Raw genomic sequence first — 288,358 nt, forward strand, 5'->3', positions numbered from 1 at the left:
TATATATTTCCAGCCACATAAATGTGGCACTAAATGAAGAATTAAAAGACATTAATGAGGGAAAAAACTTGACAAACTCAGAAAAAGACCAAAGTATTTATACATACTGCTGATATGACGAGAAGCATTTGAAACCAATGCAAAACAGGAGTTTTATTTAATAAATAATATTGAGATCAAAACCATATACAAGGCCCTGTGTCCCTGTTCTTTGAATTAAATCACTTTTGCTTTAGTCTCCCAGTCCTCCATTGAGTCTCAAAAAGCCTGACTCAAGAGTTAATGATTGGTGTAAATTAGGTGACCATATGTGCGTGGGCTTGTCTCTGGGCTTTCTATCCTGTACCATTGATCTGTATTTCTGCTTCTGTGCCAGTACCATACTGTCTTGATTACTGTAGCTTTGTAGTATTGTTTGAAGTCGGAGACCCTGATTCCTCCAGCTCCATTTTTCTTTCTCAAGATTGCTTTGGCTATTTGGAGTCTTTTGTGTTTCCATATGAATTGTAAAATTTTTTGCTCTAATTCTGTGAAGCATGCCATTGATAGGAATTGCGTTGAATCTGTAGATTGCTTTGGGTAATATAGTCATTTTCACAATATTTATTCTTCCAATCCAAGAACATGGAAGAACATGGTATATTTCTCCATCTGTTTATGCCATTTTTGATTTCTTTCATCAGTCTTTTATAGGTTTCTGAGTACACGTCTTTCACCTCCTTAGGTAGGTTTATTCGTAGGGATTTTATTTTTTTTTTTTTTTAAGAAGATGTTGGGGGAATAAATTTATTTTTGCTATGTTGGGTCGTCGTTTCTGTGCAAGGGCTTTCTCTAGTTGTGGCAAGCAGGGGCCACTCTTCATCGCGGTGTGTGGGCCTCTCACTATCGCGGCCTCTCCTGTTGTGGAGCACAGGCTCCAGACGCACAGGCTCAGTAGTTGTGGCTCATGGGCCTAGTTGCTCCGCGGAACGTGGGATCCTCCTAGACCAGGGATCAAACCCGTGTCCCCTGCATTAGCAGGCAGATTCTCAACCACTGCGCCACCAGGGAAGCCCGGTATTTTATTCTTTTTGCTGCAATGGTAAATGGGATTCTTTCCTTAATTTCTCTTTCTGATTTTTCATTGTTAGTGTATAGGAATGCCAGAGATTTCTGTGCATGAATTTTTTATCCTGCAACCTTACCAAATTCATTGATTAGTTCTAGTAGTTTTCTGGTGGCATCTTTAGGATTTTCTATGTATAGTATCATGTCATCTGAAAAACAGTGACAGTTTTACTTCTTCTTTTCCAATTTGTATTCCTTTTATTTCTTTTTCTCCTCTGATTGCCATGGCTAGGACTTCCAAAACTATGTTGAATAACAGTGACAAGAGTGGACATCCTTGTCTTGTTCCTGATCTTAGTGGAAATACTTTCAATTTTTATCCAAAACATACAAACAGCTCATGGAGCTCAATATCAAAAAAACAAACAATTCAATTAAAAAATGGGCAGAAGACCTAAATAGACATTTCACCAAAGAAGACATACAGATGGCCAAGAGGCAAATGAAAAGATGTTCAACATCACTAATTATTAGAGAAATTCAAATCAAAACTACAATGAGGTATCACCTCACACAGGTTAGAATGGCCATTATCAAAAATTCTAGAAACAATAAATGCTGGAAAGGGTGTGGTGAAAAAGGAACCCTCCTGCACTGTTGGTTGGAATGTAAATTGATACAGCCACTATGGAGAACAGTATGGAGGTTCCTTAAAAAACTACAAATAGAACTACCATATGACCCAGCAATCCCACTACTGGGCATATACCCTGAGAAAACCATAATTCAAATAGAGTCATGTACCAAAATGTTCATTGCAACTCTATTTATAATAGCCAGGACATGGAAGCAACCTAATGTCTATCGACAGATGAATGGATAAAGAATATGTGGCACATATATACAATGGAATATTACTCAGCCATAAAGGGAAACAAAATTGAGTTATTTGTAGCGAGGTGGATGGACTTAGAGTCTGTTATACAGAATGAAGTAAGTCAGAAAGAGAAAAACAAATACCGTATACTAACACATACATATGGAATCTAAGAAAGAAAAAAAAATGGTACTGATGAACCTAGTGGCAGAGCAGAAATAGAGACATAGACATAGATAATGGACTTGAGGACATGGGGTCGGGAGGGGGAAGCAGGGGCGAAGTGAGAGAGTAGCACTGACATATACACACTACCGAATGTAAAACAGATAGCTAGTGGGAAGCAGCAGCATAGCACAGGGAGATCAGCTCAGTGCTTTGGGATGACCTGGAGGGGTGGGATAGGGAGGGTGGAATGGAGGCTCAAGAGGGAGGGGATATGGGAATATATGTATACATACAGCTGATTCACTTTGTTGTACAACAGAAACTAACACAGTATTGTGAAGCAATTATACTCCAATAAAGGTCTATTAAAAAAAAAAGTTAAAGGTACAAAAAGAAAAAAGAGTTAATGATTGGGAAATGTGAAGATGGAGAAACAAAGAAAAGCTTTTGGGCCTGGAAACTGGTAACAATTTAGACTATAAATCTGACACATAGCAGAATCCCAGTTCCCTGAAAGATATAAATAAAGGCCTGACAGATATGCCTAAGTTGTTTTTACAGGAAGCTGACCCCCACCAGATGAAAGCTGCTGACCACGAGAACAGACTGGTTGAAACCAGAAGGCTGATGATGCTTGAAACTTCACCTTGATGTCAATCAAACCAAGAATTGTGTATGAGCTGATCAGCCCCCTCCCTCACACTGCCTTTAAAACCCCTTCCCTGAAAGCCACTGGGGAGTTCAGGTCTTTTGAGCACAGGCTGCCCATTCTCCTTGCTTGGTGCCCTGCAATAAATGCTGACCCTCCCTTCACCACAACCCGATGTCAGTAGCTTGGCTTTACCACCCGTGGGTGATCGGACCCAAGTTAGGTTCAGTAGCAATTGTTTAAGCATTTAAAAATAATAAAATTAGATCTCTACCTCATACCACACACTAAAATAATTTCTGAACAGTTAACAAGCTAAATCTAAGAAACTAAACCACTGAAAAAAGTAGCGTGAATAGCTATCTGATCTTAGAGGTAGGAAGATCTTTGTAATCATGAGAGCAAATGAAGAGTCTGATTGATTTTACTACATTTTAGTAAACTAAACAGATTTCAAAACTTCTGAATATCTAAAAAACATAAACGAAATTAAAAGACTACTGACAGGGCTTCCCTGGTGGCCCAGTGATTGAGAGTCTGCCTGCCAATGCAGGGGACACGGATTCGTGCCCCGGTCCGGGAAGATCCCACATGCCACGGAGCGGCTGGGCCCGTGAGCCACGGCCACTAAGCCTGCGCGTCCACAGCCTATGCTCCGCAACCGGAGAGGCCACAACAGTGAGAGGCCCGCGTACCGCAAAAAAAAAAAAGAACTGACAAAATGAAGAAATATGGGTAACCTATACACCAGATCAAGGGTTTTTTGGCCAAAAAACCAAAACATAAAACAGAAGCAATACTGTAACAAATTCAATAAAGACTTTAAAAAAATGGTCCACATCAAAATAAAACAAAATAAAATCATGGACAGAAGATTATTTAGTGAGAAGAAATTCTTCATAATATAATGTTAAATAAGCAAAGCCAACCCATGCATGCAGTTCACATGATCACCTATTGGTTTATGAAAGAGAGAGACTTAGAAAATAGGCCATAATTTTAATTTTGATGGTAGTAATTTTGTCCATTTCTATTTCTAGTTTTTACAATGAACATATATTACATTTATAAATCAGAAAGAAAATAATAAATCTTCAAAATTTACTCATTCAACATTTTTAAAAGCACAGTGTTCTCCAAGGTTAACTTCTTAGCAACTCTCCTAAATAACCCATTGTTCCTTCAGATAGATTGAAGTCATCTGTCTGGAATTTTGAAAGCTGACAGCAGCCATTTCAGACCTTCCAGCATTCTTTCTCCCAGATGTAATAGAAAGAGATCATCATGTAAAATAATGGCAGAAAGAAAGTATACAACGGGAGTTTTGATTCACATTTTGAAAGACAGTATGTAACAAATAGAGTCAAGTGGCAGAAAAACACAAAACACACCAATAAGAAATTTCCCAACTCCACACTGCCAATAGGTCCAGCATATTGTCTTTAATCTGTTTGGCAGAATATAATGCTGCAAAGAGAAACAGATAAATCAGGACAAACAGCCATCGGTTCCCAGATCCCAGAAGGACTGTGTGCTACCCTTCTTCAGTCTGAGAAAGCTGCCAAGAGACAGGGCCATGGGGTGTGGGGAGCTGCTCCATTCACCCGGCTTCCAATTTTAGATTCCATCTCCAGGCTGGAAGCAATTAGCGCTCAGAGCAGCACAGCCCCAGTTATCAGGAAACTGTTTATCCAGAATCCTCAAGGTCTGAACAGCCCTGAGCCCGACATAGAGACTTGGAGGAGGAGGAGGTAAGGCCGGTGGGTGGAAGGTGAAGAGGTGAGTACCGCACGCAAAGTCCATGACCATAAAAGGGATGCTGAGCAAAGGAGAGAGTAAAAGGCTGAGGATAACGCCCACCCGGGGTCTCCCACTGTGAGGGGCAGGCCCTGTGCTGGCCCAAATTATCTCATTAAAGCCTCTCAAGGGTTCTGAGCAGTCAAGAGATGACAGTTGAAGGAATTTACTCAAAGTCACATAGCAGGGACTGAGCAGGACTTGAATGCAAATCTGCTTGGCCTCAAAGCCCCTGCTTGTTTCACTGCACTCTCGCTGGGCAGTGGTGTGTACACGCAGCCCAGCAGTGAGAAGGCATGCAGACAGCCTCCCTTTTTAGGCTCGTGGAACAGCAATCTCACTTTCTCTCATCTTTTTTATCCTCCTCCATCTCTGCTTTACTGCAAGAGTCTCATTCCTTCCATACTCGTCCCCCCTCATCATTTTCTCTCCATCACCCACTCTTTCTCCAGGTTTGCATCCTCCTCCCACACAATGGAATCTGCTGACGCCCAGGGTCTAGGTCCCTCTTCCTGACCTTTCTCTTCTGCTCTCCACATACCCCAACAGCGTTCTGAACTATAAATGTGTAGAAGCTCTTGTAACACCAAACGTTTTCAAGAAAAAAACAGAAAGACCTAAACTCACTCCATAGAATGAACTACATATGCATTTTACTAAATGAAGCAGATTGATGCATGGATATAGCTACAGAAGTAGAGACCATCCAAAAAAAGAAGAGGTAGCAAGATCAAATAAATTTAGGAAACAGAACATACTCAGCTCCTCTTCACCATGCATAAGAGCCTTAGGCTTGGAATAGTCCTCCAGTTAAAGGACCATTTTTTAACTCAAATTTCTTTGAACACAGAAGCCTTTTATGTAGGACACTTCTAAATGTTTCACAGAATACAAGTAATACAGTAATAACCAAAAGAACACAGTTTGAGAAAGGTTGATATTTACTTTACATAATAGTACAAACCATGGTATGCCAGGAGAGGCTGAGCAACGGGCCTGCTCTGGTCATGCTCTCAAATTCCTTTTCTTTGGTTGTCTGGTCTGCCCCTCACCTTCCACACCCACCTCGGGGCTGCCCCTGGCCCCCCATCCATGAATGGGCAGGGTAGTTTGGACTCTGCAGACATGGATCCAAGTCCTCCCTGACAGGGACAAGTGGGCCAACTTCTCTGGGCATCAGATTCCATGCTGTCAAATCAGCAGCATGTTATCTACATACCTGGCATGGCCCTACCCACAGGAATATCCCCTCCTAGACACAAACACTCTGTCTCTCTCTGTCTTTGGCTCTGTCTCTTTGTCTCTGTCTCTCTCTCTCACCCCCACCACCCCGAATGATCTATACTGAATTGGTCTCTTCTCTCTATCAGGGTCGATATACTCATTGCAGAGTCTTCAAACTCTGTGTCTAAAATTGCTTCAAATTCAGCCTTGCAAGCACTAACTTCAGCAAGTGTAAGTCTATTTCTTGAGCTATTTCCATTTTCCATTTGTTAGTGACAGATGCCTGCAATTACTGGAATTTCAGGAACAACACTTCCTTCCAAACCACCCTGCAAATATCAGCAGCAGAACACCTTCTCTTGGCTGCTACATTGGGATGGAGGATTAGGGAGGTTGACAGTCCTACCTTTGATGTTAGAACAGCTTCCAAGCTGAATTTTCCTGAAAATGTCTTCCTTTCGTGGGATTTTTTCTGCACTCAATGACTGTATCCCCTCTCCCACTCTCAAACCCTCCTTCTCCCCACCAATTTGTTTTAAAGCTGCACCTCCTGCCTTACTGGGTTTGTTGTGTCATCCTCTGAGGCCAGGTGTCCCGGTACACCTGCCCCAGCTCACAACAGGCCTAGGCAGCAGTCAGTTAGCTTGCAAAGTGCACTAACTCATTTGCAACCCAGATCCAAAGAGTTGCCCTTTGATCTTGGAGGATGTAACACTGTAGGTAATTACCCAGAGAGACTAGCACTTGGAAATACAATCACATTTTCTTGTTACTTATTAGAACAAATAAGACCGCATCAGGCTCTTCCATGTTCCTCCAGTCCTGGCATTTTCATTCCTGCATAAATAGCATCACTAAGCTCACCAGCACATGCTAGTCTTGCTCTGGAATGGGAAAATACCCTTTCCTGACAAAAGACTGGTGTTTGAATACCCCAATCAGAAGAAAAGCTCAAGGAGGAGTTCCAGGAACCTACCTGAAGGAGCCCCTGGGACTTTGCCCTCCAACCTGCGCCTCCAAGGTTAGCAGTTTACTGCAAAACAGAATTGAAAACAACCCCCCCGCCCCGAGGGTTTGTCCCAGCCTCCCAGGTTGGCATGATGGAAGAGCATGGGCTTGGGAGACGGAGATGTGGATGAAAATGTCTGCCCCACTATTTGTTGGCTGTGGGATCCTAAACAAGCCTGGCTCCGGGCAGGAATGGATTTTAAAACATCTGGGCCTCTTTTCTCCTTCTGAAAGCATTCACAGGTTAGCCAACACATTCAGCCACCACCATAGGAAGTGCCTCTGTGATCATTACAAGGGAAGAAGTTCTTGTCAAAGTGTGTATTAACCTCTGGGCGCTCCACCAAGACCTCAGGAGAGGCATGAAACAGCAGAAAGAGTGTCCTCTTATGGGGTGCTGACCCAACCTCCCCTCGTGCTCCCTCCACTCTGCAGACTGGGAGAACCAGGTCTGGATGAGAGCTTGGACCCGCCTCTAGCTGGGCTGTGCATACAGAAATAAGGCTCCCTCTGACAACAAAGTTACCCTTAGGAGCAACTTGTGAATTAGTTTTTTCAAGCCCCAAACATCATTCCAATCCATTCCCTCCTCCCCACACTTACTGCCCAGTCTGCAGACTCATCAGTTCTCCTCTGAACCCCTAGGTAGCTCCTTAACTCCAGCATTGCTCCTCTCCAGGAACCATCCCTCAGCTGCCAAGGTCAAGTTTCAAAAATAAGAACCTGGTCAAGCTAACACTGAGGTGCGGGCCCCATCATCTTCCACAGAAATGAATGCAAACATCTTCCCCACGACCTACCCACACTGGCCCCCTTATGTCTTCTCTTGCTGTATTCCATAGTCCACACTCCACATGAGCCGAAATGATAAGTTGAAAAACAGAAGTTAGGTCACGTCATTTCCCATCACACTCAGAAAAGAATTCAGATCAGGGGACCGTGTAAACCCTTCCATCCGACTGCTCCTTTGATGCTCACTGCACTCAGGCCCTCCATGTGTCATCCTCCGTCTGTGGGACCTACCCAATGCACTCCAACCTCGGCCCTCGTCACCTCCTTAGGCTGGAATCCACTTTCCCAGATCTTGCGCAGCTGACTTCCCTTCTCTCCCTTATCACTCCTCCAAAGAACTTCCTTGACCTCGCAGGTTGGAACACTCAGGGAATCAATGCATTTATTGTATCTCTCCCTCCACCAGATGTAAGCTGCATAAGAACAGAAACATGCCTTTCTTGTCTTGATCACCCCACTATTCCCAACTCTGAGACAAGTACTTGGCACTTTCAATAAAGTTTTACTGAGTAAATGGATGGAAGGATGGTGAATTATGTCACTTCCTTGATTCAAACCAGCCAGTGACTTGCACTAGGATGAAGCCCTCACTCCTTCCATGGCAGGCAAAGCCCCACATCAGCCCTGCCTACGTCATCACCTCATCCTCCACATTTCCCTAGTTCCAGCCTTCTGGTACTTAGAAAACAAATGCCAAGCTTGGAAATAAGACAAAAAAGCTTCTTGTGCCTTTCAATGTCACTCTGACACACTGCTTAACGAGCCCACCTAAGGATCCCCTAATGTTCTAGGGAAAAGTAATTTTGTTTGACTTATTGTGAAGGTAGACGTTAACTTCAGAATATTGATAAGTTACAAATAATTTAACTTAGTAGAGATCTAAATGAATTTTTTCCAATAGAAAATATACCAAATGTTACAGTTGTACTGCCGTGTGGAATATTAACCAGTTGGTATCTAACCTAACAATCTTATTTCAGCATTCTTTCTTTCATTGACAACATGTTTCAAGCTCTCATATTGTCCTTTAGATCAGTTTTACCATTCTGCTGGTTCCCTCTTTAATGTGTTAAACCAATCTTAGATATGTGATCACTATATATTTTGGGGTATTTGAGGATATTATGCTTTGACACTAATTACTAACACACGACTATTCCATGTTCTTACAGCTCTGCCGTATTTGCTCCTTTTGCTGCTACAACATGCCTTTTCTCAGCCCTGCCCTCTATACCCCCTGCCCCCAACTCCAGACCCATTTTCCTCCAAGTTGTCCCCTACTAATCAGGCCAAACTCAAATGTCAATTCCTTAAGCCTTTCCTGATGCAGCCAACACACACACAAACATACACACCTCCTTGAAATACATAGCTTTTTCTCAGAAAAAAAAAGGAAGAACATGGAGTAGGGTAGGTCCACTAGGCATGTGCCAAGACTTAGACTAGCATCAATGCCTTCCACCTGTGAAGGGAGTAACTCAGCTCCTCCTGGGACATTAGGGACCTGGAAGAAACAGAAATACTTCTGGAAAATCTCCACTCCTCAGAATCCAAGTACATACTCCAAATGATGGATCAGGTGGGGACTTTTCTTCCACAGAAGTGATCAGCTCATAGTACTCAGTATAGTAAAGCAGTTGAGTGCGCTGCCTCTGGAGCTGGACTCCCCAGGTTCAAATCAGGTTCAAATCTTACTAGCTGTGTGACCTGTGTGACTTTAAACAACTTACTTAACCTCTCTGAGCCAGTTTTCCCCACTGTGGAATGGAAATAATAATAATAGTATAACTGTGTCCACATAGACTACCATAAGAATCAAACAGAATACTGTAACTAGAGTGCTTGAAAAATGGGAATGATAATAATAGTAAACCTATCCTCATTCTGATTTAAGAATCAAATGGATTAGTATAGCTAGAGTGCTTAGAAGATCAAGCAGCATGTGAGTGACAGGTGAGTGCTTCTATGGTACTACGGTTCTTATTCCAGATAAGCCTCTTGGGCTCGCTTCTTCCCCAAGTCAGCTAGTGCTGCAGTGATGAGACCTGGGGCACCAGGAATATAACCGAGTAAGTGGAGAGGAGCTACCACAGCAGCAACGGATATAAGACCATACGTTCCCATTGCAAACATATTGTAAACAACTGGGAATTCTGAGTACCCAACCCAGTACCTGGCACAGAAGGTATCTAGTAAATGCTGGGTCTTCCCTCGGCCATCTCTGTTCTATCTGTTCCCAATCCCAACCTTTATCTTCCAGGCAAGGAAGAGTCTGAATGCTTTCAATGCTTGTGTAGAACACTGACTCAGGTCAAGGGCTGTTTCTGATCATTATTCATCTTTTCATTACTGTCATGTATTTTATAGATCTTGCATTGAAGTTTTTTTCCCAACATTTTAAAGTGAGACTCTTGCTTCAGCAGATTCCAGATCCTAACATCTGGTGAATTATAAACAATTGTGTGGGGTTTTTTTTCTTCTTAATTTTAAAAATCAATAAGTAGTCTGTGGTGCCTTTAAAAGATATTAAATATCACAATCAACTTGGATTTTATTATGAAGATGACATTTTCAACAGTGTCTACAAAATCACAGGATTTGTGAGATCTTGAAGTGTTGGGCTTTCTGGAAAACTTCTTATTATGATCCGGAACAGAATTGGAAGGGCCCATCATTCAGGCCAGCAGAAATTTTACATGAGAACAAATTCAAGGCAAATTAACAGATTTACTGGAAATGACTTTTTTCCCCATTCAAAAGTAAAGTAGAAGAAGAAGTTAAAAATTAAAGTTTGAAGAAGCTTTGGAATAATCCTAACTTTACTTACAATTTAATGAATAGCAGAACATCAGTTAGAACACAATGCTGCTTTGAGCCACTGAAATATTTATATCTAGGCCATGTGAGAAGAAACAATGTGAATCACTCACAGTGGAAATAGTAGAGGCCAAAGGCAGAAGCCATGGCCTTGGAGAGCAGGCAGTCCAAGGGGAGAGGGCAGAGGGGAGGGGGCAAGGAAATGAGAAGTTGGAAGCTTGGAGAAGCATGTTTCTCACCTGAGTTTTCAAGCCATCGGGGGACAGAGACAGGATGGATCCAGCCCTCCTTGTTCGCTGCCCTGTACCCTTCCCATTTTTCCATGTTAGAGGTAAAACCTCAGAAGCTCCATCATCCTCTACCAGTACGGACGTTGCTCCAGGTAGCCCCCTTGGGCAGGCTGACTGACTTGGTCCGCCACTGAAGGTCAGGGCCAAGGACAGTGCTCTACCAAGCTCCCCACGAAAGACAAGTTGCTTCTGTAGGTTCAGGAGATGCATGAATAGCAGTGAATTCAGTGGGCCCCTACTCTGCTGGCTGCTGGATTTGAAGATAAAGGAAAAGATTATACACATACACTCATATTTTGTTTAAATCTGGGTCTGCCCAACTCATTGAATGGTCCTTTCTGACCCTCTAGCACTCTCAACTGTACCCACAGCAGGATAATAAGTGGCCTTCCTATACTGTTCCAACTCTGCTAACCCATCTCCCACATCGGAGGCAGCCTGAGACCACTCACTAGCCTGCCCGTCCATGCCTTCCCCGTGACGGAGTTGCACCCTCACCCTGTAGTTCACTTTCCTCCAAATCAAGTCCATGGCTCAGGAGGAGCGTTTGTCTAACCCTGTCAGTTCCTCCGAGCGCCCAGCTCTGCCAGTACCAGAAAGGCATGGAAGTCACGGCCTGGCGATTCCTTCGTAGCTGAGACAACACTGACATCTTGTGGTCTGGAATTCTGCCTGCCCCAAGCATCACAGGACAAAGCCACCCCCAAGCCCACCAGGAGGAGACTTTCCCAGCCCTACAGGTAGGAGCGGATCAGTCCTGTGCGGACCCTGCGTGCAGGGGGCTCAAGGTCCAGCAGGACACCCAAGTAACCAACATATACTGGATGATACAGTCTGTGATCAGACCTGCCATGCACATGGGTTCCAACCCAGTCAGCAAATAATCAGTGTGCAATACTGTGGGCAGCTCCAGAACCAGGTGGCAGTAAAAGGCATGCAGGCAATTACAATCCAGTGAGCAAAGTGCCAATTAAGGTATGTATGATATCTGTGAGAGCTCAGAGGAGAGAGGGGAAAACAGCCTAAGAATAAGGTAAGACTTTGGAAGTAACACTGGGTCAGAATCTCCAAGAATACTTTGGAGCCATCACAGAAGCAGGTGAGGAATGAACAAGTTAGAATTTCTGACCTTGCAGAATAAATTCAACTTAGAGATGGGGTACTAAGCTAGGGAGATGACTTTACAAGTGTGGAGGGGGTAGGCACGTGGTTTATTTGGGGAGAAGCAAGAGTAGGGGGCACAGATAGGGAAAGGATAGAAAACAAGTCTGGATAGAGAAAGTTTCAAATGCCAGAATGAAGAGCTCAAACTGTATTCGACTGCCAGGAATCACATAATAAAGTTGTATTTAAGAAGAAATAATCTGGCATGGAAGGAATAGAAGACAAGTCTGGATAGAGAAAACCTCACATGCCAGAATGAAGAGTTCAAACTGTATTCAGTTGCTGGGAATCACATAACAAAGTTGTATTTAAGAAGAAATGATCCTACAAAGATAAAGCATGAACTATATGCATAAAAACACACCTGGAAAGATATTCATCATAATGTCAGCAGCAGTTATCTCTAGGGCAACAGACTACATGTGCTTACTTGTGTCCTTTTATTCTTTCTTTTTCTGCATATCTAATTTTTCAGTTTTAATTAATTTTTATTACCTTTGTAATGAAAGAAATAACAACACAAGTTATCATATGAAGTATATGAATGGTGGAATTTGGAAGCTGCCCACTGGCTCATGCTGTGATGGTCAGTCTCATCCATGAGAAAGGGGGTAGGACAGGGGACCATGTAAGATTTAGGATCAGACACCAGCATCTGTCACACTCGAGGAACCTTGGGTACCTACCCAAACTCATACTTCAGACAGAGAAGCAAGGTCTGCTGAGGGACAGTGGCTCGCACGAGGACACACAGCCCTCCCGGACCTCAGGATACAAGCTCAGCTCCTGCTTTCCACTCAGGACCCCTACGTCCACCCCTTGCTGCTCAACACCTCCTATAACCTGTGTGGCCAGAAGCTCACCATGCACAGCAAGGACCCACAGCTCTACAAGGCCTCACAGGTAGCAGGCGGGCCCAGGCAGTGTTGGCAGGTCTGCCTTTTCACAGGCCAAGGTCAAGTTCCCTCTTTCACATTAAGACATACTGTAAAGCTCAACTTGAAAAGAGAAACAACAGAATATCAGGACTTTCATATGATTGCGCCCAACAGTTCTCAAAGTGGGGTGCTGGGAGCCATGGAAGTCCCCATGGCCCTTTCAGTGGGTCTGTGAAGTCAAACTATTTTCACAGTAACATTAAAGTACAATTTGGCTTCTGCACTCTCGTTCTTGCATGAGCATACAGAGGACTTTTCCAGAGGTGACCTGATGTGTAATATCGCAGCAGATTGGATGGAGCTCCTGAAGTCGCTGTTGAATGATGAAAAGGCAAGTGCAAACTTTATTCTACTGAATCTATTTGACTGAATGCAAAGGCGGAGATGAGAACCCAGCTGTCTCCCATCCAGCTAGACATTAAAGAAAGTTGCAAAAATATAAAACCATACCACTCTTCTCATTATTTATTCTAATTTTTGAATTAGAAAATATAGTTATTTTTAAGTGTTAGGTTTACAGTTTGTTGTTTTATTTGAATGAGTTCATAAATACATAAATTTAAAATTTATCGGGGCTTCCCTGGTGGCGCAGTGGTTGAGAGTCTGCCTGCCGATGCAGGGGACACGGGTTCGTGCCCCGGTCCGGGAGGATCCCACATGCCGCGGAGCAGCTGGGCCCGTGAGCCATGGCCGCTGGGCCTGCACATCCGGAGCCTGTGCTCCACAACGGGAGAGGCCACAATGGTGAGAGGCCCATGTACCCAAAAAAAAAAAAAAATTTTTAATTTATCTTTTCTAATTTATAATATTGTAAATATTGCCTGATATAACCCACATAAACAAAAAGTCTTTGGAATCGCCATTAATTTTTAAGAGTGTGAAGAGGTCCTAAGACAAAAAAAAATTCAGAACCTCTAATCGGACTTTCCAACTTATCATTCTGTACCCCTCCCTGCACTGACAACAGCACCTGCCCATGCCCCCCACCTACAGGGGACAGTCCTTCTCTCTTAGCCCTTGTGTCCTCAGATGGACACCTAGCACATTTCCTACCAGATGCATCTCTCTACCAGATGCATATCTCCTCCCTCTCTCTCTCTCCCTACCCCGCCACTTCACCCCAAGCTGTGCCCTTGGCCTCAGGCAGGGTTGGGCTGACAGTGTCCTGGGCACAGAGTGGCTTTCTTCCCTCTCTCCTGCTTTCCTGCCACCAGTTGCAGCCCTAGAGCCTGCATCCTGTAAGCTACCTGTCTTCCTTCCTTCCAAGTGCTTCTAAAACAGCACTTCTCTCCAGAGGTTGGCCCCCAAACCTCTTTAAGGGGATCACAGACTGAGGAACCTGACAGAATGAAGCTTGCACCTGCCTCTTCATTATTCAGCCATCGTTTCAGGAACCCCAGCTCCATGCCAGATGCTGAGGATCGGAAGACGAAAAAGACATGTCCCTCAGCCTGCCCCACAGTTTCCAGGGAAATGAAGACGGAACTAGCAGCTATATCTTAGGAAAGCCGGGAAATGTTTCCCAGAAGATATAACATTTGACATGGATTATACAAAATGAGGAGGTGTGTATCAGTTGAAGAACTGAAGATGTTTTCCTCGTGAGAGAAGAGTCCTTTCACAGTCACACAAATGCGAAAATGCAAAGCATGTTTAGGTAGCTGAACAGATCGATGTGGGTAGACTACGGTGTGCATATATGTGTGTGCATGTGAATGTGTATAAGTGTATGTGTGCATATGTTGTGTGCACGTGTGTGAGCAGGTGTGTACGGCTGTGTGCATATGTGCACATGTGCCTGAGGGCATGCATGTGTATGTGGGTATGTGCCTTGTGTGCATGTGTGTTCATGTGTCCACGTGTGTGTGTGAACATGGTGATGGCGAGGGAGGTGCGTCTCTTGGGAGAGAGAGGAGAAAGTGGGAGGGAAGGGAACTGTGCTAGACACCTTACACATGGTCTCTATTTAGTCCTTGCAGCAGCCTTGCCATATGGCTGTCATGGTACCCATCCTACAGAGAGGATTAGTGAATCGCCCAAGGACAAACGAGTAACAGGTGATGAAGCTATAATTCAGGCCAAGCCTCTAACCAGCCCCAACCACAGGGACCTTAGACTCGAGTACTGTAAAGTCTGGAAACCTAGCTCTTTCACGTGCCCACCTCTCAAGTAGAATCTCACTGAGTCCCAGAATGCCCGACATTCTGCTGAGAAAACCTCACTGGACGGCGCTTATTTCCCAGAGAGTTCCTCCATCTGTGCAGGGCAACTCTACACCTCTGCCACTGAGGCAGAAGCTAACACTTTTTTACAAAGCTTTTCTTGCAATTTAGAGAGCCAACAGGACAACAAAAACTAGGATTTGAGTCTTTTGGAACGGCCCGTTGGGAAATAAAGTAGGAGGTCAAGGTTTGAGGAAGTTGGCAAGGACCATCAAATCCTCTCTGCCGGACCGGGCCGCTGAGTACTTGGCTTAGCTCCGCACAGAAACGTCCTGGCTCTGCCGGGCTCACTGACCTGGGCTCTCCTGATCTGCCTCCTGTTAAGTCTGCTCACTAAACAGTGGTGACTCAAACTCCGTGCATCAGCTAAATGAAAAAGGGGACTCCTCCTTCTATCAGGTACCAGGACACTACATTCTCTCACTTAAGCCATGCCGGTTTGCTACACGCTATATTTCTATATCATGTTATATAGAGTAAAACTGTATATCACATATTACATATTTTATCATTTATCATATATTTAATACATAAATATTTTATATATGTAATACACAATTATTTAATTATGTATTAAATATAGTTAATGAAATACATATTAATTTACACACTTAATATAATTAATAAAACTAAACATTGTCTATGTTTAATACATAAATATTAAATGTTATGTATCCCATGTGGCTTATTACATGTTTTATTTTTAGTACAGTCATTTGAATCTGTTATTTATCACCCCGTTTTCAGACAAGAAAACTGAAGCCCAGCAGGCTTTGATAACTTGTGTAAAGTTCTGCTATTAGGAAGTGACAAACGGAATGCAAAGCTACATCTTCCTGAAATTAGAATCGTGCCTTTTTCTCTGCCGCAGCTCTCTGGATGGGTCTCATGCTCAGTCACAACTAGGATGTGACCAGAGGCAGCCTGGACCTCATGGTCTCGCCTCCGGCCTCCTCTGCTCCCTGTGCACCAAGGCTGACTCAGCCGGGTCCAGCCACCGCCATCTCTTCGCAGCCTGAGGGTGATGGTAGCCCTATGGACATACGTGTGTGTGTGTGTGTGTGTGTGTGTGTGTGTGTGTGTGTGTGTGCGTGGCTGCTGTCAGGCATTGTGCTAATTGTAGGCAGAGGGTGGTGGCAGCCCTATGGACATGTGTGTGTGTGTGTCTGTGTCTGTGTCTGTGTGTGTGTGTGTGTGTGTGTGTGGCTGCTGTCAGGCATTGTGCTAATTGTAGGCAGTGGCTTTTTTTTTCAATCTGTGTATTTTTATCTGATAATGAGAAATCTTGTGGACATACTTTTAAAGTCCTGGCCTGAAATCATTCAGCAAAGTATGGCTCACCCAGAAATACAATATTACAGAGCCCTTAAAAAGCATGTTTACAAAGTGTTTTTATGGCCATGGAAATAAATGCTCACATGTAAAGCTAATAATAAAAACAATAACAGATACACATTCATATTCATAGCATGAGATCAACAACACAAAAAAAAATTCATAGAGGAAAAGTCAAATAGGAAGATCACCTAATGCTAACAGAGGTTATTTCTGGATGATGGGCTTACAGCTGCCTGTTTCTTCTTCTTTTGACTTTTCTGTATTTCACAATCTTCCACAACAGACATGCATCGCTTTGCAATGCAGTGTGTGGGGTGGGGGCAGGGAGGGTATTTAGAACCTGACTTGCCTTGAAAACTGTGTGACGCCCCTTTCCCATGCACTTCAAAGGGCCCAGGGCTGGAGTGCGGTTCCCCATCTGGAGAGCCTGCCAGAGTCTCTCAGCAGGAGCTCCGCAACCCCTGCCCCTGTGGGCCTGTGGTTTGATGTCTCTGCCCTCCTATTCTCCCTTCTCGCTTCACCTGAATTTCCCTGAGGAAGGCATAGGCTGCAGCCTGAATTCAATCTTCCCTCCCCAGCCGGCCCACATCGCTCAGCTCTGCAGCCACCAAACCAGACACCAGGCCTGACTGCTGGGTAAAATGAGCCTGCCCCACAATAGACCTCATCCCTGGGGGCCTCAGAGAACCCCCCCCCCAGCCCTGTATGGGCAAGTGTCCAACCCTCTCAGAGGGCAGGGCCCAGAAAGGCACCCAGGAACCCCTGTGCCCCCTCCCTCTTTGTCCATCGCTGTCACCCAGGACCACATATGGGACACTAGCAACTCACTTCTTCTCCCACAGCATTTAATCTGTGCTTCCTACAGGGGAAGCTGAGCAACCCCCTGCTTGGAGGAGGTCAAGTTCCACTGGGGGACAGACACATGACAACACATTGGATAAGTGGAGGGATCTGCACCACGTCCAGTGGGGTGGCAGTGGGTGGAACAGACCCTGTGCCTGGGAAAGGCTGCCCGGGAGCAGCTGGGTCTGAGCCAGATTCCTGAAAGATGAGGAGTGATTGGTTAGAAGAGAGATGGGTCAGCATTTTGTGCAATGCAAACAGTGTGGGCAAAGGAGCAGACACAAAATCAGAGTGTTTGAGATCTCTGGCAGGAAGTAAGATGGTTAAGATGGGAGCCGAAAGGGTACCAGCCCCATCTGCGGTGCAAAGGAGGTGGGAGTCCCTCCTTTTGGCAAACGGAGCCAGTCGGGTCCGTAAGCGGAGGAGCTATCACGGTGACAGGACAGGAAAAAACATCGAAGGCATTAACAGCCACGGGAGTTGCAGTGGATATTTTGTCTGCCCAGCCCCCTAGGACCTGAATGGAAATCTACCATAGAGTAAGAAGCACATATTTGTTCTGCCCTGGTCCAGACATGAGCAGTGACATAAACGGGGTACATTTCAGACCCTTTCACAGTCCCAGCTCTGCTGGGGAAACTGACCTGAGCTGGCCAGAGAGTGCCACGCCTGGGAACTTGGCACTGGGAACCAGAGACACTTAATCTCATCTCCTTGGGGGCCCTGGTCTATGACCTATGAACCTGAGAGAAGCTGGTGGTGGTCTTATTTGACACCAGATAGAGCATAGGGGGAGCTATTCTACAAGAAATGAAGCAAACAATACAAGAGAAATAGAGGAGAGAGGTCACGATGGAAAGGTGTCTGGGCTCTGCACTGCGCCATCTCTGTTCCCATTTCTGAGGCCCAACTTTAGCTCTGTCCTTCCTCTGCATTCCATGGAGTTGGAAGGAGAGTCTGATTTTTTGTTTGTTTGTTTTTTTGGTTAAGGTTGCAAGTTGAATCTCTGTTATTTGTAACCAAAAAGTCCTAAAAACGTTTTATTTAAAATCTTGAGCAGGGTAGTGGAGCTGAAGAGAACAAGGGTTATTTGGGAACTACTTAGATTATGAAGTCAACCAGACAGGCGACTAGCTGATTTGTCAACTAGCCAAGGTCAATTACTTACAGACAGCGCCCCTTGCATACCCTCCAAAAGCATCTATGGGCTTCAAAAAGAGAATGCATTGGCTCTATCTAGAAACCACCCATCATCTGCAAGCAGATGCCAGGACAGCTCAGTAAAAACAAGCAGGGCATCCTCTACATAAAAGGACGGAGGGTCCTGATCATCTATTAAGCACTTTGGCCCCTGCAACCACTTACAGGATGGTTGAGTAACTAGCACTGTAGAAGCTCTCCAGAATGAGTTTTCTGAGGCCCGGAGCTAAATAGCATCACTACCCTTGTGGGGAAGCAAGTTGCCTGTAGCAAGCTAATGAGAATTCAGGCACCACTGCTGCCAGGGACAGAGGCAAGATGACAGAAGCTCCGGGGCAGGATGGAGTCCCATGGCTGGTCTGAAGACATCCAGCCTCCTCCCACTCCTCCTATGTTTGTAAATGTCACTCAGAAGTCGTTGATCCCTTCAGCTAGAAACCTCTGTACTCACACTTCATGTGCCAAGTTCAGTAGCTTCATCTTGCAGCTTGGGAAGTTTTCCATCTTAAAAAAAATCTTGCCCAGATTCTTCATCTGATCCAGATTTCAGTGCAGCAGTATATTGGTTGGCCTCATTTAAGGGAACAAGAAGAGGGCTCAGCCAAGCTTCAGCCTGGCACAATCTATCACGGGCATCTTCTGGAAACAGGCTCCAAACTAAAGTAAAGGTGTAGCTTTCCCAGGTGGATGGAGTTCAGCCATTTCTGACCCAAATTTGCATCCCAGGTACGCTGGGTGAACAGGCAGGACATGTGCAGCCTGGAGAGCACTGGGAGAAGCCCATTTCTTCTCTGCAAAGCTTGGCCACCATCCCCAAGTCCCTCCATCCCCTGGGTTTCTGCCCAGGGCGCAGCCAGCTTTGTCCATTTTGGCCAAGACAAAGGCCTACCTCCACTCACAGAATCAGACCACAGGGTTGCAGCAGACATTTCTCCTTTTGATACATCCCAAAGATTCAGGTAATATTTAAGCATTAAATGTCCTTCTTCCCTACGATGAAAAGTCTTGCTTCCATTGTTGCAGAATGGAAGAGAAAAAACTTCTTATTTTCTCCCCTCTCTGGTTTCAGGAGGATTAAGCTATGAGGCCAATTCTCCTGGTCTGTACAGAAATTCCCTCCCTGCCTGGGCCCCCAAACCCTTTTCTAATGAATGCTCTGAAGCCATTTTACAGACGCAGCCTCAAAGCTCAGAGCAGACATGAGACACTGGAGGCGGCAGCCACACAGCTGCCAAGACTGCAGAGTGAGAGGAGGCGCTGTTGGCTCCATGAAGGCAGCCTCTGCGACCCACCGAATTGTCCATCTTAGGTCCTCCGTGTAGGGTGTCAAAGCCCCTCAGGGGGGCCGTCAGCTGCAAACAGGCAGGTTCTTTTCATCTCCTCTGACGAAGCCACTGTCCTCTGTGCCTTCACCGACCGTTTATTGAACACTTAGTATGTACCAGATGCCCTCGTCGTTCCAACTTTACTGACATTGTTTATTTTGCCACTCCAAAGCAGCCATGAGTTTTCAGGACTCCAGTCTCTTTGCCCTTCAAACATCTCCAGGGAAGATTGCCACACCAGGAACGGGTATACATGGTGAATATCACGTCCAGCTTTGTCCAGAGGCAGCCAAATGGTTGGCTTTGTGGGGTCAGCCACAACCAGACAAGAAAGAGATGTCGGGGACTGTGGCTGCACCTGGAGATGGACTCAAAGAAAGTTGCCTACTGGAAGCCCAGCTTCCTCTCCAGCACCACGGCTGGCTTCTCCTTCTAGAAGCTCAGGAGACCCCAAGAAGATGTACTGCAACTCCTCTAGCTCTCCAGGTGCTACAGCCTCTCCCTAGCCCACTGCTGGTCCCAGCCCCACACCTGGGAGGCCGACACCTGAAGGACAGACAGAGCCTGCCAGGGAGAGGGAGGCCAACACGCTGAGATCGCTCGCCACCTCCACGGGGTCCCCTCTATCTCTCTGCCTTCCTCCAGGGTACACCAGGGAGGGACCAGTCCCTCTCCCTGTGATGCTGGAGCAAAGGACCCCATGGAGCGAGAGTACCACTCACCCCAGGAACACAAGGCCTGGGAGGGGCAGTCGGCCACTGAGAGCCAGGTTGAGGGAGAAGCTGAGCAGGTGACAATGAGGCCGGCCTCTCCAGGGCCCCGGAGGATGCAAATTCTAGGTGGTCCAATCCCACAGAGCCTCTTCAAACCAATTTTTTAAATGTATTCAACACAGGAGAATAAGAAAGCAAAACAAATTTTCTGTTACATTTCCTTCTGTTCCGAAGAAGAGGTTACTTTTACCTAGAGAACATCACGTAACATTTTAACAAATTCAGAATTGTCTCTCAATTCTCAATTTTTCTGCACCTTTCTCGAAAGCATTAGTTACACTCACAGGAGATGAAGATAACTTACAAGGAAACAGTTATAAAATCTGGTTGAAGATATATTTTATATATATATCTAGATATAGATATAAATATATATATTTCTCTGGCATTTACCTCAGCAAAATATTCCGTCATCTGTAGTTCTTGTTCTCTCCTTGGATGTTTGTTTGTGGGGATGTGCAAGTTTCTGAACCAGACACCTTCTTGAATTTAAAAATTAGAGAAAAAATAACTGCCTTCTTCCTGGTAGCGACGCATTCTTAGGTCTCAGGATTTCAGCCGACACTGCCTGCCAGCTTCAGGGGGCTACCAGCTCCCTGGTCTCAGACTGAGGGGTGTGGCCTATGGTTGCGGCATTCGGTTTGCGTATGTGCATGGCACAGAACTTACACAGGAGACAGGTCAGCGATGGAAGACCAAGGCGGCAGGAGAGTGTGTGTGTGTGTGTGTGTGTGTGTGTGTGTGTGTGTGTGTGTGTGTGTGTGTGTGTGTGTAGTGTGTGTGGTATGTGGTGTTTGTGTGTTGTGTGTAGTGTATGTGTATATGGGGGGTATAGTGTGTGGTATGTATGTGGTGTTGTACAGTGTGTTTAGTGTATATGGTGTGTGTCCATGTAGTATGTATGTGTGTGTATATAGTATGTATGTAGCATTGTGTGATGTGTGTGTAGTGTGTATAATGTGTATAGTGTGTATGCTGTGTACGGTGTGTGTATGAGTGTGGTGTGTATGTAGTGTGTATGCAGCATGTGTGTGTGTGTGGTGTGTGTATAGTACATATAATGTGTACAGTGTGTGTGGTGTTATGGTGTGCGTGTAGTGTGTGCTGTGTGTGAGTAGTACGTAGTGTGTGTGCCTGTGGTGTGGATGGTGTGTATGCAGTGTGTGTGCGTGTGGTGTGGATGGTATGTATGCAGTGTGTGTGTGTGTGTGTGTGTGTGAGTGTAGTGTGGATGGTGTGTGTAGTTTCTCCCCCTGTCCCCACACCCGTGTGCTCTCCAGTCTGAGAGCAATGGGGCTAACAACCCATCAGGCTGCACGTGGAGAGGTGCTGTGTGGCACACTGTTCCCATCAGCTCCCCTGAGCAAGCAGCCCATTGTAGCTGGTGTCCTGGGAGAAGCCTGGCCAGCGCGGGTCTCCCTGTCTGGTGGGCACCACTCCTGGGCAGAGACCTCGACTGAGGCTGGGCTCAGAGGACAGTGGGGCAGCCTGTGGAGCGAGGCACCCAGCGAGCCGCCCTGGAGCTCTGAGGGGTGCATGGTGGTGCCCTCGAGGAAAGGTCCCCATTCTCTTGGATCAAGTTTCCACACAGAAGCCTGTGAGTCTTGGTCCCCACACTTCCATGGGACCGGGGCGTCTCTCAAGGATAAAGCCAGTTCCATTCTCCTGGGAACACAGGGGAGGGCTGCAGAATACAGACAGACAGCCGTGTCTCAGCTTCTCAGGCTCCAGTGAAGAGCCGCGTGCGCTGCACTCCCTGGTTCTGGTCCACCTACCCTCACGGGGGTCCGCACACTATCTCCACTCAACCCCCCCTTTCTGGATCTCAATGCCTGCTGGTCTGTCTTCCCCCCACGCACTCCTTTGCGGCAGTGGCTGTGAGAGATGAATCCACCTACAATTAGAGAGAGGCAGCGTTCATCACGGTGCCATGTCCTGCAGCGCTCTCAGCCCCAGAGATTTCCCATATCTCTAGGCAAAACAATGGCCCGTCAGGATACAGAACTGTCTTCCAAGGCCTCCCCACTGAGCTTCACGGAAGGGTAAGAGGTCCTCAGAGGGAGGCCAAGGCTGGGGGCACAGCAGCCTTTCCATGGGATGACCTGCCTTAACCTATCTGTAACCTTTCCCTCTCCCAAATTCCGTTCAGCCTGACGGAATGCAACGGAATTCAACGATCAGCCAATCAAGCAGGGACCTCTGGTATATGACCTGAGCCAGGTCTGTGGTAAGACGGAGCTGCAGGCTGAGGACCAGTACAGGAAGGAAGCCACCACAGGTGTCCTGGCCACGGAGAGTCCAAGAGCAGGACCTGCCCTTGGGTGGGGGCCGGCCAGCCTTCACCGCAGTCTGCCCTGCAAACCAAATAAGCCTTCGGCCCAATGCACTGGGGAGAGTGTGCACATAAAGTAGGAGCTGGCAATCAGGTTCCGGGCGGGAGTGGGGGCCAGTGTGCAATCACACCACCTCTCTCAGACAAGCGTGATGAAACCCCGGGTGGACGGGCCACCCTACCACTGAGACCACCAGGATTGAAAACCCTCCCCACCCTGAGGAGCTGACTACAGAGAACTAAGTCTAGAGGCAGAGAAGGCTGGGCTCAGGCTAAAAACATTTGATAAAATGGCAGTGGCAGAATAGAGGTTGTAGGAATATGGATCTTCACTATGAAGGTATTTCATCATTGCCATATGTTAGAAAATTGCTATAATAAAATGTTGGGAGGGAGGGGGCCATTTTCTCCTGCAGAGGACAGGGGAATATAGGGTGACAGTAGCTCATATGAAAATCCGTGAGTCCTCAGTCCCTGCTCTATGGCTCCCACCACCAACCCACCAGCTCCGGGTCCTCAGAGCCCCTCCCTGCAAGCTTAGCTGTCTAATGGGTACAGTTTTCTCCCTCCCAGCCCCGTGATTCCACGGCCACCATGGTAACTAGACTCCTGCAAGACTATCATATATTCTGAAATTGTGTCCCTGATTTTGTCATTAAAATGTTATTCTTTATGTTAAGTGATGAAGATAATAGATAGTCTTTTTTTTTTAATGCTTACATTTGGTAAAATAAAAGGTTGGGTTGGCATCTAAAATTCTTTTTAGAAATAGAACTGACCTGTGAAAACCAGATCTGGGGACTTCAGATGCAGGGGAACGTGTGGACCTGGATTCCTACAGGCACAGCCAGAACCCCAGGTTCACTGCCCACTGGCTGCTGGCTTATTCACTTCCAGGGAGCAGTAGGGAGGCCTTGGTTTCCATGCCCTTCAAAGCATAAAACTTTATTGGATCTTGATTTTTTTTTTTAAAAAAAAGGCAATTAAAAGACATTTTGGGAACAACTGGGGACATATGAGTATAGACTGAGTTTTAAATTATATTGGGCTATTATTAATTTTCTCAGATGTAAAAGTAGTATAGTGGCTCCGTGGGAGAAGTTTCTTATTTTTAGGAGATATACACTGAAGTACTTAGAGGTGAAGATTAATGATGCCTGCAATTTCCTGTGAGATGGTTCAGAGGGGAGAGAAAAAGAAAGCAAGAAGCAAATTCAGCAAAATGTTAAAAATTGTTGAACCCAGATGAGAGATACATAGGTCTTCACTATACTATGCTCTTAAATTGTCTATAGTTTAAACGTTGGCATAATAAAAAGTTAGGGGGGGAGGCTTTAAAAACACCCCATTTGCTGATTTTGGGGGCAGATTAAGTAAAACGATATACCAGAGAAATTCTTGTTTGAGAACAAGGAACAGAAGGGCAAACCTGTGACCCAGCCAGTCACCATTCTCAGGACTCAGGAGCTCCATCCTTCGCCCACCAAAACAAGATGGCAGCAGAAGAAGGCCTTGATGAAATCCTGCCCAAGAGATTTATCTCCCTTTAGGATACTCTTAATTTTCAACCCCAACGGTAAGCTCACAAATGTGTTTCTGGGATCCCAAGGTATATACATTTTATGTATCTCTGCGGTTGGTTACACAGCCAAGAAGTCCAAGAAATAACAAAGGACTTCTAAACCAATTATGAGAGAGGCAGATAGACAGAGAAGAAGAAGAGGGAGAAGAGGAAGAGGAGGAGGAGGAGGAAAGGGGGAAGAAGGAGAGAAAAGCCCCTGAGTAGATCCCCGGTCATTGGTCACTGGGAGGTTTTCTGAAGCCCGGATAATCAGACCAGGGGCAGAATAAATAAAGTCTGCTCCCTTAGCTTCACTACCAACTTTGTTTATTGCTAATCCTTCTTGTTAATGCTCTTAAGTCTCAGCATATGTTTCTACCTTTATGAAAGCCTATTATACATCCTCTTTCAGAACGATCTATTTGTGGTCCTTGACCATTCATTGAGCTGAGTGCATGCCCAGGTCTGGAATCAACACATCAGATGGATGACAGACTGACCTCCAGATGGTCAGAGGTGGGGGTGACCCTGGCCTCAGGGAGATCTGAGGGTCCCAAGTGGGAAACCAGGCAGGAGGTGAAGACAGTGCATTTCTTGCCATCTGATGCTCTGGTCCATCCCAAAATAGGAAAGCTCTGATCTTAAACCCAACTTGGCAAAACTTGAGAGGATCAAGGGAAAGGAGTCCCAGAGCACTTGTGACACCTGCTGTCATCAGAGGTCCTTAAAAGGGTACTTTGTGGGGCTTTCCTGGTGGCGCAGTGGTTGAGAGTCCACCTGCCGATGCAGGGGACACGGGTTCGTGCCTCGGTCCGGGAAGATCCCACATGCCACGGAGCAGCTGGGCCCGTGAGCCATAGCCGCTGAGCCGGTGCGTCCGGAGCCTGTGCTCCACAACGGGAGAGGCCACAGCAGTGAGAGAGGCCCGCGTACCACAAAAAAAAAAAAAAAAAAAAAAAAAAAAAAAAAAAAAAAAAAAAAAAGGGTCCTTTGTACCCAAGAGGAGAGGGAAGCTAAGCCCAGTGGTGGGCTCCTGCAGCAGTCTCTAACTAAAGACCAGGAAGTAAGCATGAGGACCAAACTGCTTTGGCCAGAGCCTCTGGCAACAGCCCATGACTCCCCTCTAGACTGATATTAAGTTTCTTGTTCTTGGTCTAAGACCAAAGCCAAGAACCACTCCAAAGGGACCTACCAATGGAAGTAAAGAGTAAAAATTCCCACTGAGATGGTGGAAGCATAGTTCCCTGGATCCTGGACTCTTTCATAAACTCTGAGAGCCCATCTCATTTCCCTTGTATTCTCAGCCAGCATACAGGTAGGGGTCTCTGAGCAAATTAAATCTGATTTAGAGAAATAAAGGAACATGGCATGTCACATATTCTGTTGCTGTGGACTGACTGTCATGACAGGTCCAAACTCCCTGGCTGAATGCTTACAGCTCTCAGTGATCAGATCCCGACCTGCATTTCTAGTCTAACCTACCCCTCCACTGCCTAACATCTATCACATACCATGTTTAAACATACCCTGTGTTTTCTCACGCTTTTGTCTTTACAATTTCATTTCCCCTACAAGGAATGTACTTCATCCCTTTACCATCTGTTGAAAGTCTCCCCAGTCTTCAAATTCATAGGGTACCTATTTTAAGACACACAACTGGATCTTATATCCAGACGGAAGTGATCTCTCCCTTGTTTGTATCGTACCCACATCTACATTTGCTTCTACCCCTGTGACATCTATCATGGTCTGTCTCAGTATAGAGAACTGCACACTTGTCCCCATTTCCCTACCAGATTGAAAACTCCTTGAGGAAAGTATTAACATGAATTTTATTCTATATGAACTGTCAGTGCCTAAAGCAGTGTCCTGCACAACACAGATTCACAGTAAATCTTTATCCAGTGCATTAGAAGTTGGGTGGATGCATGGATGGATAGGATGGTCTGACAGTCCTATATATGAAGTAAAAATGGAGCTTAGCTTTACATGGCCCTTAGTGTCTAAAAGACCACCCTATGCAAGTGTGAAGCCCAGGATTGGGAATACCTTAAGTCTGATGATGGGGCCACAGGCTGGGGGGGTACCGAACAAATATTTCTGCTCTTTGAGAAGACATGGGTTCGACTTCATTTCTCAGTTCCTATGTAGATGGGCCTCTGATTTTTTGCCCAGGAAGGCTGGGTGACGATAAAACTTCCTTCCTACAAGGACAAATAAGGCATGGGGACCCAGGCAGCCACACTGTCAGTCCTTTAGCCAGTGTCCTGCACCCAGAGGAAAGGGAGCCTGGAACACAAGCCACAGTTTAAGTGGCTTTGTTGCAGAATGTGGTCTTTCTGCACAGCCCGTGATGTGATGCCACCAAATTCACTGAGTCTCTAGCAAGGAAAGGTAGCAGAGAAACTTATCAGATTTCATCTTGGAAATTCCACAAAGCCCCTGGAGCTGGGCATCCCCTGGGCGCGTAGCATTATTGCTTTAATGAAAAACATATCAAGAGCAATATCATTGTGTGTCATATGGTTCTATTCAACTTCAGCGGAGGGAGGGGAGGTAAAGGGGAGAGAGGAAGATAACTGAGCCAGAGAGAAGAGGCTGAGAGAAGAGATGGAAGAGGAGGGAAGGGACAGAAAAGACGACGGCCTCAAAGCAAGGAACAGAGGAGGAAGAACTCACCTCTCAGACCTGCCAGGCATGTTTAGGGATGGAGGGATAAGATCAATGATTCTTCATCTGACCTCTTCCAGAGCAAGGTTAGTATGCTTTGGGTAGGATCACAGGTGGGAACTATTTATTCAATAAATGCATCATTTTTATTCAATAATTCAAATGGTAATCGAGATCAGGAAGAAACTCACATCTGCTGAGTGCGCAACTGTACTGTGCCACTGACTCACTGAATTCTCAGGACCTTGTGAAGTAGGTTCTACATTCCTGTTTATGGATGAGGAAGTGGGACTTGATAGGCCAGCTGACTGATCCAGGGTCCTCCAGCCAGTAAGCAGCAGCGTCAGAATCCATCTTCTTTCTATTCCACCCCAAACACCACACTGACAAACCAGTGCCACCTCCACAGCTCATTATGTCCTAACTCACAAAGTAGACTTGATGTGTATTACATAATGCCTTTTAAGATGCAAACTTTGCAGATTTTTATATTAAAAATAAGAATGAAAAAAAAATAAGAACGATATTTTGAAACTATTAAGTAATACCATGTTCAGAAAATAGAAGTGCAAGTCTTGCCCAAGTGCAAGGATCCTGATGACCCAGATGATGACAACAGAAAACAGGAACCAAAATCTCACTTTGCTATTGGCAGGGACAGTGCCAAGAACCCACGGAGTAGAGATTTAATAAATTTAGTTCCAACATTTGGCTTAAGATTGAGCCCAAGACAGTCCTTCAATTCTATTCTATGTCACAAAACAAATCTTGTTACCTTATCATTGTCTGGTCACCATGTGGAGCTATGATGAGGATCCTCAAGCAGTAGTTAGTGATTTTAAAGAGGGTTACCTGAAAATGCCAAAGGGGATTTTCCCACTCCATGTATAACCCCATGACCATCAATGAATAATGACCTTGCCCCCTAGTAAACCAGGCAAAATCAATGTCTTTCTTCTTCCTCCCTCAAAGAAAACCTAAGAAGGTTGTGCGTAGAGAGAAAGCATTGGCACATGGGAAGGTAACGGAGTGTTTCTGACCCAACTTTACTATTCAGCTATTTTAATAGCATGAAAAATGGACCCAAAGACACATGGCACATGTATAAATGGGAATGGCCCCCAGAGAGGCAACAAGGGGTGCTTTTGGTAGGAAAAAAACTGGCAATGTGAAACAAATAGTGCATCTGTATAGGGGTAGAAAGGGGTTCATCTTATTTATCCTATCCCTGAGGGAGGCATAAGTTCACCTCCCTTGGGTGAAAACAAGGGGCAAAAAATAGATTGAGGCAGCCAACCTATCATCATCATGAATAACCTATACTCACTAGGGTTACCAGTAGCATGAGCCCTCCTGCTCCCAGGACAGAGCTTCTTTGTGTAGTAGAACTGACAGGTGGGACAATTAGATTCAGAAATACTCAGTGACCTGTGACACACTCAGCAGGAAAAAACAGACAGGAAGTGCCCAAGAGTTTTCAGTATCTCAGGTCCAGTGAACTCCTTCTCCTTTATCCTCAAATCAAACTTGTCCACATACATAATGGAGTGATTATACTCTCCACAGTCTCCTCTCAAATTGCAAACCAGTTCCTCTCACTCTTGTGATGTCCAGAAAATTAAAAACCCAGCCTCTGTTGTGTGCATTGTGGGAAAAAGCAAAAGATTATGTCGGTATGATCATACATTTAGAAAGACACTTGCAACAGGTATTGGGAAGCAAGTGAAATCCAGGTGAAAACCTGGGATTTTCAGCATAAGAGAAAGGAGACACAGATATCAAATTGATATGGTTAAGTAGAAATTCAACAATCCTGAATTAGAACTGGAAGTAGCAATATGAATCCATGATGTATTTTATTTATAAACAAATACGCATTTCCTAGCTAGGTTTACTAAAAAGTTCTAGAAACAATAATCAACCCAACAGCAATGAGCATTCCTAGCATTCACATGGTGGTCTCCAAATCCCATGAAAGGGAGCCAGAATTCCAAGGGAGAAATGTAGATTCCAGATCATGACATGAACAAGATGAGTCTGTTACATCTTGTTAAACTAGAAAGTAAGAAAGCGATCAGGACTTCCCTGGTGATCCAGTGGTTAAGACTCCACGCTTCCAATGCAGGGGGCACAGGTTCCATCCCTGGTTGGGGAAATAAGACACCACCACATGCTGGATGGCACGGCACAAAAAGTGAAAGTGATCAGTCACGTCCACAGGACTCAGAGCCAGTTTGAATAGATTGATCTTCCAGGCAAAGAAGGAACAATCTGGGCATCAATAAGGATAAAAGCTATGATGGACGGACACATATTAGATACATTTCAATCCATAAGTTCCATAAGGATGCTCAACAGAAGGAAAAAAAAAAAAACTACATTGGACACCTTTGGAGAATGTTCTGGAATCAGCTCACTGTTTTGAAACCTTATAAGTAAAGGGGAAGAATTAAGACTATTTCTCTTTCCTATACAACCAGATTTCCGGGTAATCCAATAGGCAATGAAGCGAGGTTTTTCTTTGTAAATGTTTTCCAGCTTATAAATGAAGAAAAATGATAAAAAATAGAATGACACTGTGTTGCTATTTCTAATGAATTAACAATCCTAGGCTGATCCTCATGGCTGCTAATCATGAAAACGAACAACCAGACACTCCATGACTCCTAATGGAAGTCACAAAACCACCTAGCAAGTAGGTGGTACCAACAAATCTCCCCTGAATCTGGGCACGCCACTAGATCTATTTGCAGGCAATGCAAGAGACAAGGAACATGTAATCAATCCTGAGGATGCTACCAACCAAACTGACTGTGGGAAACTTTACAGGAGAGACACGAACAACAAAATAGAGAGGCTTAAAAGACACTATTCTCAAAATGTGGACCTTATTTGGATCTTCATTCAAATAACCTATTTAAAAGTTTAATATTTATCAATATTAAACAGGGAAGTTTAAACACTGACTGGATATTGATGTTGAAAGAAAAATTCTAAGATGTAATAATTATGTTTGGGTTATTTTGTTAATGTCCACATCACTTGTAAGGGATTTGCTTCAAAAGAATTCAGAAAAAGAAGAAACAAGGTTGGCCATGGTTGGTAATTATAAAAGCTAAGTGATGGATCTACAGAGAATATGAGTTTCTCTTCTCCACTTTTGTGTAATTATTAAATTGTTCATAACAATAAGTTTTAAAAAATAAAAGATAGTTTCTTCCACTTTTTCATGCCTGTCTTGCTTATTGTATCGTTGACCTAGGTATATTTTTCTGATTCAGCTGAATTAGTACATTCTAATTCTACAGCTAAAAAAAAGGATAATACTCAAAATATTTCTAAACACAAATATCTGATAAGATAAATTTCCCAATCATATTACCTGACCTAAAAATGTCTTACTTAAATTTCTTTTTTGTTTAGCATCTCTTATCACCTCCTTCCCAACACCTGCTGCAGGTGTCTTTCTAAACATAAAAGGAACCAACTGCTGAATAGCTTCCCAACTCATCTCCCATCAATATCCCCAATATAGAGTCACTACAACTGGAAGTTTATCAGGGCTTCACTAAATAAAAGTGATGGATAATCACCAGTCAGAAATAGGAGGAAGAGGAGCTGGTGGCAGTATATGGCCTTTGCTCTCCATCTGACCTGTCTCTACACTCTGTTCCTTGGGCAGATTATTTCATCTCAGTGACACCTTCATAGAGTTTTCATAGAGAATGAGATAATGCATATAAATATTAAAAAGAGGTCCAGGGACTTCACTGGTAGTGCAGTGGTTAAGAATCCACCTGCCAATGCAGGGGACCCAGGTTCGAGCCCCGGTCTGGGAAGATTCCCCATGCTGCAGAGCAGCTAAGCCTGTGTGCCACAACTACTGAGCCCGCGTGCCACAACTACTGAGCCTGCACTCTAGAGCCTGCGAGCCACAACTACTGAGCCCACGTGCCATAACTACTGAAGCCCGCGTGCCTAGAGCCCATGCTCCTCAACGAGAAGCCACCACAATGAGAAGACTGTGCACCACAACGAAGAGTAGCCTCCACTTGCTGCAACTAGAGAAAGCCCGCGCACAGCAACGAAGACCCAACACAGCCAAAAATCAATCAATCAATCAATCAATCAATCAACTTATTAAGAAAAAAATAAAAATAAGAAATAAAAAGAGGTCCAGACACAGAAAAAGTGCCCAAAGTAGGCAAGATTCTTTCCCACTGAAAATGGAGGCCAAAAAAGACAATGGGAACCCCAGTGGTGGTTAAACAGAGGGCCCAGAGGAGTCAAAGGAGCCCAGAGACAGTGTTCAAGGTGCAGGTACAATGGCCAGGGTGACAGAAGAAAGCTACTTGGGATACAGTCAAGTATCGACTACAGGAAATCTTAGTGGACCCACAAAGTAGGTCACCAGGTCCCAGGAGGTGGGGAAGCCACTGTGAGATGGTGTCCACATGGGGAATATAGGGCCGCTGTTCATTCCTGATCTGCTGTCTCCACACACCTGCCCCCCACCTTATACCTGCCAGCTGGCACCCACCCCATGCTGCTCAGCTCCCAGCCAGCTCAGCCTCTCCAGTGTGACCCGTCCTTTGGTCTTCCTCCCTGTGTCACTTGTAGACTCCAACTGGTATTTTTCCCTGGCACAACTTCTTTGTGCCTAATAATCTTATCCACGGGTCTCAGGAAAGAAAAAAAAGGCTTAGATATATTCAAATGATCCATGAAATCAGATTTTGAGGATCAAAAGCTATAGGCCTGTGCCATCCACACTGAGTAGGGGTCCTGGCCACACATGCACAAACAGGGATTCCCAGTCCAGACAGTTCCCTCCTCCCCCAGCAGGAGCCCCTCCCCTGACTTAGGACCTATTTGCATGAATTGGCACCCAAGTTTCTAGGCAAAAGAGGCAAGTAGAGATAAATGAAGGTTGGCTTGATGTCTTTTTCTTTTTTTTTTTTTTCGGTATGCGGGCCTCTCACTGCTGTGGCCTCTCTCGTTGCGGAGCACAGGCTCCGGACGCGCAGGCTCAGCGGCCACGGCTCACAGGCCCAGTGGCTCCGCGGCACGTGGGATCTTCCCGGACCAGGGCACGAACCTGTGTCCCCTGCATCAGCAGGTGGACTCTCAACCACTGCACCACCAGGGAAGCCCGATGTCTTTTTCTAACTAACCCTAAAGGGACAAAGTGACCGCAAGCAAAAGCTGAGAGTTCCTTTAATGAGCACCCATGAGGTTCCAGACACAGGCTGGGCTGCCTGAGACCCAGGTGGAAAGGTGGCATAGAATGTGGGCTCCATTTCTTCCTGACACGTGACCCGCTTTGATTCAGGAAGGGTGAGGCATATGCAACACTGTGGAGCCCTATTTGAGGAGCACTCAGAGACAAAGGGCAGAGAGGAGAGGCAGTGGTGAGGGGCTTCACTCAAGCGACAGCAGGAAAGGACCCAGCAAGGAGACCAGAGCAGAAGAAAATGAGAGGACAGGTTGTAATCCCATCTGACATTCCCCCAGGGACCCCAAGATCTCTAAGCACAATTGGGAGGCTGAGATCCTGCCTTTGCCGTGGAAGTAATCAGCCACCAGCATTCAGACTAGTAATACTGCCGCTATCTTCAAATCACACACACACATGTGGCCTGAACACCTGTGCAGGGAGATTCAAAGAAAGGGGGCCTTGTCTCAGGCACTTAGGACACAGCTCCTTGCAGGAAGGACAGCGTTTATATTTGACCAGGAAGACCAGCTCTAACCATACACAATAGCCCACGATCTAAGGCACAATGAATACCACAGAAAGCAAGAAATGTGAAATTCAGAAAAGTTGAAGGTCGGTGTGTGCTGAGAGCTCCGAGAAGGTATCTCAAAGAAACTGTGTTTGTTCTTTCTCTGAATATTTATTTATGGAGCAGCTCCCAGGAGCGTGCCAGGCATTGCTCCCATCTCTGGGGACCAGAGAGAAGTCAGGGTTGCCCTCAAGAGGCTCAGAGCCTTGCAGGGTAGCGGCCTGCGGCGCTGTGCTAATCTCTCTGCAGGTCCATAAGGGAGGGAGCTGTGGGAGCACAGAAGGGGACTACTCATGCCACCCAGGCGGGAGGGAGGCACCAAGCCTTCCCGAGGCGACGATTGCTCCAAGCTTAAAGCAAAGGAGCAGGGCTAGTCCAGGCAGGGGGACAGAAGCAGCAAAGTCCCTGAGCTGTGATGGTTTGTCCATGGAAGGTCTGTGGGGTAGGAAGTAAAGGTGGGAGCCAGACCCCCAAGGGTCTTTGAGCCCTGATAAGGCAGAAAGTATCAGAAATGCCAGTGGGACTCGTGGCTCTGGGGAAAAGAGAGAATGAATGAGGTTCATCAGTCAGAGGAAGGAACCAAAGCATAAGGAGTAAGAAGGCTCATCCTGGCAGCCTCCGCCAGTCTGTCACCTTCTCCTAGGCTCTTTCTCCTCCTCTGTTAAGCAGGAGCCACCCTGCCCCTCGCCCTCCTCACCCCAGATACAAGGACCCAGTGAACTGTGGTCTGCAGAGTCCTGAGACTAGTTCCAAGCGCCGTACAAGTGCTGGAGCAGCTCTGCTGTGAGCTCCCAGAGCCAACCCAGTACATCCCAGACAGTGTCACACAAACAACGAACCCGCTTAATAACCATTCACTCAGAATTGTATCCAAGGGTGCTCGGCTCCTCTTTTCTAGGTAGAAACCAAGTCTAGCTGATTTATTTTAAGTGAGAGTTACACAAGTCATCACCAAGTATGGATTTAAGCTTTAAGAATTAATGAAAGGTAAAAATTGTGAATGTGCCCAAACCACAATCCAAATGAAGCTTTGTCCTTGAACAATCATAATTTAGGATTGTCATCTGTGGGCCTGGTAATGAAAAGGAGACTTTATCTAATCCCTTCTCCAAATACTAAAAATTGATTTTTGACCAAGGCCAATCTATTGTTCCGGATCATTAACTCCAGAGAATAAATCATTTTTCGATGCAGTAAAACTGGTTTCTGGGGGTTTGCTGTTTCAGGTGGCTGGTAATGCAGAACTGAGAGACTCTTTCAGCCTGAAGCAGCTCTGGGGAGGACAAAGGGGCCTCCCTTTTCTGATTCTATGGGCTTCCTTTCGGGCATCTGAATTCCAACTAGACCTGCATGCTTTCAAAACAATCCCATTTTAACCTTCTCGTCCGGAGGCCTGAATTCCAGCTTTTCCTTCAGGAATGCCCTCTGCCCAACTGTACTCTGGGTCACATCAGCAGCTGCTAACCCATGTGGCCCTGGTTGGACCAACCTGACTTGGACAGCGGAGCAGGAGAAAGTGGGTGTCCCCCAAGGGCGAGATCCGTGGCGCTCATTCAGAATCCGAATGAGCCATAAGCAAACTTCATTATTATCATTAAGAAGTAGAAACTGTAAGACATTCAGGAAAAAATACAAAAAGTACATTCTTCTCTCTCAGGAGTGAGCACACAATGATATTCTCCTGATTCGTATTCTGGGTGACAAAGGTGTCTCTTCCCAGCAGGGGGACAGGAAGCTAGCACTTCTCAAAGGATCAGTAAGTGACAGATGTAGTTCCAGGACCCGCAGCACTTATGGCTTCCCCTCAGCAGCCCGAGCTCCTCCTCTGTTCTCAGCCCACTGGTCTGCCCCCTGCCCATCAGGCCAAGGAGTGGGGGGTGGGGGGTACTGTGTTCAGGCCTCAGGCAGGAGTTTCCCCAAACCCTGCATCCTCGTCACCACAGGGGAGCGGAACACCCTTGCATCTTACCCTCCTCTTCCCACCCAAAGGGTGGAACAACCCACATTTCCTACTCCTTAGACCTCTGAGTCTCCTGGTCCAGCCTTAGAGTCAGATTCGATGCACAGAGAAAAACTGCTTTATCCTAAGGGAAGTCACCGGAGGAGGCATTTAAAAAACACTACCCTCTTTTCATTTAAATTGTCTTGAGTCATGTTCTTTTGCTTGTAATGATTCTTAATGAGTAAAGGACAGGACAAGAAATTCCTGTTTGGATCTTTCCAAGGACAGCTTTTGGGGCCTCAGCCTTCTGAAAACACACGGATTACGGGGGGGTGGGGGAGGATTAAGGGGAGTGGAGGGAGGGGTTCAACCTTTGATTCCATCTGTCCAGTGACCTCCAGGGCAGAGGGGTCCTTAAACACGGAAAGGAGGGCCTCTGGGCTGGCCTGCTGCTCGAGCCCCTTCTCAGGTGAGTAGAAAAGTCAGGGGACCTGGCCCCCTGGGGTTGGCTGCACTTTGACACATGAGCCTCTTTCCACTTCCTGCACCTTGATCCCTGGAGGGCAGAGTCTGTCCTAGATGTCAGGTGCCGGACCCGAGACTGACACCCTTCCCACCTGCCCAGTCCTCCCTGTCTAGCTTTGACCCTGTTCCCCATGAGCCAAGCCACTCATTGTCATAGACTCTGCAGAGATCACAGCACTGGGCATCCCATCCCTCCACGGCTGGGAGGAGAGCACCATCCGGCCAAGTAAGGCCTGAACCACCCACAGTGAGAACTGGCTCTTTAGATACTGTCATTAGAAAGCTCACCCCTCCCACCACCTGGATCAGGACTCTCTCCTGCTGCCAGCCCCAGCTCACTGCCCAGGCCTGCTCACTCCACCCCCGGGGTCTAGGGCCTCCTGTGGCCATACCATCCCTGGTCACCGAGGTCTCAGCAAGCTCACATTGTCAGGATGCAGTGCTCCTGAATACCCTTAGATCCACATAAATATCACTCCCCAATAGATCTAAAAGGACACCACCCAAAGCTTCTTGCCTCTATCTTCTTGCCTACATTCTGGCCTCAGCTATTTGTGGCTTGAGAACCCAGGAAGCAGGGTCCTCAGGTCCATTGGCACCGCTGCCCACCCCCAGCCATCAGTCTCCCCCTGCAGGGGCTCTGTGCTTCCTATTGGTGGAATCACTGTGGCTGGGTAGGTAGAATCCACTTCTGCAAATCCCAGAGGCTTGCACTGGGGGAGAGGAGAGGAGGGACACTGAATGAGCAGGGGTGCCTATCTAGGACAGCAGGGAGGGAGCTGCAGCTGTGGGAACACTGGGCTCCTGCACATTTGCTCCCTCGAGGCAAGAGGGTCTGAGGCTGACTTCCCTGCAGACGCATCTCCACATCTCCATCTGGGATTGGAGTCTTTGATTGAGTTTAATATCTGGATTCAAAAATCCGTTACCATTTATAAAGTCATCTTTAATAATTTCATACCATAATCTTCAAAACTTAATAAGCCCTCCAGAGATAATTAATAAAAACGTGACCTAACTTAAAAGTAAAATGTAGTGGTAGAATATCTTCAGATATTAAAAGGCTGTTCCCAGGCATCCAGTCCTGTGATCCTTTTCCCACCTTTCTGGGAACCTTGGCTTTTTCCCAGCACTGCCCTCAGGGGGAGGAGGAGGGAGAGATTCAGACCAGAACAAAGAGTTAAATTCTCACCTTTGAGCTCAATGCCAAGAGAGGGGTGTTTAAAAGGCAACTGATTCTCCTTTGAATTTCAAAGGATGTATTTGACTTGGATAATGTGGAACCACAGCTCTGAGAATGCAGCCTGGAGTTAAAGTCCCAGAGTGAAGGAGGTGAATGTGGGGAAGGAAACAGGAAAAGACAAAGAACCATCTCCCTGCTGAAATGGGGCTGGGGGTCATCAACAGGATTTGGAAGTGGTGACACCAAGAATGGGACATTGCCCGTGTCCCTTTGAAGGGACTGAGAGAGCTGAGTTTCGTGGAGGGGAACCTGAAAGCAGAGTGTGGGAGGCTGCCCCACTTCCTGCTGAAATTATGGAATATTATCACCTAGATGCTTTACAGCAATGTGGGACCCCTAGAGAATAGAGCTGGTGGCACAGCATGTTTAGGTAACATATTTGTCAAGATTCTTGGTTTAAAACAAAGAAACCAATTCTGGCTAAATAATCAGAAAAGACATTTATCAGCTGGGTATCAGAGCGTCCCCAGAATGGACATAAGGGACATGGAACATGCAGCCTTGGTTGGGCAGTGGAGACCTCTAGCCTTTGGCCTCTGCCCTTGCAGATGCCACGGCTGAGTGTCTGAAGCTGGTGCAACTCACGCTCTCTGCTGGCTGCATGAAGCTGGCCCATGTCCTTCTTTAGATGATGCCCTGCTGACCCTCTGAGACTCAGCCATGCCCACCCTTGACCCCAGCCCACTCCTCACTCACTGGGAGGACCATGCCTCACCCCACAGTGACCTCTGGCAGGCACACTGTCTCAGAATCCCTGGATAATGTCTGCATCCCTCTCCAAGAGGTACAGAAATTGTGGATTTTCTCTAGGCTCTGCAAGAGATGAGACAGGCTGGGGTAGGTGGGCAAGAGGCTGACTCAGGTCCTCTCTGGTTCCAGAAAATATTTCTCACTTTGGCTTTCCAAAATCCAAACATCTTTCCTATGTGGGGGAATCCCAAGACAGAAAGGAAGCAGCTCTACCTCTGAAGCCATGGAGTGGGAGAACAGGGGGCAGATACTCCCTCTCCCCACCTGCCAGCCCATAGGGTAGACATGTGACCTGAGCATGGCCAATCGGGTGCTACCACCAGGTCTTGGCTCCTGAGTGATGCAAGAGCTCAGGGTCAGGTAGCTGGTTTCCACGGTGGCAGAGATGGGACGAAGTCCAGCAGTCTGGGGGCAGCAATGCCCATGGTCAGGTGAATAGGGCTCAGCTGTCAGCCGTCCATGTCTATGAAGAGACAGCCCCGTGATGGTGTCTTGCTGCACCCTGCTGTACCCTTCTCAGCACTTGCCTGAGCCTTGTCCTGCAGCCTTGCTCCAAAGCCAGGACAACACAGAAACATACACTAAGAACTTATTTCTCCCCAGAGGTGAGGACAGGAGGAGGGCAAAGGGTCAGTTCTGAATTTGGCTGAGTATTTTAACCAAATCTCCAATGTCTTAAACCAGAAGAAACTACATTACCAAGATTAAAGTTAGTTGGTTGGTATGTGGTGAGAGGGATGGTCCTGCCTTCATTGAAAATGAGGTCTCCTGAGCCTGTTCAGTTCAGTGATGCAAAAAAATGAGATTGTTTTATGTCTGGTGTAGATAGTGAGATTAAGTGTAAAGAGCCTCCAAGCAGTGATCTAGAAAGAAATCACTGCATATCTGGTCACAATGGGTGGCCCTGAGTGGGTCCAGGGGGAACAGGAACTCAGCCATGGGAGGGGACTGGCCCACAGGCCTGGAGCCCTGACACAGGGGCAGAAGGCATCCCTTGCTGCTGATGGGAAATTGTCTCCCTTGGAAGACTTGGGGCATGGAGCCAGACCAACACCTCTCTATTTTCTTCAGCTTTCCTGTCTTTTCCAACACCCTTGGAGATTTCCCTTTTACCTAGAATTGCACTCTCTTCCCTGCCCTTGGATGATGCTGCCTTTGGCACTGTGCCCTTGGACCACTGTCCTTAGTGCCCTGTACCACACCACTGCTGTACCCACCACCAACCCAGGGGCCAGGCATCTGCCCTGAAATGTGGGTCTCGCCTGCCTGGAGACTTGGTCAGACATGGGGACACCAACTCTGTAGTGATAAAGACAAGGCATGGAGCTGATGAAGGAAACACCACAGGACAATGACAGGAGCCCCCATAGAGCCCAATGGGTGTCTTTGACTCAGGAAAGAGTGGGGGAACCTGGAAGTAGAAGAAAAGAGGGCCAAATGGCCTCCATGGACCCCTCACTAGACTCCCCACTCACCAGCAGACAGGAAAAGGGGAGGTGGGGCTGTGAACCAGATACCCTTCTACTTGACAGATACATTTCTTGATGGTTCAGCAGAAGATGTGGCTCAGAAAGAAAGACAACTGGACCGTCTAGCTAGAACTCAGGGGTGATGATTTCAGTAGCTCTTAAGTGATGTTCCTGAATCCCCAGGTGAACAGCACGTGTCTGAGGATGAGGAGAGAGAGCAGACAACAGTGTTCTCCCCACTCACAACCATACCCGACAGCCTGCCTGCCCCTCACTCCTGGGCAGACACCAGGAGCTGAAGGTGACAAGTGCAGTCCCTCTAGCCGCCCCATAGGAGCCCACGCCTGCCCTTCCATCATGAAGGAGCAAAACCTACTGTTGAGTGACAGTCTCCCCCTTGCCTGAGGATTAGCGGTTAGGGCCCCCACTAAAAACACATCCTAGCTTCCAAGGAGGTGAGACGTAAATCAAGGCTGAGATTGAAGGTGTAAATTTGGATTAAATTTTAATAGCCAAAAGAGACCTGAAAGTTACAGAAATCTTACCAAGATACCGTGAAGGATGGGAAAGAGATTCAACAGGGTGTGGATTAAAAAAATGACTGGGGAAAAATAAAACTGTTCATGTTTACACCCCTCTGGGTTGAGCATACTCAACCAGCCAGTTACAGGGAGACTTCAGCTCAGTCACCCACCCCCTGAAGCTCCAGACAAGCTGGTAGAGAGAATTTGCTCCCATGTCATCATTTTCTTAGGGAACTGAAACCATATACACCTGGCCTTTCTTTTCCCATCTTTTGTGAAGGAGCAGGAGATGGAAAGAGGTGAGAAGAGGAAGAGAATTCACATGATGTTGGGTTTAGTGCTTCCCATACATTATTTTCCTTATCCAGGCAACCCATTCAACAGGTAGCAAAACTGAGCCTCCAGGAAGTGAAGCAACGAGCCCAGGTGATCTTAAATTTACACCCAGATGTGTCTGATGCAATTCACACTCCTTCCTCTTTGTGACAGACAGTATGAGATGACACCGTCCCTGCCTAAAAACAAACCATTTTCGTCTTTCTCTTATTTTCCCCAATTCATACCACTCTACACAGGACTCGTCCCCCTGCCCCCTCCCCCGGGGCCTGGCTTTGTCATCATCAGCGATGCATTTCCTGATATTTTCCTGGATATTGGGAATCACGCCAAACATCTGAGCACCCCACCCCCATGAGAAGGAGGCTGTGAAGACATGTTTTTCATGAATCACAGTCCTGAACTCACTGGACGTTGCCTTTATCACTTGAAAATATGCCAACTAAGAAGAAGGTGATGTTTCTTCTCTATAAAATGCCACTCTGTTTTTACAGGTTCAACTCCTCACGCGTGGTCAACTAGTCTAGAAACTGTGGATCCCAGAGGGAATTTCCGCTAGGATTACTAGGTCAGACTTAAAACAGCTCATTTCTCTCCCCAGACGGCCTCCTGCCCAGTCTGCCGGGGCTCAGCTGTTGGAGGAGCTGGGTTTTGTTCACTCGTTTGTTCTCTCAGTCATCCACTGGACCAGTCTTTGCTGAGCACGAGGTGGGGGGTAGGTAGTGAGCCCTGGAGCTCAGGCAGGGGAGATGCTGGTGAGAGTCGGCCAGCAGCCCACGGGGGCCACGGGGAGCTCTGAAGGCACAGCAGGAGGAAGACAAACTCAAATCCAGGAGGCCAGGAAGGGCCTGAGGAGGTGGCACATTGGCTGGGATTTGCTGGACTGATGTTTGCTGGCTAAGAAAGAGTCTGTGTGTGCCTGGTGCTTGAGGGGTGGTGGGAGTGAGACATGCACCGGGGTGGACTGGGTTCAAGGTCAAACGTGGTTTCTCCTGCTTCTGGAAAAGATGGAGTAACAGGGACTGGATTTAGCCTCCTGACTTGGAACAACAACAAAAACATTAAATGTATGAAATAATGGTTTTCAAGACACTGGCTATCTGGCCATGAAGAATGGTGATCCCTGAGAGATGGGAAACCGGCACAGTAAGCTTCCTGCCTTGAGAGAGCGTCTGGGGAGGAAGGGAGGGCCCACACAGGGCCCCAGGCTCTGTAAATTGAGGAGACAGCAGTGAGAGTCCAGGGAGACCAAGGCGGCCGGAGTTCACAGGACACAGTGGGGATGAGGACAGAAAGACACATGGAGGGAAACCCGGAGATGTGCAGCCCATCCCCTCGGGTACTTAGCAACTTAGCAGAGAGAGAGAGAGAGAGAGAGAGAGAGAGAGAGAGAGAGAGAGGGAGTGTGAGTGTGAGTGTGAGTGTGAGTGTGTGTGTGTGTGTGTGTGTGTGTGTGTGTAAACCACCTGAACCTTGCGTGGGAGACACCTTCAAGTATTAGAGGGATCAGCACCCAACAGGGCCAGAAACAGCATCCATTCCACAGGCCAGACTGGAAAACCAAAATCATGAAACGTGGGTTCCACTGACAAGGGTCTCTGACTTCAACCCCAGGTGGGAAATCTTCATAAGCCCATCAGACACGAACCTGCCCCTCAGTGCCCTGTGGTGCTTCTGGGTGGGCGGGCATCACACTCCTGTCTTCACTGTCCCCACCCAGTGGCGCTCCTCCTGGGCAGCCCTGGGCTCACGGCCATGCAGTGGACCTCACCTGTCTTGGCTGAAGCTGCAGCTCCTGTTGCCACCCCACTGCAGACCTGTGATGCTTTCATTTCATTTCTAATCACTGCACTCAGTGCAGTGTCCTGACATGTCAGCTCTGGATGTTCTCTTTCCCAGCCAGGGAGGACTAGTGTGTCTTTTCTTACAGCTCTTTCATTTGGCTCAGTTTTAGATGACTTGACACCTCCTCTCCTTAGCAACTTGGAGAACCTCTGGGGACTCGCCAGGAAGCAACAGATGTAATACTGATTGACCACGCTCAAGACTGTCACTCCACACTGCCCCTGTACAGAGCTCACCCTCTTCCCCACAGTGCACACTGCCCAAAAGGCCATCAGGAGGAGAAGAGGGTGAGAAGAAGGGAGAGAAGGACGAGGATGAGGAGGAGAAGCATCAGATGATTTGCCAGGCTCTGCCCCCTCCAGAAGGGGACTGCTGCCGCACTGCCACCCACGTGGGTGGCCTGGAAGACAGTGGAAAAGGGCAGTCCTTGCAGCTGCCAAAGCTTTAAGAGGTACAACTATTGTGAGTCTGCGTGAAAGGTAACATGAAAATGCACAAAAGTCCAGTTCACAGAGTCTTCAGAAACCACCAGCCGTTTCTACTCACACTGCAGCACTGCCCTCGGATTTCCATTCATTTTTTTCCCCAACTGAAGCCAAGGAGAGTGCTCTGGTCATTGTCACTGGCGAACAAGCCCACAGACAATAGCTTAAAGTGTCTTCTGTTGCATGGAACACTTAAAGGACACAAAACATTAACTGTAGGAAATGAAATGAGGAAAGTGTACACAGAGGGAAGGAAGAGAAATAACTAACCGTTACTGAATACCTTCTCTCCAGACCTTTCATTATCTGACTAGATGCACCAAGTGTAACTTAAACAGTTCCAGCAGATCTCAGTAGTTATTAATAAGATAGTTCTCCAGGTACTGGGTGTGTATGGCTCTTGTCTCCGGCACCTTGCATTCTCGATCTCCAGGTTAAACACATATTCCCCTGGCTGCCCTTCTCTGCTCCTTCCAGCTTGCTGACCACTGTAGCCCCAGTACTTTCACTGGATGGGTGCTAAGGGACTCCTCATGCTTCTCTTCCCAAGTATACTTCTCTTTATTCAATGTGCTCTGCCCATCCTCATGGCTCCAGCACTTCATTCAAGTGTCTGGGTTTATTTCATCTCATCTCTAATACTTCATTTTCATTTCTTCCATAGTTTCTCAGAATTCATCCTTGTGGGAAAAGGAGTTTTTCACCTCTTGAACTATTTAAGCCCTTGGGTAAGAAAACATTCTCAAAATACATTATATTATTTGATTAAACTCTCAGAAACATAGCATTGATATAAATGCTTATTCATCCTCAATTTTTTTAAGTAGAAGAAATTTATTAGTTTCAATTATTGTTTACATTCTCAAACACAGGCTACCTCCACCTCATATCTGCAACTGTGTGTATGTGTGTACACATAAATGATATTATGATATATATCAGCTTAATTGAGATATAATTCACACTGCAAAAAATTCATCCATTTAAAGAATACTATTCAGTGGAGTTTAGTATATTCACAGTTGTGCAGCCCCTTATCAACCATATCTGTTAGAATATTCTCATCACCCCAAAAAAGAAACCCCATTCCCATTAGCAGTCACTCCCCCTCAACCTCTAGTAAACACTAACCTATGATCTGTTTCAATGGATTTGCCTGTTCTGAATACACCATGCAAATGGAATCATATAATATATGGTCTTTTGTGACTGTATTCTGTTGCTTAGAATAATGTTTTCAAGGTTCATCTATGTTGCAGCATGTATCCATTCTTCATTCTTTTCTATTGCTGAATAATATTCCATTTTAATAGATATACTACATTTTGTTTACCCATTCATCAACTGATGGACATTGGGTTGTTTCTGCTTTGGGGATGTTATGAATAATGCTGCTATAAACATTCATGTACAAGGTTTTGTGTGGACATGTTTTTATTTCTTTTGAGTATATACAGTTGGCTCTCCATATCCATGGGATCCACACCTGTGGATTCAACCAACCACGGATCAAAAATATTTTTTTTAATTCCAGAAAGTTCCAGAAAGCAAAACTTGAATTTGTAGCACACCAGGAACTATTTATGTAACACACTGTATTAGGTATTATAAGTAATCTAGAGATGATTTAAAGTATACAGGAGGATATGCATAGGTTATATGCAAATACTACACCTTTTTATAAAAGCAAATTGAACATTTGAGGATTTTGGTATCTGCAGGAGTCCTGGAACCAATCCCCCGTGAATATAGAGGGACGATTGTACATAGGAGTGGAACTCATGGGTCATATGGTAGCTCCATGTTTAACTTTTTGAGAAACTTCCAAAGTGTTTTCTAAAGTGGCTGCACCATTTTACATTCTCACGAGCAATATATGAGACTTCCAATTTTTCCACATCCTCATGAACACTTGTTATTATTGGTCCTTTTGATTATAGCCATCCTAGTGGGTGAGAAGTAGAATTTCATTTTAGCTTTGATTTGCATTTCCTTAACTACTAATGGTATTGAGCATCTTTTCACATGGTTATTGGCCATCTGCAAATCTTCTTTGGAGAAATATCTATTAAAATATTTTGCCCATTTTTTAATTGGGTTGCCTTTTAACTATTAAGCTGTAAAAGTCCTTTTTATGTTCTGAATACAAGTCCCTTATCAGAGATATGATTTCCAAGTATTTTCTCCCATGCTGTGGGTTGTCTTTTCTCTTTCTGGATAATGTGATTTGAAGCATAAAAGTTTTTAATTTCGATGAACTCTAATTTATCTATTTCCTTTGTTGCTTGTGCACTATAGCTAATAAACCATTGCCTGACCCAAGTTCCTGAAGATTTACTCCTATATTTTAATCTAAGAGTTTTGCAGTTTCTCTTACATTTAGGTCTATGGTCTAATTTAATATGTATGTGGTGTCAGGTAGGGGGTTCAATTTTCATTTTTTGCATGTGGATATCCAGTTCTCTCAGAAATATTTGTTGAAAAGACTTTCCCCCATTGAATTGTTTTTTGTTTTGTTTTGTTTTTGTTTTTAGAAAATATCTTTTTTTTTTTTTTGCTGCATTGGGTCTTCATTGTTGCATGGCTTTCTCTAGTTGCAGTGAGCGGGAGCTATTCTTCATTGCAGTGCATGGGCTTCTCATTGAGGTGGCTTCTCTAGTTATAGAGCACAGGCTCTAGGCGTGCAGGCTTCAGTAGTTGTGGCAAGCAGGCTCAGTAGTTGTGGCTCACGGGCTCTAGAGCACAGGCTCAGTAGTTGTGGTGCACGGGCTTAGTTGCTCTGCAGCATGTGGGATCTTCCCTGACCAGGGCTCGAACCCATGTCCCCTGCAATGGCAGGTGGATTCTTAACCACTGAGCCACCAGGGAAGCCCTACCCCATTGAATTGTTAAAAACACCTCCCTTATAGAGTTCTTAGTTGGAATCACTGAGCTAATCTGCTTTGTCTGGTAAAAAGTAGGCACTTGAAAAATATTAGCTGATATTATTAATTGCCAGGCTCTGTGATGAAAATAAATAAATAAACAAGATGGCCTGCTTTTAAAGAGCTCTCCCTCTACTAGAAAAGACAGAAATGGACACAGATAAATTGCAAAAAATAATATGATCCTTGACAGAGGTTTATAGGTGAAAGCTGCTGTAGGAACACAGAGACTACATCTTGGGAAAGTCAGGGAAGATTTCACAGAAAGAAAGAGGTGGAAGGTCATTCCAGCTGGAGAGGACACCCTATGCAAAGTCAAAGAGGCATGGAATAGCAGCAGTGTTTTAGGAAAAGGAAAAATGTACAGTGTGGCTCCAGTTTTAGATCTAAAGAGAAGGATGGTGAGAGATGAGGATGAAGGGGGAGGTAAAGGTCAGTAGATGGAGGGTCTTGTGAAAATTTAGAAAATAATTCTGTTTGCAGTGAATAGCCCTCAAGGGAGAACCATGATCAGTGCTGTGCCTGAGGAAGATAGCTTGGAACTCTGGAAGCCACATGAAAGGTCTATGGGGGAGAAGTTAGTAGAAGGAAGGGGAAGAACAGAAGGGAAGTGTTTCCATGTTAGGGTGGGTCCTCTACCAAGGTGGAAGAGAAATTCTGGGAAGTAGCACTTAAGGCCCCAAGCCCTCTTCTTCCAGAATCCTCAGCCACAAGGGCCCCAAATGGGATGCTACTCTTCTGCATAGATCCCTGACAGCCTTGGAGAGAAAGGCAAAAGAGAATAATCATTTATTAAACACCTTCTGTTTCCTAGGTACTCACTCTTGGAGGCATCATTTGCTTGTAAGGAAAAGAATCCAGTTGAGCTAACCCTAGCAAAATGCGAGAATCTATTTGAAAATTCAGGTGAAGCTCACAGAATTAAAAGGGAGAAGATGCACCTTGGACAGAGTACCAATATTAGAAACGTTGACAATTAAATTAATAAAAGGATAGAAAATCACCACTAGAACACCACAGTAATAAATGCTTACAAGCAAGACCCATTGATGCATGCTAAATATTAGTGGGCAAATTTTCAGGAGAAACAAGGATATTTGCATAGTCTAAAAGTACCTCCACCAAACCATTGCTATGGTGGTTTTAACATATGTCCAGAAATTCTTTGGTACTCCTCCCTCTTGAATGTGGGCTGGACTTAGTGACTCAATTCCAAAGAGCAGACTATGAAAAGGCAGAAATAGCACCTTTACACTGGAGAACACTGACAGACATCAACTTAACTGAGCAGTCAAGGTTAAATCACCAGTAGTAAGTCATTTTGATGTCATGTACCCCCCCGATATGATATGACAGGAAGGGCACTGCTTCCTTCACTCTCTTGTATTCATAACCCCAGACTATTCATGAGAAAATATTGGACAAACCAAAATTCAGGGACATTCTACAAAATACTTGACCAGTACTCTTTAGAAGTGTCAAGGTCACGTAAATCAAGGAAAACCCAAAAATAGTCACAAATCAGAGGAGACTAAGGAGATATGAGAACTAAATGCAAAGTGATCTCTCCTATTGGATCCTGGAACAGGAAAAGGATGTTAGTGGGAAAACTGGGGAAATGCAAATGAAGTCTCTACTTTAGGTAACAGGGTGAACAACCATCCCAGTTTGCCAGGACTGAAGGGGCCCCTTGGGCATGGGAATTTCAATTTTTAAAATTAGAATAGCCCTGGTTTGTCTGGGACTGGGGGCTTCCTGGCACAGGAGGCTTTCAGTGCTAAAACCAAGGAAGTCTCAGAAAAACCAGGATGAGTTGGTTACCAAGTTCATTTCTTAATTTTGACTAGTGTCTCCTGGTTATGTAAATGTTAACATTAGGGGTAGCCGGTGGAGGGTATACAAGAACACTCTAACACCCTTCCAACTCTTCGGTAAATCTAAAATTATTTCAAAATAAAAAGGTTGGGCTTCCCTGGTGGCGCAGTGGTTGGGAGTCCGCCTGCCGATGCAGGGGACACGGGTTCATGCCCCAGTCCGGGAAGATCCCACATGCCACAGAGCGGCTGGGCCCGTGAACCATGGCCACTGAGCCTACGCGTCCAGAGCCTGTGCTCTGCAACGGGAGAGGCCGTGACAGTGAGAGGCCCGCGTACCGCAAAAATAAAAATAAATAAGTAAAAATAGATAAATAAAAAGGTTAAAATAAAACAATAGAACTAATAAAATAGTGGGGAGGAGGCAAGAGGTAAAAGGAAGTATAATTATCCTAATAGCCTCTCTTTTCATGGCAAAACGTTGATAGATATAGTCAAGGATCAGGAGGGAATCAGAAATAGAAAAGTCTAGAACTAGACTCCCCTGCGTATCCAGGCTACAGCGGCAGGTCTCATTCCTCTCTCAGCCCTTCATCTCCCAGCAGCCCTACTTCAGCCTTCTTTCTCCCCAGCCTTCTCTCTCTGCGCACATGGGCACCCCAGCTCTTCATGACGCCTCCTCCCAGCACTCAAGACTGCAGAGGCAGAGCCTCTGAGGCCTACTGCAAATTCCATGTTGAACAAATCTGGGTCTTGCACCCACCCCTGATTCAGTCAGTTATAGGCAGGGGTGTAGGGGACATAGCCCACCACTGCTCTATCAGCAGATGTGAGAAGTTGAGTGATCGGCAAGCAAAGGGGCCACCAGATCACTAATGCTTATGGTGGGGTGAAGTGAAAAAAAATCCAGATAATACTGAAGAATATATAATGTCATTGAGCACCTTGGTGTTGCCTCCAGATAAACAAACAAAATTGTTGTGGTTTGGTTTTTTTTTTTTTTTTAAGGTGCATATTCATTCCTGCTTAAAGCAAAGACCAAAGGCTGCCACAGCCTCCTGCCTGGGTCACATACACTCAGACACCCATGAAAGACCCCCTGTTAGTCTCCTCCTCTCCAGCCTCAGCCACCTTCTCTTTGCTCCCCATCGGCATGAGAGAGGTAGCCTCCTCCTTCATTTTCTCTCCAGTCTTATCATTGTGATATACATTCTGTACCTTGCCTCACTTGGGCTTGCCCTTTTGAATCTTAAGAGCCTGTTTGGGGAAACAAATAGTTGAAATTTGACTATTCCTTGCACTTTTTATCCCTATTTATCTTACTCATCCTGAAGACCACATGAGGGTCTTCCCTGACCAGAGGTGAGAATCAGGAAATGTATACAAAGAAATGGCAGGAAAAAGCAGTAAGCATATGTTATTATTGTACACACCAAATGTGTACTGGAAAAAAAAAAAGTGTAATGTGAGAAAAACCTGCAACAGATCTATATATTTTAAGTGTGTTTAGAGGTGGTTCCATCTTGGAGAGGATAAATAAATATATCATGTAACCCCCAGTTATTTGTCCTAAAAGATATAAAAGCTCTTTGCCTCTTTTCCTTAATTTTGTTCTTTTCTTTCACAACCAAACTCACGGTCAGCTGGTTCAAGTCCAGTGAGTATCTGATTCAGGTAAGAGATTTATTACTTTTGGCACGCCTAATGATTTCCACCTTTTTTTTTTTTTTTTTTTTTTTTTTTTGGTGCTAGGCGGACCTCTCACTGTTGTGGCCTCTCCCACCGCAGAGCACAGGCTCCGGACGAGCAGGCTCAGCGGCCACGGCTCACGGGCCCAGCCGCTCCGCGGCACGTGGGATCCTCCCGGACTGGGGCACGAACCGGCGTCCCCCGCATCGGCAGGCGGACTCCCAACCACTGCGCCACCAGGGAAGCCCTGATTTCCACCTTTGATTCTATTGGTTTAAATTTATGAAACCTACACTTGTTATCTGCACTTTCATTTTTTCCCATCTTCCCCTCATTTTTATAAAAGAGGGACAAAATGCTGAAGTAGCTGCACAAAGGCACACTGCTGTGTAGACAAAGAAGGTGTGCTGTGGCCAAACTGGACTGTTGGCCAGTGGGCAGTGCCACCAGCACCAGCTGAAAGGGTGATTTACCAGCTGATGGGCAAATGTGTAAGTTCAAAAATGCAAGGTTTTATCCCTTTCTTAAATGCTCTATTACAAATGTTTAAATGTTATGTTTAAATGTTTACTTTAAAAGTTGTATGTGCTCACTATAAAAAGATGGACAATCGAGTTGTATGAAGAAAAGGGCAACTCTCTAACTCTCCAACATGCCCGTTCACCCCCAGTGCCATTCCCGGACATAATCAATGTTAATTGCTTGGTATGTTTCTTTCCACATCTTTCTCTATACAAACAGAAATGTATACAAACATATGCAGGTAAACGTTATTTTATGCTTTGTTGTATTATTTTGCATCTCAATGGATTCATATTATGGACATTATCTTGCAACCTATTTAGTCAACAGTATACAACGGACCACCTTCTAGACCTCTGCATAGAGCTCTAGTTATTATTACCTTATGCATAATGTTTCATATCATGAATCTATCAAACTTTATTCAACCATTCCCCAAGATGAAACTCCAGATTAGTTCCAGTTTTTTGACACCAAATTTTCTCGTACGTTTAGAGAAAAAAAAAATAGCCCTGTTACTTCTGTAAGAGAAAGATAGCCAAAATTGGATTTATTTACTAAGTCTAAGGATTTGTATGTTATTTATATTATTAGTTATCACCATATTACTTTCCCCAAAGTTACAGAAATTCACACTCCAACCAACAATGTTTAAAAAGTGCTTACTTCCCACTGTAAGGGTGTGTTATCAAGTGCTTTAACATTTGCCAATTTGATGAGTGAAGAATGGTATCTTGTTCTCATTTGCATTTACCTGCTTCATTAGTAAGATTAAGCATCTCTCCAAATGTTAATTGGCTAATTCTGTGAATTATCTGTTCATATCCTTTGCCTGTTTTTCTGTTACTTGTCTTTTTCTCACTGTATTAGTTTTCTATTGCTGCCATAACAAATTACCACAAACTTGGTAGCTTAAACAACGCAAACTTATTTTACAGTTATGAGGTAGCAGTGAGAAATGGTTCTCACTGGGCTAAAAGTAAGGTGTTGGCCAGATTATGTTCCTATCCGGAGGTTCTAGGAGAGAATCTGTTTCTTTTCTTTCTCCGGTTTCTAGAGGCAACTCACATTTCTTGGCTTATGGCCCCTTCCTCCATCTTAAAAATCAACAATAACCATCTAAGTCCTTCTCACGCTGCCATCTCTCTGGTTCTCTGCAACCAGGAAAGGTTCTTTTGCTTTTAAGGATGCATTAGATCAAGCCCACCTGGATGATCCAGGCATAGCTTTCCATCTCAAGGTCCATTAATCACATCTGCAAAGCCCTTCGGTCACCTAAAGCAACCTATTCATGGGTTCAGGGGATTAGGGTGGGGGTATCTTTATGGTCTATGAGTCTGCCTACTACACTTAACAATGTATGGAAGTAATTTTTTAAAGAGGGTATTTGCCCACTGTCAGCACAAATGTTGCACATTCTTTAACCCTACCATTTGTTTTTTTAATATTGTTTATGTCTCTGCTCTCTTCAGGCTTGGAAATAACTTTCTGATTCCCCCAACTTAAGGTTGTATAATTATTGCGAGGTAAGCAAGAGTCTTCTGCAGTTTCCTGAGTCAAGCAGAAGCAGCCTGAAGAACCAGAATGACACCCTCACCAGATCTCTCATGGTAAAGTTAGGGTAATAATTGGAATGGACCCTGAGAATGGGGTCATTTGAGTAGATTTGGATGAAACTGAACTCCTCAAATTCTCAAATCCTTCTGAGTCATCCTTTGCCAAGAGAAGTCTCCCCTCTCTCCTCAGTGATGAGTGCATAGTTCTGCTTTGCTTAAAGAGCTTTGCCCTTACCTGGGGTCAAGAGGATTAACTGCAAGAGGAGTCTCATTCTCCTTAAGATCCACACCTCCACTACCACCATTCCCTCTTGCCTGAAGACCCATTACCAGGATCAGATCCCAGCAAAACTCAGGGGTACGAGTCTAAATATGGCACAAAGTGGAGCTTTGCTAGTTTCAAGCTCGTAATTAAATTATGCCACCAGAGATACTGGGAGTTAAGATCCTCACAGCTCCTCGTGCTATTAAACCAGCAAGCAACAAAGGGGACTAACTATACAGACTGGGTTACCTGATCCTGATTATCAAAGAGAAATAGGATTGCTGCTTCCCAATGGAAACAAGGAGGAGAATTCTGAAATAGTGGAATGATATATGCAAAGTACTAACTGACAGCTAAGAATGTTATACCAACATAAAAATCCTTTATGTCCTTCACAATAAAGACAAAATACAGACATTTTTTCAGATAATCAAAAACTAAACAGATCTACATCAGATGAAACACTAAAGACAGTTCTTCAGGCAGAAGAAAAATTATTCTAAATGGAAGCATGGATTTCCAGGAAAAAAAAAACAAAGAGAATTAGAAAGGATATACAGTGTACATACATATAGACAGACAGACAGATCTAAATGAATACTGACTGTATGAAACAATAATAATGACGTCATGTGAGGTTTAAAAATATACATGCAATTAAGATACGTGAGGAAAACAGTACAAAAGGCAAGAAAAACATTAAGTTAAAGTATCCTAAAGCCCTTGAATTACTGAGAAATGAAAGATAATTTATTAGAGTTTAAAAAATTAAGGACACCTACTGTAATATCTAAGATAACCATTTAAAAATCAGTAAAAGAATATAAAAGCCATCAAACTAATAAAGAAGGGAACAAATTTAAATTACTTGATGAATCTATAAGAAAGCAAGAAAACATAGGGAAAGGAATATAGAACTGCTGAAACCAATAGAAAAAAGCCATTAGGATGACAGATTTAAACCCATATCAACAATTATATTAAAAATAAATAAGTTTGGGGCTTCCCTGGTGGCGCAGTGGTTGAGAATCCGCCTGCCGATGCAGGAGACACGGGTTCGTGCCCTGGTCCGGGAAGATCCCACATGCCGCGGAGCAACTGAGCCCGTGAGCCATGGCCGCTGGGCCTGCGTGTCCGGAGCCTGTGCTCCACAACGGGAGAGGCCACAACAGTGAGAGGCCCACATACCGAAAATAAATAAATAAATAAATAAATAAATAAATAAATAAAAAATAAATAAGTTAAATATTCCTTAACTTATTAAAACATGAAGGTAAAGGTAATAAATAAAAGGTAAAGGTTATCATGGGGTAAAGATTATCATGGGGATTAAAAATCAATTACTATATGCTTCTTGTCAGAGGTAAAAGGTTATCATGTGGATTAAAAGGTAAAGGTTATCATGGGGATTAAAAATCAATTACTATATGCTTCTTGTAAGAGGCATACACCCAATATATGGATACAGAAAGGATGAAAGTAAAAGAAAAGAAAATGCACCATACAAACACTAACTATCAGAAAGCTGATAGCTATAGTAATACCAGACAAAATAAACTTTAGGGACAACATATTATAAGTGGTAATGTGGGATATTTAATAATGATAAAAGAGTGAACAATCAGTAAAATTGGAAAAAGTCTAAAATTGTATGCATCTAATGGCATAGATTCAAAATACATAATTCAGGAATTGACACACCTAAAAGGAAAAAAATTAAATGAATCCACAATTTTAGTGGGAAACATTTTAATATACATCTCTTTATAACTGAAAGAGTAAGTAGACAAAAATCCAGAAAGAGAGTATTTAAACTTATGTAGCACAATTTAGCTAACTGACATATATAAAACACTATATCCCAAACTACATATATCATTATTTTCAAGGGCACATAGAAAATTTACCAATATCAACCATATACTACTGTTCATAAAGCAAATATCAACAAATTTTAAGATATTAAAATTTCACAGAGTATAACTTTTGACTATAATGGAAGTAAACTAGAAATGAGTAACAAAAATAACTAGAAATCTCTCAAATGTTTAGAAATTAAGCAGGGCACTTCTAAACAGTACCTAGTGAAAGAAAAAGTTACAATGGAATTAGAAAATATTTGGAGCTGAATGGCAGTAAAACATGGCATGTCAAAATGTATGAAATACAGTTAAAACTGTAAATAGAAGAAAATGTTTACTATTAAATGTACTCATGAGAAAGTATGAAATGCCAAAAGACAAGGATCTAAACATCCATATTATGTTAGGAAAAGAAGAGTAAATCAAGCTCAAAGTGAAAGAAAATAATAAAGAACAGAAATTAATAAAATAGAAAACAAATGTAGAACAGAGAAAATTCAAGGGAACCAAAGTTCAAAAACAAAGCTTGCTCCTTGAAAGCTTTAATAAAATTTATAAATCCCTAAGAAGACTAATCATGGGGGGCAAAGGAAAGGTACAAGAAATCAATATCAAGAATGAAAAAGGGAAATGACTACATATCTGCCAGGCATTGAAAAGAAAATAAGTAGAAATAATGAACAACCTTTGGACAATAAATTTAAATATTTAGGTGAAAAGGATAAATATTTAAGAATACACCCCAAAATAGGAAATATGAATTGCACTATGCATTTTAAAGAAATTAAATCCATAACAAAAAATATGCCCTCAAAGAAAACTTCAGGCCCAGACAGCTGCACTGGTGAACTCTTCCAAATATTTAAAGAGAAATAATGCCAGTCACACCCAAACTCTTCCAGAAAACAGCAAATAGGAAACACTTCCCTACATGTTGTTCTATGTAGCAAGTACAACCTTTGATTACAAAATCTGACAGTCTTTATAAGAAAGGAAATCACAAGTTAACCTCTCTTATAAACACAGAATCAAAATTCATACAAATCTAGCAATATATAAAAATAATAATATGTCACCACTAAGATGTATTTATTCTACAAGTGGACAGGAATTTAACATTAGAAAATCAATGAATTTAATTTACCACATAAACAATAAAGCAGAATCACATGATTATTTTAATAGGTAAAGACAAATCATTTGATAAATTCAACACCCATTCATGATTTTTAAAAAACTCTTAGCAAATTAGGATTCAAATGAAATCTTCTTAATCTATTGATTTACAGGCACAAAAAATCTACAACCAACATTACATGTAACCATGAAATTCTAAACACTTTCCCCCAAAGTTGGAAATAAGACAAGAATCCTTATTTTCACAGCTCCTATTAGACATTATGCTAGAGATACTATAATGCAATTAAATAAGAACAAAAACTGAAATATTTAAGGACTGGAAAGAAAGATATAAGGTTGATAAATTAACATATAGACTACATAGTATAAAACAGAAAATATACAAAAATTTATAGACAAACTACTAGGATTAATAAATACATTTAGCAAAGTCACTGGATACACGATCAACCCACAAAAAGCAGATGTAGTTTCACATTCCAATGAGCAAGTAGAAAATGAAATTTTAAAATACTCCAATTATAGTACGGTAAAAAATAAACCTGAGAATAAATTTAACAAAGAAGGTACAAGAACTCTAGTTTTCACAGAAAACTACAAATACTGTGAGAAATTAAAGATCACCTAAATAAATGGAGGGATATACCATATTCATGGACTCTACCAAAATTTCAGCAGGATTTTCTAATTCAGCTTGGAAGTTGGCAAGACAATTTTTAAATTTATATAGAAATGCAAAGGGCCAAGAAAAGTGAAGAATCTCTTGAAGAAGAACCAGATGGAATAATAAGAGCTACTCAGTATAAAGACTTAGAAAGCCAAAATAATTAAGGCAGTAATTAAACTAATGGAACAGAATATGGAGTCCAGAAACAGGCAATCCAATATGACTCCTTGGTTTCTAACAAAGGTAACTGTATAGCACAGGGAAAAGTAATGGTCTTTTAATCAACCTGGTGTTGGGTCAATTCAATAAACATTTGGAAAAGTTGAATCTTGACCTCTATACCATCAACAAAAATAAAACATATGTGGACTGTACACTTAAATAAAAACAGAAAACAATAAAATTCTAGAAGATAATATGGGGACATTTCTTCATTATCTTGGTGTAAAGAATCATTTCTTAAACAGGACCCAAAAGGCACTAACTTTAAAGGAAACAACTGCTAAGTTGAACCTGATTAAAATTGAGAACTCTTGTTCTCCAGAAGATACTATTAAGAGAATTAAAAACAAGTCAGAGGATGAGAGAAGAATTTCTGCAATATATATATGTAAAAAAAGACTTGAATCCAGAATATACAAAGATCAACTACAAGCAAATAAAAATAATACACCACAATAGAAAAACGGGAAAGACTCCTGAATGGTCACACAAAAGTATAGAAAAATTCCCAATAGACATATGGAAATGTATTCAATTTCATTAGTCATCAAGCAATCATATATTAAAACCACAATGAAATATGATTTCACACCCCCGAGAATGGCTAAACTTAAAGAGATGAGTAATACCAAGAACTGTCAAATATAGCAATTGAAACTCTCATATTTGTTTAAATAAATTATGATTCAACAGATCTACACAATGGAATACCACTCAGTTTTTTAAAAAGAATGAGGTATTTATATGTGCTTACATAGAAAGAACTCCAATGCATGTTTTTAAATGAAGAGTAAAAGGAAGCACAGTGTATTACCTCATATGTATTTTTAAAAGGATACAAACATGTATATATATTTACACATATTAATATAATTACATAAACATTTTTGAGTTAAGAGCATATATCTGGGACCAGACAGAGATAGATGTGAAGACAACCTCTGACTCTTGTTAGCTCTGTGACCTTGTGCAAACTTCTCAATATCTCTGAGCCTTGGTTCTTTGTTAAATGGAAATAAAAATGGCAACTCCTTTATAGAGTTGCTCACATGATTAATGCACACAAGTACTTAGCATAGTTCTAGGACACAGTAAATACTCAATATATTCAGCTAAAATTATTTATTTTTGCTATTATGGGCACACAATAGATTTTTTTTTTTTACTCGATAAATGAGCCTACATTCAGGCAACCTGGGGTTCCTAGCTTAGCCTGTTGTGCTGGGCCTGTCCCCAGGCCCCTGCCAATTCTGTTTTGCTCCTCATAGAAGGTCTGGGCCTGTAGAGGGTCCCTCCCCATAGTCCTGCCTACTGCCTTGGGCCCAGGTCAATTCCGAGCTTCTGCATGTCCCATTCTTAGCAGTGGCTGGGTCTGGCATCCTTCTAAGCATGCCCCCAGAACAGAGGACCACTACTAGCTTAATCATCAATCTTACCACCACCCAGAGGTACAGGCTCTTTGATCCTGATCCCCAGCCCCAGGTTGCCCTGCTCCAGCCCTAGCTGAGATGCAGATGCACACCAGAGGCCACCATCAGTCCCTTGTTTTCTATGGATGGATGGATGGCCTCTCCCAATTGGCCACATTCTCACTTCAGTCTCAGGCTAAGGTCATACTGGGGAAGAAATAGACTGATTCACTGAAAATCAGTTTGCCAAAGCCAATCTGTAAATGATTGAGTAATAAATTTTTGAGAATTAATTTTTGTTTTAGTTTCATCATAGCTTTCTTGCAGCCATTTAACCACAGAGCAACCTGCCCAGGTCAACTGCATATGGAATCCTTGTATGTTTCACTGTTGAAAGCTGTTATTTAACTGCAAACAGATGGGCTTTCCCTTCATCTCATGGTTCCTAGCTTCTACATTTTTAAGGATCTTTGCCTAACCCTTGCTTTTGTTTATGAGTCTTCTCTACATGTGCTTCTTGCTCCGACAGCAGAACATCTACAGCCACCACTCCTAAATGGGGTTGAGGGTTTGACAGTTTTCAGTTTTCAGGTCATTCAGTGATTCAATGATTCAGCAAATTTATTTTCAGCAAATTAATTTTTGGTGAATTGGCTTTAGGCAAATTAGCCATTCAATAAATTAGTTTTCATCAAATTGACCTAGTTCCATCAGCAATCTAAGTTCCCAAGTGATATTTTAGAATAAAATGCCAACTGGTAGCAAAGAAAGAGTCACATCTTTCTTACACTGTAAGAGAACTGGGACTCACTAACTGTTAATCAGACTGCATGCCGATATGCGAGTACACGCGCACACACACACACACACACACACACAAATATGCTCTTAACAAAGCATGACAGATAGCCTCATCCACCAGAGGGCAGACAGCAGAAGCAAGAAGAACTACAATTCTGCAGCCTGTGGAACAAAAACCACATTCACAGAAAGATAAACAAAATGAAAAGGCAGAGGACTCTGTACCAGATGAAGGTAAAAGATAAAACCCCAGAAAAGCAACTAAATGAAGTGGAGATAGGCAACCTTCCAGAAAAAGAATTCAGAATAATGATAGTGAAGATGATCCAGAACCTCGGAAAAAGAATGGAGGCAAAGATCGAGAAGATGAAAGAAATGTTTAACAAAGATCTAGAAGAATTAAAGAACAAACAAACAGAGATGAACAATAAATTAACTGAAATGAAAAATACACTAGAAGGAATCAACAACAGAATAACTGAAGCAGAAGAATGGATAAGTGACCTGGAAGACAGAATGGTGGAATTCACTGCTGCAGAACAGAATAAAGAAAAAAGAATGAAAAGAAATGAAGACAGCCTAAGAGACCTCTGGGACAACATTAAACACAATAACATTCGCATTATAGGGGTCCCAGAAGGAGAAGAGAGAGAGAAAGGACCCGTGAAAATATTTGAAGACATTATAGTTGAAAACTTCCCTAATATGGGAAAGGAAATAGCCACCCAAGTCCAGGAAGCACAGAGAGTCCCATACAGGATAAACCCAAGGTGAAACATGCTGAGACACATAGTAATCAAATTGGCAAAAATTAAGGACAAAAAAAAATTATTGAAAGCAGCAAGGGAAAAATGACAAATAACACATAAGGGAACTCCCATAAGGTTAAGAGCTGATTTCTCAGCAGAAACTCTACAAGCCAGAAGGGAGTGGCATGACATATTTAAAGTGATGAAAAGGAAGAACCTACAACCAAGATAACTCTACCCGGCAAGGATCTCATTCAGATTCGATGGAGAAATCAAAAGCTTTACAGACAAGCAAAAGCTAAGAGAATTCAGCACCACCAAACCAGCTCTACAACAAATGCTAAAGGAACTTCTCTAAGTGGGGAACACAAGAGAAGAAAAGGACCTACAAAAACAAACCCATAACAATTAAGAAAATGGTAACAGTAACATACATATCGATAATTACCTTAAACGTGAATGGATTAAATTCTCCAACCAAAAGACACAGGCTTGTGTAATGGATACAAAAACAAGACCCATATATATGCTGTCTACAAAAGACCCACTTCAGACCTAGGGACACATACAGACTGAAAGTGAGGGGATGGAAAAAGATATTCCATGCAAATGGAAATCAAAAGAAAGCTGGAGTAGCAATACTCGTACCAGATAAAATAGACTTTAAAGTAAAGAATGTTACCAGAGACAAGGAAGGACACTACATAATGATAAAGGGATCAATCTAAGAGGAAGATATAACAATTATAAATATATATGCACCCAACATAGGAGCACCTCAGTACATAAGGCAACTGCTAACAGCTATAAAAGAGGAAATTGACAGTAACACAATAATAGTGGGGGACTTTAACACCTCACTTACACCAATGGACAGATCATCCAAACAGAAAATTAATAAAGAAACACAAGCTTTAAATGACACAATAGACCAGTTAGATTTAATTGATATTTACATGACAGCAGATTACACTTTCTTCTCAAGTGCCCATGGAACATTCTCCAGGATAGATCACATCTTGGGTCACAAATCAAGCCTCAGTAAGTTTAAGAAAACTGAAATTGTATCAAGCATATTTTCTGACCACAATGCTATGAGATTAGAAATCAATTACAGGGAAAAAACATAAAAAACACATAGAGGCTAAACAGTATGTTACTAAATAACCAAGGATCACTGAAGAAATCAAAGAGGAAATAAAAAAATATGTAGAGACAAATGAGAATGAAAACATGATGATCCAAAACCTATGGGATGCAGCAAAAGCAGTTCTAAGAGGGAAGTTTATAGCAATACAAGCCTACCTCAAGAAACAACAAAAATCTCAAATAAACAATCTAACCTTACATCTAAAAGAAGCAGAGAAAGAAGAACAAAACCCAAAGTTAGTAGAAGGAAAGACATCATAAAGATCAGAGCAGAAATAACTAAAATAGAAACAAAGAAAACAACAGCAAACATCAATAAAACTAAAAGCTGGTTCTTTGAGAAGATAAACAAAATTGATAAACCATTAGCCAGACGCATCAAGAAAAAGAGGGAGAGGACTCAAATCAATAAACTTAAAAATGAAAAAGAAGTTACAACAGACACCAAAGAAATACAAAGCATCATAAGAGAGTACTACAAGGAACACTATGCCAATAAAATACACAACCTGGAAGAAATGGACAAATTCTTAGAAAAATATAACCTTCCAAGACTGAACCAGGAAGAAACAGAAAATATGAACAGACCAATCACAAGTAATAAAATTGAAACTGCGATTAGAAATCTTCCAACAAACAAAACTCCAGGACCAGATGGCTCCACAGGTGAATTCTATCAAATTCTATCACCTATTATTCTATCACCTATCTAGAGAAGAGCTAACACCCATCCTTCTCAAACTCCTCCAAGAAAATTACAGAGGAAGGAACATTCTCAAACTCATTCTATGAGGCCACCATCACGCTGATACCAAAACCAGACAAAGATACTGCAAAAAAAGAAAATTACAGACCAATTATCACTGATGAATATAGACCCAAAAATCCTCAACAAAATACTAGCAAACTGAATCCAACAACACATTAAAAGGATCACACACCATGATCAAATGGGATTTGTCCCAGGGACGCAAGGATTCTTCAATATATGCCAATCAATCAATGTGATACACCATATTAACAAACTGAAGGATAAAAACCATATGATCATCTCAATAGGTGAAGAAAAAGCTTTTGACAAAATTCAACACCCATTTATGATGAAAACTCTCCAGAAAGTGGGCATGGAGGGAACCTACCTCAACATAATAAAGGCCATATATGACAAACCCACAGCAAACATCATTCTCAATGGTGAAACTGAAACCATTTCCTCCAAAATCAGGATCAAGACAAGGATGTCCACTCTCACCACTATTATTCAACATAGTTTTGGAAATCCTAGCCACGGCAATCAGAGAAGAAAAAGAAATAAAAGGAATACAAATTGGAAAGGAAGAAAAACTGTCACTTTTTGCAGATGCTATGATACTATACACAGAGAATCCTAAAGATGCCAACAGAAAACTACTAGAGCTAATCAATGAATCTGGTAAAGCTGCAGGATACAAAATTAATGCACAGAAATCTCTTGCATTCCTATACACTAACAATGAAAGATCAGAAAGAGAAATTAAGGAAACAATCCCATTCACCACTGCAACAAAAAGAATAAAATACCTAGGAATAAACCTACCTATGGAGGTAAAAGACCTATACTCAGAAAACTATAAGACACTGATGAAAGAAATCAAAGATGATGCAGACAGATGGAGAGATATACCATGTTCTTGGATTGGAAGAATCAATATTGTGAAAATGACTATACTACCCAAAGCAATCTACAGATTCAATGCAATCTCTATCAAATTACCAGTGGCATTTTTTACAGAACTAGAACAAAAAAGTCTTAAAATTTGTATGGAGACACAAAGACCCCGAACAGCCAAAGCAGTCTTTTGAGAAAGAAATGGAGCTGGAGGAATCAGACACCCTGACTTCAGACTATACTACAAAGCTACAGTAATCAAGACAATATGGTACTGGCACAAAAACAGAAATATAGATCAATGGAACAGGATAGAAAGCCCAGAGATAAACCCTCCCACCTATGGTCAACTAATCTATGACAAAGGAGGCAAGGATATACAATGGAGAAAAGACAGTCTCTTCAATAACTGGTGCTGGGAAAACTGGACAGCTACATGTAAAAGAATGAAATTAGAACACTCCCTCAAACCATACACAAAACTAAACTCAAAATGGATTCGAGACCTAAATGTAAGACTGGACACTATAAAACTCTTAGAGGAAAACATAGGAAGAACATCTTTGACATAAATCACAGCAAGATCTTTTTTGATCCACCTCCTAGAGTAATGAAAATAAAAAGAAAAATAAACAAATGGGACCTAATGAAACTTCAGACTTTTGCAAAGCAAAGGAAACTACAAACAAGATGAAAAGACAACGCTCAGAATGGGAGAAAATATTTGCACATGAATCAACACACAAAGGATTAATCTCCAAAATATATAAACAACTCACGCAGCTCAATATTTAAAAAACAAACAACCCAATCCAAAAATGGGCAGAAGACCTAGACATTTCTCCAAAGAAGACATACAGATGGCCAAGAAGCACGTGAAAAGCTGCTCAACATCACTAATTATTAGAGAAATGCAAATCAAACCTACAGTGAGGTATCACCTCACACCAGTTAGAATGAGCATCATCAGAAAATCTACAAACCACAAATGCTGGAGAGCGTGTGGAGAAAAGGGAACCCTCTTGCACTGTTGGTGGGAATGTAAATTGATACAGCCACTATGGGGAACAGTATGGAGGTTCCATAAAAAACTAAAAATAGAATTACCATATGACCCAGCAATCCTACTACTGGGCATATACCCAGAGAAAACCATAACTCAAAAAGACATATGCACCCCAGTGTTCATTGCAGCACTATTTACAATAGCCAGGTCATGGAAGCAACCAAAATGCCCATTGACAGATGAATGGATAAAGAAGATGTGGTACATATATACAATGCAATATTACTCAGCCATAAAACAGAACGAAATTGGGTCATTTGTAGAGACGTGGATGGATCCAGAGACTGTCATACAGAGTGAAGTCAGTCAGAAAGAGGAAAACAAATATCGTATATTAACGCATTTATGTGGAACCTAGAAAAATGGTGCAGATGAACCAGTGTGCAGGGCAGAAATACAGACACAGATGTAGAGAACAAACATATGGACACCAAGGGGGGAAAGTGGCAGGGGGTGGTGGTGATGGTGGGATGAATTGGGAGATATTGATTGACATATATACACTAATATATGTGTAAAATAGATAACTAAGAAGAACCTGCTGTATAAGAAATAAAATAAAATTTTTTAAAAAAAAGCATGTCATGCAGTTGTCACATACAGCAGCCAGAGTCTATCTGAACTGATCCAGCAGCCCTCAAGAGAAAGGAGGTCAAGAGGATGGAATGAGGCCTCTTGGCATGCTGCCATCTGGAAGCAAGGGACTGTGGAAGCCTGAATACACTCAAGTGTTGGTTACTGAATAAAAGAATCAAGTTCAATGGTTTCACCCTAGACAAATGGGTCTGATGATTACAACAGGCAATGTATTATACATTGGGCACTTAAAAGCACAGGCATCATCCTAAGTCATTCCATTAACTCTAGAAGGTAATTATTGTCAATTATCCCCACAACACAGATGAGAAAACCAAACAACAGAGAAGTGAAGTAACTGGCTCAATGTCACACAGCTCATGAGTGGCAGAACCAGGGTTTAAATCCCGAGCCCAAGCCCCTCTGCTTCTCTGGTAGTTGTCAAAGCTGGGTCTCAGCTAAGATGGAGCATTAGGAAAGATCGTATCCGGGCCACCATGCAACAGAGTGGAACAAAACCACAGCCCAGGAGTAGGAATAGGAAGACCACAAGGGAAAGAGAGGAGAGAGAAAAAGAGGAACTAAAACATGCTTGCGCGCCTCCTCTGTGCTAAGAATTTGGCCAGCACTTTTCTCCCAATGGTCTTGACACTGAGGCAATGTCCCTGTTGCACCAAGAAGGAAAATGAGGTCCAGAGAAATCAGCTGAACTGCTCAGGGCTCACAGCTTTGAAGTGGTGGAGCCAGGCTTAGCATTCAAATAGGTCTGACTGTAAAGCCCACAGAAATTGGACTCAAAATTGGGGCTGAGTGGGCTGAGAAGGAAAGACAGAAAATGGGAAGATGGTCTGCATGTGAGGCAGGCAAAGCCTGGTTCCAGCAGGAGGACCATCTCTTTTCCCAGAGGCAGTATTTGAAGAAAACTCAAGGCCAGAAAGCAATCACTTGGCTCTCAGAAGTGTTTCCGAATGAGAGGAAGGGTGTTCTGGATACAGCCCCTGCCCCCCGAGGCCACCAGGCACTCACAGCCCTTTTATAAGCCCCTCCCAGACGTCAAGCACAGTCCACCATCCACCGAGCCATTTAATTTGGCAGGGCAAACACTGGTGATCAGTCAGAACACTTATCAAATGTCAATTAGAGCTCTGTCGTAATTGATGTCTACTTAACATACCATCACCTGTTGTTGGATGCCAATTAAATGCCTAAGCAATCCATCCCATTTTATCGTACCAGCAAGACAGTAATTGTACATTTCTCAGTCAGTAACTTTGGAGTTAATTTTATCATGAGTCTTTCGGAATATGGAAACCCAGAGAAGACTCTTAGGCAGATATTTAATTGATACGCTGCTTTGATATTGCTAAAGTGTATCTGATGTTCACCACCTTCCCCGGGAAATCGAATTATTCCTTTCTGTAAAGGTCAAACTCCACTCTTGGTACTGGTGCCATGCTTGGGTAAACACATGGGACAGGAAGGAGCTGGGCAGGCGAGGAGGGAAGGGAGACAAGCACAGAGGGACTTGGCTTCCCTCCCTCCCTGCCCAGCCTGAATATCTCTGGAAAGGGACTTGGGAACTGCCCGGGAATCAGCAGAATACGGGCTCTGGAGCAGCCAGGAGTGGGGATGTGTACAAGGCTGAGTCTCGGGCTCTGCACGTAGAGGACATACTATGCATGTTTCTCAGTTTGGTTTGGAGAGGGACCTTGGCACTCGGCTATCTGCATCCCATGGAAGAGTACAATGGCTACGTGGGAATCTGAGGCCACATTCTGAATCTGTGGAGCAGCCAGAAGGCTGAGCAGAGTCCACCTGGCCTGTGAGAGGAAGTGGGTAAGGTGTACGTCCTGAGGTATGAGAGACAAGGCCTCAATCTGGGCCATGGGAAGATGTGCCAGTTACTCCAGTGCCTTTCAGCTCTACAGGCAAAGGACGAGCTCTTTCAGACACCATGGAAGGAGTGGGAGGTGAGCGGACATGACCACTGCAGGTAACCCCAGTTCTGGGCAGTGTGACTGCCAGTCAAGGAAAACTCTTGGCAAAGCCTGAGTGACAGGGAGAAGGAAACAGGAGGGCGTGGAAGGCCATGTGGGGTGGCTTCCTGTCTGAAGTGATGCAAGGACACAGGAGATCATGCAAGCAGTAAAATGCCTGGCATGTGCAGCGTGTAAGCAGCCAGTAACTGGACACTCTCACTCCCTGTCTTTGTGGGCACTGTGGCCCTCCCGGTAGATGCCTCACCAGCTGCCCCTCCCCAGGCCCCATGGCAGGGTTCTCAGTCTTGGCTGCATGTCACACTCATCTGGGAGGTGAAGAACTACCTGTGCCCTGATAGAATTAGAATTTCGGGGAATGGGGTCCAGGTTTTAATATGTGCTGGAAGCTATCACCACTCTCACCTCCACCCAAATAGTCTAATATGCAGCTAGGTCTGAGGACCATTGACCTATGTCTGTGGTTTCCAGTGCAGCCTAAAACATTAGAATCACCTGAGGAGCTTTAAAAAACAAAAATCCCAGCTTCTGGGCCCTACTCACAGGGTCTGCTCATACACAGCTCCTCTGACAAGGGTGGGATACCCCACCAATCACCACCACTGAAGTCGCTGATGGGGACTTGTTATATAAATGAGCCAAAGATGGCCTCTGTGTATTGGCCTCCACATTGTTTTATTTCTTCACTGCAAGCTGAGACCCTTTAGCTCAAAAGCCTGCCAACGCTAAATTCAAATTTTTACACATCCAATTATTGTTAATATAGTCCAAACAAGCACTTTTTAGCCATTTAGAGAATGCCGGCTTTGCAGACCACTTCATCCAGCAGCTGTTACCTACTGACAGGATGGGGCTTTGCAGTCACGAGGCCCCAAGCTGCTGAGGCCCACTCTGCTAAGAGACCTCAGCAGATACATAAGCCCCCTCTCACTTCCCTTCTCTCCTGGGGAGTTCCCTTGCCCTCCTCCCCTCTGAGTAGCGACCCTGAGCTGCCATGCCTTCTGGGCAGGTTCCTGCTACAACGGACTCCTTTCCCCCACACGCAACCCTGTCCGAGCATCACCCAACAAAGCTTACTGTGTGTTACTGCCTCTTGTGGTCGTATCTTTTTCTTTAATCAGCCCCTCAAACCTTCACACCCCTACAGGACTGCAACCTCCTGAGAAGAAAGGGTAAGTGTGGATCCAGGACCCACACCCATCAGGAGCAGTGGCCTTTCACAACAGGCCACGAAAGTGGGGATGGGCCCAAGACCCCTCTACTGAGTGGCGCTAGAGGTAAGGAACAATGCAGGCTGGTCCAGTGGGAACTGGAAATGCACTCTAGAAAACTGCCCCCGGGACCTGGAACTTATTTTTGTGCATGGAGTGAAGCCAAGGTTTAACTGTTCTGGTTTTCCAAATATTCTGGCAAAGGCTGCAACACCATCAACTAGATAATCATTGTTCTGCTATTTTGATATACCATTTTTATTATGACCAAAATTCCAATATTACTTGAATATATTTCTGCATTTTAATATCATCCATTAATATATCCATTTCTGGGCCAGTACCATATTCTTTCAATTACTGTCCCTTTATGATAGGTTTTATTATATGAAGGAAGTTTAATTCATGGAAATTTTTCATCTCATGATTTTCTTGGCTGTTCTATGTTCATGATTTTAGATGAACTTTAAGAATAATTTGATTAAGTGTTTAAAAAATAAAATAAGACCCTGATGATATTTTAACTGAACTGGAATTCTATGTATAGACAAACTTGGGGAGAACTGCCATCTCTGGAGTGTTGGGTGTTCTGGTCTTTTCAATTCATTTATTGAATAAATCATTAATGAGGTCTCCTATGTGCCAGGTGTACTGAAGGTGCTGGGACACTGTCAGCTACGATCCCTGCCCTCTCAAAGCTTATTCTGAACTTTATTTATTTAAAGAATCATTCACTCATAGATGAGAGTTGCACTGTGGCTGCAAGTGGGTCTTCGCTAATAAGACACGATTAAGACTCAGGACTCCAGTTCCCACTTCTCCCAGGGTGAGTGCTGGAACACAGGGCCAGCCCTCACCATCTCGGCGGAACACCCAGGGGCTGCCCTCCCTCAAGTGTGTGTCCAAATGGGGAGAGCCTGGGAGCCTGCTGAATGACTCAGAACAGGAACAAGATGGGAAAAAATTGGAAATAAAATGTCTAGATGTGAGTCTTGAGGATCGTTGCTAATGGGTTCACCTTGGGAAGAGGATTGAGGGCCTCGCTCATTTCTTACTGCCCCAAAGGACCTTAGGGAGGCCTCGGGAGGAACTGTTGTCAACTGTTGTCAGGAAGACCCAGAGATTCTTTGCTTTGTGGAGGGTGGAGTTGAGAAGGGTCACTGGACTCGGCAGCCTCCCGGACCCCTTCTTCTGGCCTCTGGGAGGCTGTGATGTCCTCAGTCCTCAGGGGGTGGGTCAGCTGCTCCTGCTAAGCCCCTTCCCCAGATTCTCCTCCCCACGCCACTCCTCAACAGGCTTTCTTTAAAGCACAGCCTTGGACCCTTGGCTCAAATCCCTTCTCAGGGTCTCAACTTCCACCCTCCTGCCCTAACTGGCCATCACCAACTTTCTGTTCACTCAGATTCTAGCCCAGGGAGACCCATCTCCTCCATCCGGGTCGTACAGTCGGGCTGGCTTCTCTGCTTCCCCTGGTTCACCTCCTCACTTTCCGGCAAACATTCGCCAGGGGCAGCCTGGGTCTGGCCCTGAGGGAGATGCAGGGACACAATGATGGATAAGACATGGTGTGTACAGCAGACGAAGGAGTCAGCTCCAGGACACAGAGCGACAAACAAGCCACTAGGAAAACCAACAACTCACAGAAGAGAAAATTTGAATGACCAACAAACATATGAAAAGAGGTTGAGGGCTTCCCTGGTGGCGCAATGGTTAAGAATCCACCTGGCCAATGCAGGAGACACGGGTTTGAGCCCTGGTCCGGGAAGATCCCACATGCCGCAGAGCAACTAGGCCTACGCACCACAACTACTGAGCCCGTGCTCTAGAGCCCACGAGCCACAACTACTGAAGCCTACACGCCTAGAGCCCATGCTCCACAACAAGAGAAGCCGCTGCCATGAGAAGCCTGTGCACCAAAATGAAGAGTAGCCCCCGCTCACCGCAACTAGAGAAAGCCTGTGCGCAACAACAAAGACCCAACTGCAGCCAAAATAAATAAATAAATAATTTTTTTTTAAAAAAAGAGAGAGAGAGAAAAGACAAAAGGTTGAGCCTCAACAGTCATGGGGCAAGGAGAATGAAACAAAACTTCATTCTCTTCTACTCCGAGTAACAAACATTGAAAAGTCAGTGTTGGTGAGGTCTGAGGGTAGCTCAGAACTGAAATCCCTTGGGGGCACGTGAGCAGCTACAACACCCTGGTGAGAACTCAGTCAAAGTTTATTAAAGGGGAGGATGCATGGACTCTCCATACTTATGAGCCAACAATTCTACCACTGGGTTATCTGCTGACACCTTCCTGCCTGTGATCTCAAGAGACACACGCAAGAACACTCCCTGTAGCACATTTTTAACATTGAAAAATCAAAAACAGAGCCATTCATTGGGAGGAGAAAAAGGATAAGTAAACTACAGTTTATTCTTAAAATCAAAAGCCCTCCATCATGGTACAAATGAGCAAAACATATTTACATAAATCAACATGGATAATTCTCAAGAGCATAATGTTGAATAGAGATTCCATCCAACTGCAGGAGCCTGGGAGCCGAAGGAAAGGGAATGGGGAAATGGGGCTTTGGTGGTATTTTTTTAATATCTATTTCTTCAAAGAGAAAGCTAAAACAAATGTGGCAAGCTGCTGTTATCTATCAAATCTGGGTTTTGAATACATATTTGTTATTTTCTGTAGTTTTTCTAATGTTAATAAAAAATTTAAAAGAATATTTTATAGCACAGTCCTTAAGGAACTTCCAGGCTCCTGGGGACATGAGATAAGAAGGCAGCTGTTAAAACCGATAAAGAAAGAGCCAGCACAGAGAGCCTGAGCACAGACAAACGTCTGGGAAAACCTGGGGGAGGCATCACAGAACAGGTGACACTATCTGGGTCCTGAGGGATACACAGGAGTTTTTCTAGTGGGACAGCAGGGGTGGCTGGGCACCTCAGGCAGATGCATATGCAAAGCATAAGCATGGGAAAATCACGATGTTTGGAGGACTTGGACTGGTCTGAGGAGGCTGAAGAGGTGGGCAGAGGCCTATCCAGGAAAGGTTCTTTCCTCGCACTAAGGACTCTGGCCTCATCTTGTGGGAGTGAGAACCACTGGGGTAGTGAAAGAGGAGTGGCATGCTGAGGTTTTGTGTTGCACAAAAACGTCTCAGAGAGTAGTGATTCCGGAGGGAGAAAAGAAAAATGGGGGCTCAAAATGAGGCATCAGCAATGCAGGCAGAAAAGAGGAGGGACCTAAGAGCTATATGGGTGGGAATCCCACACCTGTGGGACCCATGCTGATTTGCCTTCCTAAAACTTCCCAGTGGGCTCAGGGCCGGACCCTGTTTCATCCCACCTGCCTCCCGTCATCAAGCATTGTCAGTGAGAATGAATCACCAGACTCAAGCAATGATGGAGGACCATCATTTGGGGACCATGTGATTCAGGTGGAGTCCATGGCCCGGGCCCGGCCAACCAGAGCACTGCATTTCGACTGGCACGGGGGTTGTTTTAGGGATGGGCACACAGGCCAGAGTCAAAGGTAGGCAATGACACATTCCTGGATGCCCTAGAAAGGGACTGTCCCTCTCTCCCCAGAGCCTGCCAGGATGTGGCTGCACTGCCAGGCGTAAGGGTCTAACCACGACGGGGAGCCTGAGGCAAGACCCAAGATGGCAGAGAATGGAGTGCAAAGCAGGAAAAACGAGAAATGGCACTCTTATGGCTTCCTTTAAGCCCAAATCAAGCCACATCGAATCCCTTCTGCTTAAGCCAGTTTGGATCTAGTTTTTTGTCAGCTACTTGAGTCAATCCCATGGCTTCACCCCTGGCCCAGCATGGACTCAGCTGCCCTGTCTTCAATGTCAGGTCCCTTCCTTGGCCCCTTAGCCTGTGGTCTGTCTCCTCCCAGGCCTGCTGGTGCCCAGGCCGACCACCTGAGGTTTGCATCCCATAGGATCCCTGGGGTCATCCCCAGGAACACCTGCACTAGGCCTAAAGGAGCAAACGCCTGATGTAAGAAGACCAGAGCAACTGCTGGAAGGACTCTGGGGAGGGGGCTCAGAGGGCCACAAACACCCTCTTCTCCAGGAAACACAAAAGTCATACACTGCTTGTTCATCCTCCTTATTGAAATGGGGCCTTCCACCTTGGCTACATTGCAACAGGCATATCTAACATCACCCCTTTCAATCTGTGACAGCCATTTCTGCATTCTCTTCTCATCGCCATTAACATAGAAATAGCTCTATAATGACCACAAACCTTACCGAGCATCCTTTCCGTTTATCTCATTACAAATAAAACTATCTTGTTATTTGGGTAAACTAGAAAAAGAAACGTTCTGTGTCAGATGTCACAGGGGAATTGCTTCTCATTATTTCATCATATCGAAAGGAGTTGCAGCGGCTGCTGAAAATCTGCTCCCGTTTTTGAGTTTCAGAAAAGAAACTTGGACATCAAATCCAGTGGATCCTATGGGGCCCCTGCGTTTTCTGACAACTCCCTGGTATTTTCTGTATTTGCACAAAGCAACGCCCAGGAAGACAAGAGATGGTGGGGAAGGAGAAGGGGGTGGAGATAGGGGAGATCCAGAGCTGGCCAGAAATTCCCCCAGTCACCCACCATGTCCAAGCGGGCAGCAAGGGGGGGAAGGGGAGCCCGCAGTGATTGGCCAAACCCAGCTGTCAATGCCTCACAGGAAGCCTCCGGAGGCTTCTACCTACCCCATCAAACCAGAGGGTGGAACCTTGTGAAGCTGCCTCGCCCTCTCTCTCTCTCTGAGTTCTAATGGTGGACCTGCATGGGCCATGGCCCACCCACCACACCTCGGCGCACTACTCACGTCATGGCTTTGCCTGGCTCCTGGCTGACTGCTGTGGGCACCTGTGCTGGGCCCTCAGGTGCCTATTCGCAGTGCTTTATGGCTCTGGGGAAGGAAACCACTTCCTGGCGTGTAAACTCAGGGCAAATCAGCATCTTTAGACCACAAAGCTGTACTTAAATTATGGGAGGACCAGGAAGTCTGTAATGCTTGGAAACCCTGATTCACTGGCGACAGTACCTGCTGTGGCATCAGAATGGAGACAGGACAACGGCCTTACCTCCATCCAACAGAGGAAAGAAGACAAAATCAGAATCTACCCATAGACAGCAACTGTTCCATAAGCAGAAGGCTTACAGGACTGGGAGACGACTAATAATGAGGCCGCAGTGTCAGGCCGCCTCGTCTGTAAAGTCTAGGAGGAGCTCCATCCAGGGTGACGTTGGGTGGGAAACCGGCCCCTCACCTTGTGCAGGCCATTTGCCTGAGCCCTGACCGGAGATCATGTCCTCTGCCCGCCAAACATACATACATACACACACACACACACACACACACACACACATACACACTGTATATACCTCACACACACTACACACACAATCTCACCACACATGCACCATACGTACACACCACATATAACTCACTCATATCACATACTCACACCACATATGCACACCGTACACACACACACCACACACACTACATGCACACCACTCATATACACACACCCCACACGCACACGCACACAACAAAAACTCCTCCCCCAGGAAAACCAATGGCAGTCTAGCTTGCACAATCTTCAAAATATTAGTGTCTCCATGAAGTCTTTTATATCATGGAATTGGGCTGTAACTCATTCAGACCTGACCCAAAAATGGCACTAATCGTTCAGCTTTGCTGGACAACCACCACAAACACTCAGTGGCATAGGACGGTCAGCACTTATTCTCATGCTTATGAGTGTGGCCCACTGAAGACCACCGGTTGAGGCTGGGCTCAGCAGGGCAGCCCTGCTTCAGCTGTGATCTCCCCATTATGGGCTGACACCTGTTCTATATGAGCTCATCCTGGGGCCCAGGATGAAAGGGCAGCAGCTATGGGGGAAGTTGGCCTCACGTTCGATCCCCAGAGCCCAGGAGGGCAAAGCCAATCTGTCAAGGACATCACAAAGCCCCAGGCACCCCTCACAGATGGACAGGGGATGGATCCCAGCTCTGTCACTGCTTCAGACTGAATTGTTGGTTTCCCTTCAAAACATCATATGTCGAAATCCTAATCCCCAACGTGACGGTATTTGGAGCTGGGGCCTCTGGGAAGCAGTTAAACCCTGTGGGTGGACCTCTTGTGAATGGGGTTAATGCCCTTCAAACAGAGACCCCTCACCCCTCTGCCACGCGAGGTTACAGTGTGAAGACAGCATTCAATTAGGAAGTGGGCTCTCACCAGAACCCGACTAAGCTGGCACCCTGATCTCATACTTCCAGCCTCCATTACTGTGAGAAGTAAATTTCTGTTGTTTATACGCCTATTCCATTGTAGCAGCCCAGATAGACAAAGACAGTCAGCCTGTGTTAACACCCCTCCTCCAAAAAGAAAAACATGGCTGGACCTCCCCCAAAGCGGGGAAGGATGACGATCATCCTTGGGCTCTTCTACTTCTCTCCCCACTTTTTGTTCATTTTCCAATTTTCTCTCTTCTAAACCATTCTGTTCTCCCCCAGAGTCTGGGGTGGGCGGGGACTGTGGTCAAGAGGGCAGCATGCCTGTGGGGCTCCCTCTGGGCTTGGAACCCCGGCACAGTTTCTTGCCGGACTTGCCTCTGCCCTACCGTCCTCCATGGAGCCCTGTGGGGTCATGTGGAAAACCTGGGCTTGGAGTCAGGAGGGTCTGGGTTTGACCGTACCCGCTCACCCTGCTTGGCAGCTGACACGGGCAACAACACTCAGAGTCGCTGAGCTGCTGAGGATTCGGGGCGATGGTGCATGTGGATGGGGTACCGGCAAGGTATAATGTCACGTTGGGTGAGAGTTCGGGTTTTTACTAGTTAAAACGTCAAACACTGGAGAAGGCCTTTGTTTAAGACCCAGCCCAACTAACGCCTCAGGACACACCCCTCCAGAGCACCTGTGTACCGCTCCTCAGGCCCCAGGCAGTGGAAGAGGCCCAGCGGTTGGGAGGCGAACTGAGATGGCGGTGGGGCCGGTGAGAGGGTGGGCACAGGACCGCCTGATCCCGGCTGGGCCTGGGACCCCTCAGGTGAGGCCGAGGAGGACAGAAGGTGCCCTGAGGCCGGACGCCACTCTCCTCCACCTTCCCCCAGCAAAGTCACGCCCGCCCGACCGGAGACCGGCGAGGGAAGGGGGGAGGGGAAGAGCTTCCCCAGGCACCCGACGGAAGCATTCACCCAAAGCGACTGCGTTTTAGTGAAAAGTCACAGACTTACCTCAGGTTGTCACAGTGTCGCTTTCTAGTGGAAACGGGGTCTGTGAGCCACGCAGAACTGTGTCGTAGAGAAATAACATGACTATTTTGATACACCCAAGTCCATGACGGTCAAATTCATGTCTGCCGCGTGCTGGGAAGGAACTCAAGCATCAGAGTCGACAGGTGTGCCCGGGCTGACCACTGACTGCACAGAAGGTGGTTGGGACACCGCTCGGAGGGGCGCTAAGGGCAGACACCGGAACATTGCGGGTTCCTCCGGCCCATGTGGGCAGGCGCTGCGGGGTCGGAAAATTAGAGCTAAACTGTCTGCAAGGGAAAGACCCACAGCACCAGAAAAACGAAAAGTGGGGATTTGCTCATCAGCGGAGCCTAGTTATTGGAGCTGCTCCATCACGGACCGGCGTGGCTGGTGTGCCCCAGGGAACTACCTGAGCCAGGCGGGAAGTGAAAAGGCCTGTGGGCACGTGGGCGGCGGCCTTCCGGCGTGGAGGAGGGGCTTACGGCCCCGCCCACTCCTCCCACCCTCCCTGCCGCCCAAATGCCCAGCCTCCCAGGTGCTGACAGCGTTTGGGGCCTCAGAGGCCTGCCTGTGAGAGGGAAGCCCAGCCCTTCCACCTGAGTGGGAGTCGTCGAGCATAGAGTTTGTGAGCTCTGCCGGCCAATCCTGGGAATGGCACGGCTCAGCCTAGAATGGACGTTGGAGGCGGGCGACATCTAGAGGCCCAGACTGGAACTGACACCTGGAAAGCCAGACCTGGAAGCCAAGGGCACAGAACAGAGGGCCCAGCCTCCTTTGCCCTAAGAGGTGGATCAGGAGCCCACGGGCTCTCCACGTGGCTCCCCGCAGAAAAGGCCTGGAGTACAGAGGGAGAAGCACTTTGGAGTCATTTGGACCTGAGTTCAAATGGAACTCAAAGCTCACCGCTTCCAGCCATGTAATGTGGATTAAGAGTTTTTTCCTCCCTGACCCTCCGTTTCCTCCTCTGTAAAGTGGGGATAATAACACCAGTCTATAGATATGGTCTCTGCCATACAAGTCACTCTGTGACAGCCCCTTGCACCCCTTCTCCCAGAAGCAGCCCTCTCCTGGCTAGTCACAGTCAGCAGTTCCTGGATGGCCCAATCAGAGCCCTCCCTTGGCATTCCCACACTGAGGCTGGAAAGCTACAATGCCCAAGGGCCAGGGAAGAAGCCCAGAAGTAGCTGTGTGAAATTGAGATGCCCCAGGGCAAAGTGCACAGCCCTGCAGGAACGTAGCATCAATCTGCAGGTCGTCAGAGGTCATCTATAGGCTACAGATGGGGAGGCAGGCAGAGACCTAGGGAGGGTATCTGGTCCCCCAACGGATGACCAGCCTTCCAGGTTTTCCCAGGACTGAAGGGACCTCTTGGGTGGTGAGACTTTTAGTCCTAGAGCCAGGCCAAATCAGGACAAAATTGTCAACCTCTGGGCAGTCAGCAGAGGACTGTGCCAGGACCTGGGCTCTGGAATCTAATCACACAGAGATAGGCACTTGTGCACATACAGCTGGGGCATCTGCCTGCCAAGCCGACAATGAGAACTGTGCTGGCTGCGAGCCCTGACTTCCAGGGCCACTGCGGGCTGACCCCTCGCAGACCCAGACACAGGACACCTAATGAGTTCCCAAAGCAGGATGCTGGGGACACACATGTGTCGGGAGCCTTGCAGCTGCCTCCTCAGCACATTAACTGGCAGAACTTCCAATGATTTTAAATAAAACACTTTATGAAGGTCAAATTCCACATTTTTGCCCGCTGCTATCTAAAGTTTTAAATTCCACGTTATCATACAGTCAAATATATTACAACTGTAACCAGCTACTCATCTAGAGGACGTTCACCTTTTTGTCGATTTTCTTGTTTCCACGTCCCTGGCCTTGTTTTTTACAGGAAATGCTGTCTCTGGAGCCTTTGAAAATATGACCAATCATTTTTCTATAGATGCCAATGCTGAGGACTCTGGGGGGGCCCTCAATATGCACCCCATCTGCACCAGGGCTTGTAAACTTTCTTCTCTAGCCCCTGCAGCCTCGGGTCAGAGGGTGGGGTCACTTGGTTAACTGCACGTCCCTCAGGGATTAAGTGAAATGGCATCTTCTCAGTGAGGCCTGCCCTGGCCTCCCAATCAAAAACAGAATCACACACACACCCTCACACAAGCTCCTCCTCTCCTGTCCTGCTTTATTTCTCTAGCACACATCACCATTTAAAGGTCCATGTATCTTCTTTTCTGTCTTTCCCACCAGAATGTAAGTTTCATGAAGGTAGGGATTTGTGTCTTTTTTCTCTATACTGGTGCATCCCTAACACCTTGAACTGGGGCAGACATAGAGCAAACACCTTAAAAATATTCGTTGAATAAAGAACTCCAGATTTTCACATAAAACACGGAAGAATCCCCCGGGAGTTATAAGACACCTCTCTGGTCCTTCACCAGTGGAATTCTGCACCATGGATCAGGCTTTACCCTGGGCCTAGAACTGCCCTAGGTGTCTTACAAGAAACTCATTTCACCCCAGCAGTGCTGGAAGGTGTAGGTGGTGTTAGACAAGGATGCTGAACTCAGATAGCAAACCTGAGAAGCTGCCAACTACCAGGAGAGCAGGGATTCAACCCTCGGGTGAGTCTAGGTCCTGGGACCTGCAGTGGTTAAGGTCAGACCCCACAGCCCTGTACCCGCTACAGTTGGATAGCTGTGGGCAAGTTCCTTAGGCTGACTGTGCTTCCTTTTTCTCACCTGTAAAACCAGGACCATGAGCACCTATGTCCCCAAGCGGTGGTGAGATTAAATGAGGTACCACGTGAGGCGTAGAGTGCTGGGCCTGTAGTGAGTGCCGGGCACTGGAGCCGCTGCTGCGCAGGCCCCAGCCCCTCTGTCACCCGGTCTGTACCTGGGCAGGGCCCCGTCGTCCCAACCTCTCCTTTGAGAGTCTGGAGGCTGATTCCCTGTATCACTCAGGACAGGACTGAAGGTCAGGAACCCCTGCTTCAGCTGTCAACTTTATGGCCAGCCCAATTCTCTCATCGTGCAGGCTCCCCAGCTGGGGGCAAAGGCTGGGGCCCTGTGAAACACAGACAGACAAACAGACCATGCCTGGAGGCGGGGAGGAGGAGAGAAGCGGGGACCGCAGACGGTTCCTGATGGAGCCCCCAGCTTGCCTGTGGTTCCCAGGCCCCCGCGGCGTCCTGTTTCTGGCTCTGCTGCCCACCCCGCTGCCAGGACGAACCCCCAGCACACACCCCCGTCGATCTCTCCTGCACTTGAGAAGTACTAATTGAGCCCTGTTAACATTTTCCATCTCTCAACAACCCTACAGGGAAAAGCTACTGTTACTGTTCCCGGACGATGGGCGGGAACCCAGGCTGCATCGGCGGCCCCCGCCCGGGCGTCCTTGAAAACGAAGTCGGAGGAGACCTCCAGGTGCAGCGGCGTCCCCCTTAGATGCTCAGGGGATATCCCGCCCTGAAACAGGGGTACAAGGAGGGGGCCCAGGGGCCCTGCGACCCTAACAGGAGTCGTCCTCGGTCCCCTGCCTGGCTGCCTTTCTCCCTACTCTCCCGACCCAGACCCAGACGCTGCTCCGGAACGGGAGCCGCGCGCCCCCGTGTGGCCATTTCTGGGAACGCAGGTCATGGAACCTGGCCACCCCAGGTCAGAACCTGCTGGGAAAATGCGCTGGGGAGGAAGCACCACCGGGGGCGGGGAGGGGAGGTGGGGCAGAAGGAGGAAGAGGGGAGGAGGTCCCTGCAGCACTTCCACAGGCCTTACTCAAATTGGAAGACACTTGATAGAACAGGACCTCCTATGATAGCCACCCCCTGAGGAGCATCCTCTTACTCTTGGGGGCTTAAGAAGCACCTCCTGGCCCAGGGTCTTGGCCCTCCCATGAGAACTTTAGCCTGAGCTGGGTGCAAGGCCCCTCCAGGGCTGCCCTAAAGATGTGGGACAGAACAAAAGAAGTGGCCGAGAGTAACAGACAGAAAGACTAGCACTGCTCACTCAGCTTCATCCCTGCAGTCAGTCAGCAGGACTGATGGAGTGCCCTCCAAGAGCCAGTCACCTTCCTGGCACCAAAGCTGTGTCCTCTACAGGCTACTAGAGTCTTTTAGCTCTGTCCCCAAAATTCAGACTTACCAAAGAGCCAAGGCCCCACAGTGAATCCTGTGCACCTCAGCAGGAGGCTTCTCATCATTCCCTGCCCTCCTTCCAGCCCCAGGTGGAGGCCTCATGCACATCTGGCTCCCCTAATGTGGAAACTCATACTTCAGGAGGATTTACTGTGTGGGAGGCACACACACCCCTCCAATAACTCAGGTGGGCACTGGTCCTACCTAATCTTATCTAAGATGGAGTATGCACTTACATGTTTTAGGAGTAGACCGGAAAGTTTGAAGACGCCCATCCAGACAAGTTGCCATCACATTTTGGCCAGTCTGCCCAGGGTACATGGAAGAGGTTGATGCCCTCTTTTGGATTTCGCCAGAGATTCCTGCTGTCCTCCAACAGCGCTCCAAAGAAATTTTGCTTCATTTAGTCATTGTGCAGAGCATGGCACACTGGGATCTGTTGACATTCACTTGACATGACTGTGAGGGTTTGTTACTGATTGGCGTACTCAGAGAAAAGCCACTGACACTTCTGGGAAATTGACTCAATATTGTAACACATGATGTAGAAAAAAATGGAATTACAGTAATGATGAGCTCAGTTATGTGATTGGGGACTTGTGGTTCCTTCATGGTTGAAAGTGTGTTCACTTGTATGCACTTGAGATTTTTTATAGTTTACAAAAATGTTATGCTCTCATCTCCTTGACTCTAGCCTTTTCAAAATGCAGAGGAAATCTGCAGAGATTGGCCTCTTAACGCTATAACCAATGCAAAAGCAAATCAGAGTGTGCCTTAGAGGGTGGAGTCCAAACCCTGGCCACTGGACCTAGACCCTAAAGAGGATTCACCAATATATACCTGAAAACTGAAAAATATTTTACAAAGGAGAGACCTACTTCAGGTACATGGGGTTGTTCATTTTGGACTTCAGAAAAACAGAGCTGCTTTCTGCTTCTTCCTCTCCCGCTGTTGGCAATACACCCACCCACCCCCATCCCAGGACTGTTTACACACATATAGAGAACCAGATGTCCCAACTGACAGAGCAAAGTTGTTTGAGACTACTGAACATTTTAGTCAAATTCTCCAACTCGAACCCAGCTTTCCTATGGTTCGTATTAGGGTCTTGCAAATCCACTCTGGAGCCAGCCTGTATTTGGAAGACAAAGACAAGTATTCTTCTCTTGATAGCACAGAAGATTCTTAAGAGTCCTGGGCATCACAGGGCAACCACACTGCCAAGTCCACCTGCTCTCTGGTAGGAGCCAGGAAGAGGAGGGTAAATGGTCTGGACCAGCACTAACAAAAATGCAATGCTAGCCACATATGTGATTTAAAATTTTTAAAAGACACATTTAAAAATTGTAAAAGAAATAAATGAAATTACTTTTAATGAAATGTTTTATTAAACCCAATATGAAAAAATTTATTCCAAATGTAATGAGTATAAAAATTATTAGTGAGATATTCTATATGAAATCTGGATTTTATACTTACAGGACATCTCAATTCAGATTAGCTACATTTCAAGAGCTCAGTAGCAACCTGTGGCTCACAGCCACTTTACTGGACTGTTCAGGTCTAAAGTTCATTTCTGCAAGTTCACGACACAACTAAGCACCATCATTGTCATTCTCCATAGTCCAAACCAGGGTGTCAGGTCCTCAGTGCTGCTTCTGAAATATAAATGGGCCAAAAGTACCAAACCTCTGGGCACCGGGGCCTGTAAAATCTAGTGGATAGGAGATTGGTTCAAGATGATGGAGTAGAAGGATGTACTCTCGCTCCCTCTTGTGGGAGCACCGGAATCACAACTAACTGCTGAACAATCATCGACAGGAAGACACTTGAACTCACCAAAAAAGATACCCCACATCCAAAGACAAAGGAGAAGCCACAATGAGATGGTAAGAGGGGCGCAATCACAATAAAATCAAACCCCATAACTGCTGGGTGGGTGATTCACAAACTGGAGAACAATTATACCATAGAAGTCCACCCACTGGAGTGAAGGTTCTGAGCCCCACGTCAGGCTTCCCAACCTGGGGGTCCGGCAACAGGAGAAGGAATTCCTAGGGAATCAGACTTTGAAGGCTAGTGGGATTTGATTACAGAACTTCAACAGGACTGGGGGAAACAGAGACTCCACTCTTGGAGGGCACACACAAGTAGCGTGTGCACTGGGACCCAGGGGAAGGAGCAGTGAGTGACCCCATAGGAGACAGAACCAGACTTACCAGCTAGTGTTGGAGGGTCTCCTGCAGAGGTAGGACGTGGCTGTGGCTTACCACGGGGAAAAGGACACTGGCAACAGAAGTTCTGGGAAGTACTACTTGGCATGAGCCCTCCCAGAGTCCCCCATTAGCCCCACCAAAGAGCCTGGGTAGGCTCCAGGGTTAGGTCGCCTCAGGCCAAACAACCAACAAGGAGGGAACCCAGCCCCACCCATCAGCAGACAGGCGGATTAAAGTTTTACTGAGCTCTGCCCACCAGAGCAACACAGCTTTACCTACCACCAGTCCCTCCCATCAGGAAAATTGCACAAGCCTCTTAGATAGCCTCATCCACCAGAGGGCAGACAGCAGAAGCAAGAACTACAATCCCGAAGCCTGTGGAACAAAAACCACATTCACAGAAAGATAGACAACATGAACAGGCAGAGGAATATGTACTAGATGAAGGAACAAGAAAAAACCCCAGAAAAACAACTAAATGAAGTGGAGATAGGCAACCTTGCAGAAAAAGAATTCAGAATAATGATAGTGAAGATGATCCAGGACCTCGGAAAAAGAATGGAGGCAAAGATTGAGAAGATGCAAGAAATGTTTAACAAAGACCTAGAAAAATTAAAGAACAAACAAACAGAGATGAACAATACAATAACTGAAATGAAAAATACTAGAAGGAATCAATAGCAGAATAACTGAGGCAGAAGAACGGGTTAAGTGACCTGGAAGACAGAATGGTGGAATTCACTGCTGCAGAACAGAATAAAGAAAAAAGAATGAAAAGAAATGAAGACAGCCTAAGAGACTTTTAGGACAACATTAAACGCAACAACACTCCATTATAGGGGTCCCAGAAGGAGAAGAGAGAGAGAAAGCACCCGTGAAAATATTTGAAGACATTATAGTTGAAAACTTCCATAACATGGGAAAGGAAATGGCCACCCAAGTCCAGGAAGCGCAGAGAGTCCAATACAGGATAAACCCAAGGAGAAACACACCAAGACACATAGTAATCAAATTGGCAAAAATTAAAGACAAAGAAAAATTATTGAAAGCAGCAAGGGAAAAATGACAAATAACATACAAGGGAACACCCATAAGGTTAACAGCTGATTTCTCAGCAGAAACTCTACAAGCCAGAAGGGAGTGGCATGAGATATTTAAAGTGATGAAAGGGAAGAACCTACAACCAAGATTACTCTACCCGGCAAGGATCTCATTCAGATTCGATGGAGAAATCAAAAGCTTTACAGACAAGCAAAAGCTAAGAGAATTCAGCACCACCAAACCAGCTCTACAACAAATGCTAAAAGAACTTCTCCAAGTGGGAAACACAAGAAAAGAAAAGGACCTACAAAAACAAACCCCCCCAAATTAAGAAAATGGTCATAGGAACATATATATTGATAATTACCTTAAACGTGAATGACACAGTCTCGCTGAATGGATACAAAATGGATACAAAAATGAGACCCATATATATGCTGTGTAAAAGAGACCCACTTCAGACCTAGGGACACATACAGACTGAAAGTGAGCATATGGAAAAAGATATTCCATGCAAATGGAAATCAAAAGAAAGTTGGAATACCAATACTCATATCAGATAAAATAGACTTTAAAATAAAGAATGAGGGCTTCCCTGGTGGCGCAGTGGTTGAGACTCTGCCTGCAGATGCAAGGGACACGTTCGTACCCTGGTCCAGGAGGATCCTACATGCCGCAGAGCAGCTAGGCCCGTGAGCCATGGCCACTGAGCCTGCGCGTCCAGAGCCTGTGCTCCACAACGGGAGAGACCACAACAGTGAGAGGTGAGAGGCCCGTGTAGTGCAAAAAAAAAAAAAAAAAAAGAGTGTTATAAGAGACAAGGAAGGACACTGCATAATGATCAAGGGATCAATTTAAGAAAAAGATATAACAATTATAAATATATATGCACCAAACATGGGAGTACCTCAATACATAAGGCAACTGCTAACAGCTATAAAAGAGGAAATTGACAGTAAAACAATAATAGTGGGGGACTTTAACACCTCACTTACACTAATGGACAGATCATCCAAACAGAAAATTAATAAGGAAACACAAGCTTTAAATGACACAATAGACCAGATACATTTAATTGATATTTATAGGACATTCCATCCCAAAACAGCAGATTACACTTTCTTCTCAAGTGCCCAAGAACATTCTCCAGGATAGATAACATCTTGGGTCACAAATCAAGCCTCAGTAAATTTAAAAAAAATTAAAATTATATCAAGCATATTTTCTGACCACAACGCTATGGGATTAGAAATAAATTACAGGGAAAAAAACGTAAAAAACACAAATACATGGAGGCTAAACAATACATTACTAAATAACCAAGAGATCACTGATGAAATCAAAGAGGAAATCAGAAAATACCTGGAGACAAATGACAATGAAAACACAATGATCCAAAATCTATGGGATGCAGCAAATCAGTTCTAAGAGGGAAGTTTATAGCAATACAACCTACCTCAAGAAACAACAAAAATCTCAAATAAACAATCTAACCTTACATCTAAAAGAACTAGAGAAAGAAGAATAAACAAAACCCAAAGGTAGCAGAAGGAAAGAAATCATAAAGATCAGAGCAGAAATAACTAAAATAGAAACAAAGAAAACAATAGCAAAGATCAATAAAACTAAAAGCTGGTTCTTTGAGAAGATAAACAAAATTGATAAACCATTAGCCAGACTCATCAAGAAAAAGAGAGAGGACTCAAATCAATAAAATTAGAAATGAAAAAGGAGAAGTTACAACGGACACCACAGAAATACAAAGCATCCTGAGACTACTAAAAGCAACTCTATGCCAATAAAATAGACAACCTGGAAGAAATGGACAAATTCTTAGAAAGGTATAAACTTCCAAGACTGAACCAGGAAGAAATAGAAAATATGAACAGACCAAGCACAAGTAATGAAATTGAAACTGTGATTTAAAATCTTCCACAAACAAAAGTCTAGGATTAGATGGCCTCACAGGTGAATTCTACCAAACTTTTAGAGAAGAGCTAACACCCATCCTTCTCAAACTCTTCCAAAAAATTGCAGAGGAAGGAACACTCCCAAACTCATTCCATGGGGCCACCATCACCCTGATGCCAAAACCAGACAAAGACTCTATAAAAAAAGAAAATTACAGGGGCTTCCCTGGTGGCGCAGTGGTTGAGAATCCGCCTGCCGATGCAGGGGATACGGGTTCGTGCCCCGGTCCGGGAAGATCCCACATGCCGCGGAGCGGCTGGGCCCGTGAGCCATGGCCACTGAGCCTGCGCGTCCGGAGCCTGTGCTCCACAACGGGAGAGGCCACAACAGTGAGAGGCCCGCGTACCACAAAAAAAAAAAAAAAAAAAAAAAAAAAGAAAATTACAGACCAATTATCACTGATGAATAAATATGCAAAAATCCTCAATAAAATAATAGCAAACAGAAGCCAACAACACATTAAAAGGATCATACACCATGATCAAGTGGGATTTATCCCAGGGAGCAAGGATTCTTCTTCAACGAATGAAGGTGATACACCATATGAACAAACTGGAGAATAAAAACTATATGATCATCTCAATAGATGAAGAAAAACCTTTTGACAAAATTCGACACCGATTTATGATAAAAACTCTCCAGAAAGTGGGCATAGAGGGAACCTATCTCAACATAATAAAGGCCTTATAAGAGAAACCCATAGCAAACATCATTCTCAATGGTGAAAAACTGAAAGCATTTCCTCTAAGATCAGGAACAAGACAAGGATGTCCACTCTTGCCACTATTATTCAACATAGTTTTGGAAGTCCTAGCCATGGAAATCAGAGAAGAAAAAGAAATAAAAGGAATACAAATTGGAAAAGAAGTGAAACTGTCACTTTTTGCAGATGACATGATACTATACACAGAGAATCCTAAAGATGCCACCAGAAAACTACTAGAGCTAATCAATGAATTCAGTAAAGTTTCAGGATACAAAATTAATGTACAGAAATCTCTTTCATTCCTATACACTAATGATTAAAAATCTGAAAGAGAAATTAAGGAAACACTCCCATTTACCACTGTAACGAAAGGAATAAAATACCTAGGAATAAACCTACCTAGGGAGACAAACGACTTGTATGCAGAAAACTGTAAGACACTGATGAAAAAATTAAAGATGACACAAATAGATGGAGAGATATACTATGTTCTTGAATTGGAAGAATCAATACTGTGAAAATGACTATACTACCCAAAGCAATCTACAGATTCAATGCAATCCCTGTCAAATTACCAATGGCATTTTTTACACAACAAGAACAAAAAATCTTAAAATTTGTTTGGAGACCCAAAAGACCCCGAATAGCCAAAGCAGTCTTGAGAGAAAGAAACGGAGCTGGAGGAATCCGACTCCCTGACTTCAGACTATACTACAAAGCTACAGTAATCAAGACAATATTTTACTGGCACAAAAACAAATATAGATCAAGGGAACAGGATAGAAAGCCCAGAGATAAGCCCACACACCTATGGTCGACTAATCTATGACAAAGTAGGCAGAGATATACAATGGAGAAAAGAGAGCCTCTTCAATAAGTGGTGCTGGGAAAACTGGACAGCTACATGTAAAAGAATGAAATTAGAACACTCCCTCAAACCATACACAAAATTAAACTCAAAATGGATTCAAGACCTAAATGTAATACTGGACACTTTATAAAACTCTTAGAGGAAAACACAGGAAGAACACTCTTTGATATAAATCACAGCAAGATCTTTTTTGATCCATCTCCTAGAGTAATGGAAATAAAAAGAAAAATAAACAAATGGGACCTAATGAAACTTAAAAGCTTTCGCACAGCAAAGGAAGCCATAAACAAGACGAAAAGACAACCCTCAGAATGGGAGAAAATATTTGCACATGAATCAATGGACAAAGGATTAATCTCCAAAATATATAAACAGCTCATGCAGATCAATATTTAAAAAACAAACAACCCAATCCAAAAATGGGCAGAAAACCTAGACATTTCTCCAAAGAAGACATACAGATGGCCAAGAAGCACGTGAAAAGCTGCTCAACATCACTAATTGTTAGAGAAATGCAAATCGAAACTACAATGAGGTATCACCTCACACCAGTTAGAATGGGCATCATCAGAAAATCTACAAACCACAAATGCTGGAGAGGGTGTGGAGAAAAGGGAACCCTCTTGCACTGTTGGTGGGAATGTAAATTGATACAGCCACTACGGAGAACAGTATGGAGGTCCCTTAAAAAACTAAAGATAGAACTACCATACAACCCAGCCATCCCACTACTGGGCATATACCCAGAGAAAACCATAATTCAAAAAGACACATGCACCCCAGTGTTCATTGCAGCACTATTTACAATAGCCAGGTCATAGAAGCAACCAAAATGCCCATCGACAGACGAATGGATAAGATGATGTGGTACATACATAAAATGGAATATAATTCAGCCATAAAACAGAACGAAATTGGGTCATTTGTAGAGACGTGGATGAATCTAGAGACTGTCATACAGAGTGAAGTAAGTCAGAAAGAGAAAAATATCGTACATTAACGCATATATGTGTAACCTAGAAAAATGGTACAGATGAACCGGTTTGCAGGGCACAAAATGAGACACAGATGTAGAGAACAAATGTATGGACACCAAGAGGGGAAAGCGGTGGGGGGGGGGTGTGGGGGTGTGATGAATTGGGAGATTGGGATTTGACACGTATACACTGATGTGTATAAAACTGATGACTAATAAGAACCTGCTGTATTAAAAAATTAATTTAATTTAATTAAAAAAAAATCTAGTGGATAGTTTGCTAAAGCCTTCACAGGTCATTCCCATCCCAGGAGTGACTGCCTGCAGAGAGTAGGAGTCTGAGCCAGGGCTCCTATATAAACAGGCACACCTGTTCTATTGAGACTCTATGCTGGCTTTCCCAGGTAAATGAATGCCCACACTGAGGGAACCTCCAGCATTTTTAGTGCTGTTGTTGTTGAATTACTAATGAAGTCCAAGACCAGTAAAACTCTTGTGATGTACTGATCTACTTTTTTTCTGGCAGTGAGAAAAATGGAACACATGTAAATTCCCCTCTTTGCCTTGGCTGCCAGGAAACTCAGAACCAAGTCTGCTCTCAGTTAAAAGATATTGCCTCCACCATTATCATGTAGTTGTTGTCCCTTAACTCTTATTTTAATGCTTTGGGGATTTTGCAGGGTTTCTGTCTTCTGAAATATTAAGCAGCTTTGAAGTCTTTTGAACGGGCAAGGCAATGTACGTGTAAGGATGTTTCCAAATTTTACCACTAGATGGCAGCATAATTCAATAAAAATATATTGGCTTCAGCCCCACCCCCACCCCCCGAACCAATTCTGCTAGTTAAAAAAGTGTGTGACTTTGGGCAAGTGACTTTTAACACTCTGAGTCTCAGTTTTATCACGTGAGAAAGGAAGGGCTGTTGTGAAAATGAACTGAGATGAAATATACCTTGGGAAGCGGTAATGGCCTTGTGATTTTTGCATGGACCCTGAACCAGATGCCCTGGTTTCCAATTCTATTGTGCCACTTAATAGCTGTGAAATTTTAGGCAGCTTACTTAACTTCTCTGAGCCTCATCTTCCTCTCTGTAAAACGGAGATACTACTGCCTGCTTCATAGGACTGTTGCTAGAATTAAAGAGTGGCACATAGAGTGCTTAGAATGACGACTGGCATGCATAGGACACCAAGGGTTATTAGCTATCATGACTGTAATGGACACATACAGCACGTATCAGAGTATTTGTCACAGCGCTTTTTTATAAATTAAGAGTTTGTGTTATTATGCCTGTTAGTATCTAAGATGTTTGAAATGGGACCTCCATTTGGCCCACAGTCTCTTCTGTGTGTGAGGCTGTAGGATTGACTCCTGGCCCTGCTTCTGTAACACGACACTGCTATAATCCTATAACAGGACACTGTGAATTAAGACTGCTACCTCAGTGGCTGGGCCCCTGTAAGCAAGACATCTATGGGCTGAAGTCAGAAAGGGAAGGTGGCTTAAGATAGCTGAGAAACCTCAAAATTACATCTTGACCAAATCACCTATGGAAGAGAATGCAGAAACTTAAGACTATCCAGTACAGCTGAGAAAGGAGTTCTTGAATAAAATCAGGTTATTATAAAAGGCCAGGTTTTCAAAGGGAAATAAAGAACTGTAACCGAGAAAGGTAACACAGAAGCAAAGATGAGAATAGTGCAAGGGAATTAAAGCCCAGAATGAAATGAAATGAGTGGAGAGTTTTACTGTTATGCTCTGAACAATATGATGAACTGGATGAGACGGTATTAAAAACCACCTGTGGGTTCTTCAGCTCCAGGAGGCAGAGACCACGCGGCCTTCATCTCTGCCCACCAAGCAGCCAGCACAGTGGTGGCATACGTAGGATACCCAGCAAAATTACTTAAACCCGATCAACACAAGAAGTTAGACCTTCTACTTGTTTTCTCTGTGGGGGAAGATAAAGATTTTCAGAATGGAAAATGCGGGGAAAAAACATAATGGGAAACAAATGACTGCACTTGATGAAAGACTAAAATGGAAAAATTTTGCGTTAATCTAAGTGAATACTTGCTAACACCACAGAGGGCCTTAAAACTGATATAGGTGTCTTACGACATGGTAAATGCCATTATCACAATTATTACTAATAAAATTTCATTCACTACTTTTCTGGCATTTATGGAACCATTTTCAGTAATAATGTGATATATCACTGCAGCAACTTCAAATATCCTATTATATAATGTCTATCACATATAGCTAAACTGGAAAATAAAATAAATTATAAATTCCCTATTCCTTTTACGCAATCAGGGCTGGGAGTATGGTGTGTATGCTGAAGGGAGTTTGTGAAATGATAGAGTTTGAAAAAAAATCAACGAAGTGAATATTTTAGATCTTTGGGGAAAAAAAGGTATGAGAAAAAGTACACTGTGGACGTCAATGTTGAGAAGGACAAGGAAACTTTTATAATTATGAACTTTATTTTTATTTACTATGCCAACATTTTCAGGAAAGAGACTTTACATCCAGTTTTTATAATTCATTTTACAAGCAAATTCTAATATACAGTATTTACTCTGAACTGGTTTTTTAAATCAATGGGAAAAACAATACTGCAGACATTAAAGATCATGGTGTTTCTGTTTTTAGTCAGCAGTGACTTAAGAGATTTTAAATTCTTAGGGTCAGTATTATTTTGTTATGGAGATGCTTTACCAAGGAGAAAGTGGGTAGCTTTCCCCCAACAAAGTTAAAACATATGATGTATCTTTAACAGCATAGCTGTAGATTGGTGCTCACCATCATAATCATTTACCCAAACATACTCTTTCAAATTGCTGCAGCAGAAAAATTGAAGGGAGGTGTGGAAAGAAAATTTTAAAATATAATTCAGGCATCAGAATTAAGAAAAACAGCAAGGCCATCATCCCCAAGGAAAAACATCAGGTATCTGTATTACAGCTATAATTAATGTTCAAATGTGTGCATAAGCATGCAAACATAACCACCCCAACTAATTCATAAACACGAAAACTATTACGTAAGATTGAGAGTAAACTGAAACTATGCTGCAGTCTTACTGCTCTTCACTGAAAGCCTATATGGTGATTCCAAAGTACATCCTCAGTGCCCTAGAGACCAGGAAACCATCATGACAACTCCGCTCAGAAATGAAGAGTGCATCTCTGTGTCTGTTACACCACCCATGCTACAGGAAGATTTATAAGTGACAGCTCTAGGGGGACCATGTTCTCTCTGATGCATCTGACTAAAATACTTAAGGGGACAATGAAACATTCAAAGAACTTAGTGCTTTAATGGAAAAAGTGACATGCTTAGAATACAACTGTGAAAGGGTGTACTTTGAACAGCAACAATTATAGAGAAATTCATTTCAACAAAGAAAGCCACACCCAATAGGAGGCATTTCGATATTTCAGGCACAACTCCAAGCAATTAAGCTCATTTAAAGTGCAAATCTGATATTTTCTTTCATATTCAGATTTTTACTTGTTAAAATACTTAGTAAAGTTCCCTAACATCTATATAAATACAAAGAACAGTAGTCTATATGCCTGAAAATATTGCACAAATTAAAATGAGACTCCAAAAGAAAAATGCTAGAGGGTCTCAGTTATTAGAAACATTCTAAATGATATTACTATACAATCCTTTAATGCCTTAAAATCATCTGCACTTGTACTGATTAACTCCTTAGCCAAGCTGTCTTTAAGAAATTCTATATGCATCCCATTAACAGCCAAATGTATAATTCTACATACTCTATTTTCTCTTTCACCAATGTGAAACTTAACCAATGCCCATAAGACTTTTTCCTCGGGATTTAGAATTCATACACTGCCACCATCTTCACCGAAATCACAAGAACCAAGGAAAAGAGTGATCTGAGGATTTGGCACACAGTTGACTTACAGAAGTACTAAAGAGAGATCGAGCCAAATCTGAGAGAGTGAGCTCTGATTATTCAGGTGAGCTACAGCCTCACCTCATTTCTGACTTAACATTTACTAAGGAGCAGACTAGCATAATATTCTTGCAGTTTTTAAAGAAAACTGCAGGCAAATATTTTGTTGTTTCGTGCAAGCATCCTAGATTTTTTTCTCTTAAATGTTATAGTATGCTTCATAATTATATTAATGAGCCTTCTGCCAAGATTAAGGCTCAACAAAGGTACAGAGAAATTGAACTGATGGATTAATATTTCTGCAAATTCATCAGGGATAAAAAACAGAGCAGGAAAAGGATTCGAATAAACATATTGCAGGAGTCAACATTTTTAATAAAGACATTTCCCTCAGACTAGGGGGTTAAAAATAAAGTGAAAATTTAAAAATTTTCCCCTAAAGATAAAGGCCTACTTGTTAATAATGTTTCACAAGAGTTTATATAATTTCTAAATAAACCAAGACCTACTAATCAGTATGTTTTACTTTAGGGAAACACCCCATTTGCAATATCCGAGATCAGTTTTCTTTCTCCTTCAAAATAAAAACCACATGTACCCACTTACAGCTTTAGCTACTACTGCTTGCCCCTATGAAGATAAAAGAGCCTTCCTGACATGTCTGATCGCTTAGCATAGTAACAGTATCTGGACTATGTGAAAAACTTTCTAAACTTTAGTGATTCTCTGGCAGAAGTGCTGTCAGATTAGAGTATGGTACTAGATTTGTGTTGCTCACCTCTTACCAAATCCAAGAATGGCTGATATCCGGTGAATGGCAAATTCACTCAAATGGTTCCTTATAGGTAAGGGAAGATTGCATCAAACGGTAGTAAACACCTCTTTTCAAATTTCTGCTAGAGTACTTGCTGTGTTGCTCCTCTAAAATGGGGCGATGTACATTTTTTTAAAGGGATCCCTAGGAATTTGAGTGACTGATTTTTTGGCCATAAACCCTTTTGATACATTTTTGGTCAGCTGATCACAACAAAAATTGACGTTGTAAATACTATCTGTGTGAAAGATATTAATTCTAACAAAAGCAGCAACAGTTGAACAGCCTAGAGATGCCATGATTTGGGAGAACAGGAGGGCAAATTTACTGAACAACCCGACAAGCGGCCTGCAGCATAATTAGGTTAATGCATATGGTCCCTTGGCAGTTCCACAGCTACCTTCCTAGCACATTAAAATAAATAAACATATTGCCATTGAAATATCTTTTAATACCTTTTAATAAAACATAATTTCCCCTTTCCAATTTTATTTTTCTTCCCAAATCTACTTTCAAGAAATTGTCATTCAAACACACCAACATAAAAGGAAAACCTGGAAAACTCAAAAAAACACAGCTATTATGAATTCCGGTTTTCTCAAGATAGTCTTACTTAAATTTATAATTATACTCAAAATACTTTAACTCGCTTTGCTATAGAAAATAGTTTTAAATCCCTATATATGGGATATTTATATCCCATCAAAGTTCTGTGCAAACATTTCAAGTCCATTATTCCAGTCTTCGGATATTAGCATAAAGTCAATAAATATAAACATTACAATAAAGACTTAATTTAAAATATATACTGTGGAACCTCAAAACAGCTATCATGGATCCATAAGCCGATAGGGTTCAAAATGGAATTACCAGCAAAACTCTAGCACCAACATATGTTACAAATTGATACATCTTTACATCGGGTTTCAAGATGTATCCTCACTTGAGCTTTCCAAAATTTATTCAGTAACAAAAACAAACACAAATGCTGTGTGTGTGTGTGTGTGTGTGTGTGTGTGTGTGTGTGTGTGTGTAAAACGAGACGTTAAAGCAACACATAATTGGTTTATATATATAATATGAAACATTTTTAGCCAGGGGAATTTGTCTGGTAAATAAATATTGAGACTACAGCAAAGAAAAATAAAACTTACATAAACTTCCCAATAAAAGCCTGATCTCCTGTATTCATCACAGAGCTTTTGCATAGACCTTTTAAATATACAAATCACTGGCCAGAACTCTACATACAGACTACCATCTTCCATTATCACCAAATCTTTAGTTAAAATAGTAACCATATTCACAGAAGGGATGAGTGAAAAAGGGTGAGGCTATGACAACCACAATTAATACAGACCTTAAAAGGACTAAATCAGCAAAGCACATCTGTTGCCTGCTAAGTGGAATATTATGAATTTTCTGATGTGCAGAGGGATGGATAACATGATTAGAGCCTTCTGTAGACCTCTGAATGGGTAAGCAAACTTTTGTGTTTACCTGAGACAAATATGCTCAAATACTATGTACTTCAACCAGGATATAAAATGGAAGAGCCAAACTAGTAGAAGCTTCCACATTTTAATTTTTAGATTTGCAAGCTTTCAATGGAACCTCCATCACAGTAGCAAACTGCACATAAAGCTATTACAGACTGTTTTTTTAAAAAACAAATTGGCAGGTGATGGCTATGCTTAATGTATCTTTGGTTTAGGAAGACGAGAATATTGATTAAAGGCCAAACAATCCCCAGAATTCAAATTGTCATTAGGATTCTGCATGATTTCTTTTCTTCTTGTTAGTGGCCTTGGGATGCTTGTCTTGGCCTGAAAGTTTTGAGGCTCTAGTCGGGGGTTGCTTATTTGTTTTTGTTTGAAAGAGCCAGCAGGGGGGCGGAGCTTAGATGCTTTTGGATTTGGATTATTTGCAAGATTTGTTTGACTTGACACTGCCTGGAGTTTTGCAGAATTACATGGTGTGATTATTGGTGACTTCTTACAAGTGGGATTCCCACTTGGACATGTTTCAGGAACTGGAGGAGGTACCACAGAATTCAAGATGGATGGCTTAAAAAGCTTCAAGGACTTGGGCTGAGATGTGCAGCCCTCTGGTGAAGACTGATTTCTTCCAACTCTCTTAGCCTGGTCTACTATAATTGACTGGGGAAGTGTCTGAAGAGAAGTGGTTACAAACTGCCTGTCACTAATTTGATTATTTGCCAAATGATAAGGCTCTTGAGCATTCATGGTCATGTTCAAGTCTGCTTCAGAAGGTGTACTCTTCACCACATCCTTAGTGAATTGTGGGCTTGATGAAAAAGGCCGGTCTTCCAGACCACTGCTGCTTTCTTGCTGCAAGCCGTGTGTAAAGCTTTCATCCAGAGGTGCAACAGCCTGATGTATGCCCTGGATTATGCACTCACTGTGGGCCTCGGTATGTTGTGGCTTTGCTAGTTTTCCCTGGGCGTGGTCTGTGGGTCTGGGAAGGCTGCTGGAAGGCTGTAGTACTTGAGGCTATTAGAAATAAAAACAACATTAGCAACAATTCATTTCAGAAATAACACCCAGAATTAATATAAGTTCCAATTAGGCTGTATTGGTACTTATTATGTTTTAATATGAGAAGCATGTGGGGGTTTTTTAATTAAAAAATAAATTGCAATATTCAAGTAATTCATGAGACAAATACAAGAGTGATGATGCAAACAAAAAATGGTACGGGCAGTAAACACTAAACAAGATCCAAAATCAAACAGGAGAAAAGAAAAATATTAAAGTATTGATTTACTGTAAAAAAAGATTCCTACCTTAATTGATTCATTAATTACTTAAAACTTTATATATAAGAGAGCTTGACGAATGATTTCTATAGCCCTTTGGTTTAATCTCCATATAACATTCAGATAGCAACTATGACCTTCAGAATATTACCCATTTTAAAGGCTTATTTTGTAAGGAAAGCTCTATACCACTTCAATACACTTAACCAGAGGAAGTATTAACTTCAAAGTGTGAGGTGCTGTACCTCTATTGAGAATTAAAATTACCAGCAGATAAACTATTTAGAATGAAGATTATATTCTCAGTTGATGTGAAATTCTAATTACTTAAAAAAAAAATAGGTCAACATCTTTAGCTAATGTTAACCTACCTTTAATATTCTTATTGAAAAGTTTCAGAATAAAATATTTTCATAGCTTATTTGTTCTGTCTCACTGCCATTTAAGGGATCAACCAAGGTTCTCTTATGGCTAATATGTGAAAAACAGATTTACCTTCCCCAAGAGCAAATGTCCATTAATAAAACTAAAAATAACCAGCCTTTTGAATGATGTCTGAGATTAAAACAGATTTCAAGTTGCCTGTAACTTGAACTAAAGCTCAAAAGCCTACAAAAGTAAAGTTTTTAAGGCTCACATGCCTTGCACACGCTTCTCTGGAGCTTATTGTGTGATTATATTCTATGCAAATCAGAGGAAACATACAACTTCCATTACTTTGGGGCATTCAGTAAAGAAATATGAATCTTAAAGTTATCTTTCAATGGCCCAAAGTTAAAAGTTTATGGGGCAGAGCCTATCAGTCATATCATGATACAGGAATAGTTCATCTAAATGTTTAAACACACACACACACACACACACACACACACACACACACACTCATATATATGTTCTATTAAATAATGTGGGCTGAAAATGTCAAAAAATTTGGCAAAGGGCTTTGAAACATGAATGTTTTTAAAAGACCATATTTTACTAATAATTTTTTTACTATGCTAATCCACAAACAAATTTACACAGTATCTTTAATTTCCCCCCAAAAAAGGGTGAATCTATTTATGTTGCATCATTTGTATTTTGCTCCTTCTTTCACCTCCTTGACCAGCACTGGACGATGGCTACCAGAGTCAGAATCAGGGATTAGATTATGGAGGGGTTACAAGTGACTGAGAACAAAGGTCACCAACTCATGGAGGGATGGCTGGTCGTGATGGCATGGCGTTGACTTGCTATTTATAAGAATAATAAAAATCAAGAAAATGACTACTCAAAGTTAATCCATGCAGAATATGTTACATTAAACTTTTATTTTAGAATATTTAAAATAAATAAGTCATCTCAGTTTTTGCTCCAAGATAAATGTCCTAGTTAAAGTCACTGGGCATTTTCACAATATATCACCACAGAGATGATTTAGAGGTACTAAAACCATCAAGGAATTTACTCAAGTCTCTCCTTGGGATTCCCTAGAAAAAACTGGCCATGCCAAAGTGATATATTCTTTAGAAAGATCAGTAAAAATATAAAGCAGGGCCCTATTAAGCAAACCAAAATCTACCTAAGGGGAAAAAAAAAAGCAACCAAGGAGGAGAAAAGTGCAACATCAAATGGCTAATTGAATGGGGATCTGTTTTCCCTTTTTACCTCTTTTCACCTTTAAAAACAGTAAGATAGTCTAGTCTCGAGTTAAAAATCTTAAAACAATTTAAGACCTTTGAAAATATCAGTGACAATCTAAAAAAATGATTTTATTGTAATATGTCTATTGCCCCATAAGGAAAAAAATGGTATAAAACATGCACTACCAGCTCAAAGCATAAACAGGTATAATTTTCTAAGTAAGACTAAACTGATTATTAAGATAATCAAGCCTCCAGAAAAGGGGCACTATGAACTGTAGATAAATTATCCATGTGCATTGATTGTTCTGATTACTTATATTACCCAAATGACCACTGCTTACCAGAGAACTAAATGGAAATACAGCAGAGTGTCATGTCAGAAAGATGTTCTGCTTGTATTAAAGGCAATAAAGCTCAATAACAAATATTAAAGAACTAGAAAATAATCAGGTTTTTAAAAAATAATAAAATTTTGAGTCTTTTAACTGAGAGGAATTAGACTGACCAATTATACAAAAGTGTCCATAGTATCATTTAATTACATTAAATAAATCGTGGTTTCTAAATGCTGAATAATATAGATTTTGTATTTTTATTAAAAGTTTATTTTAAATAAAAATTTAATTTGCCTATGCCAAAATAAATGTCTTGTTTTATTATTTATTTGAAAACTAGTTTGTAAATCAATTCTGCTACTTGACCTACTGTCTCTAGAAGAAGATCAAGAAATGACTATAGTGAGGACCAAGGAAAGGCTTACTCCTGATTTGTGGAAGATTGTGTAAAACTGGTTACCCACTAAAGACTGGGTTGTCATTAATTACCTGTTGACAAGTAGAACAACAAGTTACCTCTTAACATCTAGCAAGCAAAAGCAAAGATGTGTTCGGACAGCTTGCTGCTTGCAGTACAATTCCCCAAATTCTAAACACTCAGCTTTATATTAACAATTCATCTTGCCCACATTTACTACTGCACTACCACAGGTGTTTTCAGAATGAATTTTAAATATAAAAAGAAAAATCCCATGTAATCAGGGATAATAAGATCAACAGGAAGGAATATCAAAACCATTCACTCTTTTAAAAAATGTCTGATATATCATGCACTGTAGTAGGTGTAGGAAAATATGAACCTGAACACAATGCTGTTCCTGTGGTTGAGAGGCCTCATAAGAAACAGTCAGGTAGACAAATGATGAGACCATGTATCAAGCATAACAAAATGTAGAAGCAAGAAGAAAATATATGCCTGATTAGAGAGGTCACAGAAGGCATCCAAGAATTGCAAACATCTGAACTGAGTTTTAAGATGAGTAGGAGTCTGCCAAGAAGGGAAGAAGGGAAGAACATTTAGGGTAAAGGGCCACTACACTCAAAACACAAAGGCAAAAAAAAGAACATAATTATGTTCTAGTAACTTCAAATTGTTAGACTGAATTGGCAAGCACAATGTTGGTAGCAAAGTGTAGTCAAGGGCCAACTCATAAAGGACCTCGCATCAGGCTGAACAGTTCTGACTCTGTACAGTAGATGATGGGAGACATTGATGAACTTTAAGCATTGGAATTTTAAGACCCAATTTGTATTTTAGAATGTCACTCTGGTGGAATCAGTGAGGAATATAACAGTAGGGGATGAGACTGTTAAGCATAACACCCAGGTAGTACACCATTGCTAACAGCCCAGGTGATAAATTATAAGGGTTTAAAATTAGGATATCAGGAAAAAAACCGGAAATGATTGAAAGAGTTTTGAAGGAGATAGAGAAATTTAAGATGAGTTCAGGTTTCCTGCATCGAAGATGAAAGATGAGGTATTGCCCTGTATCAAAAAGACCTCTGGGGAAGTTGCCCACCAGCCCATTCATTACATAGCCTCAGCCGCCCACAAGACTCAGAGGGCAAAAGGAATTCCCCCCCTGCTGCAGGGACCTCTGGAAACTCTCTGTAGTCACAAATTCGTAGAGCTCTAGTACTCCCCATCCTTGCAACCTGTAGAAAGGTTGGTTACTAAAGCTTAAAAATGTGGATCCATTCCTAGCCTGAAAGAACTCAGGGATTCTAACTGGACTCAGCAACTTCAAGTCTTACTTTAGTAGTTAAATACATATACTTCAGCACAGTATTCTGAGAATTCTCAGATGCAATGGCTACAGATGTTAAGGTCAGGAGTGCCAGCAATAGGCACTACTGGGTAATTATGCAAGGGATTGATAGGCGTCTTCAATGATAACCTTAAATGTCTATTCTGTGTTGCTTACAAAGATAACCAGAGACTATGCGCTTCTTAAGGCACATACCGTGCTTTATTCATTTTTTGTTGTAGTAGTTGGTATCCTCAGTATTTGGCACATAGCAGGGATTAAATATATATTTACTAGATAATAAATAAATAAATGAATATTGGTAAGTGGTATATTCCAGCACAGCTTCTTTGGTAATAGACTAACAAAATGATACTCCCCTATTAGGTCAATAATGCAGCACTAATTTAAACGAGTCTTAAAAACTGATGGAAAAGAAATTTTATAATTAAAAAAATGTTTTCTCTAAATAAGTTTGGGGTCAGCTTAATGATTCATGTTTAGAAGCATAGCATGAAGGATTCATTACATATTAGCTTGAACACAGCACCTCCCATTATGACCTGCACCTCCCATAATGACCCACCAGCTACGCCAGAGATGTTTTTTAGTTGGAGACTCGACATTTCTGGATGAAATATGTTAGGGAAACTGTCTTAACAAGCATTCAACTATTTTCCATTTCTAATTCTAATAATTAAAAATGATTATAACATGTAAAACACTTAGGATAGAACCTCCCAGAGCACATCAAAATTGCTCAGTAAATGTCACTTACAATTATTAAAAGGTGTGAAAATGATTAATTCAAGCCATTGCCCTTTTGTAACTACATCTTAGGGGGGGGGAAGGCAAGTTCTATTACAGTATTATAATAAACTAGTTGCTACAGATTGCAAGGTTTCTAGGCTCCAAATACATATCTCAATAATGTCAGTCATATCTAAATGTTTTAAATCCACAGGAGGCATATCTGATATGACACAGAAGTCAAGATTCCTCAAGTGCCCTCCTGGAGATAAACCAGAGCTAGGACATGCAAGGCACTTTAACGTTTAGAGAAAATTTACATGTGGCTACGTGAAGGAGCTAGTACAACACAGTATTGAATCACTGAACTTTTGAAGTCAGACTGATCTGGGTTTGAGTTCTGGCTCTATCTCTATCAGTGAGATATTGGGTAAATTATCTTACTACTCTGAGATGGAATTTTGTAACTTGTAAAATGAGGATAATAGTACCTACACCTCATTGAATTGCTGTAAATCACAAATGATAACATGCACATAAAGTGCTTAGTATTATGCCTGACACATTACAAATACTTGAGAAATATTATACTCTAGACTGTAAAGGAAGGGTTTCCCTTCTTTCCAGTGGTAGATAACCAAATTCTACGCTCACATGCATAATCTCTAATTATCACAAGACCGTAGGTGGAAGGTACTATCTTCTTTCTGTAAATGAGTAAACTGAGGTCAAATGAAATTAAATAGAATCTCCAAATTCACAGACTTTAGTAAATGGCAAAGCCAGAATTTGAACTGACAGAGAATGTAAAATGTAGCACTAAAATTTTATTATTCTGTGATATTTGGGTTAAGTCCAATGAGTTCACAGACTTCTAGAATATGCAATATAGCCAGATGATTGTTTTAAAAACTCAAAAGACAGATTCAATACCAACATTCAGGTATTAACTGTCCTAGATAATGTCCTATTTCCTTCTTAGCTGATCTGTCCTACAGAGGCTAACTCTCAGACACCCAATTCAAGCCACATGGTGAAGCAGTATTTCCAGGGAAAAGTGGTTCCAAGAGACCCACTGGAGGAAATATACTGAACACAAGGAAATGCAAATTAGCACTTATCACAAAAACTCTTCATCTTCACCATTTCATAGCACTTCAAAGATTTCTAGCATTAACATAAGAAAAAAGTCATATCTCTAAACATACAAAGGAAGTTTCTGTAAACATTCTTGTTCTAAAGTCACCAATAGTAAGACAGCAGCTAGAAATATCAAGTCCTGATGGAGTAAAAATATGTCAAAGTGTGTAAGGTAGAAAGCAGAAAATGTTCTAAAGCATAAAAATGCTACTGCATAACAGACACAGGAATTACCTAACATTATTTCCTTGATACATACGTTTATTATCATCATTAAATACATTTCAAAGGTTAAAAGGAAGATGGTAATGGAGCCATTTGTAACATGCCTGTAATTTCATGCAGGCTCTAACATGCATCATGCAAACTGGGGGGAAAAAAGTTACAATGAAGAAGGTGGTAGGAAAAAATCTGAAATTGTACTGTACCACGCTTTGTCAGAGAAGTAATGGACTAACTTCTCAACTCCTTGCCAATGGCATAATGGGAGAGCAGAGACAAGAAAAAGACAGGACAGTGGTGTCAGAGACCACATACAACACCAAGGAATTGCCATGACTGGGTAGCAGCCAACGGTATTTGCTTTTCTTTTGTTGTATTTTTCTAGGCATTATTATTTTAATATATTTCTATAAAATAAAAACATATCCTTAATAGATTTATACTTTCTTGCTGAAGTGGTTTGCAAGTTAATACAAATATTCATATCCACAGAACAGTGTATATAATCTTCTTACCCTTAAAAGGAATCACTTGAAGAATCTTACCAAATAAAATACTGAAAAGAATTTTGACACAATTAATATGCATATTCCAAAGATCTAAAAAGGTTTAGCTGCATGTAATCCCTTATAAAGAAAGTAGAAATTATTTTTAATAATTTCAGTCTTGTATATTATAAATACAACTGAATGTTAGTTTACTTTTAACTGCTGCTGCATTAAAGACCAATAAAAGAATAATTTGATCTTCATGTATGTCTTAAATATAATGTTCTACATTATAAACAAGGCTCCACACATCGCTATAGAGATGGAAGACAGGACTGGATCCCTAGTATAACTAGATTCAAAGAATTCTGGTCTATAATTCACATGAACCCAATCAAAGCTTCCAAGGATTCCTGAGGACCAGGAATGCTCTTATTCCCTAGATCTCAGAATAGTGCCTCTAGATCTCAGAAAACTTAGGGAAGATATCTGACTGATAAATATAAATTATAAATAAGCAATTTCTGAAATAAGGAGTTCAATGACTTTTCTAAGTTGATCAGTTAACTGCTCTTAAAAACTATCAACCCAACACTGTAAAGCAACTATACTCCAATACAAATTAATTAAAAAAATAAAAACTATCGATGTGAATAATACTGACTTAAGTAAGCATTTACTGCACAGGCATAATTAGTGTGAGATGCTTAATTTTCATGAGTCTATATCTCTAAGACAAAGAACCCATCAGCATCTACCTCTGGGATGGAGAATAGTTCAGGGAAAAAAAAAAAAAAAACTAAACTAAATAACATCATAATAGTACAATTCCACTGGTGTGACCAATACACATGGTATATTTATCCAGAGTAGGATACTGCAGGCACTATGATATGGCAACAAATACAGCTAACAAAACAGTCCCACAATCTGCAGAGCAGGTTGTTATAAAAGGCTTATACAGATAACAGCAATTGCTTTGTTTCTCATAAATGCAAGGTGTTGAGAAAGAAACTAACCCATGCCTACGTTTATGGGACGGCCGCCTGGACCATGAGTTTGATGCACATTTCTAGTCAATTAACCAATGACTAATCTGCACTTGAATTAACTGCAAATATGGACACAGTGCCATATTCTATATCAACCACACTTAAAAAAAATAGCTTACTGTAAAATCGAATTTTTCAATTTTTACTGAATTATTCTTTTCCACTTCATCAAAAATATTTTATTTTTATGAAAAGTCACTCTCAGAGCTAATTTCTCATTAAAGCACTGACTGATGCTATCTTAACATGTACAGTTGATTACAGTCACATGGTGAAGCCAATTGGATTGAGCCACGTTAATGTATACCTTATGAACATGTTTGACAGTTCAACAATACACATCAAGCATCTCTAAAAAGCATACACCCTTTAAGAACCATCCTTCTAGTGCTGACACTGATCTAAACACAAGAATAAACTGCACTACAATAGTATCTCTGTTTAACAGGGGAAAATGGAAACAACATCAATGTCAAACAACAGGAAAACATTAAGTAAATGATATCATAGTCACATGATAATGTATTATCATGTAGCCATTAAAATGTTTTCAAGAAATATTTACTATATAAAAAATGCTCATATAATACTATGTGAAAAAAAGCAAAACAAAAAAATGGAAAAAAAAAAAGAGAGTACCATATGTCCTAAGTACTGTTTCATGAATCTTTAATCTGAATTTTAAATATACACACACGTGTGTCTTGGGTTGTAAATATATAGTTTCATTCAGTAAACATATACTAGGTTATGATGTAAAATGAATTTGTCAAAAAAGGTTTGTGATACAACCCCTGAAGGTTATAAGAGGAGGAGGAAAATATAAGACAATATAATTGCCATTCTTAATATAATTCTGGTGAATACAATTAGTGATTATTATAATATAAATTTAGAAATCAGGCAGCACTGCATCAAGAAACTGCTGGGCTGGATTGGAATTTTGGGATTACCAATGCAAACTATTATATATAGGATGGATAAACAACAAGGTCCTACTGTATAGCACAGGGAACTATATGCAATATCCTGTGATAAACCATAATAAAAGAGAACATGAAAAAGAATACATATATGTATAACTGAGTCACTTTGCTGTACAGCAGAAACTAAATACAACATTGTAAATCAACTATACTTCAATAAAATTTTTTTAAAAAGAAACTGCTGGGCTTAATATGGCTATTAAGACATAAACATGTATTTGTTATTTTTGTTGCTTAAAAACACTTTTTTTCTTCCAATTTAAGTTACTGTATATGGAAGCTAAAGGAAGTAAGATTTCTAAATTCTTTCAAGAAAGGTGTTAAACAGCAAATTTTAAGTCTCTTTAGGCATGATAAGAAATAGGTATTATTTCAAGATATACTTTTTGAAAAGTCAGGTATTCCTGAAAGCATATGCTCTGGCAAGAAATGTTATTTGAGATTACCATTAAGGCTTTTACTTGCTAAAAGTAATTATTTTTATTAAATTTTCATACTGTGAGGTAGGTTATATATATATCATTCCTAATTTTACACAGTTGGAAATTAGAAAGACTAAACCAATGCCAGTTAAGTCAGTTGGACAAAAGCTGAAGTGCCTACTGACAGCAGGAAGACTTTTGAATGTTTAAATGTAGATATTTTCTGCTAACCTAGAGAAAATTTAATTTGAAGCTGGAAGATAAGCATCATCAAGCTGAGACTAGTAATACACCTGAGAAAAGGAATATAAGTCAAAATTTCCTAAGTAAAAAAAAACAAACAGAAAAAACTACTTAAAAGACCAGGATTTTCCTTTTATCTCCATTTTTTTATAGTTATTCTTAAATTCACCAAGAACATCCTTGGCCACTGCAGCTTTCTGGAGTTACCAGAGATAAATAGTCCCTGTAAAAATTAGTTATTTCACTCTCTGCAATATCTACAACAGGCTATCTCTTTATGCCTGTTTTATTAGGCCACTACTCTTACACATTTTTTTAAAAAAAACCAAAAACAGACTACCTTAGTGAAGACTAACAGCCAAGCTTACCTGGCTTCTGCATTTACAAAAAAAGGCAGTTCGCTTAAGTTGATGTTCAAGATGGCATCAGAAATAACTTATTATTGAAACATGATAATGTAGGAGAACTCTCTCAACTACATACCATCACTTAAAGAATTAACCTCTCCAAAATTAAAATCAGCACTAGAAACCACATACTGACTAAATGTGGAGACAAATATTCTTTCACTGAATACATAGCAGTTTAGTGCAGGAAAAGGGGACACCTATTCCAAAACTCTCTGGAAAACTACTGGATTTACTCCCGTAATTTCATACCCTTCTCCTTCTCTATACTTTATCATTATAAAATAATAATCATTATTATTTTATACTCCTTTATATTATTATTTTTTATACTCCTTCAGGCATTCTCAGGGTAAATGCAAAACAGTGAAGTAGTTTAAACATATTTCCTTTAAAGGAACCTTCAAAGCTCAATAAGAGCTGTCAAAAAGCTGTGAACAAGTCCTCTAGTTATCACTTTCCACAAACAGAGTCCTGCAAGTCTCAATGATCAAGTCTCAGGGCCAGTTCTCTCAGCTGCATATGCCATGAGAACTTACCCAGGAAAAGACTCCAATGTATATACTTTCTCCTAGGTGGTCAACACATCCAAACTCTGGCGAACCAAACTTTCTTTCTGCTAACTTGGAGATGCAGAGAAAGCAGGTTTGATCTAGAAAAGCTAGAAAGACAGTTCTTGATAGTAGTGCTGAAGGACAAACAGTGTTGCTTCATAGTTGGAAATGAAAAAAATACCTCTGAACCCAAAGGAGAAAGGAGCATTTGGAAATGGAGAGCCAACGATTCAGGTGAGGTATAAGTAATTTCTAAAGCTATACTAATGAGAAACTAGTGAAATGGGTGCTTCTGGGAAACATGTTTTAAAAATAAATCTAAACTATTTGTAATACTGAATAATTAACCTTAAACTCCAATTCCATATTATATGTAGCTGAGAAGGAAAGTAGGGAGAACAGTGGGGAAAAAGAACAGGGACAATAAGGGGGCTTCAGAAAAGTTAAGGTAGGTGCGTAATTTACCTCAATCTGAGGTAAATCTGTCAACCATGCAAGTATACTGGCTACAGCTTAAGAATACATTATCATTTGTTATAATTGCCCTTTGAAATTCAGATTAGTTCACTAGCAATTTAGTATAATTCTTTATGTGCTAGCCATCTTTAAATAGAGGAGAAAGCAACCTAACTGAAGCAAGGGAAGTAAAAAGGAGGATTTACAAAGGTGGTAGGAGATGGGAAAGGAGGAAAAGGGAAGAACGCTTTCACTCAACAAATTAACTTGCTAGTAAATAAACTTGATATAAAAGCCTATGCGGGCTTCCCTGGTGGCGCAGTGATTGAGAGTCCACCTGCAGATGCAGGGGACGCGGGTTTGTGCCCCAGTCCGGGAAGATCCCACATGCCGCAGAGCGGCTGGGCCCGTGAGCCATGGCCGCTGAGCCTGCGCGTCCAGTGCCTGTGCTCCGCAACGGGAGGGGCCACAACAGTGAGAGGTCCGCATACCGCAAAAAAAAAAAAAAAAAAAAAAAAAAAAGCCTATGCAAACTCTATTCCATTGTTCTTTAAAAAGTGCAAAAGGGAAGGAAAGGCATAATGGCCAAAAAATAAACTTAAAACTTTGTCTCAAATTCATGTTGATACTTCATAATTGACTAATTCAAGAAATAAATTTTTATTTGAATAAATCACATTTAAAAATTTTACCTGCTTAAAATTTCCCCCTTTTGGACCTTTGATACCTCACATGATTTTGATAAGAATAATTTATGAAAAAATTGATATGAATCACAAATCAGAGAAAATCCATGGAGAAGGCATAAAAGTGACTCTGACAACATTTGTATCTTTTTCATTAACATTAGCTTTTTTGGGGTGACTTTTCAAAAAAGATAAAATATAACCAACTTACCAGTTATATACTTAAGTACATAACACAAAATAATAAACACTGTTTTGGAAAGCAGATTTAATGTAAACAAAGATTTTTTTTTTGAAGTCAAACAATTACTAAATCATTAGAAATGTTAGTAAACCATGCATATTCAAAAGCCATTTCTTCTGTACTGTAAAGCAGCTGATAAATTACAAAGACATATTAGTTATTAAAAAACACTCTTAAAAATGATTTAAAAGATTTTTGTATTAGATGACAGTGAAACGCAATCAACACCTTTTGATTAGAAAATACTTAAAGAAATGTGCAATGGTCTAGTAAGCCTGTTCCCTAAACAATATGCATCTGTCCATTATACTACTGCAGATAGTATATACATTTTTAACATGACTAGATTTAAAAAACAATTTTTATTCATATATCTCAAGGTCATGAAAATAGAAAATATATTAAAGACAGATGCATGTCAGTAGGTATAGGGTCACTGGCAATAGGTTTAAATGGCATTAGAATGACATTAACTTCAGACAGCTTTCCTAAGGCTCTAAGGAGAAAAGTCTATTTACATGCAGTCAAAGGAAGTATTAATTAAGAGAGGAGAGCCCAGGGAGTGCCGGTTTAGCGTGTGCCTGCAGGTCACTCTGGAGGGAGAGGAGGTGCTGGGGAGGGACAGTCATGCAGAAGGGGAATACCATGAACAGGAAGCCAGAGCAGGATGGGAGTGAGAGACACAGACTCACTCTGTCTGCGGTGCGGTGGAACAGTCCGTGGGATGCCTTGGAAGGAGCCCTGCCAAGGAGAGAAGGAGGGGGCAGAATACCCACCCTGTGCAGAGAGAGATGGGGGTAGGGAGGTATAATAAAAAAGGGAACCAAAAAATAGAGAAACCAGTCATACTTTAAAAAAAAAACAACAGTGTTAATGAGAAGACATATTTCATTTTTTTAAATATAGGCAGCCCAAATTACTAAAAATACATCATAATCCAAAACTAGTTATTTTTCATATGTTAAGAAAAAAATTATTTTCCTCTAATATTTGTAGTTAATGCATATGAAATAATATATTTTTCTGGCATACAATTACATTTATCATCATGTATCTCTTTTTAAAGTAGCAGATTCCAGATTTCATTTTTTGCAAAAATGAAAGCATTTAAAAGGGGAGATAGACTTTAGGTGTTAAACACAGAGAAACTGCATCAATAATAAATTAGGCATTAAAAAATTATCATACAAAAATTTTTTCTTTTTAACTCAGGTTTTCAAAGGATTAGCAGCTAAAATAAAGAACATTAGCTGAAGATAGCAGAACCAACAGAGCATTCAAAAGACTTAGGATGTTGTAGAAGTGAGTACTATATCAAGAATGTGACATACAGGCCACAGGTTACACATGCAAACGTTTTAATTTTATTAACTTGTGGCTTCTTAGCTTTACTTATTTTGATCAGATTATCAGAACTGGAAAACAAGACATGTCATTTACTTCAATTTCCTCACATTCCAGGTAAAATTGTGTCTTCAATCTTCAAGAGAGAATTTGTTCACACAAATAGAACCAGATTGGGTCTCATGTCTCTCTGTTCCTAACCTCATCACTGATGAGACATATCCACACATAAAACTATAGAAACACTCATGATAGCATCAAGAAAAATGAGCTTGTAAATCATCATCACACCCAGCTCAATTTGCAAAATAAAGTATGCATAATTTTTCACACCAATTAATCTGATATAGAAATGATGTACTAGAAGATTACTCATGTATTTTACTGATGTTTAGATATTTCGGGAACACCGATCCAAATAAAAAACTTATGTCCACCCCTGTATCAACATTCCTTGCCTCGGGTTCAGTATAATCAGACACTTATTTAAATTTAAGAATAATCCTACATTGCTCACTATAAAACAAAAACCAAAAAACGATCAATTTTCCATGTTGATTAAGGGAACAAATAGCTACAAGAAACTAAATAAAATTAATGATCTTTAGAGTATCCTAGTAAATAAAGATCCTGTCTTTTGAAATTATTGTAACTTCTCCACTAATTTAGCTATGGATGTTTGTGAAAACAGATTAGGAAATATTTAATAGGGTGATGACCCCAGGTGCTTTCCATAGATATTACCTGATACAACTCCATTTTGCTGTTTCAGAGATGTTTTGGTCCAAAACCTTTACACAAAGCAAGTCCTCAGCCAAGAAGGGGCATGTACTTCTCTCCCTATGGGTTTCACCAGGCAGGACCAGCTTCTACTCACTGCACTGGGTAAAGAAACTTTCAGATAGGGATTTTGTATATAAACTAAACCAGCAGTCAGAGATTCCTTCTCAAAGAAATAAGGTCTCCCTGGGGGCTTATGGAAATAGTACCCACTGGGAATCAGGGAACTGTGTTTTTCCTTGGATCTTCTAAGAGCCTATAACCTTGCGAAAGCCACTGATCTTCTCTGAGTCTCAGTCTCTTCATTTGTAAGATGCAGGATTGGAATGTTCTACAGACTAAGTCATTTGTGTCCCCACCCCCATGTTTCATATGTTGAAACCTACTGCCCCAGTGTGATGGTTTGGAGGTGGGCTTTTGGGTAGTGATTAGCTCATGAGGGTGGAGGCCTAATGAACAGGATTAGTGCCCTGTGAAAGAAATCCCAGAAAGCCCCCTCAACCCTTCCACCATGTTGAGGACACAGGGAAAAGACGGCTATCTATAAACCAGGAAGCAGGCTGGTGCCTTGATCTTGGAACTTCCAGCCTCCAGAACTGTAAGAAATAAATTTCTATTGTTTATAAGCCAGTCAGTCTATGGTATTCTGTTATAGGTGCCTGAACGAACTAAGATAGAATGGTTCATCTCTAAGAAATGTCTCACTTTTAGTTGTAATTCAGTTGACTCACACACCCCCACTCCAGAGTCATTGTTATCCTTTAATTTTGTAACTCTATTTATACTGCACTTAAAACAATCAACTGTATTCAACTGTCTCTCATGATAAATCATTAGTTCTTTAAAATAATTTAAGTGAAAGTATCTGTAAGAATACCTAGAACCTGGCAGGAGTTTAAAAGATGTTAATGTCCCATATTCTCTGCCTAACCGTCCCCAGCAAATGGGAGACTGTTTACTGATTCGAACTGAGTTAAATTATTGTGTTTATCTAGAGATGAAGATATAACATCTGCCAGGCCTGGACACACACTGCAAGCACCTAAAAATCTTAAAAAACAAATACAATGATACCCATTCTTTACTCCCACAAGGCCAACAAATCAATGAGATATCAACTACACACCTACCAGAATGGCTAAAATTTAAAAAATAACAATGACAACACTAAGTGCTGGTGAGGATGCAGAGAAACTGGAACACTCATACAATGCTGATGAGAATCTAAAATAGCACAGCTGCTCTGACAGTTTGCCAGTTTCTCTGAAAACTAAACGTACAGTTACAACATTACCCAGAAATCGCACTACTGGGCATTTATCCTAGAGAAATGAAAATTTACATCTACACAAATATTCATAACAGCTTTATCTGTAATAGCCAAAAACTGGAAACTACCAACATGTCTATCTATTATAGACACAAGTGGTTAAAAAAACTGTGGCACATCCATATTATGGTCTACTACTCGGCAGTAAAAAGGAACAAACTGCTGATAGACACAACTACTTGGATGGATCTCCAGGGTATTATGCTGGGTGAAAAAAAGCCAATCTCAAAAGCTCACACACTGTATAACGCCATTTATATAAAATTTTTGAAATGACAAAATTTAGATATGGAAAACATTAGTGGTTGTCAGGGGTTAAGAATGGTAGGGGAAGAAGTGGTTGTGACTATTAAAAGGCAGCACAGAAGAGAGAACTTCGTAGTGGTGCAGTAATTCTGTGTTTTAAATATGGTAGTTGTTGCAGGAATCTACACAAGTGATAAAATGGCACAGAACTATGCATACTCTACAGTCAATTTCGGTTTTGACACTGTACTACAGCTATATAAAATGTAACTGTTGTGGGATATTGGGTGAAATAAGGGATCTGTTTTTGCAACTTCCTATGAATCTACAAGAATTTAAAATAAAAAGTAAAAACATAAATTGATGAGTAAAAACAATGCACATTAGAGTGATACTGAGGAAAATTATTTGAAACGCTAATTATATTGGTAGGATCATATTTTCTTGGGGAGAGAAGGAAAACATGTTTAAGGACCTTCTCATCTCTATAAACTAAAGGTAATATCCCTGATAATAAAAAGATGATTATATATTCCTTTCAATAGTAAAAAAAAACAACTGAAACAGCTATAAAACATGACTAACTAAACCTTGAGACCAGGCAAGTTCAGAGACAGCAGACATGTGAGCAACACCAAGCAGCAGCGCTAAGAAACAGCATGTGCTGGCTCCCCATGATTCCATGTCTACTGGAAGTGTTTCTACAAAGAAGGGAACTTGTACAGAAGACCCTAACTTAGAAACTTAGAAGACATATGATCTATAAGATGTAAGGAAAGGATGGGAAACATGATTTTGAGCAAAAAGACAGTATTAACAAAGAAAGAAAAAGTTCCCAGACGGATAGATCTCTTCCAGCAGTGAGTGCTGGAATACACTACACTCCTGAGCTGAAGACTGCTGGAAGTCACGGCCATGTGAAGATAGATTTGAGAGCCAGAAGGTCTAGTCCCGTAACTGGAAGACATGTCCACCATCCTCTGGTCCAGAAACAAGGCCTCACTGTCCTATCATCTGATTTACACTTTGCTGTCTGTCCATGAGTATCATAAACTAAGAATCAAGCAATGTCTTTCATTTAGTATCCAAAGCCCTTAGCACTGGGATTGAAATATAGAAAAAACTAGTCAAAGTTCAATAAATGAATGAATAAATTGGACCTATGGTTTAAAACCTGAAGAAATTTTCTATTTTGTGTTTTTTTGGTCAATTCCTGCTACATAGTTCAGGTTTAAAGCCAAACCCAGTGACCTCCATACAGAGCTGCACTGTCCAATATGGTTGCTAGCAGCTACATGGGGTTAAGCAGTTAGTCTCAATCGAAATATGGTATAAATGTAAAATACACACAAGATGTCAAAGACTTCATACAAAAACAGAAACTAGAATGTAACATATCTCAATATCTTCTTTATATTGATTACATGTTCAAATGGTACTACTGGGTTAAATAGAGTATTTTATTAAAATTAATTTTGCATCTTTCTTCTTGCTTTAATTTGGATACTAAAGCATTTATATTATATATGTAGCTCACATTAGATTTATATTGGAGCAGTAATTAGAGGGCAGGAAAGTGCATAATTCTTTCCTAGCTGATGCTGTGAAGATCCCTAAGCTCTGCCCAAGAAAGGGCCTTTTGCTCATCTGAGTCTACTTTAAATCTTCTGCTGACTTTTAAGATGAAGATATGAGATGCTTTCTGCTAGAGAAATCACAATGGTTGTATATAAAAACAAAAAGCAGTAGGAATGCATATGAATATATCACATCCAAGGGGGAAATCAACTTGTAGGAAAACATAGGATATCTGACATATAGTTTAACCATATGCATAACTTTCTAGTTATACTTTATTTTTTTTATTATTATTATTTTTTAATAGGAAGTGAATGCCCCTTTTATTTTACCTATTAATTTGGTGCAGAGTATGGCTGGGCATGACATATGTTAACAGTAGACATTACACAAAATTTTCTGTGGCATGTTTTAGATAACCTCATTAGAAGGAGAAAAAAGCCCAAGTTGACACAGATCACCTGATAGTGTCAGAGTCTTCTATTGCTGGCTACATTTATGCCAAAAAGAAAACCCTCTCCAACCCCCTAAATCTATCTACGTATCACACCTACTTCTAGTTATACTTTAAATCAGTGGGACAAAACACATACATATGCGCACAAACAAGAACAAAATAAAAGAATACGAAAACATTAAAAAAGAAGAGTATCTGGATTCAGGGTTTTAGAGGAACTTTCATTTCTCTCAAGATAAAGCCTAGGGAGACCAAGTAAAAACATCTTTCTGTGAACTCGAACCTTGTGGGATAAGATAAAGAACTGTGAGCCAAGTTCTTCAGAACACTTGCAGCTCTTCCCTCAACAGCTGCTTTTTCTTAAAGCAAGAGATGAGAACAGATGAGAGTTACCACCTGAGCTTAGAGGATGGAGAATTTTTAAGCTTAGCATTGAAGAGATAAAACTCTTCCTGCTTCAGGAAGATTAGTTTGCTTGCGTCTCCCTCTTCTGGGAAAGCTTAGGAAGTCTCCTGGAATGGTCTTATTTGCTCTGAAAGGGGTCTGTGGCAGTTGACACTGTAGCACTGAGCTTTCTTAGTGGATGAAACTCTTTACTAGAGATTTCTGTCTTCCATAAACTCATGCCCACCTCCCACCGCCGCCCCACTTTGAATCTACACCTGTATCTAACTTCTCTGGCACCTTTCAAGTTCCAATCCTAATATTCAAAGTCCTCTACCCTTCTGTCCTGCCAGAATTTCAATCTCAAGTAATTAAAATATATATCTAAAACCTTTAGCAGTTTTCTTGCCTAATAAAATCCCTTCTCTTTGTTCTCCTATTTTCTTAACTGACATGTCATCTTCCCAGTCATCCACATTTGATAACTTACATCCATCTTCTTCCCATTCATCACACCTTTTCATCTAATCACTTTTCAAGACAACAGATTCTGCCTCAGTGATTTTTCTCTCCATCTCCATGAGAGATCAAAAATCATAGGTTAGCCTCATCTCCTGGGCTAATAATAATCTTCTAGGTAGTTTTCCCTGCCTTCACTATTTTCTCACTGGAATTGATTCAATCCTACTGGGCCCTGTGCTAAGCCACTAAGCATAGATGAAGGAATGAGACACAGCCCCTGCCTCAAGACAATCACAGTCTCTCCTCTCACATTACTCTCCCTGTAACAAAATATAGTTAAGTCCGGCCCCTGCTAGAACCTTCTGACTACAGAATTAAGTTGAAAGTTCTCAGTCTAACATCTAAGTCTCTCCATAATGTGATCCAACTGTAACTCTCCAAACTTCTCTCTCCTCATAATAATTCTTATATAATCATTACTACTACCACCACCAATAACTATACTAAAACACGGCAAAGTATAGTAAATGATTTAAAAATACAGAGAGGTAACAATCCAAATGTTACAGAGTTACAATCGTAACAGAAATTTCACCTGGTTGGTAAATTTTTATTTAATCCATGCCCAGGTATTCCTTCTGAGAAAGATTAACAAGTAGCCCCAAGTGCCCAGTGATCTCATAAACAATCTCATAGAATACCACGGTTACTCTGAGATCATGGTAACATGAAACAAAATAAGGTCACTTCATAATTTTGCCTAAGTACAGATAAAGGCAAGGTCACACTGTGCCATCCAGAAAGTACTCTAGACTTTTCTACCTTCTAATAGTATCCAATCTGAGCAAACCCCTGATTCCTTAGACCCTCCCTCAAATCATCCAAGAAAAGCTCAAATCCTATAAAAGGTTCTTTCTGATACAATCTTGAAATCATTTTTCACAATGTGTGTTCTCCCTGGCTGCAACAAGTAATCCACCCAACTTGTTTTACAGATATATTCCTGGTGGGCTTTGGCTGAAGGTACATTGACACTTCACTGCTCTGAATGATCAGGATAGCTATATTTGCTTAGAAATTTTAGGACTAGGTAAGAGAAATGGTATTATTTTCTGCTATATCAGGAAATATCAATGTATCTTTTTGAAAGAACCCTCTGAGCATAATACTAAAGAGACATTTTCTAGGAAAAAAATTTAGTTACATCTGACATTTAAAAAACAGTAATTTTCTACAACATCTGTAAAAATGTTTTTGTAATTACCTAAGAACAAGAAAAGTTAGAATGCTCCAACAAATAAAGGCCTAATAAATTAGCACTCTGGTAGCATAAACTAAAAGAGGAGCAACTTTTATTACCTCTTATGGAAGCAGATCAATTTCTTCTAAAAGACTAATTTGATCTTGCTGCTTCTTGGGAACCTAACAGGATCATCCATTTCTCTGACTGCTATCTAACATTAAATTCTAAGAGTAAAATCTCTCTATGTCCTGCCTACACCCTCACTGTGTTAAGTCAGTAAGTTAAACCCTACATTACACACATGAAATGGATACCAGCAGTGGAAAACTTTGGTGCTGTCCTTTGTTTTCTAACTACTGTGCACACACTTTGTTCCTTTCGGTGGATATTTTATTTTATTATTTTTTTTAAATTTATTTATTTATTTTTGGCTGTGTTGGGTCTTTGTTGCTGCATGAGGGCTTTCTCTAGTTACAGGGAGCAGGGGCTACTCTTCATTGCGGTGCATGGGCTTCTCATTGCGGTGGCTTCTCTTGTTGCAGAGCCCAGGCTCTAGGCGCACGGGCTTCAGTAGTTGTGGCATGCAGGCTCAGTAGTTGTGGCTCACGGGCTCTAAAGTGCAGGCTCAGTAGTTGTGGCACACGGGCTTAGTTGCTCCACGGCATGTGGGATCTTCCTGGACCAGGGCTTGAACCCGTGTCCCCTGCATTAGCAGGCGGATTCTTAACCAGTGCGCCACCAGGGAAGTCCCTTTCAGTGGATATTTTCAACAAAGTTCCAAAAATGCCTACTTCAGTTCTGGTATTTGGTATTAGAGGATACGAATTTACATACCCTTAAATTTATGACCAGATAAATCACTCAGCTGCTCTAATATCTATATTTCATTTGTTCCTAGCCTTGAAAAACAATTCCATTTTTCAGTTATTGGTTTCAGGTGTTATTGTTCATAAACTACAGTGTAAAAGACACACATAATAGAATTCCTGGTGTGTTGTCATACTCACATACGTGCTAAAATGTGATGTCTCAGTACAAAGATGGTTCCTATCAGCATTTAGCTCACTGAAGCATTAAGTCATATTCAATGTTCAATGTCTAATACTGATTAAACATTATTGCATGACCACTAAATATTACATGTTTATATATCAAAGTATATATATATTTCACTTAAAATACTTCTAGTGGCATATTTTAAATATAAGTCATAGTGAATATAAATAAAGAGCTTAGCAAAGAAATAAATCCCTTAATTCCCTTTGGAAATATATATAAATAGTAATGTAACAACTCTCTAATTGGGAGAAAATGGCACATCTAAGTTTAAAATCAGGACATTAATCTTACCTAAAAATTAACCAATAATACTGCCCACTTCCAAATCAGAAAGGCATGTGGTCTAAAAGAAAAAGGACTTAGGAAAGAGTACTTGAGACAAATCTTTGGGTTATACTGTTTCTTAAAACATTTCATCTTATCTCCCAGGCAAGGGAAAAAAAAGAGCAGAGTTCTTTGCTAGCACATATATCATGACTGGTAGGACTAAGTAAATTCCTTTTCCTTTGGGAATTATAAACAATTGATTTTGTGTGTGTGTGATATGTCTATGATATATTTTTCTGATTCAATATTTTCTATTTTATAAATAGTTACAATAGGAACATAGTTGACTATGACATTTTGAAATATTATGTATGATTCAATAAATCTGAGTCATGCGAATCTAATTCTAAGCACGAAGGATTGCAAATAATGCTGATAATATTCCAATTCTTGAATTTATATAACTTTTATTCATATCTATTAAATATGCTATAAAGTAGATTAATCTGTGATTCAGTACTAGAAACTAATTCCAACAGAGCATTTAAATTTTATATAAAGCATCCTTCTTAACTCCTTTGCTATATATAATAAGAGTCAGTTTTTTTTTTTGTGGTACGCAGACCTCTCACCGCTGTGGCCTCTCCTGCTGCGGAGCACAGGCTCTGGACGCGCAGGCCCAGTGGCCATGGCTCACGGGCCCAGCCATTCCGTGGCATGAGGGATCCTCCCGGACCGGGGCGCAAAGCCGCATCCCCTGCATCAGCAGGAGGACGCTCAACCACTGCGCCACCAGGGAAGCCCAGAGTTAGTTCTTAAAATATGAGAGGAAACTAGTATCAGGTCAAATTATGCACATCTGAGTTTTAACTGATTGGCAACTTTCCCATTGATACCAATAAAACAGTGTTTATTCCTACACTCAATTTTCAAAGTAATCCAGGTTGGGTCATTATGTGAATCCTTTGGGTCCATCTTGCAATCCCCTCTTTGAGATTCAAGGGCATAAATAATAAGCTTTGATGGTGTGAGTCTAGTATTTTGTCTTCTTAGTTAATTTAAGATGTTCAAACAAATGTTCTATACAAGTACCTATCGTGAAAACTTAGAATTTACTTAATGTGCAAAATAACTATTCAAATCTTTAAATACTGATGTTAAATGCTTTAAAAACGATATTGGAAATACATTTTAAAAACTTAAAATTCAGTCCAAGATAATATTATTTATAAGAACATGCTTGTATATGGATCAACAATGTCATACTATGTTTAAAATAAAGTTTTATAAGTTTATATGTTTAAAGTGAATCCTTATTTCTCACATAATCACCATTTTCCTGCATATGCCTAGTCTCTTCAAGTACTCTTGTATGAATGATTAGGCACCTTCCATGTTTTTATTCTTCTTTCCATATTATCCATTTCACCATTTTATCTGGGTATTCTGCCCCTCAGATGAGAACATTTGGTCAGAATCTGACTTATTCATTCTTCTTCTGAAGGTATCATCTTCTCCTACAACTCATTTTTACCTTCTATCTCTCTTTTTTTCCACTACCTAAATATGAACTCTTTTTTATTTTCCATCATTTCTTCTAAAAATTGCCTTCACTGGCTTCCCCTTATTGTTCCAGGTGGCTTTCCTATAATCCATCTAAGTCTACTTCATCATTAACTCTAGAGATGCTTTGTCCAATATGGTATCCACTAGCCATATGTGGCTGTTTACATTTAATTACAATTAAATATTATTTACAGTTATCTTCTGCAGTCACACTAGCCACATTTTCAAGTATTCAACAGTCACATGTAGCTAGTGGCTACTGCACTGGACCTCAAGGAAACTCTATGGAAGAGTGCTGATGTAGAATAGTCTCTCATTCTCAATTCTGGAACTTGTCTCTGTCTACTGACATCTTTTGTTTTCTATGATTCAACCACTACCTTCACCCTTTTCACCAAACTTGATTCTTCCACCTAGACTTTCCCAATCCTTTGAACCTTACAGCACTTTCTACACTTTAACTATATCACATCATCAGTTCCTTTAATAAGCACTTGTTAATGGAAGAATCCTTATTTGTCTGTATATTTTCTTTCCCAATTCCCCACTTCTACTTCAAGAGGCTAATAACTGAGATGGGAGGGGCTCACCAAACTTTTGTTGAACAAATTAATTATTAGCTTTGTACTTTATACAGAGCATACAAAAAATAACTACTTATTAGATGAAAAGAAATAAGTATCTTATAAACTTTAAAGGCCTATAGCTAAGTTTTAAAAAAAGCAGATTGTTGATTACACTAACCATTATAATTCCCTGTTCATTTGTGTTACCAGGATTCCACTGCTTAAAATAAGGCAAAAGAAGAGCAAGGATGGCTTATCAGGCATTCTCTTACCATGAAATACCTATTACTTGGCACCATACAATAGGATAATGACTGATAGCCATGATGACTCTCTGGCTCAGGCATATCCTGAGCTGAGTTCAGAAAGTGTATTTTTAACACTAAACATGTTTTGAGATGTAGTATTTTTGAAAAACAATGAAGAAGCACAGAATGCATGGTTATTTTCTGTTTAGAAGAAGCCATTCCCTACCCTAACTATGCCCAAAACATAACCTTTACTGTCTGTATCTTAATGCATTTATACTTCCTAATAGCCTCAATATTTATTTGAGTAATTATAATAACAGAATATATTTGAAAAGTCTCAACAAAGAAAAAGAACAGGCTACATAATATATTTTCAGAGCCATATGCTGCTGAAGAGGGAAGACTGCATTTTGGACTTCTTTTCCTTGTAGGGCATGGGGAACTACTACTCTCATAAATACATGCAATAAGAGAGAGACTAGACACTCAAATAAAATGACCTACAGTATGCAGAATGGAAAAGATATTAAATGCACATTCATTCATATAAGACACAGAAGAGAAGCTTTAGAAAGCACAGAAACACCTAAGAACAACAAAAATCCACTTACCTTAAAAAAAAAACTGACAGCCATGGCAGATTCAAAATTATTAGAGTAAAAAGTGTAGAACAAAACATCAAAATAGTAAATGACAAGAAAAGAGGATAAGAGTATGTGTTACTTACAGGAATTCTTCTCCAGGGTGTCTGGGTATATTTATCAGCATATGTGCATTTTTCCTCTTTAGATTTTTGATTGCAGTTACACCGAGTTGCCTGAACAAAAACACAAATTTTTACATTGGTATAATTCTATATATACACATACACATACAAAGTAATTAGGGTCTCTCTTAGCAGGTTAAAATAAAAAGGCAAACATCAAAATCTATTCACTAGTCTCCCATCTTTTTCACAGACTGGATTTTAGATTCACCCAGCAAGGCAAAATTTTGAATAGTCAACATTACCCTTGGCAATCTCTTATACTGCCCATACAACACAGTACCTATGATTTTATGTATATAAATATACGTGTACATAGATATAGAACATATACAGCAATATACAGTATATAAAGAATATAACAGCAAAACTTTAAATACTTCCCTAAACTATTATGGTACTACAATCACTGAAGCACAGTTTCTTAAATTCATTTTTGATGGGACTCAGCTATTAAATACCACCAGTCCACGAGGAAGGTTGTCTCTCCACCCGTGCACTGCATTTAAAAGCCCCTTTAATGATGTGTTGACTTTACTGGACTGGAATATTTTAAAGGATCTCTGCCCTTTGACAAGATCCATCCGACCATCTCGGTTCATAAATAAATTCTCTTCACATGACTTCACTCAGAGCATACCCATTCAGTAATTTATACAATACAAAATAACGTGCCTATTGTGTAAACTATGGTCTCTCAAATAAATATCAAATTTTTAAAAAATGAAAAGAATGATAATGATAATTTCTCCTTGGTGTGAAGTTGGAATATAGCCATATTATTTATTAATATAGGAAAACATACATAAGAAATTCTTGATTACTGCATCAAGCTAAAATGGTTATGTTTTTACTTTTAAAATATTTACCAATATTCAAATATTTTCTTAATTGCAATAGGATCATCCCAATTTCCATAATCAAAATAAAATCTAATCAAAACAAAAATCTCTGTAATACAGATTTGTTTCCCATTCTTTGTATTCTTTTTTTTTTTTTTTTCTGGTATGCGGGCCTCTCACTGCTGTGGCCTCTCCCATTGTGGAGCACAGGCTCCGGACGCGCAGGCTCAGTGGCCATGGCTCACAGGCGCAGCCGCCCCATGGAGGCATGTGGGATCTTCCTGGACGGGGACACGAACCCGTGTCCCCTACATCGGCAGGCGGACTCTCAACCACTGTGTCACCAGGGAAGCCCCTTTGTATTCTTAGTATAGACATATTTCCCATTCTGAAACAGGGACAGTCATTGAAACAAGATTCAATATATAGGCAGGTCAATCTAGATCTCCTGGAATTCAATATAATAGGACTTTGTAAAGAAGAAACCAGATAATATAAGACATTTATCTTTTTAAAAAACATCTTTATTGGATATAATTGCTTTACATTGTTGTGTTAGTTTCTGCTATATAACAAAGTGAATCAGATATTTGTATACCTATATCCCCATATCCCCTTCCTCTTGCAACTCCCCCTCACCTGCCCTATCCCACCCCTCTAGGTGGGCACAAAGCACCAAGCTGGTCTCCCTGTGCTATGTGGCTGCTTCCCACTACTTCACATTTGGTAGTGTATATATGTCCATGCCACTCTCTCACTTCGTCCCAGCTTACCCTTCTCCCTCCCTGTGTCCTCAAGTCCATTCTCTATGTCTGCGTCTTTATTCCTGTGTGCCCCTAGGTTCTTCAGAACCTTTTTTTTCACATTCCATATATACGTGTTAGCATACGGTATTTGTTCTTCTCTTTCTGACTTACTTCACTCTGTATGACAGACTCTAGGTCCATCCACCTCACTACAAATAACACAATTTCGTTTCTTTTTATGGCTGAGTCATATTCCATTGTATATATGTGCCACATCTTCTTTATCCATTCCTCTGCTGATGGACACTTAGGATGCTTCCATGTCCTGGCTATTGTATATAGAGCTGCAATGAACATTGTGGTACATGACTCTTTTTGAATTATGGTTTTCTCAAGAGTATATGCCCAGTAATGGGACTGCTGGGTCATATGATAGTTCCATTTTTAGTTTTTTAAGGAACTTCCATACTGTTCTCCATAGTGGCTGTTCAATTTACATTCCCATCAACAGTGCAAAAGGAACGTTCCCTTTTTCCACACCCCCTCCAGCATTTATTGTCTAGATTTTTTGATGATGGTCATTCTAACTGGTGTGAGGTGATACCTCACTGTAGTTTTGACTTTCATTTCTCTAATGATTTAGTGAGGTTGAGCATCCTCTTTCATGTGTTTGTTGGCCATCTGTATATCTTCTTTGGAGAATAATCCTTTGTCAGTTGCTTCGTTTGCAAATATTTACTCCCATTCTGAGGGTTGTCTTTTCATCTTGTTTATGGTTTCCTTTGCTGTGCAAAAAGCTTTTAGGTTTCATTAGGTCCCATTTGTTTATTTTTGCTTTTATTTCCATTTCTCTAGGAGGTAGGTCAAAAAGGATCCTGCTGTGATTTATGTCATAGAGTGTTCTGCCTATATCTTCCTCTAAGAGTTTTATACTGTCTGGCCTTACATTTAGGTCTTTAATCCATTTTGAGTTTATTTTTGTGTATGGAGTTAGGGAGTGTTCTAATTTCATTCTTTTACATGTAGCTGGTCCAGTTTTCCCATCTTATTGAAGAGGCTGTCTTTTCTCCATTGTATTCTCTTGCCTCCCTAATCAAAGATAAGGTGACCATATCTGTGTGGGTTTATCTCTGGGCTTTCTATCCTGTTCCACTGATCTATATTTCTGTTGTGCCAGTACCATACTGTCTTGATGACTGTAGCTTTGTAGTATAGTCTGAAGTCTGGGAGCCTGATTCCTCCAGCTCCATTTTTCTTTCTCAAAATTGCTTTGGCTATTTGGGGTTTTCTGTGTTTCCATACAAATTGTGAAATTTTTTGTTCTAGTTCTGTGAAAAATGTCATTGGTACTTTGATAGGGATTGCATTGAATCTGTAGATTGCTTGGGTAGTAGAGTCATTTTCAAAATGTCGATTCTTCCAATCCAAGAACATGGTATATCTCTCCATCTGTTTGTATTATCTTTAAGTTATTTCATAAGATAGACATTAATGTCTTTTGTAAGACACTTATCTTAATGCAAGCACATTACTTATTCTATCCTGACTGCTAAAATTCCAGAAATAATGTTCTGTCTGTAGCCTATGTGTTAACATATGAATAACAATAACCGGCAAATATTTGAATTTTCCACAATTTGGAAAACCTAGTTTTTAGTGACATTTCAATAGATAGAAAACAGCTACTCAAATCACTCCCTCTCCATCTGCATTCTTTATTGCTGACAGATTCTGTTCAGATGCTCACCTTCTATGCAGTCCCATATCCAGGGAAGTATATATCCTCTCTTGACCCAGTGATAGATTTTGATTAGTCTGAACCAATCTGATTAATCTCATTCCTCAGTGCTTAAGGGACAAAGAACTCAAATCTAGCCAATAAAACATGAGGCAAGCCTGGGTTATTTCTAAGAAAGTGCTCTTAATTTTTAAAATTGGTATGCTACAGAAAATAGGTGCTTTTCCTATCTTTGGGGACTACTGAGTATATGACACATAGACCTATGGCAGACATCCTGTGACCATGAAGGGGCAGCCAAGAGGATTCCAAAAAAGCTACCCTAGAACTTTGCCATTACCCAAATGACCAATTAGGAAACCATGGAAGCAGGTGGGACCAATACACTTTCTTGTTATTTAAGTTTATAAATGTTCTTATTTTCAAGTCACTTTTAGTTAGACTTTTACTTAAAACTTAAAACATCATTAGATATGCACTGATTTACTAGCTGGGTGATTTGGGGCAAAAAATCATCAAATAAGAGTTATTATTTACCATGCACCCATGGGCCAACTGTAGCATTAGAGAGTTTATATATGTAGTTCATTTAGCTATCACAACCCTATATGGTATTATTTTTATTATCCTCACATATAGAAGAGGCTTAAAAGAAATTGAGTAACTTCCTTAAGAGAAGATGGCTACTAAGTTTCAGAGCCAGGATTTGAACCCAGGTCTATGCAGCTTCAGGCTGGTCATGGCTTCTCAAATATATTACACTGCTAAACTACTTAAGCTGAATTCCACTTTCTAATGTCTCCACAAAGAAAATTCTACATAATAACTTCATAAGATTATTCTGAGGATTCAATGAACAAATGCATCTAAATTAAGTATCATTTAACTAGTACACTAAGATGAAAATAAATGGGCATTCTCAGCATTTTGGAATAAGGTTCAAATAGTCATGCCTCTATAGCTTTCAGCTTCATTTCTGGAGCACTGCAATCTGATTTTATATCTGTATATTTCACACAAAATATAAATTTAACACATCATATTGTCACTATATGTTTTTCTTAGTTTGCATGTAAACATAGGTTAGAGCTGAGTGCCTATTTTCGAAAAAGGATAAAAAGTATAGAAAGCTAGAAATGGAAAAAGACTTTGAAATCATCTAGAAAAAACTTCACATTTTTGATAAAGAAAGCACTAGAGACATGGAAAATGCCAATGTCATTCAGCTAATTAATACTGAAGACAAGAGATTCAGCTAATTAATACTGAAGAAAAGTTACCTAATTCTCCTATTCCATGGCTCCTCTGATGCCATTCTGCTTTTTTTTTTTTTTTTTTTTTTTGGTTTTTGCGGTATGCAGGCGGCTCACTGTTGCGGCCTCTCCCGTTGCGGAGACGCACAGGCTCAGCGGCCATGGCTCACGGGCCCAGCCGCTCCGTGGCATGTGGGACCTTCCCAGACCGGGGCACGAACCTGTGTCCCCTGCATCAGCAGGTGGACTCTCAACCACTGCGCCACCAGGGAAGTCCCATTTTGCTATTTTTAAGAAGAGCAAATTAGGGATACAAGGAAAGAAAAAAATTGTAAAGAGAAAGGCAACTTTAATTTTGGTAATCTGAAAAATGTTCTTACCTATTTCTACTTTCAGTGGTTTATATCTCTTTAAATTCTCTTGATTTGAGCAAGTGACTTTCCAGTTCCACAACTAAACTGAAGGTAGGTGATGGGATCTTCCAAGATAAATACGATTTCTAAGTTTAATGTATCAAATACAGAGAATTTCGAAGCACATATTGCTAAGGAGTAAAGTTTTCACTTTTCTTTGCTTTTCTTCCTTTCTTTAGGATTCTTAGATATTTCTAAAACCTTTCTAAAACTTATTTGTAAGGTGAGATATTGTTAAGGATAACTGGCCCAGTCTCTTCAGTAGGTCAGTACAATGAAATAAAGAATAATTCTAAAGTAAAGGAGACTTAAGGAATAACTAGATGTAATGTGCAAATGTACAGGATATTTTTAGAACTGCAGAAATCTGAATATGGACTGGATATTAGAAAATATTTAAAAATTACTATTAACTGGTTAAAGGTAATAATATTTCAGCTAGAAGGAGAACATTTATTATTTTTTAAAGAGGCACACTGAAGTTAAAAAGAACACTATTAAAATTTCTCAGCATAAAAAGCTATATCTTTCATTATTTATTAATCATATATCAATATAAAGTGACTTCTTTTCATAATTTTTTCAGCCTTAGATTTCTTCTTCTAATTTTAATACTGCAACTTCAGTTTTTTAGATGAGAATAACTTTATTCTATCTCACCCAACCTCTTATATTCAGCATTATTGTGCTGTTTTACTTTATCTAAATTTCCTTTATACAAAGAAATTAATGGATTTTGCTTTAAATCCTCAACAAAGCTCTCTCCATGAGATAAGGCCATTTGCATTTACTATTATATTTATTACTTTTGGTCTAATTTCTGTCACTTTACTTCTGCTGTTTTTAGACATCCTTGGTATTTCTCTACTTTATTCATTTATTTATTCATTTATTTATTCATTTATTCATTTATTCATTCATTCATTCATTCATTCATTCATTCATTCATTTATTTATTTATTGTGATACGCGGGCCTCTCACTGTTGTGGCCTCTCCCGTTGCGGAGCACAGGCTCCGGACGCGCAGGCTCAGCGGCCATGGTTCACTGGCCCAGCTGCTCCGCGGCATGTGGGATCCTCCCGTACCGGGGCACAAACCCGTGTCCCCTGCATTGGCAGGCAGACTCTCAACCACTGCGCCACCAGGGAAGCCCTATTTCTCTACTTTAGATGTCTTTTTACTTTCATCTTTCACAAGATACATTATTCTAATCTACTATTAGTTATCTTAAAGCATTTCACAAACATTTTAATTTATCTAAGTATATAAAAAGAATAATTTTAGATACCCATTTGTAGATAAAAAATTCAGTACTACTGACTTTTTCAGCATATCCCTTATCTCTTCTCAAACCTATTTTATTTAATCTAAATATTTACAAAAATTAATAGCAATTTAAAATTTTAATTAAAAATATTTTTTATTTCAAAATGTTTTAATTAATAAATCAAATTTTTTAACATTAAATGATATATAATTACATAAGATTAAATAATGAGCATTAAGTTTTCTCCTGTTAGTAGTTGGGAAGTTTATCCCACCTAATCTCTCTAAAGACGGTTTTCATTTCACCACTCATTCATTTTAATCTTTACTTCCTTATTCTTGAGTTATTTTAAAATTTCTCTCTCTAGCATCTGGGATGCATTATTAAATAATTTTACAAAGATAACTGGGTGGCATATTTTTCAATACCAATAAAGGTCTGAGAATGTATCTTTGTATATAAATAAAAATGCATTTAGCTATAAAATGTGAGGGTCATAACCTTTTTTTCTAAAGTGCACTAGATACATCTTCTTGTGCTCTGTAATAGATTTGTGCAAAATTTGAAGTTTAGATTTGTGCAAAATTTGAAGTTTAATTTCCTAAAAGCACCTTTTCTTCTCCCTAAAAATTGGTTGGGTTGGGTTTTGTCTTTAGTTTTTAAATACAAACACTGGTCTTACTCTTTTCCTTTTTAATCTTATATCTGGTAGGCCCTCAATTTGCAATATTTGGTTATTCTTTTTTCAGATTCATAAGTTTTCTGATACCCTTAATCATAACATCTGATCCATCTGTTCTTACTATTTATTCATAAGGTGGATCTCTGATCTGACCCCAATGGCTCAAAGCTCAGTATATTATATCCTTTAAATTATGAGTGAGATTACTCCTTCATATTGCTGCATTGCTTTGTTATGTCAAAACAAGTTTTGATTTCCAACAAAGATTTTCTTTGGTCTGTTGTGATTGTTATGCCATTATATTCTTGTTATCCTGGCCTTTTATTATTACAAAACAAATAATTAAATTCAAGATACAGCACATACAGTTTTCATATGGAACTAACATTTGATATCATAACAATTATAAAATTATAAAGATTCAGACATATCTCTGAGAGATCACTCAGTATCATCCATGGGTAATAAACATTTTTTTTTTTTAGAACAGCCATTCTAACAGACAGCCATTCAGATTCCTGAGACTAAACGCCCCGTTTCATTCCTCAACAACATGAATGTAAATTGGTGAATTTCAAGTACCCAAAACAGAGGCAACTGAAAATGGATTGAGTTTTTCACCTTGAAAACTTATTATTTAGACTGACAGTTAAACCACATACTTTAAGAGTGCATGTAACCTAAAAATAATACAATAGTGCAATTTTAAAAGCTAAAAATAAAATCCAGTTTCAATTCTGGCTAATTTTATTTAAAAAATACATATTGCCCAGTTTTAAAAGCCTGCACTTTACATACTACACTATAATACTTACAAGCTGATGTTCTAATAGTTGGATTTTTTCATCTTTTTTCTTTATTTCATCTTTAAGTTGTTTTATTTCATTTAATAAATCTTCATTCTGAAATATTTTAAAAAATTTAACATGAAGTATTTAATTGTATTTAAAAACACTAATAAGAAGCATTAAATCAATGATGAGGACTGAGTAATGAATTGGTTATTTATTTAAAGGGGAAATTCTTCTTAAATATGCCAGCTATTAATCCATTAAAAACAAAACCCATTTTGGTCTTCTAAGAATTCATAGTCTAAGGAGTCTGACATGTAAACAATGAACAATAATAGCAGCAACAGCTAACATTCATTGAGTATTAATCAGGTGCCAAGAACTAAGTACCTTTTAGGTATCTAAGTAGTTGATTCCGATTGCAACCCTGAGGTAGGTACTATTTAGGTACTATTATCCCCATTTTACAGAAAAAAAAATTGGGAACTAGGTCACGTAGTAAAATAAATTACACACAAAACAGTAACTTCAGCTAGATTTCAAGGAATGTATAAGAGTTGTCTGTCAGAGGAAATGAAGGCCACAAGCAGAGAAAACTGTGTAATTAGAGGCACAGAGTCATTTGACGGCTGGTTCAGAAATCAGCAGAAAGATAAATGTGCCTGAAGGATAACAAGGAAGATTCTTTTTCCATGAGCTACTTTCATGAGAACTGCCTAAATCAAAGAGTAAATACCCTGTCAACTTAGTCTATAAGAAATTCCTAATAGTATTAAGAGAAACCTATTGTCAAGGTTAGCAGGAATCCAGTTACATTTCCAAGTATAAGGTATCATTACCCTATAGTTAGCCCATTTTGTTTACTGCTATTCAATTATACAGAAATATATACTGATGAAGTAATGCAAGCAAGGAAATTACAGTTGACCCGTGAACAACGCAGGGGTTAGGGGTACCAAAGCAGGGGTTAGGGGCACCGAACCTCTGCAAAGTCAAAAATCTGGGTATAACTTTTAGTCGGCCCTTGACATCCACAGTTCCTCCATATCCACACGGCTCACATCCTTGGATTCAACCAACTGCAGATCGGTATATTACCACAGTATATATTATTGAAAAAAATCTGCATGTAAGTGGACTCACGCAGTTCAAAACTGTGTTGTTCAGTAGAACTGTAGAATATATGTGAGTGATATATCCTTCCAAAGAGAAAAGTAAGTAAGCAAATAATTATAATGTGTTGGTCATGAGCAAAGTATACACTCTTCTTCAGATATATTGGGAACAAAAAAAAATATTGCAGTCTCATTAACAAGAGATTGGAAACAGACATTTTATGAAGGCTTTCACACATCAAATAAGCATCGCAATGGGGAAGAAACAATAGGGAAGAAAGTATTTTTTTAAATGCTGTTACATATACAACAATTGGAAAAGACTAATTATTATATATAAAAAATGACTTCCAGTTGAATTTAACGAGTTTAGGGACTTTAAAAAATAATAAATCAAGACTAAAAAAAGGGCTTCCCCGGTGGCGCAGTGGTTGAGAATCCACCTGCCGATGCAGGGGACACGGGTTTGTGCCCTGGTCCGGGAAGATCCCACACGCTGAGGAGCAGCTGGGCCCGTGAGCTATGGCCGCTGAGCCTGTGTGCTCGGAGCCTATGCTGCACAACAGGAGAGGCCACAACAGTGAGAGGCATGCGTACCACAAAAAAAAAAAAAAAAAAAAAAAGACTGCAAATCATGAAGGACACACATTTTTAAACTAAGTGGCAAATTAAGCTATTAAGAAATGATAAATATATTTGATTATATAAAAATTTAAAGCATCTATACAATTAACAGTAAAGTTAAAAGCTGGTGAAAATCTATGCTAATATGACAAAGAATTTATAACTCAAGTATATTAGGAGACTTCAAACATATAATTCTAGGCCCCAATAGACAAATAGTCTGTTCTCACAAATATACATATAACTGGAAAAATGTTCTATTCGACTTATTGAAGAAATACAAATTAAAGTATTAAAGGTATTGTTTTACAGGTATTAAACTGGGGGAGAAATACTCAATGTGATTAACAAGACTGCAGAAAAAATGGTACATTATCAGACATAACAACTGATGCTTCTGGACAAACGTATGCCTGTATATACAAAAGTCATAAAAATTACTTGCACTCTCTGATTCAGTTATCCAACTCCTATGCCAAAGAAATGTTCCTAAGTACGAGAAAACCTATAATAAGATATTCTCTTAAAGTTACAAGTTGAGAATTGTCCTATAAGAGGACAATTGAAATACAATGCAGTGAGCGACCTGATGGAATACTACACAGCCATCATTCAGTCATGGCTAGGTTCTGCTGGTGCTGGAGGAAATGGACTCAAAGCTGAAATCAAAACACAATATGGTAATAACATTTATAGCCGACATGCATATAGCACTTACTTTAGAATAGGAACTGCTCTAAGGATTTTACACATAAAGACAGGCAAAGGAGAACACATCAGGAAATGGGTAATTCCAGTGGAGTCTTAAAGGATAAGTAAAAAGTTCTAAGGACACAAAGTGTGGCAGGCTTTGTATTTTAGGGTAAGGGATTCTATAAGACAATACAGAGATGGGGACAAGCATAGCATATTTGGAGAATTACAAGCAGTGATGCTGTCACATGAAGGCTGTGGTATACAGTGGGGAACAATGTGGTTAGTAAACTAGGCAAGGGCCAGATCATAGAGGGCCTGAATATCAAGCATGGCTTTCGCCAGGGAGTAACAGATAGATCTGCATTTGAGATGGCTTTGACAGCTGTTTGGGGGATATACTTGATAAGGACAACAACAAAACTAGGCTAGGAAACTGGTTATCAAGATGTTGTAATATGCCAGGTAAGAGCAGGGGCCGGACCCAAGAGAGTGATGATAGGGAGGAAAAGAAACAGGAGAAAAGGAGATGTTGGCAATTCACTGCATGTGAGAGAAGAGCACAGAGAAGTAATCAAGAGTGACATCTCCATTTCTAGCTTAGATGATATAGTAAATAGAAACAGAGAATGAAGGAGGAGAAATATGTACAAAGATAAATATATATATGTATATTGGCAGCATCGTGCAGCTCATGGGATCTCTGACTAGGGATCGAACCTGGGCTCCTGGCAGTGAGAGTGCTGAGTCCTAACCACTGGACTGCCAGGGAATTCCCCAATGAGGAACATTTTTGAGTTTTAAATACATTGCTAGAGGTACCCACACCTCTTGAGAGGTGTGTTAGAGGTGTTCCACCTGTGAGTGGGACACACAGTGGAAATGTCCAGCAGACAACTGGATTACCAAGTATGAGAGACTGATTTTATGTGTTATCAATATATATGTTATATGTGAAATCATGACAGTAGAAAGTTTGATGAGGACTGGACTAAAGATATAAATCTACATTCTAAATAAGAAAAGGAACCTACAAAGAAAATGGAGGGGGATGATGTTAAGGGTTATATAGGGAATTCAGACAGAAGTGACAGAAAAACCAAGGGATAAAGCTTGTAGGACAAAGGCCATGCCAAATGTCTATTTTCCCAGGTTTCCACATTAACTGGAAAGGTAGTTTAAGGAGAGTCAAGAAAAGGTTTATTCGATTTACTGAATTTAGGATAGGTAAGATACAGAAATTTATAAGGTGAGAATAAAGGGGAAGTTGAGAAAGCACACTGAAGAGCGATGAGAAAGGAGGTCTTCAACTGCAGCAGAAGATAAGAGTCCAGAACATGAGAAGAAAGGGTGGTCTTCCACAGCACAGCGGTCACTTCTCCCTACAACTGGAACAAAGTGATTGAGAGTGACAAAGACACTGACCAAGTCGGAAGGCAGGCAGCAGAAGATCTTGCTTGAAAAACACAAGGCTACCTGCAGAAGTTGAGAAGAGTAGCTGAGAAAGAGGCTGAGGAGAGTGGTCCATGTCTGGAAGAGCTCATCAAGGGAATGGGAGAGACAGTTGTCCTGAGATAAAGGAAAGACTGGAGACACGGCAAATCCAGTGGAGATTTTATACCCTAAAATTGTAATGGTATAAGTCACCATATTTGTATCATTTGAAACTGAACTGCAAAACCATCTTGGATAAGAAGATGACATACTTGGGGATTTGCTGATGAAAGTGAAGGACAGTCCAGTGTACTGGGCTGAGACAGTGTACGCCACTGCATCTCACCTTGGAAAGAAGGAAGAAAGACTAGGAATGATCTGCCTGAAAGGAAGGCATTGGGGACAAGAAATAAATACATGATTATGTCTATCATGTAGTATTAAGTTAATAGACAAACTGTAAAGGAAGATGGACAAAATGAAGATACTAATTCTATAAAAAAGTTGGAATTAAACTTTTTTTCTTTAAAAAGAATTTTACATGTTAAAAAGCTTTTCACGAGAAAGAATTCAGGAAAAAAGTCAACTTTTTTTTTTTTTTTTTTTTTTTTTTTGTGGTACGCGGGCCTCTCACTGCTGTGGCCTCTCCCATTGCGGAGCACAGGCTCCGGACGTGCAGGCTCAGCGGCCATGGCTCACGGGCCCAGCCGCTCCGCGGCACGTGGGATCCTCCCGGACCAGGGCACGAACCCGTGTCCCCCGCATCGGCAGGCGGACTCTCAACCACTGCGCCACCAGGGAAGCCCAACTTTACTTTTAAAATATCAGTCACAAAACTTAAAAAAACTGAGATAATCAGAAATCATCTAAATCAATGGTTCTCAATTGAGTATGCAAGTAAAAGTTTTTAAAAAAGAGATGTCCTACTGCAAACCTATTATTATACTCACAATAAGATGGAAGCCCAGAGACGGGAAGAAATTTATATAAGAACAGGAAGGTAACATGTTGAAAAGCCAAGATTAGATAACCAGATGTGACTACTATCCTATATTCTTTTGATTTTGTGTTTTATACATAAATTTGTTCCCAATAGGTCACTCCACATTCTATGAGAAAATTACATTTCTCTGACCCCTAATACCAAGTGTGGCCATTTGACCTGTTTTGGAAATGACCTATGTTACATCCAAGTAGAATCCACATGTTATTATGCCAATGCTACTTTCCCTCAGGTACAAAAAACATGTCCCAGGATAAGGGCTGATCCTTCAGCCTGGATCTCAGAATGAAGAGGACACATGAAGTCCCACTGATCTACAACCAAAATGCAACATATTGAGAAATAACAAGAAGAACTTTTGTTATTGTAAGCCACCAATATTTTGAGGTTGTTACTACAAATAAGTAGCACACATTGACTATCATACCTTGAAAACAGAATGTGAAAGGAAACAATAATTTTACTTGGAAACATGAAAGACATCAAGAATACCTGTATGTGCTTAAGAAGTAAATATGTGATTCAGGTAGATGCAAAAAACAAAAAGAGCTTTCTTCAACTAAAAATAGACCTCAAGATGAGAACTATAAAAAAAATACACCTTCAAACACTAACCTGCATCTGCATTCTATAATTATATCTTTAAACATGAAAAAAATAAATTAATGTCATTTTCATTAATATTTCTTCAATGTGATTATATATGAGAAGTACCTATTATCTGTCTTAATTTTTGTTGGTAGTCATATTTTAAAAACTGTTATTCATAATTATAAAAAAAGAATTTAATGATTTTTATTTTTTTAAAAAGAATCCTGTATCAATATTAATACAGGGACAGATGATTATCCAACTGATAAAACAAACACAAATTAAAGCACCACAGTGATATCATTTTAACTTAATAAGATAGTAAAAGTTAAAAGAAATCTGATTAAAACCCAAGACAGCAAAACTGCAGGTTTTAATATATTTATTATTAAATGTTTTAATTACTATTGCTTTATAATTTTAGTAATAAAAAAAAAATTTTGAAAAATTCAGCATGACTACCTAGTCATCATACCTTGTATATCTGATCACCATCTTCTGGTTCTGGACTAGATGGCAAGGAGAGTTGAACATCATGCAATGAACCACTTCCATCATGCTGTCAGAAAGAAGAAAAAGAAAACGTAAGATCAACTGTAGACACTGAGTTCAACCTGAATTCACCCCAGGCCAAATGCAAGCATGGCAAACAGGAAATAAGATTTTAGAAATCTCCTTTTCATCTCTATACACTGGTAGAAAGAAATGTGGGACAGGAAACAACAGAGCTCAGGAAAGAATATTTTGTGGGAATAAATAACATACACTATACAAGTTGATGATGCAGAAAGCAACTGAAAGTTTTAAAGTGGGAAAAGGAATATGGAAAATTTCCTTAAAAATTTTAAGACTACCTCACCTATGAAAAATGTAAAATAAAAGTCAAATTAAATCTGATTTGAATCAGCTGGGGTGTTCTGAGTATAAAAGAGTCAGAAACAATATTAAATGGCTCAAAAAGGTCTGACCACAAAAATCATTTGATTAAAATGATTTTATATGAAGTTTTATTTATATGAAGTTTGAGAAACAGTAAAACTAATTTATGGTGCTAAAAATCAGAAGAACGGTGGCTGACTCAGGGGAAAGGGGTTATTGACAATAAAGTGCATTATAATCCATAAGGATGCTGGAAATGTTCTACGTCTTATCTGTATGGCAGTTACATGCGTACATAAAAATGAAAAGTACAAGCTTTACACTTAAGACTGGTACACCTTAAGCACTTTACTGAATGTATGCTATACCTCAATTTAAAAAATTGAAAAAATTAAATTTTTTGTCCTTAAACCCAATTTTTAAAAAATGACAGAACGGTATTATGTCCTACTCCTTGCTGAAGTGGTTTAGGAATAACCAGCTGAAAAATGGCATGTTCAACGATTCATGGACCTTAAGAAAGATGAACCAGAAAAGAATATGCCTGGGATGATGGTGAGGGACTGAGTCCCTGACCAAGGCAGTACAACTGCGGCTCGATACCTTATTTGTTCAGATGGTACCTAGCTGCCTTGGGACACCCACTGAGTCAACAATCTTCAAAGAGTACTGCCATAGCAACCTTCCTCAGACCTACCTGTCCTGAAGGAAATCTCCCAGACCATGGAAATGTCCTGTATTGAAACAGGAGTGCTAAAATAGGAGACATAAGTATGTAGATCATTTTCTTCTTTACTTATTGTACTGTATACCTATTGAATCAGAATCTCTAGCGATGAGGCCTAGGAATGAGTATTTAGAAAAATACAGGTAATAAATAATGATTGACAGTGAAGAATTAGCAGTTGTCAAATTTCCAGCAGAGATAAATTACATTTTTATTGGTGATGCCATACAGACATTAAGAATTTGACCTGAGAGAGAATGTAACATCCTAATGAAAACAAATGTTCTCAGAAAACATTAAAAAATGTTTAAAAAAAAAAGAAAAAGGAACTTTACAAGACTCATCTCAATAAAAAGTTTATCTCTGCCTTGACATATAAAAACAGGGCCAGTCCTACAAACAAGTACATATTTGAGAAAAAAGGGACTGTAAAATTTGACTTATTTCCCAACATCCACAATAACTTCCTGCCAGTGCAGAGCAGGAACCTCAAAGAAGAGGAGACAACATAAGCTCGACTGCCTTGGACATGGGGGTAGTTGTGGGAAGAAGCAGAACAGGAAAAATAATACATCAGTTTTCACTGTACAGGAATAAACAGGTGAGCCCAGGGAAATAGAAAATACCAGGAAGTCATAAAGAAAATGACTCCAGGCAGTTGTATGTAAATTACTAGGTTCACCACTCCTGAGCACCAGAGTTGCTCAGATCTGACCCTAAATAGCATTTCAAAGACTGAGAAATAAACTAAGACTATGCCCAGGTCCCAAGGTAGCCTTTGGAAGGTGTACACTCAAAACAGATGTGGCAAGCATGGCAGAGGCTTTGGAAACAACTGATATTACAACCACAATCCAAAGGTGGCTAATTAGAACCTGCAATCTGACCCCAACCAGATCATTTGTCTGCTTTAAAAAAAAAAAAAAACAAAACAATATTCTCCATAAGATTTAAACAAGATCCAGAGTCTCACAACACAACATTCGAACATCTAAAATGTAATCCAAAATTACTCAAAGTAAAAACAACAAAGAAAATCTCAACTCACACAGAAAAAGATAATCAATAAACATCAATGACAAAATAAAAGAGAAGTTGAAATTAATTAGAAGAGATTTTAATAGAGCTATTATAAAAATTCTCCAAAAGTAAGGCTGAAATCTTAAAGGGAATGGAAAGAGAAAGTCTCAGCAAAGACAGAATATACAAAGTGGAAACAAATGAAAATTTGAGAACTGCAAAGATTCAATAACCAAAAATTTTAAATGCACTAGATGGACTAAATTCCAGCATTTGAGGTAATACAGTGAACTTGAAGATAGAGCAACATAAATCATCCACTCTGAACAATGAAGAGAAAAAAAACAGAGCCTGCTGCAGGAGCTGTGGGGCAATAACAAAAGATCTAATATTCATATCATTGAAGTCACAGAAGGGTGTGAGGTAGAAAAATATTTGAAGAAATAATGGATAAATATACCTCATATCTGGTGAAAGACATGAACCTACATATTTGAGAAGTTCAATTTAAAAGAAGAGAAAATAGAATGTGCTCGCTGAACACAAGGGAATTTTAACTGGAAATCAATAACAGAAAAATTATCTTCAAACACTTAGAAAGTAAATAACAAATTTCTTTGATCCATGGGTCAAAAGAAAAAGTCCCAAAGTAAATGAGAAAATATTTTGAATGGAAGGAAAATGAAGTCACCACATATCAAAATTTGTGGAATGCAACTAAAGCAGTGCTCAGAAGGAAAAATTATTATATGAGATACTTATATTAAAGCAAAGGTGCCAAATCCATAACTGGAGCAAATTAAAGCCAAAACAGACAAAAATAATAGAGAACAGAAATTAATGAAACAGAATATCAAGAAACAAATCAATATAACCAAAAGCAGGTTTTTTTTTTTTTTTTTTTTTTGTGGTATGCGGGCCTCTCACTGTTGTGGCCTCTCCCGTTGCGGAGCACAGGCTCCGGACGCACAGGCTCAGCGGCCATGGCTCACGGGCTTAGTTGCTCCGCGGCATGTGGGATCTTCCCGGACCAGGGCACGAACCCGTGTCTCCTGCATCGGCAGGCGGATTCTCAACCACTGCGCCACCAGGGAAGCCCCAAAAGCAGGTTTTTTGACAATTGCAAAATCATTAGCAAAACTGCAAAAAAGGCAAAAGGCATTTATAAAGTGGCTATTTTTTAACAATAGCAACAACAAAAATAATGATAATGTGAAAGTCTAAGGTTTTTAACTGACTTCATTACTCACAATTGTAAATACTTGCCCAAAAAGCGCATTCCATTTTTTCAATATTCATTTGTCTCATCATTTATATACCTGATAAAGGACTTATATATAAAGAACTATCAAAAATCAATAATAAAACAGACAAAATTTTTGTTAATAGGCAAAAGAATAGACACTTCACCAAAGAAGATATATATACAATTGGAAAATAAGCATACAAAAGATGCTCAATATCATTAGTTATTATGCAAATGCAAATTAAACAGTGTGATACCAACATATACCTACGGGAACAGCTTTTGAAAAATACTGACAATACCAAGTGTGGACAAGGATGCAAAACAATTGGAACTTTCATTAATTGCTGGTAGGAATACAAAATCATATAACCACTTTGGAAAACAGCTCAGCAATTTCTTAAAAAGTTAAATATATACTTACCATACAACCTAGCAATCCCCCCCCCCAGGCGAGAAATGAAAAACATCCTCACATGAAAATTTGTGCATGAATGTTTACAGTGGCTTTATTCATAATTGCCAAAAACTGGAAAGAGACACAAATATCCTTCAACTGGTAAACAGATAAACAGACTAGGATATATGCATACAATGTAATACTACTCAGTAATAAATAGGAAGAAACTACTGGTACATGTTACAGCATGACTGAATTTGAAATGCATTACAGTAAGTGAAAAAAGCCAGACTTCAAAGACTAAAAAATATACAAGTCCATGTATGTGACAGTCTTGAAAAGGCAAAACTGCAGAGACATAAAACAGATCAGTGGTTGCCAGGAGTTAGCAGTGGATATAGGGATTGACTTTAAAGGAAAAAAGAAAAGAAATTTTAGAGTGTGATTATAATAGCTGCACAACTGCATGCATTTGTCAAAGCTCACAGAACTGTACAACAAAAAAGACTGAATTTTACTGCATGTATATTATACCTCAATAGAACTGTAACAGGTTGAATAGTGTCCCCCTAGAAATTCATCTAACCCGGAACTTGTGACTATGACTTCATCTGGAAATAGGATCTTTGCAGATATATTCAAGTTGAGGTCATAATGGGTTAGGGTGGGGCCTGAAACTAATATGAGTGCTGTCCCTGTAAGAAGACAGAAATTTGGAAGCATGGGTCATGTGAAGATGGAAGCTGATTTCAGATTTCTAGCCTCTAGAACTTTGAGAGAATAAATTTCTGCCGTTTATGCTGCCCAGCTTGTGGTACTTTGTTATGGCAGCCCCAGAAAACTAATGTAAGGCCTGACTAATAAAACAAAAGCAAATAAAAAGAGAGAAACACCAGATAAATCTCAACAATCCCAAGGAAAATAAAGCTGACACAGCAATATTATTATAACACACGGGTTATAATTAAGGTATAATTAAAGATGAAAAGTATTAATGAGGATTAAGAAAGGCTTTAATTAATGACCACAGGAACAATCCACCAAGAAGACGTGACAATCATGAAGATTTATATACCTAATAAAATATCCTAAAGATACTAAAAGATTAATATAATAGATATACCACTACATAAAACATAGAGAATATATATCCTTTTCAAACAAACAGAATAGTCACAAAAACTGACCAGGCTCCAAGCCAGGGGTTAGTTAACGAACTATTGTCCACAGGACAACTCCAGTCAACTGCCTATTTTTATTACAGTCCATGAGCTAAAAATGGTTTCTACATTTTTAAATGGTTACATTTTAAATGATTTTATTAATATCTACATAACAACATCAATTTTGCCTCTCAGCTGAAAAGGCTGAAATATTTACTATTTGGCCAAGGAAAAGTTTTCCAACACAAAGGAAATATCGACACATTCCAAAGAATTTATATCATATAGATATTATTATTTACTATTAATGTACTAAAATTAGAAATTAATTAAAAAGCGAGTCTCATATTCCAAACCAATATTTTTGAAGACTGAAAAAATTCTTCTAAATAAAATTATAGTACAGCCCAAGACAATTGGGAGTCATTAATGTTTAAGTTATTGCTATGTCTCAAAGGAAACAAAAAAAGCCTTCCAATTTTTTTTAACAGACTAGTAGTCTAGATTCAAGAGATCAAAGAAGGAAAAAGTTATTATTTCCATCAAAGCACAAGAGCTTAAAGATCATGAATATAATTTCCAATTCAATCAATAATAAAACCACCTACCCTCCAAATAACTCTGACTCTAAATAATGGTAGTACTCTCTATAAAACCTTGACTAGGATGAAAAGTGTTCAGGTCAAACATTTTGAGACAAGTTTTTTTAAGCATTAGAGGGGGGGAAAAGCATAAAATGTACAGAAAACATTCTCTTTTTAAAAACACTGAATAACAACCATGCATGCAATTTTCATGCTTCATACTACACATACTAAGGAGTTAACAGTTATTGACCAGTGCTGGGAACTGTTCTAAGCATTCTGCATAAACATATTTAATAAATACATAGATACAAAAATAATACATAAAAACTATAAAACACCACTGCACAAAAGTAAGCAATTCATAGTTAACTGATTATCGAAGTATTCTGGATGCTTTACTAAGTGAAGTGTCTTAGTGGGTTCTAGTTAGGATTTTGGAACTTTGAATGCAATTAACCTTAAGTTGATTAACTCTTACGTCATTAGCATTTTACTAAAGATTCAAAAAGACAGGTAAACTTTCCTCTGTCCTAAGAGGAAGATGTTCACCATCTTCCACTTTTCTTTTTGACAAAGCAGAAAGGTAAACTTTTGTTCTAATATTAAACTCTTCACATTTTAACTTGTTGGAAAACCCTATAACAAACTCCATCTTACCCAAGTGGTTCTTCCATGAGTTTGCAAAAACTGGGATCTTCCTATGAGTTTCAGAGCAGCTGCAATGGACATGGACACTTGAAATGACTAACCAAAAGGTTTGGCAGCACTGACCAATCTCTGCTGACAAGCAGCATCAGTGATGTCAACAAAACTGCCTTGTGTTTCAATCACAACACAATCACAAGAGGCATCCTAGGAAAGGGAGTAGAGGAAGAGCAGAGATTTTTTTCATTTTCTTTTCAAAAGTCACTTTTTTAAAAAACAGAAGTATATATGGATGAACATCACATCACAGAATTTGTGCGCTGAGAATAGTTTTTTGAGTAATACTGTAATTCACCTATGGGACTTAAAATCTAATGATTCAAGCTACATTTGGAAAGATTTTAAAGATATGGAGTCACAAAGCCTGATTTTCAATAAGTGTTTCAAAGATGAGTTGATCCTCACAGATGGTTTAGGGCAAAGACATTTTCAAAACAGAAAAATCTCCCCGGCATTCAAATTGACTAGAACACTGTTATATATGGGTAAAGTCTGTAATATTCTAAGCAAACCTTACTTACAAATATCTTCTGTTTAAACTTTTTAAAAATTAAACCTAATTGTTTAATTTGTACATATCTGACTCAGGATATCCTTTTCTATAGGTTTCTTTTGTCACTTAAAAATATTAGTTGTAGATTTCTTCTAATTTTTCTACATTAAAAAAAGTTTAACTCTTCAAACCATCTGAGTTTACAATAATATAAAACAAGAAACTAAATAATTCCTTCTATACTACTGAGTTTTTCTCAACATGTATTTCAAAACCCTTCTGTGTCCAACTGATTTTAGTACATACTTCAGCACATATTTCTGGGTTTTCTATTCTCTTCCACTGCTCTATGTTTCTATTTGTGTCAATATTATAACCTGCTCTAAAGGGTTTTTCCCTCCTTCTCCTTTTGTCTTTCTTAATGTACACAAATCTTACACTTTGGTGTTAACAATTCTGGAGTCATTTTGATTAATCCCCAGAATAAAACTGTTGTGATTTTGGCTAAAATTGTATTACATCTACGAATAGTACTAGGAAGAACTACGGGCTCCAATCACACACTCAGACTGTATCTTATCTTTGCTCTTTCAAACACATCATTCTTCCCAGCCACCCAAAACCCACTCCCCACACCTCCACTGTGGGAGACAGAGGTCTCCCATGTGCCTCTCATGGACTAGACTCCCTGGCAATGCCTCAGAGAGAAAGGCTAGGGAGTTCCCATGAAATCCGGCTTCAGGGGAATTAGCAACTCTGTTTACGAGCTGGATGGACCCTAACAGTACAGTGTGTCCCCCAGAAGTTCTTGCATATGGCCCAGTCTATCCCTACATGGGTTGGACCTGGAGACTGATCCCAGGGAGCCTGGATGTCAAGTCAGTGTGACACGCCAACATATCATTCTTACAATTATTTCTGCTAGACTATAAGGTAGCTTGGTTCTCCTAGACTATAAGGTAGTCTTGGTTACTACATTAATATCCGTGGATTAAGATGATTTTTATAATATTTAGCCTCCCTACAGAATATAAGTATCAGTATTTTCCCTAAATCTTTTATATAAAGTTTTGCAGGGTTCTTTATAAAACATCACAAACATCTCTCAGATTTATTGATGATTTAATGTTTTATTGATGCAGCGGTTATTTCATTATTTCCAATTTAAATCTTTGATTTATTATCCTTGAAGCAGGTTTACCTGTTTGAGCAGGGTTTTTTTTGGACCATATCCCACAATAAGGAATACATTTTACACCATAACCATGTACATATATACTTGAATGTGTTATGTGTGCATGCATGTGTGTGTATGTTTGCATGTATGTGTCTAAAAAAGATGGTCGATGGATAGATGGATGGTAGACAGAGAGATACAAATATCACACTAAAAACAAGTTTCACAAAACAATATCTGTCCTTATCATGCATACATGATGCCCCCTAATAGTTTCTATACCATTTTACTTTATTAGGAAAAAAGTCTAGTTATGGTGGACAAAATTTATTTCAAAACCCACTAACCATTTCTGATGTGTAGTTTTAAGAACAATGCACTAGATATAGGACAGGATTATGTCTTCTTTCTTTTTATCTTCATTACTACCACAATCCTTGATACTCAACAAGTGCTTAATAAAGTATACTGAATGAGGAAATAACAATACATGGATACTAAAGTAAATGGAATTAGCTTTTTGGGCAGCTACATAAAACTGTAAGCAATGCAAGCAATTAACTTTTCACATTTTTACCTTTGTTGATGTTGCTTTTGTCAGTAAAATAACAGCTAACACTTACTTATTAACTGCTTTCTATGCATCAGACACTATGCTTAGCACTTTACCTGAATTTCCTCATGCTTTCTTTATAACAGTACTGAGATAGGAGCTATTATAATCTCTATTTCTTTTATGAGGAAGTCTAGGCATAGGAAATTTAAGTAATTTAATTTATCCAAGATAATTTATCCACAACAAACAAGTGGGAAAAATGGCCTAAATTCAAATTTTTTGAAAACATCTATTATTAACTTTCATCATTATTCTAGAGATTCAACATTACCCCAATTAACCCACAACTAAAAACAACTCAAATGTCTATCAATGGGTAAATGGATAAAAATAAAATTGTGGTGCATACACGTATAATGGAATGCTATTCGACAATAAAAAGGAATGTACTGAAACTCACAAAACAGATGAGTATCAAAGCCATTATGGTGAGTGAAAAAATCCAGCAACAAAAAAAAGCACACATTGGATGGTCTAGAAGAAGACAAAGCTTTTAGATGAAATTCTAGAAAGGACAAAGCTTTAGTAACAGAAAGCAGAGCAATGGCTGCCTGGGCCAGGTTTGAGAGAAGACTGACTCCAACGGGACATGAGAGAATGTCAGCAGCAACAGCAGTGTTCTATACCTTGATAGTGGGGATGGGGGTTTCACAACTTAATGGTGGGGCTGGGGGTGTCTATTCATTAAAACCCCAGCTGCATACTTAAAATGGGTACACTTTACTTGAATGCAAATTCTACCTTGATAAAGTCAATAAATTTTTAAAAATTTGCTTCCTCTTCCTCCTCACTTTCCTTTATCTTCCTGAATAAGCCATCAAGTGAGACAAAAAAGATGTCTCCACCCAAAACGACAGCCCAGCATAGGGTTTCAGAGTCTAAGTGGGTTGAGAAACATGTCCCTACAGGGAGTCAGCTTACCAAGGCATGTCAGAACCCAAAGGAATAAAAAGGACATCCACAGAAAGGATGGGGGAAGAAAGATTCCAGTGTCAAACCTGAATAGAATGAGGAGGGCGCATGCACACAGGGGCAGCCTGGTCTGGGCTGTCAGAGTCTAAGCTGAGTGGGATGGGTGTACTCCCACAGGAGGGCCTGGAGAGGGCTACCAGAACTCAAACAGCATGAAGAGGGCATCTATGCAGGAAAAGGCCCAGTGCCCAGGTCTCAGACCCAAGTAGGGCTAAGAGGGCATCCACATGCAGGCATCACCTGACACGTGGTATCAAGCCCAAGCACAGTGAAGAGGCATCCACAGGAGAAGGAGACTGGTGTGGGGTGTCAGAACCCATGGGGCTGACAAGGAGTCAGAGCCCAAGTAGGGTGAGGAAGGTGTACACAGGGGAGCAGCCAGTCAGGGGATTCAGAATCTTAGAGGGATGAGGAGGGCAACTGCACAGGACAGGTTGTGAGAAGCTCATTATAATCAGGAGAATTGGTCAAAAGAGTAAGTATATTAAGGTCATCAAAGTCAAGAGAAAACTGAGGAAGTACCACAGTTCAAAGACATCTACAGAAACATGACAGCTAAAAGCAATGTGTGATTCTAAACTGGATCTTTCTGCTTCTGCTATAAAGGACACTACCGGGACAAACGGTGAACAGGCTCTAAGGATTAAATGGTAGTAATGTGTCAATGTTGATTTCCTGATTTTGAAATGCAGAATAAAGCCACAACTAAATATCACTAGATTCCCATCACATGACAAAAATTAAGAAGTTTGATAATACGAAGTGTTGCTCAGATGTAGAACAATGGAAGAAAAAGCATCTACTACTTGAAGGCAGTGAAACAGATTGAACAATTTTGGAAAATAGTTTGGTATTTGTAGGGTGGAATATTTCTATGCCCCATGATTCAGAAATTCCACTCCTAGTTAGTTACTCCAGAAGAATTTTCACACATGTATGCCAGGAAAACTTCATATCAACATTATTTGCCATAGCAAAAAAAAAAAAAAAAAAAACTGGAAAGAAACAAAATGGACATCAGGAATAAAATGGAGAAAGAAATTGTTCACAGAATTGGACTGTGCAAAAATGAAAATTAATGAAGCAAAACTAAATGTAAATATGAAAGAACCTTAAAGAAAATGCTGAATAGAAGAAGGAATTCACAGAGAAATATTTACAGTATAACTTCATTTATATAAAGTTCTAAAAGAGGCAAAACTAATATTCATGAGGACACAAACAGAGACAGTTAAAAATTAACAGAAAAAGCAAGGGAAATACTAGATTCTGGAAAGGGAAGGCACTACAATCAGGAAGGATCACATAGGGAGCTTCCTAATGTCTCATTCCTTAACCTGGGTGGTGAGTACAAACCTGTTTCACATTATTCATTAAGGTGTACGCTTATGTTGTATATGCTCTTTTTATGTATATTTCATAAACTTATTTCTCCTGGAATGAAGAGAAAAGTCTGGGGATAGAGGAGCATAAGTTCCCTGACTTTTCTATGGTTCTCTGCCACCAAGTGGCAATCATTCAGCAGCTCCTCAACTCTTAGTGCACTCTCCTAGGATGCTGCTGCTGTAAATATTTCATCCACCTGCCACTGCACCCATGCATCCACTCCCCCCCATACAGAGACAGAGAGATAGAGACACAGGAACAGAGAGAAAGAGTCAGAGGCAGAGACACACAGACAGACAAGAGAATTATGTGAGGGACAAGTTACTGGTTTTATTCTCAACACTGGAGCTGAGAGGAAATAATAAAACAAAACATTTGTGTATCATACTTGACAGTTCATAAAACACTACTATATACCTCTTTATTTTTATCCCCCAAAACAAGTAGACAGGGTATGGATCATCAGGATCAAATATTTTGCAATCCCAAAGAAAAATGTCAGAAAAAAGATACCATCATGTTCTTCTCATTACTCCACCTTAGATATTTCATTTCTCACTCCAAGGTCAAAAGAGATGCTCAATGTGATGATAATATGATAAAAGCACACAGGGGAAATAATGAAATGAGAGTGAAGAAAATGGATGAGCATAACCACTCTGGAAAACCGTTTTACAGTATCTACTAAAGCTGATTCCACTCATAGGTATATACCAAACAAAAATACACACGCATGTTCACCAAAAGACATATACCAGAATAATGTAGCAGCTCTATTCATAACAGCCAAAACTGTCTAAATGCCTATCAACTGTAGAACAAATGAAATAAATTGCAGTATATTCACATCATGTAATACTCTATAGCAATAAGGACAAATGAAAAAAATGAAATAATTCACAAATATAATACTGAGCAAAAGGAGCCACACACAAAAAGGAAATATAATACATTCCCTTCATTTATGTAAAGTTCAAACACAGGCAAACTCATCTATGTTTTTAGAAATCAGATAGTCACCATTAGAAATGCAGGTTAATGACTGAAAGAGGCTTCTGTTCTGGGGTCCTGGTAATGTTCTTTTTCTTGCTGGGTGCTGAGTCCATGGGTATTTTCAGTTTGTGAAAACTGACTGAGATAGACATTTATGAATTGTACCCTTCTCTATATGCATATTATGCTTCAAGTGGTTGAAACAGGAAGTAGAGAATTAAAGTAAGGAAATAAGACACCACTAAAAATTTTTTTATTCTGTATGTACCCATGTCTTCAGATCAGGATCAAAAATTCTTATTTAAAATTCTCTAAATTAGGTAACACAATATGGGAAGTATTATGCTAAAATATTTCAAAAGCCTTGGGTTTAAAATACATTCTGCATTAGTATGCAACAAGGTGACCTTGAGAAACACAATAAATCTGGGAGTCTCATTTTTCTGACCATTAAAATAGGATCACTGCCATCCTCCCTATCCCACAGTGTCACTGAGAAAGAAAATAAAGTTCACAAAGGCACTGTTTAAATTGTGAAGTACCCTTGAGCTGCATTAACAAAAACAAAAAATACATCAAAACTAAACCCAATTGTTTACAATTTTTAAATTTTATTTGTGTGCACTGAGAACTTTGTTCAAGTGAACTCTTAAATACAGAGGCCTATTTAATAAACCATTGTTCTGGGTTTGGCTAAAGGGATGCAAGGCAATGGTGAGGAGAGTGCTAGAGGCTGCCTTCACACTCTCCTCTTCCTGTTGTACCCCAGGGTATCTCCAAGAATGCCGCTGTGTGCAGCAGGCCTTGGAGTCCATATAGACTGGGGTAAAAACTCCAGTTTTAGCACTGATTAGCTCTGAGTCTCAACTTCTTCAACTGTGAGATGAAGCCAGTATCACCCACTTTTCAAGAACTAGAGATAATATACATTACAGAACCTAGAAGAATGCCCAGTATGAAATATATAACCACTATATAAAATTTTTACATACAACTCTGTAAGACATACAGGAAAGAGAAGACTTTTTAAAAACTTTAAGCTAAAACCTGGATGTCCTCAACAGCTCCCTAAATATTATGACTTAAGTCACTCTCTCTGCTATTCATTTTCCACAGACCCCTTCAAGTAATATTTTTAAAATACCAATTTGGCCATGTCACTAATCCCAGCTTATTACTGCCTACAGAATAATGCCCAAGCTCGTTCTGTGGTACACAGACCCTTTACAATCTGCCCTAAGCCTATTTATCATTCCTGCCTCTTCCCTAATACTCTACATTTTAACCATATCCAATTTATAACTAATCTTTAAGTAGGACACATACTTTTTCAATAGCCTTTTATTTTTTCCAAAACAGTAAATATATATTGTAGAAAATCAGGAATTAGAAAATATAAATTTTTTTAAAAAGATCACATTCTCACCACCCAGGTATCATAACTTACCACCTTAGTGCATATCCTTCTGGTGATATAGGTATACAGATATATAGAGATAAAGATATATGATCATAATGCACATACTGTTTTATAACCTGCTTTTCTTCAGTCAACCATCTTTCCATTTCAGTAAAATTCCACCTCATCTAATACACAGGCCATAGTCAAATTTCTCCAACTGACCCAAAATGTCCTCTATAGTTATCTGTCCAACCAGTATCCAATTCATAATCTCACATTGCATCTAGCTGTCTCTTAAATTCCTTTTAAGGTAGCACTGTCACCTCCCTGTACTAAATTTTTACGACACTAATAAGCTGAAGCGACGTCACTATCTTTCCTACAGAATTTCCAACCATTTGAATTTCTTTGGTTCCTTCCTTTCTTAATCTTCTATCATTTGTTTCTCCTATAAAAAGGAAGCTGTAAATAATGACTTGAGGAATTAAAATTAAATATTTTTGCCTAGAATATATTAAACATAATTCTGTGTATCACATGAGAAGATACACACTATCTGGTTAACCCAACTCAGCAGTGATGGGAAAACTAATCACTGGACTGGGGTGATGGCAATTTGATCTCTCCAATGAACAATTATGTGTTTTTCTCTTGTAACCATAAAAGTAAGTTATACAACGTTACTTTGGCACTATATAAATTGTGTGGGAAAGCATCACTCTTTCACCTAATGGTTGTAACAATAAGAATCTTGGCAAAAATTTCACTTACGGAATTTCATTAGGGTTTATAAAATGATGTTTCTCTAATTGTATCACACTTTCTACATTCATTTGCTGGCACTCTTCAGCAGAGATGAATTACCTTTCATGAAGGATCTCTTTAGTTACTGAAATATATATCCTACTATAAATACAGCATAAGTACTTAATTATTTCCCATTAATAAACTTTTTTAGACTAAGAAGTTGTATTAATAGTCACCTCAAAGTGTACCAAGTGAGCCCTGATTTTTCTCGTTTTCTCCTTGTTGAGTATCTTAGTACTTGTGGGTTTTCCCTCAGTCAACGCAGCTCCTAAGAACTTGTGCCTTTGCACGTGCCAACTCCACTGATCTCCCCAGAATTCTTCACTCATAAAGTGAAGAATTCACTGATAAACTCAATTTTCAGGAAGCAAAATATCAATGTCTCTAAAATGGCATACAGTGAATCTCTTCATCTCCATTCCCAGGGCATTTTCTCTCCTGCATACTACATAAATACACCTCTGATATAACATTTGGTTGTATATCTTTTTCATTTCCTTCTTGTTTCTTTTACAGGTAAGGACAGTATCTTACACCAGTGTTATTCACAGTTTGATTTGCAGAACAGTTCTGGTCCACAAGCTGTTTCCTGTCTATGACACAGTAAAAAGCTTGGACCAGAATATAAATCAAGTAGTCAGTAAACATACTGTTTAATTTGGCTCAATTTTTTTTCCCTGGTAGCAAGAATTTGTGGAAGAAGGATGAAATGTGTTGACGTCTATTCTGGCAAGAGCTACTTTAACTCTAGTGGACCAGGAACAGAAATTTCATGTACAAGTTACTTTGAATAGCATTGCTAATCATCAATTTACCGTTACTACCAGAAACACAAAAGGAATATCAACAACTGCTGGTACAGAAAGAAGGCAATGTAGCAGGAGTGGGGACCATGGGCATGGTCAAGATTCCTTTCTAAGGTAAAGTATAAGCTGTTGAATCTGGATCTTCTTACAACCAAAAAAAGGATGTACAATGCCTAGTGGACCTCTTTGGATTTTGAATACAATATATTCTTCATTTGCCACCGCAATGAGAAGCCCACACACAGCCACGAGGAGTAGCCCCTGCTCGCCGCAACTAGAGGAAGCCCATGCACAGCAACAAAGACCCAATGCAGCCAAAAAAAAAAAAAAAGAAGCAATTATACAAAATATTGGACTAATTCAGCTTTTAACTTCTATTACCATTTTGGGAAACTTTAAAGGTGTCTTAAAAAGACAAGTTCCTTCTCATAATTTGTTTTCACTGTGTAAACAAAGGATAAAGTCAATCTGATCAATGTGTACTATCTAAAATTTCAGAGGCCATAATGACAGAAAAGAGCCATTAAGATATTCACAGTTTTTCATAAAGTATCTCAAAAAAGAGTTTTCTATTTTTATGGTACCTATGGTTACCAATTTACCTATTCTCTCCTGAATTACGCTACTTTACTCATTATTAGAGATGGCCTGGTCTTAATTAGATTATATTCAATCATGCTTCATGTTTCAGGGCAATATACCCAGACACAACAGAGGCTATGTGGTAAAGCTAGTACAATGACTAACTCCAAGTAGATATTTAACATATTTTAGCTATTTACCACCTTTTCTACCTTCTCTTTCCTTTGTCTCTGAAGCTCCTGACAGAAAATCTTCTCCTAGCACCAGCAAGAAGAGAAATACTATGAAGAGAATCTATATCCTAGTTACAGTTAAACTAAGTTGTAAGCTTTATGTCTGGGTGTTTCAATCACTGAATCTCTTTCTGCCTCTAGAGGAGTCCAAGAACCTCAGATCCGAAAAGGATCCTCCACTTTCTTGCTCCCGGCCTTAGCACAGAAAAGTGTCTTTTCAAAAGGTAGTTAGGGGCTTCCCTGGTGGCGCAGTGGTTGAGAGTCCGCCTGCCGATGCAGGGGACGCGGGTTCGTGCCCCGGTCCGGGAAGATCCCACATGCCGCGGAGCGGCTGGGCCCGTGAGCCACGGCCGCTGGGCCTGTGCGTCCGGAGCCTGTGCTCCGCAACGGGAGAGGCCACAACAGTGAGAGGCCCGCATACCACAAAAAAAAAAAAAGGTAGTTAATATCTACCTTTTTGAATGGAGAAGAATAGGGACTTCCCTGGTGGCGGTTGAAAATCCACCTGTTGGTGCAGGGGACACGGTTTGATCCCTGATCCAGGAGGATCCCACATACTGCGGAGCAACTAAGACCATGCGCCACAACTACTGAGCCTGCGCTCTAGAGCCTGTAAGCCACAACTACTGAAGCCCGCACACCTATAGTCCATGCTCCGCAACAAGAGAAGCCACCACAATGAGGCCCGCACACCGCAACGAAGAGTAACCCCCGCTCACTGCAACTAAAGAAAGCCCGCACACAGCAACAAATACCCAACACAGCCAAAAATATAAATAAATAAATAAATGTTTTTTAAAAAAAGAATGGAGAATAGTCCAGAGAATCCATAATCGAGTAATATAAAACAATAGAGGAGCCACAGTTCACTTCAAATAGCCTTTACTGAGTATCTATCTTGATGGCTGCCAGATGGTTTTGATGGCCACCGGAAATTCTAAGACTTGGTCCCTGATCATAAGAAGTTAGAATATACAATCCTGAGAAAGGTAACTCAGAATGTAAACTGAGCAGAAAATCCAGACTGTTCTTTCTCAACAATAATTTTAAGTTAAACTTGTCTACAAAATACAAATATAGATTTAAAACTAAACAAAATATATTTCCGATTTAAAATTAGTATTTTATTCCTTAGCTTTCTGCTTTGCATTGGACTTTGTATGTGCTCTGTTTAAACAAAGAAAGTGCTATTGAATCAGAAGCCAGGTTCTACCATCAGCTCACCATGTTGTCTTTGGACAACGACATCATCTAGCTTTTCTCCAAAAAAAATGAGAAGACTGGGGATGATTAAACTTGAAGGTTTTAAATACAAGTGAAATTATATGATTATGTAACTTGCCATTCCTTATTTCTCACTTAGCTGAAATTATAGTAGCAGCCACTGAGGACTGAACACCTACTATGTTTCAGGTATTAAATCACTCAATTTACAACTACTAACTCTAACTCTCTCAAATAAACTTACAATGTAGGTACTATAAAAACAAGGAAACAAGCAGAGAGTTTACCAAATATCACATAGCTCATAAATGCTGGGGACCGTACTGAGACCACGATGCAAAATCACACATTTTTTTCCTCTCAGAGAAGTTCCTATTATGTACTATTTAAACCATTATTTCTCCACAAATCTAAGTAGACATTAGAAATTCAACTTTACTTTAAAAATAAAGTCAATCCATTTTGCAATTCAAAATATCAGAGCTGAAAATGTTCACTACATACTAACCTGATGCAGCAGCCGTTTCAGTTTGAGTAACTGAGTTTTTACAGCGGTGCAATCTTGAACCATGTGCCGGAGGGTCATCTCATCCAGTATCACTGTATTTTCTGGTACATCTACAAACATCTTCTGAGCCTGGAAAAAGGGGGTCCCTCCATAGCTTTCAAAATGACCCAAAGGAGATTCTCTATAGGGAGAGCCTCTGGAAGGGCAGGGTAAGAAGATGGAGGGAAAAGATACATAATATAATTACAGAAAGAAATAAAGGTTATAAAATTATTACAGTGATTATTATAAATCATTTATCATTATCACAAAACCTTTGACTTTTATTCACTTCAGATACTGAATTTGTTTCCACTGAAAAGTTCAATCAATCCTAGTTGTCATTAACACAATTATCATCTGCACTCCCTCCTTTTGTGTATTTTACACATTGGTTAAGTAAATCTTATTCCTTAGGAACTAGAGTAGAAACAAAAACCTCTGAGGAAAGGCCTTGCCTGGAAAAAATTATACTTATTTTACTTTTCTGCACTGATAATCTGATCTTTAGCTTCTAATTTTAATTACGCTCTTAAACTTCACATCTTTTTTAGCTGCATAACTATGCTACCCTCATTAATTCCCAGTTTGGACACACCCCTGGACTCCTATGTCTTCAAAGTGCCAGCAGACAGTTAAGACAAATACACTGTTATTCTTTTGTTTTCACATTCTTGATAAACCATCTTTTCCAATAAAGATTAAACAAGGTTTTACAAAAGCCTTCTACACACCACATATTTCCTAATCTTAAACTACCTTAAAAAAAAATCTACTCTAAAAAATTTTAAGCTTCCCTTTAGTTTCATGCAATAACATACATGCTGAATAAGAGGGAAAAAAAAAACAACACAACTAGGGATAATGTGTTTCACGGACGGGAAAAACACAATGTTTTAACCGGAAGTCATAGCTATAGCAATTTAAAAATTACTGCATTAACATTACACAAAATTCCAGGTGGTTTTTAAGACAATAACTTGTTATATGTGTGAAATCTCAATATTTAAATAATACATTGAAAAAGTATTCTCTCCAATATTACGGCTACATTAACATATTAGGATTAAAGTTAAATTCATGGATGCATTACATTTCAAAAGTAGAAATACAGTTTCTATTAAATGTTCTAGCTTTTAACAAATATTCCCAAATCTCTAAATTCTCAAATATTCAATATGAGCTTGGTTTTCATAAGATTATTTTTCTCTGAAGCTACTTCTCATACTTGATTTCAGGCCTGATCTTTCTTTTAACCAAAGAAGAGATTTTTAAGAACCTTTAAATTGCTGATCCATAGATAAGAATTTGTTCACATTTAATTGTTTTATTTTTACAGATTCAAAATATAGTTGAATTATTAAATTTCAAATACTGATCAATTATTAGTAGGAATTTACCATCCATAACTGAATAGAAAAGCTATACACAGAGTTATGAAAAATTTTTTAAATAGTAAGACAAAAAGATAGAACCACCTGGCAGATGAATAGCAGAGACATGTTTTTGGAGAAAAAGCTGACATACTTTGGGAAATTTTCTTGGGTAGGAAAGAAGCTAGGATGAACTATAAAGTGTGAGGTTTGAGTTGGACTGAAATGAAAGGTAAAGTTTTCTAGAAAAAGAAAATGAAAATAAATGGCACAAAAGTGCATGTTTTTCAGGGACAAGGAGACTCTTATACATGGCTTATGAGACTACAGACAGCCTGAATACAATTTATTCTTCAACTTCATCCCTCAATATACCTGCCTCCCTCAGACTGACTTCTTAATCCATAGTCAATTACCTGAGACTGCCAAAGCACACGACAATCGCCCTCATCTCCAAACCCATGTCCTCGACCTCTCTGTACTCTTGGCCAATCTACCCATTCTGCCCTTCACTGCACACTTGATCTGGAGAATGAAAACTCCTCTTCAATTTAAATTAGTTAGCTCTTCCTCAGGGAAAGCTTCCTTAATCTCCTAAAACAGCACTTGGTACTTCCACAGGTGTCCTTACAGAGCCTTCTGCTGGACCCCATCACAGTACTTGCCACAATACATTGCATTCATTTGCAATCCATGCCAAATGATAAACGCTATGAAGACACAGACTGTCTTCTTTTTTCTGTCAGAAATGACTTTTTGTTTATTTTTGTTGTTGTTTTTATTGAACGAGTAACAAGTATAAATTTTAACCACTAGGTTGGTTTTTCTTTTTAAGCTTCCGTCTCTGAGATTCTAAAATTCTTTAGCTGTGACATGAAAAGCACTACTTTAAAATTATAATCTGTAAGCAGTCATGTTAAAAAAGTTCCAGATAAAAATCAAATTAAAATTACTTTTTACTTTACCAGGTAAGTAAGAGAAAAAGCAGAGAGGGAAGAGACTGAAGAAAACTGTTCTGTAGTCTACAGCATGAGAATCAGGAATACAATAATGGCTTATATTAGGTTTAGGCATAAATATGAACCACATGCAAGGGACTAACAAATTAAAAACATTTCAAAGGAATTGTCAACAGGTCTTGATCACTGACTGAATATGGGAACAAAGAACTGGCATCTAGAAAAGCCACAATAGTATAAAAGAAACAGCTCTGGCCTAGGACTGAAGTTTATATCTTGGCTGACAGTAACTAGCTATTAAAAATACTTAGTATCTTTGGGCCATAGTTTCTTGAGTTCTCAGTGTTGTCCAATGCCTACCAAATAAAGTTCATATGCCTTAGGCTGCATTTCAAATACTTCCACTGTGAGATCCAAAACTAAACTTACATCTTCTCCTAGTCCTGATGCCCCTTAACTAGATAAAACTGTTTTATTACGCTTAACTTCTTTCACAGCATAAGTGAAAGAAATGTGCATAAATATCACCTCTAACTTGATGATAACTTGAAAATAGAGATGTATTCATTTTTATATTATTCAATTAATCCACAGATTATCTGAGTTCAAATCTCAGCTCTGTCACTCACTAGCTATATAACACACAGGGCAAGTCACTTTATCTATGCTTCATTTTCCTGAGCTGTAAAATGGGGATAACAGTATTTATCTCATTAGGTTGGTATAAGGATTAAATGAGGTAATAATATATGTTAGAATGCTTGTAATGGTGCTTGACTTATAATAATTGTTAAATAAAAACCAATTACTATGTATTATTATTATCAATAATTTCTAACTTCTCTATATTGAAATTTTTTTCTAACATAAATGTCAAAAGAATACTATAATGCCATATACACTTCGCCTAGATTCCCCCATTGATAAATGTTGACACAATGCTTTATATCTATGTGTATATTTGTTGCTAAACCATATGACAATAAGCTGGAAATAACATAACACCTCAATGAGGGCCATTTTAAGGTTGCTAGAAAAAAATGAATATAATTGAGAAGGTTCAGAGGCAGAAGAAGACAAAAACGAAACAGAAAGCAAATACATAACAGAGGTTACTTTCAGAAAATAAAAGGACACTGTTAAAACAGAAGAAAAAAATAAGATAATGAAAGATAATGCAGATTTTGAAATTTCACATTCTGAGAACATGATGCAGTTCACATAGGAAAACCTGAACCTTTGAAACAGAATGAGAGGTAAAAACATGAGACAAAAGAGGAATTACTGGATGGAGGTTCCTTAAAAAACTAAAAACAGAACTACCATATGACCCAGCAATCACACTACTGGGCATATACCCTGAGAAAACCATAATTCAAAAAGAGTCATGTACCACAATATTCACTGCAGCACTATTTACAATAGCCAGGACATGGAAGTAACCTAAGTGTCCATCGACAGATGAATGGATAAAGAAGATGTGGCACATATATACAATGGAATATTACTCAGCCATAAAAAGAAACAAAATTTGAGTTATTTGTAGTGAGGTGGATGGACATAGAGAGTGTCATACAGAGTGAAGTCAGTCAGAAAGAGAAAAAGAAATACCATATGCTAAGACATATATATGGAATCTTAAAACAAACAAAAAAAAGGTTCTGAAGAACCTGGGGACAGGACAGGAATAAAGATGCAGCCATAGAGAATGGACTTGAGGACACGGGGAGGGGGAAGGGTAAGCTGGGACGAAGTGAGAGAGTGGCATGGACTTATATATTCTACCAAATATAAAACAGATAGCTAGTGGGAAGCAGCCGCATAACACAGGGAGATCAGCTCAGTGCTTTGTGACCACCTAGAGGGGTGGGATAGGAAGGGTGGGAGGGAGACACAAGAGGGAGGGGATATGGGGATATATGTATATGTATAGCTGATTCACTCTGTTATAAAGCAGAAACAAACACACCACTGTAAAGCAATTATACTCCAATAAAGATGTTAAAAAAAAAGAGGAATTACTGGAAAAATATCTCATGTTAGGTTAACAGTCATAAATTTGTACTTTTGTACAAATTTTAACAATCATGGACTTCTAGTAGGGAAATTAGATCATGAAAGCAACAAAAGACTCCAAGCTGCTTTGGGCAAAACACTGGAAGGTTGGCAGTGTGTTTGCAAAGGCAGAACCTATGTGGCCAATCATAGGCCAAGATGGCTAGTGGATATGAAGAATTGAACCAATACAGGTATGGATGAAGGCAAAAATTATTTCAGTGGTTACAGAAGCATAAGAATGAAATGCCCACTATCATCAATATTATTTAACATTGTTCTATTAAGTACAGCCAAAAACATCAACAAGAAAAACAACATGATCAGAATAACTACAAAAGGAATTTTTAAGAAATAAGCTTTTTTAAATCCAATTCAAACTTAATCCATATACAGTAGCAGCACCTGATATTCAACCCACACACCTAATAGTCACATTGCTACATAATCAATTTATTGCAGTTTTAAAGTAATCTCCCCAAATTATATGGCTCTATCCATATATTTATATTCTTCACCACTACTATCAGAGCTTCTTGATTACTAAGATGTGTGATTTTCGTGCAAATCTTAAGATTTGTGATTCATAGGTTAGATTGGTGAATGGAGATTTTGTGTGTGTGTGTGTGTGTGTGTGTGTGTGTGTGTGTGTGAGAGAGAGAGAGACAGACAGACAGACAGACAGAGAGACAGAGACAGAGACAGACAGAGAGAGAGAGAGAGAGAAATTGAGATTTTTCTTCCTTATTTATTTCCTAATCTGAGTCACAGTTTGATTTCACAAAACCTTTGTTTCTTTTCTCACCATTAATAAAAATTGTATATTAAAGTTAAACATATGTATTTTTAACTTCTTGGTTACATTTTTTTAATGCTAGATTCAACATAATCTCAATTAAAATCCCAGCAAGTTATTTTGTGGGTAGCAACAAAATGATTCTAAAGTTTATATGGAAAGGCAAAAGACCCAGAATAACCAATACAATATTGAAGAAGAAGAAAGTCAGAATACTGACACTATCTGACTTACAGATTTACTCTATCAAGTGACAGTAATCAAGACTGTGGTACAAAAAAACAGATCAGTGGAACAGAATAGAGGGTCCAAAATACACCCATATATATGTATGGTAAAGGAGCAATGGCAATTCAAAGGAGAGAGGACAGTCTTTTCAATAAATAGTACTGGAACAATTAGACATTCACACCTTCCACAAAAATTAACTAAACATGGATCAAAGACCTAAATGTAAAATGTAAAACTACAAAATAACAACGAAGAAAATCCAGGTGACCTTGGCAGTAAGTTTTTAGATATGACACAAAAAGTACAATACATGAAAGAAAAGATTGACTAGCTGTACTGCTAGTCTGCTCTGTGAAAAACATCATTAGGAGAATGAAAAGGCAAACCACAGGCTGGAGAACATATTTGTAAAATATATATCTGATAAAGGACTGGTATCTAAAATATATAAGGAACTCTTAAAATTCAACAAGAAAACAGATAACCCAATTTAAAAATGAGCAAAAGGGCTTCCCTGGTGGCGCAGTGGTTGAGAATCCGTCTGCCGATGCAGGGGATACGGGTTCGTGCCCCGGTCCGGGAAGATCCCACATGCCGCGGAGCGGCTGGGCCCGTGAGCCATGGCCACTGAGCCTGCGCGTCCGGAGCCTGTGCCCCGCAACGGGAGAGGCCACAACAGTGAGAGGCCCGCGTACCACAAAAAAAAAAAAAAAAAAAAAAAAAAAAAAAAAAAAAAATGAGCAAAAGATCTAAACAGACATGTCACTAAGAAGATACACAGATGGCAAATAAGTATATGAAAAAATGCTCAACATCATATGATTAGAGAATTTCAAATTAAAACAACGAGATGTCACTACACACCTATTAGAACAGTTAAAATCCACAACACAATACCAAATGCTGACAAGGATGTGTATCAACAGGAGCTCTCAGTCATTGCTGGAGGAAATGGAAAATGTACAGCCGGGGCAGTTTCTTACCGAACTAAACATACCCTCACTATATGACCCTGCAATTGTGCTTCTCGGTATTTACCAAAATGAGTTGGAAACTTACCCACATAAATGTTTAGAGCAGCTTTATTCATAATTGCCAAATCTGGAAGTAATCAAGAAGTCCTCCAGTACGTGAATGGATAAACAAACTGTAGTTCATCCATACAATGGACTTTTATTTAGTGGTAAAAAGAAATCACTGTTCTTTAGTGATATAAAGCCATGGAAAGACACAGAGGAACCTTAAACATGTATTGCTAAAAACAGCAAATCTGAAAAGGCTACATTCTGTTTCCAACTATATGGCATTCTGTTTTAAAAGGCAAAGCTATGGAAACAGTAAAAAGATCAGTGTTTGTCAGGAGTGTTGCCAGGGGGTAGGGATAGGGAGGAGAAGAAAGGGATGAATAGATAGAGGATGTGGGATTTCAAGGGCAGTAGAATTATTCTGTATGATACAGTAATGGTAGATATACATCATTATGCATTTGTCAAAGTCCATAGAATGTACACACAACTTATTAGTTCAAGGCATTTAAAATGAAACCTAATACAAACTATGAATTTTAGTTAATAATAATGTATCAACATTGACTCATTAATTGTAATATTCCACACTAACGCAAGATGTTAATAATAGAGAAACTGTGCATTAAGAGGTGAGGGAATGTATGAGAACTCCCTGTATTTTCTGCTCAAAATTTCTGTAAACCTAAAACTGCTCTAAAAAATAAGGCAATTAAAAAAAATCCATAACAAAAGGAAAAGAAGTAAGTACTTACAGAATGGCAGAATAAATTATCTCAAAAATCCACTCCTCCATAAAAGCTCTGAGAATACTGGCAAATTCGTCAAAATCAACTTTTTCAGAGCTCTGGAATCGCTTGCAACAACTGAAGAGCACTTACTGAAAAAAACCAGCTGAATCTCATGAGAAGAACAAACTCTGTGACATTTTAATTTATTCTATTTCCCTGCCTATCTTCCTAGCTCTGTGTTGGCTTCAAAAACAAAAGCTTTTCAAGTACAATAGCTGTGAAATTCAGCAATCTCTAGGGGGTGGGATGGGAGGTTAACTGGGATTGGAACTCTCCAAAAAGCACCATTTCTAGAGAATTGTTACTATTTGACCTAAATGGCACCTCCCTAGAAAAGGCCCATTCTCGCAGTCGTTTTATTTGGCCTCATTCAGAGTTCCCTCAGTGGGAACAGCCTTATCTCTAGTACATTTGTTTAAAAAAAAAAAAAAAATCAGTGGCAATTGTTTAAAATCTCAGCTGCCTAAGATGGCAATACCACTTGGAACAAACAAGAAGGTGACCAAAAAACTTAAAAGGAAAACCTGAGGAATGAGATGTACACAGGAGGCTTTGGAAAGCTCCAACATATTCCTGGGCATAGAGAAGGCCATACACATGTGAAAGCCAAGGAAAATACCTGAGAAGGTCTTAATCCCTCACTTTTTGCTACCCTTGAGCCTCTGAGCAAGCAGGAAATGAAGGCTAAGGAAGTGCTGCATTCTGCTTATCAGGTTGCTGAAGGCACCCCTGAACACACACACACACACACACACACACACACACACACACACACAGCCCCTTGGCAAAAGGCTGGGAAACTTATAAACCAAAAGAGAGACACATCATAGTTAAACTGTCAAAAGCCAAAGAAAAAGTGAATCCTGACGCAGCAAGAAAAAAGTGATTTATTATGTAGAAGACATGCTCAATAAGATTAAAGCACAGGGATCAAAAATGTTAAAAGAAAGCCTATCAACCAAGAATCCTATATCCAGCAAAACTATCCTTTAAAATTAAAGAGAGGGGCTTCCCTGGTGGTACAGTGGTTGAGAATCTGCCTGCCAATGCAGGGGACACGGGTTCGAGCCCGGGTCTGGGAAGATCCCACATGCCGCAGAGCAACTGGGCCCGTGAGCCACAATTACTGAACCTGCGCGTCTGGAGCCTGTGCTCCGCAACAAGAAAGGCCAGGATAGTGAGAGGCCCATGCACCGCAATGAAGAGTGGCCCCCGCTTGCCACAACTAGAGAAAGCCCTCGCACAGAAACCAAGACCCAACACAGCCATAAATAAATAAATAAATATTTTTAAAAAATAGAACATTTATTTTTAAAAATAAATAAATAAAAATAAAATTAAAGAGAAACTAAAACATTCCCAGATAAACACAAACTGAGTGAATTTGTTGCTATCAAACCTTCCCTACAAGATATACTTAAGTTGGAGACTTTAATATCTCCTTCTCATTAATAGATAAAACAACTAGGAAGAAGGTCAGAAAGGAAACAGAAGACTTGAGCAACACTACAAACTAAGAAAACCAAATAGACATCCACAGAATATATGAGATTAAATTAGTAATCAAAAAACTCACTGCAGGGCTTCCCTGGTGGCGCAGCGGTTGAGAGTCCGCCTGCCGGTGCAGGAGGCACGGGTTCGTGCCCCGGTCCGGGAGGATCCCACGTGCCGCGGAGCGGCTGGGCCCGTGAGCCATGGCCGCTGAGCCTGCGCGTCCGGAGCCTGTGCTCCGCAACGGGAGAAGGCCACAACGGTGAGAGGCCCGCATACCGCAAAAAAAAAAAAAAAAAAAAAAAAAAAAAACAACTCACTGCAAAGAAAAGCCCAGATCCAAATAACCTCAATGGTGAATTCTATAAAACATTCAATGAAGTATTAACAAAACTTCTTCACAAACTCTCTCAAAAATAGAAATGAAACACTTCCCAATTCAATTTATGTGATAATATCAAAAGCACAAAGATATCTCAAGAAGACCAGTATGTTATGAATGTATACAGAAAAATCATCAACAAAATACTAGCAATTTGAATCTAGCAACATCTAAAAGGATACCATGACCAAGAGGGATTTATTTGAGAAATGCAGGGTTGATTCAACATCTGAAAATCAAAGTCATATACCACATTAACAGAATGAAAGGAAAAATGATTATCTTAATAGACACAGCAATAGCATTTGACAAAATCTAATACCCGTTCGTGATTTAAAAAAACACTCAACAACATAAGAATAGAAGGGAACTTCCTCAACCTGATAAAGAGTATCTATGAAAACCCACAGTTAACGTCATACGTAACAGTGAAAGACCAAATGCTTTGCTCCTACTATCAGAAAGAAGACAAAGATGTCTGCTCTCATCACTCCTTAACTGGTACTGGAGATTCTAGCCAATTATGCTGGGGGGGGGGGGGAGGGAAAGTATCCAGATTGAAAAGAAAAAGGTAAAACCATCTCTATTCTCAGATGACAGATCTTATATATAAGAGACTTCTAAGGAACTAGGGAGTCAGAAGGTTAAATGAATCATGCACATGAACATTGGAGGCTACACTCAGAGTTGTAGCAAAGCTTACAATGAAGAGGGAAAGTGAGCCAAGGGCCAAGATTTTTGTGAGCTAGGGATTGTGACCATTAAGGAGGAGGTGATAAAGCCAAAAACCCTAAGTGTCAAATTAAAGAGGCTTAAGAACACTTCATTTAGAAGTAACAATGAGGAGGGAAGACAAAGACCTCACCCCTAAACAGCACAGTACTAGAGTGCCTGGAAAATAAGAATCCTTCATATAAGAATGCTACTGAGGAATTAGTACATTTAGGAAAAAGTTACAATCAGGAGAATGTAGGTGAAGAAGTCAAGGATATGGGTTTGTTAAGATGTGAGAGAATTCCATATGGTTAATGGAGGGTGTAGGGAAAAGGGGAGGTCTGAGGAGAAAAGAAGAATAAAAGAACAGGCCAGGTGAAAAGAGAAACAGTACTGACAAAAATACAGAGAAAGTAGATCAGTGGTTCTGAACCACCAGTCCCCTGAGTTACAGATTAAGACATAATCCTGTAATTAATTATGACAACGATGGGAACTAAAGGACAGACAGGAAAGGGAACCAGCAACATTCAAGAAGTCATAGAATGAATGGGAAGAGGAACTTTTACACATGTAATATTAAAAGACACTGGGGATAGTACATCCAAATCTTTTAAAATCAAGGTATAGAAAGAAAATAACAGTTTTAAGGCTTGCTGGAGTAAGGCTTATCTTGGATGAGATTTCTCTCTACAACCCATCCCCATAACTGGCTCTGAGAAATCTAGAAGTCCCAAACCTCGCACAGCTACCCAAAAGCCTGAGGGGATCCATAAACTGGTTAACCTATAACTAGTCATAACAAACCAGTATGTGTCAGTTCATTTGTTGGGAAGTTCTGCGCTGAGTCAGATTAGCAACCGCCAAGAGTTCTGTGCATTTCTCTCTCCTCATCGAGACTCACAAGTGTGGATGATCCAAAAACCACTAGTCCCTCAAAATACACTGTGTAGAAGGGATTTGTCCTCATGTTTTGGAAAATGGCTACATATTTTCCTTTACCACCTTTTGCAACATCACAGTACTATAATTATATATTAAAGGCACTGCAGAGTCTACTATTTAAAAAAAAATTAACTTCAATTAACTTGTTCTTCCTATACTCATCCGATAAGAGTCTCCCCTTTCTATACCTATTGACATCTAGGAATACAGTTTTTGAAAAATGTTGCTTAACTTTTCTGACAGATAAATAATCAGTCTCAGCTTGATCATTCCCAGGGACAGAGACTGCTATCTCCAGGTATTTCATTCCATTTTGGATATTCTGATTAATAGTCTCACAAAGCTGAAATTTGCCACCCTTCATCTTAAAATGCATAGATAATTTTGCTATCTACAGTTAGAGATCATATTTATTCATTCCTCCAAGTGAACTACTACTTCAGCTATGAACCTAAGAGCAGTTCTCTGAAAATGTCACACTGTTTCATACATCGTTTTGCACATGCTATTTTTTCCATCTGAATACTCATCCTTCTATAGAAACTGATCCTCTGCAATTGCTACAGTCATAGTTATCAGTTCAACAGTAACTTTCTTTATGCATCGCTATCCTAGACAAAAACCTGTATGCTCCTGGAGTCCTGTATACAACACTTTGAGGCACCTCTCATCATTACACTGTACTAATACTGCATTATAACTACCTACATACCTGTCTCTCCCATACACTAAACACCCTGGCAGCAGGAAGTATTTACTACTCATATTTGTATGGGATGGAAAAGACACAAGAGTCTTCTACCTATCTGATAATTGCAATGATTCCAACTAACCTCACACACTGCATAATTCTTTTTAACCTCCTCAAAACAATGCTCCGAGAAGCCACTACCAATCTACAGCTTTCACCTCTCACACCATCTCCAAATTCATTCCAGCTTGAGAATTTAGCACAGAGCTCAACATACAGGTTCTCAAAAAATACTTGTCAAATGGTTGAATAAATCTTATCTTATAAGCAAAGTTCATATTTTAGGTAGGCTTCTAAATTTTCATAAGTTGGCCTTAAATTTACCTTCTTATAAACCAACCATCAAAGATGAAGGAAGCATCATCTTCATTATTAGCAATGAAGACTATCTTTACATCAGATTCCTGCCTGATAATACTAACTCTCTGATGTCCATTCCTTATCAAAAGCCCAGATACGAGAAACAGAACAGCCAAAATAATGCCTGGAAGGGTATGTACTCCATACATTCTTCCAGATCTTCTAAATTTTATCCTGGCATCAAATTTTGCCAACAGAAGGATCTTTAGTTGGACCTCAGTGTTTCATGATCCATTGTACAACTGCCCTTTCTCACTTAAGAGTTTTTTGTAGCATGGATTGAAGAACATAAAGAAAAAACTGACTTAAGGAATTTATCATTATTTCTACTTTGGGAAGCTGTCTGAGACCTGTCCACTATATCACAAGGTATTCTCCTTATAAGAACTCATACAAAGCAACTGCTTTCAGGTTTCTATCTCATAAAAGCAAATTATTTGAGAAACATACCCTTTATCTTATGTATATTATAAATCTTGTAATGGATCAAGTTTTGTTCTTTGCTTTTGCTTCAAGGAATCTTAATTTTTTTTTTCTTACTTCAAGAACTATACAGTGCCTTAAGTTTCCCCCCTTCCATTATGTCTTTATCCCAATTTTATAATTTGTATTGTATATGTTCTCCAAAAGGACCTCAAATCCCTAGGAGAATGAGATGACAGAGTAAAAAGGAAAAAAACTAATAACTGCCATCAGGTGCCTATAGTAAGTCAGACACTGTTCCAGGCACTTTTATCCCTGATCCTTGAACACTGAGAGAAAGGTATTATTAAGTATGTTTTACAGATGTTAAACTGAAATAGAGAGGGCTTAAAAAATTATCTAAGCTCACAAACCTAAGTTGTACCAGGCCAGGGTTTGATCCCAGGTTTGAATGACTACACAGCCACACTATACATAAGGTCTGACCAAATTAAAGACTATGCTACACTTCAAAAAGAAAAAGAATTCTAGTATAGTACTTGAGGAATTTTAAAATTTCAATTTATTATATAAGCAAAAGAAGACAAATCACTTGGCACTAATTTTACACATTAATATCTTAAACATAATAAACTTCAACAAAGTCAACATCTCTGATCATTCCCAAATAAGAACTAGAAAATCACACAAAAATTTAAAGTTCAAACAGCAGAAATAAATATTTATATTCACGACAAAGCTAATGAAAAAAGATTTGAGCCAAAAGAAAAGAATTAGACATATTATTCCAATTAGTACCACATATAACTTGAAATGCTTTTTGGTGCCTCTAAAAACAAAGACGAAAACCAGTTTTGAGGGGTGGGAGGAAATAGGATTCGAAACTAGTAAGATAGAAAATATAATTGAAATTAGACTCACCTGCTCAAGTCAGTTTTTCCATAGTGATGATAGTGGTCAGGATGGCTGAGGTGGTAATGTTCCTGTCCACTCCACCTCTGGGGTGGCCTTTTCCAAAATCCTTCTTGAGACTGCCGAACATTTCTGTCTGATCGGTCAAAGCGGTTCATATTGTCACACTCCACTAGACAAATTCAAAAGCGAAACACTAGAAACATGTACACACACTCTATAAAAGTTAACTACTTATAGCTCAATAATTAAATGCTGCTGAAAATATAAAAGTAATATTCTAAAAATACCAGCCATTTCTTAGCTAACCACAAAATCAAGATTTCCAGAAGAAAACTGACTAGTTCTTTCAGTGAAAACCGAACTTTATATTATTCAAACTGAAGTAAATTATAGAACTTTCATTATCACAGTCACTTAAGTAACAACAGTCGCACTGTTTTAAAACAAGCAAATTATCCTTGAAATCAACATTATACATTTTAAACACCAGTAGTCAGTTTTAAGTGGTTTTCATCATTATCAGTAGTTGGTTCTGACTTCAGAATGAAAATGACAAGAAAAAGTAGAAGATTTTAAGTCTGGTAGAGAACTCATTCCTAAAAATGAATGCCACAATTAATTTTTACTGATTTCAAGAAGCACAAATTAACTCATCATAAACAAATCATATTTTTTAAATTAAGCTCACAGTTTTAGAAAGTAAAACGCTCCAATCTGCCGACAGTGGAGCTTGTTCAAAAATTCTAAAATGCCACTGAAAACAAAGCCAGTACTTTGCAGCAACAAACAGTACACTCCCTGAAATCCAAATGCCACAAAAACATGAAAAGAATTTCTTTCACCCCAAGCTTCTCCTTCACTTACCCAAACACTTTTTCCTCACATATCTGAGCACTCACTAAGAGAGTTACTTTGTACAAGGGAGACATTGTGTCGCTTGCTGCCTACTCAGACATAGTTGCATACAAGGCACTGACAAACAGGCCTTCCTTCCTGCTCAACTCCCAGCCCTCCCTGTGGGAAGCAAGCCCAGTTTACCCTGTGACTCCATCTTCACTCAGTGCTTACATAGCCTCTGAGTTAAGACTGTTACTAAAAATACAACTAAACACTAACCCAAGGCAGGAACAGGAAAGGTTTCTCTAGTCTGAGAATTATTACATGAGAAAGTTCAAATCCTGCATGTTCAGAATCCATTGTGATAAGAAAGCTTTAGAAATCAATGTAATCCTCCCCAATTAAAAGAAAAAGCAAAACTCACTATTTAAATGATTGTTTTAACTTAACCTAAACCTGAATTTGATACATGGCAAGTGTTTAATTACAGTATACCAGAAAAAAACAAACTTCCCCACTCCAAAAAAAAGGTTGATATAGTTAAAGTGTATATGTTCAATTCTCATATACACTGAACTCACTGTGAACACATTACTTGTATATGAGTAACAATTTAAATAAGGTTGTAAAAGACACTGAAATTTTATTAGAAAATTTCCATTAGAGAAATCAATTTGGGGGAAAATGATAGGTTTTATAGTTTAAAAAAATGTTTTTAAAGAAAAATTTTTTAAAGAAGACTTACATTTGAAATTATTTCTAACAATTTCTCATCATCTTATTGGGATAAATTAAGATATACATTTTTTTAAGTTCAATAAAGAAAACCGGACTGTTACATAAATAAAGGCATGGGATCATTATGCTGCAAAAGTAAGGAGAAGAATGTAAGACGGCAAAAGAAAAATAAATTGAAAAATAATCCTCAGAAGGCTTAAAAATGCTTTTGGTTGACATTCACATTATACTCATAGACTCAGTTAAGTTCCTTAAGTATTTCTACATGGTGTTAAAATGTTACTTTAGGTTAAGCAATTCTATATAGCTGAGGAATAATCTATATCTACTTTTAAATCTGAATTCATATTTCTTCTTAATTCACACAGGTAAAACTCCATTCACTCCCCAAAAAAGAAATTCTGTAATAAGAATCTGATATATAATTAGAATATCATCCACACAGTGCACTCAGAGTAATAAGAAGCAAACTAACCAAGAAAACAGGTCAGGATGGGGTTAAATGCTGTGGGAAATTATAATGCAGAAAATGATGTGCTGCTTTTGTATTTACTAAAGATTGTTGGTACTACACACAGGCTCCAAATAAAGCACTTTCATTGAAACATGAACTCAACCATCAGCGTAATGACAAATAGGCACCGGAAAGAAATATTTTCCATGACTACAAAACACTATTGTTAGAATTGGGACAGAGGGGGGCTTAACCTCTCAGAAAAATGTCTCCTCCAAGACTCTGAAGGAAGGAAGGGTCCTGCTTATACTACTACCTGCAGTACCCATCAATCATGTTCTGATACACTTTAAAATGTTACTAAGAAGAGAATGCAAAATAACATTAGTGGTGGTTTCTTAGAAAAGACTAAGGTCAGAGAGAAAGAAATAACATAGAAAATAAAATGGAAAGCCAATAAAATTACAAGATGGAGTTAATTTAAAGCCAGTTTCCAGAGCCAATGAAGGAACAGGACAAACAAGACTAAGAAAGGAAATAAATCCTTCTGAATGTGTAATATCATAGGGAAGGATGAGGCAAACCTTAAGGCTTTCCAAAAAAAAACTTTAACCAATATGCTGATCAAAACTATCTACACACCAGATTTGACCCTAATTATGAGTTTAGGAATAGAGAATAAATAAACGCCTTCTGAAGGGGCTTTCTAGCTCCCAAAGTAAAAGGCAGATTTTAGTAGGTTTTTTACTATGAGTAGGAGACAGAATTTTCAGGACTTCTACCCTGTGATGAGGGAAAGAGAATCTAACATAGCTAACTGAAAGGTATAGGATATGGAGATGCCTATGTCTAACACTCATCATACCCATTACTTCTGATTTGATAAAGAATGAAATATGACACCAAAAGTACCCTAGATTCTTTCTAATAACTTAAAGTCCTAAGAAGATAATGGCTGACACAGGTAGTATTCCTATCTATGACTAACAAACTGGCTATGAAGATAGAAGGAAGAAATTATACATCAGAAAGTCTGGAAAGAATGTGTCATGCAGGAGGTTTTACAATCTGAACAAGAAAGCTTTTAAAATGAAATTTGGTTTGAAAGAAGTAAAGCTCATGTTAAAAAAAAATCATGAAGTTGTTATTACTAAACGCCATTAGTACTGAAAAAGAAAGATAAATTTCCAGAAGAAAATACAGTAATTGGAGAGTGGTAAAGGACAATACTACTGACCTGATATGACTATATCTCAATAAAATGTTTAGCAAAAAAGTGGCCTTAGGAAATATATTAATAACATGAAGTAAGTGCAATTTAACAGGCACCATAATTTGATGGGGTAGGATTCAGGGAGTAATTAGAAAGACATCTTTTTCAACAGAGAAAAGTTTAAAACAGAATGAGTAGAAGAATGATCACACCTAAGAAAATGGCTACTATGGAAATTTCATAAACCTAAGGATGATGCTATGAACGTGCCAAATGCTAGGCTTTAATCTGTAGGCAATAAGTGACCATTAGAAGTTTCTGAGCAAGAGAATAAAACAATACAACTATGCCTTTGGTATAACCAAATTGTTTATATGAGAGACACTTCAGAACAAAAAGCAAACAAATCTCAAATACCCACTGGTCTGCTAAAAGAAATTCAGATTCCAAAATTTCCTTAAGAGATTCCTTGACCAAGGTAAAAGAAAAATATAAAAGAAAATGATCTCTTTTTAGATCCTCCCAAATTGCTACTTAAATCTAAAGTCCTTTTTCCTTTTATTCCTCTTCCCTCATTCTGTGTTCAATTTCCCTCTGCCCCATCTCTCCCTTTAACCTCTTTCCCTACGCCTCAAGCTGACCAGAAACCTAAAAAACTCTATACCTCTTGGTTAACCTTCCTTCAGAAGATGGAAAATTCCCTTAAGGTTGACTTGGATCTGGTCTCATCCTGAGCTGAGAGCCATAGCTACAGACTTTCTCAGGTTTAAACAAGACTGGGAGAAATTTCCAGAAGAATTTAGAATACTTTTAGCAATTGATAATCCAGGGCCTCCAGATCTATGCCAATTAGTTCATACATCAGAAGGAAATCTAGGTGCATAGAAACAGAATAGAAAAAGCACAGTGTGAAAAACCTAAAGTTGACTTAAGAACCCACAATTGTGTAGAGGAGGAAAGTTTTTCTCAACTCTCTTAGGGCCTGAAAATAAAACTAACAAGATAGATTAATGGGAGAAAAGCATATAAATTTATTTAATATGTGACATGGAAGCCTTCATGAGGAAATGAAGACCCAAAGAAACAGTTAGACCTGTATATTTTCATGCTAGGCTTGATGAAGAGTAGACAGTCAAGGAGGAATGTTGACAGGTTTAGGAGTCTAAGTGTGGTAAACTGGGGGAAACTTTAGCAAGGCCTGTTTGTTAGGATCTTCTTGGTCTAACTTTGTCTTCAGAGATAAGGATGCTCCTTTCCTCTAGGTATGGGGAAGGCACCTCTCACATGACGGTTTTATGACCTGTTTCAGGGAAGATGGGCAAGAAGGGGAGGAAATCAGAGTGACTTTTCTGCTTCTGCCATTTTCTCAAACTCCTTCAGCTTAAAATATTCAATATGCCAAGGTGCCATATTTTGGGGTCGTGTGTCCTGAACTCCATCAATTGCAGAGGAAATCAGAAGTTAGAAAAGGACTTTCAGAGGCTGTCAACAAAGTCTTTTCTGTGAACGTAGACTGGGCTCTGATTCAGTTCTGTAAGCAAAGGAAGAATAAATCCACTAGAGATTTCACAGATAGACTAACACCATCAGATAACATTCAGGAATAGATTCTGAAAGAGATGTGACCTCATCTCCCTCCTCACTTGCCAGACTTCCAGTGCTTGGAAAGAGACTTAGAAAAAAGCAGAATAAGAGTCAGAATAAAATGATGTCCCTTCACATATAACGAGATGCCTCCACCCCAGTAAATTAAACACTGGAGAAAGGAGTCTCTTGATACACTTATAGATAAATAGCAGGGCACTGAAAAACTGTCTTGCATTACCTAAGAAATAAAAGAGAAAAAATAAGTGGGTGATTAGTCAAAGTGTTCTGAGGGAAAAATCAAGCACCCAATTTCAGATTTTACCCTTAAACTCAAAGATAAAATTTTCTAAACAGTAAAGGACAACCCTGCAAATATATTATTGATATAGGCACTATAATATCAACTTTAAACCCTGTGACTATGATATAACCTCCCCCTCAGTGTCACTAAACCACCCAGTGTAGCTATCTCCAATAACTCAGACAGTTCCCAAGTCCTAGCCCATAACTGTCCAAGAAACATGTGACCAACAAACATTCTTTCCTTGTCTGTGTTACCACATATGCTACCTTAATAGGTACACAAATGCAACTGCCAGATAAATATTCTCTTCATGGCCTCTTCCTTGAAATCCCAGATGAATTCCCTATTCATAATAAAGTCATAGCAAACTTGTGTCCAAATCAAACCCAAACTAAAGATCTCAACAAGGTGCCAGTCTTCTTGTTGACAAAAATTCCACTGATATTGGCAGAATTAGTGGGGCTGAACCCATAAACTCCAGAGTGATCCATCCAAAACTCTACCCAAATTTGCATAATAGCTTCAAAAACCAGAAGCTAAAGGGAACTAAAACCAATAGTCTAAGTATATTAGAAGACTCCTTAAACCTTGTACTAGTCCTTGTAACATTCCTATCCTGCCAATAAAAAAACTCAGCGGCAGTGGGTATAGTTATTCAGGACCTCAGACCTTTAAAAGAGAATAGTCATTCCCTCCTTCCCAGTAGTACCAAATCTAAATACTGTTTTATCTTTGGTGCCTCTGAAGGCTACTTATTTTAGATCCAGGTTCTGCTTTCTTCAGTGTTCAATTAGCTCAAAATAATCAATACTTGTTTGCCTTCTCCTAGGAAAATCTATAATATATGTGAGATGTTATACCTCAAGAGTTCCCTCCTACTTTTCACAAGTCCCCAACCAAGACCTCAGAAACTTTAAATTGCCTTGTGATTCTACTTTTACCTAATATATGGTAACTTTTTGTTGTGCTCTAAAGATGAGGCAGGCTCTAAGACCAATGCCATCTCTACTTCCTGGTTTAGCTAAGGTTTCCAAAGAGAAGTTGTTATAGTTCTGTCAAAGTAAAATGCATTAGATAATTTATTCCACAGAGGTAAATCCTTCATTCCTTACTACCAGCCCTTAAAACTTCACATTAAATCTCCTGGATCATAAAGTCTCATTATTTTTTCCCTTATAATCATTAATGGTTTATGTTTTTCTTCTGTGTTCTAAAATAGTTTTCCACTTGATCTACCAGGCCAGTAATTCAGATATCAACTATGCTTTCTGTCATCGATTGAACTGTTTTGTTGGGAAATCTTCTTTTATAATAAGCTCCAGAAAGCATTGTGCTGCAATTTAATCTCTCTAAGTGCTCTCATTATTATCTCTTTCAGCCACTCTAATCCCAGAAGTTCTGCGGTTTTCCCTGTTCTCTTCCTGGGTACTGGCTGTGATTTTTCTTTCTCAGTTGACTAGAACTCAGCACTGATTGCTAGAGTATCCCAAGTGATAGCAGAACCACAAGAAGATGCAACAGTCTCTACCCCTGTGGTAGAGTAGATACTGTTCTCAGCTCTACACTCTGTCCTTCAATAGCCTTATACATTCAATGTTCTCTGCCGTAGAGATTCGCACTGTGAATATACTTCCCAGTTGCACTGGTCTTAGGCTTGGCCATTTAACTTGCTATGGCCAACAAAATGTGGGCAGAAGTAACAGCGTGCTGGTTCTAAGTGAAGACTTTAAAAGATACTATATGCATGCTTCTCCTCACCCTGTTGTCCTTCTGCCATCTGCCATGAGTACAACCTGCTCCAAGGAGTCCTGGTTTCAAAATGAAGAAGCAAGGAGTAGACCTGAACTCAGTCCCACAGCCTCAGCTGTCCCAGCTAATACAAAGATCCATGAATGAGAAAAATAAATGTTTATTTTGAAAGCCACTGAGATTCTAAGAGTGATTATCCTGGCAGCAGGGGAAAAGAAAAAACAAACAAAAAAAACCCTGACCAATATGACAAAAGTGAACAGCAAGCAGGCTCCTTGTACCTCGATGAAACACTAGAACAACCAACCACCCTTTCTGAAATATCCTTGCATTTTTCTAACATCATGTATAAAAAGGACTTCACTACCCTTTTTAGTTCATCCCTGGCCCCTGGAAGGCCCAAGAAACCTGGCAAATGTTGACTAACAGGGAATCCACAGCTCTCTGAGATTCTTCTTTCAGGAGGATCCTCATTTCAACCCTCGCCCCAGAGGATTCCTAGGCTGGTCTCTGGTTCCTGACAAGTCTTTAAGACAGAAAATCCTTCAAATGCTATGGCAGTGGGGGCAAGAGCACCTAGGCCTCTCTTGCACATGGATTATCTAAAGCCCCACTGCAGCAGTTACTGGGATCCAGAGATGAAGATAGACCAGATTTGAGAGTAAAAAGGATAGAATGATTCATTCAGGTCACCTTTTCCCAAAATTGATTTTTTTAAAGTATTTATTAACTTAATGATTTCTGCTGCTGTTTTACAAGTCAAATGATATCTCTTTTTCTCTAAATTTATGTTTTCTTAAAATCAAAATGAGACAAAGGATAAAATATTGGATAAGACAAAGGGAAAAAAGGACAAATCCTATCTACCAGATACTTTAGGATATAGGTATACAATCTTATTGGATCATACAGAGTTATACCTAAGACCTACAAAGTCATGTTTTAAACATTTAAATAATTTTGCAAATGAACCTGTTTAATATCACTTAAGATAAATTCTCAGCCTGAAAAGGCTACCACCATAGAGATAAGGAAGTCTGTAAATAACAAATACCAAAGTGGATATAGTCAAGTAGCTCAACAATATACTTCTGAAGGTTCAATATTGTCCCCCCTACCATTCTCAAGAGGTGCATCCTCAGGCAGATCCACATCAAGCATAAGGTCATCATCCTCAAGGTCACATGATTCAAGATTATTCAGAATATCCTGTAAACAAAAGCAGAAAAAATGCTATAACCTCGCTCAGTGTAATCATCATTTTGAACGTCACTATATGAGAATCTTATTTTACTCAATGTGTGTGTGATTAAGAACAGATTTTAAAGATAAAATTTTAAAAAAAAAGAAATAGATTCAACTGGTTCACTTGGTTAAGCTATTTGTAACAACCTTTTCCTAGTCTTCTTCCGCACCAGTAGATTTTTATTTGTATTTTTTAAAACGTACACAGTGCTCACTATCTGCAAGATATTGTTCTAAGCACTTCACAGATATTAATTGGTTTCTTTAGTCTTCACTACGATTTAGTGACTAGTATAATCTCCGTATTATACATGATGAAACTAATGCACAGAAAATCTAAATCCCTGGCCAAAACAGAATGTGAACAACAGGAGGTCAATCTCCCAAGTCCATGCTTTTAACAACTTCCCTGCTAACATGAATAATCAAAAATGGTAAGCAATCTCACAGGATGTATTCATATTTGGTGTGGGAGGTGGTATTTTATTATCTCTAGGGATCTGACTACTTACGTAAATTAATGAAGTGAGTTAATGATGTCATTATTACATTTCCTTTCCTAAGCCAAACACCGCTGCTACTACTACTTTCAGCACCACTACTACTTCCTGGTTTACTTTAGTTTGTTCTTTCTCTACAGTAGGACTGGACTACTCAAATTGGTTATAAGCAGTCCCTCCTGGGTTCTATTTGCAATCTTGTTAGCTATTATCTATCCTTAGAAAAGTACTGTTTTGCTTTAGAAGACTCTTATTCCGAAGTCTAAATAAATAAACAGAAACTAAGTTTAAGGTAATGAACTCAGTTTGACCTATAGTCCACTAGTGAATCCCTCCAATCCAAAAACTGATCTAATACTGAAAGATCTTGCCTTAGTATATACAAGTAAAAAGATCACAAATTCACAAATCTTTAAATGGGACTGAGAGATTATGACCTTGAAAAACACTCACAGAAGGGGAATATCTACTTTATTACAGATAATATGAATAAAATTAGAAGTGTTCCCTATATTGGATATTCCACACAAATCTTTTCAATTTTGTGTTAGGCTTTCCTTCCAGGATCCACTGAGAACTAAGAGTAATTGGAATAATTGTTATTATTTAAAATGAACAAAAAACTGCATAATTATTTAACCTTGGCATAAGAAAAAGGTATTTCGCAGAACCTCTTTCGATTATGAAATATTTGCTCTTCTTAAAACAGTCTTCCTAAAAAAATCAAGGAAAAAAATGAATATGGAAAAAAAAAACTGGCAAAGGCCATAATGGACAATTCACAAAATAAGTAGAAAATAAATGGCCAATAAATACAATGTAGGAAAGAATGCTACCACACCAATGTGGACTTATCATGATTTAGAGGAATCTAGTATTCCTCTAGAATACTAGAGGAACAAATCTTCTGGAAGCCAATTTGTTAAAATTTAGCTAAAACCTTTTTTAAAAAGGCAAAGCCTTCCCTCCTAAGAATTTATCCCTTAGAAACAGACAAATGCAAAAAATATATGTATAAGTGTGGTTATTGTAGCATTGGACAGAATGGCAAAAAAAGTAGAAATGAGCTAAATGTCCAACAACAGAAAAATGGTTAAACAGGAAGTATGATATAGTCATACAACAGAATATGACATTGTTCTTAAAAAAAGATAATATAAATATATTTACAGACATAGAAAGTTGTTAATTGGGGAAAAATATGGACTAGTCTGTTTCTAATCTTTTGCTCTTACAAGTAATGTTTCAACGAATCCCTATATGTCAACATTAAATTGAAATAAATGAATCTGTATATCAAGTTGATGGTATAACACTCAGAGAGAAACTATTTCAAGTGGGGGAAAAAAATCCTCAAACTATTTTCAGTAATTACATTACAGATGGTAATAATGGTGTTGTTATTCTGAGACTTGTGTATATTGGTATTTGCTGAAAAATGGATGCTCTTCTTAGGAAAAAGAAAATAAAGACGTAAAAAACAATGAAATTAAGTAAAAATTCTATGCTATTGGGCTTCCCTGGTGGCGCAGTGGTTGAGAATCCGCCTGCCAATGCAGGGGACACGGGTTCATGCCCCGGTCCGGGAAGATCCCACATGCCGCGAGCGGCTGGGCCCGTGAGCCATGGCCACTGAGCCTGTGCTTCTGGAGCCTGCGCTCCGCAACGGGAGAGGCCACCAACAGTGTGAGGCCCGCATACCGGAAAAAAAAAAAAAAAAAAAAAATTCTATGCTATGTTCCTGAGTATAAGTGGGCAGTATCAGTATGAACACAAGATGTTATTCATCTTAAAATAAAAGATACATTTCTTCCACTGAAAAGGCCTACATGTTAACTGGAAAAAAAAATTCACATCTCTAAAACAGCATATACAGAATTATCCATTTTATGAAAAAAAAAAAACATTGTATAATATGCATTGGAAAAAACTTAGAAGAAAACCAAAACACAGGTTAACTATTTTAGGATTATGAGATTTTTCTTTTTCTCTTCTTTTTTTTTTTGATTAGAGTACCTGTATTTTCTCATTTTCTGCAATAAGTATTATAACTTATATAATTTTACTCCTAAAATCATATCTTCAATTTAAAACATTTGGCTATTTGTATGAATATGTGTGAAGCAAGATGATGTTGGGCACCCCAGGCCAAATCTGACAACTAAAGACACAGCAAAGAATCAAAGGCAATAGAACCTCATTTTCTAAGTCCAAAGTAGGGCTTGCTGAGATGCACCAGTCAGCAAAAGGAGCACTGTCACCACTGCCAAAAAGGTGTTCAACTTTTAATAACTAACTAAACTCTACATATGTTTTGTAGGGTTTTCTTTAGGTTTCATTTTATAACAAAGATTTTAAAACACAGTCTTAGGGAATGGGAATGAGCCTGTTCTAATGAATTCAAAAGTGGTGAAAAAACTGTATCACTTTGAGAAGTTACTAAGAAAGCTCAATGGAAAAGGAAGGGGGACACAGTTAGCAATAGTTACAGAAAGGGAAAACCATCCATATTTATGCTTCAAGTTAACACTCATCAATAAATCATTATATATGATATTTCAGAAATCTATCTAGACACATGGAAAGATGCTCTGTAAAATGGTGGGGGGGGAAGCAATTATATATGCACAATATGACTTCATTTTTAATGCTGAAAAATACATTTAAATGTCTGAATGGTGATAAACCAAAGAATTGTTATTATTTTCCACTATGTGAGACAACATGTGCTTATGTTCTTTGTATTCTTTTTGATTTTGACTGGTTACACTTTTTATGATTTTGTAATAAGGACATACTGCTTTTATAATAAGCAAAACTTCACACTGAAAAAAGTGAACCTCCCTTGGCAACAGCAGGGAAGTTCAAACCACGCAAATCTACCCTGCACGTGGGAATCCTCAACCCAGCCCACCCCCTAACCACAATAATAACCAGAGCCACCTGCCTCTCCCCTCTTCACTCGAGCCATTCTGGACTAGTTTGGGTGTCTATCCTGGTGTTCCCAGAAAGTCTCACTATGTGAATAATAAATGTTTTCACATTCTCTTGCTACATGTGTGGCATCATCTTTCTCGACACTGAACAAATCCGCGGGGAGGGGAGTTGATCCTGCCTCCATGTGGCAACCACAAGACACACCATCAAAATTCAACACAAGGCTTCCCTGGTGGCGCAGTGGTTGAGACTCCGCCTGCCGATGTAGGGGACACGGGTTCATGCCCTGGTCGGGAAGATCCCACATGCCACACAGCGGCTGGGCCCATGAGCCATGGCCACTGAGCCTGTGCACCTGGAACCTGCGCTCCGCGATGGGAGAAGCCACAACAGTGAGAGGCCCGCGTACCGCAAAAAAAAAAAAAAAAAAATCAACACAGAGGAAAACCAACATATGCAAGGCACAATTCTGGGTACACGATATATTCATGTAAAAAGATAATCCGTATCTTGAGAGTTTGCTAAACTACTCCATGATATTGCTGCCTTGGCATCCATTTTGTGTGACCAAGAAGTCTGCAAGGGCCTGCCCTAGATAACAGTTCCAGAGTCACAAGCAAATGTAAATTCCTAACAGGACTTCTCCAGCAGCCCTTGTGAGCAACAGTCTCCTCTGCCTCCCAGGGACTGCCTCTTGTGAAACCTCAGATAAGACCGCCACCGAACTTACCAAAACCCTGCACTTCTTGGTTTGAACTGCCCAATCGAGGCTTAGCCCAAGAACCTAAAAGCACTCCAGCCATGGACCCTAATAATAAAAGCATGTGCCCCAGGTTCCTGCCACTCTGTCTGCCCTTGTATGGCTCCTCAAGGCATGACATGTTTTCCCATATGGCCCCTGCAGGCATGCCATGTACTTCCTCCAGGACCTGAGATTAATAAACTTCCTTATTTCTATTTCCCTTGTGGTCTTTTGTTGAATTGGGGTTCACCAAACAACACCTTGGGGCTCTACTTAACAAATGTTAATTTAACAAAGTCACATCAACCCTCCAAGTTTACTCGTCTCCCCTCAAACAGACAATTCCTTCACAGTATGGTATTCCCAAGTGCCATGAGGATATATATCTTGGCAAATCAGAGCCAATCTAAAACAAATTCAATTGCAACAAAAAGAATAAAATACCTAAGAATAAACCTACCTAAAGGGACAAATGACCTGTATGCAGAAGACTGTAAGATACTGATGAAAGAAATTAAAGATGATACAAATAGATGGAGAGATATACCATGTTCTTGGATTGGAAGAATCAACATTGTGAAAATGACTATACTACCCAATGCAATCTACAGATTCAGTGCAATCCCTAACAAAATACCAATGGCATTTTTCACAGAACTAGAACAAAAAATTTCACAATTTGTATGGAAACACAAAAGACCCCGAATAGCCAAAGCAATCTTGAGAAAGAAAAACGGAGCTGGAGGAATCAGGCTCCTAGACTTCAGACTATACTACAAAGCTACAGTAATCAAGACAGTATGGTACTGGCACAAAAACAGAAATATAGATCAATGAAACAGGACAGAAAGACCAGAGATAAACCCACACAGATATGGTCACCTTATTTTTGATAAAGGAGGCAAGAATATACAATGGAGAAAAGACAGCCTCTTCAATAAGTGGTGCTGGGAAAACTGGACAGCTACATGTAAAAGAATGAAATTCAAACACCCCCTAACATCATACACAAAAATAAACTCAAAATGGATTAAAGACCTAAATGTAAGGCCAGACACTATAAAACTCTTAGAGGAGAACATTGGCAGAACACTCTATGACATAAATCACAAGATCCTTTTTGACCCACCTCCTAGAGAAATGGAAATAAAAACAAAAATAAACAAATGGGATCTAATGAAACTTAAAAGCTTTTGCATAGCAAAGGATACCATAAAGAAGACTAAAAGACAACCCTCAGAATGGGAGAAAATATTTGCAAATGAAGCAACTGACAAAGGATTAATCTCCAAAATTTACAAGCAGCTCATGCAGCTCAAAAACAAAAAAACAAACAACCCAATCCAAAAATGGGCAGAAGAACTAAATAAACATTTCTCCAAAGAAGATACACAGATTGCCAACAAACACATGAAAGGATGCTCAACATCATTAATCATTAGAGAAATGCAAATCAAAACGACAATGAGGTATCATCTCACACCAGTTAGAATGGCCATCATCAAAAAATCTACAAACAATAAATGCTAGAGAGGGTGTGGAGAAAAGGGAACCCTCTTGCACTGTTGGTGGGAATGTAAATTGATACAGCCACTATGGAGAACAGTATGGAGGTTCCTTCAAAAACTAAAAATAGAACTACCATATGACCCAGCAATCACATTACTGTGCACAGACCCTGAGAAAACCATAATTCAAAAAGAGTCATGCACCACAATGTTCACTGCAGCTCTATTTACAATAGCCAGGACATGGAAGCAACCTAAGTGTCCATCGACAGATGAATGGATAAAGAAGATGTGGCACATATATACAATGGAATATTACTCAGACATAAAAAGAAATGAAATTGAGTTATTTGTAGTGAGGTGGATGGACCTAGAGTCTGTCATAGAGAGAGAAGTCAGAGAAAAACAAATGCCGTATGCTAACACATATATATGGAATCTAAAAAGAAAAAAAAAAAAGGTTCTGAAGAACCTAGGGGCAGGACAGGAATAAAGACGCAGGCGCAGAGAATGGACTTGAGGACAAGGGGAGGGGGAACGGTAAGCTGGGACGAAGTGAGAGAGTGGTATGGACATATATACACTACCAAATATAAAATAGATAGCTAATGGGAAGCAGCCACATAGCACAGGGAGATAAGCTCCTTGCTTTGTGACCACATAGAGGGGTGGGATAGGGAAGGTGGGAGGGAGACACAAGAGGGAGGAGATATGGGGATATATGTATATATATAGCTGATTCACTTTGTTACAAAGGAGAAACTAACACACCATTGTAAAGCAATTATACTCCAATAAAGATGTTCAAAAAATTTAAAAATTAAAAAAAAAATAAAAATTTTTTTAAGAAAACAAATTCAAGTCAAGACAACCTAAGAAACAACAAATTCAGCCTCTAGAACGTGGAAGAGGAGACTATATCCTGCATAAACAGTATGGTAAGGGCAAGGAAGCAAAAAGCATAATCTATTCCAAACGTTGGCAAAAACTTTTTTTTTTTTTGCGGTACACGGGCCTCTCACTGTTGTGGCCTCTCCCCGCTGAGGAGCACAGACTCCGGACGCGCAGGCTCAGTGGCCATGGCTCACGGGCCCAGCCGCTCCATGGGACGGGGGATCCTCCAAGACCGGGGCACGTACCCGTGTCCCCTGCATCGGCAGGCGGACTCTCAACCACTGCGCCACCAGGGAAGCCTGCAAAAACTTTTTTTAAAGGTGAAAAGTATTTTAGATTTTGCAAGCCTACAAAATATATATAACCATTTAAAGTGTAACCTCTGGAAGTGTAAAAAACATTCTTAGTTTGCAGGCTGTGAAAAAAACAGGTGATTGGTCAAATTTTGCTTACAGGACATAGTATGCTGACCTGCTCTATCCAAATAACTTCAAGTAGCTCATTAACACTTGTTATGGACTGAATGTTTGTGTGTGCATCCCCCAAAATATTCATATGTTGAAACTCTAACCCTCAATATGAGGATATTTGGAAATACGGCCTTTGGGAGATAATTAGGTTTAGACAAGGTCAGGATGGTGGGGACCCGATGATGGAATTAGTGTCCTTAGAGGAAGCAAAAGAGACCAGAGCACACACTCTCTCTCCCCACCATGTAAGGATTCTGTTAAAAGGTGAAGGGGGCCTTCACTAGGAACTGTATCTGCCAACACCTTGATCTAGGACTTCCAGACTCCAAAACTAAAAAATAAATGTCTCTGTTCAAGCCACTCAGCCTATGGTATTTTGTTACAGTAGCTAGAACTAAGACAACACTCAAACAGAGAGTAAGGGGAAGGGACAGAAATATATCTACATCATGAACAACTATTTCAGCCATCTTAAGGAGTTTGGACTGTATCTCAATGACAGGGATATGACTGTTGAGTTTTAAGAAGTGACAAATTGAGATCTGCATTAAAGAAACATTATTCTGGTTACAGCGTAGACAATGGATTTAAATGGGGGGAAAAAAAGCAGTTTTGTAGCTACTGCAGAATCCATGTGACATATGACAGCAGCCTGATATTAATTAGTGTCAGTGACAATGAAAGAATAGCAATTATAAGACACACTGAGGAGTTAGGATCTAAAGAACCAAAGTTAACTAAGAAGTAAAGAAAGAGCCATGAATGACTCCTTGGTTCCTGGATTTAGAAACAGGTGGGTGATTCCCATTCACTGAAATAAAGTACTGAAAAAGGATGACCAGATCTCATAGGAGATAAAAAATTAATAAATAATATTAGAACCTGACAGTTTTGACATGCCTGCTGCATCTTCAAGAAGACATGTCCACCAGACAACTAAATATACAGGGGAGTGGAGTTGAGGTGTGGGAGTCACTACCACATAGATGACAACTGAAAGTTGTTGAATAATGAGTTTGACAAGAGACACAATGCTGACTGAGAAGACTGGATTCTAATATCTGTCTTAGACAGTTTTTCCCACATTCCCATAGAAGGTCTCTGTTTCTCCAATGTCAGATTTTGAGAAGCGTTGTATCAGAGATATTATTAGACCTTTCAGAAAGGATTCAGGCAAAGAGATTAGAAAACAAATTATTATAATTTTTCTTCACTAGTGTAGAAATCTGTCATTTGCACAGCCTAGGAAATGCATTATTACAGGAAGAAAGGAAGCCATGTAAGCATGGAGACTGCTTAACATGGGAAAGTGTTTCTCTTCCATGTTTGTGATGGCAGGCTCTTCCTCTCAATGGCAAGCCTGCATTTGTTGGGAGCCAACATCCACACACACCTGGGAAACGATCTAGCACAGCCATTAGCTGGGAGTATGACAATGAAAACCTAAATCTGTATACTGTCTGGTTTCCAGAGGCTTCCCACAAATCTCATTGGAATTAAAACCCTGACTAAACACATATGAGCAGAAGTGCCATAGAACTCCCTTGGTCTCTGAGAATGCTTTTCCATTCAAAAAGAGTGAACTGTGAGATGGCGGGCCAGTGCTTCCTTAACGAGTTTCTCCTTCAGTAATACACTGAAGAAAGCCTAAATGTTTCTGGCAAATAAAGGACTTCATCACAAGTTTGTATTCATCACCATGCAGTAAAATTCACTTTTTCTTTTGGCATACAGTTTATGAATTTTAAAACACATATAACTTTGTGTAATCACCAAAATAATCAGGACACATAACAATTTCTTCACCCCAAGAAACTTCCTTGTACTATCCAGTTTTAATTACACCCTCTCCCACCCATCACCCCTAGCAGACAATGATCTGTTCTCCACCACTACAGTTGTGTTTTCTAAGAATGTCATATAAATGCAATCATACAGTATGTAACCTTTTTGGACTGGCTTATTTCACTCGGCAGAATGCCTTTATGATTAATCTAAATCACTGAATATATCAGTAACTCATTACTTTTTACTAGTGAATAGCATTCCATTGCATGGATGTAACAGTTTGTGCATCCATTTACTCACTGAAGTAAACTGGTTTTTCTAGTTTTTAGTTATTATAAATAAAGCTACTATGAACATTCATGTACAGGTTTTTGTGTGAATATAAGATTTCATTTCTCTAGATTAAATACCCAAGTGAGTAGGACTGTTCAGTGATATAGTGAGTTTATGTTTAACTTCATAAGAAATTGCTAAACCATTTCCCAGAATTGCTGTAACAATTTGCATTCTAATTATCATTGAGACTGGCCTTTCCCATATGCCCCTCCCCAGCTTGACTGCAGACTTAAAGTAGACCTTGTTCCCAGTGTGGGACTCTGCTACCTGGTTCCAAAGGGCACAGTGGCAAACTTATTCATGAAATACTGTGTTTGTCCACTCTAACCTGTCTGGGGTTACCTGAATGACTAACACAAAGTGCTTTTCTTTGTTTTGCCCAACTTGGAATTCACTCAGGCAGAAAAGCTGTGGGCACTGATCAAAACCACTGTAAGTCAAACAATCCACAATCACTCTGGGGCAAAAGATTACAGTTGATATAATAGAATACTAAAAGACTGAGAAAAAAGGCTGCAGAGAGAATTTCTTTGGGAAATCAGGTAATTCAAAAGTGCCATGTATGTTGGGAATTTAGAAAGCCACAAAAATGCCCAGGGCAGAATGTATTCTCAGTAAAGACCTAAGAAAGCCCAAAGCTTTCACCTCTGGCTGATTTCTAGGCCCAGAAAAAGTAGCAAGTGAAGGCTAAGGTAGAAATGTAAATGGTCAGGCTAAAGATTAAAGGAGTGCCCCAACACAGAGCCAATATGCAGACAGAGACACTGAATGGGTTTTTTTTTTTTTTAATTTTGACTGCAAGATCTTTTAATTCTCCTTCCTTTTAATTCTTTGTTCTTTCTCTGCCTCTTTCTCTTCTTCTTTTGCTTATTCCCTTCCTCTTCCTCTCACTCTTCCTCTCTCCCTCTTTTTTCTTTTCTTTCTTTTTATTTGCCATCTGGCATTCAAGGAAATCTCTGCATAAAACACTAAATAAACACAAGGTAAAGTAACACACACTTCATAGACCACACATGACAAGAAAAGAGGTTTTGGAAAAATAATTTAGAAAATTCACTAAAAAAAAAAAGGGGGCACTTCCCCAGTAGTCCAGTGGGTAAGACTCCATGCTCCCAACGCAGGGGGCCCGGGTTCAATCCCTGGTTGGAGAACTAAATCTCATATGCATGTGACAACTAAGAGTTCACATTCTGCAACTAAGAAGCCCACATGCCACAACTAAGAGTCCGCATGCCACAACAAAGATCCTGCATGCTGCAACTAAGACCCAGAGCAACTAAAAATAAATAAATAATAATTAAAAAAAAAAACAGCTATAGCCTAAAAAAGTAACAAAAACAAACCCTAAGGAAGATGAAGGATATGATTTCCAGTGTTGCTATATTAAAATATTTAAAATGACTAGTTTTCAACAAAAGCTTAGGGACATGCAAAGAAAGTATCATCCAGTCACAGAAAAAAAAACAAAAATTAACAGAAATGATCCCTGGGGAAGCCCAAGCACTGAACTTAATAGACAAAGGTTTTAAATCAACTATCTTAAATATGCTCAAACCTCAGGCAAAGTATATCTAACCAAGTACAGAATATCAGTGAAGATAAAGAACATAAAGGAATGAAAAATAAAAATTCTGGAGGTGAAAGTATAACAATTTAAGAGAAAAACTCCTAAATACATAAAACAAGTATTAACAAACACAAAAGAAGAAATTGACAGTAACACAATAATAGTAGAAGACTTTAAAACCCCACTTGCACCAACAGACAGATCATCCAGACAGAAAATCAATAAGGAAACACTGGCCTTAAAGAACATGTTAGACTCATTGAACTTAATAGCTATCTACAGGACATTCCATCCAAAAGAGCAAAATACACATTTTTTTCAAGTGCACATAACACATTCTCCAGGATAGATCATATACTAGGCCACAAAACTAGTCTCAAATTTAAGAAAACTGAAATCACATCAAGCATTTTTCCCACCACAACACTATGACAACTAGAAATCAACTACAAGAAAAAAAACTGAAAAAGACACAAACACGTGGAAGCTAAAGAATATGCTACTAAACAAACACTGGATCACAGAAGAAATCAAAGAAGAAAGAAAGAAAAAAAAAAAACCTGGAGACAAATGAAAATGGAAACACAATGCTCCAAAACCTATGGAATGCAGCAAAAGCAGTTCCAGGAAGGAAATTTATAGCAATACAAGAAAACATCCTCAACAAAATACTAGCAAACCAAATTCAACAATACATTAAAAGGATCATACACCTTGATCAAGTGGGATTTATCCCAGGGATGAAAAAATGGTTCAATATCTGTAAATGTGATACAACACATTAACAAATTGAAGAATAAAAACCATATGGTCATCTCAATAGATACAGAAAAAGCTTTTGAGAAAATTCAACATCCATTTATGATAAAAACTCTCCAGAAAGTGGGTATAGAGAGAATATAATAAAGGTCATATATGATAAGCCTAAAGAATATATCATACTCAGTAGTGAAAAGTTGAAAGCATTTCCTCTAAGATCAGGAACAAGACAAAGAAGCCCACTCTTGCCACTTTTATTCAACATAGTATTAGAAGTCCTAGACACAGCAATCAGACAAGAAAAAGAAAATAAATGGAAAGAACTAAAACTGTCACTGTTTGCAGATGACATACTATATATAGAAAATTCTAAGGACACCACCAAAAAACAGAATAAATGAATTCACTGAAGTGTCAGGAAATAAAATTAATATACAGAAATCTGCTGCATTTCTATACACTAACAACAAACTATCAGAAAGAGAAATTAAGAAAACAATCCCATTTACAACTGCATCAAAAAGAATAAAATACATAAGAATAAGACTTTTACTCTGAAAACTGTAAGATAATGATGAAAGAAATTGAAGATGACACAAACAAATGGAAAGATATATGTCCTCATGGACTGGAAGAATTAATATTGTTAAAATAATCATACTACCCAAGGCAATCTACAGATTGAATGCAACTTCTATCAAAATACCAATGGCGTTTTTCATAGAACTAGAAGAAATAATTCTAAAATTTGTGTGGAAACACAAAAGACCCTGAATCTTCATGACTTTGCATTTGGCAATAAATTCTTAGGTATGACATCAAAAGCAGAAGTAATAAAAGAAAAAATTAAATTGGATTCATCAAAATTAAAAACTTTTGTGCATCAAAGGACATTATCAATACAGTGAAAAGACAACCTACAGAATGAAAGAAAATATTTGCAAAACATATCTAATAAGACTCTAGTATCCAAGATACATAAACCCACAAATAATCCAATTTTTTAAGTGGCAAAGGACTTACATAGACTTTATCTGAAGAAGACATACAAATATCCAGCAAGCACATGAAAAGATGCTCAACATTATTATTCATTTGGTAAATGTAAATCAAAACCACAATGGAATACCACTTAATATCCAGTAGGTTGACTATAATAAATTTTTTTAAAAGACAGTAAACAAGTGTCATCAAGTACATAGAAAAACTGGAAAACTTATACATTGCTGGTGGGAATGTAAAATGATTCAGCTGCAATTAAAAAAAAAAAAAAACCAGTCCAGCAGCTCTTCAAAAAGTTAAACACAGAATTACTACATAAGCCAGCAATTTCACTCCAAGGTATATACACCTCAAAAATTTAAAGCAGGTACTCAAACAAACACATGTACATGCATGTTCATCGCAGCACTATTCACAACAGCAAAAAGGTAGAAACTGCCCATATGTCCTATGTCCATTAATGGATGAATGGAATGTACATGTGATGGACTATTATTCAGCTTTAACAAGGAATGGACTCCTGATACATGCTACAAAAATGTGGAAGAACTGCAAAAACACTATGGTAAGTAAAAGATCTGGGCACAAAAGGTCACATGTTGTATGATTCCACATATGAAATATCCAAAATAGGTAAATTCATACAGACAGAGAGCAGATTGATGGTTTCCAGAGGCTGGGGAGGGGTGAATAAGGAGTAACTACTTAAATGAGTACCAAGTTTACTTAAGGGTAATGAAATGTTTTGGAACTAGACAGAGGTAGTGGTTGCACAAAAAAATACTATTTATTGTAAATAAACAAAATGTTCACTTTAAAATGGTTAATTTTATGTTGAATGAAATTTCACTCAAGAATAAAAAAGACCTTTTGAAAATTAAAAAACATTGCTCAAATTTCTAAGAAAATTACTTGTACATTTAACCTTTGATCCAATATCACCATTCTATATATCTATCCCCAAAATACAAAAAGACAAGGCTACTTATTAAAGAACTAGTTGTAATAGCAAAAGCATAATAGATATGTTTAGAAGCTGAGGGGTGGTAAATATATTCATATTTGCTTACTTTTTCTAAAAAAAAAAAAAGAATAAAAAATTAATTTAAAACTTTTAAACAAATATCTGTATTTTTATACTCCTTCCCCTACCTTAGCCTCTATAATATGCTCTTCTTATGTAATACGAATGTTATTTGGGTGTTTGTGTTGTTTCCAATATTCTACTATCGCAAATAATGCTTAAACGAATCCCTAAAAGTCAAAAGTAAAATAATATACACAAACCTATGTATCAAGTTCATGGAATAACCATTCAGAGAGAAACTATTTCAAATAGAAAAAGAAAGAAAGAAAGAAAAAAAAAATCCTCAAGCTGTTTTCAAGAATTATATTGTTAGTGACGGAATTATTGAATATCGAATAAACAACCTAACTTTTTTGCACTTAAAGCAATTAGAGAAAGAAGAACAAAAAAATCCCAAATTTAGCAGAAGGAAAGAAATCATAAAGATCAGATCACAAATAAATGAAAAAGAAATGAAGTAAACAATAGCAAAGATCAATAAAAGTAAAAGCTGGTTCTTTGAGAAGATAAATGAAATTGATAAACCATTAGCCAGACTCATCAAGAATAAAAGGGAGAAGTCTCAAATCAATAGAATTAGAAATGAAAAAGGAGATGTAACAACTGACACTGCAGAAATACAAAAGATTATTAGAGATTACTACAAGCAACTGTATGCCAATAAAATGGACAACCTGGAAGAAATGGACAAATTCTTAGAAATGCACAACCTGCTGAGACTGAACCAGGAAGAAATAGAAAATATGAACAGACCAATCACAAGCACTGAAATTGAAACTGTAATTAAAAATCTTCCAACAAACAAAAGCCCAGGACCAGATGGCTTCACAGGCGAATTCTATCAAACATTTAGAGAAGAGCTAACACCTATCCTTCTCAAACTCTTCCAAAAGACAGCAGAGGAAGGAACACTCCCAAACTCATTCTATGAGGCCACCATCACCCTGATACCAAAACCAGACAAAGACGTCACAAAGAAAGAAAACTACAGGCCAATATCACTGATGAACATAGATGCAAAAATCCTCAACAAAATATTAGCAAACAGAATCCAACAGCACATTAAAAGGATCATACACCATGATCAAGTGGGGTTTATTCCAGGAATGCAAGGATTCTTCAATATATGCAAATCAATCAACGTGATACACTATATCAACAAACTGAAGGAGAAAAACCATATGATCATCTCAATAGATGCAGAGAAAGCTTTTGACAAAATTCAACACTCATTTATGATAAAAACCCTGCAGAAAGTAGGCATACAGGGAACTTTCCTCAACATAATAAAGGCCATATATGACAAACTCACAGCCAGCATCGTTCTCAATGGTGAAAAACTGAAACCATTTCCACTAAGATCAGGAACAAGACAAGGTTGCCCACTCTCACCACTCTTATTCAACATAGTTTTGGAAGTTCTAGCCACAGCAATCAGAGAAGAAAAAGAAATAAAAGGAATCCAAATAGGAAAGGAAGAAGTAAAGCTGTCACTGTTTGCAGATGACATGATACTATACATAGAGAATCCTAAGGATGCTACCAGAAAACTACTAGAGCTAATCAATGAATTTGGTAAAGTTGCAGGATACAAAATTAATGCACAGAAATCTCTGGCATTCTTATACACTAATGATGAAAAATCTGAGAGTGAAATTAAGAAAACACTCCCATTTACTATCGCAACAAAAAGAATAAAATATCTAGGAATAAACCTACCTAAGGAGACAAAAGACTTGTATGCAGAAAACTATAAGACACTGATGAAAGAAATTAAAGATGATACAAATAGGTGGAGAAATATACCATGTTCTTGGATTGGAAGAATCAACATTGTGAAAATGACTCTACTACCCAAAGCAATCTACAAATTCAATGCTATTCCTATCAAATTACCACTGGCATTTTTTACAGAACTAGAACAAAAAATTTCACAATTTGTATGGAAACACAAAAGACCCCGAATAGCCAAAGCAATCCTGAGAACGAAAAATGGAGCTGGAGGAATCAGGCTCTCCAACTTCAAACAATACTACAAATACAGTAATCAAGACAGTATGGTACTGGCACAAAAACAGAAATATAGATCAATGGAACAGGATAGAAAGCCCAGAGATTTACTCACGCTCATAGGTTCACCTTATTTTTGATAAAGGATGCAAGAATATATAGTGGAGAAAAGACAGCCTCTTCAATAAGTGGTGCTGGGAAAACAGGACAGCTACATGTAAAAGAACGAAATTAGAACACTCCCTAACACCATACACAAAATTAAAGTCAAAATGGATTAATGACCTGAATGTAAGGCCAGACACTATCAAACTCTTAGAGGAAAACATAGGCAGAACACTCTATGACATAAATCACAGCAAGATCCTTTTTGACCCATCTCCTAGAGAAATGGAAATAAAAACAAAAATAAACAAATGGGACCTAATGAAACTTCAAAGTTTTTGCACAGCAAAGGATACCATAAACAAGACCAAAAGACAACCCTCAGAATGGGAGAAAATATTTGCAAATGAAGCAACTGACAAAGGATTAATCTCCAAAACTTATAAGCAACTCATGCAGCTCAATAACAAAAAAACAAACAACCCAATCCAAAAATGGGCAGAAGAACTAAATAGACATTTCTCCAAAGAAGATATACAGATTGCTAACAAACACATGAAAGAATGCTCAACATCATTAATCATTAGAGAAATGCAAATCAAAACTACAATGAGATATCATCTCACACCGCCATCATCAAAAACTCTAGAAACAATAAATGCTGGAGAGGGTGTGAAGAAAAGGGAACCCTCTTGCACTGCTGGTGGGAATGTAAATTGATACAGCCACTATGGAGAACAGTATGGAGGTTCCTTAAAAAACTAAAAATAGAACTATCATACGACCCAGCAATCCCACTACTGGGCATATACCCTGAGAAAACCATAATTCAAAAAGAGTTATGTACCAAAATGTTCATTGCAGCTCTATTTACGATAGCCAGGACATGGAAGCAACCTAAGTGTCCATCAACAGATGAATGGATAAAGAAGATGTGGCACATATATACAATGGAATATTACTCAGCCATAAAAAGAAATGAAACTGAGTTATTTGTAATGAGGTGGATAGACCTGGAGTCTGTCATACAGAGTGAATTAAGTCAGAGGGAGAAAAACAAATACCGTATGCTAACACATATATATGAATTCTAAGGCAAAAAAAATGTGTCACGAAGTGATTAGTGGTAAGACGGGAATAAAACACAGACTTACTAGAGCATGGACTTGAGGATATGGGGAGAGGGAAGGGTAAGCTGTGACGAAGTGAGAGAGTGGCAGGGACATATATACACTACCAAATGTAAATTAGATAGCTAGTGGGAAGCTGCGGCATAGCACAGGGAGATCACCTCTGTGCTTTGTGACCACATAGAGGGGTGGGATAGGGAGGGTGGGAGAGAGGGTAATGCAAGAGGGAAGAGATATGGGAACATAAGTATATGTATAACTGATTCACTTTGTTGCAAAGGAAAAACTAACACACTATTGTAGAACCGTTATACTCCAATAAAGATGTTTAAAAAAAAAAAAAAGAATTATATTGTTAGTGGTGGAATTATTGGGTTGGCCAAAAAGTTCGTTCAGGTTTTTCCATAACATCTTACAGAAAATTACAATATTTTTCTCAGACCCTCATAGGACAATAATCCCATCAACTTTGCATTCCTAACAGTAGCCTCTATTAAAATTTCACCAAATAGTTTTGATTCACAACACTAGATAGGGCATATCCTTTTCCACAAAACATTCAGCTAAGACGACCAACTACTTCACATAAAGCCTGTTTAAAGTTTCACTTGAATTTTCACCTTAATCCCATCAACCAATGCACTACTATTTTCTCTCAGTCTAAAAGTGGTCCCAGTTAAGACATGTTCATCAACATGTATTGATACCAAAGTACATGGGGGTCTGTGTCAAGGAGTCCCAGAAAGATCTCTTCTACACCTGGTGACCATTTTATCCACTCACATACATAAGGCCTTAGGTTCCCAGAGGGGAACAGTTAAGATCCAAAGGATCCTATCCCTTCTGTCAATCTTCATTTTGACTAATCTACCAGACCACTGTCCCAGGTGATTCCAGGTCAGGTTTCTCAAATCCACCCTTGCCTTTAAGCTTTTAAAATTCCTCCAAACTGGGATAAATAGAGTGGTATTGTTGAGGCCCCTTTAAAGCTGTAGAACCAGCATTAGCTCCCATTGGTACACTCAATCTTCAACACTGCTGCATTAACACCTTTGTCTTAACTTCATCAATGTCCAATATATTCACTACATTTCTCATAAACATTGACCCCTGATGGGACAAATCCCTTGGCTCTCCCCTTCTGTTTTCCTCCCTTTTCTTGTTAATGACTTTTTTTTTTTCATCTTTAACATCAATAAGGGAAACCGAGACAACAAATCTAGTAACATTTCTCAGCTGCTTGGTTTTACAACAGTATTGTTTCATGAGGTGCCCATGTAAAAGGGGCTCTCTTAATCACAAGAATTACCCATGACCTGGTTATGGGGCATATTCAGTAGATAAATAACCTTTATAGGACAATCATCAAGTAAGTCCAGCATGGCTTGCTATGAAGTGCACATACTCTTCATCTGTGGTGTTCCACTTGGCATTTATAGAAGAAACACAGTCTCTCTTCTCAGATAAACAGACTTTACAGCAAGTTTTATCCAGTCCACCAGGCTACCTACTCCCTCAGGTAACCTACTATGGACAGCCATCTGTGATTGTTCTACAGTGAGCTGTGGGTCCTATGTCAACCCAATATTCTCTTCCACTCTGTAGCATTCAAAACCAAAGATACTACCCCTAAATTAGTCACTCTTGCAATTCATTTTACTAAAAGTTCTTCAGGAAGTTGATGACACAGATCCACAAAATAAGACTACTCCTTGGCACTATAACCCCTGGTGTTTCAGTAGTTTCTTGGGTTTTCCCTCTCCCTAACTGGACCACCTTCCTGGTACCCAGAGTTCATAACAGTACTGCCTTTTGTCCTAGAATAATCTCTCCCATTAGGGGTGACTTTAAAGCTACTGGTGGTAGATCAGAATGACAGAAATCTAAGCTTGGCCCAGCATCAGGATCAGTCCCAGCACTCTATATTACTTTCACTTTAACTATTACAAGTAACAGTAGCCAACACATTATATATTTAGTTTGCTTCTTATTATTCTGCATTTCCTTCTATTACCAGTGAGCTACCTCATTGGGGATTGTGTCTCCCACCGTTTCTAAATTCTATTCCACAACTTTTGCCTTTAGTAATGGATCATAGCACAGCTGCAGTTTCATATCATGAGTGACTAGACAGCCATCCAAGAATCAAAATTTCTTCATCCCCAGTCCTTTCATCCTTTCTCTTCCCACATGCTTCAGTGAGGCAGGGTTATCTAGCATATTCCACTTTTTCTGACACCAACTACAAGGACTTTTGACACCAATGATCCAGAGTTAGGACAAACTTCACAGGTTAAGGGCACAGTCTTCCACAAGACTGACATTAAATCAGACATCACTGGCCAAAAAAGCTCAGGGGTTCCCAGGCCCTGTATGTCCTACTAACTGCCTAAAAATGCAGAGGTTCCCATGACTCCCTCAGGTTATTCACTAGAACAACTCACAGAACTCAGGAAAGCAATATACTTTATGATAAGTTGTATTATAGCCAAAATGGTATAAATCAGGACAAACCAAAAGAAGAGACACAGAGGGCAAAGCTTAGGATGGTCCCAAATGCAAAGCCTCTGTGTTCTCTCCCCATGGAGTCAGAACAGGTCACCTTGGCACACGGATGAGCAACATATGCAGAGAGTGTGGTTAACTAGGGATGTTCACTTGAGATTCAGTGTCCAGAGTTTTTATTGTAGTTTCATTACGAAAGCATGCATGGTTGAATCACTGGCCATTTGGCTGAACTCAATGGCCAGCCCACTTCCCCTGCTCCCCAGAGATCAGACTAATAGCAGAGGGCTCAACACCCCAACCCTCTAATCACATGTTTGGTTTTTCTTGCATGGCCTACCCTGACCCTGAGCCGCCATTAGCATAAACTAGTAGGGCCCACAGTGAACAAAAACACTCTTATCACTTGGGAAATTCCAAAGATGTAGAGGCTCCCATGCAGGAACTAGGAACAAAAGCCAGCTGAATTCTTCTTGTTATACAACACAAGACTTACTATAAGACATAACAAGACAGTAATCAAGACAGAATGTGACTGGCAAAAGAACAGACATGTAGATCAACAAAAAAGAACAGAGAGCTCAAAAGTAGACCCACACAAATACACTCAACTCATTCTGACGAAAGAGCAACAGCAATTTAATGCAGAAAGGATAGTCTTCTCAACAAATAGTGCTGGAATTCTTAGACAAAAGTTTATGCAAAAAATTAACTCAAACATAGGTGTTACACAAAAATTAACTCAATATGGATCACAGACCAGAATGTAAAATACAATACTATAAAACTTCTTGAAGTAGAAAAACTACATGACCTTGATCTGTGAAAGAAAAAAATTAAGTTGGAATTTATTTAAATGTTTGGTCTGTAAAGGACACTTTTTTTTTAACATCTTTATTGGAGTATAATTGCTTTACAATGGTGTGTTAGTTTCTGCTCTATAACAAAGTGAATCAGCTATACATATACATATATCCCCATATCTCCTCCCTCTTGAGTCTCCCTCCCACCCTCCCTATCCCACCCCTCTAGGTGGACACAAAGCACAAAGCTGATCTCCCTGTGCTATGTGGCTGCTTCCCACTAGATATCTATTTTACATTTGGTACTGTATATATGTGAAGGACACTTTCAAGAGAATGAAAAGACAAAGCACAGGCTGGGAAACACATGCAAAATACATATCTGATAAAAGACATATCCAAAATATACAAAGAACTCTTAAGACTCAACAGTAAGAAATGAATTTTAAAATGGGCAAAAGATCCAAACTGACACTTAAAGATATACAGATGACAAGCATATGAAAAGATGCTCAACATCATTTGTCATTAGGGAATTGTAAATTAAAACAATAACAGGACACCACTATACACCTATTAGAATGCCTAAAACACAAAACACTGACAATACCAATTGCTGGTAAGGACACAGAGGACCTAGAACTCTCACTCACTGCCAGGGGAAATGCAAAATGTTATAGCTACTTTGCAAAACAGTTTGGCAGTTTCTTATAAGGCTAAACAGTCTCACCACGTGATTAAGCATTTGCACTCTTTGGTATTTTCCCAAATGAGTTGAAAACACCTGTCCATATAAATACCTGCATGTGAATATTTATAGCAGCTTTATTCATAATGGCCAAAAATGAAGCAACCAACATGTCCTTTGATAGCTGAATGGATAAACAAACTGTGGTACAATGCAATATTATTCATCAATAAAAAGAAATGAGGTAGCAAGCCACGGAAAGACCCCGATGTATCTTAAATTCATATTGCTAAATGAAAGAAACCAATATGAAAAAGCTATGTGCTGTATGATTTCAATTATATGACATTCTTAAAAAGACAAAATTATAGAGATGGTCTATACATTAGTGTTTGCAAGGGGTTCACTGCAGGGAGGGATAAACACATAAAATATAGGGGACATTTTATGGATGGTGAAACTATTCTTTATGATACAAGACATTAAGCATTTATCAAAATTCAATGATCTCTATAGCACAAAGAGTAAATCTTAATGCATGCATATTTTTTTAAGTTTATGAAACAACCTCACTGAAGAAGGTGAAGGGAATAAAGCACTGTCCAAAGTAACTGTGGAAATGAATGAAGTCTGCAAGACTAAAGGCAAAGGAATTCTATATAAACACGTTACTTTAACTGATAAAGGTGTTTCCTAGGGGGCTACAAATTAACAGTTCTAAAGTGACTAATCATTGAGGTTAGAACAGCAACTTCAACAACTCCTAAAATTCATAAAAGTCATTTAACTCCTCAGCCTCAGTGTCCTCACTAACCATAACTAGTTTATAACATCTATCTGATACAACTCACAGAATTCAGTATTTTCTTCATAAATATTACTAACTATGCATCTACTCTATGCCAGGTCCTATGCTAGGTAGTGAACTAATTACCCTTTTTTTTTTCTTCAACAAACTACTTTTATTTTTTAAATTCATTTTTATTGGAGTATAGTTGATTTATAATGTTGTGTTAGTTTCTGCTGTACAGAAAAGTGAATCAGTTATACATATACATATATCCACTCTTTTTTTTTTTTCCGGTATGCGGGCCTCTCACTGCTGTGGCCTCTCCCGTTGTAGAGCACAGGCTCCAGATGTGCAGATCCAGCGGCCATGGCTCACGGGCCCAGACACTCCGCGGCACGTGGGATCTTACCGGACCCGGACACAAACCCGCGTCCCCTGCATCAGCAGGCAGACTCTCAACCACTGCGCCACCAGGGAAGCCTCCACTCTTTTTTAGATTCGTTTCCCATATAGGTTATTACAGAGTACTGAGTAGAGTTCCCTGTGCTATACAGTAGGTTTTTATTAGTTATTTTACATATAGTAGTGTACATATGTCAATCCCAATCTCCCAACTTACCCCTCCCCTGCCTTTTCTCCCTTGGTAACCATAAGACAAACTACTTTTAAATTCACTAACTTTTTCTCTGAAACACAGGCTTTGACCCAGGAGTTTAGACAGTCCAATAATTCCATGTTTATGAAAAAAGAAAAAATGCTCAGAAAAAAATACTCTACTCATGGTCCCAGTACATAGACAGGAAGTGTGTATAAAGATCTGAAATACAGATATTGATATAATATTTAAATTATATCTGTCTATTCTAAAATCTGATTTGTAAACATCACTTGTCTTTCTGATTTGAGATACAGGATTTTTCTTCCTTTCCACTTTAATTCCACAGCTTCATCTCTAATTACTCTCTACTTCACACTTTATACTATTAGTGTGCAGATATTCCTCTCATACATCACAATTTTGTGATCCCTCCGGGTCATTGTACATGCTATTCTTTATGCCTAAAATGCTCACCTTCCCTTTTCCTTGACCAGTTGGTCAACTTTGTATCCATTTTTCAAAACTCAACTCAGATGTCACTTCCTCTTAGTATATCATGCACATGCTAACACAGCATGCATGATAACACTTAAAAATTATACTATGATTATCTATTTATATTTGCCTATCATACTAGATATTGAATTCATAAAGGACAAAGACAGCCTTATGCATATTCAGTAATTTCATCACTTAACAGTGTGCCTGAGACGTAGCAGAAGCTCAATAAATAATTACTGAATTGAACTTCATATTAAACAGATTTAATCTACAAGAAACAATATAGAGTGAAGAAAAACATTATGTTTAAAGGGTCACAACAACCATGTGTGATAAATTTAAACTTTGTTTTTAAACTTAAAAGTTACATTAACAGGCCAGAAAAGAAGCTATGCTAGTAGTTAAATGGACATGGGAGATTCACTAGTCTAGCTAAAAAAAAGGAAATTAAGAAAAATTTAGTTTCCTCATCTCATTCCGTCCCCTTATCTGTAAAATAGTTAAATGAGTTGGATTATATTCCTTCTATGCATTCAAGTTCTGTATTCTGTATCAGAGCATACTGAAAATATTAATGTCAGTTTGAGATTTTCATTTACCTATATTAGGAGGGTCTCAACTTTCTGTAAGCTGTCCCCTCCACTATCACACCTATGCTAATGTCACATTTTCAGTTACTTGCAACCTGCTATTATGACACGTGGTATCTTAGAAACTTACTTTGTAAACAGGTTATGTCACAATGTGTATGGAAAAATACTGATAATATTAAACATTATATGTAGTTTAAAGGTTTCCATTTATTTTTTATTATTATTATTATTATTATTTTTGTGGTATGCGGGCCTCACTGTTGTGGCCTCTCCCGTTGTGGAGCACAGGCTCCGGACGCTCAGGCTCAGCGGCCATGGCTCACGGGCCCAGCCGCTCCGCGGCATGTGGGATCTTCCCAGACCGGGGCATGAACCCGTGTCCCCTGCATCGGCAGGCGGATTCTCAACCACCGCGCCACCAGGGAAGCCCCTATTTTTAATTAAATGGCATGTCATCATGGCATCCATTTCAACAAGTATATATTGAGTCTTTATTTAGTGCCAGAAACCTAAAAGAGTGATGAGAGAGAGAAATATCAACTATATTAAAGACATGTAGTAGGAACTAGAGATTAAAAGCAACTAGACAGACCTGTATAAAGTGAGAACAGACCATGGAGAGCCAGTCAAGGAGTTTACATTTGACATTATAAGGAATGGGAAAATCATCAGGAAAATAACAAGTCAAACTGACAATTTAGGATGATTCTGGCAGAATGAATGAGAGCAACAGTACTAATCATAACTTCTAAATGGGAGGAGGTGACACTTTTCTGCCCTACCGTCAATGAGTAACTGAATTTCATCAGCTGTACTCTCTAAACCCGTTTTCAAAATTGCTGACCCCACTACATCTTCACTCTGCCGACACTTTAGCCCAAGCCACTACCACCCCTCACTTGAATGACAGCTTCCAGCATACTTTCTCTCTCTCTTCTAACTCAATCTTTTTTTCAAAAAATTTATTTATTTATATTTTTGGCTGTGCGCAGGCTCTCTCTAGTTGTGGCTACTCTTTGCTGCGGTGCGCGGGCCTCCCATTGCAGTGGCCTCTCCTGTTGTGGAGCACGGGCTCCAGGTGCACAGGCCTCAGCAGTTGTGGCCTGCGGGCTCCAGAACACAAGGCCCAGCAGCTGTGGCACACGGGCCCAGGAGCTTCATGGCATGTGGGACCTTCCCAGACCAGGGCTCGAACCCGTGTCCCCTGCATTGGCAGACCGATTCTTAACCACTGTGCCACCAGGGAAGCCCCCTAATTCAATCTTTATACAGAGTATTTTTAAAATGTGAATCCAATTGTGTCCCTTTCCAGCTTAAAATCCTCCAACAGCTCCCCTTCAATTTTTAGGATAAAGATTCAAACCCTTTGTGCTCCATAAAAGCTCTATACTAATAGCCTCCTCTCTCCTGCAACTCCTCCCCTCTGTGTCAGTGCTCAGGCCATACTGGCCTTCTCATATTTCCCCAAACACTCCATGATCCCTTCCTACTTGAAGGCATTTCCATATGCTGTTTACTAAAACACCTGACATTCTTCCAATTACATATACACTTTTTACCTACTGTATCCCTGGGCCAACTAAGCCTAAACATCATTTCCTGAAAAAGCCTTACCTTACACTCACACCAGACCAGGTTTTCCAATAATACACTTTCACACTTTGTAATTCTCCTTTGTAGCACTTTCTCCACATATCAATTGAAGATAATTAATGAGTTAGCTAAATATTTCAACTACATGTGCCTTAATAGAATATAAGCACGAAAACAGATCCTACAGCTTTCTTGATCACTGTATCCTCAGTGCTCTGCACATGATGGTCAAATATGTTAAATGGATTGATGGATACCTTCCACCGGGGGTCAGAGGAAGAACGGCAGAGCAATGACAACAAAGAGAAAACTAAATGCCTAAAAATTTTCCATAGATTTTTATTTGTTTTAAAAAGTTAATTTCTGAATCTTTAAAATTATCTGCAGTGTTCTAAAGTAGGGGTCAGCAAACGTCTTCTCAAAGCCCAGATAGTAAATATTTAGGTTTGTGTGCAATAGTCTCTATTGTAACTACGCAATACTGCCACAGTAGCATGAAAGCAGCCACAGACTACATGTAAATTAAACTTTACATATATGTAAATTTACTTACAAAAATGGGTGGGCAGCCTCAAGGCTGTAGCTTGCTGGTCCCTGTTAATATACCCCAAAGAAACAGGAAACAGAAATTAAAGCCAAATAAAACTAAATATGAAAAATAAAAACCAAATTTGATATTCTAGTATTCCTCTGCTACATTTCTAGACTACAGGAAATTCCAAAATTCAGTGCAAAAAACCTACGGGAGTCCTATTCCCACATAAATTACTGCTAAGAATATTATGATATTCAGCATACATTTAAGTCTCAATAAAGTCTAGCAACATCAGCCACGAAGGCAGAAACCCAAATCTAGCCAGCTGTTCCCTTAGTAAAACACAGGTAAAAAAAATGTGTAATAAAATGTGTTAGTATCATGAGGCATAACTACCTACTAATGTGTCAAAAGCATTCAAGCAAGAATTTGAATCTACATTTCAAAGTAAAAAAGGTTCTATTTAAATGATAAGGTTAAACCTGCCTACTATGTGAACATAAGTCAAGGCTGATAAAATAGAAAAATAAAGCTAGACACTTCCAGGGAAAATCTGGTTCAACCACTTCTTTAGCCTTCCATAAAAATCCTTCCAAAAATAAAAGCACTCCATGTGATGATTTAAAATTATCAATCCCTAAATGTAACAGTGTTAGGAAATCAGTCATTGTGACATTGTAATTCAATTCCTCTGCAATGAGAGCTCTTATATTGGTCACAGCACGACAGCAAAGAGGGTTGTGATTCGCTGTACAACAGTGGAAAATGTTTTTGCCTCTAATTGTTCACATACAATATGATTTGGACAATATTTACTAACAAAAAAAATGCTGTATTTCATGTTCAAAAAAGTTAAATGTCGACTAAAAGTTTCCTGAGTTTTAAAATGCTCAGTTATCCTGAGCAGATATAAGGCTGAAAAAACAAGAATACCAGACTGAGAGTACAACAGTCAGCAAGCTAGTTCCCAACCTATCAATATAAGTTTACTCAATGCATCTAAACTCATCCAAATCTGAAGCAAGAGTTAGTAACTGGTCCATAGTTACTTCAAAGGATTATTACAAAAATATAAAAGATGATAAATTAAAAATATACTTACTGAAGCAAACAAAGATAACTTCGAACCAGTACCTATGTCAGAGTCCTCAAGACCACCCCCAGGTTAGATGGTTCACAAGAAGGACTCACAGGACTCAGCAGTCATAGATATTCACAGTTAAGATTTGTTCCAGCACAAGGACACAAAACAAAATAAAAAAAGGAAAAGGCACATTGGACAAAGTTGAAGAAATGAAGTATAAGCTTCCAAGAGTCCTCTCCCAGTGGAATCGCAGTGTATGCTTAATTCCTCCAGCAACAAGTTGTAACAACACGTAAAAAGTGTTGTCTATTACAGACGTTCCTAAGAAATTCAGTTGTTTTTATTGAGGGCTGGTGACATGGGCACCCTCTGCCTAGGACATTCCAGAACCCCAGAAGGAAAGCAGGTACGCAGCATAAACCACACGCACAGTTGAGGCACAGTGAACCACTCTTTATCACTTAGGGAAAGTTTTGTATCACAGTAAGGGAACTTTTTACCAGCAAAGGGCCAGCTAAGGATAGGCAATCTCAGGCCTGCTATGTTGTCTTTTTTGCACAACAAGTATATTATGAAAGAATATTACTGAGGGTAAATTATTATGCCTCATACCAACTTCATATGGATTAAAGTCTTAAATGTAAAAAAATGAAAGACAACAGAAAAATAATAAATGGCTAACATTTGTTGAGCTCTTGCTATTTCCCTGGCATTAAGTATTTTGTATGACCTTACTTAGTATTATTAAGTAATAATACTTAGTAATACTAAGTATTATTACTAAGTATTATGTATGACCTTACTTAAGGTTCACAGCAATTCCAGGGGTTAGTCCGAGAAGATACTCAAAATACTCAACAACCATTATTATCACATGGCTGTTAAAACATTCAGGCATGTACTTCCTAATATCAGCCCTGTAGATATGTACTGTTATTATCTCCATTTTATTAAAAAAGAAAAAAAGGAACAGAGCATCCAAAGATATACAACTAGTACATGACAGTGATGGGATTTTTAATCTAGCGTGTCTCAGAGCCCTGGCTCTTGTCTTTATTACACACACACACACACACACACACACACACACACACACACACACAGTAAAAACCATAAAGAAAAACATTACTAAATTTAATTACATGAAAATTTAAAACTATACATGGTAAAGGCAACAAAAAAAGTCAGAAGCCAATGGCTCAGAGAGGATATTTGTGACACATTTAATAAGAATTAAATTCAGACCACACAAGAAACTTTTTCTTATCAATAAGAAAAAGACAAACAACTCAGTAGAAAAATCAGTAAATAAGTAATACACAGAAAAGGAAACCAAACAACCAGTAAACATATGAAAAAATTATAAAATTAATAGTGATGTAGATGCAAATTAAAATGAGTATCATTTCATACTCAACAGACTGGCTAACATTTTAAAGTCAAATAGCAAGCGAGCTAAGATGAGGAGCAAAAGAAATTTTCATTCACTGCTGCAAAGTATAAATTAGTAGAACCATTTTAGGAAGATATTTGGCAGCATCTGGTAAAGCTGAATATCCACAGATCCTCTGATCCAGTAATGCTATCCCTAGGTTTATATCCTAGAGAAATCCTGACGTATATGATCAAAGAAACATGAGTAAGAATGTTCACTGCTGCACTGTCTTGATATTATTAGTGAGGAATAACTTGAATGTCCATTAGCAGAGGAACGAAGAGCAAAAAAATGGTATATTTAAATGATATTTTACAGTAGTAAAAATAAATGAAACAGACCTATAATATAAATACACAGGTACTGCAAAGACATAAAACTGAGTAAAAAAAAATCACAGAACATCATGTATCACTTATATAAGTTGTAAAACAGACATACAAAATAATATCACGTATTATCCACAGATACATAAATGCATTAAAGGTTAAAAAAAAGATGGCCTATACAACATGGTTTAGAATTCATTGTTTTAAAGTAAGACACATTAGAAGAAACTCATTTTTATACTTGCTACTAGGGTGCTAATGAATGAATTAGCAGGAATCAGTAATCAGGAATGAAAACGTGAACATCACTACAAGACCATAAGGATGTTCAAAAAAAAATAAGACAATCCTGAACAACCTTCACCAACAAATGACATCTTAGATGAAATGGACAAGTTCTCAAAACCAACACAAGAAGAAATATATATATAAACCTTAATGGGCCAACTTCTATTTTAAAAATTAAATCTGTTCTTAAAATTCTTTTCACAAAGAAAACACCAGGTCCAAAAGGTTTCATTGGTGAATTCTTTTAAGCATTTAAGGAAGAAGCCACATGAACTGTACATAAACTCTTCAAAGGGAAAAAAAAAAGTAACACTTTTCAACCCATTTATAAAGCCAACATAAACCTGATACCAGAACACCACAAGAATACCCCCTCCCCCACAAAAGAGGAAAATTACAAAGCAATCTTGCTCATGAACATAAATACAAAAAAATGAACATAAATACATATTCAATATTAGGAAATCAACAACATTTATTATAAGAGGATAGTACATCATACTCAAGTGCCAAGTAAATCTATTCCAGGGATGGAATGGTGGTTTAATATTTGAAAATCAATAAATACAATCTAGGGAATTCCCTGGAAGTCCAGTGGTTAGGACTCTACACTTCCACTGCAGGGGGCACGGGTTCAGTCCCTGGTTGGGGAACTAAGATCCTGCAAGCGGCACAGCACGGCCCCAAAAAAAAAGAAATGCAATCTACCACACTAACAGAAATAATAATAAGAATTTAATCATTTCAATAAATGTAGAGAAAGTGTTTGATAAAAAAATTAACATTCACTTACAACAAAAATTCAGAGGGAACTTCTTTAATCTGATGAAAAATATATAACCCCCCCACACACACACATATGCACACACACAAATATTAATGGTGAGCTATTAAAATTTTCCTAAAATTCTATCACCGTTTCAATCCAACATTGTGTTGGAGGTTCTAACCAGTGCAATAAAGGGTGGGGTGGGAGGGGGGTTAGGAGGGATGTTGAGCCTTTGCAAATGGTATCATTGTATAGTGTATGTAGAAATTCCAAAAACATTCACAGGCAAATTATCAAAACTAGTAAGTGGACTTACCAAGGTCACTGAAAAAACAGGTCAAAATATAAAAATCAAGTATTTTTATATACAAAAAACTCAGGAAATAAAATTTTTAAAGTGGTACCATTTATAGCAACCAAATCAAATATCTAAAAATAATGCAAATATGTATAAAATTTTACAGAAAAATACAAAAAAAGTTAGCAATAAATATTTCTTAAAGTCCCAAATAAATGGAGGAACAGACCACACCCATAAAGTAGAAGACTCACTATAGTAAATATGTCATTTCTCCCCAAATTGATCTATAAATTCAATGCAATCCCATTCAAAATCCCTATAGGTTCTTTGCAGAAACTGACAAACTCATTCTAACATTTAAATAGATTACAAAAAGCCAACTAGGGAAACCATGGGAAAGAACAAAACTAGAAGAATTACACTATCAGACGTCAATACTTATTTTAAAGCTACAACAATTAAAGCAGTGTAGCACTGACACAAGGATAAACAAAGAGACCAATGAACTAAAAGACAGGCAAGAAATACATACAGTTACTGACTTACGACAAAGAAAAACCTACAGTAGAGTAGGAAAAATATGACTTCTCCAAAAAAAGAAAAAAAATTAATCTTGACCTCTACCTCATATCACGCACAAAAATAATTCCCAGGTGGCTTGTAGACCTTAATATGAAAGGTTAAAAAACAAAGCTTTTAAAAATAAACATTGGAATATACCTTCATAACTTCAGAGTAGACAAAAAATTCTCACAGTGCAAAAAGTGCTAATAATAAAGGAAAAATGTTAAATTGTTAAATTCTACTCATCAAAAGACACTATTAAAAGGTTTTAAAAGCAATCCATATATATAAAAATGTATACACATATGTGTATATATATAAAATTTATATCCAAAATATATAAAGGATTTTTACAAACCAATTAAGAAAAAATACATAAAGCCCAACAGAAGGCACTTCACAGAAGAGTATATACTAGTGGCAAACAAGTAGTTACCACAAACCACAGGACAAAAATCTCAATGCAATACTACCATACCCCCACTAGAATAGCAAAAATACAAAAAAAAAAAAAAAAGACAACATATAAAGTATAAACTAGAAAGTGGAATTTCTGGAATGCTTATTTACTGCTAGTGAGAGTTTAAACTGATACAACCACTCTGGAAAACTGAAAGCATCTAAAGCTATAGACATAAGTATACCCTATAATCCAGCAATTAATTCCTCTCCTACATATTTTGTGAACAGAAATGCATAAATGTTCACCAAAAAACATGTTGCAAAATCTTCACAGCAGAAGCAGTAGCCCAAAACCAGATACAATCTAAATGTCTATCAATAGCAGAATAAAATAACTTATAATATATTCACACAATGGATTATTATGTAACAAGAAGAATGAGCAAACAACAACTAACAAATATGCATATAACTTTTATTGGAAGAAGCCAGATATAAATAACCCATGTCTATAATTCTACTCATATTGAATTCAGGAATAGGCAAAACTAAGCTACAGCAATAGAAACCAGAACAGTGGTTGCTCCTGGGGTGGGGTAACAGAATGACTGAAGAGCACAAGAAATATTCTGGTGTGCTGGAAATATTCTGTATCATAAATGTGGATGATTGTTAAACAAGTACACACATTTTCAAAATTCCCTATGCTATATGCAAAAGAATTGTACATGTTATTGTATTTAAATTATGCCCCAACAAACCACTGTCAATATTTAAGCAAAAAAAAAAAAAAAAAAAATAGCCTAGATTCTAGACAAGTGCTATGCAAAGTAGTCCGTCTACAAACTGTTAGGACCTATGACAAGATAAGGAGTTTGCACCAGACTGCATCAACACACTGCTTTCTTCAAAGAGAAAGTCAGCTGAACTAAACAATGATTTGAACTAAACTGTTAGTTGTGGACACAGCTGACTCACGTTCTAGTGAAGGCTCCTAACCTCAACCTGGACCGGAATGAGCACTGTTGTAAAGAACCACCATAGTGGTGCTTGCGGAGAAGGACACAAGATTAGGAAATGTCTTTGGTGAGACAAAGGAGGCAATGGAGAGACAAAGGAAATGAGAACAGGCCAAAGTTCTTTTTGAGTAAGTTAGATATACTCTTTTAGAAAAAGGAGGAAGAAACAGAAAAAGTGAGATAATTTAAATAAAAATATAAGATAACAGAGTTAATTCCAAGTATATCAATAAATGTAAACATAAAGGACCAAATTCACCAGTTAAAAGCAAAAGACAGATTGTATTTTTTAAAAAATAATAATCTATTTGCTATATATCAAAAGAGCTGATAGTGAAAGGATAGAAAATATATAAATAAAACTGGTAAAATATACTAATTCTGAAAAAAAAGAGGCCTTAAGACAAAAAGCATGAGGGTTAGAGAGGATCACTAAACAATGTCTGAAAGTCCAATTCACCAAGAAAACAATTCTAAACAGGTACACATGTAACAAAATTAATTTAAAATAGAAAAAAGCAAACAGCTGATAGAATTTTAGAACATAAATGGTAAATCCACTATCACAGTAGATCTTAACACACTCTTTCCAACTTTTACCATCAATTCTCCATCGTTTCTCAGACTATCTTCCTCTTAGATCCGAAGAGAATGACACAGACACCATTCCGTTCCAAAGCACAGAATGAACACTTTTGTGGTCTCCCATCCCATATACACAAGGCAAATGATCAAGGAGGAAATTCATGGATCTCAGAGACTAATGGTCAATTCAGATGTGTACTGAACTCTTCCAGAGGCTATTTCATCATTTATGTTACAAAAACTGTGAACTATCTGAAAAATGTCAGGTACTAGGCGGATGACTGCTGCCATCTACTGGACACAATGGTCATTTCAACTTCAATCATATGCGCTTAAAAAGTCCTAGTAAGAGAGCACATAAGGCCCTAAACTGTAATCTTTTCTGAACCTCCTTTATCTAACAAAATAAGAGATGTTGCCTCTAAATTAAGTACGTGTCCTCTCCATGTCTGTGCAATTTAACAAGCCTCTGGTAACAACATTTGTTTTTTTCCAAAAAATTACATCACCTGAAGTCTACCTGGAATTTAATATATCCACAAAGACTACCAATTTTCCCATACAACTACTGGAAAATTGATTTTATATACTCAGTAACTACAGGGGATAACCTTAATCACACCAACTATACTTTACTCACATAGCATATAATCCACATTACTTGCAATTTTTCTTAAAATATGCATGTATAAAATATATGGTAGCTCCTCTAGTGCTCATCCATATCTGGTGTCCTTGCCTACCAGGCACACAGGAAAATTACACTTCCTGCCCACTCAGTACATAAGATTAGTTCCGGTCAGTATGTTGTGAGTAAAAGTGCCATATGCCACCTGCAGGCCACAGCAGTAACTGCATGTGTGAGACCCTCTGGCAGTAACTGCATGTGAGATCCTTGTTACCAGAGTGACAAAGGGTCTCAAAAGGCCATGGTGAAGCCCCAAGATCAAAGCAGCTTAGAACACTGAAGACAGTTGCCATAGAGAGTTGTCCAGACCTACAACAGACATTTTAAGAGTAAAAAATAAACTTGTATTGTGTTAAGTCACTGAGAGTTGGCACTGAGAATGTTAGCACAGCCTAGCCGAGGATTTCTCATCAGCAGCACTATTTACATCTTGGGCTGGATAAATCTTTGTTGTGGGTGCTATCCTGTGCATTACAGGATGTTAAGCAGTATCCCGGTGTCTACCCATTAGTTGCCAGCAGCATCCTTCAATGTGACAACCAAAAATGTCTCCAGACATTGCCTTCCCCTACTGAGAACCACTAGCCTAGCTTAACCTGAACAGTACAGTGTGTCCATATGAATATATATGTGTGTATTTATTTACATACAGCTGACCTTTGAACAACATGGGGTTAGAGGTGCTGACCCTCCACACAGTCGAAAATCCACATTTAACTTACAATCGGCCCTCTACGTACAATCGGCCATCTATATATACGCCGTTCTTCCATACCCGCATTTCCGCATCCGCAAATTCAACCAACCACAGATTGTAGTATTTTTACTATTGAAAGATTCACATATAAGTGGACCCTTGTAGTTGGAACCCATGTTATTCAAGGGTCAACTATATTATGAATATGTGTGTATGAGAACATATTTAACTTGTGCTATATTATACAAATATATGCTTTATTATGTATTAAGACCAGATGTTTTGTAGGGCCTTAAGAGATATGAATTCTCATTTCTCAAACTAGGAAAGTTATTAGTTCATAAAGTTAAAAAATCCAATCAATATCGCAAGTCTCTCTATAGCAAAGTAAACAAAATGTTCAAAAATGGTATATAAATCCATACATACTATGCTGTTCATCTCAGAGGACTCATAGCTCCCAACTGGGTGGACATTTCCAATGGGCTCCAAGCCCTCTTCATCCCACATGTACGTTCCATCAGAGCTATCAGATGGAGAGAGTTCAAATGAAGAACCAGCTCTGTAATCTGTATCTGGTGAAATCAAGTTGTTTCCAGAAGCATGTTTTGAACATTCACTCCTGTCTTCAGTTGATTTTATAAAAGAGAGGGAAAAGAAGTTATTAATTCACAAAAATATAATTATTTCTCAGGTTCAAAAAATATAAGCTTTAATCATTTGATATATTATAGTAAAAAAGTTGGCAAAAAAGTATTCATAACTAGCATCTTCTAAATCTAAACAATAAAAAAATCAAGATGCAAAATCTTAAAAATAACCTACTGAAATATTTCCCAATAAAGAAAATTCATTAAGCCATCTTTCACTTCTGCAATATTTCTAGAAATGTACATAAAGCCTCATATTCTTTGAATATTTCCTAAGATATTTATTTTTAAACACTGCCCAGGAAACTCTTTACTCTGTGTATATCATTTAACCTTGCAGTTGACTCCTTATAAGGAAATAACTTGCTCCAGCAGTCACTCCTAACTAGAAGACCCTCAGACAGTCAAGGGTTTATGCATATCTCCAGGGATGGCCTAGTCCCTCAACCAGACTACATGCCTATACCCAAACCGTCAGTTTGTTCCTTTTTCAGGCCAGATGGGCACAGAGATACATTTTCTCCAGTATTTAGCACCAGGATTACCAAGTATAAAAAGAAATGTTTAACAGGTGCTTTCTCACTCTCCTCAATTAAAAAAATAAAGCTCCTCTGAAAGTTTAACTATTAAGTCTACTAAGCAAGAAATCTAAGTCTTCCTTTAAAAAAAATGAAAATTGCCTAGGATAAAAAATTCATTAGATTGGACATAACCTATATTAGTCCATTTACCCTTTGGTACAGCTTTACTCTTAACAAACAGTAGTGATCTACTACCCTAAAGGAAGAGATGGTTTAAAACAGGCTGCCACTGATTGGAGGAAGCAGGGAAAAAAAATAATTTTGAAGCAAGCAGGAATAAGCCTGTGTGACAAAGAAGAGCAAAGGTAAAATACCATATGGGAATGAATGTTTTTATGGATGTTGTTTTAGCATGAAAAATAGAACAAGGGACAAAAGTCACAAGGAAGGTAAATGTTGCCCCATTCCAATTTTGTCTAGATCCATCCTTCCATGAAATTGTTAGTATCCTGGCCAGAAGATAATCCTAAGTGTAAATTCAGTTCTATTATATAGGAGAAAACAAAAAATATTAAGGACATTAATATTTACCAGAGACACTTATATCTATCCACTCATCAGTTTTACTGAAGGATTTTTCATTTTCCTTGGGGGAATCAAATATATCCTTTGGTGGTACATTTTCACACTTTTCTTCTTTGAGAGAAATTTCCTCTGGAGTCACTCTAGTTCTGTTGGAATCTTCTATATCTATAAAATCATCGCTGAAGTCTTCACTTAAATCATTCTTATCAGAAGATGACAGAGAAGACAATGAAATGTCATCCACATCATCACTCAGGTATCTAATTTTAGCATCATGCTTCACGGTCTGGTCATTTTCTGTTCTATAACTATCATTTTCAATTAGTTCTTGGTCCTTATCCTTAGCTCTGTCCTTAGCCACAAGTGCAGCGTCTTCCTCTATACATGTGTCAGCCAGTGAATTTTTATTACCATCAACTGTGATAGTCCCAGAAAATGGAGGTCGGCCAGATTTCAGTAGAGAGGGATGAACCATCCTATAACCCAAAGTGGAAGTTACACCCGGGCCATTTGGTAAAGCCAACTTCTTTCCACCAGCAGCATAAGGCCTATTAAATCCATACCTTAAATGTTCATTCCCATTGAGTACTTCCGACTGCCGAGAATCTCTTGTTAGCATACTCGACCTTAGAGGCACTCTAATGGGTAGCTGTTGATTCTGATAAGGCTTTGTCAGATCTGCAGCTCTATTGAAGGAATGTGATCTGGTTATAGATGAAGGTGGAAGGAATGAATTCTGAATGGAATGTGAAAAACTCTGTGACCTAACCATTTTTTCACAAGCAAGAGATTTAATATTATCTAGGGATTGTGCTAAGCTTTCTCCAGAACTGCTTCTGGTGGCACAGGAGTTTGCTCTAGGCCTTTGTATGCTACCAGCTGATCGGTTTCCATAAAATCCATTCAACTGTGATTTTGGAGCACTGACTGAAGTATATGAAGTCCTTCCTAATAATGTGCCTTTGGTGAATTTACCCAAATTAGACGGTCCAGACAAAGACTTTTGGTTTAACTCTTCTGCAGATGACACAAACATAGTAGATGGCTTTGCTAACTTTGATGTGAGTAAAGAAATACTTTTCAAACCTCCCTTCATCCCATTTTTATCAAACATTCCTTGAGCAGGTGCATGTTTTTCAGGATCAATTTCTTTATCTTGTGAACTCTGAGTACCGTTAGGCTCTTCAGGAATTTGTGCACTAAATTGGTATTTATTTGCCGTTCTCCAGTTAAATGAATGGGACAATGAACAATCAGAGCCATTATTTTTGATGTAACTTTTGGCATTGCTACTCTTGGAAGTTCCCAATAAATTAACAGGTTTTCCATTTGGCATTGGCTGCAGTGTACTTCTTACAGGTTTTGTTCCATACTTTGGCAACTTGGAACCCAAAAAAGTCTTGATTTGTGTTTTTTCTTCCATGAGCTATATGGTGCATTTGTTCTTAAAATTTGACAAAATCTGAGGAGACAAAAAAGCAGATTAAACATTTCTAAATAAGGATAATTACATGGATTTACATAATATGAATGCATATTCTTAAATAATTAAATGCAGTATAAACCAAAAGTTACTCATAATTCCTACAGAACTCTTAATAAATACTGATTACACTAATTAATAACTTTATGTTACAAGAAAATAAACATTTTTGTAAACCCTTTTATTAACTTGGGCTATGGATGATGATAGCAAAATCCAGAAATAATAAAATTAGACTATCAAATTTGTATTAAAAAATAACACTTCTACAGCACATCTTCCAATTTCCAATCCAAATTATTTTTTCCATTTTGGGTAATATTATTTCCTTTAAAAATAAAAACGTGGCTTTGGTTGTTTTCTTAAGTGCACTTGATGTTATAAAAACTGGAATACATTTGAAAACTTACATTATTAAAGTTACAGGAAGGATGTAGATAAAGAATCCAATAGCACCAAAAAAATTCTTCTGGCATCAAGGGCTGAAATATCAGCTGTCATTTTAAGGAAATATCTCAAAAGAATTTCTATCCAGTAATATAAACATACATTACAGTTAGTGCCAGGGTGAGAAGTATAATGATTTAATAACATTGATTAGTCCATTAATCTCAACCTCTCAAATTTATTTTTTTGAATATTTATTTATTTGGTTGCACCGGGTCTTAGTCGCAGCAGGCAGGCTCCTTAGTTGTGGCATGTGAACTCTTAGCTGCAGCATGCATGCGGGATCTAGTTCCCTGACCAGGGATTGAACCTGGGACTCCTGCATAGGGAGCATGAAGTCTTATCCATTGCACTACCAGGGAAGTCCCTCAAATTATTTTAAAGGTAATAAAAAACAACAAAAAGGTTCAATGAACACAAAAGAGCATAAAAATAAAAAGTGTCCTCTATTTGAGTAACTTTAATAAATTATAATATATCATCTGATGAGATTACAAAAATGAGATAAAAATATTAAAATGCCCTAACATTAACAAAAATATAATATGGTCACTATATGTTCACTGTGGTTATATAAAAATGTTGTAACACCACATACAAAGCAAAATTCAAATTAAAAAAAACACATGCCTTAGAGTCACTGATTTTTTTAAAAATTATGTACCTTAAGACACTGTCTTCAACTTGTTGGTTTTATTTTTTTCAATTAAAAAAATTGATTCCAAATCACTCCTGACATTAAGACTTAGAGAGCTTCTAGAGTATATAAGTGTTATTAATCATGTCAAAAGTAAATATTTAGAAAATCATACAGACTTTTAAGTAAAGATAGTGGGATGAAAAAGAATTACAGAACTTCCTATCCCCAGTATCTAATAAAAGAGACAGACTAGGGCTTCCCTGGTGGTGCAGTGGTTGGGAATCTGCCTGCCAATTCAGGGGACAAGGGTTCAAGCCTTGGTTCGGGAAGTTCCCACGTGCCATGGAGCAGAGAAGCCCACACGCCACAACTACTGAGCCTGTGCTCTAGAGCCCGTGAGCTACAACTACAGAAGCCCCGTGCCTAGAGCCTGTGCTCCTTAACAAGAGAAGCCACCGCAATGAGAAGCCCGCGCACCGAAACAAAGAGTAGCCCCTGCTCGCCACAACTAGTGAAAGGCCACGCGCAGACCCAAAGCAGCCAAAAATAAATAAATTAATTAATTTTTTTTAAAAAAGAGACAGACTATACATACGTGTGTGTCATTTTTCAGCCAAAAATCCACCAGCTACAGTCAAATAAGAAAATGCTTAAACTAAAAATCTCTAAACTTTAAAAAGTAGTGGCTAGAAAAAGATTCTGCAGTGTGATCTGGCTCCTAGCCTGATTACACTGCCTAGAAGAAATAATGAGAAAAATTGGTGAGTTAATAAAACTTGAAAATTTTAATATATAAATATATTAATATTTTAATAAATATCCTCCGGTTTGGATAGAAAGACCTGATTTGACATGCCCTAGAAAAGTCCAGGAGAACACCTTCAGCACAGAAGCTTTAAAACCTAAGCTGAGACAGGCAGAGTGGTCACCAGAACCTGTTGACTTCCAAGGCATTCTTCTGAGTTAAGGAAAGGGTCTGAAGCCCCTAGAAATGTACTACACCCTGGGCAGGATGGAATAAGGCCAGTGCAGGACACTTAACAAAATCTAAGGACACAGAGAGCCTGGAGCCCCAGAAGAACTCTCCCCCCACCACCACCTTATATCCTTCAACTACAGAGAAGCAGAGAATAAAACACACTGCTCAAAAGATGTATTGAGGGGGTACAGTAAAAGGAGAAGACAAAGTCATAGCTAAGATGAGGATGGCATCAAGGAGAACTCACCCATGTTATATCAGGGCAGATACAAAGTCTTGACTTCACTATCCAAGTCTTTACCTAGCAAGATATAAAGAAAAGGCCATGCAACTGTATAAACAAGAGGGTGGAAGGAAGAGGAAAGAAAAGAAGAACCTAGTCTGAAAGAAAACATAACACAGGAAAATAAGGAAATCCCCAGTGAGTTCTTTGTAACAGAAAACAACCTAATAAGCACATACATTTAGTAAATCAAAAGCTCAAAGATAAAAAGACAAAACAGGTAAATTGAAAAGAAAAGCTATGGAGCTAAGAAAATCAATTAAGAACAATGAATTTGAAAAAAAAAGCAAGAAAAAGAACCAAACACTGCAAATCAAACTAATGGCAAGAAAAATCATAAGATAACTTAAGTACTGAGGAGAAAAAAAGACAGAGACACCAAGGCAATCAGATAGAATAAGTAGGACAGAGACTAAATAGAAAGATAGGGGCTTCCCTGGTGGCGCAGTGGTTGAGAGTCCGCCTGCCGATGCAGGGGACACGGGTTCGTGCCCCGGTCCGGAAAGATCCCACATGCCATGGAGCGGCTGGGCCTGTGAGCCATGGCCGCTGGGCCTGTGTGTTTGGAGCCTGCGCCCCGCAATGGGAGAGGCCACAGCAGTGAGAGGCCCGTGTACCACACACACAAAAAAAAAAAAAAAAGAAAAAAAAGAAAAGAAAAAATAAATAGAAAGATAATTAGTATCCCTGAAGTAGAATAAACAAATAGAAGAGAAAAAGCAGGTAGACATGATAGAAAATAGCCCTAAAATAAAGGTGAAGAAAGTCTACAAAAGGAAAGGAAAAATACAATAAACCATAGATCCAAATACATATCTAAATTAAATTAATAAAACATCAAGGATAAAGAAATAATTCTCTGGGAATGCAGATTGAAAAAAATCATTTTGTAAAGAAAATTTTAAGACTTTTGAATAAGCAAAAAAGATCCTTCTGATGAAATGTTGCAGCTTCTAGGGATAATTTAATCCTACAGGAATTGTCATTGGACTATTTTACAACTCTGTAAAGATAAAGGTTAACATATAGAAAACTAATGGTAAAGCACACAATTCTTGTCTACAGACATGCAAATAAATTCTGCCCATTTCAGTTGACTTCTCTCCACCATGATGGAAGAAGCCAGCTTTGCAAATTCACTTCAATATTCCTGATCTATAAATGTACTTGGCCTTCGCATTCTCCCTTGAACCAGCTATAACATATCTCTGACTCCCTCATTAGTGATGAGATAAATAAAACCTTTAACATGTTCATTTGATACCTGAATAGGAGTCATGATTTAATTCTCTTCTAAAATTTATCCTTAGTAGTTTTGGAAATTCCACCAAGATACCCAGTGGATTCACCTGACAGAGCTAGGTAACTTCTTTGCCAGAACAGTACACCTCACAGGCAGCTCAAGCCCAGACATTTGTCTCCCAGAAGTGAGCTAAGAACAGCAACAGAACTTTGTTAACTGTGCTTTCTATTTTAACTTTCCTCTCTTCTAATTTTGTTTTTGTTTTTAGTTTATTTATAGTCAGTAAGTTATTCTCTGTTGGTGATAACAGTGATTCAGAATTTGATTTTATGGACTGTCATTCAGTGATCTCTGTAAACAAATTAATGGTTTATACAGATCTGTGTTGGGTGAGAGAAAAAGAAGAATCTGATTCATTAGTCACCTGTTCACTTATCTCTTTTGTTTACCTATCGAGCTCAAATCAATTAAGAATTTCATGCCAACCAGAAAGGAGAATAGCTCTTCGGTATCTGGAAAGGTCAGGGTTTGTGTTTGTTAACTCTGTAGCCATGGCCAAAATTGGAGAACTGGAAAAAAATAAGCTCTCTCAGTGTCTGTATGGCTATGTGTCTATTAATTCAAAAAATTCTTTGGGCTTCCCTGGTGGCACAGTGGTTGAAAATCCGCCTGCCTATGCAGGGGACACGGGTTCGTGCCCTGGTCCACGAAGATCCCACATGACACAGAGCGGCTAGGACCGTGAGCCATGGCTGCTGAGCCTGCGCATCCGGAGCCTGTGCTCCGCAATGTGGAAGTCCACAACAGTGAGGCCCGCATACCGCAAAAAAAAAAAGTCTTTACCTCTCATTTTGAGTACATAATGCTTTCCTACCCTCAGAGGGTATTAATAAATTAGATTATAAAGCCTCTTAAAGTAGCTCTGTTCCAACTGGCTTATAAATATGCACTATTTTATAAATTGAATTACCAAAATTCCCAGAAAATAAGCAAATTGATCTTCTAATATTTTAAATGTATTATTATTATTATTTTTTTTTGCGGTACACAGGCCTCTCACCGCTGTGGCCCCTCCCACTGCAGAGCACAGGCCCTGGACACGCAGGCCCAGCGGTCATGGCCCACAGGCCCAGCGGCTCCACAGCATGTGGGATCCTCCCAGACCGGGGCACAAACCGGCGTCCCCTGCATCGACAGGCGGACTCCCAACCACTGCGCCACCAGGGAAGCCCTAAATGTGTTATATTTTTTAAAATTATTCTTACAGAAATTAACTCAGGTTTTAAGAACCAAGTTCATATAATTAAGGTAAATGGCAAACAAAAATAGTTTAATAAAATAGGTTTATCTTCTGCTTTTTTTAATCAATGTTAATATAATACAAACATACATCTTTATTCCATTAGAGTAACTTTCTAAAACGTATATAGGCTTACTGATCAAATAAGCCAGTAATACTCACACACAATGTTTAAGACTATGAAAATGTAAAACTGTGTTTAAACTGAATGACTATTCTGACAAACTTTTCATTTCAACAGTAATTATGTTTTATAGTATGTCAGCTTACAAATAATTTCCAAGAACTTTAAGGTAACAAAAGCTTAGACTAATATTAAACTGAATTAATTAGTGGATAATCACTGGCTTGCTAGATCATTTCTAAGTAAGAATATTAAAACTGGTTACTAAGCATAATTTCAATTTTATATGCTTTTGCTTCTTGTTATTGTGTGCTACAGAAAGACTCTCTTTGGGACATGTAAATGAACATGTTCATTTTTGCTACTTTGAGAAATTGTACACTAGATCCCTTTTTTTTTTTTTTTTTTCAGTACGCAGGTCTCTCACTGCTGTGGCCTCTCCCATTGCAGAGCATAGGCTCCGGACGCGCAGGCTCAGTGGCCATGGCTCACGGGCCCAGCCGCTCTGCAGCATGTGGGATCCTCCCGGACCGGGGCACGAACCCATGTCCCCTGCATCAGCAGGCGGACTCTCAACCACTGCGCCACCAGGGAAGCCCTAGATCCCATTTTTATAAAAGTAACATGCCAGATAGATAAATAAACAGAAGATATCACAGAGAGATGTGCGTGCAACTATATATTTAAACACACAAACTGTTAATAGTGATTACCATTAGGGAAGTGAGAATTAGGTGAAAAGAAGACTTCTTTTCACCTTTAAATCGTTATTGTTTAAATACTTTAAATATGCCCATACTTTTGCCATTTAAAACATGTTAACTACATTTTAAAAATTAAAAAAATTTATTCAGTATCAAACAAGACTCTTAAACAGTTTAATATTACCAAACAATTATTTAAAATTAAGTTTAATATTACACAAAATATACTTAAGACATAAAAACAGAAGTTTGGATAAAACACAAAAAAGGATTTTTTTAGTCAACAGACATTATTTTTTCATAAATTACCATTTCAATTTCTCCAGACTTCAACCTCAATTTAATGTTTCACTTATCAATTTTATCTTTAAAATTTTATTCTACATTCACCATATCCATTCCACAATTCTAGTTCTTACCCTCATCTCTTTCTGCATTACTAAAAAGTCTTCCTACGTTATCAAGATTCCAACTCCACTTCTATTCAAACTGTCAAAACAGTTATTCTCTCAAAGCACAGATCTGATCAGGTCATTCTATAGATTAAAAATCACGTGTGGCCCAGGAACAACAAAATAAAATCCAAAACCCACTGTACAGAGATCAAGCTTCTCTATTTGCTTCTACCCTATCACTGCAGTACTATACATTCTAGCCAAGATACATTGTCTATCATTCCCCAAAATCCATCCTATATTTTGTACCTTCTATGCCTTTGCTAAAGTTGTAAAGACCACCTTGAAGATCTTACCCTCCAAGTCCAAAATCATTTACACTCACAAACCTTTCCAGTTAAAATTAATTTTGTATCCTTCTCTATTCCCTTCACACCAATAATAGAGCTGAGTCTGTCTTATAATTGTGTGCATGTTTATTTGACCCATAAGAAAGTATGAGAGCATAAACTGTGCCTGCTATAGGATCACAGCTATGATAGATCCTCAACTTTTAAGTAAACTCATAATCTTAGTGCAAATTAATTTAATAAATAGTAAGCCAAGACTGAAAAGTAATTTCATTTTGTGGGCCTGTGACTGATTGGTAGTAGTGGCCTTGAGCAATACATTGAGGACTCTGAGGTGAAACCTAGACTCTGTGGTAAAGAATCTTGATCAAACAGCAATATCTGCCATGAGCAGGAAAAGGGACAGCATATCCATGCCAGATGACTGCCATCCTCATTTTCTGATAATGACCTTTACCACAAAACACACTCCACACCTACAAATACTTTCAGGGTGACTATAAGAAAACTGGTAATGATATTGGATATAAGGGTCATTCTGCAAATCATTAAATAACACACATTAAAGATTCTGTCCTCTGGTGAGTCATCTGTGAGTCAGAAAGGCTTTAACATTTCCCTGCCAGTCACAAGTAGTCTGAAAACAGAACACTCTATTTTTTCACTTCTCTATGCTTCTACCTGACTGTCTGAAATGAGGGTAATATATGTTATCCCCCAAGAACATCTTAACTATTAATAACTTAGAGGCACAAGATAAGCCCACAAGAAAGACACACTGTTACTACAACATGTTTAGGGTGCTATCACGTGGGGGGGGGCGGAGATTAGAACCTAAATGTACTATTTCCTATCAAGATTATTTACTGATTTCTAAATGCACAAATAACTGCAACATAATTGATATCAATCATCTTGGACTGTGGTCTTAAAACTAAGCTAATCTGACAGCTCAACTCTATAAAGTTTCCATATTTGCTTATGTTATGAATATTGTCACTTCATTTGTTGATTAGCTACCTTCTGTCTTTAAATATTCATGAAACTTTCTCCTATACTTATTTATAACTCTGAAGTGAAATAAAACAGACATTGTGAATCTGCTTCATTTTAGTAGCTGTGCTGTCTTTGCTACACTTTACCTGATATGCAGTTGGTTAAGCAATTAAAAAATGCAGTCATAAGTCTGAAAAAGTACATGTTGACTACATCATCTAATGATATAATCTTCTCTGAAATACATTTAACATTGTCTGTGAGCGTTAGTTTTATGCTGAACTAAGAGTAATACCTGGTACAAGGCCTGGAAATCTGAGATTTTGAGTTACTTTCTGTAAGAATAATTTTTTTAAGTATAGCACATTTAAAGTATGGTAGTTCACATTTGAAAGAATTTTCAAAACTACTTATAAATTCTTTTTTAAAAAAATTATAAATCAAAGTTTTTTGCTTTTAAAAGGAATCCACATTGGATAAGAAGGGAAAAGAAGGAGCAAATATTCCTGAGCACTTTTATAACAGGTAACATCCTTACCACTTTGTCCCTGTTAATTGTTTAATCTTCCTAATATTATAAGGTGGTAGATTTCATTCTACTTTAAACAGATAAACCAAGATTCAGAAAGGCTTAAACACTTGTCCAATGTCACAAGTTCATAAATTACTTAAGAGAATTCAGGTTCAACTCTACCTGATTCCAGGATCCAGGCAGACTGCCTTCCTGACAAAGGAATGAAATACTGAGAAGTTTACTGATAGCTAGGGACAACAGTGAAGGAAGGAACTGGATAGCTAAGGTTAGAGAAGCATGAAGACTGCAAAGAACCTAGGTACTGATTAAAGAAGTTTCTGCAAAGGAACAAGTAAGAGCTTTCTCTTTTTCAAATTCCTTTCATATCAATTACCTTATCATCTGAGGAACCACCCACTCATATTCTTTTTTTTAGTTTTTCAAATAGCTTTTTAGAAGGTATGAAATGCATACATTTTAGGGATTTTACATAGGCATAAATTCACCACTGAATCCAAGAGCAGTTAACTGAACAACAATGCTGATGACTACATGCCCCTACCAGTCACTTCTTGAAACTTGCTTTCTCATTCAGATAACTACATTTAATTTAAAAACAAAAAAAAATTTTTTTTTTACCTTGTGTTACCCAACCATTTCCCTCATATCCTCTTCTCCCATGTTTTTTCTGGCTGTCATCTACGTCAAGTTGATTCAAAGCCTTGATTATAGCAATTAAATAAGTAAAAATAACACCTTCAAAAGTAAAGGTTTCAAACAATACAACTTCATTCCAGATTCTTCATGGTTTTAAAGAGTGCACACTGAGCTCAACCCAAAACCCCATTTTATTTACTTTTTTAATCAAGCTGATCTTTTTGTCCTCTAGTTACAAGTTTTTACTCAGGCAGATGGGGATCAAAGCAACTTGTGAAAGTTAGTCTCAAAATGAATTTGTGGTTTAGGAACATTAAATGATGTTATTAAATGCAGATTCAAAGTATATTACTTCCTGAAACTTTAATTTAAGGAACAAAGAGAATACTAGCAGCTAAAGAAGAACTGGAAGCTCCCCTGGCCAACCACAAAAGCTCTCTCTCCAAATTTTATTATTTAGTTTAGGTAAAACTCAATAACTGCGTAGGGCATTCAAATGAATGTGGACTCCTATTTCTTGTCAACAAGCCAAGAAGCGTTCCTCAGATCACTCCAGGTTTATGTTCCCTTCACTGGAAACCAAGTTCTTTGAGAATACAAACTATGCCTTTCACTCTTCTGTTTCCTCACTGTGGCCCTAGGACATAGGCTCGCACATAATTGGCATTTTATAAATGCAGGTTGAAAGCAAGAAAAATGTATCCCTTAACAGTGATTTTCTGAGAATTTCGTTAGTTTTACCTCAAATCAACAATATAAGCATTTAGGGCTTCCCTGATGGCGCAGTGGTTGAGAATCCACCTGCCAATGCAGGGAACACAGGTTCGAGCCCTGGTCCGGGAAGATCTCACATGCCACAGAGCAAGTAAGTCCATGCACCACAACTACTGAGCCTGCACTCTAGAGCCCGTGAGCCACAACTACTGAGCCCACGTGCCACAACTACTGAGCCCGCGTGCCTAGAGCCCGTCCTCTGCAACAAGAGAAGCCACTGCAATGAGAAGCCCATGCACCACAATGAAGAGTAGCCCCCACTAGCCACCAACTAGAGAAAACCGGCGTGTAGCAAAAAAGACCCAATACAGACAAAAATAAATAAATTAAATAAATTTTTTTAAAACCAATATAAGCATTTATATGTATAAAGCATAACACAGCATAACACAAGTACAAGCTTCTGTTTATAATCTCCTATTTTCCTAGATAAAACAGGTACCCAAATTCATGATACTGATTTTTTTCCCACCCCTCCACAAACCACACTGGGTTATTAAACCCAAAGAAAAAGCCAATCTCCTCCCTGTTAGCTTTCTTGCTTAAGAATTTATTCTAATTTGGAATCTCATTCCCTATTCATACCCATGGCACCTAACTCTTCAAGTTTTTTCCAAGAAACCTACAACTTTTGGCATAAAACATTATTTTAAAAAAATAAATTACAAAAGAAATGGGACAATCTCAGTCGGATTGTGCTCTTTATATGTTCTGTGTGATTTAATTACAAAGTATTTTAGATAATTACTCTGCAACTTTTTATAGAACTAGGATACTCATATTTTAACATTTTTAAAAAGTAAAAATCCTTAAACTAGTTAACAGCATTTAATCAGTCCCCAGAGGTATTGGCACTGATAATCTTATTGATTTTGTAAAAATCAGAGTGATTAAAGTTAGGTACAATATTTGCATCTATAACTTGATCATGATGTAAGGCATAGGACCACTGAATATAAAAGCAATCTTATTGTGCTTAGGTCTATCACAATTCAACTTCTTCCTCTGCAGGGAAGCCCCACTTAATTCACTGCATACCTCCACCTCAGATTACTTAACACTTTTTTATTAAGCATCTATGAGACAAGATCCTAAAAAATAAACAAAGTAGGATATAATGCCTGCCAGGAGAAGCATATGATCTGGCAAAGGAAGGAATGTTTTCATCATGGTCATGACTTAGAATACATTAATTCAGTCATCAAACATGTATTGAAAGCCTTTTTGAAGACATTTATTGAAAGATTTATTACAAATCAGGCTCTGTGCTAGAGGATGTGGACACAACAGACACTCCAATATGGAGAAAAAGACATATAGACAAGAAAAGGGCAATGAAGTGCTATAATTGCTGTAGGAGAGTATATGGGGTAGTACATGAGGGCACAAAAAAGAAAGTGCTTAATGGGAGAAGGGGATTTCATAAATGGCTTCATAAAGGAAGCCAATGCTTGAGTTGGGTCCAAATGATAAATAGTAAATAATAATAAAGACAATGTGAGTAGCAATACAGCCTAAGTAAAGAGTATAAACAAAAGCACAGAACCAGCATGGCACATTCAGGAAATTGTTATTAATTAAACAAGGGTAGTGAACAGGGTTCAAAGAAATGCTGCAGGAAACGAGAGAAGTTCAATGGAAAAAATACAGCCTGCAAAAGGCCTTAAATGCCATACTGAGAAATTTGAACTTTACTACAGGAAGTAAGGAAGCCAAAGGGTTTTAAGCCAGAAAACAATGACCTGACCTGAATTTTGAAAACTGACTCTGATTTCAGTATGAAGGATGGACCAGAGGAAGAAAGGTAGATAGGTTAAGAGGTTTTAACATGAAAATGATGTCAAGGATTGTAGCAAAAAGGTTAGAGAAAAGATACAAATACAAAAGATATTAGCAATACTGAATCTTGAGAATTTCATCGTAACAGTGGACACAAAATGAGACCACAATATTTAATGAATAAATGGATGAATAATTGACTGACTGATTAGGTGTAGGAGATGGAAATGGATAACTGATTGACTAAATTAGATGTAGAGAGGAGAAAGGGTTCATGATTCCAGGCCTGACTGGACAGAGGGTGGTGCCTTTAATTGAGGGCAAACATTATGTCTGGGGAAAGAGATCGTGAACTTAGCATGTCAAGCTAACTTTGAGGTAACTTTGAGGTACCTACAGAGGGTGCAGGTGGGGGTGTTTACAAGCCATGTAAAGGTGTCTGAAATGCAAGGGCAAGATCTGAATGGGAGATGACTTGGGAACTGTCAGTACAAAGATAACAGTCAAATGTTCCATCAGAAACAGGTGAGGTCATCTGGGGAAGGTATAGAAAAAGCAAAGAAAGGCTAAGGAGATCCAGGGGATCACGAACATTTAAGGAATGGACAGAAGGGGAAAAAAGCAATGAAGTCGGCTGAGAATGCACAATCCAAAAGAAAAGAAAAGAACTGGAAGAGAATTTGAAAATGATAATAGGCAGTAGTGTCAAATTCCACAGATAAGCAAAGAAAAACTAAAGACTGTAAAGAATGATCAACCTTGGTAGTTTGCAAATTTGGTCACCCTTGCCAGAGGAGTTTCAGGAGACAAGATGAGGCACAGAAAACTACAGAGAGTTCAAGAGTTAAAAAAAGGTAAAGAAATCGAGTCAGGAGACATAACCCACTCTTTCAAAGACTAGAAAGAAAAAGGCAATAACTTGAGAGGATATAAAGGCAGTAGTTTTTGTTTTTTTCTAATTTTGTGCTCTCTTTTCTAAGATGCAGAGAAAGAGCTAAAACAGAAGATTAAAAATAAGAAAATGGTGGAACAACAGCTAGAGCAAGATGAAGATGGGCTTCCAGTCCCATAATGAGACCTGGAATGCTAGACAGGAAAACAAAGCAGACATTCTGATTTACAGCTGAGTCACAAAGAAGGTGGTAGCTTGACAGGCACATTGCTCAGGGCTCTAGCCCTGGGAACACTGGACACTACTGCAGGCTCCACTCACCCACCTTAGCCAGGACTGGTTAAACCTGCAGGATGTGGGAATTGTGCTTTCAGCTGAACTGGGCTGTAGAAAGCAGGGACTAGGTCTTATTAGATGTTATGAGCAAACTCAACCAGCAAGATTATTGAGAAGTGGGCAATACAAATAATTTCAAAAATATAAGTGTAATGAAAATGTCTGTAATATTTACTCAATAGCTTAATTAAAAGACTCATTTTTAAAATTCTCATCATCTAGCACAGAGCCTGGCACATAACAGACATCAGCACATACAAGTGAATGATGTTGTGGGACCGACTCAGGGCAATATCCCAAGAGACAGAACAACTGTGGAAGTTTCCAATGACCTGGCTAGAAAGTCTCCTTCCTATGGGACCAGGAGGGTGGAAAAACCTAACTGCCCCTACTGAAAACAAAAGAGAACAACATGACTGTGAGGGGCCTTAATGATAACAGCTAATTTTTATCAAGAACAGTATATGTATGGCACTGTGCTGATCAGTTTATAAGAATTACTGTATCTTAACCTCATTACAACACACGACAGGTACATTTATTCCCATTTCAGAGATGAAGAAACTCAGTTTTCTTCAGAGGTTAAGTAACTTGTCCAAGTTCACATAGATAATAAAGAACCGAGACTACTGAACCCAAGTCAGTAGCACTCAATATGATGGGTAGTGATAGGAGTGGTAGTAGTATTAACAGCAGGAACAACAGCAGCTAACACTCTTATAGCTCTTACTACATGTTAGGCAATGTTCTAAGGTTTTCATATTTATTAACCTTCACAACTACTTTATGAATAAATGTAATCATTTTACAAAGGAAGAAAGTAAACACAGAGGGGTCAGGTAGTTTTCCCAAGACCACACAGCTACTAAGTGGTGGGGCCAGGATTCAAATTTAACCATTACCCTATATAGCCTCTTTCCAATTCATTTTCTCTAAGCTAAGATGCAATATACTGTGTTTTTCAAACTGCTGATCATGACATCAATGTATTGGTTTATGACAGGCAAGTTTTGTTGTAAATGAAAAGACTAGAATAGAATGGACAACTCCACTCTTTCCCCAATACCTTCTCTAGTGCTGGACGAGATGGCCAACATCCTGGATGAACTGCAAGAAAAGCATATGTAACAGATGTGTTTGCTTAGTTTTGTAATGGATGAGGAAGGAATCAATCAAATTTACCAGTGAAAAATATTCAAAAACTTATTCATGGAGCACAAATCTGAAAATCTGTTTCTTCTTCTTTAAATGTAAAAGTTGTATAGAATACATAAGAGAAAATGTTTAAGAATTATTCAAAGTAACAGTAAAGTCAATTTCAATGAAAAAAACCCAAAGAATAATCTATTTTTTTGAAGAAATCAACACTTCAGGGAAACAGAAGAATATGATGAAAAGGGTCAGGGATTGAAAATAGAAAGCTGAAAATGATGCTCAATTTAACTCCAATAAGAGAAAAAAATGTAGCCACAGGGGGAGACAACAGTTACTAGAGCCTTCTGAAGAACTGAAAATAAATAATATACAAATTGCAGCTTTTTTCAAGAATATCACAGTAAGAGAAAAATTCACTTTTTAACAATGAATTATAACATGGGTAGGAACTGTATCTTAAAATAACTCTATGCAAACATAGCTAAAGCCAAGAAAATGGAACAAGGAATGCAAATCAGACAACTACTGCAACCAAAAAAAGAACGGAAGTCTCTTGTACGCTGAGTGAAAGATACTTCTTACCACCTAATGGAATTAGAGGTGGCTAAGAAATCATCAAAAGGAAAATGAAAAGCAATTCTCTAAACAGGAAGATGACATAAGAACACTGGAAGGAGAACTGTCTGATTCAGATGATGCAGACAGAAGTTCTAAAAGCAGTTTGGGAAAGAAATCCTAAGTAAAAGGAGAGATACTGTCAGCTTCACCATTAAAAGGAAGTTATGGAACAAATAAGGAAAAACGAAGCTATAAAATGACAACTGGGAAATTTTTAGTGAGACAAGACGACAGATGAAGGAAGACATTTTTGCAAAGAAGAAGCAGGTGAAGTTCAGGGAAATCTAAAACTTATCAGAGAACAAACAGAAGGCAAAGAGATGTTGGAAGAGTACACAAATACATGTAGGCATTGATTGTTTGAAGAAGAAAAACAGCAAGGGGAAATTCTGATTGATGTAATTGAGAAATCAAAGTCAAAACTGTCTGTAGGTGAAAAATAATTATATTATTTGGGGTGAATTACAAAATAATACTGGAATGGACCACTGTGAGGGAAAATGCCAGCAAAGGAGGACAGAAGTTGCAGATAACCTCAAAAGGCTTTATCCGAATTCTATTATCAAGCCGCCGATGAAAGATTACGGTAGATTAAAGACAGTAAAATGGTGACAGACTCAGTCTTTTCACGTGAAGTAAGTGATTCCATTTGTGTGTAGTAATGGTCTTACTTGTCAGACCAAAGAAACAAGGCATGTCACATTCAGTGGACTTAGAGTAATAAACTTGCCTGCAATATGTTTTCAAACCTGAAACAGTACTATAAAATGTAATTATTTTATGTAAACATTTTTCTTTGTGTTTCATATAAGGAAAACCAGTGTAGAACCTAAGACAGTTACAGCTTCAGCAGTTTTTATAATGTTCAGTTGGATTTTTAAAATTAATTTTGCAACATTTCACTGAATCTTTTTTTTTTTTTTTTGTGGTACGTGGGCCTCTCACTGTTGTGGCCTCTCCCATTGCGGAGCACAGGCTCTGGACGCGCAGGCTCAGCGGCCATGGCTCACGGGCCCAGCCGCTCCGTGGCGTGTGGGATCTTCCCGGACCGGGGCACGAACCCGTGTCCCTTGCATCCGCAGGCGGATTCTCAACCACTGAGCCACCAGGGAAGCCCACACTGAGTCATTTTTATATTATATTTTGGAAACTAGATTTATTGTAGTAATATCTTACAGCAGTTTTTCCCTACTTAATAATGAATCAATACCTTTGCTACATATGCAGCAATAAGAATAGAACAGAAAATATCAGAAGGCATCATGCATAGTGCAAGTACTTCATGACACTTTAGTTTCAGTTATGTGTATATATGTGCGTGCAGCATGTAAAATGTTCTGATTATAAGTTTTAAAATACACAAGGATAAAACATTTTATTGCAACATCTAAGAAACTTTAAAAATGTAAAAACCCTACCGACAAACTTTTGCATATATAAAAAACAACCTTGCACACTGGCTGCCACTCATCCATAGGACTGCTCCCCTCATTCTTCCCCTTTCCCCAGACCTGAGTAGACACTGTCACCTGATGGCCAGTGTAAAGAATTGTATGTCTTTGGGGCCCTGTTCGTACACCTCCTCTCCCTCACCCCACCTTCAAGATTTAGCCTCTTTAGCCTTAAAAGGAATGTGTGCACACAAGTCACCATTTTGTCTGTCTCCACTCTCATGAGTAATCCATTCCATACAATCTCTTATTCTAGCACTATCCACAAAATTTTCTATAGTAATGGAAATGTTCTATATCTGCCCTGTCCAATACAGTAGCCACTAACCACAAGTGGCTCTTGAGCCTTAGAATATGACGATGGTGGCTAAGGAAATAAATTTTTATTCTTACTTACTTTTAACTCACTTAACTTTAAAAGCTACACGTGGCTAGAGGCTACCATAATGGACAGCACAGTCTTATACACAAACTTAAAAACCAAGTATTTATCCATCTCTCTTTCTGTCTTTTCAAATTCTTGCCCAGTTATTACTTCAGAGAAAAAGAACAAAAAATCCTCTTGTTGGGACTTCCCTGGTGGCACAGTGGTTAAGAATCCACCTGCCAATGAGGGGGACACAGGTTTGAGCCCTGGTCCAGGAAGATCCCACATGCCACGAAGCAACTAAACCTGTCCGCCACAACTACTGAGCCTGTTCTCTAGAGCCCACGAGCCACAAGTACTGAAGCCCACGCCGCCTACAGACCGTGCTCCGCAACAAGAGAAGCCACCGCAGTGAGAAGCCTGCACACCGCAACGAAGAGTAGCCCCCACTTGACACAACTAGAAAAAGCCCACGTGCGGCAATGAAGACCCAACACAACCAAAAATAAATTTAAAAACAAAATCCTCTTGTTTATTTTGACTCCACTTATAAATCACAAAACTTGCCTGAGGAAGACATATAAACCTTGAAAATTAGATAAACAGTTAAAAATGGCTTCTTATCATGAAAAATATTTTAAAGTAAAATTAGATATAATAAATAAAAGTGCTATTAACAATCTCTATATCCTTAAAAATGCCACTCTGTCATACAGTGTACTTTAAATTTAATAAACCAGAACTTTGGAATTGGGAAACTACAGATCATATAGGAAATTGAGTCCAGAGAAGTTAAGAGAATTTCCATTCAGAGTCTGTTGACCAGACAGCCAGCTTTTCTAACACAGAAAAGAAACCTAGAAATTCTAGAAATTTCTAGAAATTCTTACCTAGAAATTCTTTCAGAATTCACTCAACAACCATTTATAGCAAATTACTAGATACAAAGAACAGTAACAGAAATCCTATTCTCAAGCCCCTTATTCTTTTTTTTTTTCGGTATGCGGGCCTCACACTGTTGTGGCCTCTCCCGTTGCAGAGCGCAGGCTCCGGAAGCACAGGCTCAGTGGCCATGGCTCACGGGCCCAGCTGCTCCGTGGTATGTGGGATCTTCCCAGACCGGGGCACGAACCCGTGTCCCCTGCATTGGCAGGCGGATTCTCAACCACTGCGCCACCAGGGAAGCCCTGGCCCCTTATTCTTTTTAAATGTCCACCTATCTCCTTAATGTTCATCTAATAAAACTTGATTTTCTTCACATATCAATTAAAAAGCATAATTTCAATCAATTTTATTTTCTGGATTTAATTACTAATATCCAATGGTGTTACTGTTTATTATTTTAGGTTGACAAACATAAAATAATGGTTTTATGAGAAAATAGCTTTCCAAGTATTAAATAAACATCTTTAAGTTTGGAAATTACTATAATTCAATTCTAAAGACATTTCTCTGTAAAAACAAAGTATGGAGTTATTTTTAAGTTTGCTTTTTTTTTTTTTTTTTTTTGTGCTAGGCGGGCCTCTCACTGTTGTGGCCTCTCCCATTGCGGAGCACAGGCTCCGGACGAGCAGGCTCAGTGGCCATGGCTCACAGGCCCAGCCGCTCCGCGGCATGTGGGATCTTCCCAGACCGGGGCACGAACCCGCGTCTCCTGCATCAGCAGGCGGACTCTCAACCACTGCACCACCAGGGAAGCCCTAAGTTTGCTTTTAAATATGCTAGTTATAGTACATAAATAAGCTTTTTCTCAGAAAAAACTTTCTCAACTTTAGTTATAATTACCACTTAATTATTAGTTTTAATTGATAATAGTAAAATAGTAACCTATTTCAGGATAGTAGGAATTGTAGTATTGGTAGAAAACATTCAAATAATATACCAGCAGTCTAAGGTTTTGGTACCTTCAAGAAATAATTTAGACAGGAAAGAATACCCTAAACAATCCCTCAAGCCATTCAGTCTATTTCAGGTCTCTAAGCCAATTTGATACATTACTGCAGAAAAATTAAAATGTTTTTAAATCTCAAGGAAATAAATTTGGGGCCTTAGTTTAACTTCAGCAATTTCAGTTGATGAGCTCAAAAGGGTTAACAGTGTGATAAGGCCACACACAGGCAATCTTAGACTACACTAAAAGAAATGCACCATGTAAATCAGGAGTTAATGCAGATTACTGAAGTCTCACTTAATGCTCCTTGGAATGACATTATGAGAGGTACATTTTCTCTTTCTTATTAGACTATTACTATAAACTATTGCTAGTTTTTATTTAAAAACTTCTTCCTATAATCCACTACCCTAACACAACTGTTCTCATTACTTTATTTCCCTTCTCAATTACATCTACACACCAAAGTCGGCTATGATAAATACCTAGATACAATATTCTACTTTTTAAATATCATTATTTTATAAATATTTCCCACATTTCTATAAAGTTATTATTTTAATGGCTACAATATATTACACTGAATTTATATGCTATAAACTATGTTAGCACAAATTATTGGACCAATTATGAACACCTTTATCTTTCAATATACCACTTTTAGGGTTACCCTGGGGTACAGGTGAAGAACCATCTTACATGATGAAAAGCAAAGTATTTATTTACAAATGTTTTAGCCTAGCAAGACCATGAGAATATATTATTATTGCTGTCAAGTAGCTTAAGGTGTCAAAAAGAGGCAGAACTAGGATCAACAGATGGAAATAACAGAAACGTATTTTCAGCCCAAAATAATGAAAACTTTTCAAACTGTCAGAACTTACTCAACAAGGTAATGGGCTACTACATAAAACACTAAGCTGTCCATCTCTGAAAGCATTCAAAAACAAGCTAGATAATCACTTGCCAGAGATAGTGCAGACTCATACTGGGTGGGCAGTAGAACTAGATAACCTCCAAGGTTTCCTTTTACTAGTGTATTCAAATATTTATTAATGACCTGCTATGATCCTAGCAATACGCTACGTGCTAGGTATACAAAAGTTTACAGAACAGACATGACCCCTATGGTTTTTGCAATTACAGTCTAGTGTAGGAAACAGAGAAAAAGAAAAAAACAAAAACACACAAGTAAACGAATAATTATGAATCCTAAATCCTATGAAGGAAAACAATGAAATGCTATAGGAGAAAACAGCAGACTGGGCATCAAGGAAGCCATCTCAGAGGGATAATATCTAGGTTGTACCTAAGAGGAGCTAGCACTCTGGCGCAATGAAAAGCCACTGAAGGTTATATAAGCGAGTGACACAATCTGATTTTCATTCCTAAAAGATTATTCCAGCTGTTATGTAGAGAATGAATTGGAAGGGAGAAAACACGGAAGCAGGGAAATCAGTTAAGAAGCTAGGTAGGGAGGAATCCAGATGAGAACTGACAGATAGGCAGGTTGAAGTAGATGGACAGAAAGGAATAAAGGAGTTCAAGGTGAATGGGGGAGATAGGAGCTATAGCACTTGATGATAGGTTAAATGCAACAACTAATGGTTGTTCTAATGGTGCTGCCATTTTCTGAGATGCAAAGACTGGGGGAAAGACAGATATGGAATAAAAGGGGAATCCAACTTTTAAGTCTCCATGATGCTACCAAAATTCTCTCATGATTCATTCTTTGCTCTTTAAAAGTCAGTCTGTGGAAGGGGATTAATGCTATAAAAGAGACTCAGTCAATTTTTTAAAAACTGGATTACAAATGGTAGATTAAATTATTTTATCAATGTTAAATTCAGTGAAGTAGTTTGTACCATGGTTACTTTTTTTTTAATTTTTGAATTTTATTTTATTTATTTTTTTATATAGCAGGTTCTTATTAGTCATCCATTTTACACATATCAGTGTATACATGTCAATCCCAATCTCCCAATTCATCACACCACCACCACCCCCACCGCTTTCCCCCCTTGGTATCCATATGTTTGTTCTCTACATCTGTGTCTCAATTTCTGCCCTGCAAACCGGTTCATCTGTGCCGTTTTTCTAGGTTCAACATATATGCGTTTATATACGATATTTGTTTTTCTCTTTCTGACTTACTTCACTCTGTATGACAGTCTCTAGATCCATCCACGTCTCAACAAATGACCCAATTTCGTTCCTTTTTATGGATGAGTAATATACATTTTTTTTAAAAAACCCTATTCTTAAGAAGTACATGTCACAGTATTTAGGGATAAAGCATCATAATTTATGCAACTTATTCTCAAATACTTTGCACATGTGTGCACGTGGAAGAACATATACATGTATCCAGACATATGTATACACACACATATATATGTACATATGTGACAGAGCAAATGATAAGCAAATGGCATAAAATATTAACAAGAGGTGAATCTGCATAAAGACTACTCAGTCTTTGTACTACTCATATTCTTGTAACTTTTCTGAACATGAAATAATTTCCAAATTAAAAAAAAAAATTTTAAGCAGTCAGTCCTAGATTTTTCTTATTCATGCTAAATACTTCCAATTCTTTTCAACTCATCTCATCTGTATTTCCCCTCAACAAGCCACCTTGTCTTTTCCATTATCCAGAGTAGTGTCTCCATCAGGGAGACAAGAAACATACACAACAGCTCTACAGAGATATGGCATGACAAGAGGTGAGGACTAGAACAGGTTTTTTCACAATCTGCAATCTCACATGAAGTACAATATCTATATTTCTGCTCTCTGGAATGTTCTACATCCTATGTCCTGATCTATATCAGGCTGCTAGATGACAGCTCTTTGCTTCTGTATCTTCTCTTTTCATGTAACATACAGCAATAAACCTCACTGTAGAATCAGCATGTTCATGTGTTCTCTACCTGGATTAAGTGTTCCTCCTAAACATTCCCATACCTCTCTAAGTACAGCAATTATCACACTATTTTATTTTTAAAATCATGTCTACATGTGTTCTGCTTTCTCTACTAGACTGGAAGCTCCTTAAAAACAAGGACCACAACATATTTGGGTTTTTTTAATTCTTAAAGATGTAGGAAAAAACACTCAGTAAAAGCTGAGGTAAGAAATAAAAGTTACTGAAGAACCTAAATATGTTATGACTACAATTCTACTAAAAAGGTGTTTTGGTTTTTTTCTTTACCTTGGACACAGCAAGTATGTAGAAAGAGTCTTCCTCTAATTCCATAGCAAATGAGACACAGCAACTAGGAGTTGCTGATAAAGAACTGAAAATATTAATAACACTATACACAATCCCCAAATCGTGTTTACTTCAATAACACAAATAATAATTTCATAACTACTTCAATAACAAATAATTAATAATTTCATAAACTACTACTGAAAAAAAGGTAAAGGCTGAGGCCTGAGTATCAACCACACCTTAAAATCAAAGTATATTTATATTTCACCTATGCTGGTAACTGGTCAATACAACGCAAGGAACACTTCAGTGACAAGAAAATGCATATAATATTCTAGACAGAACGTTGTTCTCTATTATGAAAGAAACTTTAAGCAAAATTATGTCAGGTAAGAATAAGCAACTTAGTAAACAAATTAAAAACTAATCATTTTACTGTGAAAGGTAGTTTTCAAATACTACAATTAAACTTGCCAGACACAATATGATTAAATGAGAATACACATAAAGTACTTCAAAAACAAAACTATAAAGCAGAAATACATCTTTACCCAAAATGACTATTGGTAATACTACAAAATATCTCACTATCAAATGTTAAAATACCAAATGCTTGAAGAATACTTCTGGGCTTGTAAAATTAACAAAACTTAGGTGAGTCCTTAGTGGGGCTTGATCCTCTTTTAGTACCTAGAAAATCCAAATATATCACAACACTGTCAGTTTGTCCTTCCAACCCCTTAGGAACTAGCTCTTTCTCTATTTCATGCCTGGTACTGCTTAAGGTCTACTTGTGGTCTACGTCATTTCTCTCCTCCACTCATGAGAGCTTCCTGACACTTGGCATATAATATATAATCCCCATGTGCTGCCCAAAGTTACTGCTCTGGACTCATCCAGAGTTGCCGAAACCCTCCCGCCCCATCTGGGGAACAGTAGGCAACCCAGCTCAGTCATTAGTTCCTTGGCAATGACAAGTACTTGCTTCTAACCATCCTCCTCTGCACTCTCTTATTATGAGGAGAATACGATGTTTCCTACTCATCTAGGTACTCTGCCTATATGATGGCTGTCTATTCTCCTAGCTTCCTTTAGATCTCTCCAACTCGTGGAATACAATGCACATGTCAATTTGTAATAATTCTCAACTCTGTCCTGTATTCTCCAACACTACCTCATTTCTTAATCTAGAATCTTACCAACTAGAGCCAATATTCTAGCATAAATTTCCTTAATTCCCTACCTTCAGTTTCTTCCCCTTCAATTCATCCCTATAGTTTTCCCAGAGTTTATATTTAAAATCATAAATCTGATCATGTCACTTTTCAATTTAAAATCCTTCAGTGGTCCTCCAAAGAACAAACACCTTAAAACAGTACTAACAACAGCAGGTGACAGCTGCTGATAAGTTGTATGCCAGGTACCTGCATTACCTCATTTAAATCTCACAACAATCCTACAGTGTAGATATTTTCATTATTCTTATTTTCCAGATTTAAGCAAAACGAAACTTGGAAAAATCACATGATCTGTCCATAGCCACACAGACAGTAAGAAAATGCAGCTAAGATTACAAAAGCCTTCAAAATCTAGCTTTTACTCCTTTGCAGCAGCTCTCTCCCACAACTACCCAATAAACCCTGCCTTCCACTTACATTAAACCACCCAAAGATCTATGACCATACTATGATCTTCCAGGACTCCTTACCAGTCTTGGTACCATGCTACCCCCTTGGCTCAAAATGCCCACTCACCCACCTTGGTCCACCTTGGGAACCCTCTCTGAAGACTTTTTCCTTTCTTTCTTACCTCCTCCACAAGGGAGGTCCCTAGGCAGAACAATATAAGCCAAAATGATATACACACCCCACTCTAAACTTCAAAATGCTACAATACAGAATGCTCATATAGATTTCCCAAGGTAATTTCCAGGTGAGAATATAGTGCCAGCCTCATAAACTCTATATTTATCAGAAAAGTAAATAAAATCAACAATGTAGCAACAGCAAAGGCTAATAAAAATACACTTAATACTTTTGCAAAATATTCACATGTAAAATTCAATTATTTTGAAATATGTGGTAAATCATCCAGAATATAAAGGATCAAATTTTAAAATACTTTCTTCTGCAAATTTGGACTTCTTTAAATGTAACAAGCAAGACAAATTCTACAAAATTTTACAAAATCTGTTAGCAAACCAAGACAAAATTCAAGAAACTAAAGAGCTCTTCTATGACTATATCTGAGTTCAGAAAATGGCGATCCATTCTATGACTATATCTGGGTTCAGAAAATGGCGATCCAATACTAAACGACTTGTGCTTATGAATCATATTAGATGATGCAGAGGTACAGGGATTATGTTACCACATCTGCAGCATCAGCATATTAAGCCCGTATCGTCCAGGAACATGCAACAATGATATCAGGAGTTTCTTCTGGGTATTAACTGACAGTGAAATAGCATCTCTTCAAGGTACTACTCAAATATATTAGCTTACAATTCCCCACACTAAAGCTCCTATTTTCATCTTTTCACAGTCTCAAGATCTTCCTGCTTAAGGGTTAAGCTAAGAAAGGAAAAAGTCTTCAGATAGAGTTCGCAAGGTGGACCAAGGTGGGTGAGTGGTCATTTTGAGCCAAGGGGGTAGTATGGTACCAAGACTGGTAAGGCGTCCTGAAAGATAGTAGTATGGTCACAGATCCTTGGGTGGTTTGGTATAAGTGGAAAGCAGGGTTTATACTTAATTGCTCTTTAATTGGCATTTGGACACAAAGCACCAAGTGTTACTTTCAAAGTTTTAATCTCTTTTCTAGCTCATTAAGAAAATGTCCTATAAGAGCACTTCTGGGGCTTATCCATATATCTTTTCTTGCTTTTCCCCACTAATCCTTACAAATCATATTTTTAACTCCTAAGCAAATTTCTTGTAAAAAGCATAAACTACTTCTTAACAATATCACCTAACAGATATTTAGAAAATTGACCTTTAATGGTTCAAGCACTATTCTAGGGTGGCAGATCCAAAATTATTTTGCCTTTGACATTCCTACTGGATACAACCAACATGCATTTCCTGTAGAATATCCAGGACTAAGCAGAATAATTACTTTCAAAGGGTTTTTTTTTACAATGGTATACTCAGGATATTAGAGCCTGGCCCAAGGAAACAGTAAGGGGAATGGAGAAGGAAAAGCTCCATCAGCAGAACTTGACAGGCAAAGGAAAATGAACAGAGGTCAAGATGTTTCTCAGGTTTATAATTTGGGTAACTGAGTGACTGGCAGCATCACTAACCATGGCAGGAAATGAAGTGAGTACGTAAGTCTGGAGAAGACCACGTACTAATTTTTGATGTTTTAAATTTCAGGTTTTCTGCTGAACTATCAGGTAGGCATTCTAAATAGCAAAGTTAAGGACTGGAATGCTCAAGAGAGAAACTAGGGTGAATAAAAGAACAAAGATATGAGATAACAAAAAATAATGTATTCAAGAAAGCATAACAATGAAGAAAAAAATGTCAGGCTGAAACCTTGGAAAACATGAACATTAAGGGACAGGAGTTAGTAATGATAGCTGAGAAAGAAGAGATAAGAAAGAGAAACAGGAGAAAGTGATACCATGGAAGTCAAGAAAAAGAGGGTGTCGGGCTTCCCTGGTGGCGCAGTGGTTGAGAGTCCGCCTGCCGATGCAGGGAACACGGGTTCGTGCCCCGGTCAGGGAAGATCCCACATGCCGCGGAGCAGCTGGGCCCGTGGGCCATGGCCGCTGAGCCTGTGCGTCCGGAGCCTGTGCTCTGCAATGGGAGAGGCCACAGCAGTGAGAGGCCCGTATACCACAAAAAAAAAAAAAAAAAAAAAAAAAAAAAAAAAGAAAAAGAAGGTGTCAAGAACATGGGCACGATCAGCTAAATGGTTCACTCAGGATTTAACAACTAGGAACTAACTATGTCCAAGATTAATACAATTTCAACAAGTAGAGGAAGTAAGAGTAATAAAAACACTGTTGGGAGAAGGAAACAAAAAAGGAAGAGTGCGAAGTGTATTTGGCGAAGTGTATTTGGAACAGAATGTAGAAGAGTTTTGCTGGAATGGAAAGTTCATGTAGCAGAAGACAAGAAAGAAAGTCTGGGCCAAAGACTTTACATTCAAGATTTTATTCTGTTTTAGATTTTATTCTGTGAGGAAGAAGAAAGACAAGTAGCTTTTCTTTTTTCTTTTTGACAAACTACCCTGGTGACAACATTCATGATGAACTGGAATGACAAGAGAGTTACAAGCTATTAAGCAGTCTTAAAATTATCTAAACATAGTAATGAGGGCCTGAAAGAGGTTGGCAGTAGACAAAGTAAGAATTAAGAGATACATGAAGGAGAGATATTCTCTAATCCCAGGGTGCCCTAGATATTCCACTATTACTATATTATTATACTCGTCACATTGCACCATAATCATCTGTCGACTGGAGTATAATAATAATCATAGGGCTTCCCTCGTGGCACAGTGGTTGGGAGTCCATCTGCCAATGCAGGGGACACGGGTTCAAGCCCTGGTCCGGGAAAATCCCACATGCTGCAGAGCAGCTGAGCCCGTGTGCCACAACTACTGAGCCTGTGCTCTAGAGCCTGCGAGCCACAACTACTGAGCCCGCTGGCCACCAACTACTGAAGCCTGCATGCCTAGAGCCTGTGCTCTGCAACAAGAGAAGTCACCACAGTGAGAAGCCAGTGCACTGCAACGAAGAATAGCCCCCGCTCGCCACAACTAGAGTAGGCCCGCGCACAGCAATGAAGACCCAACGCAGCCAGAAACAAAATAAATAAAACAAATTTTTAAAAATAATCATATTATTATACTCATCACATTGCATCATAATCATTTGTGGACTGGGACCCTCTCTTATTCAGCCTTTCATTACTAGAACTAACAAAACAGGAACACAGGAAGAGGCAAAAAAAATTTTGTTGAATTACAATAGAACTCAGTAATGAAAAAATATAGAAGTGGGACTTAAAGTTACTGCAGAGAAACCTAAGTGACTACAAGATGATAATATAGAAAACACTAACGAAGAACTTAAGATCAAGTTTAGGGAATGAGTTTAAAATATGTTTAGGATGAGAAGTGTCTAAGGACAACATTCAAATAGAAATATCAAACAGCAAAAAATGAAACCACAGAAGGAAAAATAAAAACATAGGGATTAGGGGTGCCAACCCTCCATGCAGCCAAAAATCCAAGTACAACTTACAGTAAGCCCTCCCTATACTTGGTCCCTCTGCATCACAGATTTCACCAGCTAAGATCCTGTAGTACTATAGTATCTACTCTTGAAAAAATTCCACACATAAGTGGACCCATGCAGCTCAAACTTGTGTTGTTCAAGGGTAAACTGCATTCAGATATTCAAACAAAAAAGAGAATTTTGAGATACATCATGAAATCATCAACAAATCTTATTATTTGCTCATAAGAACAAATATTTAACAAAATACCAATTTCCTAAGACACTTTGGGAGTATGACTCTACCTTTAAGCTATCTGGGGCTTCCCTGGTGGCGCAGTGGCTGAGAGTCCGCCTGCCGATGCAGCGGACACGGGTTCGTGCCCCGGTCCAGGAAGATCCCACATGCCATGGAGCGGCTGGGCCCGTGAGCCATGGCCACTGAGCCTGTGCATCCAGAGCCTGTGCTCCGCAACAGGAGAGGCCACAACAGTGAGAAGCCTGCATACCACCAAAAAAAAAAAAAAAAAAAAAAAAAAGAATGCTATCTGAACTTCTTACTCGCATATTCCGTAAAAATTAAATTGATATAAAAGCCCAACCAAACAGGTCAATCAAAACTGGGTCAATAGGGCTTCCCTGGTGGCAGAGTGGTTAAAATCCACCTGCCAATGCAGGGGACACGGGTTCAAGCCCTGGTCGGGGAAGATCCCACATGCTGCAGAGCAACTGAGCCCGTGTGCCACAACTACTGAGCCTGTGCTCTAGAGCCCGAGAGCCACAACTACTGAGCCCACAAACCTAGAAGCCCATGCTCCATAACAAGAGAAGCCACTGCAATAAGAAGCCCACGCACTGCAATGAACAGTAGCCTCCACTCGCCACAACTAGAGAAAGCCCATGTGCAGCATAGAGAAAGCCTGCCCGCAGCAACGAAGACCCAATGCAGCCAAAAATAAATAAATAAAATAAATTTGTTTAAAAAAAACAAAAAACCTGGGTCAATACTAAATAATTACTTGCTTTATTTATTCATTCATTCAAAAATATTTATTGAGTGACTATCAGTTTGCATTGGGACAAGGGGGACCAGACACAAAGCAAATAAAGTAACATACAGCAAATACTACAACAAAGTCACTGTAAAATGTAAAGAAACACAGAACAGAGAATATAATGAAGGATGGGTAGAGGAGGCATGATGAAAACAGACCTAGAAGCTGTCCTGGAAGAGGAGACACCTATGTTGGGCTTTTTAAAAGATGAAGTGATTTAACAAGATAGCTAAGAAGCTGAATGGTATTCTGGAACAAAAGGAATAGTATGTGCAAAAGCATGGAGATGTCAAAAAGTTTCTCATCTTCATGGAAACATGACAGAGATGCCATGGCACAGCTCATGGAAGACTTTCTGTACACTGATAAAGAAGTTGACCCTTATCCTATAGTCCTGTGGTAAGAAATATCAGATGTGCATTAGAATGCCCTAAGGAGCACTCCAAATCCCCTAAAGCAGAGTGCAAGTGCAGGCAGGAGATGGAAAAGCAAAAAACAGGGCAGAGCCACAGAAGATTTTTAAGCAATAACAAAACCCGTTTCAGAAATCCAAAAGTCAGTAGCAGTGGCTAAGGGAAGAAAATCTCGAGGAAAACTGAAGAAGATTAAGAAGCGATTGCAATAATGCTCCAGCACTAAATATTGACAACTACCTACTCAAACATAAATGAACCACAGAAAGAGGCACATAAAGTGCTATAACTGTAATATGGGCTTTGAACCATGAGTTTCAGAACTCATCTCTGATAACAACTCAATAATCGGAATCAATTATAGTAAAAGTACAATCAGGGACATTAAAAAAAAGGGAAAAAGAGTGGCCACCAAATTTTCCCCTTAAAAGTACTTCATCTATACTTTAATTTAAAAGGTTTTTTTAATTTAAATTTTTTTCTTTTTAAAAAAGGTACTTCATAATAAAACTACCATAGCAGGCAGATTACCAAATCCAAATTTAGAACCTACCACATGGCTACTAGCACTGTGCAAAACTACTGCGAATGATCATCAGTAAAAAGTTACCAGAGAAAAACTGGTCAATAACAACAACAACAAAGATTATTTAACAGATTCCTAATAATTCATTAAAAATTTTGTTACCCACATATAAAAACTACAGTTTTGAACTGATGAAAATTCACCGAATTGGGGGGAAGGGATGTTCTTTAATACTTATCTCCACTAGCCACTGTCTTCACTTGAAAAAAAATAGGTCAGTACATAAGGACACATATATGATAATGACAGACCTTAGGGTCACAGATAAGGATAAAATTAATTTCATTTATTTTTCAAGGAAATAGCTCCTGTAATTTTTTTTCTCTCTACTGGGTCATTCCATCAGCTACAAATATACTAGAAAAGCACACATCTTTTAAAAAAATTAAAATTCCTTGACTCCACATCCCTTCCAGCTATCACCCTGTTTTTCCTCAGTTTCAGTTGAAACTCCTTGAAAAAATTGGCTGTCTCCAATTTCTCTCCTACAGGTCCCTCTTAAACCCTCTCCAATCAAGTTTTCATCTCCATTAATCCACCATGAACAACTTAAGGTCACCAATGATTTCCACCCCCCCCCCCCTTTTTTTTTTTGGTTGCACCTCGAGGAATGAGAGATCCTCATTCCCTGACCAGGGATCGAACCCACGCCCCCAACAGTGAGTGGAAGCACAGAGTCCTAACCACTGGACCTCCAAGGAATTCCCACCAATGATTTTCATATTGTTAAATCTAAGTCACATCTTAGTCCTCGATCTAACTGCAGCCAACACAACTGATCACTCACTTCCCCCTTCTTAAAACATTTCACTTGGCTTCAGAGATAACCACGCATTCTTAATTTTCCTCCTTTGGAGGGTGCTTCTTACTCTCATTTTTTAGCTCTAGCACTAACTCTCTCTCCAGGTCCCTCTCTCTCATTAGAGGACCCCAAGGCAAAGTCTCTGACTTCTCCAGTCACACTCACTTCCTAGATTATCTTAATCAGTTCTAATGGTATTAAATAGTATCTTTATGCCAATGACTGGAAATTTGTATCCCCAGCCCCTCCTCTGAACTGAAATGCAGACTCATGTATACCCAGCTGGCTAGACAGTATCTCCACTTGGACTGCTAACATATCCAAAACTGAATGTACTACTTCCCCCTAAAACCTGCTTCTCCTGCAATCTTCCCCATCCCGGTAAACGGCAACTCCGTTCTTTCAGTTGTTCAGGTCAAAACCTACAACCCACATCCAATCCACCATCAAATTCTGTTGGCTCTGCCTTCAAAACGTACTGTGAGCACCTCTCCTAACCCTGCCTAAAATCACCATCATTTCCCACCTGACATTATTGCTGGAGCCTGCTGAATTATCTCATTATGCCCTGCCTATGACATTCCCTACACAGCAGTGAAAAGGTCTATTTAAAACAAGTCAAAATCCATCGATGGCTTCCCACTTTCAGGGTAAAACCCAAAAAGTTCTATTGGCCTGTAAGGCCATATATGATCTATTTTGCACTCCCACTACCATCCCTTCAGCCCCCTCACCCACCTCTCTGGCCTCATCTTCCACCAATCATTCCTCACAAGGCCTCCAATGATCTACTTATCACTCCTCAAACAGGACAAGCATGCTTCACACAAAAGACATCTGCACTCTTACTCCATCTTCCTCAAATGCTCTCCCCTAATATCTGTACAAATTAGATCACAACCTCACTTCTTCCACATCTTTGCTCACCACTGATCACTGCAGCATCCCCTGTGTGTTCTTTCCACCTTATTCTGCTTTGTTTTTTTCCACAGCAGTATAATAGTTGACATATTGCATACATACTTGTTTATTTTCTGTATCTTATTATTAGAATATAAGTTCCACAAGGTCAGAAAATGTGTTTTCCTCATTGCACCATTACTAGCAAGTGCCCAGCTGCTATTTGTTCAATGGAAAGATGGCATGAATGAGGAAAATCCAGATTCAGGATCTGGTCTCAAAGCCTGGATTGAGGAAACTTACAGTATAGAAATCCTCAAGTAGTGTAAAAAACGTCAACTGCAAAAGTGGCCACAACAATGGCCAAGTCTACAAGTCTAGCTGATGCCAATAATAAATAAGGGCTGACAAGTCCAGACTATCTTAAAATAAAGAAAATAAATTTGAGATAAAATGTTTAAATAAAAATAAAAGAAAGAAGAAGAAATGACCATCCCTGCCTCCTTATTCCCTGTAAAGAAATACCACCTGGATATGTTTCCTGTAAGCTGGCCTACCAAGTTAGATCAAAATATTACCAGACCCATTCTACACACTTAAATAGCTGTTATGAATAGTCCCTGCTTTTCTAAGGTATGGTCTTCTGAGAAAATTGTAACTCCCAACCCTAACACTGGCTGCCAAGACATAATGGTCAGAGAAAGCTCTCAAATTTCCCCAAAGCACTCAAGCTGCAACCAAATATCATTAATGTAATGACAACAACAATTCAAAGTACCTTCTGGTGTCTGCCTATCTTCATTTTCTCTAGTGTATGCACTAGGGTATCTGTCATCAAGAGATTGTGGTATCTTGATATGGGGGAGGGAGGTGTGGGGGGGAAGGGGGAGAGAGAGAGAAAGAGAGGGAGGGAGAGACAGAGAGAGAGAATTCAAAGAAACAGGACCTGGATTTTTTTTTTCCATTTTAAAGAGAGGTAGATTGCCAGGGAATAGAAAGCATCTGTTAAGATACAAGATGTCACCTGGGCTCTTCAATATGACACCAAAACACAGATCACAGAAGAACCCCAAAACCCTGAGAAATCCAGCATTCCTCAGCTAAAGAGCTGTCTTGCATCTCCCATTACCATGCATAGAACTGAAGAGACGGGGAAGAGACCATGCCTAAATGGACAGCTGAGAGCAGTAATGGGGGAGGGAAGAGTGGTAACAACCATGGAAAAGCAGGGGAGAGGAATAATTACCCATGTTTTTTCTCTTTTCCCCCTTCCTATTCTACTTACCAAGTATAGAAGAAACTGGGCAGATGAATACAAGGAAGGACAACACAGACAGTGAAGGATAACGATGCTCTGAAGCAAAAGGTAGCAGAAGAAATCATGCACAAATTCCTTTTCTAAGTGACTCTTCAAAAAACAGACATGAAGTTACGAACTGACCGAGGAAATTTAAAATTTAAAACAAATTCCCACACCTTAGATAATGACAGAACTATACAAAGAGAAGAGAGATTCTTAATTATTTGGAATGATGGTCCTGGGGCATTTTTAAGATCAACAATCCTCAAAGATGATCTAAATATTTTCAGACTAACTTACTGATCAACATGGAAGAAGTGAAAATCTTTCACTTTCATGGATGCAGGCTTTAAGAATTCTCTGGCTTCCCAATGGCTCCAAATCTCAAAATAACCAATTAGAAGTCAGAGAGGTAACTCTGGGGGCATTCAAAGGCAATCAACTCAGCAGAGAAGAGCTAAAAACTCAGAGATTACACCTATCATACTCTTGATTGGTCAATTCACTTAAAAAGAAAGGAGCGTTCTGATTGGTTGCTCTCTATAGGCTGAGTCACGCCCCAGCATCAGCACCTGCAGCAAGAAGATGGCAGAAGCTAAAAGAGGGCACAGGATACTCTGAGAAGGGGGGAAGGGAGGAGGGAGGAGGGGAGAGGGGGGAGGGGGGAGGAGGGGGGAGGGGGAGGGGGCGGGGAGGGGGGAGGTCAGTAACAAAGGAAAGACGATTTAATGCCATACAGCCACTGGCCATCAGCAAATCACAGTAGGGCACACGAACCAAAACTGTTTGTAGCGTGAGGTGGCATTCCATGTTTACTTCTATGCTAATATTTCCCTCTCCTTAAGGCTCCTCTTCTAATCCTGCACTGATGGCTCTTCCCCCTTCTCCCTGACAACTGTCACTCTCTAGAGCTTCTCTTCCTCCAGCCACTTTTTGATTTTGGTAATTTGGTGTCTCCTACCCCCAGTTCAGTCTCTTGCCATCTTCCTGAATTAGCTCATCCTGTATTAGCTCATGCTTTCTACTCAGTCCCTGTCCTTGACAAGTACATAACCCAGTGGGGGAGATAGATGTGTCACTAAGCTAGGTACAATAAATCACAGTCAATGCTATGAAAGAAATATAACAAAGTGCTGTGAGCGCATATTCATCTGTCATTATCCCACTTGATAACCTCCAAATCAACACTCCAGCTTCCCAATCTCTTATCAGTTACTAAGCCCTATAGCTTTCCATAATACCCCTGATCTCCACTTCCAACTTGCAGTTTAGGCTTCATTTCTCATTAGACCTATTTCAACCACTTCCTACCAGAAACACAATTCAATATATTTCCACTTTGCCACATCAGCCATCTCCCTAAAAGATATAACATACTATATCATCCCCTTGCTTTGAAACATCTAATATTTTTCCAGTACCTAAGATAAAGTTCAAATCCTTAGCAGAGAAAATAAAGTAATATAATATACTTTTCAAATATAGCCCTTTAAAAGCAGGCTGTTTGAGTTCTAGTTCCGATGCTTCCTAACTGTTTTATCTTTGGCGGGTCACCTTACCTCTTTTTCTCATTTGCAAAATGAGGATATGAAAAGAACCTACATCTTAGGGTTGTTATGAGGATTAAGTAAGAAATTCTATCCAAGTACCAGCAAAGTACCCAGCACTCAATCAATGTTAATTACTACACCAGGGTTGTCTCATCTATCTAGAATGTCTTACTCCCAAAGGAAGAAGATAACCAAGGTTTTATTTTCGTACATTTTAGAATGATTAACAATAAAAGTTAAATCAGAAATCTTAAAAGTTAAATCAGAAATTGACAATAAAAGTTAAATCAGAAATCTTCTAGTTAATCCGGAAACAACAAAAAATTCAATTAACCAAAAACTGCTTTCATGAATTTTTTGCCTAAATTTACTATAATTTATTAAAAAACAAGTACCCATTTATAAGAAAAACTAGGTTAGTTTCGTTTTGTTTTGTTTCCTATTCAAGTTCAAGAAGAAAAAAGGCAGCAGTTTACCAATGGAAACTCACTTAGATATTTATGAGAATGTGATTCTCTATAGTATAAAATACACAAAAATTAAATGCAATCTCAATTGCATATATTATTGTTAAAGATATATACATAACAAAAAGAACTGTAAAAGGTTAAGAAAATAAAAATGTGCATCAGATGGTAGAGTGACATTTGTTCTTAGACCTCACGATCAAAAGATGAAATCACACACAAAAAATTTTGTCAATGATTTTTGTTGTTGTTGTTGTCAATGATTTTAATAATTTTAAAACTGCAAAGTCTACAACAATAAAAATAACAAAAATAAAACAGATCACAAACATACTTCAAGAGAATAATATATTTATGATGCTAGGTACTAATGAAAATTGGTAAGAAGAGTCCAGTAAATCTATGGGCAAAGGACAAACATTTCATACAAAGGAGAAAATAAAATGAGAGAAATACTGCACTTCCTTTTCTATTGTGAATAGTGATCTTAGACAGCAGGTACCCTTATAACCATTTGAAAAAAAAAAAAGTTAAAAACAAAAGCCTGTAAAAGATAAAACTGGTCAACCAAACTGCTGGAAGTAGTAAAAAAAAAATACTACTTTTCAGAAACAAACCTAGCAATATTTTTCTAAAGTGACAAAAACCTTCATACCTTTTGACCTTATAATCCCCCTCCTGGGGCTTTAGCCGAAAGGAAAGAAGCAAAACAAAGGACATCTCCAGATTAACTGCATCCCGTAAAAAGCAGGAAGCAGCTTAGATATCCAATAATTATAAATAAGTAAATAAATCAACTCAATGTAACACTGTATAATAATTTAAATATATAAAAACTATAGCAGGGCTTCCCTGGTGGCGCAGTGGTTGAGAGTCCGCCTGCCGATGCAGGGGACACGGGTTTGTGCCCCGGTCCGGGAAGATCCCACATCCCACATGCCGCGGAGCGGCTGGGCCCGTGAGCCATGGCCGTGGAGCCTGCGCGTCCGGAGCCTGTGCTCCGCAACGGGAGAGGCCGTAACAGTGAGAGGCCCGCATAACGCAAAACAAACAAACAAACAAACAAAAAAACCTATACCTGTAAGAAAACATCAAATGTGAAGGCAAATATTGAACTATACTTATGTTGTGATTACAGTACAAAATCATGTATATATGATGAGAAATTAATAAGAGAATTTTTTTTTCCTTATTTCTTTGACCATTAAGTTGTCTGTTGGAATTGATCAGGTCTCCCATAGGAAGTACACATTTCAAAACGAACTTTTCAAAGGCATAAAACCACAATTTTTCTTTTCCAAGAAGCCTATCACATAGAAGTAATCAGATAGGCTCTTCTCACGTACAGACTAGCGATACATGTAATTTTAGCCATGCTATTAGCCAGCTGTAACCTTATTTTATTAAATCTCATTTTACCATCAAAATGTAACTGTATGTGGGTGTCTCCATATGGTGAGCAGAAGCCACTTATTATGAGGCACTCTGTCCAGCAATGAGGTCAAAAACCCCAGACGAATGGAATAGTGGAGGTTAGGTTTCTCCTATATCCTCAAATGAATCATGTTTCCTAGCCTCAAGGGCTCTAAGACCCTAGAAGCAGCAGGCAGTTAAGCAGCCAAAGAGATTGAAAGTGGAAGCTGATTTGCTCTACCTCTGAAAATTGACAACTTCCTCATTTTCCCCCAAAGCACCATGGAATAATGAAAAATACACAAGTGTGACATCAGGAGATGTGGGATACAAGTGACTCTGAGTAACTTCAAGTAAGTTTCTTGCCCTTTGGGGTTTCAGTCGTTTAATGGGTAAAATTTTTAAAGTTGAAACAAATAATCTATGAATTCTTTCAAGTTCAATATTCTACTAATAGACCCCCTTAACCAATATACTTTCAACTCTCTCAAAACCTCCCACTCTGATTATAAAAACAAGACTTAGAAGTAGGAAACTGGGGGCAAGGACACAGATGGTCAAAAGACCTGGATTGTATCCCAGCTCTGTCCCCTTCTACCTGCATGATCTTGGGCAAATTTCTTTGTCTTAAAGTCCTAAATTAAAGAAACAGCAATACTTACTGGCCATATTCTTTTTATTCTTGTGTCATAAAACATACTGGTTTTTTTCTGTCATAAGTGGGGTTTCATTCCTAACCAACAACAATTTTGACTTTATTCCTGGAAATTTTAAAGTACCTTGTGCAGTCACCTCTTCTAAGTTTTCTATTTTCTAACACATGGAAAGAGGTAGTTAACATACTTTACCTATAAACTATATTCAAGATTAGGAGCATTCCTCAAAAGTTCATTCAGTAAACAGTTTGCGAGCACCTGTGCCATAAAACAGCATGTGTTAGAGTTGCAAAGGTCTCTTCCCTTAAGATGCCCAAAAGTCTGGTGGACACAAGACACATTAACAAATCATTAACTACCAACTGACAAGTACTAACTGCAGAATGTACAATGTACTAATGGATCAGTGAAGACAAGTGCGATAAGATGTCTGGACAAGATTCAGAGGTGATAATTTGGTCAGGTCTTGAAGGGCAAGTTGTTTACTAGATGGAGAAGAATTCTCAATAGAGGCAACAGTGGAACACAAAGGAAGATGACATCTTCAGAGAACTCTAAGTAGTCTTTGCTCAGAGAGTGCAGGCAAAATGGTAGAAGATGAAATGAGAAACAAAGACAAGTAAGAGAAATCGTGAAGGACTCTGACTTTTATCAAATACAGATTATGAAGAGTCACTGCCGGACTTTTAAACATGAAATCAAAGTCCCCGCTTCTTCCCCAATCAAAGTTCAGTCAAGACAACAAACAGAAAATGCAGGTCTGGATGTGAAAAGGTACAATAAACTGCCTTGTTGTGTTTTTTTAAATGGAGAGTTCCTGCTGTTCAGGATGGCTTCTAGCAGTTTCTTACTATGGCATATTAATACAACACTGAAGTAAAACAGTATAAATTACAGCTAAAGGGTTCAAGAAAGTGTGTGTTTACCTAAAGATTATTTGACATCAGTGTTGTTGAGAACACTAAAGAAAACAAGCAAATAAGAAAATACTAAAGATACTAATAAGAGAGGCAAACAGTAATAACATCTAAGACTGACTTCAGACAAAATATTCAGGAATGTTTAAATCCTTATAATACATATATTGATTACAGATAAGACATGTTTTTTGTGACTATCTTTTGCAGAAGGTGAGTATCTTAAATGCCTTTTGGTTAAAGAAGAGGTGCCACAACCAAACTCTCTTTAAAACTAGTCTAAAAGATGATGCTTAAGAAAAAAAAAAAACCTGGCAAAATTAATAGGTTCCATTAATATTTTAATGCTCAGGAAAAAAAGGAGAAAAGAAATGCCTTTCAAAAGGTTATTTTGGAAAGCCTAAGCCCCATTTATCTCACCAACGGGAGTGAAACACAGACATTCCAATCTGGGACTACGAAGAGGCCCTGCATCAGTAATTTCCACACTGTTCAGGCCTAGTCTAGGAACAGCAAGCCTAACTGGCTGGGTAGCCCACAAAGATGAATTTGCAATTATTGAAATTCAAACTCAAGCTTAGCCGTCAAATGCTCCCTCAAAGGAGTCATTCTCCCTTTGCCTGACAAAAAAAAAAGTAGGTGCATTAAAATATATATATATGTATAAAAACAGCAGATGTCAAAAAAGGAGAGAGAAGCAGCAACTGAACCTATGGCAACGGTGTGGTCCACCAAAGTTTTCTCTCAGGATGTGTTTAGGGTGTGTCTTTGTTTTGGGCCCAGTAATTTAAAAAAAACCCACAGTCATTCGGGGCACCCCGGCACTTGGTACTTTCCCTATCATCCCTCACTAGCTAGCATCCTGGCTCTGAAATCACTGGGTATCTCAGCCTCGCCCTGATTTCTCCTTGAGAGAGAGAGGGCCGCAACCGCAGCGGCCCACGGGCCCCGATATGCCTGTCACAGCCCCAGGGGCGAGGGGCGTCCGACTTCCCCGCTCCACGCCTGCCTGGCCTCAGGCGGCTCGCGGAGACTCCAGAGGGTCGCTCCGGAGAGCAGGAGGCCGGAAGACGCCACGGCCCTATCCCGGGCGCCTGGACCTGGACCCCGGACCGCGCCCCCTGCCCAGGGCTGCCGCAGGCGCTTGCCCCGCCCCGACTCCGGCCCCTGCTCCCGCCCCGACCCCGGCTCTCACCGTGCGGAGGTCGTGCTGCCTCCTCAGCCGCGGCCCGGCTGCGGGTCGCCCACCGACCTACAGGCCAAAGGACGGCAGGTGAGGCGAAGGGCCGCCCGTCACATCCCCGCTGGCCCAGCCGCCCGACCCACAGCAGCCAGCATCACATCCACGGCCTGAGGGAGCGCTGGACTCCTGAGCCACCACTTCACCTCCCTCGACCGGCGCCCGCCTGGACTCCGCCCTCCAGGGCCCGCAAACCGCGCGCGCGCAGCCCCGCCTCCCCGGGACGCCCTGCGCAGGCGCGAGCCTCACGAAGTTAGGCCCCGCCTTTGGGCTCGCCCCCGCCGCCTGACTCCGGCTTCGGCCCATTTCTGGCACCGCCCCCGCCCTCTCGTCAGCCTTTCCCAGGCTACGCCCCCACTTCAGGACCCGCCCCCTTCCACTGACCTTGCCTCTCTGCCCCCTGACTCAGGCCTTTCCTGCGCCCAACTTGTGACGTCAGCCTGGTGGCTGACCCACCTATAGACGGCCTTCTAGACCAACATTTGCCTCTTGACCGCGGTCAAACCTGTCAACTAAACTTCCTGACCCCGAAAAGTTAGGAGTAGTCTGAGCTTTGGGACTGGCATGGGCTCCTCTCCCACATTTCGGTGAAGTGGACAGATCTAACATTTTGTGTTTTCAGGTCCAGCCCTGTTTTCTGTCCTCCGGTGCTTGCTCTGGGTAATGCCAGAACCAACACTCTGCCGGATCTTACTGAGATTGAGAGGAAGAAATAGGCACACCGAAGTGCTGAGAGTGGAAACAGCTTCATGACATAAATCAATCTGGGTTTCTTTTGCCGGAAGCCAGGTCCTCCTGCCCTCTGGGACTTCCATCAGCCATAGGCCTTCTCTTCCCCTCCTTTCTTCCTTGATGGCTTGAGGAGGCCTGGAGGCCTCCCTGGTCTAGCTGGATGTAAAACCCTTGGAGGTTCCTCTGGCAATAGACTTACCTGAAATCTCTGTGGGCCACGCTTATCAACAACTCCACTGCAGTAAATAACTTTGAGGATTTCTTGAGAAATACCCATTTCTTTCATGCCTCCAGATCAGTGATACTCCAAGGGGAAAGGGAGTGGAAATTACCAGACTGATATGAGGGGGCATGCCTGATTTGTAGAACCAGACTGCTCTTAATAATATACTTTTACATTTCGAAAATAGTGTCATGTTTAAAATCAACCCATAAAATTAAAGATTGAATTTCTTGGTTGATAAGATGTATGTTTAAAATGTAGAGAAAGACTAGAACTAAACACTCTACGATTTATCTTTGGATTAAGTCAGGTCATTAGACAAACACCAGACTGAACACTTGAACACACCCCTCAAGAACATCCCTCAAGAAATGCAGTTACTGGGCTTCCCTGGTGGCGCAGTGGTTGGGAGTCCGCCTGCCGATGCGGGGGACACAGGTTCGTGCCCCGGTCCGGGAGGATCCCGCATGCCGCGGAGCGGCTAGGCTCGTGAGCCATGGCCGTGGAGCCTGTGCTCCTTAATGGGAGAGGCCACGACAGTGAGAGGCCTGCTACCGCAAAAAAAAAAAAAGAAAAAAGAAATGCAGTTACTAAAATGCGTTTCAGGGTTTATGCCATCAGCTAAATTGAGAGGTGGTACAAGAAATGTCTAGTAGGGCTTCCCTGGTGGCGCAGTGGTTAAGAATCTGCCTGCCAATGCAGGGGACACGGGTTCAAGCCCTGGTCCAGGAAGAGCCCACATGCTGCGGAGCGACTAAGCCCGTGTGCCACAACTGAGCCTGTGCTGTAGAGCCCGTGAGCCACAACTACTGAGCCCGCCTGCTGCAACTACTGAAGCTGGTGTGCCTAGAGCCCATGCTCTGCAACAAGAGAAGCCACTGCAATGAGAAGACCACGCACCGCAACAAAGAGTAGCCCCCACTTGACGCAACCAGAGAAAGCCCACGTGCAGCAGCGAAGACCCAACGCAGCCGAAAACAAATTATTTAATTAATTTTTTTAAAAAAATAAATATCTCCTAACAGCTTGTATGCAGGAATGGGGGAAGATGCTACATACTCGATAGTCTGCATATGAGGATCTAGGAAAGGAACATCTCTGTTCCAAAAACCAGAAAGAGCTATGCTTCTCCAAACTGCTAGGTTGCTATCTTGTGATTCTCTAAAGACTTGAGGTGATTATGTTTTCTCTTTTCTTTAGCAGCTCTTAAATACTGTCACCTTTCCCTTCTTCCTTTGCAAAGGTTACTGAGGGCTTGCTGTGTATGAATATTTCCCAACTTCATCTAATTTTCCTTATTGCTGTTTAGTCTTTATCCCAATTTCCTCATTTACTTGGTTGTTATCATGTCACATTAGTTCTATCAGGCACATCAAGCTATGTATAAAAAAGCTTTTAATATTAAATATAAATATATTGTATATACATATTATATATATCCTTAGAAGTCTGACCTCTGAGAGTCTGAAGCCTGCTTATGACTGAGCTTAAAGGTGAGAGGGCAGATCAAGATGAGCAGTGGTTCACAAATTTTAGTTAGAATTACCTGGGGAGCTTAGCAAACTGTAGCTTGCTGGGCACCACCCACAGAGTTTCTGATGCAGAAGGCCTGGGTGGTACCCAAAAATTTGTAGTTCTAATAAGTTCCTGGGAAGAATAATGCCCACGGACCACACCTTAAGAACCATTGCACTAAACTACCTCTTCAACGATCTATGCTGCAGTCATCCTAATCAGGTAGGAGATGACCATCTCCCAGAAACCCATGAGTGACTGATGGGAGACAAAGGTTTAAGTGTCATGTGTTATATGGATAAGTAACCCAACTATGGCAGCCTTCAACACAGGCTAGGCAGCAGAAAACAGCTGAGAAGGCCAGGGTATCACTCCAGCCCCATGAGCAGGGGAAGTAGAACAGAAGATGAAAGAATCAGGCGCAGATGTACAAAATGCTGTGGTGGGAACGTTGTTAGTTTGACAAACCTTCCCTGTGTTTTTTGGGATGGGCCCAGTGGTGTCAGGGCACAGAAACAGGGAATCAGATGATCTTTTGGATCACAGTCTGGATTTGCTTATTAAGAAAAACGGTAGGATAGCACAGAATGTTTGGGGGAAGAGGTGTCTGCCTTACAGATGTCTGTATGGGAATGAGTCTAGAGAAGAGTCAGCAAGCATATTTATACATTTTTACTATGCATGTTTATTAGATTAAAAAAGTATCTACGATAGGATCATAATAGGTAAAACAAGGAAAAGACTTCTCACAATTCTCAAACACACTTAATACAATCATAATAATATTTCAGTGTATTTTCTTAACATTATAGACATCTTGACATGTTTTACTAGTTTGGAGTTAATATTCCTAGGGGCTTCTGTATTTATTTATTTATTTATTACTTAAATACTGTAATACACATTTATTATCTTTAAAAAGATGCTCTGAGCTTCCCTGGTGGCGCAGTGGTTGAGAGTCCGCCTGCTGATGCAAGGGACGCGGGTTTGTGCCCCGGTCCAGGATGATCCCGCATGCCGCGGAGCGGCTGGGCCCGTGGGCCATGGCCACTGAGCCTGTGCGTCCCGAGCCTGTGCTCCGCAACAGGAGGGGCCGCAGCGGTGAGAGGCCCGCGTACCGCAAAAAAAAAAAAAAAAAAGATGCTCAACATCACTAATCATCAGTGAAATGCACATCAAAACGACAGAGATATTGCTTCACACTTGTTAGAATGGTTATCATCGAAAAGACTAGAAATACATGTTGGTGAGGATGTGGTGAAAAGGGAACCCTTGTGCACTGTTGGTGGGAATGTAAATTGATGCAGCCACTATGAAAACAGTATGAAGTTTCCTCAAAAATTAAAGATAGAACTACCAAATGATCCCACAATTCTACTTCTGGATTTTCATCTGAAGAAAATCAAAACACTAACTCGAAAAGATACATGAACTCCTGTGTTCAGTGCAGCATTATTTACAATACCCAAGATATGGAAACAGCTGTGTTATTGACACATGAATGGATAAAGAAGATTTGGTATATATACAATGGAATATTATTCAGAGATAAAAAAAAATGAAATCTTGCCACTTTTGACAATGTGGATGGACCTCGAAGGCATTACATGAAGTGAAATAAGACAGAAAGACAAATACTGTATTATTTCTCTTATACTTGGAATCTTAAAAAAAAAAAAAGCTCAAGCTCATAGATACAGAGAACAGACAGGTGGGTGACAGAGGTGGGGGTGTGGAAGGGTGGGAGAAATGGGTGAACTGTTTTTGGTTTTTTGGTTAAATAAATTTCTTTTCTTAAAATGTTAAAAAAAAAAGGGAGAGAGAGAGAGAGAGATGACTTCATACCTCTCAGAATGGCTATAATTTTAAAAAGAACAAAAAAACAAGAGATAAAAAAATGCTGGAAAGGATGTGGAGAAAAGAGAACACTTGTGCAGTATTGTTTGGAGTGTAAATTGGTACAGCCAGTATGGAAAACACTACAGAGGTTCCTCAGAAGATTAAAAATAGCACTACCATATGACACAGCAATCCCACTTCTGGGTATATATTTGAAGGAAAGTAAAGCACTATCTTGAAGCTATATCTCTTCCTCAATGTTAATCACAGCATAATTCACAAGAGCCAAGACATGGATGAATAGATAAGGAAATTCTTAATTGAGAATGGTCTGTGGTCTTCTTTTACTGGAATAAAAATTTGGGGGACTTCCCTAGTGGTCCAGTGGTTAAGACTCTGTGCTTCCAGTACAGGTTGGTGGGGGATGCACGGGTTCGATCCCTGGTCAGGGAACTAAGATCCACATGCCACACAGCACGGCCAAAAAAAAATGAAAAACAAAAATTTACAGATGGAATGAAAATCTTTGGAATTTATCCTAAATGAGTTGAAATGTATTGGAATAAAAACCTGATAATCTTCATCAGGTTTAGAGATTAATATTATATATAGTTTAAGTAACAATGAACTTATCTGACCTTTAAAGATTATGTGGAATTTCGTAGTGAAACCATTTGGCTTGGTGATTCTTTGTATATTATTTTGTGCAATAACTCTTTAGCCTTTTCATTTCTTTTATAGCAATTCGTTTGTTTAGACTTTCTGTCTCTATTAGTATCAATTTTGGCAAATTCTGTTTGCCTGAAAACATACCCATTTCTTCTAAGATTTCATATTTATTTGCAGAGTTGCACAAAGCACTTTCTTCTTAAAAATTGTTTTCTCTGTTTATATGCTATTTCCCTTTTATTTTTGTGATTTCTTTCTTTTTAAAGCATAAGTTAGCTAGTGGTTTACCCCCTTTTATGTGATTTCCCTCTTACATTTGTGATTTCTCCCTTTTTAAGCTTAAGATAGCTAATTGTTTGTGCATTTTGTTGTGTTTTTCAATTAACCAACTTTTGGATTTATTAGTTCTACTCTTTTCTGTTTTCCAAGTCATTATTTATAATTTGATCTTTATTAGTTTCCTTCTCCTTTCTTTTAGTTACTTTTTTCCTAGCTTTCCATTTTGGATGCTAAATTCATTTATATTGATGTTTTTATTTCTATTGCACCAGGTGTTTAAAGCTATAAGTTTTCCTGTGATAACTGCCTTAGTGGTATCACAGAAATTCTATGTCATGTTTTCATTATTATTATTTTCAAGAAATTCTGCAATCTTATTTTTTTTATTTTCCCTTTAATCCAATAGGTGTTTAATATTTTTTTTAATTACCAGGAGAAAGGAAATTTTACATTTTTAAGAAATTCTGTCACTAATTTCTAAAAGTTTTATTGCATTATGATCAGGGAATGTTATTTGTATATTTCTATTCTTTGGGATTTCTTGAGATTTTCTTGGCAACCTAATATTTGGTTAATTTTCATGAATTTTCCACGTGCACTTCAAAAAAAGGTATATTTTCTTTTCTATAGGTACAGAATCCAATATAGTTTTATAGGATTCCTTAGTTCCCCCTTCCTGCTTAACAATGAACAGGAAACCAAAATTGCAGCACACTAGAAGACAACCTCTAACACAGAAGACAGAGACCCAAACAAATAGACCTGAAAGGAACCAGAAAATCTGCAGGAAGAAGAAAACTACCCCCCCATTCACTTGCCTCACAAAAAAAGTATAAATAATGTGTTTAAGGAAATATGAAAGAAATAAGAAATAGCCTTGCATCTATGAAACAAGAATAGATGTCATAAAAAAAGAAATGTTCTGAAAACACTGTTTAAGAGCCTTTGGAAATGAAAAAGATGAAGCAGCAATGAAAAAACTCAATAGAAGGGATAGAAAATAAAGTTGAGGAACTCTCCCAGAAATTGATGAAAATGGAAAAAGAGATTGAGAGCAGGAGATTAAATAATTTAATGAGACCTCCTGAAGGTGTGCCAAGTTCCTGGGGTAAAAAGAGGAAGCCCCTCACTAGCAGATGATTCACTAGGGGACATGGATTTCATAGGCTTTCCCAGGAGGCTGGGCAGGCAGCATCTAGGGCAAGTGCCCACTCCCACAGTTTCCTCTCCCCACTGTGCAGCCTGCCCTGGCTGGTTGCCTCTGGTGTAGGACAGCCCTTCTCTAGTCTGACATCCACCCTGGCCACTCCAACAGAACTCCCTATGGTCCTCTGCCCCCACTGGCATTAGACCTGACCCTTTCCCAACTATATACCACAGATGGGACCACACAAGTATGGCCCACAAGTATGGGCCAGTTACTGGACCCCAGGACCTTTTAAAGGACTTCTTCCTGTCCCCTGCTCCCAGGCATTTCTTAGGGTGCCAGCTCCAAATCCATCTAGTACCACGCCTACAAACTCTCATTTTACTTCTTTTCTGTCATAATATGGCTTTAAATTCCTTTCAGGCAAAGCTTCTCAAAAAGGAGCGCTACTAAATGAAGGAGGGCCCACCAATCCTTAGAAACACAATGGCCACTCTGCTCCTTGGGAGTGAGAGGAAATGCCTTAATTCTTTCTGGATGAGTCACTGTTCCTGAGGATGCTCAGAACGCTACTTGCTAAAGCAGCAAAGGCATCAATGCAGGTTTAATTTTCATACCCTGGAATAAAACTATAATTCCATGTGACTCTTTAAACAAACATGTACTGACATGGAAAACTGCCAGGAAGTATTCTATTTCAGTGAAAAACCAAGTTTCCCTATGCTGGTGGAGCATGTAGCTCTGGAGCCTAACTGTCTAGCTCTGAATCCTGGCTCTGCCATGTGCCACTCATGCTTTGTGAGGCTTTAGAAGTTACTTTCTCTGTCCCTCAGTGTTCATATCTGTAAATGGAGAATAAATGAGGTTCTTATAAGAATAAGATGAATTCATATATGTAAGCCCTTAGAGTAAAGCCTGGCACAGAGGAGGTGCTAAATAATTAGATATTATTACAACACACTTCAATTCATGTAAAAATTAAAGTCGTAACAGGGATGTAAATTTATTTACACTAGTATTCAGATATGCAGTTATATTAGTTTGCCAGGGCTGCCATAACAAAGTACCAAAGACTGCATGGCTTAAACAACAGAAATTTTTTTCTCAACTTCTGGAGGCTGGAAGTCCAAGATCAAAGTGTCAGCAGTGTTGGTTTCTTCTGAGGCCTCTCAACTTGGCCTGTAGATGACCATCTGATCCCTGTATCCCTCTGTGTCTATGCCCTAATCTCTTCTTACAAGGATACCAGCATGTAGAATTAGGGCCCATACTAATGACTTCATTTTACCTTAATTACTACTTTAAAGACTCTATCTCCAAATACACTCAGTACAGGGGGTTAGGACTTCAGCATATGAATTTTAGGGGGACACAATTTAGCCCATAACAGCAGAGAAATTTAAATTCCTTTATTTGACTATAACTAATCTGACTTTTCCCCTGACTCCTTATCTGCTGGGTTTTGGAAAAAAATATATCAATCTGCTTAAAACTTGGACATAGCTGATCTTTTAAACAATACCTTTTAAGAAGTCTTTGATTATTTCCTGGTAAAAAGACCTGATATCTCTATGGCTTCATCTATTCCCTGCTTCTCTCTCTAAGAAGATGTCTGAATTTATGGGGGATGGGAAGGGCTATAGCTTTTAAGACCTTATGGTGCTGGGGAAGAGTTGGGGGTCCTCAAAGATGCTATCTCCTGCCTTCTGTAGTCACTGAAGCAATGTCCCTTGTTTAACCTTCCAACTGGAAGACTCCCAGTACGGTAGCTGGAGATATAGTCCTCTTGACTTGTTCAGGGCTCAGTAGCTCTCTCTGGATGACTTGGCCTCACCTTGGCTCCTGCAAACACCACAGTGCCTCTGAAATCTGTCTGTGATCCCGGGCAATTGGCTCAACAATGGGCCAGGAAGGAAAGGGATGATGGGTGATCCCAAGGCTCAGGTCACTGAGGACATTGTAGAGAGGACTTCCAATATAGGGGGCGGGGATTCCAAATCAGCATGCAGGGTACATAGCAAATATGAGTTACATTATGAACTAGCATCCATCCCAGTCTGGTGTAGTGATGGAGCCCAGAATCAACTTCTCCAAGCAATATGGACACTGTTGGCAGCACCTGAGCACTTCCAACTGACCCATCTCACTCAGAGCTGGGCAGAGTGCAGGGGCCAGGCACCAGCAACCCAGATAGGCTTCTGTCAGTAACTACACAGATTACCCTGGACCTTTAAGCTGGGTAAATGTGCCCATGCACCATTGGCCAATAGTGGTGCCAGTGATAGGAAACCATCTGCTTAGTGACCCATGGGCTGCCTTTTTCACTTCTTCCCAACTGGCTCCTATGCCAATTCTGCTGCCAATTTCCCTGGTACTTCGGACTAATCATGGAGAGGATTCCCATCGTAGGCCACCGACCAGCAGCCAGTTCTTCTAACAGACATAAAAGAGGATATGTACCCTTGAGGAGTGAATGACCTGCTCATGATGGAGAAGCAAGACACTAACAGTCAGGCAGATGTTGGGTTGAGCACACAGTTGTGTAGAGTATCATCTGGGTAGCCTGGGCATATCGGAATCCAACCTCCTGAAAGAACTCCTCTATACTCCCTGCCCTGCTCCACATGCACACTCCATACCCCCTTCTCAGGCCCACCCACTGAGTAGGACTGAGGTTTCAAGCTGAAAAATTTACTGTGTGGGTTGGAAAGGCAAGGGGCTGAGAATGGCTGATAGCTTTTAAATCAACATTTATAAATTAACCCTCGCCGTTACTAATAGCAGAGGTTTAAAAATAAACATGAAAATATATTTCTTCAGAATTCTGAGTGGATGGTAGTTTATAACTTAGGTAGGGGTGGGGAAAAAAAATCAGCAAAATTCAACCTGACAGAGGTTACAACTACACCAGAATTTCTTTTTTCCTTCAAGGAAAAGTCAAGGTGTATGTAGTCCAGTATCATTATGGGGCTTGGCGCCATCAGTTTCTCTTGAAGTTCCTCTACCATCCCTAGGATGTGGCTCTCATCTTCAAGGTCTAAGTCAACAACTGTGTTCTAAGCAGTAGGCTGGAGAAAAGAATGAAGAAAGGGCAAAAGGCATGCTCCAGCAGTCTCTTAAGGTAGGTTCCCGAAAGTGGCCACAAGACTCTTCCTCTTATATTTCCTCAGCCAAACTTTAGTTCATGGCCACACCTAGTTGTAGGGAGGCTTTCAAATGTGTTCTTTCCTCTCTACAGTTCTATGCCCAGATATAAAATCTATGCCTATGAAGAAAAGGAGAATGTGTATTTGAGGCAGTTTCTACCACGGACGACTTCAGTGCAGTATCTGATTCCTTCTCCCTTCCATTCCCTCGTTTGCATTATCCTGAGCACAAGGGCATTAAGCCATGGAAGCCAGGAGACTCTGCTTGACACACCTGATCTACGGACATATGTCTGGAGAAAGGAATAGGAAACAAAAGCAAGCAGGAAATTGAACAAAGGTTTTTTTTTTTTTAAAGGGAATATGTGTTTTGTTTTTACAAGATGTTGAGGATAGGGCTTCCCTGGTGGCGCAGTGGTTGAGAGTCCGCCTGCCGATGCAGGGGACACGGGTTCGTGCCCCGGTCTGGGAGGATTCCACATGCCACGGAGCGGCTGGGCCCGTGAGCCGTGGCCGCTGAGCCTGTGCGTCCGGAGCCTGTGCTCCACAACGGGAGAGGCCACAGCAGTGAGAGGCCCGCGTACCACAAAAAAAAAAAAAAAAAAGATGTTGGGGATAGGAGTTAATTAATTAATTTTTGCTGTGTTGGGTCTTTGTTTCTGTGTGAGGGCTTTCTCTAGTTGTGGCAAGTGGGGACCACTCTTCATCGCGGTGCGCGGGCCTCTCACTGTCGTGGCCTCTCTTGTTGTGGAGCACAGGCTCCCGACACGCAGGCTCAGTAGTTGTGGCTCAGAGGCCCAGTTGCTCCGTGGCATGTGGGATCCTCCCAGACCAGGGCTCGAACCCGTGTCCCCTGCATTAGCAGGCAGATTCTCAACCACTGTGCCACCAGGGAAGCCCCTGAGCAAAGTTTTTTATCCTTCCTGTGAAATTACTCTACAATGAACATATCAGTATTATACAAGAAACAGCCAACAGGTTTTAGAGCATGTAAGAGGGAAGATTGGAGAATTAAAAAAACAAAACAAACAAACAAAAAAAAACTGGACTGAGAATAGGGACCTTCCAGTACAGTTATATTCTTGGTACCTAGAATACAACCTGTAATGTAGTGAGTATTCAAAAATATTTGTTGAATTGGGGAGAAAAAGGCTAATTTTTTAAGAAGTGATAATACAATAACCTGCAAGATCAATGAGTGAAGAAATTGAGATATCCTACCACCCTGGGCCCTGAGAAGGATGCTGACTGTTCCTCGTGGAAAGTGACCCCTTGTTTATCTTACAGGATAAACACACAGATAAAGAAGAAAGGATTGCTGATTTGATATTGCTAAGCCTTGCCCTCCCGTATGAATGCCATTTGCCCGCTATAGCTGGGAAGGTTTTGTGACTCTGTGCTCCTCGCCAGGCGTCAGCATGTCATTGTTGAAGGTCCACAGACTCCCTTCCAGAAAAAGCCGTTTCCCTTTTCAGCTCAGCTGTTCTGTGGGAGATATAAAGTGCTGTGGCTAGAACTGGCTCGTTCCTCTCCATCATTGGCAGGAAAGCCTGGGAGAGCGGCAGGGATGGCGCCAGCCCCTGAGGGTGGGGTGGACTGAACGGGGTACCTCTTACTGGAAGCTGCAGTGTGGGGAGTAGAAGGCAGCTTTGGGGGTTCTCAGAATGACCCAAGACATTTTTCCAAAAGTCAAGGCCCAAGAAATGTAATGGCATTAACAACAGCGCGCAGGTCTCCACGTGCTGGAATGGAGCTCCCTTTAAGTCACGATGTCAAGGGGAAAAAGCCAGGTGTGAAGTATATGTATAACGTGCCACAGCTTGTTTAGGGAAAAGGAAATAGGTCTATATACACAAATATTTGTAGTTTCAAAGGCCATCTCTCAGAAGATACTCAAGAAACTTCTAACAGTGGTTGCTTTCACAAAGGGGGATTCTGTTACTAAGAGATGTGGAATGAAAGGAGACTTTATTTCCACTGTATACTCTTGTGTAGCTTTTCAATGCTGTACCATATGAAGAAAATAACTATGCAGTATAGGAAATAAATTCAAATAATAACAATAATAATAATTTTAAAACGCAACCAAAAAGGAGAGTACCAGAATCATTGGTTGGAGCAAGAAGGCTTGAGGGAGGAAATGGCAGACAGGATTAGGAGCCAAGGGTGCAAAATGCAGAAAAGCCTGGTGCCAGGACCAGAGGGTGACGTGAGCTGGAAGGAGGGCAGTGGGTGAGTGAACATCAGGGGCAGGGAGCCATTCTCTGGCACTGGGTGTTCATGGTCTAGGGGGTAGGAACAGACTCAAGTATATTTCATCTGTTGACTTAAAGAAAAACACAACATAAGAGTTGTGAGTTTAAGTTTTATTCAGGGTCTTACTGAGGACTATAGCCCTGGAGACAGCCACTCATTCAGCTATGAGGTAGGAGAGGAGGCAGTTTGTATATGATTTTTTTTTTTTTTGGCTAGGAAATACATATAGTCAAGGATACAACATGGTAAAAGATTACTGCTAATCACAGAGAACAGACATCTCAAGTTAATGATTTTAGTGTTTTTTTAATATATGTGGGAAGATGCAAGGATCTAGGGTCATTGAAATTCTTCCTGAGATAGACTTCTCACTCTCTAGGAATATAGGGGCCCATTTATTCAAAGCACAGACTGCCTCATCCTGCTTTTCATCCTGAATCCCTCTCAGGGTGTCCTGTTAGTGGACAACCACTAACAGGAAACCCACTAAATGGGTTTCGATTTAACCCTTGTATAACTGGGTGATGAGCGACGCTCTCTGCTCTTTGTTCACACATCCCACAGTAAAACCCCACCATAATCCACTTAGAAGAGTCCAAAAAATTCAATTTTGTAAAATGTACAGGTTTATGTTACTGCAAGTTTAATGAGATGAAAAGATGAGGGTCACGTCTTTGTAGGTGGGATTTCCCCAAATCCATCCAGGATCTGGATGCATTTGGTACTACCTGCTAGCTGATGGCTGCCCCAACCTAAATGTTCACAGGAGTGCATTTGAGTTCTGTGGCTGATTATATCCAGGACATGAGCAACAGTCCCAGGATCTCTTACATGGTGTTTTCCAACTGACCTGGTGCCAATGGGCCAGGGAAATCCCGGGAAATTGGAGGCCACATTCTCTTCACTCCATTGCCCAATCTCACATCTTCTAAGATCCCCCTTCCTGTGAGGAAGATAACAATTTTAGCTGACCCTGTTTGAAAAGGAAGAAGAGGACTTCCCTGGTGGCTCAGTGGTTAAGAATCCGCTTGCCAATGCAGGGGACACAGGATCGATCCCTTGCCCAGGATGACCCCACATGCCACGGAGCAACTAAGCCCGTGTGCCACAACTACTGAGCCTGTGCTCTAGAACCCGCGAACCACAACTACTGAAGCCTGCGTGCCTAGAGCCTGTGCTCCACAACAAGAGAAGCCACCATAGTGAGAAGCCCACTCACCGCAACGAAGAGTAGCCCCCGCTCGCTGCAACTAGAGAAAGCCCACGCGCAGCAACAGAGACCCAATGCAGCAAAAAATAAATAAATAAAAATTTTTTAAAAAGAAAAGGAAGAAGAGGGCTCAGAGGAGGGGAGGAACAAAGCACTGATCTCAGTAAATTTAGATCTAGTAAGTCTAAATTCACATTATCTATGAGGCAACCTATAGCAGGATTTTAATGTCTGTAGAAATTTAGACAGTGAGAATCCTACATGTCGAACTAATAGGATATAGCCAAAGCATTTAAAGAAATAAATTTCTAGCCTCAAATGTTCTATTATATAAGACGAAAAAAGCAAGGGGATGATGTAACTGAGGGTGGCAGAGAAGGTATCCACATGTGACATGATCCCATTTATGTAAAATTACCTATTTACAGTATGTGATTGTGAAATATATTGATATTTTTAAAGTTCAAGATGATGAAAATTAATAAACTAAGCTTTCTATTCAAGATGTTAGAAAAAATCTAAAACTGAAGAATGTCATAAAAGGAACAATATTATTGAATGTGAAAATAGGAAAAATGTAGAATTAATAAATCAAACCAAATAAAAAAGCATAAACAAATGTCTGGCAAATGTAACAAAGAAAAAAAGATAACACAATTACTGAATGTATCAGAGACAATCTTTTGAAAACATTAAGCCATGTATTTTTTAATATTCTCTCAATCATGTTCCCCAGAAGCCACTCTGCCATTACAGCCCCAGGGAAGGCGGCCAAATGTTCACCACAAGAAGAAGGAGGCATTAACAATGGAAAAGTGATTTTCAGACAAAGCAGGCAATGAAAGAAAGCCTTTTTGGTTCTGGGAGGAAAGGAGAGGAGAGAAAGAGATACAAATGATGTCAGGTGCCAGTGTCCTTGTGTTTACCCTTCCCCACATTTGGTCCTAGTGTTAAAATCGAAGAACTGCCTCTTCAGATCGAAGCCTAAAGCAAAGGGAGCTTGTGTTCCCCTTCCCATTTTGTACTTTGGAATGATGCCTCTCACAGAGAACTCCTACCTCATTTTAGGGGAGAGGAGGCAGCATAGAATGTTCATCCAAAGGAGAGTTAGAGGAAGCACTTCCGCAGCACCCACCCCTGTTTCTTTTCTTTTTTTTTTTTTTTTTTTTTTGCGGTACGCGGGCCTCTCACTGTTGTGGCCTCTCCCGTTGAGGAGCACAGGCTCCGGACGCGCAGGCGCAGCGGCCATGGCTCACGGGCCCAGCCGCTCCGCGGCATGTGGGATCCTCCCGGACCGGGGCATGAACCCTCGTCCCCTGCATCGACAGGTGGACTCTCAACCCCTGTGCCACCAGGGAAACCCCCAGGAATCTCTTCTGACATGCTCTCCAGGTGATTGCTTTATGTGCCAAAGATTGAAAAGCACTGGTGAAGACAGACTGGCCAGGGGACTGATGGAGAAAGTGTCTAGACCCAGAGGGTTTGCAGGAGTCAGGGGTCAAGGGCTCAGTTGGTAGAAAGGGGCCCCCAGAGACTTCCTGCTAGACCCCATGACCAGAGTATACAGCTCCAAGCTCTGCCCCAGGACCTGCCCCCTCATTCCTACACACACTGTGCTCCTGTCAACCCAGACACCAATTTCAGAAGAAGGACACTAAATATTGACAGGCAATTTATCTCTAATAAGAGAAGAGATAGCAAACTTTAAATGGCAAGCCTAAATTTTTGTGATTACACCACCTGATAGAGAATAACTTGTGATAATGACGGAGAAAATGTAAAGCTGTACGCTTTTGCACCAGAGGAGACTGTGCATAACTTTTTACCCCACCACATCCGTACAATTTGAATAATAAAATGCTGTTTGTAATTGGCAATGGGTGCTAATAAAGAATGATACAAACATGCAAAGGAATACTAAGCAGCCACTAAAAATTATGTTGTTGCCTTTTTTTCCTGACAAGTGTTCATGATTATTCTTAACTGGTAGAAAGAAGATTATAAAACAGTATCACAAGGTTCGTTTTGTAAAGTGTGTGTGTGTGTATGTGTGTGTATGTGTACATACACACATATAGGAAATAAAAACTTGAAATATATACACCAAATATATTGTGGTTGTCTTTGAGGAGTAATACTGCAAGCAGCTTTCTTTTCTTTCTTTCTTTTTTCTTTTCTCATCTGCATTGTCTATTTTTTCTATAATAAATATAAATTATTTGTATTATTGTTTCACAAAAAAAATTGTACAAGGGTGTTAATCAAAGTGAGCTTTAGGAAAAAGAAACCTTAAATTTTAAAATGAGGATGGCTGGGCTTCCCTGGTGGCGCAGTGGTTGGGAGTCTGCCTGCCAATGTGGGGACACGGGTTCATGCCCTGGTCTGGGAGGTTCCCGAGCGGCTGGGCCCGTGAGCCATGGCTGCTGAGCCTGCACGTCTGGAGCCTGTGCTCCAGGGCAGGAGAGGCCACAGCAGTGAGGGGCCCCCGTACCACAAAAAAAAAAAAAAAAAGAGGATGGGTAAATTTTTAAAAAAGTAATAGCTATAATTTATTGAGTGCTTACTATGTAACGGATGCTGTTTTAAGCACTTTGCATGTATCCATTTATTTAACTTTCACAACTGCTACGGGAAGTACGCCATTTTACAGAGGTAGAAACTGAAGCTGTGTCAGGTGGCAGAGTCAGAGTTCCAGCCCAGAGCATGGGACTGGTACACCTGCATTCTTAACCAGCAGTGTTGTTTTTGGCTTTGCCACTCACGTGGGATTGTCACGACATGAGATCAGATATCATTTTGACCAAATTTTAAAGGATGTATATACTGCACACACACACAATGCCCATAAGTGTAAAAAGCAAGACACAGAGATATGTGAAACATCAGTGTCAACCTCGACTTCCCCATTCAATGCCAGCTTCCTCTTACTTACACAAGTAGAGAGAAGGTCTAACCTGTGTCTCTCAGGAGGGGTTTTGCAGGGTGTCCTCAGCATTAGAGCTGCTCCCCGGACACCACCTGTTAAATGGCTGGCTAATGCTCATCCTCCAACACAGCACCGACATGGGGAGGGCAGGGGTCATGCAGGAGGCCCTTCTCCTCCACCACCCTCCTGTAGTCCCCAAGACCCCCTCTCCGTGTACCAGCCATGTTAAACAGGCATACTTCCATTTCCCAAATAATTTCATAGATTTAAAATTTTGGGTAAAAGTTATACACAAACATGGCTAAGAGGACTAAGAGGAGGATGATAAAGCAATATCTTGCACCACCTCTGACCACACCCCAGCTCCCTGGATGAGCACTTTGAATCATAATGTATTAATTTTAGACATTCTCTCTTTACTTCCTTTAGATCATGATTTAGCTTTCTTACATCATCTTCTCCTTCTTCCTTTTTCCCAATATAGCTCCATTACTATTTTGGTTAAATCAATAAACAAAGGCTGCCTTATTCTGTCCACCTTGACAATGCTCTCTGTGGATCTGGGGAGAGTATTATGAGTACTACTATTTCCTTCTTTGTGTCTTTCTTTCCCAGAGTCCTCACATTCTTTCTTTTCTTCCGTTAAACAATAACCACAAAAACAAGGCTTTCGGGCAATCTCAGATATGGAGTTATCTCCTCTTTCTCCAGAAGACAGAGCCCCTTCCAGGGGCATCTGTCTGTCTACTCGGACCTGGGCCTGCTGCCCTGATGTCATTCAGGGGCTTTGATTAGTGCAGTGGAGGAAAAGGATTTGTTACATTGAAGGTGGTAATTAACATTTCTCCCCAGAATCCAAAGAAACAATTGGAAAGAGATGAGCTCCTCATGGAGGAGCCCCTCAGGGCATGACCCAGGTCCTAATGTGGCACTAGGTCCCTGCTCACACCTGCCCCACTGCCATGATGCCTCTTTCTTTAAACCTCCACCCAACTTTTGAGCAACACAGACCTGATCCCCACACCCACCGCTTTATAAGGTGCCAGGGCCTTTCCCCAAGCCTGAGTCTGTGATTCACTGGACTTTGGAAGGATGATGGGGGAACTCCCACCCAACAATCTAGTCCCCTGCACATCCTGGGCCCGGGAGGGGCTTTGGCCCTCAGATATCAATGGTCGAGGTGGATGCTGGCATCAGATCAGCTTTCCTTTGCCACATTTCTACCAGGGAATGCACCTGTTACATCCAGCTTCTTCAAATGATGCACCTGCTAAAGCCAGCATCAACACCCATGTGTCCCAAGGACAAACAGCAATGCTAGTGGTCAGAGTCAGTGTCCAAACCCACAATGAGAAGGGAGTTCTTCCCTGAGCAGCTCCATAATTTGAGTACACCTCCCTATTTCCTGGGAGTCAGTATGCTGCATTGTTAAACTATGTCGTGTTTGGTTTATTTCCTGCCTCTCCTTAAGGCTGGCCTGAAAAACAAAGGAGCCACGTTATGCCTCAGAGGAGGCTCCCTTGGTTACCGTGAGAGGGGCTGTGAAATGACGCTTCTAACAATGCCTTCACTTCATTCTCAGCAGAGGGCCTTTGATCTCCCAAGTCCTTCTGGAGGAAACGGAGATAATGGCCAATTCTTCCCATTACCAGGATGTGTAGTATGTTTCCAATTTTATATATATTGGGGAAAAAAAATGGAAGGAAATACACCAATATATTAACAATTGTTATCAATGGATATGGATGTAAAAATGATTACTTTTCTTTTTAAAACTTTTCTGCGTTTTCCTATTTTAAAGAAATATCTACCTCTAAGTGCTATTTAACAAATTTTTAAAATATTTTTTTTAAATATACGTAACACCGCCTGCCGATGCAGGGGACGCCGGTTCATGCCCCGGTCTGGGAAGATCCCACATGCCGCGGAGCGGCTGGGCCGGTGAGCCATGGCCGCTGAGCCCGCACATCCGGAGCCTGTGCTCCGCAGCGGGAGAGGCCACAGCAGTGAGAGACCCACATACCGAAAAAAAAAAAAAAAAAATATATATATATATATATATATATGTATATATATATATATATATATATATATATAACATATCGGGGTAAGAGAGCCCATCGTGAGTCTGAACTAGAAGCAGGCCTATTTGGACACATCTGACCACTGGGGTGATGGGAGCAGAGGTCTCTTTGCAAGAAGGGGCACTTCAGGATGGAGGAGGCTGTGTGGTCACTGCTGAATCCCCAGCACCCAGAGCAGTGCCTGGTGTGCAGGCACTCAAAGTACATTTCTAAAATGCACTCGTGAGTGAATGAGAGGGGAGGAATTCCCGTAGGTTGAGCCTGATCCAATCAGGAGCTTGGTTATCAGGAAGGAGCCAGACCTGGCATCTCTCAGCTTTGTCTCTCAGCCCAGCCATTAATGTCCAAGTTCTGGGAGAACAGGATGTAGTAAGTAAAATCAAGGGAGCTGTCCTTTTAAATGCAAGCACCCTACTTTATAATCACACCAAGAAAATCCGTCACAGAAAGTAGGAAAACTCTACTCACTCCCTGGCTTGTTTGAAGACCACCCACGGTCTTGGACAAGAGGGACTCCCTATGAAAGGAGGCCCAGCCAGTCCCAGTGGAGCTGAGGTGCTTGGTGAAGCAGCAGCATCAGCTGGCAGCAGGAACTCGGTTCTGAGCAGCTTAGCTCTCACTCCGTGGAGGACGGTTATGAAGATTCAGCAAAACAGTAAGATGCTCTGTGACAAGCTCCTATTTGGGGAGAGGATGGTGGCCATTTCTATCTGTGTGGTTTTTCCTGCCTTGCCAAATCTAAAAGCTCATGTTTGAGAGTCAGAAGACAACAGCATATATGGGAAGTGAGATTTTCCACTTCAATCATCTCTGATTATTATGTTTGTGGCTTAATCCTTCCCTGCTCTTACCTCCAAATAACATTGCGGGGCCTACATCAGTGTTCTTAGCATTTTTGCCAAGCCTCAGCATCTCTGAGACTGAGACCCTACTTTCAGGTTCAGGTGACTGATTTTTCCCCCTCCTTGGCAATGCATCTTGTATGAAACGCCTCAAAACACCCTTGCTCAACAGTCAGAGTCTGAGGGAGGCAGGTGTTCCCAGAACAGTGGGTTTCTGGATAAAGAATGTCCACTTGAGGTAAAGGCACAAATATTTTCTGCCTCATTTTAATCTCTAGGCTATAAAGAGGAGCATTGTACAGGGGAGGGGTCTTCTATATCATCTTCTCTGAAAATAGGATCAGGAGGCTGGTGAGTGCCCCTCAGAAGTCAAAGGGGACTGGACATGCCCGGCTGGCCTTCCACATACTTTCTTTGAACCTTGTGATGGTTAATTTTATGTCAGGGTGGTTCAACTCTGGTGCCAGTCTTCTGGTCAAATGCTAGTCTAGATGTTGCTGTGACGGACAGTATTTTGGTAGATGTGACTAACATTTACAATCAGTTGACTTTTAAAAAAGCAGAGTACCCTCCATAATGTGGGTGGTTCTCATTCTATCCATTAAAAGGCTTAAGAGCAAAAAAGAAAAAACTGAGGTTTCCCAGAAAAGACATTCTGCCTCAAGACTGTATCATAGAAATTTAGCCTGGGTTTCCTGCCGGCTGGCCTACTTTATGGATTTCAAACTGGCCAGCCTCCATAATTACATGAGTCAACTCCTTAAAATAAATCTCTTTCTCTCTCCTTTCTTCCTTCCTTCCCTCTCTCCCTCCCTCCCACCCCCCAAACCCTTCTCCATATACATATATCCTGATGGTTCCATTTCTGATACTGACAAAGGATTCTGACTGATACTGACAAAGACTCCCCCCTTGATCTTCTTGACTAGGTCTCATCCTTGACCTGCTGAGCCTAATTTTACCAAATAATCCTGCTAAGCCAGTTTATGAAGAATATCTCCCAACCACCCTTTGATTTCCAATCAAACTCTTCTTCCTCCACCTTTTATCAAGGGCTAATCCAATTCTTCTTCTTCCTCCCAACTCTTGATACCTAACCAAGTTCCTCCTATCCTCTCCTTCTCTGTTTGTATTCAGAGTTGAGTTTGGTCTCTCTTCTGTTGCAATAGTCTTGAATAAACTCTGTCTTGCCATTTTTAACAAGCATCCACTGAATCATCTCTTTTTAACAATACAGACCCTAAGCCTAAAACCAGTTATTATAAGAATTTTATAATATTACAGAGTCAAACTCAGTTTCTCATGTGGCTGCTATTTCCCCTGTTCCTATAGCAATCAGAAATGCTAAAATCAAGAACAACCCATGGGCTTCCCTGGGTTACAGCAAGCAGGTGGAGGGGAGAGACTGTGTTTTAGTGCATCCACTAAGGGGTGTGGTTCAGAATGGAAGGTGGTAGCTTTAATGGATGGGAAAACTTCTGAATCTCTTTGCCTAAGTGGGTAAACCAGACAGCTGGCTGCCATCTGTTGTGAAGTAGGGCCCAGGAACCAAAGAGCAAGACTGTTTAATTATAAGCAGCTTGTCTTGTGTATAGGATGTCCTTTGTGAGTTTATCTGCAAGATCCACAGGGACCTCAGCGATATCATATTTTGGGGAAGATTGGGAAGACGATTAGGTCATCATAGGACGGGAGAACCTCTCTACAAAGCAGCTGGTGATCCACAGGGGCATGGCATGTGCTCATCTGGGTGATGGGGTCACAGTGACAGCTGGCACATTAAAAACAGTGCCATTATTCTTCTGACAGGCGGCACTCACAGAGGACTGAGTTCAGCTGTCATCTTAGGGCGTGAGAGCCTCTTCCCCCCAACCTCTGGGCAGGGGACCACAAGATCCATGTGGAGACACAGCCCCAGACAAGTGTCCAGCAGAGAAAACCAGTCAGAAGTCAGGTCATATGGACAAGGACAGGAGAAGGGGTGGCCTGGGATTCAGTGGGCACCTGACAAGAGGCTCAACTTTGGTGCAGCTGGTGGGTTGAGGCCATGACGTCCTCCTGTCCTGGTTGGGAATTGTTCAGGAGATGGGTGGGGCTGCTTCTGTAGAGGAATGTGTGCAGAGGAATGACAGTCCAACAGGGAGGGCCTGGGAGGGAAGTGAGGCCAAGCCCATCTTGTCTTTCCAGTTCTGCTTCAAGGAATATGGAGACACACTAAAGACCTCCTCCCTTTTATTGTTGAAACTCTGCCTTTTCCTTCAGTGACCTGCATCACTGCAGAGTAAGGATGTTAATAAAAATAGGTAAAGTGGATTGAATACTTTCCATAGGTCAAGCATATGACATACATAATTGCATAAAATCAGCTCTATTATCCCCATTTAACAGATGGGAAAACTGAGGCTTATGGGGTTAAATAAATGCACCCCAAATTGCACAGCTAGTGGAAACAATGTGAATGCAGACAACCTGAGGTGGCACTTAACCACCATGCTACTACCTTACAATAAAAGGTTTATCCCATAGTGTGGTGTTTGTTGAACTGACCACATCTCAGGCATGGCTTCAAGATGGGGTCCTGGTCTTAGTGTGTGAAGCCTCTTCTTTTCCCTGGGACCTAACCACACACCAGGAAATCCCTTGGTTGCTGTCGAGCATTGGCCTTCTTTGGCTTAAGTCACTGTCCCAGGGCATTGCCAGCCCATGTTTTCAGGAATGACCTCACTTTCTCTCATTGAGTAGGAGTGAAGCTATTTGCAAGCTCTTTCCAGCAGCTAGAGGAGCTCCCCTGAAAGCTGAAGAAGGGGTGTAGAAGGAGCAGTATCCCCTGACTTCAAGCAGAGCACTACGATAATAAATAATCCACATTATTTATTACCTAATCCAAATGCTCTTTAGTTCCTCTTAGATAGGTCAAGAGTCCACTGTGTTGTTGACTTTTTGGAAACAGCAGCATCCAGAGTGTCAGGAGCTGGAGCTTTGGACTGAGAGAGACCTGGAATGAAATTCTTTCCCCACTGCTGATTAGCTAGGTGACCTCTGCCAGTTACTCAGATTCTCAGTGTCTTGGGTCCTTCATCATTAGGGAAACACCGACACACTTGCTGACATATAGTGTTGTGAGAACCAAATAAAATAAATTTTATAAAGTACCTAGTCCAGTGATAAACACAGAGTACACATTCTACCAGTATCCACTCTTTTCTTCCTCCCCTTTAAAAAGGTTATGTGGGGCTTCCCTGGTGGCGCAGTGGTTGAGAGTCCGCCTGCCGATGCAGGGGACGCGGGTTCGTGCCCCGGTCCGGGAGGATCCCACATGCCGCGGAGCGGCTGGGCCCGTGAGCCATGGCCGCTGGGCCTGCGCGTCCGGAGCCTGTGCTCCGCAATGGGAGAGGCCACAACAGTGAGAAGCTCGCGTACCACAAAAAAAAAAAAAAAAAAAAAAAAAAAAAAGGTTATGTGAGTTCAAAGGCAACTCACATGAGGCCTCAGCTGATTCAGGTTTTATTTCATTTTCTTTTAAGAGACTTTTCATTCCTAGGGGGTCCTCAGCTCTTCTAGCCAGTGTTCCCTGCCATTTCCACAATATCCTGTCGTTCACACATCAGCCCTATTCACCATAGGAGACAACTACACAAGGGCATGAAGGCCAGGAGGTGAGCATCATTTGAGGATCTCAAAGCTGCCTCCCAACATTTGTATAGAGAAATTGTAATTTGTTCATCTGTCAGGGCTGATAGCAAATCATTCCTTCCTAAGTCCCATGGCCACCTGCCTGATATCTGTAGCAGATAGTTTTTTTCTAAGTAATAAAGAAGGCGGGTGGGAGATGGCTATTGGGTAAGCAAACAAGTAACAGTGTCTTCCCCAACATTATACACTGGTCAGACAAGAAACCCTTCTTGTGCCCACCATACAATTGGCCTCTACATGTTTTCTCCCAGCTTATTAACCAGAATAAATTGCTCTTGTGTCTTTCAGGCCTGGTTTGCACAAGCCAACTTTGTGTCTCTCTGATTGAATAGACAGCCTTTTCATGGGGTGGGGCTGGATTTCTGGGCAGAGAGTAAGGGGAAAAAAATGAGGCTGATGTGAAATGCAGAGTTTTTTCATCCCTGAGGAGACAGGAGTAAATAATGTTCCTACCACATTTGGCCTGATCACAGGTGCATAATCCCAAAGCTGTTGCTTGCTGGGTTAATAAGCAGGTTGAAGAAGAATGTTCTGTGACTACTCCCAAGGCTGTTATCTTTGGAAGAATTTGAAATATTTTCAGAGCAGTGTGCAATGAAGCCAAGAGGGGTGAAAGTAGTTTCTATAAAAAGTATTTATGATTATTAACATTTGATTCCTTGATAATATAAAGGGCACACATGAATTCTGAGGTAGGAAGATGCTGTCATCACAGACTGCTTTTACTGAGAACTCTAATATGGAGAGTTCCAAACAACAAATAATTATTAAATCTTCACCTTGTAAAAAGATTTGAATGAAGTAGATGCCACAGATTCCCTTCTTTATTCTCACCAACCTCCAAATGAAAGACTTAAATCCAAGGATTCTCAAATAGAAAGTGTATTTTCCTCCTAATGGAGATTACTGGGTCTGGGACAAAATGCTTTGAATGTAGCTTTCTTTATTAATCAGATCATTTGTCCCGTTCACCTACAATGAGTGTACTGTGTAGAAAATCACACCACGCACGAGGCGTGCCAGACTCAATAGAACCATTTGTGGTGGGATCACTAGACAGGCAGATTAAAGAACTGCTTTAGGGCTTCCCTGGTGGTGCAGTGGTTGAGAGTCCGCCTGCCGATGCAGGGGACACGGGTTCGTGCCCCGGTCTGGGAAGATCCCACATGCCGCGGAGCGGCTGGGCCCGTGAGCCATGGCCGCTGAGCCTGCGCGTCCGGAGCCTGTGCTCCGCAACGGGAGAGGCCACAACAGTGAGGCCCGCGTACCGCAAAAAAAAAAAAAAAAAAAAAAAAAAAAAAAAAAAAACTGCTTTAGACAGTAGTATCTGGACTTCAGCAAGGCAGAGGATGAATGAATACCTTCTAATTACTATGAAGATAGTAGTGAGGGATGGGGGCTGGATGGCAATATCGTAGAGAGAGTAATAATTGGTTGTTTTGAAAGGGTCCCAAATAACAATCTCTATTGAACTGAAGTGAGGTTTTCTTTCTTCCTCATAGAAACTATTAAATGTGTTCTTGTCAAAGTACCTCTTAGAGGCATTTTGACAAGAGGGTCTTTTGCCAGAGCAAAAGTTTTTAATTTTTTAAATTAATTTTTATTGGAGTACAGTTGCTTTCAATAGCTTTTAATTTTGATGAAGTCTAATTTACCAGATATACCTGTTATGAATCGTCTTTTTGGTGTCAAGTCTAAAAACACTTTGGCTGGCTCTATATCCTGTGAATTTTTTCCCTAAATTTTTTTTCCTAAACGTTTTATAGTTTTGCATTTTATATTTATGCCCATGATCCATGTTGAGTTAATTTTTGCCTAAAGTGTGAGACTTACGTCAAGTTAGTTTTTGTTCATTTGTTTGTTTGTTTGTTTATGCCTGTGGACTTGCATTGCACAATTTGTTGAAAAGCTTATCCTTCCTCCATTGAGTTGCTTCTGCACCTTCCTCAAAAATCAGTTGGGCATATTAGGGTGGGTCTTTTTCTGGGTTATCCATTCTGTTCCATGATCTATGTGACTATATTTCTGCCAGTACTACATAGTCTTGGTTATGTAGCTTTATAATAAGCATTGGAATCGAGTAGATGGATTCCTCCCAGTTTATTCTTCCTTTTCATAAATTTTTGGATATTTAAGTTTCTTTGCCTTTCTATATAAAATTTTAAAATTTCTATATCTACAAAAATTGTTGCTAGGATTTTAATAGGAATTACGTTATACTTTTACATCAATTTGGAGAGAATTACCATCTTTACTGTGTTGAGTCTTCCAATTCACGAACATGATGTGTCTCTCCATTTACTTAAGCCTTTGATTTCTTTCATCAGCATTGCATGGTTTTCAGTGCACAAGTCCTACATATGTCTTTACACCTAAGTATTTCATGGTCTTTAAGCATTTGTAAATGGTATTGTATTTTCAGTTTCCACGTTAGTTGTTAGCATATAGAAATACAATTGATTTTGTATGTTTTCCTTTTATTCTGTGACCTTGCTGAGCTCACTTATTAGTTCTAGGAGTTTATTTGTATATTTGCTGGGATTTTCTACATAGATAATCTTGTCATCTGCAAATAGAGGCAGTTTTATTTCTTCCTTTCCAAACTCTATGCTGTTTCTTTCCTTTTCTTGCCTTGATTATATTGGCTAGAACTTCTAGGACTATGTTGAATAGGACGTATGAAAGCAGACGTCCTTGTTTTGCTCCTGATCTTAGGGAGAAACATTCAGCTTTTCACCTTTAAATATAATGTTAGCTGTAGGTTTTTGTAGATGCTCTTTATCAAGTTAAGGAAGAGTGTTTGTCTTTCTTTGTCTGACTTAAATAACTTTATCCTATTTTTCTGAGAATTTTTATTATGAATAATATGGTGTTGAACTTTATCAAATGTTTTTTCTACATCTATTGATATGATCATGTGATTTTCATTCTTTAGTCTGTTAATATGGTGGATTATATCGACTAAAGAAAAATGCAAAACCTAAAAATTCCGAGTTATGTTTTATTCAGGGACCTTCCTGTGGACCACAGCCTGAAAGACAGCCTCTCAGATAGCTCTCAAGAACCGCTCCAAAGAGATAAGGGAGGAGCAAGGATATAGAGGAGTTTTTGATGAAAAACAAAACAACAACAACATGTAGTTGAACATCTAAAGACTGCTAATCACAAAAACCAGACATCCCAAGTTAATGATTTTAGTGCTTTTCTATGTATGGGAATATGCAAGAATCTGGGCATATTGAAATTATTCCTTAGATATGCATCTTAACTATTTAGGGCCAGTATCCTGTTTTTCTCTATCTTGAATTCCCCTCAGGGTGTACCATGGGCAGGTGGCAGCTGCAGTGGCTGACTGCTTGATGGCAGGCAACATTTGTGGTTTATTGGAAGAGCAGGCAACATTCTCTGTTTACTGAAATGACAGGTGACATTCTTTGTCCACAATTACATTGATAGATTTTCCCATATTGAACCAGCCTTGTATCCCTGGGAATAGATTCTCCGGATCTTGTTTTTAAGTATTTTTGATTTCTATTTGCTGATATTCTGTTAAGGGCTTTTGCATCTATATTCATGAGGTATATTGGTCTGTAGTTTTCCTGTCTTTGTCTGGTTTTGGGATCAGGGTAATGATAGTTTCATAAAATAAATTGAGAAGCCTTTCCTCCTCTTCTACCGTATGGAAGAGATTGCATAGAATTTGTGTTAGTTCTCCTTTAAACATTTGGTAGAATTCTCTGAATCTGGAGATTTTTCTCGGAATTTTTAAACTATAAATTCAGTTTCCCTCATAGGGCTATTCAAAAGATCTGTTTCATATTGGATGTGTTGTGGTAGTTTGTGCTTTTAAGGAATCGGTAAAATTTAAGTTGTCAAATTTATGTGTTGAAATAACATTTTCCCGTGGTATTTAATTCAATTGAGGTAGTTATTGTCTAAATGTTTTCTGTCTTGCCAGGCTGCACCTTTCCTGTTGATTTGGCTAGAGAGAGCAGGTTTTTATTGGGGTTCTATTTTTTCTTCACTGATTGTCATGACTGGGAGGCTGGCTTCCTCAGCTTCAAATCTGTGGTATTGGATGCAAAAAGAAAACCCAGGGAGCAAACCGCTGTGTCATTTCTCCGTCCTGAGGTCTCTAGTCAGGCTTCCTTCTCTCCATCTTTCAGCCATTTTCTTATGTTTGCTTTATTTATCATGTCTAGGGTTTTTAGTTATACTTGGCAAGAAGAATAAGGAATCGCACGTCTATTCCAATTTCCGGAAAACAGGAGTTCTCTCCTGGTTTTACTTTTTTTTTTTTTTTTTTTTTTTTTTGCGGTATGCGGGCCTCTCACTGTTGTGGCCTCTCCCGTTGCGGAGCACAGGCTCCGGACGCGCAGGCCCAGCGGCCATGGCTCACGGGCTCAGTTGCTCCGCGGCATGTGGGATCTTCCCGGACCAGGGCACGAACCCGTGTCTCCTGCATCGGCAGGCGGATTCTCAACCACTGCGCCACCTGGGAAGCCCTCTCCTGGTTTTAATTTGCATTTCCCTAATGCCCTAATGAGGTTGAACATCTTTCCATGTGTTTATTTGTAATCCTCTTCAGTGAAATTCAACTTTTATTTTAAACCTTCTTCATTCTTATCATTCTTCCCAATCTTCTGACCTTCTTACTTCTTCCCTTGCTAATAGCAGACTTCCTCTCTCACAAAGAAAATTGAAGTCATCAAATGGGAATTTCCTTAAAATTCTGCCAGTATACCCACAAACATCCAAATCCGCCTCCCTCCACGCCTTCTCTTGTGTTAGGTCCTGTCTTCTTCCTCTTCTCAGAACCCTACACTATGTGGATGTATAGAAAGATAACATTTACACAGAAAAAAAACATGTGAAATGCTCCTCCAAATTAGGAAGTTGTGATAGCTTCATTTTCAACATGAAGACATTGTATACCTAAAAGTTGAAAAAAACGTGTTTAGAAGTGAAGACGCTTAAAATCACATCTCGTATGTTGCCATAAAAAGGAAGGGTATTTTAATGAACTTAATAAAATCTCATGGACTTAATAAAACCTCAGCTTTCAAAAGACTTGTAAAATTTATTCTTTTTTTTTTGTAAAATGTATTCTTAAGCAGGTTCTGTCCTGCAGTTAAATCAAGTATTTAAAAGGAGTTTGATAACTTTTTCCTTTGGCCTACACTCTAATCAGCTCAACTAAATTATTGTCTTTGTGCCATAGAAAAATGAGAAACTTTAATTCTGTGCATACCAGAACAAACATAAATAATTAAAGTGATAGCCTCTTTTTAAAAAAAATTATAAAAAAGAACCTTACACTATGATTTATTGCTTCCCTCTCCCATACGTACAATTGTTCCTTCTCAATAGAGCTTTCCCATTAACATTGAAGCTTATTCACATCTTGTCCTTCTTAAATTAGAGTTCACAGAGTTCCCTTTCTCCCCCACATTACCTTATTTCTCTTTTTCACCTCACAGTTAAAATTCTTGGAATAATCTCCTGTTTTTCCACTCTGGCTTCCATTCTCTTCCCTTCACTGAGACAGTTCTTGCTCAGGTCAATAATGGCCACCAAGTCACCAAATCCAATGTACATTTTCCCATTCTTACTTGACTTGTCCTTGCTTTCCTTCTCGACACACTCACTTCCCTCTACTTCTGGACACCCCCCACTCCAGGTTTTTTTCCTCCATTACTCTGGATATTCATTCTCTATCTCCTTTCAAGACTTTTCCTCCTGCATCAAGCCATTAAATATCTTGGGGTTCCTCAAGGCTCAGTGGAGGCTCTTTTTTCCTCTCCATGTATAATCTTTTCCTGGGCAATCTCATCTCGGACTACAGCTTTAGTTATCAACTCTGTAGCAAAGACTTGCACATCTACATCCCCATTCAGACTTCTCTTATATTCAATCACCCTCTCTTCATCTCCGCTTGGCATCACATGAGTATTCCAACCACAACAATCCCAGACTGAACTCATAATCTTCCCCGTAAACCCAGCCACCTTCCAGTCCTTTCCTTCACTTCCACTGCCATCATCACAATCCACGTTACCACCATATTTTCCCTGGATGTCCATAAATAGACTCTAACTGGTCCCCTGCCTCCACTCTTCCTAACAAAGACCCTTCTTTGTGCCAGAATGTCAAAATAGAAATTGGATTATATTGACCTATGCTTAACCCCCTTCTATGCCTTCCAATTACACTTAGTGTAAAGTCTAAAATCTTTAAACCGACCTGTGTGGTCTGGCCAGTGCCTCCTGCCTCAGCTTATATCATTCCTTTCCTTACATTTATTATTTCAACTCCAATGGCCTTAGAGCAACATCTCCTTTCTCATCTCAAAAACACCCCAAATAAAAGGGTATGACTTTCTCAAACCTCAGTGATGTTAAGGTCCATAGAGTGGTGGGGTGGGGGAGTGGAGAGCAGGCAATTCCTGTGCTAAAGATGAACGCTCCTTCCTCCAGGACCTAAAGTTAGGACTCCACTCCTCCCAGCTCATCTCCAAATCTATCCTCCATCAATGGTGCCCCTTGGATGCTTCCACCACTGTTTGTTGTTCTGTACTCTGTCCCCTTTCTGATCAATACACAGCCTAATGGATCCTGGCATTGGGCCATGGTTTCCTTATCAGCATTGCTTTTATGGCATGCAACTGTGGTGCAAGCATAGTGCGTAGCAAAACCATGCTACAAGTCACTAGATGATGCCCCTTACACCTGGACATTCAGCCCTTAGCACGCCCCTTCCCTTCCATTCCCATGGGCTGTCTCTCTCCCACTCTGCTCCAGCCTTAAACATGTGGAAGATGTGAAAATTCTCATGCAAGATGTCTATTAGACATTGATTTTAAAATGACTATGAAAAAATATATTCAGATGTAGAAGAAACTTCCACTGAAGAAAGGATGGAAAAATAGAGCTAGGAGGATTTTGTCAATGTAATGTAAAGCCTGTATAGTGGAAAGGAAGGCACTAGGAAGAAACATCAGCGTGTGAAGTGGGACCTTAGTGCTCTGGTGAGACATTGCTTTGGAAAGTGATTGTGAGCCAACTATATTTCAGAGACTTGAGATCTAGGAAGAGAAGACCTTATATCACCTCCTCAGGGAAGCCTCCTTGGATGCCCCTGTAGCTTTTAACTTTCCTCTGAGCTCCTGTAGCACTTTCAATTTACACACCCTAAAACTGAGCTATATGGTTGAGATATATATTGTTCCATCATTCCTGCTGACACCTCATGGTATTTTGAATCAACTTCTATTATAGCACTTGTAACAAATGATAATGTATGACTTTATTTTCCTGCTAGGCTGTGAACTGCTAGAGTGAAAAGGATTATGTCTTATTCACCTCCTATCGTCACCTCCAGAACCAAGTCAGGTGCTTGGTAAATAGCAGCCTGTTATTGAAGGAATGAGTGATTGAACTCCAAAGAAGTAACCACCGAAGACAAGTTATTGTGCTATCTTGCGATGCTGTGGCTTTATTTCTTAATCCTAGAGAATCTTAGAAACACTATTCTTGCATTGGTATCTAGATAATTGTGAGGGTTTCTATCCTAATTGTGTCACTTATTAATAGTGTCCTAAGGCAGTTTTTATAATCATTTAGAGCCTCAGTTTTCACATATATGCAATGTGGAAAATAATACTTAGTATCATAATATTGTGATCCTAGTATGGTTCAGAGGGTTAGATGAGATGACACAAAGCACGTCAGGCATTGCTGCTCATAATTAGGAGTGTTTATGGGAGCCCTTTAATCACTTTCTGTTTATTTATTTATTTTGCGGTATGCAGGCCTCCCACTACTGTGGCCTCTCCTGTTGCAGAGCACAGGCTCCGGACGCGCAGGCGCAGCGGCCATGGCTCACGGGCCCAGCTGCTCCACGGCATGTGGGATCTTCCCGGACCGGGGCACGAACCCGTGTCCTCTGCATCGGCAGGCGGGCTCTCAACCACTGCGCCACCAGGGAAGCCCGAATCACTTCCTGTTTAAATTAAGCAAAGGTTTGGCAAATGCACTTGCCAACAGCAACAGATGAATAATAGTGTCTTTAGCTCTCTGATGCCTGAGCTTCCACAAAGGCCTTCTTTGAAACCCAGGCAGGCAGAACAACCAAGATGCTCCATCCATGCGGCTCATGCCCTGACAGAGCTATGAACAGAGGGCACCTGCTGCCTTGTGGGGCTGCCAGGTGTGAAGACAGGGACTCTGAGGCAGCTTTCCTGAGGCACTGGAGGCTTTAAAGCTGGGGGCAGGTAGGAAACCCCAGGACTTACCTAGAAAGGGAAGCAACCCACAGACTCCTAGAAAGCAAAGCAGAGAGGTTATCAGACCTTCCAGGATGATGGTTCTTGGAGAAGAGGACTGGGGACAAGTTATGCTGGGATCCCTCTAATTTATTTACATCCTAGTATGGCTTTTCTCAAACAAACAAACAAAAAACAAAAACTTCCATTTTTTTAAACTTTGAAAACAACTGATATAATCCAAACCCCTTATTAGATGAAAATACAGACCAGAAAAATTTAGTGACCCACCCAAGGTCAGACAGGAAGGGAGCAGCAAATTGAGTCATGTACATATTTTCCAAGAATCGTTTATCTGGCTATAGGTATTTGGATCTACAGGGTTTGGAGGCTTAATTTAGAATCAAGGGGAAGGGGTTCAAATGCAGGCTCTGGTGTCATCATTTAACCTGTGTGAATCTCAGTTTTTCATCAAAAAAATGGGACTCCAAATCCCCTTCCTGCTTTCCTCTTTCGTTTGTTCTAAGGATCACAGAAATAAAAGACTTGCAAAATGTTTTTAATTCTAATTTTTCCCAATCCACATGTTCACTGAGATCCTCCATTTTTTCCCCTAGTAGCAGAATACTGATGCTCATAGCTTTATTTATTTTGGAGCATCACAGGCCCTAAACTTCTCATCAGAATCCTAGAGCACTCCTTTCCTCATGCTAATTCCTGGGCTGTCAAGAGAGACTCCCAGCTAAGGCTGGGAGTTTGTGACTCTGTCCCACACCTAGAGGATGCCATGTGATGTGGCCCCGCCCAGGGCAACTCCCTTTAACTCGTGCCCATGTTTCCAAACGCTCACTGGGCACCACCTCAGAGCTGTCTTTCCTGACCACCACTCCCAGTCACTTCCCATCTTAGCCCTTATTTATCTCCTTGCACAGCACAGTTCATAATGATCTATTTTATACACTTGTTTATTGTCTTAGACTGTAAACTGCAAGTGAGGACCTTGAATGTCTTGTTTAAACGGTGTCCTGATAAAATTAGGCTAAATAAATATTTGTTTCACGAACACCCAAGAGCAGCTGAGCTATATGAGATCCTGTAGGGAGGTGTTCCCAGAGCGCCACCCAGTAGTAGGCTGAGTCATGGCATGGAGGTCAGCTGATCTCCACAGCCTGATGACACACCTTGAAACTTTGGTCTGAAACATGTGGCAGGTGAGGGAGACTGAACGAACACCCCTGTCAGCTGCTGGGAAGGGAGAGCCAGGCAACAGGGGCCAGGGATCATAGTGTGATGCCCTGGCCAAACACACTACAGCTTTGGCCACCTTGGCTTCACTTGGGAGCTTATTAGAAATGCAGAATCTCAGCCCCACCTGAGACTTACTGAATCAGAATGTGCACTTAACAATGATTCATGTGCACCTGATGGCTTGAGAAGCCCAGCTCTCTACCTCCTGCATCTGAATGGCCAGCACTGATACCCAAAAATCTGGGCTGGGAGTCAGGAGTCATGTTTCCCCACATACTGTATGGCCTTAAGGAGTATGTTTAACCTCTTCATGCCTTTGTCTCTCCATCAATGACAAGATCTGACCCTGTTCTCTTGTACATGATATCATGGTGATAAAACAAAAAGCCTTAGGCTGAAACTCTACTGCTGGGTCCATGATCTTTGGGATTTGGGGAATTAGTAAGAGAAAGATGAGAGCAAGCCATAGGACTAGATGGGGGTAAGTAACAAAGAAATAGACTTCTAGGGCTTCCCTGGTAGTGCAGTGGTTAAGAATCCACCTGTCAATGCAGGGGACACGGGTTCGAGCCCTGGTCCGGGAAGATCCCACATGCTGTGGAGCAACTAAGCCTGTGTGCCACAAGTACTGAGCCTGCACTCTAGAGCACGTGAGCCACAACTACTGAGCCCGCACGCCACAGCTACTGAAGCCCACACATGTAGAGCCCATGCTCCGCAACAAGAGAAGCCACTGCGGTGAGAAGTCCACGCACACTGCAACAAAGAGTAGCCCCCCCACTCGCTGCAACTAGAGAAATCCTGTGCGTAGCAATGAAGACCCAATGCAGCCAAAAAAAAAAAGAAATAGACTTCTAGAGAGAAATGTGTATGCATATGTGTGTGTGGATATAGATATATAATATATTCATATAAAACAGCAAAGAATAGCGTCAGAAATGACTCAGAGTAAATCTCAGCTAAATCACTCTTCACAGAATGAGCGTCCATAACCCCCACCCCTAATCAATGGTTCTTAATCCTGGCTGCACAATAGAATCATTTGGGGGCTTCTAAAGACCTCAAGCCCTGCCAGCCCTTCAGACCAATTACATCAGAGTCTCTGTGGGAGGGGCCCAGACTTTACAGTCTGCAAAGCTCTGCTGTGCTTTTCAAGCTTTAAGATGCACACAAATGACCTGGGGGTCATTTAAAAAGCACATTTGGATTCGGGAGGTCTGGGGTTGGGGCCTGGGAATCTACATATCTAACAAGCACTCAGATGCTTCTGGTCCAGGGACCACTTTTGAATGGCCAGGCCCCAAGATGATTCAAAGGTGCAGACAAGTTTGAGAATATGTTTTTGAGGATGTTGTGGGGAATTAAACGAGGTTGTAGATGTGACACATGTTGCATATAATTGTCACTTAATCATCGTAATTTTCCTGTATGCCCCTTTCTTGAGTGAGTAATAGTAAAAATCAGGGGATGGCAAGGAATAGTCAATAAGGTGGGACTCTAATATTTATTGAACACCCACTACACACTATGTGCTTTAAAATATGCCACCCCAATGAGGCCATTTTGGTGGAAGCAGAACAAAATCAGAGATAAGAAACTTGCTCAAACTTGGCCACACATTAAACAAAAGGCCAATCCTGGATTCATGCCAGGTCTTTCCAATACCCACACCTAAGTGCTTTCCAAGCTGCCACGCTGCCTCACACCTAGACGGCAAAGGCCTTGCATGTGTTTTGACAGTTGCGAAAGGAAGGGCAGCTGGGCAGAGCAGGCCTTGCAAGGAGACAGTGGAGGCCATTGTAGCAGCAGCTGCAGGGATGTGTGGAGTCAGGGCCAGGGAGCAGCTTAAGAGGGGAGCAGCGAGTTACCTCAACCAAGAGGACAGGAAGATTTAGGGATTGTGATTTTGGTCTTCACCCAAGGGCTTTTCCAGGACTCGCTTCCTTAGAAACGTTACCATCACCAAAAGCCATTTACTGCACTTCTGCTGAGGCTCGGGCTGCTTCTCTGGGTATGGTCCTTGCAATGCCCTTATGTCCCACATCCCATAGTTTACTGTGTGTTCCCACATGTAATATCAACATAAGGTGCTCTCACCTCCACTTTCCAGATGAATAATCCAAGTCAGAAAAATTCAGGGACTGCCCCAACTTCTCATGATTAGACAGAGGCAAAAGCCAGACCAGACCTCCTAACCAAATCCTATGCATGGGAAGACTTTGGAGGTTTACATCTGGCTGAACTTTCAATGACTGTTCTGTAGGCAGAGAAAAGGGGAGCTGTCTAGGGCCCTCTAGGAGTCCTCTGGACAGCGGGCATGCAATTCTGTGCCCTTCAAGGAGAGATGTGGAATCACATCATTATTTGGAATGGGAAACAACTAGACATCAGGCTTCTGTAGCAAGAGCAGAAAAGAAAGCTTGTCCGGGATCCTGCAGGAATCTATAATTCACCCCAGTAGCCTTGTGAGGAACCTCCAGGCTCTTCAAAAGACAGTCCTCCGGGACTGGCGACTCACGTTGAATTAATTTATCATTGAGTTAGCACTGCCACCCTGTGGTAGAAACTAGGCACTGCGTCATCCTTATCTTGCAGGTAAGGACTTCTGCCTAGCACGCTGTTGCTTTTCCCGCCTTTCTTCTCTCTTCATTTAGCTTATATGACAGGACAAATAGTAATGATATTACTGAGCTGGGAAAAATAATCCAGGAGACAGTTTTGTTGGAGGGAGAATGAGCTTGTATTTGAACAAATTGAATTACTAGTGTCTCTAACAGGGAAAACAGCAGAAATCCTTTCAATTTCATGGCAAGGGGAAAGATATAAATAAATTAGGTCTACTACCTTGCTATTGAATGTAGAAAATTTGTAAAATTCTTTTACTTTTAATAGAAAATATAGACGTAGTTTAGGCCATATTTAATTTATGTTTCCTTTTTTTCTAATCAATCAGGCACACGGTCCCTCCTCTTCCCAGGGAAATTGTCCCAGTGGGGATCTTGGGGAGGAGACCAGGGATTGTACATTTCCTTTACCTCAGAGACAACTTGCTACTTTATTTGTAACCTTAATTCAAGTCCATTTGTCGATAGGCAGTCATCTTTCCCAGCAAGAAGATGGTGGTGGGGGGTTGGGGGATATTATTCTACTGTACTTATATTTCTTTTAATAAGAGCTTAAATAAACTCTGAAATCAATGGATCTTAGAATGTAGGCACTCTTAGGAAGCAAATTTTGTGCCTTTTAAATTGGGCTTTATACAATCCAACGGTTCTGCAGAAGTGGTACCTTGATGAGTCTCCCTAAACCCATTCCCTGAGTGAGTTGCAGGGGTGTGGGTGGGTGGACTTGGGGCTTCTGAACAAACAGCTTCAGGTGGGGCTCTGGTCTTTCCCCACCGGGTGCTGTCAGCCCCGCCCATCTCCTGCCGACTCAGCCCAGGGTGGAGATGCCCCAAGCCCACCTTCCCCTCTCCAGACAGACTTGGGGATACAGGGCTCGAGCTAATGCTGTCCTTGGCCATATCCGGCCAACCTGCCTTCCTCCCTTCCTCTCTGAGCACCAGTGGGGGCTTGATCTGTTTGGGGACATGGGCCACTCTTGTTGGGTGTCTTCAGCCTCGTCTAACCTTCCAGCCCTTCTCTCTTGGAGTCTGGGGTCATCTCCCCTCTTCTCAATGTGTTTCCTCATCCCTCCTTAAGGATTTAGTGTTTCTAATGGGGATGTAAAGGGCGGGTCCTCAATAAAGACCATTTAAAGGTCCACGGGCTGTGGAGGCAGAGTCAGCATCTCTGGGCCTCAGCATCCATCGCTTTCCTGGTGACCCACTCCATCTGTGTGTGAGCCCGGCTCAGGTTCCAGCTTTCCCCACCCCATCCCCACTCCAGGGCCAAAGACAAGGACCCTGCGTGGACGCTGGAGTGAGGCTGAGTGACATCTCGGCCTCCACAGTGCCTGGCACAAGGGCACGGTCTAGGAAACAGTGCTGTGTGAAGGCTGCGTTCCCCTCCCCTCCCCACATGGTTTCGCAAAATGACTGAAACGGCCTCTGCTTTGTGCAGACTTCTTGGGAGTTATATGTTTCTGTGGCCTGATTTTCTGCATCTGCAAAACCACGAGGCAGGTCCTGGTCTGCAGGGACCCCAGATGCTGTTCTCCTGGCCACCCGCACCCACCCCCCACGTGGCCCCTCCTCCCCTCAGCTCCACGGGATTGGCTTTCAGACTTCCTGCCTCTGCTGTGCCTGGGGCAGCTGTCCCTCCATCATCAGACCTTCTGAAGAGCCCTCACCCACCCTCCACCCATCTCCATTTCCCTTTAGGGCCACGGATCCCACCCAGGCCTATGCACCTGCTGTGCCTTGTCCCTGAAGCGTTGGCTCTGTGGGAGAAGCAGAGGGGCATCCAGGGATGGGGACCCCAGCGTTAGTGTCTCAAACTCAGATGCCCGCGGGCTCCGCAGGGAACGCAGGAGCTGTAACTGATGGGAGAGCATGTGCCCTGGGCAAAGGGCAGAGCCACCCCACGCCTCAAACTGTCACCATGGAGCCTCCTCTGGGGCTGATGGGGCCTCATCTTCAGACGTCTGGAGTTCTAAATAAATTGTCCTGATTGTGTAAATGTCGGCAACTAAGCAACGTACAGCTAGCTGTCTTGACTGGCGGGTGCTGGTGGCTACTCTCAGTGAGCCATTCTCATGTGCCTGGTAACATTCTGGGCCTTTCTATACAGTCAAGTCACCATTACTGTCGTCACACCTCACAGGTTGGGAAACAAATGCCCAGAAAGAGTAAGTCACCTGCAAAGATCACGATTTAATAAGTGGTATTTGAACACTGGCAGCCTGGGTTGAGCTCCCACAAACAAACCTGGGGCTTTCACCCCTTTTTATGCAAGTTTCTGAGTCCTAACAGCTGTTCTAATGAGCAGCAGCTTCTACGTGCATGGTGAGTACACACTATCATGTTCAAGTCTCACGACAGACCTGAGGTGCATATTAACATCCCTATGTTAGGGGTCAGGAAGCTGAGTTCAGAGAGCATGACTTTCCCAAGGTCTCTCAGCCTCCGTGCGGACAGCTATGACCAACACTCAGGTCTGTCTGGCTCCAAAGTCCCGGCTCCTTCCACGCAGCTTGGTTTCTCTCTGAATCCCCTGTGTCGGGCCAGGCTCAACAGGGCCATCGGGGATGGTCGGTGAGTGTCTGGATCTTGGCTCCTGAGGCTGCTGGATGGGACTCCCGGGCAGCCTCCTGCGAGGGACTCAGTCCAGGGTGGCCAGGGTGGGCCTGGGTCTGAGCAGCGCCCTGGAGAGGCTCACTGCTCTCGGTCCCGCTCTCTTTTCTGCGGCGAGAGGCACTGCCAGATTCCCCTGTGCACCCTCTCACTGCCCAGAGCATAGTTGATGGCGTTGACCGTGGGCACAGCCTTGGCAATGAGAGCGGGCACCTGTTGTGACAGAAAAGTCCAGAAGAGAAGTTTCAGAGCCTCTGCTTCTCTCTCTGGTCCCAACTGGTGACTGCAGTCCCCCATGCTCACCCTGACATCCCCCCAGCCGCCAGGCATCTGTCCTTAGCTTGATTCTGCAACCTCTAAGCCTTCTCTGACTATGACATACATTGGTGGACGATGCATGGAATCACAGTCCTCTGGGCACCAATCTCAGCCCCTGGTCCCAGATTGTACGTGTCACCATCTGGCTGGCTGTCCCTGTCATCTCACATGAGGCCTAGGCCATGTCGAGCAGCGGCCCTGAGTGACGAGGGGACAAGCTAATACCCAGTGAGTTATGAGTGTTCAAAGGAAAAGAGAAGGAGAGAGCTTATCTTGGGGGCCATAAAGCCAGAAAGAGAGATGGGGTGAAACAGAGGCACAAAGATGGGGAGAGCTTTGGGTACTGGCGGTGTCTGTACCATTTGCAGCTTGGGGGAGATGGAGGTCACATCCGCAACGGCTGCGTATAGATACAGGAGAGCGTAGGGGCCCCAGCCGAGCAGCAGCGTCCTGGCTGGCAGAACGGTGTTCACCTGGGGAGACATGGGTAAAGGAGGGAGGCATCGACTTGCTCCAGGCGGTCGGCAGCCCCGTGAGGTCCAGGAACCAGGTCGGCACTCGGCAGGGCTGTGGGAAGATGCTGAGCCTGTGGAGGAACCTGGCACCAGATGAATCTCTCTTCTGTTTAAGATGCCTGACCCTAGGCCTCTCGTTCAAGCTTACTTGACCTCAGCTGCCTTGTCTATAAAGTGGCCTGATAACGCCTGACTTGCCTGGAGGCGGGGACTGGCGTGGATAATGAGCTTCCTTCCTGGTCTGTGTTCTGAGAAACCGGGGGGGGGGGGGGGGGGGGGGGGGGGCGGCTCTGTGAGTACGAATGTGTGCGAAAGGGTCACCAGGCTGAGCTGCCCTCACAACGCAGCCCCAGAACCAGCTGGCCATCAGTAGTAGCTGCAGCCAACTTGCAGGTCAACCAGTCCTGGGTTCAAAGGCGCCGCTTTCCTCCCTGTGAGATAGAATCAAGCAGCAGGCGATGTGGTACCACCTGTGGCCACAGGAGGGCGCATGACTTGCGCTCTAATTTCAGGGTGACTTGCTAAATTCCAGCTCCCCACATAACACCCAGAGGTTAAAATTCTGACGCTAAAAATCAGTGCCTATTTTCTTATTGAGCATGTCGCCTTTTAACAAAGAAGGTGACTTAAGCTCGCAGCCGTGGTCCCTGGGACAACGCGTGGCGACCTCTGCTGATGTTACTGAAACGGATGGTTTAAAGTCAACCCGGAAAAATCCGTGTGGCAGCCTTGTCTCCTGGCCGATTGAACCTCCAATAAAGTGTGGCGACTTTGAGCACCCAGGCAGGGTTAGGGGAGGGCAGAGCGCGGAGGACAACCGTGGAGGCGGTGATGAGCGGGAAAGCCACGGCACAGCCCTCGCCCTCCTTCTGTGGCCAGGGGAACCTGGGTCTACAGCTAAAATCGATTTGTACAGTGCTTTTCCAATTCACAGAAAAAAAAAAATGTGGCAGAGGAAGTTTCTCAACACAGAGAGTGTTTTTTTTATGCACTACGATTGCCCACTTGAGTGGTAGAGTCCCAGACCTGGGTTTAATCCAACTCTGCTATTACTAATTGCATGGCTTTTTAGTTGTTTAGCTAATAACCCCTTTCAGCCTCAAATTTCTAATCTGTGACATAGGGACAGTAAAACCTTCCTTCCTCGGGGAGTGGGTGCAAAAATGAAATGACATAATGCACATAAAGTAACATTAGTACCTGGATTTTTTGGTTTGCTATGTTTTTGTTTTTGAATTTTTGGTACTTCTTATGACTCATCTGCTAGAGACTGTTCAGTTGATAAAGTTAAAGAAAAATCGTGGCAAGAGAATATTAATGCAGAAATTGAGAAATGACCAGGAGGGCTTATTTTGAAGCATTGTTTTTCTTGGACAAATGTGCTTTCAGGTGTGGTTTTATGTTGTGGGTAACAGCCTGTGCCTGTGATTAAATGAAACATCTTGAAGCAATTTAAAAGTAGCATTTAAAATGCATGTAATTTCATGCCAACCCTCACACTCTTGGGAAGAAGCAAGTGTGACAGCAAGGATGGTGTCAGGTAGGGCACCCTGGCTCTCAGAGTTATGGGGTCTGTGTAAGTCTGAGCAGTTCTGATCCTTCCCCCTGGGTCTTGGTGATCCCCAGCAATGGGGAAGGTGTGTTTCTGCCCTAACACCCCATGCTCAATGTACGAAAGCTGGATTTCTTTCCTGATCGTTGAAAACACAGAGAACCCCTGATTGTTGTCACATCATTCATGTTCCCTGGTGTCCCTGAGAGGGCCAGAGAGATTTCTCCTGCCCTAGGTGTCGATCCTTACTGGAGGACGGCCAGTCTTCCCGAGTTTCTGCTCCATGAGCCGATACGATGTGACTGTGATGAAGAGAGGCAGGAGAAAGTTGAAAAAGGCCATGGTGAAGAGGAAGCTGGTGAAGTTTCTGCAGACAGAGGGGATGGAGGAGTCAGGATTGCCTCTCAGAGACGATCAGCTACCCTAGAAAGCCCACCAGACTTTGCTCTAGACAGGCAGGTGCAGGGAACTGCTCCCATTAGATGCGTTTTCAGAGTGTGGGCGCTCCCAGGTCCCAGCTGAACTCCCCTTGGAACCAGAGAGCTACTAGGTCCTCCTGGAACCTGCCTTTAAGAGCCAGTGAGCTGGAATGAGCGATGGTCCTCCTTTAACTTGCTGATGGGCGGTTCATGTGCTCAGCCCTGCTCTCTGGATGTGCCCCAAGCATAGAGAACGGGACACTTTAGTTTGGGAAACGTGTTTACCAAACGGAGATGTCAGTGGACCAGGAGGAAGGATCATCCAACGAGGGTTCCTGGCATAGGGATTTGGAAGGACCCTGTGGATGAGACTGGACATTGTATCACTGAAGAAATCATTGAAGGGACCAGAGAAGAGCCTGGGGTCCCAGGTAGTGGTCATGGGGAGGCAGGAGGGCTGCCCAGAAGCAGGTGGGAGTCACAGGGAGGTAGGTTGCCATTCCATGAAGGGGAGACCATGTCACCTGGGTGCTATCCACTAAGGAGGGGTGGGAAGGAGGGCTGCCAGAAGGACTGGACACCAGCTGGGGAAATACCTGCAGGGACTTCCCTGAAGGGCATTAGACAAGACCCAGCGTTCTCCAGTGGGTTTGACCAGGGAAGCGGGTCATCAATGCAGGTGCTTTATGAGTAAACATGAATAAACATGTAAAGCAGATGAATGCAAAGTGGCTCTAGTGGAAGCAAGAGGGGGGCTGAAGCCCATGTGGTCCCTCCCCAAGGCAGCCCCTAGAGGGAGCTCCGGACTCCCCAGAGCCAGGTAGACCTGGCAGCATACTAGACGTGGGCTCCACAATGGTAGGCTCCATCACGCATTTATTCTTGCCTCTCCAGGGCTTGGCCCAGGGCTTGGCTCACAGCAGATGCTCAGGGAATTCAGAGAACTGAACTCTATGCCAAGGAGGTCCCTTCCAATGCAAAGACCTTAACATTCTTTGACGCTATCGAACCAAGGATATGGCTCCCTGTAGAAGTTGGTAAGTCAGAGCTGGGACATCCGACTGTACTGAAGGTGGCAAAGGGGTCATGGGGCTCAGTGAATGTTATAACCAACACAGGCCAATAGCTCCCCGGATAGGACTCCTTCTGGGGCCCAACTCTGTACCCCAATTTGCATAACATTCCCATCACTTGGCCAGTCTTTGGAATGGGCTTTCCTTAGTGGGTATCATGACTAGGGAGTTGAGATTGTCTGGCAAATGCTGACATGTCCCCATTTGGATTTTCAGCCAACCCTGCAGTCCTACAGACTCAAAGCCAAGACTCCCATGGAAAGGAGCCTCGAAGCCGCTCCCCTCCCCTCACCTGTCCCCCCTGGAATAGTCCAGGGTGCAGCATGTCCCCAGCGGTTCGTAATCATAGTGTCCCCAGCCCAGGAGGGGCAGTGTTGCCCAGAAGGCAGAAGACAGCCACACAAAGAAAACCAGGGAGACGGCCGTGTTCCAATCCAGTCGGCTGCCTGCATGGGACACAGGAGGAGGATGGTTGAGAGGAGGAGACAGCTTCGCAGAGTGAAAAATAGTGGACTCTATGGTCATGCAGAATGTCCCTAACTGCTGGCTCTGATGCTTAATAGCGTAGTGTCTCAGGCAATTAAGAGTTTCTCTGAGCCTCAGTTTTCTCCTTCACAAAGTGGGAATGATACTCCCTGCTTCGGAAGATTGTTATGAAGTATAAAAGAGATAATTTTTATTATAACACACCGCCCTTCCCTCATCCCTGGTCCCTGTTTTCGTGCTGCTCCCCTGTGCCCTCCAGCATGGGAAGGGCTTTGATCCAGAGGCCCATGGGACATGGATTAACTGCTCTGTATTAAGGCCGAGAGCCTGTTGCCATCTGAGAACGTGTGCATTCATGTGTGCACATGTGAGAGTGCGTGTGTGTGTGCACACATGCATGATGGTCTGAGGGAGCTTTGGGGACAGGGCTGGGGTAGAAGTGGTGGGAGAGGAGCTCCAAGGTCAGATGGGGTAGGAAGGGCTCAGTTAGGAGTTAGGATAAGAACAAAGGCTTTTTTTGGGGGGGTGGGGGGGGCTGGACAGAGGCATGTGACTTTGTGGAGGGCAGGGGGCCATGTGTGTCTGTGGCCAGGGCAGATCTGTGATTCCAAAGGGGAAATGCTCAGGTCTTGAGGTCATGCTAGCTATGGACCCCAGAGTAGCCTCTGTGCCAGGCAAATCCACAGCTCCAGGATTCAGAGCCCAGGAGACAAAGGGAGAGACTCCCTCTGGAGGCATCCAGAACATGCCCAATCCCAGCCCTGCCCGTATAGCTGTGTGACTCGGAGCAAGCTACTCAACTTCTCTGAGCCTCTGCCTCCCAGTCTGCAAACTGGGGGTTTGCTGTGAGTGGTAACTGAGCCACGGTCCCCCAGATACATGTTTATGTATCTCTGTGGTGAGTGTTATTCTAAATGGTCTATGGGTGAACATGCTTTTTACTTTAGTGTGTATTAAAATGATAAGGACATTAAAGTTGTGATTTCACAGATATTTTTTAGAATGAGACTAAAGCAGTTATTTAGATTTTTAAAAATGGGTCACTTAAGAAAAAAAATAACAGAGCAGGTGGTACACTGATATGGATAATTATGAAGATGGAATTTGACAATACAGCTTGGAAAATCTAGAGCTAGTCTCATTTTCATGAAGCCTTCTTGTGACAGAGGCTCCATGGAAGTGTGGGGTGGGAAGGCACATGCCCAGTTTTACACACACACACACACACACACACACACACACATACACACACGCCACCTCTCTGCCTCCCAAAGGTGCCTGTCTTCAAGGGCATTTTGTGTATCCAGGATCTCATTTGATTTTCAAAATAAAACTGTGAGGTAGGTTATAAAAATCATCCTGCAGAGGAGACTAAGTTCAGAGAGGACCTCTGACTTGCCTGAGGCTGTAGTGAGGGCACAGGCAGCCTTCCCAGCATGTGCCTCAACACCTCTCCTGCACTCTCCCCCAACCTCCTTCCCTGAGTGCCCACACCCCACGCTCATGGGCACCTACACCCACCCTCACTTCCCTGAACTGGGAAACACTGAGCAGACCTCCCTGATCGCCCTCAGTAAGTGGATGTCCCTCCACTGTGGGAACCCGAAGACGTACGGGTGCAGTAGTGGTGATAGCGCCCCCAGGCGATGGCTGCGCTGCTGCAGATGCTGGCCAACGCTGTTGCAAAGCCCTGGAAGCCGTGAGCCTGGCAGCCTTCTGAGCCATAGGGCCAGCGCCTGTGGGAGAAACGGGGCACCAGTGACCCCTCCCCCCGTCCCTGTCTTCCTCCCTCACCTGCTCAGCAGCAGCTTGGAAGGCACTTTCGGCTCCTTAGAAAAGGGCTTTAGTATCTGTTTTTCCCATGGGGAAACTGGGGCCTTAGAGACCGGGCCGCTGGGGTGAAGGGGTGGAGCCTGACGCCAACTCTCCAGGCTCGGGGTCCTTCACGGCACCTCTGTTGGACCGAAGGGTCTCCCTGGTGATCAGATGCCTGCATCACAGGAAATGGAACAACCTGGTTGGGAGAAGAGCTTGTGCCTGAGGCTCAGAGGGGAAAAGATACTGAGCCAATGTCACACAGCAGATGAAGATAAAGACAGAGGGTAGATCCCAGGCCTCCCAACTCCCAGCCTCGTGGGCCAAGCAAGGTGGAAGCTTCAGTTGCGCCCCCCCCCCCCCCCAGCCCTGGGAAGGGGTAGGAGAAGAACAAGGCAAGGAATCCTCACTGATTCAGACCCTACAGACTGGTCAGCCCTGAGTGTTCATAGGAAGGCGGGGGTGGGGGTGGGGCAGCTCTAGCGTTCACAGGAATGTTCCGTCTGCTTAAGAAAACAATCCGGTAAACACCTTCTGAGGCCACTTTGGAAGACCCCGGTTTGCACATAAGGTCTTAGACACTTGTCAAAATCCTGTTTGCTTTCACAAACACTTATTTAAGGCTTCCTAGGTGCCACGCATTGTTTTATGTTACTTACAAATAATAGGTCAATACTTCCAGCAACCATATGGGTTAGGTAATAATAGGCAATTTACAGAAGAAGCCGAGTGAAAGAAATAATGAAGTCAGGATTCCAACGTAGGCAGCCTGGTTGCAGAGCCCATGCTCTTGTAGGGCCTTAACTATACTCACACCCCTACTTCCCTATCGATACCCACGAACTTTTGTTGGGCTTTCCGGCTGGCGGATATAAATAAGATGCTGGAATGTCCCCCTGGGCAGAAACCGTTCCGAGACAAAGGCCTGGGAAACAGGACATGTCTGAGACATGCCCTAACCGCGAGCAAACAAGTATGGCGGGGGGTAAGAACGCTTAAGCCAATGAGTTTAAAGGTCGCCCATGTGACTCAACCCCCCACCACAAAACCACGAAAATGTAAAGTAGGCATCCGACAGCTAACCAATCAAGGAACTAGAGCCAAGTGCCCACTCCGGTCCGAAACAAACAAACCAATCAGAAAAACCCTCGATATATCCACACTCTGCATAATGAAAACTGAAACCTATAAAATGTATGTGATTCCGCCTTTAGGGGGCGTGAGGACCAAGGAACCCTGGTGCACCGGCTCCTAATAAACCTCTTGCGTGTTGCAACGACTCTCGACTCTTGGCGGTTCTTGGGCGAGCTGGGACCCCTCGGAGACCGTTCAGGTCTAACACTCTTAGTCCCCGCGGTCAGCCAGCTCTGATGGTCAGGTCCGAGCAACTCCTGCGTTCCAGAAATCGGCTGGGGTTCTACAGGGATAGTCTGGAATTCGGATTTAACCTGGTTCAGTCTGCCCACCCTCTCCCCTATAGTCTTCTACGGGTAGGCAGAATGTCTCTGGCTTGCTGCCCAGTGCCCAGAGGTCAGGCCCCGGAGTCCAGGGACTTGGGAGGGGGCAGGTACCGGAGGAGGCTGGAGGTGGCTGCCATGAGGGCATTCAGGCTAATCCCACTGTCAGACAGCGCCAAGCTCAGCACCAGCAGGTGGCTGGGAGTCCGCAGTTCCGGGTTCTTGCAGAAACAGAGGATGGTCAGGCTATTGAGGCTGAGGCCGGAGAGAGCTGAAAGGAAGGGGAGAACTGGCACCGGGGCTGCAGAGGCCCTCCTGGGCTCAGAATGAGGGGCCGTGGGGTGGATGGGGCCTCAGCAGCCTCCCCCGAAACCCTCAGCATCCATCTCAGTGCAGCTCACCCAGCCCCTACACAGTGGGCTGGCCCCCAGGTACCGAAAGCCACGAGATGTACACCCTGCCCTCTACCCACGCACAGTCTGATGGGAAGACAGACAAGGAAGAAGTCCGATAAAGTGCAGCACGGTGTGTGCCAGAACTATCACAGTCGTGGACAGCCACTGAGCCCTTATCCCGTGCCCGGCAGGGTGTTGAGCACTTTATGTGGACCCTCCCAGTCAGTCTTCACCTAGAAACTGTCCTCCCCACCTACAGCAGAGAGGCCGAGGCTCAGAGATGCTGGCCAGCTTGCCCGAAGTATGCAGCTAGTAAGTGGCGGAGCTGGGACTGGAAATCAGGTTTTTCAAATTCCAGAATGCCTTCTCCAAGGGCTCTGGAAACAACATCAGGGAGAGCGTTGGATAAGGGGTGGCAGTGTAGAACTGGGAACTTCCCAGGACACCAGGCAGTGAGGTGAGCTG

General features: G+C 40.3%; 2 protein-coding genes across 12 annotated transcripts in view; both read right to left on the minus strand.

Annotated features, from left to right (window-relative positions):
- Nucleotides 1–90,556: 90,556 nt before the first annotated feature.
- CCSER2 (coiled-coil serine rich protein 2) lies at nucleotides 90,557–242,788 on the minus strand. Of its 9 annotated transcripts, XM_067025228.1 has the most exons (13): nucleotides 242,514–242,788; nucleotides 203,444–204,899; nucleotides 202,111–202,307; nucleotides 167,953–168,043; nucleotides 159,959–160,121; nucleotides 146,703–146,898; nucleotides 129,252–129,335; nucleotides 123,341–123,427; nucleotides 115,545–115,634; nucleotides 103,977–104,061; nucleotides 101,884–102,005; nucleotides 98,262–98,302; nucleotides 90,708–91,658 (listed from the first exon to the last, which is right to left on the minus strand). In XM_067025228.1, exons 2-12 carry the CDS (start codon nucleotides 204,858–204,860, stop codon nucleotides 98,288–98,290), a joined length of 2,547 nt encoding a protein of 848 aa, XP_066881329.1. In that variant the 5' UTR covers nucleotides 204,861–204,899; nucleotides 242,514–242,788; the 3' UTR covers nucleotides 90,708–91,658; nucleotides 98,262–98,287. The 9 variants fall into 9 exon arrangements, with proteins under 9 accessions (XP_066881330.1, XP_058907842.1, XP_058907840.1 ...); XM_067025229.1 differs by lacking the exons at nucleotides 98,262–98,302; nucleotides 101,884–102,005 and adding an exon at nucleotides 97,953–97,992 and having other exon boundaries at nucleotides 90,557–91,658; XM_059051859.2 differs by lacking the exons at nucleotides 98,262–98,302; nucleotides 101,884–102,005 and having other exon boundaries at nucleotides 90,557–91,658.
- A 37,156-nt stretch (nucleotides 242,789–279,944) lies between these two features.
- RGR (retinal G protein coupled receptor) overlaps nucleotides 279,945–288,358 on the minus strand; it is a 9,621-nt gene continuing 1,207 nt past the window's right edge. The window contains exons 2-7 of one of the 3 annotated variants that reach the window (XM_067027465.1): nucleotides 287,616–287,769; nucleotides 285,841–285,977; nucleotides 284,033–284,186; nucleotides 282,498–282,615; nucleotides 280,541–280,654; nucleotides 279,945–280,076 (exon numbers count right to left, since the gene is read on the minus strand). In XM_067027465.1, coding sequence (XP_066883566.1) covers nucleotides 279,945–280,076; nucleotides 280,541–280,654; nucleotides 282,498–282,615; nucleotides 284,033–284,186; nucleotides 285,841–285,977; nucleotides 287,616–287,769 — 809 coding nt within the window. Of the gene's footprint in view, nucleotides 280,077–280,540; nucleotides 280,655–282,497; nucleotides 282,616–284,032; nucleotides 284,187–285,840; nucleotides 285,978–287,612; nucleotides 287,770–288,358 lie in introns of all 3 variants that reach the window. The other 2 variants (XM_059051866.2, XM_067027467.1) reach the window with 2 other exon arrangements.

This window comes from Kogia breviceps, chromosome 2 (genome assembly GCF_026419965.1).
Source record: "Kogia breviceps isolate mKogBre1 chromosome 2, mKogBre1 haplotype 1, whole genome shotgun sequence".
Lineage (NCBI taxonomy): Eukaryota > Metazoa > Chordata > Mammalia > Artiodactyla > Physeteridae > Kogia > Kogia breviceps.

Coding starts and splice junctions, on each gene's coding strand:
- CCSER2 (XM_059051853.2), bottom strand. CDS start 204,860: ATGGAAGAAAAAACACAAATCAAGACTTTTTTGGGTTCCAAGTTGCCA. Junction 129,336..146,702: donor TGAAACGGCTGCTGCATCAG/GTTAGTATGTAG, acceptor TCTTTCTGACAG/CATGATGGAAGTGGTTCATT. Junction 123,428..129,251: donor ATGGTGATCAGATATACAAG/GTATGATGACTA, acceptor AAAATATTTCAG/AATGAAGATTTATTAAATGA.